Here is a 247,321-nt window from a genome sequence, read left to right as displayed (position 1 = left end):
GCAAGAACAATGTAAGAAGTACACCTATAAGGCCCTCGTTTCACAGCACGATGAGAGTGAATTTAATGCATGTAAAGGTTTAACATGCATGAGCCTGTGTGCCCTGCTAGGGACAATCATTACAGCAGAACTGACATAAAACTCAAGGCTTTGTGGTGGAAACCTGTAGTCTACGAGTGACCTTTTTATATATAAACTAGAGCGAAAATTAACCCTTATTTTCGCTTTCCATTGATCTTTTTTCCCAAATTAATTGATTATACATATGCTGGGAAATGTCCAAAAATAAAATGCCTATCAATATTTCCAAGTGCACAAGATAAAAGTCCTCAAATATCTGCTTTTTTATTAAAAATACACCAAATCTAAAATTCTCACGTTAGGAGCTGGCACATATAAACCAGTGAATATTTAGTATTTGAGCTTGATAAATGCTCAAACTGTCGGCCTTCACCAGGGATCCTCAGAGTTGGTGGATGGGAGCCACAAAAATAATGAATCAAACACATTATATTATTATAATATTATTGTTATTAGCAAGAAAAATGTGTACGACTTCAACATTTTGTCTTTACAGAGGGAGCCTCTCCCATCTCCCCGTTCCAGTTACCTTCATACTGCGGTTACACCGTGAGTACGTCATGGAGCGACCTGCAGATGATGGTGCCGTATGATGCCTGTTACATCACACAGGAGGTACGAGCAGGAGGCCTCACTTTGTTTCCACCAGTAGTTATTTCTGTGTCCTGTGCTCATCAGCCCCTTCTTTATCTCTCTGTCAGAACGGCAGTTATGTGCTGCCCATGTTGTGGTGGGGCAGCCCGCTGAAGCTCGCCTGTCCGGTGCAGATGGCCACTCCTGCCCCCTCATACTCCCCCTCAGTCTTCTGCTCCCCCATGGGCATGGTGGTGCAGATCAGCGGGCAGGAGCAGGATATAGCGATGCTGGGAGTCATAGGTATTTTTCAGTTTTTTCAGATATTGATTTGTTTTTGATTACAACAACTTAAATGGTGGATGTATTTTTGTTTTTTTACTATGTGTCAGTACTATAGGCTCTACTTAATTCTCTATTACTGAAGAATATTTTCATCTAAAATTGACATGAGGTCATGTATTTGGGTTTCAGCAGTCTTGGGAGTTCATTATCTACACCTACTGGGTGTATTTCAATATTATATAAATAAACAAAGGATTCAGTATATCTCCACCAGAATATTGTTCCTGGCAGCATGAGAAGGCTTTGAAATAGAATTTAGGAAATAAAACAGTCACACTTTGATATACTGATCCAACATTTCCTGATAAATGTTTCAGGACATTTCCTGAAAATAAATAAATATGTAAATCGGCTACAATGTGGAGGCAAAACAGGAAAAATCTCTTGGCATAGAGTTTAAAATGTGTTAATTTCCAGAGGAGTTTTAGGATGCTCACAAATGTTAAATTTAACTAAAACCTATTAAATAATATTTAACAATATGCATACAACATTAGTTGTATAATAATTTGTAAGTTTATTTAGACAGAGCAGTGCTTTCAAAGGATTTCCTCCTAAAATTTAAAATAAACTTTTTTTTTTTTTTTACTTTTTACTGAACACTTAACTTTTTCCCTGTATTTAGTACTATTATACAGTTCTTTACAGGATGCTTTAGAGTTACTGTTCTATTTCCCAACAGGAAGGTCTAGATGTCCGCACCTACAGGAATAAAACTCTGGTCTAGATATACAGATATTTTATTTAATTGCACTGAAAGTGGTCAAATTGAGTTGTACTGAGTCTTAAAGATGCTGTAGTCAGACTAGAAATGTGTACGGTTTTAAACTATAGAATGAACACTTCCCCAAGGTTATTAACGTCCCTGAATTGTCATAAAACTAATAGCCTACCTACAAACACATGTACAATGTGCTTTACAGTGGACGGAGGTTGGCGTCCGTTTGTATTTGAAGACTGTGCACACCGTGTCCCCTCTGATCCTGGGGAGCTCACTTTCTTCAGCCCCTCCACTGCTCCTTGTATCACTCATCGAGTAAGTTGATTAACATGAATGGATTATTACAGCGGACTGCCAGCTTCCACCAGCAATATTTTTACGTGGTATTTTCTTGCAGGATGGTCTTCATCTCCAGCTTGTGTTTGACGATCAGGAGTATATCCTCTCCTGTCCAGCCAATCTTCAGTTTCCCTCTTTTCCTGGTGACCACCAGTTTCCCTACATCCCAGATCCTGTTATCCCTACACCCACCTCCCCTCCCCCTCCTCAACCTCCAACCCAGGAGCAGATTGCTCAGCTTCCTGAATACCCCCACTACCCCCAGCTTCCCCAGGTCTACCCTCCTGGCCCACAACCAACCCATCCTCCCAGACCAACTCCTGGCAGTCCTCCTGGATCGCAGCAGCAGCTTCAGCAGCTTCAGCAGCAGCTTCAGGAGCAGCAGCAGCAGGAGCAGCTTCAGCACCAGCAGCACCAGCAGCAGCTTCAGCAGCTTCAGCAGCAGCAGCAGCAGCAGCAGCAGCAGGAGCAGGAGCAGCTTCAGCAGCAGCTTCAGGAGCAGCAGCAGCAGGAGCAACTTCAGCAGCAGCTTCAGCAGCAGCAGGAGCAGCTTCAGCAGCAGCAGCTTCAGGAGCAGCAGCACCAGGAGCAACTTCAGCAGCAGCTTCAGGTGCAGCAGGAGCAGCTTCAGCAGCAGCTTCAGCACCAGCACCAGCAGCAGCTTCAGGAGCAGCAGGAGCAGCTTCAGCACCAGCAGCAGCTTCAGCTTCCTTACTATCCTTCTGTGGTGGCACAAACTCCATCCTTCCCAGATCTTAGCCCAGTGCATGATACTTCTCCCGATCTAGTTTCCAAATTACCTGTTGGACCTTCTCAGTATCAATCTGGTGCCTATTACCCATTCTACTACCCTGCAGTGACTCCAGCTCCAACCCCTGCTGCTCCTCCAACCACACCTCCAGCAACTCCTTATCACCCTCAGTATTATCAGATACCTTACTATCCTGCACCCACAGCAGCACCAGTGACCCAAGCACCTGCTCCCGTCCCTCCCAGCCCACCTTCTCCACCAAAACAACCTGTAGCTCCACAGTACCCAGTCGGTCTATTTTATCCACCTGCTTCTTACTACCCTTACGGACATTTTCCCTTCCCGTCAGCCAAAGAGGAACCTCAAACTATTCCTCAGGAACCACAGAAACCAGCAGCTCCAGAATCCTCCTGCTCTCATCACACTCACACCATTTGTGGCTTCTACCCTTATCCATATTTTCCCTATTACTATGCTCTATACCCGCCACAATACCATCCACCCTACCACCCTGCTGTGCCCCAGTATCCACAGATTTCGCCACCTATGACCAAAAAGCCTCTCCCCACCACCATCCCCACTACTGCGACTCCGACCACCACAGTTCCTAAAGTGTCTACCCCAACTGAGCCCACTAAACAGAACCCCCAACTCCGATGTCTGAACGGGAGGATGGTTGTCTTCCTGCCTTTTGCTCACAGAGACTCCATCCAGGTCAGAGGTCAGTGTTTGTGTCGACATCGTGAGAAGTTTGGTTTCGAGTGTTCGAAGAGTTTTTGCCAAGAATCCATCTTGAACAAAAAGTCTCTTAAAGGCTCAATCTAAATCGGACTAGCAGCATTGCTTTATGGATGGCATTGTTGGTGTGTCAGTCCACCACAGTATCTCAACAGCTACTGGGTGGATTGGTAGGAAATTTGGTACAGACATTCATACATCCCAGGTGATTTATCTTACTAACTTTGGTTGACCCCCTGACTTCTCCTCTAGCATTAACAGCAACAGGACAACATTTCAGTTTGTTCAATACCTTTTGGTTATGATGCAATACTTCCAGATCTCATGAAAATATCAGTATAATCTCATGATCATCCAGGCCGGCAATCTCAGCAATCACTCTATTCACAACGGACCACATATACTGCATTATTATTACATTATTTTTAAGTTCACTGTTCATGCATTACCATACCTTTTTACTTTTAGCTCAAAAAAAGTTAGTCGATTGCACTTCCATAATTAAAGCAATAACTGTATTGTCTTTATATCTCTATGTAATATATTGTTGCTGGTCACAGATGAGCACCTATACTGGGACCACACTTTAGAAGCTTTCTCAGAAACGCATCATTGTCCTTATATCAGCTCTTCTAAAATATAGATTTTGTTATGGATATAAAAGCTCTAACAATCATTGTACCCAACATCAGACCGAGAGAAGACATGGCTGTTCCTCTCCGGTGTGTCTCCACTGTGTGGGTACATGCTACAGAAGGCTGAGGACCCTGGAGTAATCCTTCACTCTCCTCTGCCTGCCTGCCACAGCGAGCCACGGGTGAGTTCCTCCATAATGCCTCGCCACGGCCCTCAGATGTGTCATCTTTTATATAATTGCTTTTACTTTAATCATGTGCCTGTTTTTAAAGACATGGTAAGATTGTGTTTCTTTGATGTTGTTTAGTTATCTGATGGCCGCGTGAACTTGTAAGAAAAGGCTCATTAAAAAAAAAAAAATTAATCTTTAAATTTAAAGCTCCCATGAAATGGCATTTTGAGAGCTTTTTAAATTCAAAGGATATACAGTAACGGAAACGTTCTCATAGTGCACACAGTTTCTTAGACACCATTAAAGGGAAATTCGGGCATTTTTAAATCTGGGCCTTATATTTACATGTTTGGGTGTGTAAATGATTCATACCTGCCAAATGTTTGGAATTGGTGCCGAAGCAAACCTCTTTCAACCGTGCCAGGGCAAAGATAGTGAACTGTGCTTGAGCACGGTACGGAGCGCTCACACTAGTCAAACAAACTGGACTTTGGGGGTCAAACGTGCTTGGGCACGGTACAGATTGAGTACGAGTGCGCCGTAAGTCCTAGTAAGGTGAGCTCCAAAACTCTTGACATGGAAAGAGAGAGAATCCCACACACTGTCCATCACTTGTACTCGCTTTACTGAGTACTGAAACAGTAAAACCAGTAAACCAGTAAAATGAGACAGAGACACTGGTTCGGTCCATTCATACAGACATGAACTTATATTAGTATGCCATGAGATATTTAAATACATGTATAAAGTGCCCACATGCAATGTAATACAGTGACGCCACAAAGTACAAAATGATCTTGGATTGCTGACGCCAGCCATTTCTACCGCTTGGGTTGTCACTCCAGCGATTTATGACATCAGTCCTCCTGTTATATAGAACGCAGACGAGCAGTTTTTCCCAGTCATCAGCTATTTTTTTATGATTGATCCCATATGGACTGTATGCAGCATTTACTCTGCATGCATCTGTAATGGCTGGAGTTTTTTATGTTCTTCAGCTTATGTTCTTATACTCAGTTTTTTGTGTGTGAGAGCTAAGCTAAACTTACAGACTCTATTTTTACATAAAGTAGTTGAAAACCATGCGTAGGGGTTCATACTGACTTTATTGATCTGCCCCCCCCTCCCTCTCTCTCGCTTTAGACTCCCACGACCATTTCTTTACCTCTGAGGTTTTGGGACCTTTCCATAGCGCAGTATAGGACTGTGGATCTGCAGTGCCCATATCAAGCTGCCCCTAAAAAGCTTGCACCAGTTACCCCTACAGTGTCCCCGAGCCCACCTAGAAGCACCAAGGGCAAGTCCAGCCTGCCTGATGTCCCGAAGCCTAAAGTCCTCTGCTCCTCCGATCAGATGACGGTGGAGCTCCCCTCTGGTCCCATCTCTGGAATTGTTCTCAAAGGTGTGTGTGCTTGTGTGTGTCGGTGTATACAGTACGTGCCAGGTGCATATGGTTGCCATCAGCTCTGCATGAGTTGAATTTTAACATGGTTTCTGAGGGGCCGCTATGGTGTGCATTTGAATGGGGGTGGGGAAAAGGAAGACTTTTTTTTTTTTTAAACAAAGGTGGTAAAGACTGAAGGCATAAGCAGCTAACAACAGTTTGTGCACACACTTGTAGAGTGCTAGAAGTATTTCACTGTTTGAAAAATGCCCCCCTCTATTAATCTGTGCAGTAGAAAGTATTTTTGAAATTTGTGCTACACGACGGGAGAAAATGGAGAAAAAAGCCAGTGGTGTTTCCTGTTGCTCAAACGGTAGAAAACCTACAACAACCAAAATGCACTACGCCTCACTGGACCAATTAACACTCCCCCCACTGAGGTGAGGTACTGCGAGTCGGGCAGGGCTCTGAGTTAGTTATGATGGGAAACGGTAAGGCAACCAGCTAGTAACGCACAATATCATGTTACATCTAAACAGTACACTAAAATGTGTTTTTTAGGTCATTTTCTATTCAGAGAGAGGTGATCTCAATCTCAATGCGAAGACATGAAGGATGAAAGAAGGCTTCTCAATGACACTGGTGAACAGATACAAACATATGGGTCAGGTGACATGGAAATGCTTAATTGTTATTAAAAAATATATATATAAAACAGAAGAAGCACTAAAATGTAAAGAGGTGTGTCCTGTTAAGTGTTGTAATAGAAGTCACTTTTCAGTTGGAATTGCTGGGTCACATGACATGGAAGATGATAGAAAACTGCAATGTTTTCTTCAATTCAAGGTACTTTTTAATCAAAGTCAGCATAAAGCTATTGAAAATAACATTAGTTTTGTGTCATTCACTTTTTTATTGATGGCTCCTAAGTGAAACCCCTGTGGTTAAGAGCGAAGGCTCAGCGGCGAGCTTATCATCCTCTTACTGCCACCACTGGGTGAAACTGTGTAAGAAGATATCGCTGGATCTGGAGTGAGTGCCTGTCAGATATCCAACTAAAAACTAACTTCACAGTGGTGATTTTCATTTTTCTGAACTGATCTGTCAAAAAGTAAGCCTCTGGGGTTTGATATCCCACCCATTTACTTCTGTAACTAAAGCCTTATCTTACATAGTTTTCATTACAAACACACATTTGTTTGCTTAATGAACAGGAGCCATCCATTGATCACGCAGAAATTGTGACTGTGTCATTCCCCCAGTGCCTCCACACTCAAATGTTGACATAAAGTATAAGCACATCAAAGCAGTTGATGATAATAGGCAGGTTTTGGCTTTGGGTTACAAAAAAAAGCCTTTGCGGTTTTGTCAGAGTTTTTCACAAAGGCGGCCGGGTTAGTTAGATAGGCAGAGCTAGACTCTGTGCCTTGAGAGCTATAATTGAGCCATTTAAAGTCTTCACAAAAATAACTTATTGTATGTTTCCACATGTACTTTCTCAGACATCAAAGGGAACCAGATGAACCTCCAGGATGCCCCGAAGCACTGTGGGTATTCTGCAAGAAAAGGCAAAGATGGCAAAATCCGTTTGAGTCTCCAGTTACACTCACGCTGCCACATGAGTGTGCAGGCAAGTATTGACTCAGATTTCACACTGAGAACATGACCTTTTATATAATTGACCATTTGCTTTCCCCATTAACTGTCGTATAAACATTTCTCTCTGAAAGGGTAAAATGCACATCATCACTGTCGTCTACATGGCGGTAAATGGGAGACGGGAGGCTCATTTATTCTGTCCACTCCTTGTCCCAGGGTCTGCACAAGGTAGATGGATTTTATGTTTACACCTCTGAAAGGCTATTCAGTTTGCCAAAGGGTGTTTTCTCCAGGCCATTCAGAGTTATTTTAACTGTGCGGCTGACATTTGTCGTGCTGTCCCTCAGAGTGCAACCTTCCCAGCGAACAGCGTCTCCCCTGCGGACCCGGCTCTGTATCCCAGCCACAGTGCCTCTCCATGGGCTGCTGCTTCAGCAAGCAACCTCCTGCCTGCTACTACCCGATGGATGGTGAGCTGCAGTTTGTGCCCCCCGCTGGCATTTTCACGCCACTTAGCTGAGTACAGTTGAGCTGTTTTGGGTAACGGAAATGTAAGCGCTGCAGCTGCTGGATGTGTGAGGAGGCATATTCAGGGCCCGCATGGCATGATTTAAGCTGGCAGTGACACAGAATGTGAAAAGGGTATAAGATACCTTGGGTCTCATTATCAATTGCCTCCTGAGATTTCTGACCTTTTGTTCATCTGACCTTCACATAACTATCACATGTGTATCTTTGTGTGTATGTGTGGTCCTCCAGAGTGCACTCTTGACCGCCACTTTGTCTTCTCCGTGCCCGCCTCCCTCACGGAGCCCCCTCTTTCCCCTTCACTGCTTGTGGCTGCTGGTAACGCCACCTGCAAACCTCAGAGAGTGACGTCTGACTACGCCTTGTTCAAGATCCCGATGGATGGGTGTGGGACACGCAGAATTGTAAGCTTTAATGAATGGAAACATTTCATAAAATATTGAAAATTTGAGTAAGACCCTGATGTAAAAACTTTGTGTTTGGACTGCAAGTTTCTATCCTAACTGCAGCAACCAAAGTTTGTTTTAACATTTAGTATTTACCTGTGTCCATATAGTAGCTGACATGTGATTCTGTGCTGACAGATGGTGGGGAAAGCGGTGATCTACATGGTGGAGGTTATCAACAGGGTTAAGGCACTCAGCCTCAACTATGGCACCATAACAAGGGATTCTCCTGTCAGGTCAGAGCTTGTTGCTTTTTATTATCCAAGTAGAAGTCACAAAGTCAGAAGTCCTCATCAAGGATTAAGGATTTTAGTTCGACTGAGCTTTAAAAAAGGTGATTTGTTTGTTAAGCTCTAAAATTTGTGGCAGCTTGGGAGTAGCTGATATGGTGAATACGTTTGCAAACAGTCAATTATTTACATATTCAGCAGGTATGGATCAATGTTGTTATTCATTTTGAGTCATGTTTTTAGCCACCTGACAAATATAAGTCTAATGTTCTGTTTTTGGTCTGCACCATCTCCTGAGGGAAATATTTGGCTCTTAAGCTGCTAAATGTTCCACTGTTGTTTCCGTCTAGTATTTGGTGCTAAGCAGGTTAGCGTACAGTGGGCTTTTATTTTGAGCTTTTTTACTGACAGCAGCTGCCTGCTGCGGCCGGAAAACGATGGTGTTAGAATGATGAGAGTTAAGAAAAACAGTAAATTTGTGGATGAGGCAGCTAAAAAGCTCTGTAAAGACGAGGGGAGCTGCAGATTCAGGTGATCATTTGATCTTAGATTGTCGCTGTAAGAGACCCCATTGAGATTGTCACATCATATTGTTTTGGCATTTTAAAAACTGTTTTTGATTTATATTTGTAGTTTGACAAAAACGGACATGAATTGACTTTCCGGCTGAAGTTTAAGTAGTATTTGGTTGAAAATAAAACATGCTCAGACCTCCATATCATGTTTCCCAGTCATTCTTTGTTATCCCCAATAGAAAACTCAATCAGTCACACTCATTTTTATTCTTATTACTTTCTAACTAATATAATCTTTGCAAGAAGTATACTTACAGTAGATGAAACACCAAATGGTCTAAGATTTGTCCCATGTGATCGCAATGTTCCCAGTTTGTCTGTCAGATAAAAACAAAAATCCCAAAACATGAATAAAAACAAAAGCATACTGTGTAGATTTCCAACACCGTATTTCCCGTTTAATTTTCAGGTTGTTGGTGGAGTGCAGGTATCTGCCGAGCACTGTTCTGAGTGTGAGCTACATGGTGAAATCTCCCATCCTGGCACCCATTCATATCCAGGGGGTGTTTGGAGTCCAGCTCAGGATTGCCAAAGGTAGATGCTCTTCATTTCAACTGCTTTGCATAATTTAAAAATGATAATTAAGTGCTGCTGTGACTTTAGACTGGCATACTGTATGCAACTTCATGCCAATCAAGATGGATTTAACTGATTATAATCGAATAATAAGTCTAATCATATACAGTATTTCAGCTCCATACGATTGCTTAAAATGCCGGCTGTAGGAGAAGCTTCGAGTGGGTGAAATGTAGTTCAAGAAATAATCTCCTTCCATTCCAACACACCTCCTCTCATCCCAGACTCCCAGTACAGCAGCTACTACCCTCAGTATCACCAGCCCCTGCAGATGCTGCTGGGGAAACCCCTCTACCTGGAAGTGCGGCTGCTCAACACCCCGGATCCCAGTTTGGTGCTGCTGGTGCACTACTGTGTGGCCTACCCTCGCTCCGGAAAAGCTGTGTGGCTGCTGCTTTACAACGGGTACGCTTCGAAACATGTCCCATAAACGAAAAAAAGATTGACTGCAGATAAATAAGAACGTTATTTTCACTGAGGGGAGATAACTGGAAAATGAAGGGAAGTATATTTCTGATACCTATTGTTGTGTTATCTAATTGGTTGAGTAATTTAATGTTACTCCCTAGATGTCCCAACCCGTTTGACCCAGCCCCGCAGCAGGCTGTGCTGTTTGATCCTCAGCCACCGTATCCTCAGGCTCAGACCCGCCGTTTTTCCATCAGCACCTTCCAGTTCCTTCCTGATGGCGAGTTCAAGGACCCGGACGAAGAGGTAAGGATCCGCAGACACCCTTGGGTTCTATAAGTAATAGTGGGGTGCTTTAATGTCGAGAGTTAGAGGAGTAGATTGGTACCACGCTAATAAATCTACCCATGCTGTAGCTTTTAACTGTAGCCATACAGTTAGCGTAGCATAAAGAGTGAAAACAGGGAAACTGCTAGCCTGGCTCAGTCTGAAGGTAACAAACCAGCCTACCAGCACCTCTAGAGCTCACCTATAAACATGGTACATATCATTTGTTTAATACATACAAAACCAAAGCATAAAAATGACAATATTTATCCCTACAGCTAATTTAGTTTAGCATGGAAACTGTGAAGAGGGGAAATGGCTAGACGTGCTACAGCTAAAGGTGAAAAATCTGTCTACCAGTTAACATGCTATACATTATTTGTTTAATTCGTTCAGAATAAAAATGACAAGTTTTGGTTTTACAGGAATTTTGAAGTGCATTTAGGTGAATTCTGTGACCTTTGGTCAGAGCCAGGCTAGTTGTTTTCCCTTGTTTTCAGTCTTTATGCTAAGCTATTTGGCTTCAGGCACTAGCTTCATATTTAGTGATACAAAAATGAGAGTTGTACCAAACTTCTCACTTAACATTTGGCAAGAATGCAAATAAGCATAAAATCCAAAATATTCCACTATTGCTTTAGGCAGGTTTCCCCTACAGCTTTTATGTGTTGTAGCAAGGAAAAGAAAAAGTTAAATGTGCAGCTGTCTGCCTTGAAGCTGGTGAATTTGCCCCTTGGGAATCAATGAAATCTTATCTTGGCGTAGCAGCTGGTGCTGGACCTTTTTTTTTATTTAGACTGTCTTCATTTTTGTAAAAGCACATGTTAATTTGTAAAAGTGTATGGCTGTTTTCTCAGTGCAAATTAGATAGGTCATTTCTTTCTGATTTAGCATAGTGGAGAAACCATTGACAGCTGTATACCTAAATCTCTCAAGTCAGCATTCATTACGAGGACATGTGGAGAGGCCATTTTGTAAACTGCAGATTCTGGCCAAATCTCAATTAGCAGCAGCTGTTTGTCATGGTACACTACACACTCCCGAGACTGGACTCCACATCAAATCCTGCTCCACTTTTGCCTCCCTCTTAGATCTACTTCATGTGTTCAACGGAGATCTGCTCGCCACGTGATGGCCCATGTGTCGAGGGATGCTTCGGCCAGTGACGGTGAGGAAAATGAGCGCTCTGTCCTCGGATCACCCACCCCACCCTTATGAACTCTGGAAGATCACATGAAAACAATGAATGAGCCTCATTACAACACTCCTCGTTGAAAACAGCCTGAGAACGAGCAGTGACTGCGGCTCCATACGACAGCAGGTCAATGATTTAGTAATGAGGAGGGTTTTGAATTATTTATTAAGGCTGATCCATTTCCTGTTTTTCAGTTACGACATGGAAGAAGCTTGAAGTTGGTGGAGATGAGAATGATCTGGTGAGCAGTACTTGCGTGTTTAGCTAACAGAAGTCTATTTTTAGCTGTAAAAATACACCATAGTTTTGTTTCTATACTGACTGTATCTCCTCCTTTTTTAGGCCTCAGACATCACTCATTCAACCACCAATAAAAGCTCTTAAAGGACACAGAGAGTGTGTTTGTGTATGTGTGTGTGTGTTTTTTCTAGGATTTACAACCACTAGGATTTACAGCAGGAAGTGGCACTCCATCAGAAGGTGGGAGGCGGCATTGTTTACATGAACATTTGGCCCTTGTGGACTGAGCAGGATTGAGTCTCAGGCTGGCTTGCTTTGTAGATTTACACCAATAACAGTCTGCATGTCTGAGCAAGACAACTAGATGTTATGTTGTATGACAGAGGGAAATGAGATACACCGCGTCAGTAGGAGGACTGAGCTCGAAGGAACTTCAGAGTATTTCAACCTAATTTGACAGCACAGACGTGGCCAGACTAACTATGCCGATGTGCCCCGAGACAAAAAATGAGTTGCTGTGCAATGTATACAGTATTCCTTTGTTTGAACACAGCCCAAGGGTTACTGTGTGGTAATTTGATTAAACACATTCATTTAGGATTATGTGCTGTGTAAGCACAAAGTCAGATAAAATGACACAGGTAAGAGAATAAGAAATAAGAAACCTTGCCACGCAGTACAATGAACCTGGGGCTTCTGGTGCTCTGGGGTAGCTGTCGACTTGGGTGGAAATTCAGCTGCATGTACAGCAGCGTTTGTTTATAGCGCCCACCACCAAAAGAGTCTGTACATTTCACACAGTTAAAAATGTAACAGACACACGGCTTTGAGAAATTTGCATGAATGCATGAGGGTGTTTTCACAGACTAGCAGTTCTGATGGAGTGTACTGGCCCTGAAAGGCTACAACTAGGAGCCAGTTAGCTTAGCTTAGCATAAAGATTGGAAATGATGAAACGGCTAGCCTGGCTCTGTCTGAAGGTAAAACATCCACCTACTAGCTCCTCTAAAACTCACCAATTCTCATCTATCATGTTTTTATTCATAAACTCCAGAAGGCCAATTGAAAATGCAGCAAGTTGTGTTTTTTATGCACATGATGTGTGGGACTATTTCTTACCAGGGAGCAGTGACTTCCTTAAGTCACAAACCCCAAGTGTTTGTTTTAACACTTATTTTTTGTATGAATTAAACAGGACAAATGTTAATGAGCTTTAGAGATGCTGTTAGGTGGATTATTCAGTCCGTTTCCCCCGGTTTCCAGTATTTATGCTAAGCAAAGCTAACCATCTCCTGGCTGTAGCTTACTTTTGATCAGATGTAAATAAGTCTGGTTTCAATATTCTCAATTATCTTTAGGCAATATATTTATATAATATAGACCTATAAAGCTCATCAGTTAAGTACCTTGTTTGTAAAAGACTTTTTTTTACGTGGATTACATGTGGGACTATTTCTTGGCGGTGAGCAGTGAAGCCTGAAGTCGCAAACCACAACTTGTCATTTTAACTCTTTGATTTTTGTATGCAATAAACAAACAACACAATAATTACTAAGCTTTAGACGTGCTGTTAAGTCGAGTTTGCTATCTTTGGACAAAAGGCTAGCTGTTTTCCCCGTTTCCAGTATTTATGCCAAGCTAAACTATCCATTTCCTGGTTGTAGCTTCATTTTGATCAGATGTAAATGCAAATTATCTTTAAGCAAAATCTTGTATCTTGTTTGTACAAAAGACCATTTTTAGATGGATTACGTGTGGGACTATTTCTTGGCCGGGAGCAGTGACTTCCTGAAGACATACAGCCTGAAACCACAACTTGACGATTTTTACACTTCAGTTTTTGTATGAATTAAGAAAGAAGCATGTTAATTAGTGAACTTTAGAGGTACTGGTAGATGGATATTGCTGTCCTTGGACACAACGAGGCAAGCTGTTTCCCATATTCTGTATTAATGCTAAGCTAACCAAACCATCTCCTTGCTGTAGCTTCATATGAAAGTAAAGATATTTCTCAAAAATATTTAATTATTGCTTTGTGTACACGAACACGGAATTTTACTCTGGATAATTAAACAATGGAAAAATTTAGTCTAATATGAACAAGAGGATTTACGACAGCACTCAGGGGTTACTGCAGTGTTTTTCTGACACTCTGACAAAAAGTGTCTCTTTAACCCTTTTAAAGCCCTGCAAATCAAGAGGGAGAGTGTTACAATCAGCTGTTTGCTTAATAGTACATTTTGCTCTGACAAATTGCCTCTCAAGTCGTTGCCTCTCATGGTAGCCTTTGACCACTGGGTGTCATCCAAGCAATAAAAATGCCGGAGGAACATAAGGTACTCCATGCTGCATGACTCACAGCTGGGCTCGTGTGAAGACCTTGGCCTATGTATTGGTTGTGTAATGAGTTAGGAATGAAATCTTCCAGAGCTGGACTTGGACGATTAATAATAAGCCCACCCTCTGCTTTCCTGTCCACCATTAAACCGCAGAGAAAAATCAAGCTTTTTGTAAAAATATTTTGAAACGTGTATAAAAGCGCTTGATTTAAAAAGGTTTTACTGTAAAAGGACAGCAGTCTCTCAGTGCTGCAAGAGGAGGGGGGCTCCCTCCCTCTCTCTCTCTCTCACACACACACACACACACACACATGCATACATACATACACACACCTCCCCTCGGTGAAATGTATGGAAGAAGCACTGCGGCATACTGCGTGTGTTTGTAGGCTGCATGGCTGCCTGGCTCAGCGTTCAAACGGGGAGCGGAAGATAGGAGGAGGGGAATGACTACACCGAGAGAGTAGGAGGAGGGAGGGAGGGAGGACAATTTCCTTTCTGTAACACACACGCTACAAGATCACACCGGGAAAACGGAGAGAGCAAAGAAAATAATAGGCGAGAGAAAAGAGAGAGAGAGAGAGAGAGAGAGAGAGAGAGAGGGGGAAGGAAACACCGCAGCCCCTCCGTCCGTCCGTCCGTCCGTCCGTTGTGTCTTTTTGCGGGGTGAAATCGTCTTTTCGTTCACGCAGACTTGCGGACTAACATGGGGGGAAGAGAGAGCTCCTGACGAGGATTGACTTTCAGTGAACCTCTTGCTCTTGTGCTGCAAGTCTTGTGGCTAATAGACAAGGAGAGGAGGGGAAAAAAACAGGCGACAGGGAAGACATGTTTGAGGGGTTTTTTTCGTCTTGAGGTTGCGGTAGGATGTTGATGTTGCTGTGCTCCTAAAAAAACAGAGAGAGAGAGAAAAGAAAAACACAGACGGCTCCCAGTTGAAAGAAACAAAAAAAAAGAAAACGAGGGCAAATGGAAATTGGGCGGTAGGTTTATGCTCAGGAGCCATTGTTTTGATCGGTGTTTATTTAATTGGTTTGTTATGATCTGAAATAACGTAGGCCTCTCAGGCAGCCCCGCAGTAAATACATACACGGTCAGCAGACAGGGGGCTACATTAGTTGCAAATTAACCTGACAAAGCCGCTTACGATTTAGGCTTGTATGTTGTTTTTGTGTGTTTTGTCGCGAGGTGTAAGCAGCGTTTAGATTACATTTCTTAACCAAAACATTTCCAGATACATCCACTCTGTCGGGGGGGCGGGGGGGTCATACAAAGGCCCAGTAGAAAGCACATTAAAAGCTAATTGGCCGCATTAAAAGACTTAACGCCGTCCACAGACTGTGGCTGTGAGCACAAAGGTGCACGCGAGTAGATCCTAGTCTATTCCCGACCCAGTTTTAGCTCAAGAAAGGGGACAAAAGAAGATTTTTAAATGTTAATGTCGACCGACGTTGCATCCATCATGCTGCCTGTGTCCCGGGGTCTCATGGACCGGGATAGAGAGCTGGAAACCATGGCCGGGGTGCATCCCAACGCGGGCGGTGCTCCTGCGGTTGTCCGGGGCATGAAGCGCGGAGACCCGGAGCCCGACGGGCAGACAGCGGCGGCTCTGGTGGACTCGGCCGGTGCGGAGTGCAAGCGTCCCCGGATCGACGGCTCAGGAGGCATCGGCGAGGTTGGTCAGGTGAGGAGAGGAGAAAGGGGGCTTTTTCTTTTGTCCTGATACAGTGATGCAGGCACGACCATACCAGCGTGCTGCAACACGGCTGTCTTTGGTGCACATTATTCATCTTTAAAAATATTCCTCTGCTGTGGTTGCATGTTAGATCTGTTTTAGCTGCAGACACAGCACCTCTAGCTGCAGCAGAAGGGCCCCGATGGCCCTCTATAGACTCCCACCAGTCCATTACCAGCACTGCAGGAAACACCAGCACATTTCACAGCTGTAAATGACTCTACATGGTGCTAACTCGGTTGTAAGAGGGCATATGCAGTAGTAAGAGTGTAACCCATGGTGTTGGCTACATAGCTACAGCATAGCATGGCAGCTGCAGGCATTTGCTTAAGGTTTAAGGAGGAATTGCATGAATGCAGTTTGTGTACAGTCAATCCACTGGGTTTGTTGCATTGCTGATCAGACACCCTGATGCTTCAGAGCCCCCCAAAGAGCATATTGTGTTTTATGAAATATCTGTAAAGCCCAGGCAGAGTCCCAGCAGAGAGTGGGGAATGTAAACAAACTTGACCTTTTGTTATGCAAAAAAAACCCAAACCTCTCTGCCATGTGGCATAATGGTGCGGAGAACATTTGGTTCGGAATGGAAATTGAGTGCGTTTGCTCGCGTGATCTTTTGAAGAGGAGGGTGGTGGTATTTGAGGTACAACTAAGACCTCCAGTTTTATTGTGGGGGGCAATCACCCAACGCCTAATTTATCTAAATACCCTGATTCTCAGACGTCTGCATGTATCTGCTGCAGTGTTTGGCCTCTCATTCTGTGCCTGGACTCTCTTGACCTCCTTTCTTTTATTGTCAGTAGAATCAATTTGCTGTTTTTTCCCCCTTAGTGATCCAAAATTGGTCAAATATTTCTTAATAGAGCATCACAGGAGGGCAGGAGGATGCTCTGGACATCATTATGGTGTATTATGTAGGGTGAAGCACTCCATTGGAAGACGGAAAGCTATTTCTCGGCCATTGAAAGCGCCTCTAATGGAGGTGAAGTGGCCTGTTTGCTCCTGTTTGGAAAAACTAAATGGCTGGCCTTACATCGTCATGTTGTCCATGAGTGCTGACAGACAAGCTTAGGAAGGTAATGCACTTAAACAGATGTGAGTGGAAGTGTGTGTGCGTGCGTGTGTGTGTGTGTTTGTGTGTGGGGGAGAGAGGCGCAGATCAATACCTTCAGCCCCTAAAATGTATTGAACGTGAGCTGGCTGGACAGTCCGGAAATGAGAGTGGGAGAGTTGCCCCCTCCCTCTTCCCTGCCTTCCTCTCTCAGTTGGTGCAGGAACAGATTTGCCCTATCACTGGCAGTAAAGAGGCTTTGTTTCCAGCTAATGGGATCACATCTCATACTGGAGGGGGCATTATAACCACACTGATCCTGAGATCCTTATCTAAGGCAGAGGATTTAGACAACACATGCACACAGTACAGCTGCAGCGAATAGTCGATCAAAAGAAAATTAATCATCTATTTTGATAGTCGATCGATCATTTTTAGTAACAAAAAAAATTTGCTTCAGTCAAGCAAAAATATCAAACATCCCTCTGTTTCTTAAATGTGAGGATTTGTTTTTTTGGACTTTGAAGATGCTACTTTGAGCTCTGGGAAATTGTGATGAGCATTTTTCACAATTTTTATTGTTGTTGTTGTTATAGTTATTATTATTTTTATTTTTTACATTTTATTGATTAATTGATCAATTGTGAAAATAATCAGCAGAAAAACTGATAATGAATAGTCGTTAGTTGCAGCCCTAATGCAAATTTGCACAGACTCATACATTGGTATGAGGCTACTGAAGATTATAATGTAGCAAGTTGTGTATCCATTAGTTGAACGACAGATATTTATTTTCGGCAGCTATTTTTAGAATTGACTGTTCAAGAAGCTTTGAAGCAAAATTGCCAGAAAAACGAGCAGTTTCCAGCCTCTCAAATCTCAACATTGCTTTTGTCTGTTCTGTATCATTCTGTGTTGAATATGTTTGGGATTGCGGCTGTTCCTCAGGCAAAATAAGGCATTTGAAGATGCTGACCTGGACTTTAAAGGTCCTTTTTGTCATTTCCAACTTGTCAGATACTGATGCTTTGGGATTGTTGGTTGCCACCCCAAAGCGTCAACTTTTCCTATATATATATATATATATATAAGACCTTAAAGAGACATTTTATATAAGCTGAATGATTAACCGAGAAAAGTGAACAGCCCTAAATTTGTGTTTCACGTTTCCAACCCATATACGGGTAGTTTGAGCCCTTGAGGTTTTTCCAGCCTCAAACATTTTACCATATACTTATATTTTTTTTCCACTGTGGTCTGTGCCTCACACACACAATAACAGTCGCCCTCTGACTCCCACTGTGTGTGCATATTAAACACTGTGACGTATTTTTATTCCCCGAACCCGCTTGCACTTTTCATAATCTAGAAACGCATTGGGGTTGAGTGACATTCAATTTTCCTACTTTTTAAATCGAAGCATTTGGCTTTCAAAGAAATGGCTATAAAATGCACACAAGCACTTCTGTAAAGCTAATCTTCAGAGGAGGGTAAGGGATGGAAAATATTACAGCAAACAGCACCCTGGCTCTCATAAAGCACCCTGACTCCTTTCCTCCATCCAGGATTTTTTTTAAGAAGCCATTTATTGCTGGCATCACGGCAGGAGTTTGAACTCTGACCTGTAACTGAAGCCAACACAATGGGGTGTGGTTGTGGTAAAGAGCAATCCATTTGCACCACTCCAGTCCAATAATGGGATCTTTCCCATTTGGCCATTGACACTGCTGTTTTTCTCATTAGGGTATGATGTCATCACAATGCAGGGGTGGAAATGCGCCGTCAAGTCAGATCTGCAAAGTTTTCACAGAGCAGCAAAGCATGTATAAATCAGTACATGCAGTACATGACTGAATGCTCAGCTAACATGGACGAATGAGGCTCACTGAGTGCATTCAGCAGTGTGAGTTCAAAGGTTTGCTCCTGCTCATGTTAGCTGCTGTCCTCTCGGTGCTTATGCAACAGTATAGATTTTAAATGATTCCTATTAAGTTGCTGAATAGCCTCCAAACTAGCTTCCAATAGAAAAACAAAACATACAGTCTATTTTGCATTCCAGCGCTGTGCCGGGGAAGTCCTGAATCTTTCAGGATGACGGGGGATTCATAACAACACCCAGGGTCTCTAGCCCAGATTTTGGGATATGTCGAGAGGAGGTTGTCTGCTTCGATATCCATCCGGCGTGCTGCTGAGCAGCCCATGTTTTGTTGTCGTTCTGCGCAGGAACCGGGGCTCTCTCTAACCTAATAAGGTCTTGCCCGGGGTGACAGTGCTGAGGACGAATGACTTGACTCGGACGTTAATGTAGGTGGATCACCCCTCTGTACTTTCATCTCAGCCAGGCTCTGAAATAGAATGAAAGCGTCAGCAAGAAAAATGTACTCTTGCTGCAAGTTGAGAATATTTATTTAGTTTTGGGCCCCTGTTTTTCTGTGATGAATTGCCGGCGGAGGTCTGTTGACTGAATTATGTTTGAGAGAGACCAGCAGAGAGAAGCCTGCTGCATGTTTCTGTGCTCTGCTGCAGGGCAGATTTGATGTGGTTAAAGTGAAGTTATCGTCACATATCAAATGCAGTTTTTTGATTTGTCAGTCTAGTCTTCTTTCTTTGGTGGATTTTGATGCTCTATTTACTGTGAGTTGTGAAGAACTCGTCCTCCAGGCTCAGCAAAAAAATGTATTAATTAAGCATAGAATAATATAATTTGGGATGAATATTACTGGCTGGTAAATCAGTATACTGTATGCAGGGTATTATCAGTTAACTGCAACTATGTTCTTAATTGACTGAATAAAGGTCTAGTGTACAGGATTTTAGAGGATTTATTGGCAGAAATATAAAATAATATTCATAATTATGTTGTCATCAGTGTATAATCACCTGAAACTAAGAATCATTGTGTTTTCATTACCTTAAAATGAGCCTTTCATATCTATAGAGGGAGCTTCATCTGCCACAGAGCATGCCATGTTGCAACCCCATGTTTCTACAGTAGCTTTACCAAACGCTGGTTCAAAAAGGGCCTTTTTAAGTTTCTCTTATTTTGAGCCACCAACATAGGTTCTCCAGACCGCTAGATGCCACTAATTTCCACACTGGACCTTTTTTTGATACATTTTTCAAGCGAAAATGCACCGAAAATGAGCTTTCTCCACTGTGAAAAGGTTTTTACATACATGAAAGTCAAGTTATATATATATTTGGGTTTAGGGCTGATGGTACAGTGTCTTGTAATAGGGTGAATGGTGTCTCTGTCAGAGCTATCACTTGGATCTGCACTATGTAACTTCAGTGAGAGGGCAGGATCATTACATACATGTTTACTTCAACATACACGTTTTCAACACATAACATGTTATGATGTAATGATGTGTGTGGTTAGCACCAACATTACGTCTGACTCATTGTTGGTGTTGCACTCTGGTGGGGTCCGGGTGGCGCCAAATTATACAAAATTCCAATTTCTACATAATGTTGCTTTCAAAATGTATTAACTGACAATCAGAGAGGAAACATTACATCAAAAAGTATCCTGTTACAAATTGCTTGCTTATCAAATATATCAAATTAAAATACAGGTATGAGAAAATGTATTTAATTAAAATCAAGTGATAGTGATATTATTACAGTTTAACTATTTAGTAGCTGCATAGTGAAGAATAGTGACATAAGGCAGAAGTCATTATTTTGTTGATCATTCAAATAACTTGGTTTATTCTGATCTTTTCTTTAACTCTTATTTTGCATCGAACACATCATGTCAGTGGTTAAAACGGCTTTCTAATGTAAGAAGTCCAACGCATCTGACATCTTATTCATGTCTAACCGATAATCGATTGTTAAGGCAGCAGTTAGTTAAAGAAATTGCAAGCCAGTACTTTGGGAAAGTTATGTGACATTTCTTTGAGTAAACAAGTTACTAATTAATCAAGAAAATACTCCACAGATTGATATTTGTATCAGCTGTAGACAGTAGTGCCTGAGATCACGTAGAAATATGGTCATCATTAAATAGTTTGACCGCTTGTTTTCAGTGTCTGGGTTCAACTGTCTCTTTTAATAAACAATTCTTCCATAATCAGTTTAAATTGATCCTCGCCAAAATGTCAAAGCTGATCAGCAGCCAGGCATTTCTACCTAAAATGGGCATCAACATCAGCCTCGAATGTCCAGTGTCCCAGGCTCCAGTTTCAGTTGATATAATGATGTCGAGCAATCATGATGGGCAATTATGTTTGTGCCGTAAATAATTACATGCAAATTGTAATCTTCTCCAATCAGATGAGAAATAAATTGGGGAGGATAAAAATTACAGTTTTATCTTGAGATGCAGATCAGTGCAGTGGACATCAGTTTGATTACGTTGCATGTGATTTACGAGCCGACGCAGCTATATTATGATTATTATTATTAAAGCCAAACTCAAGAGGCCGCTTCCAAAATCCACTTTTACCGCAGCTGACAGCCCCCTGAAAATACACGTGTAGGTTTACTGAGGAAAGTCGGAGGGATGTGAAGTATGTCGAGGGGGAAAATAAACTAAAGATCATCTGGCCGCCTGTTTGGAGGCTTAGCACATAAGTGCTCTGTGGATGAAATGGATTCACATCCTCCTGAGTGGATGGAGTGCCCTGCTTTGCAGTTAGGTAGGCTGACTCTCAGAGCAGTGAAATGTAGTTCCTCCTCTACTCCTCCTCAGAAGAGCAGCAGTCCCAAGGCACGATAGGAATAGACACGAGTCTTGTGACCAAATTAGACATTACACACACATTCCCTAAACAATCACACACACACATACACCTACCACCACCTGTAGTTTTTGGAGAAGGGAGTAGCAGGGTTCATGAGTAAGAGGGATTACTGTCGCGTTGTGGAAAGATGGCGTGAAGGAGAAACTTGGGAGGCTTCTCATCCCTCGCTTGTTTTCACATTTTATTATTACAGGGCCCGTCCCCCCTCCAGCTCGTCTCTCCTCCCCCCTCCTCCCCTCCTCGCCATCTGTTGACTTCAAGTCATTTTGTTACTTTCTCCTGATTGCTCACCCGGTCTTCCCCTGCAGTCTCCTGTCTTGTTTTAGCCTCCCCCCGCCCCCTCAAAAACCACCACCATCACCGCCCGTAGACGGTGCGTTAAGCGCACCATCTTTTTGTTTCTCGAGCACTGTGGTGTCGAGAGTGAGACTTCATCTTGAGCAGCCCTCCCTCTCTCATTCCTCCCAGTTCCTTAAGGAAATTAAGCACATGACTCCGCTCATGTATGAGTCATTGTCTTTGCTCCCTCCATCTCTCTCTCTTTTTTTTTTCCTTTTTCATTGCTGTCCATTTCCCGTTGTATTTCCAGCTCTGGTTCCTCCCTCAGCCTCTCGCAAATATGAATTCCAGATGTGTGTGTTTTAACAACACCTCCCCCTTCACTTTGACACAGTGTACCGCCCCATAAATCTTTTTTTGTTTCCCCTTTTTTACTCTTCTACTCCATACCTTCAGTGCGTTGAGTTTAGAGTTTGTCCTCGCTGTAAAATAAGGTTTATACTTTATTCATGTTATTCAAGCCTCTAAGAGGTGATTCATTATTTAGAGCTTCTACCTCCCAAAGCCAGTTCACTAAGTACATTTTTGGCTCTGAGATAGACACACACACAAACTGCAGTTTTCGATCGTGAAGACACTTCCTCTCTCCTCCCCAGCCAAGCCTCTTGCATTTGGAAGCTAGTTTTTAGTGAAATGCCCCCATGAGGTCCAGAGTTAGATGGCTACAGTATTAATCAGCTGAACTCACGCTGTGAAGCGCGCGGAGCAAAGTGTTCCCCTTGGGGACAGAGCAGATGAGGGACATTGGTTCCAGATGAAAGGAAGATCGGCGGGGGAAGGAGAGAAAGAGGAGGGAGGAGCTGAGTTGTTTTCTAATCTAGTGATATGAAGCCAGAGACAGGCAAATGTGTTTTCCCCCTTCAAAGCGAGTTGTAATTGCTGTGAAAATCTCCCCTTTTTAGTGGAATACATTAGCATAAAAGCTGGAACACAGTGTTATGAGTACAAATAAAGTGAGTTACAAACTATTTTAGGGAGTAGGGACGTGATTTCTGTTTTTCATATTTGGCTCTGAACAAAATGAGTTTATTTTTAACGCGTCTTGTTTAACTGTAATTACTCAGCAGATGTTTGATGTATCCGTCCCTGCTTTCCGCTGCCAGAACATGGAAAGGAATGTGTCGGAGATTGCATCAGTGCTCATGATGCCATTTCACACCAATGGGGCTTCATGCTCACTGACACTCCTGACCTATTTATGATTTAAGAGCCGGGGTGACACTCGTTCTTTTCTTGCCCGTCTTTTCATCTCCTGCTCGCATGATCTCACTCGCCCCCGTTATCACATCTTTCATTTTTTTTTTTTTTACAAGCAGACAAAAGATCCACTGGGTGGAAAAAACTCTGTAGGAGATAGCAGGAGTGTGTCACCGGCGGAGTTAATTTGATTTGGAGTCTGTAACAACACGGAGCTGTTAAGTCAAATGTGGAGAGAGAACACAAGAACGAAACAGTGAAAAATGTGTTTATGTCTTGTCTTCTTTGCAAATAACTCACCATGTATCCAAAAATCTCCTCTCCTCTCTTTCAGAACAACGACCCTTTGACCCTTGGTTACCATGGCTACCCATCTCATAGTCAGGTAAGGACGTAATTTAATCTCAAACCTTCAAACAAAAATCCACGTTTTACAGTAATCCACCATCATATCTTCCAATATGTCCATGTCCCATCTGGATACAGTATTCATATAGCATTATTATGGCTCAGTGACGCTCTGTAAACCACAAGGTGGGGGTGTAGATTATAATTTATCAGTCGTGTAGAAGAGGACACGCCTCCATACCCTTCACTCTTCCAGTCATACCCTCCCACTGCTTCTCTTTCTATTCTCAACAATATTATTAATCATCCCTGAGCTTTCAAATCTTGTTTTTTTCTGTTAGATATTCTGGTTTTCCTCAAACAAACACTAATACACACCCATGTAAAAGAACTGTATTGTGAATTGTGTGTGTGGCTGTGTGAGCTACAGTCTGTTTACTGCTGTTTGTATTAGCCTGGTGATTGTGTTATTAGACTTCTCAGTTTACGTGGTTAATCCTTAGATCATCCTCTGTTCATCCACTCATCCTCTCATGCTCTTCCCATAATCCCCTCATCCCTCGCTCTCCGTGATGCCCAACAACCTCTGGCTGCTTATCTGCACTTTTATCTGTCTTAAGCCTTCACTTGTACGCTCTTAATTGCCGCAGTATATGAGTTTTTTTTCCCTGGCTGTCTGTTGCACTGTTTAGCGGATATTGCAGAAGCCAATTAGCCAGTTTTCATGTCAGTGTAAGATGCTTTGAACCGCTTCCTTCTTAATGATAATGTCCGCGGGATGATCATAAAGGCTGCGCCGTTACCTCATGTGAGCGATCTCTTGTTTGTTGGGATGTAAAGAAGTCAGACAGAAAGGACTACTTGGGGGACTTGGAAGTGTGAACTGGCCTCTGACCAGGGAAAAAAAGACAGAGAGGAATAAAACAATGCTGGGCAGTGGAGGCTCCCTCAACACTGAGGTGCTAAACTGTCAACAGCCGTGTGAGAATGATGCGATCAAAGATGTTCCTGAAAGGAAGAGCCTGGAGAGCAGCAGCGGCCTGATGTGTGAAGAGAAAGAGACATGCCCCTTTTTTTAGACGTGGATTATGAGAGTTAGCTGGCTTCATCCATCTGTTAGAGTAGTTTTATTTTGTGCTTATCATTCTCACATAGGTGATCATCCAGTGACGGCTTATTCAAATCTGACAAAACCTAATCTGATTACTTTTGGATTACATCAAAATTAAACCTTGTAAATATTGCACCATATTAAAACGTGGACGCAGCCACAAAAATCGAGCTCCACAAATATTTAATTTTCTCTTGAAACATCTCAAACATTTTCAATGCAAATAAAACCTTTTTATTTATGAACATTTTTCACATTATCCACATTATAGGCAATTAAGTGAGAAGAAACAAAAACAAAAAGTCATTTTTGAAGTCATATGGAGTAAGTCATCTGCTCTAAATTATGTAACTCATTAACATTATTGACAAAGCGAAATAAAACGTATGTTGAATACTCAGCATTTACATACATTACTCTTACAAAAACAGTACTGGCGTACACAACTACAGGGCGTACTGTGTTTTCTACAATTTGTGAGATGCTGTTTCAAAAACTGTCGCCATATTTAAAAGATCCTAATCATAAATGTAATCAAATAATCCTCTACAGTGTAATCCTGATTACATGTAATCTGGTACTACCCAACCCAGTGTATGTAAAGCGTTTGTCTGTGTGTTCATTCTGTAAGCAGTCGACATGATTTAAAGTTAAAAGATTAGAAAGAATGACAACTTATCAGTATTTCATCAAATTTATTTTCATTTTTCTTTGCATAAGGAACGATCAGTTAGTTAAAAAATTCAGAAGGCGTAAAAAAAATGCGTGTTTGCTCTCTCTGCTCATATTTAAACCTTACATCACATCGCTTTTTATAGCCTGTATTTAAGTATTAATATTTAATCATTTATATTCTGTAATTGGAGCTCTAGTAGTTAGAGTAGTTTTCATTGTCAGTGGCGGAGTCCGCCATTCCCATGCAAGATATAAATTGCCCCCCTGCGCAAAGGGTAATCACTGGAAACAATGCGTGCGTCTAATGTATGAGTACAGCACTGCCATGTTGGAAGACGATGTCGATCTTTTTTGTTTTGTTTTTGTTTTCACAAAATGTGACAGGAATGTTTTGATATATTTTGGCTCCGCTTTGAATGTATATACATGTCATTCTTGTGTTGTATTTGCGATACACATAATAATTAATGTGTCTGACCAAAACGTCTCGCTCACTTTGTTTGTCTGTGGTTGAGTGCTGGGCAGGTAGCATAATGTCTGTTTTTGGAGCCTTCTTGATGAAAAAGTCACCGTGTGCTGCTGGAAACGAGGTTGATAAGGGCTCAAAGGAGGAGTGAACCAAAAAGAGAAGTTGCAGGCTGTAAAATCAAAGCAAGGTGCTGAAAGATGCTAAAATGCTCCGTGAAGCTGAGGGGAATTGTGGCGTAGGGCGGTAATTATCCGCGGTCTTGTCAATGTGAGCGATCCTTTTCAGTATTCAGCCTTGAGCTGTGTTGGAGGTGCCGAGTGCAGTCGTGACTTTTACAGAAAAGTGACTCGGGCCTGTATTCAAACATTAGACAAACATAAAAAGAAATTCCAGCACATTTATGTAACAAGGTGCACGTCTGAAAGGGGCTAGAAACAGAGGGAGAGGGAGAGAGAGAGGAAACGTCTTCACTTCCTCTCCCAGTGGTGCCAGCAGCCCCAGTTAACTCACCTACATGGAGAAAGAGAACAGAAGAAGAAAGAGAGAGAGAGGAGGGAGGGACTGCGACATGAGATTGGAAGCAGAGGGGAGGGGAAAGTTTGCAGGTGTGACAGAGGCAGAGAAGTAGGAGGGGGGAGGCGTCAGGCTATCTGGGTGAGAGAGGAGGAGGAGGAGGAGGACTGGAGAAGAGACAGAAGAGATGAGCAGGCAAGGGCACAGCAGCAAAACAGAAGGCTGGGGGTAGAGGGAGACGAAGGAGCGAGTGGGAGAGGGAAAGAAAAGAGTGAGTGGGAGACAGAGACAGAAAGAGAGAGAGAGAGAGAGAGAGAGAGAGGGGGAAAGGAAAGAAAGAAAGCGAGTGAGCAAGCAAGCAAGCGAGGGAGAGTGACAGGGACAGAGGCCAGCAGAGGAGGAGGAGGAGGAGGAGGAGGTGGAAGTGGGGAGGGGGGAGGGCGGGAGGGAAGGGGGGGATTGGCATGGCAGACAGAGCGAGCGGGGGCAGAGAGAGGGAGATTTTGAATCTGTGAGACAGACAAGAGAGACTGAGCTGGTGAGGTGACACAGGCTCGGAGAGAGGGAGAGAAAGCGAGGCAGCGTGAGAGGAGGAAAGGAGAGAGAGAGAGTGAGAGAGAGAGGAGAGGAGAGGAGAGGAGAGAGGAGCGACGACAGTTTGAGTTGTTGCACAGAATACGATGATGGGACTGTACTATCCTTCCGTGTTGTCGGTGAGTGTTTATCTTCATATCTTTTCATATCCTCCTCTGTGTACCGCGTCTGCTGTATCGCTCCTCGCCAAGGCTCGGGCTCGGGCTCCACTGTACACGAAGCGGCGGCGGAGCCCGGGCAGCACTGTCATTGAGCATGAAATGTTAATTAACTACTAACAGATGAGGACTCTACTTGACCCCTTTACTAGAGCGGTCCGGTCAGGGCGTTTCAGACTCTCGTTAGGAGTCATCGGCCAGTCGCTGTGAGGGATACAAACACTGAAACTAGTGTAGTAGGCGTAGATGACAGCGAGATACAGGCTGGAGAGATTGTATCGCTGCAATTATGATTCGCCACGGTGAAACGCACGAGCGGCGATGTATTATTTGCACGCCGTTGTTGTGGCATCTGTTCTCCTGCCCAGAGCTAGAAGTGCACGCAATCTGAACATCAAGAGGCGCTGCTGCCAGAAACTGTGCTCTGCCATGTATTATGTATGCTCAGAAGAATCCATGTGAACATACAGTATGCCGTGTTAGTGTGCGCAGCTGCATGTAGCAGTTAGAGCAGTAAAGTCTTCAGACGTTTCTGAGGCTAAAGAGTGGAAACAGTGGAGGAATAGGGGGAGGAGAGGTAAGTGAAAAAAGTCTTTCTTCTTTATTGCCTCTGCAGCTGTCTCTGTACATCGCTACAGCCTGTGAGTGAAAGGGACAGGTGTCCCCAGAACAGTTGTCTCTGTCCTTTTTCTTTCTTACTCTGTCTTTCTTTCTCTTCTCCTTCTCCCTTCTGCATCTATTCAGCTAACAACACCTCCTCACTGTAATTTCTGTGTCACACATTTCACAAACACACAGAAGCTCAAGCACACAGTGGGCTGCAAAGTTGGTGCATGAAGTGTCACGTTCGTATCATTTCGTTTGGTGTGAGTCAGGCTCTCTCTCTCTCTCTCTCTCTCGCCCCGTGCGTGTGCGTTCCTTCCTGTCTTTTTTTTTTCGCGTGTGTGCTTCTCTTTCAGCTGTACCTTGGATTCCTGCTCTCTTTACTGTTTGACCTCTTTTCTCCCTCCTCTCGCTCTCCCCGGGGCCCTGGCAGCTGTTATCTCAATGTTTTCCTCCAAGAGCCCCTGGAAGAGGGGGATGGGTTGGAAAAGAGAGAGAGAGAGAGGGAGAGAATGGGAGCAGGAGAATAGAAAATTGATTTTTAAGGTGACGGGACACCCTCTGGCAGTTACCAGGGAAGCCCGTGGACGAGGGAGCTGAAATTATGCAGACATGGACAAATGAGAGGAGCTGAAAGAGATGGAGAGCAACTCGGAGATTTGATAATATTGTAGGTCAACTGGAGGGAACTAGTTTGCTCAGTGACGCAATTTCAGACTGTGGAGCTGACTTTGCAGTTACATGTGTGTGAGTCCAGAGTTGCTTTATGACCGCTGCCACTTATTAGCGCGTCTGCAGTGTCACTGTACACTCGTATTTTTTGCCTTTTGCTTTGAGAGAGTTGAGCAGATCAGGTGCAAAAAATATTTTCTAAAGCCCCACCTTAGCTTGCGCCCTGAGGCGAGGGAGAGACGCCTACCTGCTGCAAAACTACACACACACACGCACACACACACACACACTTACACACACTGCCACGCTTGCATAAATTGAAAGCGGGTCGAGAGGTTTCAACTCCTCCACCTCCCACACCCTCCCCAAATCTTGTTATTGATCCTTCGCAGGGTTAACAATGATGGTCGTTAAATGATCCCAATGAGCCGTGTTGCCGTGGCAACTTGCATGAGTCATTCATTTTGTGCAGATTGTTAGATGGTTCGAGGCGCGAGGAAAGAGTCGTCGGGAGAGCCATGTGAGGTAAACACCTTTTGCACTGCGCTTCTAAAGAAGAAAAGAGAGGGAGAGAGGGAGACGGTTATGAAATTGCCCAAACCTGTGACGGTTATGCCTCTTTAGCTGCTATTTGCATCTCTAATGGCTCTAAAAGCACTTGCTGTGAGGCTTTTGTGAAGGAACCCGCCTCTGAAATAGATAGGGGTTGCCCTCGCTGACTCTTCGGATGGTGCGGTTGACAGTGACAACACCATCCTGACGCTGTGTACATTTTAAAAACCACGCTGGACAACCCGATGAGTGTTGTATTATTGACTGAGCTCTAAACAAGACAAACTCGTTTCATGGTCAAAGCTAACGTACTGAAAGAGGCGTTTGCAAGTTAGGTAAACACGCGTCTGTCTGCGGGTTTGTGTGTTCACCTGCCCGGGGTGGCGTGTGTGTTTTCTAATGAGTAGAACACGTGGACAATTAATGTCATTGTCTTTTTTGTTTTGGATTGTTTACCCATAAAATGCTGCAGCGGAGCCGAACGGACTGTTGACACAACTCATGGAGAGATGACAGGGAGAGTCAGTGATGTTGACGGGGAGTCTCCCAGAAATGGCGTGCGAGGAAGGGGAATCATACGTGAGACCCTACAAGGAAGGGGGGGTTGTATTGGGAGGGGATTGTTTGACAAGCAGACATGTTACCCTATAAGGAGATGGAGAAGAGTGTGGGAGGAGGAGCCACGGGCATCGCCGATATCCTGTTGCTATGAAGCAAATGGGCTTGATTGACATGCGTGGGGGCGGGACGTATGCAAGGGTCCCGTCTGGATTTTATGAAGCGTAAAGAAGCAAAGCACACAGCAGAGAGAGTGGGAGGAAAGGGAGAATGGCAGCAAGAGGAGTGGAGAAGAAGAGCAAGAGGGGGAGGAGGAAGAGTGATGGAAGAGGAGGAGGAGGAGGAGGAGGAGGGAGGGGTTGACGTGGGATGGAATAATTTAACAAGAGGGTGTCTCCTGGCTCATCGGTATGCCACACACACACGCGCCGTAAACGTTTCTCCAGCTGTTTGCAGCTTGGGTAACATCAGCACGGAGTCAAGAGCCAAGATCTGAGCGGAGCACAGCTTCCCCAGTTTAATGCCATTATTGAGCCAAAATGTGAGCCGCTGCTAACAGCATGAATCACATTTTCCATCGTCAAGTTTGTTGAATTAGGCTATAGACTAATGGCTGGAGGCCCGAGAAAGTAAGATACTGAAATGTCATTATTCATGTGAAATGACCCAGTGTTGCCCTAGTTAGCTTTTAGCCATCCTCTCCTTTCTCCTCTCCTCTCCTCTCCTCTCCTCTCCTCTCCTCTCCTCTCCTCTCCTCTCCTCCCCTCTCCTCCTCGCCTCCTGTAGTGTAGTGAGACTGCTGCAGACGGGCACATTTTATAACATGCCTCCTCAGACACACTTGCCGCTGCTAACTGACCCGAAAGTAAGCCAGCTACAGCTACCGCTCTGAGTCACTGCCTTTGCCTGGCCAACGCATACACTTACACAACCCCTTAATGCCTCACGCCTTAACGGCAGGGGAGCGGACGCGCCAACACACACACGCTGACAAGCACACGACATGTACACAAACAAAACGTACACAAACCTGAGTGCTGGCACAAATGCGCAGCTTACAGTTTGACTACAGGGCAGCGCTTCTCTTCAAATCGACCAAGAATGGCCTCCCTCCTTTGTCCTTGTGTGCCTCCTCTTATCCTGCTATCTATGTGCATTTAGTCAGGAGGTGCTTTTATCCTGATGCGAGGCACAAAGGCCACTCGCAGTCAGCAAGAGGGCCCATAAGTTGACGGTTTGAGAGGGAGGGGAAAAAGAAATATGCAGGCGCACGCTATTTTTGTAGATACCAGGCTATCAGGTATAGAGAGGGCTGTTGAGAAGCGGCTAAAATGGATCTCCTCTGAAAAGGCCAATCGTCGAACACAAATACAAGGTTGTTTTTGGCTCCTACTCCCGCTTCTATTTTGGTCTGGCAGAAGGAGCAGCAACAGCCGGGGTTGTCCATTCTCCTGCGAGGCTGTAGTCTGTTTCTGTGCATGAGCGACAATAATGAGGAGGATGTTGTGATTGAAAGGGATATAACGTGATCATCAGCGGTATAGACTGTGGGAAATAATTCAAAAGTGTCGCAGCCAAGACATGTACCAAGAGTGCGTTATGAAAATCCGAGGCACTATCATTCTGTTTGAGTTGCATCACAACTTGACAAGTCCAAGACTGACTCATCTGGTCGTTGAGTGAGTTGTGTCATGAGTCATCAATGTTGGGACTCAAATGCGACAACACTGGAGCCGTGTTGAACATTTTAATGTAGAGTAGGAGGGTGGTTTTCCCAACAAATTCGACAAAAGGTAGAGGTTTTTTTTTTTTGCTCTTACTCTGTTATGTAGTCAACAACATTCTCTGTAGCAACGATTACAGCTGGGGATTTGTGTGTTAGGTTTTCCCAGGGTTTCCTCAAATGTTTTCCTTCCTTCATTCTCGCTTATTGATTTGGTTCCAGGCTTATTGTCCCATGGAAGGCAATTAATTTCACAGCTCGCATAATACAAAGGGATAGCTACAAATACTCAACAAGACTAACAGTCTACAGCCATGCGAGTGGTCAGGAAATGCCATTAGAGGTGCTTGCCAGATGGTCACATAGCCCTACCAAAACCTTTCTGAAGTCAGATCAGGGAGACAACCAATGCAATAGCTTTCTGAAACCAACCACCCGACTTTCACACATTACACATGTGAATGACTAAGCAGGGTTTGACCTTCTCATAGGTCAAAACATATTAACGTGTTTTGTTCTGCAAGATAAAATACTTTGCTAAATACCCCATTTGTGAATTATTGAGCATGAACGTGTCTTTAAAAAGACAGTTGCTAACACGTGGTTAAGAGGCTGAAGAAGTTGTCGGGGACATAAAACAACATTACATTAAACAGAGAGACTCATCTATCCACTAGATTTTCTTATTATGTTATCTTTGTGCCTCCCCTTGTACTTAACTGGGTTCTTCATCTGCTTCAGGTGGTGAAATAAGTTTGCTGCATTGCTCCCATTTGTCATAGTGTTCTTGCACTTAAAACATATATTACAATGGTTTGTTGCACATCTCATTTTTTTCCCAACCAAACTACTTCCATATTTCAGAAGTTGCTCCCTTTTTTGGAGCTATCATCTCAAGTCGATAGCAATGCTACTTTCGCCTTCGGCCATGATTTTAACCAAAGTATGAGACAACATCTCACTTAAGATGGAGCAACGTAAGAGTTAAGAATTCACAAAAATTGTTGCGATTCATCCTCTGTGGGAACATGAGTGTGTGTACCAAATTTGATGACAATATATCTAATAGTTGTAAAGATATTTAATCAAAGAGGTGGACAGACTGAGCTGTGCTGCAAGTGTACTGTACAAGCTTTTACTTCCACATTAAGCTGTTTGAGACTACAACTATGTGTGTAAAGAAAGTTTCACCTCATTGCTGCAAAATGTTTGGCAGTCTGTTGTCTCTGTTCTACTTTTACCATTTCACCACTTGACCCAACCTGGGGGATCAACTTTCCCTTTCTTGCAAGACACAGGAGCGGGTCTAGTTTCTCCATTTCTGTTTGTCATCCAGGTTAGCTCTTACCTGGTGACCCAGAATGACGTGCTCCACCTGCTATCATTTTTACCTCGGCAAGTGCAGTTAATGGGCTGATGCAAGACAAAGTCATCCAGGGTATCATTTAGCATATAATGTATCTGTCTCCTGCAGTTAAAAGTCTGATCCGACCTGACTCATTTCCTTGTTTTTGCTCGCCTTTTTCTGTCTCTTTGAATCGAGCAAACATAATGAATTCAGGATGTCTCATCAGAGGATTTCAGCTCATGTTCACATTATTACCATCAGTGATGTAACACTGTGGATCTTTGCTTTTCATAACAAAGCGGACGCTCCTCACATATTAACCATTTTCTGGTTTATTTTAAAGCTTTTGTCCATGAATTAGAGCTGCTTCTATTAACAGAAAACAAATTATAAGGACGGGTTTGGAATCCCCTTCGAAATCTATCCAATACAGTCTATTCTGTACGCTGTCAAATCACACTTCTTTATGCTGAAAACCCAGGAATGACTAAGATTGTGCAGGCCTTTATATTTACCGACATATTGACATTATATAATCCAAACAGTCACAGGGCTCTCATAGTCTGTACAAATAATGAAAACTCACTGGAAACTAAGGTATAAGACCGTCGTGCTGCTGTGTTAAACTGAGGCAGGACAGGAAGGCGAGGATGTGAGGGATGTTATCATTTAGCGAAAATCTTAATTTGGATGCTTGTGGACAAGATTGGAAGAGGTTCATACAGCTGCAGGGTTTCAGAGGAGCGGACACAGCTGCTGTTTGAAAATGTGAATGAAGTTAAACTTGGACACTGTGGTCAGTAATCTGCTGGCTGTCTTGCTCGAGTGCTCGGGCACTGAAGATCGAGAAACGTGGTTTCTGTTCTGGCTGAGGGGGAGTCTCTTCACCTGGCAGGAGAGCAGAAGAGAGGGATTTGGGTATGAAAAGAGGACGTGCGCATTGAAGAGGATGGCGGCATCGTTTCAGATTAATGACAAACATGTATGTGATCAGGGAGAGGAAGGAGTTACATAACAAGATGGCTGGTTGTGGTTTTCCCTGCTGAAATCGGGCAGATCAGTGCTGCGATTATTAAAGGTTGCGTTCAGTGCAATGTCTCTGATAAAAGAGAGAACGCCTCCATGTAAAGTAGTTTCTGATGGCACCACGAATTTTCTTGTAATTGATTATGAAAATGAAGATGGTGATGCTTAAAGAGGTCGGTGATTTACCGCAGGATTTGTATCGCCTGTTTGCAGCGTTGCACCGTGGTTGAGCTGCTGAGATCTGTTCATTTTAAAGGTCCAGTGTGAAGGATTTAGTGGCATCTAGCAGTGTGGTTGCAGATTGCCTCACCCTCGAATATGGTGGCTCCTTTAAACACATAAATTGTGACAGGCCTTCTCTAGAGTCAGTTTAATTTATCCGTTCGAGGCTACTGTGGACACATGGCGATGCAACATGGCAGACTCCCTCTGTGGATATAAAAGGCTTAATCGCAGGTAAAAAATACACAACGAGTTAGTTTCAGGTGATTATACACAAATAAAAACATAATTATGAATATGATATTACATTTCTCTAAATAGATCCCCTTATCTCCCACAAAAGGGACATTTAAAAGCAATAGAGCCGACAGTCGTTGTTATACCGTTTAAAATGAACACACATCAAACTATTTTATTTTTCCTAACAAATGTGTGTCATCAGTAGGGATGGAAAAGATTTAATCATGTATCACAATTAAAAACAAAACATGATAAATTGATCGTGGTGAATTCCCATTATTGGAAAAATTGTACCTTGGGATGATTGTGAATATTCCCACATAAGTGACTTGAAAAGCTGCTTTCCTGATTTTATTTTTAATTGAATGTTCACAAAATAAGAGATGTGTCCTATTTGTGACGCAATTTAAAAAGGCTATTTGTATCTTAACAAAATACAAGGTGAAGTGATTCCAGTCTGTTTGAGTGCCACAAAATTGTTTTAACTGTATTTTGATGATTATCGGGATATTATCGCGAATTACAAATATCTGGCCAACATGAAATGATGCCTTGTAATCGGTTTCATGATGATGTATGTTGATGCCATCAGTCCTGTTGATAATGTAAATTCAGTGAGTCTTCACTGGCACAGGGCCCATGAGGTAGTCAGTGTTTTAAAGAATATAATCCAGACAAGATCAATTAATGGAAACAAAAGTGATTTTATTTATTTATCCCACTTATATTCATCCCAATGACAAGATGCTAAAACATGCTGAAGCTTGTTATAGTAACTAATAATACAGAAATTCCTTAGTATTTACTGTTGACGTTTGTGTTAAGACAAAGTTTCCCTCTCCCTGTCGACTCGCTGCCGGTAGCTGCTCTCATGTCACAATATCGATGTGATCCGTGTCGACCGTGTGCATCCCCCGGTTTGTCACTGAGTGGAGGGGCCCGGCTACCGTGTCACAGGTGTGACGCTGAGAAAGGTCAAAAGCTGGGAGACAGATGGCATGCACAGACACACACACACCCACACACATACACACACACACACACACACACACACACACACACACACACACATACATACACACCCTCCCACACACTTTTAACACTCCCAAAGGGACAGAGATCTATTGTGCAACTCAGATGGGCATCGCTGCAGCCTGTCACTCACACACACACACTTACACACACACTATCTCTCACACACACACACACACAAACACACACACACACACACACACACACACACACACACACACACACACACACAGACACAGTGAAAGTAGCCAAGCAGATGTCTTATATGCATGTGGTGCATCCATTTAGTGTTGAAATCCATTTTGGTGGTGGAAAAAAAGACGGAGTATACTTAAACTAATGAATTATTATTACTGCCTGCTTTTAGTGCTGCTACTATTACTGCTAATAATAACATTACTGATGATAGTGATTAGAAGTAGGAGGTGAACAGGTAGACGAACAAGGAAAATAATAAGAGAGCAATATGTTCTGGTGTCTGTGATCTACCTGCTACAGTAATAAACCTTTATTTGCATCTTGAGTTGTCTGTGAGATGAATTTAGGCTTCTCTGATACTTTTATTTTTACCACGGCTGCTTTCTGACAGTTTTTTATTCAGTTTTCTATTTTTAAATTTTTATTTTCTTACACATCTCAAAGTCGGCCAGTGACTACCTGTGTCCGTCTTGTTGACAGTTATTGGACTGAGCTAACACCAGGGTCAAGGATGGAAATCATTTCATCCCCGACAAAAGTCTTATAGCCGACAGTGTGTTGTATTTTTATTAGCCATGTTAGCAGCACCCCATGAAATCTGGCACAGACGTTCTTGCCCCTCGCGGGTTGAATTGTAATGGCTTTGGCTGTCTCCTCACTCAGTAAAATTTTAATTTGTTTATACTTTGCTTTATGGCCAAATACCTGCAGAACTAATAACATTCCCATCAGCTTCAGCTGCTCTTTTGTTGTGCTAATTAGCTTGTTTTGCTGATTAAATGTGGATACTAACACACTAAACCGATGGTGAACATGGTAAACACTTTATCTGCGAAACAGCAATATGTTAGCATTGTCACTGTAGCATAGATTATTCACTCATCACTCATCATTGTCTCCATTGCCGTCTTAATGTGAACACTTGTGCTGCTTTTTCTGAGATGTCTGTTAAGCAATGTCCGGCTCCAGACTGGACAATTTTAGTTACGCTTAGGCTACGTTTGCTGAAGCCTGACACAGCAAAAAACAGCCAATTCAAATAATAACGTTTGAATTTTCACACAAGTTGATTTTATATTAAAAACAGCACATCTAGCCTACTCACTACGAGGCTTTGGCGTCGCTCAGACAGTTTGAGAAACACTTAATTTAAAACATGATATTTTCCCAAATCTACTCGCGGTTCGTGGACCGCTCTTTGAGAACGGCTGACTTAGACTCTTGTTATAATTATCTAACAATGTTGTCAGTAAACTGAACCAAAATATTTTCTCAGCGTGTTGCAGTCTTGAATTGATTTTAGCATCCTGCGCTATCCAGCTATTAGAGAGATATAAAAAGATCTGAAGACAGTGATGGTCAGTTTATCTGCTGCAGCCGGCCATGCCTCTTCTATCAGTCATCACCTTTTATCGTCCATCCCCCCTTTTCTCTCCCGTCACTGCTGTCTCCTGCCGCCCTCCAACTATTACCATTTAGGGTATCCATGCCCCGCTGCCAACAGCCAAGAATGTGTGTGTGTGTGTGTGTGTGTGTGTGTGTGTGTTATTGCAAGTGTTGTGTTTGCGTTTCACCATGTGTTTGTGGGTGCCTGTATTGTCCTCCTACGCACTCTAATGTCGGTAACGTTTGGTGATTTTCTGGGGCTAATAATGTGCACAGAAAGACTTGGGCAGGCCTCCTTCCTAACAGTTGGTCTTTATGTGAGCGTGTAGGTGTGTGGGTGTTTGCGTGTCAAAGGTGATGTGTGTGCAGAGGCGTTTGTGAGTGTGTGTGCAGGCGTTAGACACTCACCATTGTACAACACTCTGAGCGTGGAGGCATCTGACCCTCAATAATAGATGTGGCTGCAGTGAATATTTAATGAGTTGGGGGTGTAGATGCATGAACACATTTACACACACATACATGTGGAAGTGGAAATGTAATATCCACACCTGTATGACATTCAGACTGAAGCTCATGGGAAAGAGTTCTCTGTGTGTTCGGGTGATGCTCTCAGTAAGAGACACTGTGGAAGTTGGCCAGTCGGCTACTTTAGCTCTCACTCCCCTCCTCACTCCTGTCTCTCTTTCTCTTCCAATAGGGCTCTCAGGATAGTGCTGGCGGTCAGGAGGGACTCGTACCACCACCTTTCTCCGCGTTCCCTCCACCTCCACCGCCGCCCCCCCAAAACGGCCTGGCCCTGGATTACGGGGGCAGCCTGTACGCAGCGGGGGCCGTCCAGGGCCCCGTGGAAGCCGGCGGAGCAGCGAACAGCGCCGCCAACGCTGCCAACAGCCTCAGTGCTCAAGTGAGTGCCAGCCTCTTCCTCTGTGTGCTGCCCACATCAGGTCTTTGCCTTGAGAGGCTGCCGAGAGCGAGAGTGCGGAGGAATATGTGTTATAGATTGAAAAGTAAATATAGTAAGTCACTGGGATGCACCAATCTGACTTTCTTCTCATAATACTGATGCTGCTACCCAGAATCTGCTTACTAACCATCCAAATTACACATCTGATCGTTCTCTTTTCTCCGCTCTGTGCAGAACTTATTAAGATTCCCCCTCAGGTAACATGGAGCTGTAACTACACATCGATTCTTAAGGAGAAACTTGCTTCAACACGCCCCCGTCACAAATTCTAAAAATGCGCTTGAACCCGAGACTATAGCTCAGAGGCGTTTGAACCGGTAGTTTGACATTAGCTTAGACGGGCTTCAGCAGAGTGAAGAGGGACAGAGCAGGGGATGTAAAATGTAAATGCGCCCCAAACATTATAAAACAGATCATCGCTGGAAACTACTATTACTACTACACTACTGCTACTGGCTAGCAAGCTGGTGTACATTATTATTTCTACTTCCTACTTCTCTTAATTGCATCTTTCTGCTCCACACTGCTGATGGTTGATTGCTCTGTTTAGACTTCACACTGAGATAAAGAATTAGCATTATCAAATATATATGATAATATATTACATTATTATATAATTTAAAAAAATAGTATTAGAGAGGTGTAATTTGAAGGCTGTGGTTTGTTATACTCTGAGTACGTACGTGTGCTGGAAATCCTTGAAAGTGCTTACATTTTAGTTTCAAGGGTTGAAAAGTACTTGGATTTTGGATAAAGTGCTTGAAACTGTAAAGGCATTACTTTAAAAAAAAGAAAGCTTTATAATTGCTCGGCTAGATTTTACAACAGTAAGCTTTTTTGTGTTTTCCGTTAATACGACATCCCTCTGTAGAATCATGGAACATATATTTGGTTGTTTACAGCAACATGTGATTTAATGTGTATTTGTGTATTATGTATAAAGGTGTAATGTGCCACAGCTGCAAGGTGCTAGAAAGCTTAACATGTAGCTTGAAAATGCTTGAAAAGTGCTTGAATTTGACTATGGAAAGACTTAAAAACACTGTATACTGCTAGGTGTTTCTATTATTTTCTTCCCCTGTTTAAATCATTGTGAGTAAGGTACATAACAGAGAGACAAAAGTTTGATTTTTTTTTAATCACTTTTCAAGCGGAAATAACAAATATTCTCGGGGTTCAGCTTCTTGATTCAATTTGTTTTCCATTTTGTGCAATTTTCAATCAAATATTTTTGGATTTCAAACTGTTCCTCAGACTGTGGAAAGATCTGTCACTTCCGTTCTGGGGAAATGTGTGGGCATTTTTCACAATTTTCTGCCATTTTCAATATAAAAACATGACTTGATGAATCTAGAAAGTGGTTAGATAAAGAAATAGTCGTTTTAGACCCATAGCTATGGCTACACTGTAAACAATGACGATTATGAAAGATTTCTATCATCACATCTTACATATCTCTTCCTTTCCTCCTTGTTTTCCGTCCCAGCAGACAGATGGGTCCTCCCAGATTGACGGTCAGTCAGGGGTTGGCTCGGGAGGAGGAGGTGGTGGAGGGACGGTTGGGGTCGATACAGACGATAAGGGGACCCCCAAACGTCTCCACGTGTCCAACATCCCCTTCCGCTTCCGAGACCCAGACCTACGGCAGATGTTTGGGGTATGTAGAGCAGATTATTCCCCGTTTCACTTTGGCTTTCGATTGAAACACAACTCAAAGGATCAATCTGGTGATGTCAGCACCGTGACCTCAGATTTCTTTTTACCATTTATTATACATCAACGAGTGGGATTGTAAATGAAAAAACGTTCTGTGGTATCAGTTTCAGATAAGAGGAATCAGTTTGTGTCCTACTTGACAACAAAACATTGGTATTCCATCTTGCAAAAAGGTTATTTAAAGTCAGGTGAAGAAATCTGGCCTTGTGCTCCTCTTTTTTGTAAGAGGAATGTAAAATGTGGTGCAGGGAAAAGAGCAGAGGAAGATCTAGTGGAAGGAAAGACTAGCAGGGTTGGCTCCGTGCCAGCTCATCATGGTTGAACAGTGCTGACACCCCGTGGCAAGATGCAGCACATGACTTACGTGCCTGTTCAGCCTCTTCATGTTCTTCCTCCTCCTTCCTTTTCAGCAATTTGGCAAAATCCTCGACGTCGAGATAATTTTCAACGAGAGGGGATCCAAGGTAGGAAGTTGGAGATTGCATGAAAATTGCTAAAAATGTGTTACCGAATCTGAGCCAAGCAAAAGCTTAACAGCTATTTTCAACCTTCTCTCACTCCCCCCCCCTCCCTTTCTTCTCCCATTCTCCCCTCTCCTCTGCTTGCAGGGTTTCGGTTTTGTAACATTCGAGTCGAGCGCAGACGCAGAGAGGGCCCGAGAGAAGCTTCATGGTACGCTGGTGGAAGGACGTAAAATCGAGGTAACTCACCAACCTCGCCCCTCTCTCCCCCCCTCCCTTCCCTCCTTTTTTTTTTCTTTTTTTTTTTTAGAAACAGTGATCATTTTCTCCTCTGTTTCCCCTCCATGTCCGACTATGAGAATGAGTATGTTCTGGTCGTTTCTGCCCCAGAGGTTTCCGGATGGCTGTATGTGTTCAACTCTAACCCCTCTGGCTTCACTATAGCATGGTGCAGTGGTGCCGCGCACACAGAACGTCTCTTACGATGGCACTTCCTGTCGATGTTTTATGCTGTCGTTGCTGTTCTCTGTCGTTGATGTTGTGGGCTGTCCATTGCACCTTGATCTAAAAAAAAAAGCTGTGTGGTTTGCAAAGCATGCTGGGTGGAGTGGCTACACAACAGGCATGGCTGGAGAGACGTCACTACGACAGGGTTGCTGACGATATCCGCTTCTGTCACAGCATGTAGGATCTTTTCTTCTTTTATAATTTTTGTTTTGTTTTCCTGCACCTTTTCCATCACCAACATCACTTCTTCCATGATCATGATGAGTGGCCATGTTTGGTTTATGGTTGTGTTTATGACTAGAAGGGCAGTTAACAGCCTCTCAGTTATTTTTCCTCTGAAAAAAAAAAGTGCTTGCCGGTGTCTGTAAGAGGCTACTGTATGTTGCATGGATGGATCATGAGGTCAGATATCGTCTCGGAAGTTTTTCCACTCTTTCCGTTTAAAATTACGTGGGTGCCTCTGGGTTTTAGCAGTTTTTCTTTTTTCCGTTTGATGTGTTAAGACATTGATGCATGACGGGGGCATTTTCAGGGGGCAGTGTTTGGGGGAATGAGACTGCCGTGAAAAGTGTGGTGTCATTTCCGATGCTTCCAAAAAAGCTGTTTAATTTCAGACGTGCAAGATGGATGGGGAAAAAAAATGTTTTGTTTACACACACACTTGCATCCACCACTCCTGAAAAGGAAACACCAGATCTCATGGAAGTGCATTTTGTTGTGACATCTTTTTTTTAATTTGATTTTTCAGCATGAGCTCGGATTTCAGTTGCAAATGGCCTTGGGAGATCAAATACACCATGCTTTCACCATTTGCTCTGGCTCTTGATTTTAAAATCACGCTTTTGTATCTTTTTTTTTTCTTTTTTCTTGCTACTAAAGCTCCTGCATGGTTTCGAATGTCCTGCACTCTTCTTCTCTGTCTCTCTGTGTGTGTGTGGGTGTGCAGAATCAGAAATATGGAGGGCGGAGAGAGGATGAACATGTGACGAGAATGCAATAGATAGCTGTCGTTCCCTCTCCTTTCCTTCTTTTTTTATTGGTTCTCCTTCATCTCTCTCCACTCTTTTTCACCAGGCCAGTCTGTCTGTCTTTGTCTCTTTCTCCCAGTTTGTGTGTCCCCATATGCACCTGCATTTCTGCTGTCCGTCCCTTCCCCCATATCTCTGTCCATTTTCCTGTCCTGTGATGTAGTCAGGTAGGATAGATTAAGTTTGATTTTGAGTGATTATTTTGTCAGTTATTTGAACATAATCTGGGCTGTAATTAAAGGGTAGTTCCCCCCAAAAATCTGATGTTAATTTTTGACATTTTCTGTTTCCTTTATTTATGATCTGTGTTCGTAGTGGGTTTTAACCAGTAGAGGCTAGCTTGTTGTCCAATGGCTGATACTTGTAGGTGACACGTGACCTGTGACATCACTTCCTCTCTACCACAGGGTGGGGGTTGCTTCTCATTACCTCGTTTTTTTGTTTATGTTTTTCTTTTGGTTCATCATTTCTTTCTTACATATATTTTCTCTATTTCCCTGATGATTTTTGTATGTTGTTGTTGTTGTCAGTCTCCACGGTAACTGCTCGCGTGTCCTCACGCCGTTTCCCTGGCAACGGTAAGTTGTGTACACATGGCATCATCTTTGAATGACCCCTCCCCCCACCCCATCCGTCAGTAAATTATATATATAAAAAAAAAATGCACCCAACACCCAAATGAAGGACTCCTTTACTGAAGGGAGCTTGATTGATTGATTGATTGACTGATTGACAGAACCCGATTGGCTAATCCTGTGATTGATTGGGGAGGTGGTGAATGAAATGATTACGAGATTAGCCCTTGACCGCATGGCATTATAGAGGCCACTTGTATAACTGAATGTACTGCATCTATCTGCAAGTGCAACAACTATGACTACCACTTCTTATGCATTCATTCCAATCACCTCTCTAACTGCATTCAGCATTTAATTCCAGAGCTGTATCCTGCATGGTTTACTCTCTTTCTCGTCATCTGTATGACGTCATATAGTACTATGTCATCTCTCTGTGTCATGTGTCAGCCAATAGCTGCATTTTTGCACCTTAGTGGGACAGCATGCTGAAGCATGAGTGCTATGTCAGCTTTACTGGAGGAGAGGATAATAGTTGTCTGTTTATCATGGTGTACTGAAGTACTTGATTATCACTTTCTGTACCACTCTGTAGTCTGCAGATAGTTGTAGAGGTATGGCTGCTCAGACTTAACATCCAAATGAAAGATATGTGTATGTGGATGAGTAGTGTGCGCCCCCAAAGAGGATGCAAGCTTATTTTTTACTTAACAGCAAATCTACTCTTCATACGTAATTTTTAGCATTTAAGAAACAAAAAAAGCTGTCATGAAATAATTCAGACACACGAGCAAACTTTAAGTACAAAATCTTGTCACTGATGAAGTAACGGCAGCTTTTCTTTGTTTTGATTTCTGTAACGAGGTGTCCTTGTTTTACTTTTCGATCAGTTTGGTTCTGGATGGTGTGTGTTGGTGGTTGTGTGCTTTCGAGGTCTCTCTGGTGTGCGACACTGATCTGGAATGCCTGGCAGTGTTTCACAACCATGGTTTGATTTAACTTCTTTTTTTTTTCTTCTTTTTTTTTCTTTTTTTGAGGAATGATATTTGCATCCCCCATCCTCCTCTGTCTTTATATCTCGACTTCTCTCTCTGTGTATACTCGTTCTTGCTCCATTCATCATTTCTCCATTGTTGCTCATGTACAGTTAGATCCAATGTAGGCAAATGGTCAGATGTTATGTATGTATGTATGTATGTGTGTGTGTGTGTGTGTGTGTATGGTGTGTGTGTGTGTGTGTATCGCATCTTGTTGTTTCTGTTTGTTCATTAGAGGAATTGCACATTTGGATGGATTGTTCACTCTCTCTGCCTCTCTCCTCTCCACCTCATGTATGTGTTTTTTCTGTGTGTTTTTTCATGTGGACTGGCTCCTCCTCCTCCTCCTGCATCCCTCTATATTTCTGTCTCTTCTCTGTCGTTCTCTCTCCCTCCCTGTCCTCCTTTTTCTGTATGATGTGTATTTGATTGGGAGGGCTGCCAACCTTTTTTGATTGGTCTCTTGCTGCATCTGATGCTTGCTGATTGGCTAGTTTTTGCTCAACTCTGGTGATGTGATGCGCTCTTGATTGGCTGCGTGTAATTTGTGTATGAACTCTTTCGATTGATGTTTTTTGCATTGTGTTCAACTGATGAATCTGCCGCTTAATTCACCTTCTTTTTCCCTCCTTTTTTTCAAAGGTAGCAATATAATGGTCTTGGATTTTCTTTTTGAATGCTTTTGTTCTGAGATATTTCGTTGTTTTCTTTGTTCTGTGTGCCAATGGTTGCATTGTTTGTGTGCAAAACTGCCTGACTACTCACCAGGATCCTTGTTTTTAAATGTCTTTCTCCTTCAAAAGAAGCGCATGCATCAAATACCATCGCTGCTCATCAACAGAATTAACCTCTGTCATAAGTTTAAAAAAAAAAACTGTTTAAAGTGTAATGACACCTCACACTTAAAGCTAAATATGAAACCTCTGACCATGAATCTCTCACAGAATATATTCAGTTTAAAGAAAGCTAAAACACAGACTGTAATGTGATTGATTCTGCATCATATTGATAATTCCTCACTGCTTTATTACATGTTAAACTGGGTTGACTCTGCCCCTGACCACTTTTTTCTGGTGTCCAGGTCAATAATGCCACAGCCAGAGTGATGACCAACAAGAAGATGACCACCCCTTACTCTAACGGAGAGGGTCTCGCAACTCTGCCATACGGTAATAAACTTTTGAACTGAATAAACAGCCCAGGCAGGGTAATGTGGCTTAAATAAATATCACCACATAGATGAAAGTTTTCAGTTCTAGTTTTATATCACCCTTTTTTACATTTTTTAGAGCTTCGTGCTAGATTTGCTACATTCCCTTCATACCTGTTCCACTGAAACGCATCTGACAAAACAAAAGAAAGTTCAAGTTTTTGATTCCTCTTTTCCTGGGATCATTATTGTTGGACTATAGAACTTTGTGAAACAATCACTAGGAATGGACCAATAAAATATTTAATCACGGATCGCAATTAAAAACAATTACAATAAGTTGATTGTGATGAATTTTTTTAATTATTGGAATAATCATGAATTAAGTTAATTGTGAGTATCCTCACATGGATGACTTGCAGAAGCTCTCTAACTCACTGACGAACAGCCCTATATTGGTTTCCTGATTTATTTTAAATTGCCTGAGCCTGTCACCATGGCTGAAGGCATGGCTTGCACATTGTGTAAATACTGTGGCTTCCAGAATAAAGAATGACAGGAAGAAGAGGTTACCACCATTCATTAATCCTTCACTGGTGCAGGAGGACCTTATAATTTATGATCCCAGTATGTTTAATTAAAAAGTGTCATTTTACGATGTTTAAGAATATTTTTTTGACTGTCAGGATCATATTGTGAATTGTAATTATGTCGGACAGGATAATTGTGAAATGTTCATATCGCCCCATGCCTCGCAACAACATTAATGTTTATTTGTAATCATGATGATGTGACTCCACTAAGAGTCTGTGTTATAATAACATTGAATCATCCTGTGCTGGCAGCAGGAGTGGGTGATCTGATGATTTTAATATGTGATCGCCCGTCTGTGTTATGTGAACACAGTGATGTAGCCAATTAGATTGAACCAATTACTTCATCTCGCTATTTCTTGGGTGATGTACTGTAACAAATGCAACTTGGGAAACAGACAGCAACATGGCTGATAAGGAGCCTGCCAAAAAAGCACAATCTTTAATGCCATGATGTGTTTAAATGATGCATGTAGAGAAATTTATAAGCCAGTTACAGTTCTGGCCTCTGTCTATGAGGTATTTCAAAATTAACAAAAAGATAACAGTTTAGATTATTGATCTCTATTTGTCAGATCGTGATGTAATTTTTTGGCGAGACTGCCTCCGCTTACCGAGTAGTGAAAGCTCTCAGATGTAACCTGTGCAGACAGACAGTCAGGAAGCTTTATACATCCTTTCTTTACAACGAACAGCACAGATCACTGTGAACAAATGCTTTTTGAGTTTCCTGTCAAATTCTGCCTCAATGTACTTTTCTTTTTTGTTGACTACAGCTGGATGGAAGTTGAGTCCCATGGTTGGCGCCATGTACAGTCCTGAACTCTACACAGGTATGACAACAAGGATTAACTTCATACCTCGCGAGATGGAGGGAGACAAGACGCATGAATGCTGTTGTAATCCTGGAGGTATTAAAGACGCTGTTCGTTCTTCCCCTTTCTCTCTCTCTCTTTCTCTCTGTCAGTACCGGGGTTCCCGTACCCAGCAGCAGCAGCAGCTGCCTCCACCGCCGCGACCTTTCGAGGTGCTCATCTCCGGGGTCGTGCCCGGCCTGTCTACAGCGCAGTCAGGGCAGCTGTGCCACAACCTGCCATCCCGACTTACCCAGGGTAAACACCCAAACATTAATGAGAACTGATAACTAGTAAACTGCTATTGACAAATAAAACTAGACGTAATGTTGTTAAAAACGCATGTCTTCACTTAGTTAAAAATAGAACCTCATAATTGTGCATGTTGTGTGTTTAATATATTTTCATTGAGACGTTGATAGTTTGCTGAGCTGAAATACCATTTCTTTGTACCTCTAAGTGGTAAAATGATACTGAACTACATTAGGATCGAATAAAGTAGTATTTTCTTTTAACAGTTTGTCTCAGTGGATTTAAGTAACAGTAGTATCACTCTAAAGTCGATGCATTTGTATACAAAGAGGTGGTATTTTGTCTTGCATGTTGCACGGTGTGTAATAATCTCACCCTTCTTTCTCTTCTCTCTTTCACAATCTGTTTGGCACCGTTTTCTCACCTCTCCCTCCCTCAATCGTCACCCTCCTTTGTTGTTCCCGGCAATGCCCACATGGTGGCGCATCACACCATTTTTTTTTGTTTTGTTTCGACTTTTCCACCACCGCTCCCCCTGTCCTCTCTCTTCTTTTCTTTTGCTGTCCCTTCTCGTCTCTCTCTCTCAGTGTGATGGCCTATCAGGATGGCTTTTACGGTGCAGCTGATCTCTATGTAAGTATAACTCTCTCTCCTCTACTGCCTCACTCCTCACCTACGTTTTCCCCCTCTTGCCTGTGGGTTTTCAAGTGTGAAATGGCAAAGACCAAACCCGTAGAGACGTGTACTTTTGGGTGTTTTTTGATTTGCCCCAGACACATTTTAAGTTCTCCTGACTTTAAGCACAAATAAAGCTTTTTCCACACAATGTTCTATCTCATGAAATGTTCCACACACATATAAAAATAGCACTCGGCAGCCCGGCACACACACTTTCATCAAAGTCTTCATTCATTAGTAGACTCCTCTAGGGTTTGTCTCTGTGCATTTGTGAGTTAGTTTGTACCAATGTGATTATGAGTGTGTGTCTGTGTGTGTAATGGTGTGCGTGTGTGTGTGACCAGGTTGACAATAGCTGTTTCTGTTCTCTCTGTAGACTAGTGTTTCAGGACATTAGTGGCAGATTGCCCCAGGTAGGGTTTACACACTCTGTGTGAGAGCCAGTGTGCATCCTCCTCGTCTCCAATGACTGCGTGCTGCTAGACATTATTGACCATCTGAGATTGAAATGCCTTCTCTGTCTTCTTCTACTAACTCACTGGATTCTGACATGGGTGGAGTTGCGGAAGGGGGAAGAAAAGAATTAAGTTGATATTTGAATTTGTAAAGAACATTTTACAGAAAGCTGCAGTAAATAAGATACGGACAGGGAGAGATGGATGTACATTTTAGGATAGATTAGGTCAGTACTTGAACAGTGGACACATTCTTTAACCAAAATTTGCATTTGTGATGCAGTTCTGTGACAAGACAACTTATTATTTTCCTCAGTGGGAAAACAAATGGCCTTTTGTCTTAATTCGGTCAAATGTAAAAGGTCCCATATCATCTTTTTTGATTATAAAGCAGGTCTAGGTGCTATAAACACTGTGAAAGTATCAAAATGTTCAGTCCATGGAGAGATGCACACAGTCAGTATTCAGAAAGTGTGCCTTTAAACGACCCTTTGTAAGGTTGTGATGTCACAACTGTACAGTCCCCCCCCTCAGCCTCACACCCAGTGCAGCCACGGTGGGTGGTGACTGCTGACCAGTAGTCTTAGAGAATCTTAGACAAGAGCCTGGTGCTGCATTCATGTACTGCTCGGATGGTCCCAACTTCAGTGTGTTTATGTGTGTCAGGTCGGAGTGTGAGAGCAACAGGGACAATGTTGTGCATTTTATTGCATTTAAACAGCACATTGACAGCTGTTATGGTATTTGAGTGACAAGGAGGAGCAAAGGATAATGTAAACCTTGAGATACTTTTCACAAACATGCATGTTACCATCAACCTGAATTTTACTTTCTTTGAATATTCCAACAACATATAAATCCACTATTAAAATTGCCAGCAATTACAGGTGCTGCAGCTCTGGGCAGTATGAGAGAAATTTGTTTGTTTTTTAAACATTCAAGCATGTAACTCTCATAGATACCCAAAATAAAGAATATGAACCTGAAATGAGCATAATATGGGACCTTTAACAAAGCAAAACTTATCTTTGAATTCAATATATTTTATTGTATTCTGAAGGCAAAAACAAAACAAACACGAACATGTTTTATACTATTTGACATTTTTATTGCATACTTGCATAAAACTGAGATATTTCAGGTAAAAAAAGGATCAGTTTAAAGCCAGGACACTCATTGTATGAATTTACCCGAAAGCGTTTTTATCATACACAAACATGCACATCAGTAAAAAGTAGTGTGTCAGCAAGCTGCGTTGCCGTGCTTGAAATACAAACAGGACATGAATAACGATACTAGCGAGGGATGTAGGACAGCTTATATCAGCAGATAATTCAGACCCCTTCCAGGAATCTCCCTATCTGTTTCACCTGTGGCATGCTAACTGAATCAATGTCGGCATGCAGACATACTTACAAGGCTGACTCCTCCCCCAGTCCCCACTCCCTCACCTCCTTCTCCCCTCTTTCTTCGCTCTCTATAAACCTCCTTTTTTCACTCCTCCTCACTCTGCTCATCCTTTTCTTCCTCAGTCAACAACTGAAACCTGTCCCCTTCTTCTCTTTCTACTCTTTTCCTTTCTCTCTGACACGTCCTCCTCCTTTCCTATTTTCTACACCCACAGCCTTTCTTTCTTCATCCCTCTGTACATGTCATCTTTCCTCTTCCTCCCTCCTCCTCCCCTCCTCTCCCAGTTCAGCCTTCCTCCCATAGCAGCAACTGTGTGGTCCTGAATGCGGGGACTTGGTCGTGACTGATCCTTTAGGGTAGAATGCAGCGGTGTGTGTTTTGTTTTTTATTTATAGGGATGTTTGGCCTAATACACTGTACGTTCTGAGTTTTGGGAAAGCATGCTGTGTCTGTCAGTGATTGGTCGCTGGCCACGTGAGCGTGGTGTGTGTGTGTGCGCGCCCTTTTTTTAATCCGACTGGCTGACTGTCTTCTTACACCTGTAGTTTTTTTTTTTTTTTTGTCTGTTCATTGCTGTCCATCCAAACATGAATAATGACACAATCATCTTGCCACCCCTTCCCCTTTCTTTAACTGTGTGTTTTTGGTCGGGGGAACCGGGGTGGGGCACAGTTATGGGTATGAACTCTCTCTCCCTCCATGTCCAAGTCACAGTGGGAAAGATAATGCACTTAATTGCTGCATAGGGGAAGGCTACAAACAGTAAAGCACATCATGTACAGCACAAGATGTCTTTTCCACATTAGTCATGGAGGGAGAGACCCACACAGAGCCTGAGCTACATCCTTGTGAATGCTGTACTGCACCAGATTAGCCAGTTTTGCTGACTGTCTGCTTGTTAATCTTTCGCTCTCTTCTCAGCAGTTTTTCTCACAATGTAACCCTTTAGATTCACTACTAGTCTTTTAGTATGTAGAGGAAATACAGCAAACCTTCTAACAAGAATTTACTTGTTTCTGTTTCGTCCCACCTCTCCCTCCATTGTATCTCTCTCCGCTATCACACACCCTCTTCTCTCTTGCTCTCCTCCATCTCTCTCCCCTCCATCGCCTCATCACAGGGAGGCTATGCAGCGTATCGTTACGCCCAGCCGGCTGCGGTAGCGACTCCTGCAGCGGCGGCGGCTGCAGCGGCAGCTTACAGTGACAGGTGAGCGGGCTGTCCGGCACATCTCGGAGCTGACATGTCTTGGGATGATGGCTGTTTGCTTGCAGCACCATCCTCCTGTCACAAAGCAGTCAACTCAAGTCACTTTATTTTAAAAGCACATTTAAGATCAACACAAGTGTACAAGTATCAAGGAAAGGTCAAAAACAAACACACGGATATAGGGCACAGGCTGTGTTTCCACTGCAGGAACTTTCCCCAGGGACTAAGACCCTTTGGAGGAACTCTGACTCTGAATCTGAATTAAGTTCTGGGTACAGAAGAAAGCATTTGACAGATGTACTGTTGTTGTATAGTCAAGCACAAAAAGAGCATGTTAAAACAGCTGTCGCTTTTTTATATGTCAGCAGTTTAATTTGCCAAGGTCCGACCTATTTCACATTTCAGCTGTGTCATATTCTGCGGCCCGACAGGTAAATTACGTCTCCAACCCAACATTAGTGAAAGGCTTATTAATGAGTTATGACGGCATCAAACTTAAATTTTAGAATATTAGATCAATAAAATCAATACACTTTGAAATAGCTAAAAAAAGACAACATTTTATATGTAAGCCAGTGTGTGATGCAGGGGTTTTCTACCCGGAAGTTAATGTAAACAAACATTTTGAGTGGTTGTATACATGGGACATTCAGGGTCAAATGCCACATAACTAAAATGACTAATTACAAAATTTTGGGAATGACATTGGTCCACAAAACAATATGTCACCGTGTGTGGATAGCTTTTTCCGGCTCATGAGACCAGAGGGAAGACTTGAAATATTTAATTATTTCATTTCTACACAAATCAAAGAACAGGAAGGGAATTTTCAACACGGCCTTTCCTTCTGCGCTTACAGTATATGAGTCACATTGTACTCTGAGCCAAATGTCTTTTAATTTTTTCCAGGACACGTGATATCTGATGACTCATGTTTGATTTGTTTATTTTCTGATAGCTACGGACGAGTTTACACAGCAGACCCCTACCATGCTGCGCTTGCCCCGGCTGCCTACGGTGTCGGAGCCATGGTAAGTCCCTAAAGCTCACATATTATTAAGCATTCAAGGGAGAAAAGAAAGTGAAGTACTCTATATTTTCCTATGGAGAGAGCAAAACAATGTGTTAGTTCAATTCTCAATACTTTACAACATCATTAGTTCCTATTGAAGACCTTTAATTTTGAAAAACAGGTCACAAATATATAGTTTGTTTGTTTTTTTTTAAGACAGGCTAGACATCGTAGTTTGGAGCCAACATTACTCAAAGAAAAATAAATAGTATATTTGTTGGACAATGTTCTGATTATTATTTACTATTACTTTTTTTTAGAGAATGTAGTGTTTACACAGCGGGCAACTGTGTATGGGAATTTGTGCATGTAAACACTCTTAAATAAGTTAAGAATAATGTGGTTTTAAAAAAGATTTTATTGACTAAATGTTTGTCTTCTGTTGTTTCGCAGGCCACACTGTACAGGGGAGGCTACAGTAGATTTGCCCCTTACTAAAGACACTACATTTCCCAGGAGCTCCTATCTTCCATTGAATTACTCTGAAAGAGCTCCCTCTGTTGTCGTGGAGGTGGACTGCACCCAGTTTTAAAGTGTGGAGTCGACCACAACAAAGATATTTCAGATCCCACCCCTGAGCAGTCCCACGTTTTCTTATATACGCTACTACAGAAATAGAGGAATGCTGTATTAAAGACTGACGGATGGCCTTTGCATTAAAAAAAAAAGAAGAAAAAAAAAATAAAGACTCAAAATGGCCACCTTCCCTATTGCACGGCTGTATCATAGTCCCCTTCTTCTTATTCCCCCGGCACTCAGCAGCACAAGACTCGGGATGGAGGCCAGATGTTCTTCCAAAGGCTGTGTGTGGATTACTGACATTTAAATAGCTGTCAACCATGTATGAGACAGAGAGGAGTGCTGTGTTGCCGGCACACACTCGACATTTAAGGAAACAGAGAGGGAAACGAGCAATCAAAGTGTCCACAAAGCATCGGAGCAGGAATGTGCATCGAAAGAGCACCTGAAAACATTTTGAACCAGAATGACGAGTCACTAATATGATGTAAAAAAAAAAAAAAAAAAAAAAACACCCACTGATGGATTTTTTGTAATTCCTCCTTAAAGTGGGTGGATAGTAATGAGAGAGGATATCCATTCTTGCCGTGTTCTGGTAGAGGGAGACTGAACATGGCGGCTTGGAGAGACGATGTGACGGTTTATAACGCTACAGAAATCACGTCCGAAAGCTGAAGGAGGGAAGTTTTATTAGAGCTGTTCCTTACCTCAAGTTTTCTTAGTATGTGGAAATGGTGAACCTTTAAACTTAAAATTGTTATGATATGCAAAGAAATTAGTTTAGAGAAAAAAGTTACCAAATTATTATTATTATTATTATTATTATTATTATTGTAATTATTCTCATTCTTATCAAACCATTATTTTCTTTGACTCAGCAGCCACTGCTGTCATAGGACATGTAGATCCAACAGTGAACCTTGGGGTTGAAAATCCAAAAACGAGCATCTGTACTACAAATATTCCACCTTTTGACTACTTGACACAACTACAGTATAGTTTCACATCAGCTTCACTACCACTAAACACTACAAAAAAGTTCAACACTACACTTTTCCTTCTCGAATTGATTTTAGCTTTAGATCCAAACTCAAACATCCACCCACGACCCTGGGGTTCAAGGACTTGTTGATCCTTTAATGTAGAGATTTATTATTTGGATTTTTCCCCTCGAGCTCCATCTTTTATAGAGCAAAGTCCAACATTGAATGAGTCTTCCTGAAACATACTTTAGTTGGTAATTGTGTTCAAGATGCTGCCAGCAGCAATTACTGAGCAAGAGAGAGATTCTGTCTGTGAGTGAATAGAAAATATTTAAATGCAAAACACCTTACTATTGTGCATATTTCTATACCGTTGTATTCTATATTTCCAAAACGTGGCTTTTTTTGGCTTTTGTTTTTGTTCCAAAGATTTGTAGAAAGCACATTTTTCTGCCGTATGTATAAATATATTATCTTTGTTATTGTTATGATCATAATCCTTGATAATCCTATTGCTGTCTTTATTTACTTCTTTTTCATCTTCCATTTGTCTTTTTTATATCCGTAACTGTTGTTCCTTTTTCATGAAGGTGCAAGTTAAATTTCAACTTTATTTCTTTTCTTTTTCTTTTTTTTTCATTTGGAGTAAAGATTTTGAGCTGAGAGCGTACCTGAGTGGTGACACACTAAAGGTATGCATGTAACACTACCGCATTTTTGTCCTCATGGTGAAATATTCAGTCAATTCATGCTACCTTTTATTTTTATTTGTTTGTTTTGTTTTGGGTTGATCATAGGATCTGTCAGCATGATTATATTTCAAATTATACAGGAACGGCTGGATTATTTTTCCCTTTATGTGTCCATATTTTGCAGGTGACTGCAGACATTTTGGATTGAATGAACATAGGTGTGTAGCACTTTTGGTTAAAACCAACTGTGTTCCTTTCTTTTTGAGTTTTCCTTGTATTTTATGAGTTCTTCTTTTTTCCGTAAACAGACTCCTTACATTTCAGTGGTTAAATCTGTCAGCTGGGCCATTGTGGTCGCTCCAGGTTTGTTTGAAGATACCCGGTAAACGTCTGAAAGTGTTAGCCTATCTCTCAAACATAAGCAGGTTAATATTCCAACATGGTGAAAAACAAAATGTCATTGTGGGATATGATCTAAGTTTTGTGTTAAATGGGGCAGTTATGTTTTTGTTTTTTTTCCCGTTAATTTCGACTGTTAACTAATTTCAAAGCTACCATTGTGTTTTTCAATTCTCACACTTGGAAAAACATGCAGGTCAATGTTTCTTTTTCTCTATTAAATGTGCTGCTGTTGGATTTTCTCATGACATTTAACATTTCTTTTTAAATATCTCCAAGTTATTATAGAATGTGCTCTGGACAAAATGCGGGAGGGGGAAAAAAAAAGAAACCTAGCCAAAGATGCTAACAAACAGTCCCCAGCACGTTCTGGTTCCCAACTTGAGAAGTACTACATGAAATACACAAAGATGGACTTAACAAAGCCACTGACGGCATGGACAAACCAGCATGAGCGATACTTGTCAAGTTTAAAAAAAAAAAAAATAGTTTTGCATGAATCTTGTGTCTTTCATATTTGACTCCTAAGCAGCCGAGCCCAGTTGCGTTCTTCTTTACCACTAAACTCTGTAGGATGACAGGCAGCTAGCAGTTCGATGCTAGCTCACACAACAAAGAGCACAGTGCTGTTTGGCAAAAAGGCCTGCTGACAAACGAAATGGCTGCCGCACAACGGAACACGGGGCAGCTTCATTTTCCTGTCATGGTTTTCTTGCCACTGTAATATAGTTAACTATGTGGCCGTTCTTCATAGTTGCTATGGTTTCTCAATGACCAGTCCTCTCCCTCTGTCATGTCTATCCCCCTTGACTGCCATTATGTTTTTTGTTATTGAATGTCCATATAAAATGTTTTATATAAAAATGTTTTGTTGTGATCAAAGCTCTCAAGTTGTTTTCTTTTGGTATCCTATTTATTCAGTAAAGTGGATGAGTGCTATGTTGCAGTTTCTCACATTATTGGACACACAGACAGTGCCAGTAGAGCTGATTTTTTTAAATTTCAGTATTGATTGCCTAGTCAGAAGGCCTAGCTGCTTTAAACCTGCACATATCTTTAGTTGATGAAGGGTAATGGAGTAATGGTGGGTTCAGTTTATGACGGGAATGACGTATCTGTCATTCGCGTCACAAAACGTGTTCTGGTCAGGTTAACCCCTGTTAGCCAATTGTTAGCAATACCAGTTGAGAAGAACGCATGATGCAGTATTGAGCACGTACAAACACTGAAGTATATGTCCACAGGTAGGAGTTGGCAGCCATCTTGGATTTTGAGGTTGAGGTTTAACTTTGACTTTCCAAAACATGGAAATTCTGATGCCTAGTGTCGCTATTGGCCAAGCTGTTTCAAAGGACCAGTGTGTAGGATCTGGTGGCATCTCATGGTGAGGTTACTGCGGCAACCTGAATACCTCACCTTCCCCTATGGCAGGCCTATGCACCAATTAAAAATAGTCATGAATATTATATTCCACTTCTGCCAATAGATCTCCTAAATACCCCTAATCCTATCCACTGGATATTTAATCATGCAGATATTAGATATGTTGGTATTTATTATAGGTGTTCTCTTCCATTATTTGTTCATGGATGAATTATAAGTAACACTGTGCTTAAAGAAGACAACATTTCTTTGGGGAAAATATTTATTGATACTTCTACTCAACTGCTCAACAGTCCCATATCAATTGTGTGCACAATTTTACAATCATATCATAAAAATAAAAATATATTTATGTCTCATCAGCAGCAGTGCATTTACATAGGAAAAGCTCCAAAGAGAGGGTGGTTCATGGTTCGGAAAAGGCAGAGTAGGAGAGAGGATCAGGTCAGTCGTTGTAGAGACGGTGATCACAGGTTTAGTCCAGCCGAGTGCAAAGGATGAGGGAGGTAGCTGGGAGTTTTTGCTTCAAGCAGGGAGACCTCAGTGAAGCAAATGTATATTTAAATAATTACAAAATATAACTTTTTAAATTACATTTGCCAATTTTGAATTAGCTTTGGCGCAATATCTCCCAAAACTCATATGGACACAACAAAAGACATCAGGTCAGATATTGTGAGAGGTGAGGGAGAACGGGGCGAGAGAGGAAGACTGGGCGAAGGAAAATCAGTACAGGGAGGAAACTGTTGTCTAGAAGAGCTGGTGGGGCTTCTAGACAATTCCGTATTTGGCCAGGTCGCTGAGCTCCATGTCACCGAAGGCTTCCCATGGGCAAACCACGGTGATGTCTGTGCCAAGGCCCTCCATGCCGGGGATGTCGTCTCCGAATCTGAAAAAGAAAAGAACAAATTGGTTTAATTTCCTGTGAATGTTTTATTTGATATGTTGCAGACGGAGTACTCTGATCCTTAACTCAAGTAAAATCACCAGTACAACAATGGGAACATTAAAATCCATCTTACCCCTTCTGGCCTGGTTTAGGGGCCTTGCTCTTGAAGGTACGAGCAGTCCTCTGCTTGAACTTGGGAGGTGCCTTCTTGTCAGCGGGAGTTGCGACGTCTGCCATTTCGATTAGTTACTGCAAGAGAAAAAGAGGAAGGGACAAAATATATGAGATCCCTGCAACTGTCTGTGTCGGCCTTTTTTTTTGTCCTGAGAAAACAACAACATCCAATTAGTCTTCATATGTAAGAACCTTCCTCCTCCTCCTTCTCCCCCTCTAAGCCCCATTGCAGATGATATAACACCTGCAGGTGAGTTCAACTTATAGACTAAAGCTACAGCTCTTTAAGACCCAGTTACACAAACAGCTTTGTCTATTTTTACTCTTTGGCTTTAAAGATTAATCTTGGCCAAGTTACAGACTGTACACCTTGAGACCAGAATATCACCTAATGCCAGAGTAAGCCTGAAGTCAACACACTTAGTGTATGTGTGAGATTTTACCCCTGAACAACTAATTTTCAATCTGCCCTAATCCGACTTGTCTCTGACCTTTCTCTGGTCTTATTTTATGGGAAAGCTCAGCAGTGCTTTGGACAGAAATATACTCTGAGATCACTGATGGCCCCTTGGAGCACGCAAGCAAAACATGTGACAAGCTCAGTTAACCAGTTAATATCTAAATTTCAAATCCTGATGGATTTTTTAATATTTTCAAATGTAGTTACTTTATAGTGTGTCCCTGCTTCTGATCAGCCACATATAATCATTGTGTAACTACATCTGTGTGATATTCTGATATTCAGCACAACTAATAGCATTCGTGTTATTTCCAAAACATTGAGTGATAAAAGTCAAGCCAACTTCATTTACGCAGCACTAAATCACAAAAGAAGTTATCTCATGGCAGTTTTCATTTAGAGCAGGTCAGTACTCTTTTAAGTTCTGCTGATGAAAACACTGAAAGACATCCTTTTAAAATTTATTTCTGAACTGAACTAAAATACGCTCAATCTATCTAGACTGTAATCAGTCCCCTTTGAGAAACATGTTTAAGCCCGTAAAGCTGCAGAACTGACACCAGATGTGTTGAAAAGGACAACAATCACAGATCACTCCTCTACCTCAAACTTTCCATTAAAATAGATCACGTTGTGTCCGAATAAATCAGACTTTTCAAGCACTGATATATATGTCTCTGGTCATTTCTTGGTTTTAGTTTAGTAGAGTTCAATAAGAAGATATTCACACATACAAATGCAGGTGCGCTCGAAAGTGTCACTAGAAGATCACGCACACTGCTGTTGCTCAGCATCACAGTTTATTCATCCTACTGATGTTTCTGTCCGTCTGGACCTTCCTCAAGAGTATTTCTTTAAATTTCAAGAGGGACTCTTTTGAGGAAGGTCCAGTCGTTTTAGTTTAAATATGCCTTAAACCTTCAGATTAAAGGGATGTGTTCTGAGGTGTCCACAGCATCCAAAAGGTAAAAAGTAGAATTCATTCAGTAGATCTTGTGTTATAGTACTCGTAACTGTCTTAGAGAAGAAAAGCTTTTGGTCAAAGAGACAGTCAAGATTGTGCACTGTATTAAAATGTGCACACACCACAAATATAAAGTGGAGAACAAGCTACAGAATGAACCTGGCTCTTTAGGTTCTTCTCTTTTTGAACACAAACACTCGTCTAAAAGATAATTTATCTTAAAACATTCAGAGATCAAATACCTGTCATGTGCACCTCACAGTATCATCTATCATCACCTTCCTGCCCTCTCATGAACTACGCTCTGTCCCTCCGTATGGCAGAACTGGAAATTCAACTAAAGCTTGCAGCAGAGTGGAGGTGCGAGGTGGATCTTACCTGTTTTTGCAGTAGCTTCTGCTTCTCTTGAAAGTCTCTGTTGGTCTGGGTCTTTCTGGTCTCCGTCCTGGTCTCCTCTTATATACTTACCCCCACTAATCTCCTGACATGCTCATCCACAATTTTCTGTACTGTTTTTTATTTTAAGCCCCATCCTCTAATTGGCCTCTGTGCTCTATAAGACTAAGTAGAGGGCTCAAAGGAACGACTAATGTGTCGAGCCATGTGACGATGTTTGAGAATTTACATAATGAAGCATGTCAGAGAAAAACTAAATTGCACTCACTGAACAACAGGAATTGTTTTGGGACCTGAATCCGAACCTGTTGTTTCCTGAACGGGTGCATTTTAGAAGAGTTTAACGTTATTGTAGAATATTTAAATGAATTCAGTTCACAGTTGTTTAAATGTTCTTTCTCGATCTTGAAAACAATAGTTTGATCAAAAAAATCTTAACTCAAGGTCCACATACTAGTTTTACCAGAGCTTTCCCAAATCTCACACGTCTTCACAGCTGATAAAAACGTTCTGAAACTGGAAAAAGGTAGAAAGTGGACTTAAAATTAACCTTTCTTTATCAAGTAACACAAATGGTGAAGATTTGGGTGCTGTAACCAAACCAAAAGTGCATCTTTAATATTTCACCACCCTCAGACACATTTCTTCATGTCTCACATTGATGATCTTTCACTTTAGTTGGCTGTTAATAACCCAGTATTGTCCTGCTGTAACCTGGGTCCATGCCATGCGATGAGGGCTTAAGAGCTGAACCGTTAAGTGCTCTTTATTTAGTGATCGATCACCTGTATGGAGCACAGATTGTCGCTGCTCTTACATCACATGCTCCAGATCCTCGTGCAGGCTACTTTAGGACACAGGACTTGTTTACAAATAATCTGAGTGTATAGCTCAATGTTTCATATTCTATGATTACTGCTGGTTTCTTGAAGTTACTGAAAACCTCCATCACGTTTGAACACAAAGTCAAGAGAACAGTGGCCTTCAAAGTAAATTATTGAATTTTGAAATGGCAAAGGCAATAGCAAAACAACTTCACTGCAGTCACATTGTAAATAAATAACGTTATAAAGCCAGAGATCATCAACACATAGAGCACTGATTTTGAAAATGTAGTGCAGGTGAGATGCTGCATAGTAAAAACAAAGACAAAAGGAAGAGAGCTGTTGAAAGCAGAAAAGTAAGATAATGTTTCATCAATTAATTATTCATGAAAGCCTTCAGGGCTACCTTCAAGCCATTGAGTGCTTGTATTTGCTCACATTTAATTTAATAAACTTTAATATTTTCTTCATTTAATGTCTCCTTACCTTTTATCACCTGTTTGGCCGGTTTTGCCACAGTTTATGCAGTAAAAACAAAACACGTTCATTTACTTCATATGAAGTAAAAAATTATTCTCATGACTTCACCAAAATGTAGTTACATGTGATATAAAGACAGTGTTGAATTTAACATGAAGAGTTTTCATGATTCAGAGGGCTGCAGTGTGTGTGGGTAACACACTGCTGCATGTGGTGGGCTGTGACAGATAGACACACAGACAATGAATATCTGTCAGCACATTTTTTGGCTTGGACTCGATCATCATGATAATTACTGTCACTCTCTGCTGCCAATAACTGACACCTCTGTAATTTAGTTGAATTCACAGGTTGACAGACACACATCTAACTCCAAAAGCACCTTGTATTTATATCTGGTTATCCTTTGTCCCGTCTATTAGCGGCTGAGCTGGTACAGAAGTGGACGCAGCAGAGTTGGCACATTAAAGAATGACTTAATGAACATCTAATGGGATTAGCAGCTCTTTAAAAAGGGACAGTTGGACTGAGAGAGGAATACCAGAGAGCGAGAAGCAAGTGAAGCTCATCAGAACAAGAACACTGTGAGACCTCAACAACAAGGTAAGATGAATTGGCATTTTCTCAGCTCTGGTGCTGGAGGCTTTGATAACATGTTACTAGCAGAAAGAAAGACGGACAGAGTGATGGCTTTGTAGTATTTTTCTTAAGTATTGTGGCTGAAATGGAGCTGAAATGAGATATGAGATTCCTGCTGAGAAGACTTCAGACAGTCTTCGTGTTGCTGCTGCTCGAGGCCCTGTCTTTACTTCTCTATCTCTTGATGGATTTGGATGAGGCAAGAGGACTTTGAACACTGCTTCTGCATGTTTTATCAAAGCTTTTTACATTTTATACTTTGGTGATATGTCTGGATATTTATCAGCTCGATGAAGAGCATGAGTGATGCAATTTTAAGAGTAACGTGCTCACATTTTGGTGGGGAATTAAAACTGTTTTAAAAAGTAAATCTAAAATGTATGAATAAATACAAACTGAATACATTAACACAAAACAGTGACAAACAGAAAAGTTTAAAAGAAGTGAGAGTTGCAGGGATCTCATGTATTTTGTCTCTTCCTCTTTTTCTCTTGCAGTAAATAATCGAAATGGCAGACGTCGCAACTCCCGCTGACAAGAAGGCACCTCCCAAGTTCAAGCAGAGGACTGCTCGTACCTTCAAGAGCAAGGCCCCTAAACCAGGCCAGAAGGGGTAAGATGGATTTTAATGTTCCCATTGTTGTACTGGTGATTTTACTTAAGTTAAGGATCAGAGTACTCCGTCTGCAACATATCAAATAAAACATTCACAGGAAATTAATCCAATTTGTTCTTTTCTTTTTCAGATTCGGAGACGACATCCCCGGCATGGAGGGCCTTGGCACAGACATCACCGTGGTTTGCCCATGGGAAGCCTTCGGTGACATGGAGCTCAGCGACCTGGCCAAATACGGAATTGTCTAGAAGCCCCACCAGCTCTTCTCCACCACGGTTTCCTCCCTGGCCTGATTTTCCTTCGCCCAGTCTTCCTCTCTCGCCCTGTTCCACCTCTGGTCTAAACAGCTGAAGATGTTGTATCGGTGTGCTCTAGAAAGGAGGCAGCTTTTGAAGATTTAGAGGTTTGACCTGGAAAAAACAAATCCAGCACTCTCTCTTGTCTCATGAACTTTATTCGCCCATGCCTTCCCACCCATCCTCCACGCTCCTTGTAACGAGGGGCGTGAGCAGCTCTGAGCTCTGAGCCTGAACTTTCCAATGAGAAAAAATATATGTATTGAGATATCTGTTTTTGTGATATCCAGACCTGTCCTCCTCCTCCTCCACCTCTTCTCCTCAAAGCTGCTCATCCGACATGCACAGATGTCTATTTTGTGTATCAGCGAAATTAAAATATATTTTTATGAAAAGTCTATAATTCTCTTCACTCTGCAGTGAAAAAGATCAACTCCGTCTGTTTTGTCAGTAGAGAGAAACCACTCCAGAAACACAATAAAGATTCCTATTTTCCACAGAACTTCTGTTTTTGTGTCCTTCCTATCATCATTAACACATGCTGATGCTGTTGTTTGGCCTCTTGTTGTGCATAATGACTCAGTGAAGCCATGGCTGACACTGTAAATCAGTGCTTTTCAATCTTTTTGTGCCCAAAGCACACCACAGGGTACGACAAAATCTAAAGGCACACCTGAATAAGAGGCTATGTAGCATGTGTTGTCTACTCACTCTCTAAATGTTCATTTTTGATCTTCTAAACAACAATACTACTCATAGAAATAACTGTTAACAAAATGATTCAAGAATTTACTTGAAACTTTGTTAAATAACATAAAAGGAGCAACACTCACATTTAAACAAGACAGGTCACAAAATGTAAAATGAGGGGAACTGCTCCTCCGCACAACAAAGGGATCCATTTTCCTGCTTGTTATCCTCCTTCACACCGGCTGTCAATCAGGGCCTTTCATGTGTCACACTAAAATAATTCCCACCGCTGGACCGTTGCCTAGACTGTGAAATCCTGGGGTTCCCTCGAAGGTTTTTAAAGGATTTTGTAGAAATTACCTCCGTATAAGGAAATAAATGCATAAAAAGTACTGATATCGTAAATTACAGACTCATTCATTACTTGTTGTTACATATTGCAATACTAAAGTGTGGTTGTAACAAAATCCCACGCTACACCTGGACTTAGCTATTGTTGCCACAACTCTATTGGATTTTCTCCAAAAGTAAACAGAAGACAAACAGTTTTAATGTTGAAGCAAATGTTGCAACAAGAGGTTCAATGCCAAAAAACATCAATTTATTACTTATTTTAGATATCTGGTGTTTTAAAGATGTTTTTAAAGAAGAACTTCACAAGAGACTTAACAAGAGAAAGCCAAGTTAGCAATAGATTCATAAAACATTTTGGTTATCTGGTGTTATTTTTAATTTATCCTTCTAGTATATTGTACTGCGGGAGAAGAAGCAGTCATATCCCACACATCTGGAGGCAGTCCACATTTACACAGCAAGTTCAGTTTACTCACCATAAGGATGAGGAGTACTATACTCAGCCTGTAAAAATAGTAAAGATTTATAAAAGTATTCATATATTATTAGGGCCCGAGCAGGGAACCCTGCAAGGACCCTATTGTTTTTGTAGTGAGCATTTTTTGGCCCAAATGATCGCATTTTTCACTGCCTGAACATACCCCAAAACTCACCAAACTTGGAATATCACATCTGTTGTCGTTGTGAATTTCCATCACTAGGTGGTGCTGTAATCAAGGAAAGTGCATTTTGGCTTATAACTCCCACATACTTTGTCGCACATTCAAAAACCTTATATCCACCCCTTCAGTGAATTGTGCTGAATTTCCTGATATAGGCCACGCCCATATCCGCCTCCCGTTTTTTTTCGCTACCTCGCAAAATGTCGCAAACCTACTTTTTCGAACTCCTCCCAGGCAATTTCACCAATTTCCACGAAACTTTGCACACACCATCTGTGGACCCTCCTGACAAAAAGTTATTAAAAGAATTTTGATATTCCAAAGAATACTCAACTTATTAAATAACAACTTCCTGCAGATTTCGCTCAAAACAGGAAGTGTTGCATATCTCCACATTGGTTCGTCCGAATGACATGAAACTCAGGATACTACTTCCTCATGAGCCCCTAAGGCTCTGTGCAAAATCTGTGCGGATGACCACTAGGTTCCGCTCTTTAAATTTAAGTATTTTATATCTCCACATCAATTGCTCAGATTAACACGAAACTTGGTAGAATTATTGTCAATGCACTGCTGAGGATATCTGTTAATGGTTTTACCGATCCGCCACCAGGTGGTGCTCTGGTCTAATTTTATATTTGGCACTGTGCCCACACCATAACACTTATGGATATGAAATTGATAGGGTTGGTATAGACTGGCCCCTGTAACTCACACACCAAATATGACCAGCAGGTGGTGCTATTATCAATACAAAACCATTTTTGCCTAATAACTCCCACATAATATGGTGCACATTGTTAAACCTTATATCTACATGTTCCCTGCATACAGCTGAATTGTCTGATGTAGGCCACGCCCACTTTCGCGCCACAATTACATTCGCAAATTCGCTAAATGTTGCAAACCTCCTTTTTCCAACTCCTCCCAGGCAATTTCTCCCATTTGCACCAAACTTCGCACACAGCATCTGTGGACCCTCCTGACAAAACCTTACTGAAATAATTGTGATTGTCCAAACAACGGCCAAAATATGAAACAACAATTTCCTGCACATTGTGGTCAGACAGACAGTCTTCCATATCTTGATGAAATATAGTCCCATTAACACTAAAGTTTTTTTGATTGTGTTCCATGGCCCGACGACGGTTTGTGAAAAATTTGGTGAAAATCCACCAATAGGGAGCGCTTTTATTGCTAAATGATGAAACAATAGCTTGACTGCCTTGATTTTCGATTCCTCAATGGAAGTTGTTGCATGAACAAGCCCCAAGAGCAGCATACCCTGCGAGGGCCTGTTCATCACTGCTTGCAGTTTTAATTTATTATATAATTGCATTTATTGTAACTGGAGAGGTCATGATAATTTCAGCTAATTTATTTACTGTTGGAGGTTTAACCGGTAACATTTCCACACATTTTGTATCAAGATTTCATTTGCAAGAACAGATAACTTCACTTTTACCTATTTTCCTAGAAATGGCGCTAATCTTGTTTTTGCAAATGCACTTGAGTAACCACAGCTGTTGTATAAATGTATGTAGGTAGAAGTCAGAAAAAGAAAAAATACTCAAGTGCTTTACAGTCGTAGTAAAGTACAACACTTGGGTAAATGTACTGTGAGTGTAGGTGTGCCTTTAGATTTTGTCGTACCCTGTGGTGTGCTTTGGGCACAAAAAGATTGAAAAGCACTGATTTACAGTGTCAGCCATGGCTTCACTGAGTCATTATGCACAACAAGAGGCCAAACAACAGCATCAGCATGTGTTAATGATGATAGGAAGGACACAAAAACAGAAGTTCTGTGGAAAATAGGAATCTTTATTGTGTTTCTGGAGTGGTTTCTCTCCACTGACAAAACAGACAGAGTTGATCTTTTTCACTGCAGAGTGAAGAGAATTATAGACTTTTCATAAAAAATATATTTTAATTTCGCTGATACACAAAAAAGACATCTGTGCATGTCGGATGAGCAGCTTTGAGGAGAAGAGGTGGAGGAGGAGGAGGACAGGTCTGGATATCACAATAACAGATATCAAACCCTCTTTCATCGTATATACTCAATACATATATTTTTTCTCATTGGAAAGTTCGGGCTCCGAGCTCAGAGCTGCTCACGCTCCTCGTTACAAGGAGCGTGGAGGATGGGTGGGAAGGCATGGGCGAATAAAGTTCATGAGACAAGAGAGAGTGCTGGATTTGTTTTTTCCAGGTCAAACCTCTAAATCTTCAAAAGCTGCCTCCTTTCTAGAGCACACCGATACAACATCTTCAGCTGTTTAGACCAGAGGTGGAACAGGGCGAGAGAGGAAGACTGGGCGAAGGAAAATCAGGCCAGGGAGGAAACCGTGGTGGAGAAGAGCTGGTGGGGCTTCTAGACAATTCCGTATTTGGCCAGGTCGCCGAGCTCCATGTCACCGAAGGCTTCCCATGGGCAAACCACGGTGATGTCTGTGCCAAGGCCCTCCATGCCGGGGATGTCGTCTCCGAATCTGAAAAAGAAAAGAACAAATTGGTTTAATTTCCTGTGAATGTTTTATTTGATATGTTGCAGACGGAGTACTCTGATCCTTAACTTAAGTAAAATCACCAGTACAACAATGGGAACATTAAAATCCATCTTACCCCTTCTGGCCTGGTTTAGGGGCCTTGCTCTTGAAGGTACGAGCAGTCCTCTGCTTGAACTTGGGAGGTGCCTTCTTGTCAGCGGGAGTTGCGACGTCTGCCATTTTGATTAGTTACTGCAAGAGAAAAAGAGGAAGAGACAAAATATATGAGATCCCTGCAACTCTCACTTCTTTTAAACTTTCCTGTCTCTGTTTTGTGTTAACATATTCAGTTTGTATTTATTCATACATTTTATCAAGTTTTACTTTTTAAAATCCAATTCACATTCACTTTTTGTCAAATATCTCCCCTTCACAGACGCATCATTCCCCACCAAAATGTGAGCACGTTACTCTTAAAATTGCATCACTCATGCTCTTCATCAAGCTGATAAATATCCAGACATATCACCAAAGTATAAAATGTAAAAAGCTTTGATAAAACATGCAGAAGCAGTGTTCAGAAGTACTCTTGCCTCATCCAAATCAATCAAGAGATAGAGAAGTAAAGACAGGGCCTCGAGCAGCAGCAACACGAAGACTGTCTGAAATCTTCTCAGCAGGAATCTCATATCTCATTTCAGCTTTCAGCCACAATACTTAAGAAAAATACTACAAAGCCATCACTCTGTCCATCTTTCTTTCTGCTAGTAACGTGTTATCAAAGCCTCCAGCACCAGAGCTGAGAAAATGCCAATTCATCTTACCTTGTTGTTGAGGTCTCACAGTGTTCTTGTTCTGATGAGCTTCACTTGCTTCTCGCTCTCTGGTATTCCTCTCTCAGTCCAACTGTCCCTTTTTAAAGAGCTGCTAATCCCATTAGATGTTCATTAAGTCATTCTTTACTGTGCCAACTCTGCTGCGTCCACTTCTGTACCAGCTCAGCCGCTAATAGACGGGACAAAGGATAACCAGATATAAATACAAGGTGCTTTTGGAGTTAGATGTGTGTCTGTCAAGCTGTGAATTCAACTAAATTACAGAGTCATCAGGTATTGGCAGCAGAGAGTGACAGTAATTATCATGATGATCAAGTTGAAGCCAAATGACACAAATGCACATTGATATCTGGAGGACGCACACACACACACACACACACACACACACACACACACACACACACACACACACACACACACACACACGCACGCACACACAGGTACCAACAAACAGAACAAATAACAATGATGCTAAATATGACATTAAGTAGATTTCATATTGTAAATTCCAACAAAAGACAATATCACTGGTGGGAGTACATTTACCCAAGTGCTGTACTTTACTACGACTTTAACGCAGATCAGTATTTTTTTTTTTCTGACTTCTACCTACATACATTTATACAACAGCTGTGGTTACTCAAATGCATTTGCTAAAACAAGATTAGCGCCATTTTGTGAAATGAATAAACATTTTTAATTATAACACAGTTTGATTAATACTCCCTGGAGTTCACAAGAAAACGTTATTGAGGAAAATAAATAAAAGTAGAGTAATCGGTTCTTGCAAATGAAATCTTGATACAAAATGTGTGGCAATGTTACAGATTAAACCTCCAACAGTAAATACAGTAAATGAGATGAAATTATCTTGACCTCTCCATCTACAACTGCAAAATGCTACTTCCTGTACATGGTAATGCATCAGTTGTAATAAATGCAATTATAAAAAAAATAATATATGAATACTTTTATAAATCTTTACTATTTTTACAGGCTGAGTATAGTACTCCTCATCCTTATGATGAGTAAACTGAACTTGCTGTGTAAATGTGGACTGCCTCCAGACGTGTGGGATATGACTGCTTCTTCTCCCGCAGTACAATATACTAGAAGGATAAATTAAAAATAACCCCAGATAACCAAAATGTTTTGTGAATCTATTGCTAACTTGGCTTTCTCTTGTTGAGTCTCTTGTGAAGTTCTTCTTTAAAAACATCTTTAAAACACCAGATATCTAAAATAAATAATAAATTGATGTTTTTTGGCATTGAACCTCTTGTTGCAGCATTTGCTTCGACATTAAAACTGTTCGTCTTCTGTTTACTTTACTACTGTTACTAATTTTTATGCATTTATTTCCTTATATGGAGGTAATTTCTATACCCTTAATATATCCTTTAAAAACCCTCCAGGGAACCCCAGTGTGTGTGTGTGTGTGGCCTCCAGATATCAATGTGCATTTGTGTCATTTGGCTTCAACTTGATCATCATGATAATTACTGTCACTCTCTGCTGCCAATAACTGATGACTCTGTAATTTAGTTGAATTCACAGCTTGACAGACACACATCTAACTCCAAAAGCACCTTGTATTTATATCTGGTTATCCTTTGTCCCGTCTATTAGCGGCTGAGCTGGTACAGAAGTGGACGCAGCAGAGTTGGCACAGTAAAGAATGACTTAATGAACATCTAATGGGATTAGCAGCTCTTTAAAAAGGGACAGTTGGACTGAGAGAGGAATACCAGAGAGCGAGAAGCAAGTGAAGCTCATCAGAACAAGAACACTGTGAGACCTCAACAACAAGGTAAGATGAATTGGCATTTTCTCAGCTCTGGTGCTGGAGGCTTTGATAACATGTTACTAGCAGAAAGAAAGACGGACAGAGTGATGGCTTTGTAGTATTTTTCTGGTGATATGTCTGGATATTTATCAGCTTGATGAAGAGCATGAGTGATGCAATTTTAAGAGTAACGTGCTCACATTTTGGTGGGGAATGATGCGTCTGTGAAGGGGAGATATTTGACAAAAAGGCAAATATGAATTGGATTTTAAAAAGTAAAGCTTAATAAAATGTATCAATAAATACAAACTGAATACGTTAACACAAAACAGTGACAAACAGGAAAGTTTAAAAGAAGTGAGAGTTGCAGGGATCTCATATATTTTGTCTCTTCCTCTTTTTCTCTTGCAGTAACTAATCGAAATGGCAGACGTCGCAACTCCCGCTGACAAGAAGGCACCTCCCAAGTTCAAGCAGAGGACTGCTCGTACCTTCAAGAGCAAGGCCCCTAAACCAGGCCAGAAGGGGTAAGATGGATTTTAATGTTCCCATTGTTGTACTGGTGATTTTACTTAAGTTAAGGATCAGAGTACTCCGTCTGCAACATATCAAATAAAACATTCACAGGAAATTAAACCAATTTGTTCTTTTCTTTTTCAGATTCGGAGACGACATCCCCGGCATGGAGGGCCTTGGCACAGACATCACCGTGGTTTGCCCATGGGAAGCCTTCGGTGACATGGAGCTCGGCGACCTGGCCAAATATGGAATTGTCTAGAAGCCCCACCAGCTCTTCTCCACCACGGTTTCCTCCCTGGCCTGATTTTCCTTCGCCCAGTCTTCCTCTGGTCTAAACAGCTGAAGATGTTGTATCGGTGTGCTCTAGAAAGGAGGCAGCTTTTGAAGATTTAGAGGTTTGACCTGGAAACAACAAATCCAGCACTCTCTCTTGTCTCATGAACTTTATTCGCCCATGCCTTCCCACCCATCCTCCACACTCCTTGTAACGAGGGGCGTGAGCAGCTCTGAGCTCGGAGCCTGAACTTTCCAATGAGAAAAAATATATGTATTGAGTATATACGATGAAAGAGGGTTTGATATCTGTTATTGTGATATCCAGACCTGTCCTCCTCCTCCTCTACCTCTTCTCCTCAAAGCTGCTCATCCAACATGCACAGATGTCTATTTTGTGTATCAGCGAAATTAAAATATATTTTTTATGAAAAGTCTATAATTCTCTTCACTCTGCAGTGAAAAAGATCAACTCTGTCTGTTTTGTCAGTGGAGAGAAACCACTCCAGAAACACAATAAAGATTCCTATTTTCCACAGAACTTCTGTTTTTGTGTCCTTCCTATCATCATGAACACATGCTGATGCTGTTGTTTGGCCTCTTGTTGTGCATAATGACTCAGTGAAGCCATGGCTGACACTGTAAATCAGTGCTTTTCAATCTTTTTGTGCCCAAAGCACACCACAGGGCACCACAAAATCTAAAGGCACACCTACACCCACAGTATATTTACCCAAGTGCTGTACTTTACTACGACTGTAAAGCACTTGAGTATTTTTCTTTTTCTGACTTCTACCTACATACATTTATACAACAGCTGTGGTTACTCAAGTGCATTTGCAAAAACAAGATTAGCGCCATTTCATGAAATGAATAAACATTTTTAATTATAACACAGTTTCATTAATACTCCCTGGAGTTCACAAGAAAATGTTATTGCGGAAAATAAATAAAAGTAGAGTAATCGGTTCTTGCAAATGAAATCTTGATACAAAATGTGTGGCAATGTTACAGATTAAACCTCCAACAGTAAATAAATGAGCTGAAATTATCTTGACCTCTCCATCTACAACTGCAAAATGCTACTTCCTGTACATAAATAATAAATTGATGTTTTTTTGGAATTGAACCTCTTGTTGCAGCATTTGCATCGACATTAAAACTGTTTGTCTTATGTTGACTTTTGGAGAAAATCCAATAGAGTCGTGGCAAAAATAGCTAAGTCCAGGTGTAGCGTGGGATTTTGTTACAACCACACATTAGTATTGCAATATGTAACAACAAGTAATGAATGAGTCTGTAATTTACGATATCAGTACTTTTTATGCATTTATTTCCTTATACAGAGGTAATTTCTATACCCTTAAAAATCCTTTAAAAACCTTCCAAGGGAACCCCAGGATTTCACAGTCTAGGCAACGGTCCAGCGGTGGGAATTATTTTAGTGTGACACATGAAAGGCCCCGATTGACAGCCGGTGTGAAGGAGGATAACAAGCAGGAAAATGGATCCCTTTGTTGTGCGGAGGAGCAGTTCCCCTCATTTTACATTTTGTGACCTGTCTTGTTTAAATGTGAGTGTTGCTCCTTTTATGTTATTTAACAAAGTTTCGGGTAAATTCTTGAATCATTTTGTTAATAGTTATTTCTATGAGTAATATTGTTGTTGAGAAGATCAAAAATAAACATTTAGAGAGTGATTAGACAACACATGCTACATAGCCTCTTATTCAGGTGTGCCTTTAGATTTTGTCGTACCCTGTGGTGTGCTTTGGGCACAAAAAGATTGAAAACCACTGATTTACAGTGTCAGCCATGGCTTCACTGAGTCATTATGCACAACAAGAGGCCAAACAACAGCATCAGCATGTGTTAATGATGATAGGAAGGACACAAAAACAGAAGTTCTGTGGAAAATAGGAATCTTTATTGTGTTTCTGGAGTGGTTTCTCTCCACTGACAAAACAGACAGAGTTGATCTTTTTCACTGCAGAGTGAAGAGAGTTATAGACTTTTCATAAAAAATATATTTTAATTTCGCTAATACACAAAATAGACATCTGTGCATGTTGGATGAGCAGGAGAGGTAGAGGTAGAGGAGGAGGAGGACAGGTCTGGATATCACAATAACAGATATCAAACCCTCTTTCATCGTATATACTCAATACATATATTTTTTCTCATTGGAAAGTTCAGGCTCCGAGCTCAGAGCTGCTCACGCCCCTCGTTACAAGGAGCGTGGAGGATGGGTGGGAAGGCATGGGCGAATAAAGTTCATGAGACAAGAGAGAGTGCTGGATTTGTTGTTTCCAGGTCAAACCTCTAAATCTTCAAAAGCTGCCTCCTTTCTAGAGCACACCGATACAACATCTTCAGCTGTTTAGACCAGAGGTGGAACAGGGCGAGAGAGGAAGACTGGGCGAAGGAAAATCAGGCCAGGGAGGAAACCGTGGTGGAGAAGAGCTCGTCGGGCTTCTAGACAATTCCGTATTTGGCCAGGTCGCCGAGCTCCATGTCACCGAAGGCTTCCCATGGGCAAACCACGGTGATGTCTGTGCCAAGGCCCTCCATGCCGGGGATGTCGTCTCCGAATCTGAAAAAGAAAAGAACAAATTGTTTTAATTTCCTGTGAATGTTTTATTTGATATGTTGCAGACGGAGTACTCTGATCCATAACTTAAGTAAAATCACCAGTACAACAATGGGAACATTAAAATCCATCTTACCCCTTCTGGCCTGGTTTAGGGGCCTTGCTCTTGAAGGTACGAGCAGTCCTCTGCTTGAACTTGGGAGGTGCCTTCTTGTCAGCGGGAGTTGCGACGTCTGCCATTTTGATTAGTTACTGCAAGAGAAAAAGAGGAAGAGACAAAATATATGAGATCCCTGCAACTCTCACTTCTTTTAAACTTTCCTGTCACTGTTTTGTGTTAATGTATTCAGTTTGTATGCATTCATACATTTTATCATGTTTTGCTTTTCACATTTGCCTTTTTGTGCTGTCCTGTAATGCAGTTTATGTCTTATATACAGCACTTTGAATGTCCTGCTTCACAAATATACATCTTAGATTCTTCCACCACCATCAGCCAAATATCTCCCCTTCACAGACGCATCATTCCCCACCAAAATGTGAGCACGTTACTCTTAAAATTGCATCACTCATGCGCTTCATCAAGCTGATAAATATCCAGACATATCACCAAAGTATAAAATGTAAAAAGCTTTAACTGAAATCTTCTCAGCAGGAATCTCATATCTCATTTCAGCTCCATTTCAGCCACAATACTTAAGAAAAATACTACAAAGCCATCACTCTGTCCGTCTTTCTTTCTGCTACTAACGTGTTATCAAAGCCTCCAGCACCAGAGCTGAGAAAATGCCAATTCATCTTACCTTGTTGTTGAGGTCTCACAGTGTTCTTGTTCTGATGAGCTTCACTTGCTTCTCGCTCTCTGGTATTCCTCTCTCAGTCCAACTGTCCCTTTTTAAAGAGCTGCTAATCCCATTAGATGTTCATTAAGTCATTCTTTACTGTGCCAACTCTGCTGCGTCCACTTCTGTACCAGCTCAGCCGCTAATAGACGGGACAAAGGATAACCAGATATAAATACAAGGTGCTTTTGGAGTTAGATGTGTGTCTGTCAAGCTGTGAATTCAACTAAATTACGGAGTCATCAGTTATTGGCAGCAGAGAGTGACAGTAATTATCATGATGATCAAGTTGAAGCCAAATGACACAAATGCACATTGGTATCTGGAGGACGCACACACACACACACACACACACACACACACACACACACACACACACACACACACACACACACACACACACACACACTGGTACCAACAAACAGAACAAATAACAATGATGCTAAATATTACATTAAGTAGATTTCATACTGTAAATTCCAACAGAAGACAATATCACTGGTGGGATACAGTTACAACTGCAAAATGCTTCTTCCTGTACATGGTAATGCATCAGTTATAATAAATGTAATTATATAATAAATAACATATGAATGCTTTTATAAATCTTTGCTATTTTTACAGGCTGAGTATAGTACTCCTCATCCTTATGATGAGTAAACTGAACTTGCTGTGTAAATGTGGACTGCCTCCAGACGTGTGGGATATGACTGCTTCTTCTCCCGCAGTACAATATACTAGAAGGATAAATTAAAAATAACCCCAGATAACCAAAATGTTTTGTGAATCTATTGCTAATTTGGCTTTCTCTTGTTAAGTTATCTTTAAAACACCAGATATCTAAAATAAATAATAAATTGATGTTTTTTGGAATTGAACCTCTTGTTGCAGCATTTGCATCGACATTAAAACTGTTTGTCTTCTGTTTACTTTGGGAGAAAATCCAATAGAGTCGTGGCAACAATAGCTAAGTCCAGGTGTTGCGTGGGATTTTGTTACAACCACACTTTAGTATTGCAATATACAACAACAAGTAATGAATGAGTCTGTAATTTACGATATCAGCACTTTTTATGCATTTATTTCCTTATATGGAGGTAATTTCTATACCCTTAAAAATCCTTTAAAAACCTTCCAGGTAACCCCAGTGTGTGTGTGTGGCCTCCAGATATCAATGTGCATTTGTGTCACAGTTTTTGGCTTGGACTTGATCATCATGATAATTACTGTCACTCTCTGCTGCCAATAAATGATGACTCTGTAATTTAGTTGAATTCACAGGTTGACAGACACACATCTAACTCCAAAAGCACCTTGTATTTATATCTGGTTATCCTTTGTCCCGTCTATTAGCGGCTGAGCTGGTACAGAAGTGGACGCAGCAGAGTTGGCACAGTAAAGAATGACTTAATGAACATCTAATGGGATTAGCAGCTCTTTAAAAAGGGACAGTTGGACTGAGAGAGGAATACCAGAGAGCGAGAAGCAAGTGAAGCTCATCAGAACAAGAACACTGTGAGACCTCAACAACAAGGTAAGATGAATTGGCATTTTCTCAGCTCTGGTGCTGGAGGCTTTGATAACATGTTACTAGCAGAAAGAAAGATGGACAGAGTGATGGCTTTGTAGTATTTTTCTGGTGATATGTCTGGATATTTATCAGCTTGATGAAGAGCATGAGTGATGCAATTTTAAGAGTAACGTGCTCACATTTTGGTGGGGAATGATGCGTCTGTGAAGGGGAGATATTTGACAAAAAGGCAAATATGAATTGGATTTTAAAAAGTAAAGCTTAATAAAATGCATGAATAAATACAAACTGAATACATTAACACAAAACAGTGACAGGAAAGTTTAAAAGAAGTGAGAGTTTCAGGGATCTCATATATTTTGTCTCTTCCTCTTTTTCTCTTGCAGTAACTAATCAAAATGGCAGACGTCGCAACTCCCGCTGACAAGAAGGCACCTCCCAAGTTCAAGCAGAGGACTGCTCGTACCTTCAAGAGCAAGGCCCCTAAACCAGGCCAGAAGGGGTAAGATGGATTTTAATGTTCCCATTGTTGTACTGGTGATTTTACTTAAGTTAAGGATCAGAGTACTCCGTCTGCAACATATCAAATAAAACATTCACAGGAACTTAAAACAATTTGTTCTTTTCTTTTTCAGATTCGGAGACGACATCCCCGGCATGGAGGGCCTTGGCACAGACATCACAGTGGTTTGCCCATGGGAAGCCTTCGGTGACATGGAGCTCGGCGACCTGGCCAAATACGGAATTGTCTAGAAGCCCCACCAGCTCTTCTCCACCACGGTTTCCTCCCTGGCCTGATTTTCCTTCGCCCAGTCTTCCTCTCTCGCCCTGTTCCACCTCTGGTCTAAACAGCTGAAGATGTTGTATCGGTGTGCTCTAGAAAGGAGGCAGCTTTTGAAGATTTAGAGGTTTGACCTGGAAACAACAAATCCAGCACTCTCTCTTGTCTCATGAACTTTATTCGCCCATGCCTTCCCACCCATCCTCCACGCTCCTTGTAACGAGGGGCGTGAGCAGCTCTGAGCTCTGAGCCTGAACTTTCCAATGAGAAAAAATATATGTATTGAGTGTATACGATGAAAGAGGGTTTGATATCTGTTATTGTGATATCCAGACCTGTCCTCCTCCTCCTCCACCTCTTCTCCTCAAAGATGCTCATCCAACATGCACAGATGTCTATTTTGTGTATTAGCGAAATTAAAATATATTTTTTATGAAAAGTCTATAATTCTCTTCACTCTGCAGTGAAAAAGATCAGCTCTGTCTGTTTTGTCAGTGGAGAGAAACCACTCCAGAAACACAATAAAGATTCCTATTTTCCACAGAACTTCTGTTTTTGTGTCCTTCCTATCATCATTAACACATGCTGATGCTGTTGTTTGGCCTCTTGTTGTGCATAATGACTCAGTGAAGCCATGGCTGACACTGTAAATCAGTGCTTTTCAATCTTTTTGTGCCCAAAGCACACCACAGGGCACCACAAAATCTAAAGGCACACCTACACTCACAGTATATTTACCCAAGTGCTGTACTTTACTACGACTGTAAAGCACTTGAGTATTTTTCTTTTTCTGACTTCTACCTACATACATTTATACAACAGCTGTGGTTACTCAAGTGCATTTGCAAAAACAAGATTAGCGCCATTTCATGAAATGAATAAACATTTTTAATTATAACACAGTTTGATTAATACTCCCTGGAGTTAACAAGAAAACGTTTATTGCGGAAAATAAATAAAAGTAGAGTAATCGGTTCTTGCAAATGAAATCTTGATACAAAATGTGTGGCAATGTTACAGATTAAACCTCCAACAGTAAATAAATGAGCTGAAATTATCTTGACCTCTCCATCTACAACTGCAAAATGGTACTTCCTGTACATAAATAATAAATTGATGTTTTTTGGCATTGAACCTCTTGTTGCAGCATTTGCATTGACATTAAAACTGTTTGTCTTATGTTTACTTTTGGAGAAAATCCAATAGAGTCGTGGCAACAATAGCTAAGTCCAGGTGTAGCGTAGGATTTTGTTACAACCACACTTTAGTATTGCAATATGTAACAACAAGTAATGAATGAGTCTGTAATTTACGATATCAGCACTTTTTATGGATTCATTTCCTTATACGGAGGTAATTTCTATACCCTTAAAAATCCTTTAAAAACCTTCCAGGGAACCCCAGGATTTCACAGTCTAGGCAACGTTCCAGAGGTGGGAATTATTTTAGTGTGACACATGAAAGGCCCTGATTGACAGCCGGTGTGAAGGAGGATAACAAGCAGGAAAATGGATCCCTTTGTTGTGCGGAGGAGCAGTTCCCCTCATTTTACATTTTGTGACCTGTCTTGTTTAAATGTGAGTGTTGCTCCTTTTATGTTATTTAACAAAGTTTCAGGTGAATTCTTGAATCATTTGGTTAATAGTTATTTCTATGAGTAATATTATTGTTGATAAGATCAAAAATAAACATTTAGAGAGTGATTAGAAAACACATGCTACATATCCTCTTATTCAGGTGTGCCTTTAGATTTTGTGGTGCCCTGTGGTGTGCTTTGGGCACAAAAAGATTGAAAAGCACTGATTTACAGTGTCAGCCATGGCTTCACTGAGTCATTATGCACATCAAGAGGCCAAACAACAGCATCAGCATGTGTTAATGATGATAGGAAGGACACAAAAACAGAAGTTCTGTGGAAAATAGGAATCTTTATTGTGTTTCTGGAGTGGTTTCTCTCCACTGACAAAACAGACAGAGTTGATCTTTTTCACTGCAGAGTGAAGAGAGTTATAGACTTTTCATAAAAAATATATTTTAATTTCGCTAATGCACAAAATAGACATCTGTGCATGTTGGATGAGCAGCTTTGAGGAGAAGAGGTAGAGGAGGAGGAGGACAGGTCTGGATATCACAATAACAGATATCAAACCCTCTTTCATCGTATACACTCAATACATATATTTTTTCTCATTGGAAAGTTCAGGCTCAGAGCTCAGAGCTGCTCACGCCCCTCGTTACAAGGAGCGTGGAGGATGGGTGGGAAGGCATGGGCGAATAAAGTTCATGAGACAAGAGAGAGTGCTGGATTTGTTTTTTCCAGGTCAAACCTCTAAATCTTCAAAAGCTGCCTCCTTTCTAGAGCACACCGATACAACATCTTCAGCTGTTTAGACGAGAGGTGGAACAGGGCGAGAGAGGAAGACTGGGCGAAGGAAAATCAGGCCAGGGAGGAAACCGTGGTGGAGAAGAGCTGGTGGGGCTTCTAGACAATTCCGTATTTGGCCAGGTCGCCGAGCTCCATGTCACCGAAGGCTTCCCATGGGCAAACCACTGTGATGTCTGTGCCAAGGCCCTCCATGCCGGGGATGTCGTCTCCGAATCTGAAAAAGAAAAGAACAAATTGTTTTAATTTCCTGTGAATGTTTTATTTGATATGTTGCAGACGGAGTACTCTGATCCATAACTTAAGTAAAATCACCAGTACAATAACGGTAACATTAAAATCCATCTTACCCCTTCTGGCCTGGTTTAGGGGCCTTGCTCTTGAAGGTACGAGCAGTCCTCTGCTTGAACTTGGGAGGTGCCTTCTTGTCAGCGGGAGTTGCGACGTCTGCCATTTCGATTATTTACTGCAAGAGAAAAAGAGGAAGAGACAAAATATATGAGATCCCTGCAACTCTCACTTCTTTTAAACTTTCCTGTCACTGTTTTGTGTTAATGTATTCAGTTTGTATGCATTCATACATTTTATCATCTTTTGCTTTTCACATTTGCCTTTTTGTGCTGTCCTGTAATGCAGTTTATGTCTTATATACAGCACTTTGAATGTCCTGCTTCACAAATATACATCTTAGATTCTTCCACCACCATCAGCCAAATATCTCCCCTTCACAGACGCATCATTCCCCACCAAAATGTGAGCACGTTACTCTTAAAATTGCATCACTCATGCGCTTCATCAAGCTGATAAATATCCAGACATATCACCAAAGTATAAAATGTAAAAAGCTTTAACTGAAATCTTCTCAGCAGGAATCTCATATCTCATTTCAGCTCCATTTCAGCCACAATACTTAAGAAAAATACTACAAAGCCATCACTCTGTCCGTCTTTCTTTCTGCTACTAACGTGTTATCAAAGCCTCCAGCACCAGAGCTGAGAAAATGCCAATTCATCTTACCTTGTTGTTGAGGTCTCACAGTGTTCTTGTTCTGATGAGCTTCACTTGCTTCTCGCTCTCTGGTATTCCTCTCTCAGTCCAACTGTCCCTTTTTAAAGAGCTGCTAATCCCATTAGATGTTCATTAAGTCATTCTTTACTGTGCCAACTCTGCTGCGTCCACTTCTGTACCAGCTCAGCCGCTAATAGACGGGACAAAGGATAACCAGATATAAATACAAGGTGCTTTTGGAGTTAGATGTGTGTCTGTCAACCTGTGAATTCAACTAAATTACAGAGTCATCATTTATTGGCAGCAGAGAGTGACAGTAATTATCATGATGATCAAGTTGAAGCCAAATGACACAAATGCACACTGATATCTGGAGGCCGCACTGCTGTCTGACAATGTTGGACGGCAACACTAAATCGGCGGGGTATTCTTTTTTTATTATCAGAGAAATTAAACAAAATGGCAGCTGCTTGTTTACACCAGTTCCTGCAGATATAAGAGTGTATCAAAAGCTACTGTATGCATCAGTTGCATGTGCTTTGTTGCACTTTTAATCCTTCGTATGGATTGCATTAAAGGTGCAATAAGCAATTCTCAAGAAAGTTAGTGGATATTTGAGTCTCATTCACAGGTTGTCAAATACTAACTCTTGGGGTTAACCCAAAATCACTAATCCACTGCATCTGTAAGTGCACATAATTTTAAATATGTCGATAAAAGTGAATTATAATTTATACAAAACTACATGAAGTGATGTTTGATCATTTCCACATGCAGACACCTTGTCACCGTGCACATGAGCGTGCATCTGGGTTGAGGTGCAACGTTTAAAAAATGATTATTAATCTCTGATCTTATGTCAAACAACACCTTCTGCCCTGTTAATCTACGTGAAGAAATAGTCCAGTTGACGTCAAAAACACTCTAAATGTGTCCATGTAAACAGCCGTCATGGCCACTTTCAGCTCAGGGTTAGCAGGATAGTGTATTAAAACTCTCCCACAGCACTCACACACTGTGTCTGTCTGTACTGACCCTGATGGACAAGTCCCAATCCTATTAAAACCTGTAAGCTGTTGGCTCGTCAGACCTCAGAGTGAAGAGTCGCATCTTCGTGTCAGAGCAAAGAACAAAGTGACGAACAAGAAAGCACCGGTCAGAAGCTGACAGGCATCATGAGCTTTTTCCAGCTTCTGAGCACTGAGCTTTCTGCGTACTCTCGGCCTTCACAGATTTATTTTGTTATCTTTCGTGCAGAGCTGCTGCTTTGAGACGAACATTTGTTACGTTAGAACATTAAATATTGATCGGAGAAAATATGAGTTGCAGTCACAAACAAACACCCTTGGTGATCAGCTCTCTTCTTTTAGGCTCTGTATTTTCAACCATATACACATGCTATTGTTTGCGGGGGATTCTTGGATGTATAGGTTGCAATTTGGGGAAAGAGTTCAGTTATCATCAGTAATACAACTTTACATTGCTGTGCAGACACATGCTAAAAGTATTGATTCAAATTTCAGGTTGATGACCGAAGCTTTGTAGACAACAAGCACCAAAGTTAACTACTTTTGAGCCAAGACTGCATCTTTTCTCTTTCAGCTTGTTATTGCTGTATCGCCTCTCAGACACCTTCAGGCTTCCTCTTACTCCGATCTGACAGTGACAAAGAAAAGAAGTGGTGCTGCATTGTCCTGAATGCAGCCTCATTTTTCTGACAGCTTGGGTTTCTGCCTACACCGGTAAAAAGTGAGCTTTTGGGTTCAGTTTTTGGCTACCTGCTGAGAGATGTTCCTGAAAAGGACAGTTAATGACCACCTGTGTGCCTGTTACAAGAATTTAAAGTGTGTCATCTTGAAATTTACAAGAAGAGAAAAAAGTAGGCAGCAGTTTGAGTGGCAGGGTGGTGACTCATATCTGCGTAATTTGAATCATAAATATGTGATTTCGCTAAACCATTACAGCAGAATATTCTCTGCTTGTGCAGCATCCCTCAAAGAAAACAATACAGCAGGTGTATTCAGTCCCATGCTTTTACCTTATGAATTTTAATATACTTGACACTTGGCAAAATTGATAAGACAGCCAGAGATGTCTCTTCACAGAATCAGACTGAGAAACTGAATGTAATGAGTGAAATTAGGACACAAAATGACGTACGCAGTGTGGTTTAGTCAAGATGATTACTGTGCATGTGCTGCTTTGACTTCAGGATTAGACTTTGCAAAGTCACGAGTGTAAAAATAGACACTAGATGATCATTTCACTCCAGCAGGTACCTGTAAACACAGTCCGTTTTAAAATAGATCAACATAATATGTTTCATTAAATCATAACCCAGAGGCTTTCTGTTATTCTGTGACATCCAACAACCTCTACAGGAGATACCTCTGGTTTATATCATAACACAACTAGGGCTGCGACTAATGATTATTTTCATTGTTGATTATTTTCTCTATTAATTGATTAGTTGTTTGTTTGTAGTTTTTTGTTTGTTTGTATTCCCCTTCAACTACTTAGTTCAATTAGTTATTTTATGTTTTAGTAATCTTACTTTTTTCCTCTTTTCTGATTGTGAGGTTTTGTATTTGCCATGTATACTGCTGTTACTCACATGATTGTCCTTATTTTTCTATTGATGTATATTCAACTGTCAATAAATAGACACATTTGATCACATAAAAATAATCATAGAGAGGTAAAGTAAACAGAAAATATTCACATTTAAGAAGCTGGAATCAGAATTGAAGGAGAACATCTCAGTGACCTGACTCCTCTTTCTCTCAGTAACCAGCAGATGCAGCTGTTGCAACCACAGAACAAACTGCAGTTTTAAACGCCGACTGCTCTGGCTGGCAGGCTGATAATCTCATTTTAATGTGACTCGGCAGATATACTGACAGATTGTGACACAGTTACCAGAAGAAAGACTTAATTATCTTAAATGAAAGTCTCTATTAGCTTACAGATTCTTTTATACAAGAAAGTGTGTAATTCTTAACCCATAGGCAGTGGCAAGTGAGTGTTTTTATTTTGCCCATACCTTTTTAAATGTATCATCTAATCTTCAAAATATTCTGCATACCTTTCATATGTGATTATTTTGTCCAAAACTCTAGCTGTGAATCCAAACCTGCAGGATCCTCGTGAGGGGTCACGAAATGGAAAATAGAGATATTTTGCTGCACAAAGTTTTTGTCAGTAATCTAGGCTTTTCCTCTATTTTTGGATCCCTCTGTACATAAATTTCACGGAGGTTAATCCATGGAGATTTCAGACTTCAGTGATGTGAAGCTCAGCAGTCTGTTGAAATACCTCACAATAAACTTTCTGCCTCCGTTTTAAACAAGACACTGCAATCATCATGTTCCCTCACTTCCCCTCCTCTGTGTTCACCCACTGCCTCGCTCCTGTGTCCCCCTCCGGTCCTCACTAACGAAGAGGCCAAAGGTTTTGAACTGATGTTTGTTATATTTATGCCACATTGCACATCCTCTGCTCACTGTTTAGAGGCTTCAACAGCTAATTGGTGCAGTGACACAAATGCACATTGATATCTGGAGGCCACACACACACACACACACACACACACACACACACACACACACACACACACACACACACACACACACACACACTGGTACCAACAAACAGTACAAATGACAATGATGCTAAATATTACATTAAGTAGATTTCATACTGTAAATTCCAACAGAAGACAATATCACTGGTGGGAGTACATTTACCCAAGTGCTGTACTTTACTACGAATTTAAAGCACTTGAGTATTTTTCTTTTTCTGCTACTTCTGACTTCTACCTACATACATTTATACAACAGCTGTGGTTACTCAAGTTCATTTGCAAAAACAAGGTTAGCGCCATTTTGTGAAATGTATAAACATTTTCAATTATAACATCAGTTTGATTAATACTCCCTGGGGTTCACAAGAAAACGTTATTGAGGAATTTTTATAATAATTTCTATACCCTTAAAAATCCTTTAAAAACCTTCCAGGGAACGCCAGGATTTCATAGTCTAGGCAACGGTCCAGCGGTGGGAATTATTTTAGTGTGACACATGAAAGGCCCTGATTGACAGCCGGTGTGAAGGAGGATAACAAGCAGGAAAATGGATCCCTTTGTTGTGCGGAGGAGCAGTTCCCCTCATTTTACATTTTGTGACCTGTCTTGTTTAAATGTGAGTGTTGCTCCTTTTGTGTTATTCAACAAAGTTTCAGGTGAATTCTTGAATCATTTTGTTAATAGTTATTTCTATGAGTAATATTGTTGTTTAGAAGATCAAAGATAAACATTTAGAGAGTGATTAGACAACACATGCTACATAGCCTCTTATTCAGTTGTGCCTTTAGATTTTGTGGTGCCCTGTGGTGTGCTTTGGACACAAAAAGATTGAAAAGCACTGGTTTACAGTGTCAGCCATGGCTTCACTGAGTCATTATGCACAACAAGAGGCCAAACAACAGCATCAGCATGTGTTAATGATGATAGGAAGGACACAAAAACAGAAGTTCTGTGGAAAATAGGAATCTTTATTGTGTTTCTGGAGTGGTTTCTCTCCACTGACAAAACAGACAGAGTTGATCTTTTTCACTGCAGAGTGAAGAGAATTATAGACTTTTCATAAAAAATATATTTTAATTTCGCTAATACACAAAATAGACATCTGTGCATGTCGGATGAGCAGGAGAGGTAGAAGAGGTGGAGGAGGAGGAGGACAGGTCTGGATATCACAATAACAGATATCAAACCCTCTTTCATCGTATATACTCAATACATATATTTTTTCTCATTGGAAAGTTCAGGCTCAGAGCTCAGAGCTGCTCACGCCCCTCGTTACAAGGAGCGTGGAGGATGGGTGGGAAGGCATGGGCGAATAAAGTTCATGAGACAAGAGAGAGTGCTGGATTTGTTTTTTCCAGGTCAAACCTCTAAATCTTCAAAAGCTGCCTCCTTTCTAGAGCACACCGATACAACATCTTCAGCTGTTTAGACCAGAGGTGGAACAGGGCGAGAGAGGAAGACTGGGCGAAGGAAAATCAGGCCAGGGAGGAAACCGTGGTGGAGAAGAGCTGGTGGGGCTTCTAGACAATTCCATATTTGGCCAGGTCGCCGAGCTCCATGTCACCGAAGGCTTCCCATGGGCAAACCACGGTGATGTCTGTGCCAAGGCCCTCCATGCCGGGGATGTCGTCTCCGAATCTGAAAAAGAAAAGAACAAATTGGTTTAATTTCCTGTGAATGTTTTATTTGATATGTTGCAGACGGAGTACTCTGATCCTTAACTTAAGTAAAATCACCAGTACAACAATGGGAACATTAAAATCCATCTTACCCCTTCTGGCCTGGTTTAGGGGCCTTGCTCTTGAAGGTACGAGCAGTCCTCTGCTTGAACTTGGGAGGTGCCTTCTTGTCAGCGGGAGTTGCGACGTCTGCCATTTCGATTAGTTACTGCAAGAGAAAAAGAGGAAGAGACAAAATACATGAGATCCCTGCAACTCTCACTTCTTTTAAACTTTTCTGTTTGTCACTGTTTTGTGTTAACGTATTCAGTTTGTACTGATTCATACATTTTACCAAGTTTTACTTTTTAAAATCTAATTCATATTTGCCTTTTTGTCAAATATCTCCCCTTCACAGACGCATCATTCCCCACCAAAATGTGAGCACATTACTCTTAAAATTGCATCACTCATGCTCTTCATCAAGCTGATAAATATCCAGACATATCACCAAAGTATAAAATGTAAAAAGCTTTAACTGAAGTCTTCTCAGCAGGAATCTCATATCTCATTTCAGCTCCATTTCAGCCACAATGCTTAAGAAAAATACTACAAAGCCATCACTCTGTCCTTTCTTTCTGCTAGTAACGTGTTATCAAAGCCTCCAGCACCAGAGCTGAGAAAATGCCAATTCATCTTACCTTGTTGTTGAGGTCTCACAGTGTTCTTGTTCTGATGAGCTTCACTTGCTTCTCGCTCTCTGGTATTCCTCTCTCAGTCCAACTGTCCCTTTTTAAAGAGCTGCTAATCCCATTAGATGTTCCTTAAGTCATTCTTTACTGTGCCAACTCTGCTGCGTCCACTTCTGTACCAGCTCAGCTGCTAATAGATGGGACAAAGGATAACCAGATATAAATACAAGGTGCTTTTGGAGTTAGATGTGTGTCTGTCAAGCTGTGAATTCAACTAAATTACAGAGTCATCATTTATTGGCAGCAGAGGGTGACAGTAATTATCATGATGATCAAGTTGAAGCCAAATGACACAAATGCACATTGGTATCTGGAGGCCACACGCACACACACACACATACACACACACACACACACACACACACACACACACACACACACACACACACACACACACACACACACACACACTGGTACCAACAACCACAACAAACAATGATGCTAAATATTATATTAAGTACTAAATATTAATTACTTTTGGAGAAAATCAACAATAGTCAAAACAACAAAAAGTCCAGGTGTTGCGTGGGATTTTGTTACAATCACACATTAGTATTGCAATATACAACAACAAGTAATGAATGAGTCTGTAATTTACTATATCAGTACTTTTTATGCATTAATTATACGGAGTAAAATATCACCAGATGCTTTTGTAGTCTGTGTATTACTCACACACCCCTGACTTAAATCCTGGAGAGATGACAGATTATAAAGTCATATGGGTAGTTAAATTGTCAGAGGGCTTCCCCGTCCTCTGTTGAACCCTGATATAACCATCATTTATTGTTTCCAAACCACCCATGAAATCCACACTGCAAACGTTTCCACACAGCTGACGCTGTCACAATCATCTTATTAATCCTCCAGTTTGAAACTCCAGACCAAATATCCCGCTCAATAAGATCAGAGACATTTGGGATTTACATTTTAGATTATACAAATATTTTTTGTTAATCAAATATAAATATATTTTTAGTTTTTCCTAAAAGTGGTTTGCTGATATGTTTTTTCTTCAGTCCTTTGTTGTTGTTACAGTATGTTTGTTTGAAATCTCAAACTCTTCACAAGGCATCTAAATTGATTAAATCAATAATCTTCTTCTTTAACGGTTTGGCAACGTGTTTCTTGTTTCTGAATCTCCTCGACGAATGCTCACGTTTGCATGTACACATGGCATAAGTAAAACGTTGGCAGGTTGAGGAGAAGCTCAGCAGCAGCAGCAGCAGCAGCAGCAGCAGCAGCAGCAGGGTTTTAGGATTAATACCACATGATGTGACACACGGAGGTTGTGGCAAAGCCTAAAGGTTGTGTAACTCATGTCAGAAAAATAGTGACAGCTTTAACCTGGCCGCGATCTAAATACCAGTAATCCATCAGCTTCAGGTTTACCTGCATTACATCACTGATCTCACCACTAAACTCAGCTCTCTGTGTGCATGTGAACTAAGAAGAAACGTTAAGTCTCACTGGTCTTTTAGGGGCACCTATTTTACAGTGGAGACCCAGACTCTGTGTGTTTTTCAGATGATGATTTTTTTAATTCAATAATAACAACTGGACACTTCTAGGTTCATAACAGTCCATCGGTCACTGATGAGACCGGCAGCTTAAATCATTTTTTGGGTGATTTTATTTATTTGTTTATTTTCTCTAATGTGTGTTTTTTGTGTTTAGGTCCTTTTGCTTTCAGCTTGTTTATAAGGTAAAGCCTTCTTACTGTGTTTTGACAGGTGCTGTGTAATTAAGTTTATTATTATTATTGTTGATTTGTTTTATTTATTTGACTTCCCATTTCAAGACAAAAACAAGGAAATTTCTGTTTTTGTTTGCCTCACTCAGATTGAGGGGTCTTAGCACAGAAAGTGTTGTTACTGTACGGACTGTAAAGCCCTCTGAAGCAGTGTGATCTGTAATCATCCCGATAGATTAACAGGTAAACTTGAAATCAGTATTTACATTTATTTTAATTAATCTAATCTAATATCGCGTGTGAAACTGTTTGGATAAAAAAACATTTCTGTGCAGCATTTCATGTCTGCTCAGCATCAAATGAAACAGAACTCATTTTGATTACCTGCTTCATGAACCGTTTATGCATGTAATAATTTGATGAAAACATGAGATAACTGAGCTGCATTAATTTTCCCATCATCAACTTAAACTCTTTCATTAGTCCTGGATTATTAAACTCTCCTGTATTGCTTCGCATCAGATTTTACAGGAACCTTTTATTGACAAACGTAAGATATGTTTGTTTCACACTTGGTTTAATGCAGCCTGTCTTCCTTCTTTGTTTCCACCATCATACCACATCTTTCTTCATTCATTCAGCAGTAAAGCTCCATGATCATCATCATTACATGCATCACGATAACACAGGCTGCAGCTGCTGTGATGTACACCACACCTGCGTCTGTCATCAGGTGATCATGTGACCTCATTAGCTGTTTTTCATTAGTGCTCTACAAAGGAGTGATGACAGATAGAGGACACCTGGCTCAGTGAAGGCCGAAGGTTTATCTTTAGTTATCGTCCATAAAACATTATCTTCTCGATGAACGTGTAAGTCTGTCAGGTTGTTTCATTTGTATTCATTGTTTGACACAAGTAATTTTTTTCTGACTTTCCACCACAAAAGAAGGGAAGAAGAGAACAAAGTAAAATAAAACCTCCAGCAAACAACCTGTCACATGTTACAATGTTCCAGACAGTGTATTTGCAAACTTCAGACTTTATAAAAGATCAAGTGTCACCACAATCCATTCAGCGAAAACACATCACTGAGCCCGCGTAAAAAATCTGATGTTTTAATTTCTTCCACTGTGTGTGTTGTAATGATCACTTGTGCTTTGTTTATTTGTAGCACCGACTATATGAGCAAGTGAGCCTGTAATTTTAACCTAAACTGCATCTTCTCGGAGCCCGCTCATCACTAAACACTCGTCCACAAGAAGTCGAACATTTTTTTTAGATTTATTTCTTTCCTTCCTACTTTTATTCTCTCTTTACTTTTTCTTTTTGTATCATTCTCTAGGATGTTTTTCTGACGAGGATGCTATAAACACTTTACTGCAAAACATACACTATGTGTTATAACCTGAGGACAGTAAAATGGTGTTTGTTGCCTTTGACAATAAAGCTAGAGAAATGAGTCTTAGAGCAGAAGATGAAATATTAAAAGAGTCATTTTTGCTGAGAATAAACTGAATATCGACTACAAAACAGACACAGACAAAAATGAACTTGATCTTCAGCTCTGTACAACATTTAAGTCATCAAAAATTATAGGAAAGGTTTTTTTGTTGTTGTTTTTTTCAGCCTGGGTGAATTAAATGTAAGCATTGTACATGTTATAAACCACGAATACATCGTATCATATTTTATGTATCTGGACAGCTTCCAGCCATGTTTGTGATGCAGATGAAAGGTTTAGATATTAATTAAAATTGTACTCAATTATGATTTTAAAAGACATAAGTAGATAACATGGTGTAATGCATACATACAAAATTACAGACTTGAAGAAAATACCCCCCAAAAAGTACAGTTCAGTGCAACTTGTAAAAATGCCATAGTACAGTAAAAAGATGTTCCTGGCCACGTCTTTTACCTTCAAAAGATACAAAATACTTCCACTGTCATTTAGTCCTTCTTAAAAACAAAGTTTTTATCCCCTTATCCCCGACCCTTTGTCTTTTCTCCTGTATTTAATTCTAATATGTACTTTAAGAATACCTTGGAATAATAATAATAAACTTTATTCATATAGCACCTTTTAAAACAGAGTTTACAAAGTGCTTTGACAAAAAAAGCAAAAGCAGGAAAATCAGAAAGACAATATTACAGAATAAACACTCAACAGTCAAGTCCAGTCTAAGGGAAAGTTAAAACAAGAACAGAAAATGTTAAAACACAAAGAGACAATATGAGTCATTAAAAGTAAAAGGGAAAAAGAGAGAGGAGAAGTAATGCAAAAATAAAGATAAATAAAAGAATAAAATCAATAAAGGACCATGAGAGGACGACATCGCATAAGAGGAATTAAGAAAAGAGGTAAAGAGCAGTTAAAAGAATAAAAGACAATAAATAGATTAAAAATAACAAACAAAAGCAGTAAAGGACGGTAAGAAAAAGACATCACATGATGAAATAGACTGAGAGCAGTCAAATTAATAAAAAGATAGAATATGAAAATCAGTTTAAAAGGGCGACTTCACATGAAAGCAAGTCTATAAAAGTGGGTTTAAGGAAGTGATTTAAAAGAAGTTACTGATTCTGCGAGACTTATCTCCTCAGGTAGGCCGCTCCAAAGTCGAGGGGCCCTGACGTCAAAAGCGTGGTCGCCTCTCGACTTTGGAACGACCGGAAGGACCCCGCCCGAGGATCTCAGGCTGATTGTGCACACTAAATCATTACACAGTAGTTTATGAGCTGTAATCTGAGAGACAGAGTTGTTTCTAAGGAGCTTTGTTTTCTCGGGTCTTCAACCTGAGAAGAGATGCATGCTCATGCTACGTCTGTGCTGACGTCTGCGTTTCACAGAAGTCATAAGTCTGTGACTTGCTCTAATTTGTGGTATTAGTGTTGCCCGGTTGCTCCTAAGCCCCATGAGAACATACGTACATCACACAGACCGGCCTTGTAAACAAGGTGAGAGTCTTCACAGCTTGGAAACACACACTGTTTAATCTCTGGAGAACTTTGTTGGTGCTGTGATGATCTATGAGTCTATAATAATTATTCCTCTAAATGTATTTCAGTATATATAAACTACCACAGTTGTGACTTAAAGGGCTTTTTTCCAGGACCTTTAACTTTAAGAAACAGCTTGAGGAGGCTGTTTTTATAATCTAAGTAACGTACACAAGTGTTTTGGTTTCGCAATCAGAGTAACCTTTTTAAAACTTTTAATATTTTTAGAATTGTATGAAAGTATTTCCCTTTTTTATTGACATATAAGACAAAGTTTACAGGGTTCAGACCAAAACTGTCGCAACCATCTTGTCCTTAAAGGTTCATTGTATTTTTGTGCTCTGTGGTCGACCAAACTGTAACTCGCCTGCATTTCCTGTTTTTTCAGCAGATCCCTACTCAGTGGGAAAAATGTTCAGAATCACTTAAAGCGTCAAGTTTCGTAGAAATCATCCTTTTTGAGTTTAATGTAATATTTGCCATGGTGCTGTTATAAATAAAATGAGCATTTCTGAGGATTTGAGTTTTTTGTTTTAACATCGGCACAAAAGAAAACATTTCTGTGGTGGATGCGGGAGCTGCTGTAATTTTGTGGACTTTCTCTGTGTCTCTAGCAAGACAATGTTTTATGTATTTGTTTTTGGCTCGCAGTTTTAGACTTCTTAGTAGTTTAGATGGTCTTTCATAGGCTTCTAGAGAATAATTTGGAGTCAAAGTATTCAGTGGCAGAGGAACAAACTGTCTTTTGGCTGTAATAACCAGTCATGACTGAGTTCAAAGCGGCATGACAACATTTTATATGTTTTCGCAGCATTTCGACAATCTGTTAATGTGATGACACATCACAAGCTTTCATTTTATGGACTGCCAGTCCTTGAAATGATTTTTTTTTATAAATTGCGACATCATGAATCAATTTAAGTTATTCAGTTTATCTGATCAAATCTTGTTCACATTACATAGTTTGCTTTTTGGGATGTTTACCGAGAATTCGTCAGATATCTTGATTTATATTCACCGACACCTAACATCTTCTATGTGACCTTGTTTCTTGTAATGACACCCATGCATAAAAACACTGTATTTTTCCTGCCGTGAGACTAAATTTACTTCACAAAGTTACTTGTCTGCATGATGATGAGTGAACTGGATGGAGGTTGTGTCCCTCCTGTGGTGAACGAACAAAAACGCAGCCCTGTTAATCCTTCACTGGTCACACAGGCCTCCTGGGCTTAAAGCATGATCACTAACCAGGCTGATATATCAGCAGAGACACTGCAGCACAGGACATCTTCAGAGCAAAACTGTTGAGATGATGCTGCTATGGAGACACTCTAAGACACAAGAAAAGCTCATACTTCATACTTCATCAATGCTCATGACGTTTAATTGTCATAATGTGTCCCTCTAGACTTCAGGTTGCCACCGCACCATAGTGCAGACACACACTGACACCTCTCTCCTGTTGCACAGTGACACGTACTCCAACGTCCCAGCACCCCCACTTATCAGCAACACCTGGCTGGTTCCCAAGAAGCCTCCAATCAAATCCCAGCGAAGTCGCAGCAGCCACAGCCAGCTGCCATGTGGCGACCGTCAGATACGCCGCAGAGGTGACACGACTCACCCACACTACCTACAGCTATAAAGTTTTCTGGGCATTGCTTGGTGGGTCTTCTTGTCTCCCTGTCAGAGAATCATTTGAAACATGCTGGTTACTCTGCTCGTCTCCCTCCTGGTGTCTTCTGTGTTTGCCACAGAGAAAGGTAAATGGCTTTAATGTGTCTTTCTGGTTTTACTCTGGAATTCTTCTCTCGGCTTTCATCGATTTGTAAAATAATTAGTGTCGCCACACTAAATGTCGGTCTTTCATCCCTGTCGCTCGCCATGAAATCTTTTCACATTTGGACCATAATAGTCCCCAGAGGATGAATCCTAATGATTTTGGTGATCTCTTGCCTTTACCTCAAGTGCCACCACAAAGTTGACATTTTTGGATTTTAGTAAAATTTTGTTGACAATTGTTCTTTGTGCAGACATTCATGGTGCCCAGAGGATACATCCTAACAACTCTGGTGATTTCCTGACTTTCCCTTTAGCTCCACCAGCAATTAAAATTTCTCACTTATCTATAGAATTATCCAACACTAGGGTTCAAGATGATGAACCCTAGTGTGCTAATCCCCTCAGTTTTCCTTTAATGCCAGCACAAGGTTCACATGTGTGGTTTTGGGTCAAAAATCTTCAATTATTGGACAGATTGCTTGGTTCAGACATTCCTCCCCCTCAAGATGAATTGTCGTACTTTGGTCATCACATAGCTTTTCCTCCAGACCAGAGCTATCATCGTGTCAGTATTTTAAGTTGTTCAGTACTTTCATTTATGATCCAACCTTGCTGAAACCAAGCATGCTTACATCACAAACTAAGACGGCGAACATGGCGGACAATACACCTCCTAAACTTCAGCATGTTAGCGTTTTCAGTGTGAGGATGTTAGCGCACTGACGTTAGCGTTTAGCCCGCAGTCGTTTTTAAGAACACACTACGGCTAGCATTGTTGAGACTGAAGGACTGTAGCACACAAACTACGCTGATTTTTGTGTCTTGTTTATCTTGCTCACTCCTGTTTCAGACAGCGCCCTTCCCAGGCTGACCGACACCAAAGCCGTTGAGGCCTTCATCGACTCTGCTGATGTTGTGGTCATCGGATTCCTGGAGGTCAGTAAAAGAAATCGCATGCGGTGAAAAAAAGCAGTCTCGACCATGGGCACAAATAAGCTCTCAGACATCTTATAAACAAGCCCACAGGGGCTGTTTTATGGCTTAGTTTATTATGCTAACATGCAGCGGGAAACCAGACATGATCGGACTAATTAGCTGAGTGAGTGAGACTGCCCCAAAAATACAACATTTGTTTGCACCCTGGTCTTGGTGATGCTGCTGTCACGAATAGATTTTGAAGAAGAATGCATTTCCTGTGGCCACACCTTTGGCAGCGCTGGTGCTGTGAGGACGGAGGGGTGGCTGGCTGTCCCACAGAGGCGAACCCTTTGGCCAGACTCTCGTGTGCGGGGGAAGATGGCGGGCCACTTGACAGGAAACACATACGTATCTGAAGACTTGTGGGATTGGCTCCATTGACCTGCTTGTAAACAAGTGCACAGGGAGAAGGTTCATGAGAGGAGAGTGGAAGAGAGCGGCAGAGAGCACATGAGGATAACGCATTGCTGGACCGTGATGCTGAGGGCTAAAAGAGACCAAAATATTGGTGCTGTGACTCACTGGGAATGAACACATATTACAGACTGCAAAATGATAAAATGGATTGCCAGAGCTCATGCAATACGGTCTCAGAAATAGACATGATTCACCTTCCTCTGAGCCAGCTTCAGCTCTCTCTTCCTGCTACATGTCTTTGTTTCTCTGACTCTCTCTCTCTCTCTCTCTCTCTCTCTCTCTCCTTGCCCTCTTCACTTTTTTAAACTTTCTTTGAAAAAAAAAAGATGGCAACACACAAGTGGTGGACTTCGAGGAGTGAAAAAGTCATTTTAAAGTGAAAAACATACGTCCTAACTCAGAAATATGTCCTTTAATGTCTATCTCTGCATCCATGGGTAAGATAAAATAAGATCAGATAAAATAGAAACGTATTTATCCCGAGGGAAGCAGCGAGGAAGAGTGCGAAAATAAAATATAAATAAAGTCAAAGTATACACAATGCCAAAAATATAAACAGCTGAACGTTAAGGTGCAAAATGTGGATCGTTAAGAGTCAAAACATAAGTAGAGGCCTAACTGTTTGTGAGTATAGATGTTGATGATAATATCTCAGGGTAATAATAAATGTCCTGTATTTTTAAGGTAACACTGTAGTCATAACGTTCATGTGAAATTGGAAAAACATATTTAGTCTACAAGTATGAAATGAAGTATGATCCAAGACATTTTGAAACTTTTAAAGTCCGTCCATCTAAAACAGAACAGTAAGCTTCACCTTGTATTGATTTATTTATTTTATCAATACTATCTGACACTACTTACCTTTTTAAAAGATTGTATTGACATTGCTTTTACTAGTATGAACCAGTTTTCCTCTAGTTGACTCGACATCACCGTTTATTTACAATCAAGAATTAAAATGATATTTATTAATTAATTAAAAGGACTAAAGCATTATTGAATTCACCAATGGGCAAGACTATGATTAAAATGTTTTACTCAAAGTAAAGGTGGCCCTTTTTTAAACACCGACTAGTACATTTGTTGGATTCAAAATTATACTTAAGTAAAAGTTTTTAAAAAAGCATTATCAGCAAAAAGGACTTCTCCTGTCATTAGTATGTATATATATTATGTAATAAGATTATTATTACTGATACTTTAACATGAAAGTAGCAGATAAATGTTACACCTGGCTGTAGTTTTTATATACTGCTGGGAACTTTTGATAAAAAGCAAACATCATATTTATAAGGTCAACTTATAGTTTGAGTATAAAACCTTAATTTTTTAAAAGTAATAGTTTTCTGGAGTTGTCAGGTGAATGTAGTGGAGTAACAAGTGAATTTCCCTCTTGGATTTAGGACCTGAACATAAAGCATTATGTAATTAACATCTGTAACTCTGTTTCCCTTCTGCGTCTCAGGGAGAGGAGAGTAAAGGCTACCAGGAGCTCGTCGCAGCTGCAAAGCGAGTTGACTCGGTCCCTGTAGCCATTTGCACTGAGAAAGAGGTGTGGGCTGAGCACAGCGTCTCCTCAGACACCATCACCCTGTTCAGAAAGGTATCCTACACCATCATGATTTTGTGTACATGAGTTATTCTTCAATAATAAACATGATGGGTGCTGTCAGTTTTATGATGATGATGATGTCATGCTGTGTGTTATGTGATCCAGGCTGATAACCACCAGGAGAACCTCGTTCTTTCCGATGCCAAGAAGATAGAAGCTGACGGTCTTGTGAACTTCATCACCATCAACGAGATCCGATACGTCACAGAATACAGCCAAGTGGTAGGTCCGACTTGTGTCCTCGTCACCGTCACGTAAATCTTTTCTGCATCTGTCTGTCAAACAGCCATTTGTTTCTGGTCAATAATTTCTTAAAGCTTCACTTCTTTCATTTAAAGAATATATTTTATTGAAGACAAATGAAAAATAGAAAATGAGCAAAAAGCAAATACAAAAATACACTATTTACACTTTAATATTCCTCACTCACCCAACAACAACTCTAGTGCACATACTTATATCTACATATAGGGACCATTTAGACATGGGCAATTCAAAAAGCTTTACAGAGACATAGAAATGCATTAAAATAAGACATTTAGAAAATGTTAAAATTGCATTTAAAATACAATAAAAAAACAAGAAGCAAAAAATAAATAATATTTTTAAGTATATAACACTTCTCAACCTTTTAGGATTTGCACCTTGTTGATATTTTTTTTTTTCCCCATCACTAGTTTTTAGCAATGCACATTACTCAAAGTATTCAATTAACTTAACAAACATAAATGTCAAAGAATAAAAAACACCATGACTGCATAGATTGAAAACAACCTGCTTTATCCTGTCAGGTGAATGGCCTCTGAAAAAGGAGATAATTGGCGACCAGTGAGAATATAACTTCTCCCATCTTCATCCTCATTCTTTATATTTTTCTTTTCTTTTGGTCTGTTTCTCCTCAGAATGCAGTGGGCCTGTTCGGCTCTGAGGTGAAGACACACCTCCTGCTCTTTGCCAACAAAGGAAAGAAAAACTTTGCAGAGCTCATGGAGCGATTGGGAGCTCTGGCCCCCGAGTTCACAGGGAAGGTGAGAATGTATATCTCAAACTAAAGTGAATACAGGGTCATGATGTGCTTTGTTCATATCAGCCACAAATAAATCAGATACAACAGAGTGATTTTACATTTCTGTGGTGACTTGAGCTAAGTTAAGTCATAAAAACTGTGTTACAGTTCTTGTTTGTGCTGATTAATGGAGCAGCGAAGTCCAACGACAAGGCAGTGGGCTACTTCGGCCTGAAGTCCAAGGACCTCCCACGGGTCGGTATCTATGATGCTCAGTCTGACATGAAGTGGCTCCTACCTGAGGGAGAGATTTCGACTGAACGAGTACGAGAGTTCTGCCAGTCCTTCCTGAAAGGGGAGCTGAAGGTGAGGAACCATAAAGCTGACCTGAAATAGTCGATGATGACTACGACGAAGGTTGTTATAGTTAATTAACTAACCTAAAAACTAAAACTAAGTGTGAAAAACATTTTAGTTTACTGAAATTAAAATAAAAACTGGACTAAAGAAAATAAAATGAAAACTAAATAAAAATATAAAGGAAATGACTTTAGTTGTACATTAGTCTTTGTTTATTTGATTTAATTTGTCAACACAGCAAGCATGAGGAGGTATGATTCATACGTTTATTGAGGCTGGGAGGTCTACATGACTGTGAGATGACTGCTTTAACAAAGTGTTGTTTTTGTATTGTGATAACAAAAACAATTCTGAACTTGCTGCTGAAAAATACCCCTCATAGTACAACAAAAATAAATACATAATAATAAGAAGAAGAAAAACTGCACTGAAATGAACAAACTCTAAACTAAATTCAAATGAAAATAAATAAATAAATAAAAACCAATGAAAAATACAAAACTATGATAACGCTGGATGTATTCAACCTGGTAACAGCTTGTTAAGATTTAGACGTTGCTCATTATAATCAGAGGATTTCTTGTAACATGGACATTTGAACAATTTGAAGCAAAAAATCATTTTAGTGATTAAGAATAAACTGCAAAATTAAGAAATTGAAAAACAAAACTGTGAACATAAAAACAAGAAAGGAACACTTTTTCACTTGTCGTGCTGGAAAAAGTGGTAATTTGCAGCACAGCAGCAACGTACAACGAGAGTAAAAGCACCTCTTGCCGTGTCGTAAAGCACATGTGCCACACAGCAGACAGGAAACCTCACTTTGTGCACTAATTTGCTCTTTTACACGACACGGAGCTGCAGCTGGGTGTGACGCAGAGTCTGAAGCCTCACAACAAGACAGAGGGACCAGAGTTGTGCCAGGACATCAGCAAAGGGCGGCACTATCAACACTGAAGAATAAATGGCGTGTGAAAATTAAACTGAAACAAACATTACAGCAATATGTGATGTATAATGCAGCACCAGGCACACTGGAGTTCCTCCATGTGTCATATACAAGAAAAGAATGAACTGATAATGATTTTATAGTTAAAAGACAGACAATTAGCGCTTTAAAACAGTGGTTCTCAAAGTGTGCTTCAGGCACCCTCAGATGTCTGTGGGGGGGTTTCTGAAGGTCCTCAATGCAAATGAATATAATTTATTGTCACATTGTAACACAATGACAGAATGTCATCATTGGTTTCATGAATGTTCTTAAAATACGTAAAATTCTCTCAATACGATGCCACGTAACATAACCAGGTAACATCAAAACCAACCTCTACAGACACAGAAGGATTCGATATGACCAACCGAAGCAGGGCACAGTAATCTGCAGAACGATGTACTATATTAGTCATCAGGCACAACTAAGTCGTGGATAGATCAAATGGAAAAACATCCTTAAAAATGTACAAATGTATGAGTGTACCAGGCAGCCTACAAGGGATCAAGTCCTCACAAACAAGGTTCAAGTTACCCATCACATACAGATAAGCACAATCATTTCTTGGTCGTCATCATCATCATCATAAACCAATCATACATCAATAAAAGCCTAACTTCACATGTGAAAAATAGAAATGCATGGCAAGAATAATGTGATTATGTTATTATTATTATTAAAAGTGTTGCCCCGGAACAAAGTCTTAGAGAATTAATGCATGTAACTTTCTTTTTTCTATATAATCCGTGGACCTTTACCATCATGTAAACCTGGCATATTCAAGTCTTCACAAGACTTCAAGGTGCCTTTTCAAGGCTTTCAAATCTGTACATCATGCGACACCAACTGTTCTTAGACCCTCATGTTTTTCCTTGTCTGTCATATTGCTTATGTACTTCTGAAACTGAATAATTAAAACAAATTGTGACAGAGAAAACCTAGAAGTGCAGCAGAGCGAAAATAGATTAAAGAACACCCCATAATGCACCAGACAGTGTTGTTGGCGTAGACAAAGTTAATTCCTAAATGAAGGCATATCTTTGAGCTTTGAGCCAACAGCAGGCTTTTAATGTCTGTGTCTGTGAAATGCTACATAAATAAACCTGATTTAACTTTGATACAAGTGTCATATATTCCCTCTGTGCTGTATTTCACTTATCACACCCTTATGTCTTCTTCAGGAGGTGAAGCAGGCGGGAGCAGAAGCCAAAACAGAGCTGTAGGACTCACAGAAGGAATGTAAATGAACTCATATTAAAAAAGATGGAAAAAGACTGTCTGAGGTGAATTCTTTCTTCCCTCCAACACAAAGGAAACTATGCAAAGTGAACATTTGCATGTGTGCGTGTGCACATCATCTGTCCTCACTTATTTACCCATGTGTTATGTTTTGTCTGTTTACGCGAGTGTGAGCCCGTCTGCGGTCCGGTCAGCGGACCACAGGTCACTGGCCGCAAGTCGCAGGGATTTGGCGGAGTTTGTCAGTCTGTCCACTAAGGTTATTGTCATGACCACAACACACCGACCTCAGAGAGAGTGACAGAGAGCAAGACCAGGAAGATACGGCAGTTGAGACGCAGTCATTTTCTCATATGATTCAACCCGGAGAGAAAAGTGCTGTAAATAAAGTGAAAAACATCATGTGCTCTGGATAAACTAACAAGAAAACCCCTAAACGAAGAATGTCAGAGGCAGAGAAGGGCATCAAATCAAAACGAGGTTCAAGGGATTAAACTCAAAGACATATCAGCTTCTAAATATGGATAAAAGAGAGATTTTTTTGCAGAAAAAGGGGCTATAAAAGCTCCATAAAAGAACAACAGATGGGCTGCAGACATCAAGAGTGAAAAAGTTTGGGCCTGTCCCAAAAATATTCTCTCAAGCTAGAAGGGAATTTCAAGGGCCAGACTGGGATCAGTATAATTAGTGGTGCAGCGTTGCCAAGCGGATGCATCCGGCGGAATTGGGATAGCCTGGCAGGTGGACGTTTCTCAGAGACCAGATGGAAATATACAGTGTGTGTTGCCTGCCATCTGAGTTTGTTTACGGCTGCAGTCGAGAGAGACAGTGTTACATAAAGCACCGAGGGGGGTCTGTGGGCTGTGGGGAGACGACCAAATCAAAAGGTAAAGTGTGAGATAACAACAAGAGTTTGAATCATTTTCTGAGTGTCAGTATCTATTGTGAATATAGACACTGATGACTGATAGTTAAAAGAAATCAGATTTATTGTTCATTTGTGTTGTTAATTAGTATATTGTTTTTGTAATTTTAACAAATAAATCAAATCATATTTAATAACAGCTTTTAAGTCATATCTGCAGCCTCAATCTCTATTCAATGCTATTTCCAGCAAACTAAACATTAAGGTTTATGATCAAAAACAAGAAATGTATGATCATTTTCGTGTTCATGCTGCTCTGTGATTATATCAATAATAGGGGCAGGGGTGAAAAAATAAAAAAGGGCACCAGCTGTCCAGGTGTAGAAAGGGCACTGGAAGGGCACCCAGAGGGCACTTTATCACGTTTTATCTACCAAAGGAGCATCCAAGAGGGCACTTTCACAGTGTTTTTTCAAACATGGGGGCACCAACCTTCCCTTCAACACCCACTTGTCCACCAGTGCACCACAGCCCTCTCGTTTGGATTGCGGGTGCAAGAAAATATAAGGTATCAATCTGTGTTAATATAATATGATATGACATGAAGTTTTTATTTTCTCTCTGACCCTCAGATTTTGTTTCTCACCTTTTTCCAGGTGAAACATTCAGTTTTTCTGACCTTGGGAAGTTATGTGGTTCTCACAGGGCAGAGATGCTTCAGACATCTGATGATTTTATAGAATATGATGCCTATCTGTAGGTAAACTACCCAACAGTATATAAAGTAGTTAAATGAACTCTACAACAGTAAAATGTAACATCCACTCAGATATCAGTATCAGTATAGTGACACTGACAGGAGCCATCTTACTCTGGAATGAGTATTTACTTTTGAATAAAGGACTTCTACCCCCACTGGTGAGAAAACAAGCCTTGGTGCTTTCTCATGTCACATGTGATGTAACACTCCTCCTTCACCGCTCAAATTAAACACAATCCTCTCTGTTCTCCAAAACACCAGTAAACTCTGGAGATCTCACGGTGCCGTTGGTCTAAACTGAGCAGTAACTTGGCTCTTTCAGACGCGAGGAAATCTCATAAATCTCCATCCAAGACTGGTTTCTGAACAAGACGAGTCTCTAATAAGTGAGCGACAAGCATACTGAAGGCCTTGTCTCTAGTCAAGTCTAACCAGCTATTCAAAACACATCAACTTTTTTAAATGTCACATGACACTGTCTGTTAATCCTCCCATGAGTTCATCCTGATGCATTTGACTCAAAATCTAAATACATTATATAGTTCATTAGGTAGTAATACACAGTTGCTCTGTATTATCACTGTTATAAATGAGTTATGACTAAAGGAAAAAGTTTCTGGTGGTGCAGGAGCACATTTTCAGAGAACTAACAACACATGGCTCACATGGTGAAGTTTTTGCTCTGCCTCCTATAAGTCACTGAACACAGTAGCACACAGTAGATCTCTCCTCCAGGGTTTTACAGTATTTGTACAGCAGATCATTACTTTAGAAAATTATTCAATTTAAAGCCCAATGTCCCTCAACATGTCTTTCCAGTTATATGTACAAGAATCATTCATTCGTATCTCCTACTTGATATTAGATATACTTTTATTTACTTACCTTAAAAAAATAGCTCACATTTTAAATCAACCACTCGTTGTATTGCAGCATGTTTCCCATAAGTCCCTGACACCTTGCTGAGGTTACACATGTGCTCACCTACAATGTTCTCTCTAAGTCACGAGCATCCACACCCACGCTGAGGTAATGGTTTAAATAGAAAAGTCTAAGTGCACGCCTGTAACTGGTCATTTAAAGGTTGTTTGTTACAATGATGTGCTGCATGAGTATCATGCAACTGGAACAAAGCTGGCAGAGACAAAAGAAGGTCATTTACAATTTAGATCCTTTGACGTTGCATATTGCATTTAAAACAACCCAGCTATACAGAGACCACAAAAATAAATCAATACTATAAATACTGTAGCAATTCATGTTTCATTTTTTATTTTTTGCGATGTAAAATGTTCTTTAATTATGTAGGATCCCCATTCAAAATTATCTTTTAATTTGAGCTCAGCAGGTAGAGTGATACTTTGCACAGGAAGGCGGTCCATGAAGGGAACTTGGGGTCCTGAATTAAATACAGTACAATACAATACACTTGGCCTTTTGGACATCATTAAGTTTCGGGTTGGCTGTCAAGAGGAAAAGTTTGGGCACCCCTGATTTAGACTGTGCAGTGTAGGGCACAGAGCTGATGACCGCTGCTGTCAACACTTATTTATCAGTTAGATATCTTAGTGGTGTGTGAATGTTGAGTTAGAGTTATTGGTAAAGGGATTTGTTTATTTAAAAGCCTTAATACAGACTTGTTGTTGGAGCCCTGATCAATTAGGTCTGAGGTCCAGGGTCATCTCAAAGTCATTTCCTAAAAATTGTTTAAACTAATATGTTGTATTTCCCTGTGCAGATTCCTTTAAATGTACTTAAAGGATGGGAAATTGTGAACAATTGTGAAAGCAATTAAATTATTCTGTTGAGTCTTACATATAACCATTCATCCTATTGTAAATATATACATTTGTGATATGTGGTATTATCCAGCTATCCATCCACACATTTATGAAAATCTGTGGAAAGAGTTGAAACCTGACATGATAAGTTTCCAGAGTCAGTATGTGGAACGTTTGTGCCCCTAATGTACATGAAAAACAGAAATGACAAAGAAGTAAATAGAAAACCTGTCGAATAGATAAAACATGTCATCAAATTAGATAGAAAAGAGGCCATAAAACATTTAAAAAACTTTTCTTTTTTTTTTTTAAATCAACTAAAATGTAAACAAGGACCATACAAGAACCTAAAGTAACCTAAGCAGGTTTAAAGTTTGAAAACATTAACCTAAAAGCTGCCTCTGCACCAATGTTTCTGTCCTGCACTTTGGAACAACTAAAGGGAATCGTGCCAGAGGACAAGCCTCAGGGAAAGTGCTTTTAAAACATATAAAGAAATTCGAAAATCAATAAGAAAACTGGCACGAAACAGTTGATATCAATTCAGGACCTCGTCTTTAAGCACAGTATCATATTTGACCTGTGAGGAGAACTGATCACCTAATGTAGAAGAAGACTGACTGCTGAGATCATACTCAGGATAGTCTCCATCACACGGTGTGTGCACACCTGTGCATGTAAGTTTACCAGTCTCACGGACAAGAAATGTCTAAAGCCAAAACAACAGTAAAAAACAGTGATTTGAGAGTGAAGACCCAACAACAAAAAAAAGAAACCGATCCAAATTCTTTCTAGACGTTATACTTTCTGCCCATTTAGGGATGTTGTGGCAATTGTTTTCTCCGACTGTGTCCCCCACGCACTGAAATGCATCCACAAAAATGGACGCTGAGACCAGACATTGAAATTACATGGCACGCGTTCCAAGACAAATCCCTAACACCAGGAATAACGCTCGGCTCTGAAACACGAAGGACACCAAGGTCACCCTGCAGCAGCACTCAGCTCTCTAGTACATGACAGATGAAGCTGTTTGGAGGCCCTCTGAGATATATATACATGAAGTGATACGTGTGCATAAACGTTTGGTTATCTAAACCACTGGACTAACTAGATGTCTAGAAGTTGCAATATGTTGTCAAGTCTCCAAATACCCTTTTTTATCATAAACCACAGCTGAAGCCACACTTCATCTGTATCGCACAAACAGAGAGCTGCATCCAAACCCGCATGCATAACGCTGTGCATCAACCACATGGGGGCTGCCTATATTTAGTTGTATATATGTTGAGATAGAAAAAGCGAAGCCGTGCATCGGGCCGCTGGTTGGCGTTGGTAAGCCGTGGCCGTGCCTGGATCGGGCCAGGAGCTGGACCGAGCTGGATCTGTAAATAGTGACTGACTGCGGTTCTGGCGGGACTCTGCAACACTCTAATTAAGCTCTGTCGCATAATGAGGCTCACTGCTGTTCCGTGTCACCCGATTAGTAGCCTGTGGTCGGCTCAGGCTATGGTTTGAGGTTTGTGGGGGTGGGAGATCACATCTGGGGCAAAGAGTATAGCAACATAACAGCGATGGCAGAACTGGCAACCCTGATGTTATAGAGGCAACCCTGCTGTGGGTCTCCCTGATTAAAATCCAATCACATTTTAAGGGTATTTTATAGGGATCAGCAACACCACTTGTTTGGATTTTGAGGCGTTTTGTTGTATTATTTATACTCCAGTGATGAGGGGTGAGGATTGAGAGGAACCTGAAGAGGATGGGGTATAAAAGTGATGCGGTTTGACCTCAGAAAATGACTGACAGGGAAATGGTGGCATTTTTTTGAGAGATAAAATGAAAAAAATACTGTTCAGCTTGCTCAGAAGCCAGAGAGAAAGAGAGGCTCTTCTAAAATGTCAGTTCAGTTATTCAATTTTACATTTTTCCGTGCTTTGAAATTAAATGTATATTATCTGAGTGTGTATGTTTGTGTATGCATGTGATTCACAGAGAAGGGGAATCCCCTGAAGTGTACAATTACACCTTCCTTATGTAACTCTGTTTGTTTTGGACTGGCTTTAAACTTATGGCTTACATACGTATAGGTTTACATACAGCGCATGCACTGCACTGTAAGTACAGTTGAACGCCAGGAATGTTGGTTTTTTGCGCGGGTGAATGAGTTTTTGGACTCGGTGCCAGGGCTGCGTGGGTGTTTATGGGAGTTTTCATGACAAGTGGAAGCGGAAATGTTGACATTTGATTCCCCAGCCAATCAGAGGGTTATCTCATGGTGTGGGTCTGGTCTGACAGAGGAGCTGGACTACAGTATAAATTGACCTCGAGTCAGGGCAAAGAATCAGAACAAGCCTTCGAAGCAAAGCTAAGAGGAGCAACAAAGCAAGAAAGTGTACAGCGAGACACCAACAACAAGCCATCATGAAGACTCTGGCGCTCCTCTCCATCTGTGCTCTACTCTCAGTATGCTGGTCCATGGGAGGTAAGGACAAACTCAACTCAGTATTGCTGTGATCCCCAGTATTTCCCTCCATGCTGCAGGATGTTGATGAAAGTGTTATGTTCTGTGATCCTCAGCTGTTGAACCAGAGGTTGTCGTGGACAGTGCTGCCGACACTGCTGCCGACGCTGCTGCCGACACAACTGCTGATGCTGCTCCCGCTGACCCAGCCGCTGCCGATTCATCCTCCTCATCCTCATCCTCATCCTCCTCATCCGAGTCCTCCGAGTCCTCCGAGTCCAATTCGTCCTCTGCATCTGACTCCAACTCTTCCTCGGACTCCTCAGCATCTGATTCCAACTCCAGCTCAGATTCATCCTCCTCCTCTTCCTCATCCTCTTCCTCATCCTCCTCCTCCTCTTCTGAATCTTCTGAATCCTCTGAATCTTCCTCATCCTCTGAATCCACTGAATCCTCATCCTCATCTTCCTCATCCTCCTCTTCTTCATCCTCCTCTTCTGAGTCCTCCTCCTCTGAGTCCAACTCTGCCGACTCTTCTGCCTCTGATTCTCCCTCTTCTTCTTCTTCTTCTTCCTCTTCATCCTCCTCGTCTTCATCAGAGTCAGCCGAAGCTGATGGTATGCAACATTTTTGTTTTGGAAAAGAATGTCTGCATGGTTTTAGAATTGTTTAAAAGTTTTTGTTTGACTGTAAAGCAAGAAAGTCTGAGTTTGTGATGTCTGTCCCTGCAGCGGCTAAGGTGGTTGTGAAGAGAGACCTGGCTTCTGTCATCCTGAGGAGAAGAAGAGCTGCTCCAGGAGGAGACCTCACCCCTCTGCAGCTGGAAAGGTACAGTTATTTACTCGAATTGGATAAAGCTGACTCATTGGGTGCACTTTATTAGCTATTGAAATGTCAAGTTTCTACAAAAGGTCATTTTAAGTGAAATCTAAGGTGACCCCTTCTAACTCCTTTTCTCTCCTCTACCATCCAGCCTGAGAGAGGTGTGTGAGCTGAACGTCGCCTGTGACGAGTTTGCCGAAACTGCAGGAATCGTCGCCGCATACGTCGCCTACTACGGACCCGTCCCCTTCTAAGTTAAAGGCTCTGCTGTCATCCACTTGGGGACTGTTTTCTGTTTCTTCTGTTGGTCATTTTGTAATAGAACGGCACAATAACTCCCCTGAATCGATCTGAAGGAGCAAACCATCTAAAAAATAATTGGCCCATGTTATGATGCTCGATGGAGATTTTTTTTCTTTTTTCATTTTTAGGCACAAATCCTTGCACAAGTGACCAGCTTTAGTGGTCCTGTATGAAAAGGCCTCCTCCAGGCTTTCAGAGAGAGGCACATGGAAACGCAAGCCTGTGAAGTACGTAGTAGCCAACACAAGATTAAATTATTCTTGATGTCTATAGTGTCGTGCGATGAATGGTGCTACTAGTGCAGATGTATTGTATGTTAATGTATTGATGTTTGTATATCATGCTTTAGTCTTACTTTAACTGGAAGTAGTACAAATAATAAGTAGTGGATGGAGTAGACTTCTTAGAGGTACTGTAGTTGTAGAAGTAGTGTATTGTTACTGGTAGTGTACAGTGTGTGTTAAATGCACATCAGTTATCTGTAATGACTGTAACCACACATTGCCTCTGGGTTTGAAAATAATAAATTATTTTGTTCTGTCGAACTGTTGTTTTGTCCTCAATTATTAATTATGCTTTGATGGTGTCATTTGTTTTTTGGCCACTCTGGGGCAGTGGAAACAAGCTGCAAACATCAATGACATGCTGTTATCTTACAACACTAGGCTGCAACAGATGTGGCGAACAGGACACCATTATCTGTATCTGTTCAACCAACTATATTATCTGTATCAGTAGCCATACGTGGAAAGGGCGAGGCTTTAACCAGAAGTGGGTCATCCTAACTGGAAGTTGTTAAAGGGTAATTCCACCAATTTTGTGTGTTTACAGGTCTTGGGGAATACTACTGCATATGTTAAAAAAAAAAGTAGTTGTGAATTGTGTGGCTCCAGAAGAAGCTGCATGTAATCTGATAAACTGCCTCCAGTGAAATGCAGTCCACTGGTGGAGCATTGTATTCCTGTAACACTGCTGGACTCATGGACAGTTTAAAAACATATGAAAAACATCGTTTCAGTAGAACCAGAGATATCAACTTTTTCATTCCATGCATTCTTCTTCCTGCTGCCTATATTACCCACAATGCAGTAGTACTCCCCAAGACCTGTAAACATACCTTTATGTGTAGAATTGGTGGAGTTACCCTCTATTAGAAAGGTATGTATAGAACAGCTTCATTATTGAGCTTCAGATCAATGTTTTTGATCACAGAGTGAGGGAACTATTTACAGAACAAGTTTTTTTATGTGAACTTGAATGAATAAACTACTTAACTAAAGGATTTTCCTTCACCGTGAGTACGAATATTGACACATTATACTCGGATGGTTTTTTGTACTTGTAAAAAGTGGATATCAAGAAACTATGCAGATTTAACATTCAATCCAATATTCACTCTCCTTTTTCTCTGTTTATCTCCTCACTAATTACCAAGCTGAATATCTTGTCATGTTTCTGTTTGTGATTCTTTAATTTCCTGTTTTACTTCTGTGTCGTGTGTTGCATTTTATTTCCTCCCTTTGTGGGAATTTCCCGCCAACTTTTCTGTGTCCACCTGTGTCTTGTTAGTAAATCACCCCTTGTGTATTTAGTCTGTGTGATCCCTGTTGTCTTTGTTAGTTCGTCCTCTGTTTTTCACCTGTGTTATCCACCTGAGCCGGTTCTTGAGTCTTCCAGTGTCTCCCTGAGGAAAGTTTGGTCATGTTTTTACTGGTTTGAACTTTGCTTTTGGTCTTTGTTTTGTTGGTATTTACACTTCTTGGTTTCATTGGATTTTACTTTTTGGATTTTCGCCTTTTCATTAACAGCTTGTTTTTGTTCCCAATCCTGCTTTCCTACTTGGTGTTTTTACATTTGGGTCCTCACCAATTTTAGCCAAATGTAACATAACTATCTTTCTTTTTAGAGGTCTTCTAAACACATGGAAGAAAAATATTCTATCTGTTGTACAATGTTTCCAAAGTCTTGACTCTGTTTCCAATCCAGGTAGCCAACAGACAGCCATCTTTTTTTTTTGATTCGACAAGAGAGGCAAATATTTTTCATCATTTAACAGACAGAATATCTTTTTCATCCAGATGGTTTAGAAAAGTCTTTGGGGATTCTGGGAATACCTGCAGGACAGCAGTGTCTTTTAAACAACTCTGGGTTTTTAGATCATCACTGGTTAATAATTCTTTGGAGAAACCGATGGCTACCAGAATATATGGGGCCAAATAGATGAGAGGCCAAACTGGGGCTAGCTCTTTAGCTGCAAAATGCTCCACTATGTTTATAAGTTGGTCGCTTTATCTGCCAGGGAAGGTAGAATACAGCCACCTTCTGCAGTTCAAAGCCACAGAATGAGAGCGGCGAGAGTAAACGTCACACATTAACATAAACAATACAAACAGCATCAGCACCAGCAGGCTCTAGCTCTCCTTTCAGCTTTTAGTGTTCCTCACATGGCTTTGACTCCCTGGTGCCATGGCTTGTCTCATTTTTGCCACTAGATGACAGTGTTTGTCAGTCAGGCAGATTTGAGCAGATGTTCTAATTTCAACAAGTCAGGACATAACTTTGTATTTAATAGAAATACATGAAAACTTCAGCACTCTGAACCAGGGAGACTATTTGAGCAAATGTTCTTGGTATTCGGTAAAAGCTTGTTTGAGACTCTGAGAAGACCACGACCTGGGATTCCCTGCCAGTAGTTGAGATTGGAAAAAATACACAACCGTATTCTTTGATGGGCTGATATCATTGTCATATGGATGTATAAAATGGCTGTAGGTCAGTTTGAACTCATGACAACAGCACACTGCGGGGAAAGTTGTGCAGTGCAGCCACACACATAGAGCTCATTTGATTTCCAAAGACACCAAATATGTTAAGCTGAATTCTGGAGATACAGTTTATGTTTAAAATGATGCAGAAGTAATCTATAGAATCGTCACTGGTTGCAAACGTGTTGCCATAATAAACATTTGATAATTCACTCATGTAATCACCATAAAGAATATTTCTACAACATAAAAGCTACTCGAGATTGCAAACAAAAGGGGAGATACGTTGGACGTGAGCATATATGACTTTTTTTCTAAAATGCCACAATTTCTCATTCTTTATATAGGTGGATGTCCGATGAAGCAAAGCTGCAGTAGTTTAGTTTTCAAAAGCTGCAAACAATTCTTCATCCATGCACACATGAGTCAGAAAGAAAAAATAATTAAATGGCAAAAGAAAGCCAGTGTAAAAATGGTATATTTGGTCAAACGTTTACTGATTTCCCATTTGAAAGTTTAAACCAAAGTTTAAACCATGGAGCAAATTACTTTTGGTTAAGAGGGAAGATACAATTACATGGAATAAGACCAAGGAAAGGGTTTCAACATGAGAAATATGAAAACCGTCTACATTATGAGCTCAGATAAGACTAACAGTGATCAACAAGTATGTTGTTTGCTTAATCACTGAGTGGTAATATTATATGATGTTGCAGCTGCGATATGCCCTGCCACGTGCTGAGATGGCATGTATACCGTGGATGGGTGCACTGCATCAATGTTTCATTATTAGCTGAAAGAGCAGAAAAGATCAGCCTCTACGCGATAGGAGAGGCTGATCTTAGTAGCTAGTAACTGCCAGGTGTAACTGGTGCATAGCAAACTGAACCAACTGACAAACTAACATTAGCTCGATATTATATGACACAGTCAGGGGGAAGAGTAAAACAGGTAAGTAATGCTAATGTGTAATTATGCGTTTAATAATTATGAAAACTGGGAAGATTTTTTCAGTGATTAAATATTAACTTCTGCCATAGGTTAAAATAACATCAGCTCGGCTAGCATAACCAGATACTTCGCACACATGTGAAACTACTGTCTCTGGCTACGTACATACTGCATTTCTTATATATTTAAAATAAAGTGACATTTACAAGGACTGTAATTAAGAGAAGTGGAAAATAAGAAATGTGGCAAACAAACATTTACTGAAACACCAACCATGGTTCGGGCCTCCTCTGAAGAGATATGATGAATGGGAGCAGGAAGAGGAAAAAAGTTCTGCAACACATGAGTTTTTTCATTTTTGGCCATTTATGAATATTTGCTTTTTGTGAATTATTGTATACTTTTTACCTCTTTGGGCCTTGAACAGTTATTTAATGAAACCATGTGAGAAGTTGAGAGGGGGAACTGATAACAATTCAAAAACATCTGGAACAAGGGCCCCACCAAGTAAAGTAACTGTAGCTGTTAAAAAATGTAATGGAGTACAAATTACAGTATTTCCTTATGAAATGTAGTGGAGTAGAAGTACACAATTTTAGAAGTACCTGAGAAATGTACTCGAGTACAGTACTTGAGTAAAAGTTATTTTGAGTGAGCATCCGCTGACCATGTGGAAAGTGTCTCGTGGTTGCTGGTGAGCTTTGGCACAGCTGTTCCCCTCGATATTGACATATTGATAATCCATCTCCTGTACTTTGCACATGGTTTACTGACATGTGACAGTATAACAATCGTCACGACAGTGTCCTGGACACTGACTGTGTTGCCCTAGACACTGAAAAATAAAAATAAAAAATCTATCTGATTAACAGAATCATTAACAGGAGTCAGTGAACAACCTCAGTGACATCAATTAGAAAAGATTAATAAAAATGCCATTAATACGTATGTTGATAATGTTTATGGTACTTTGAGATACAGAACATGTTTGTCACTCTGAACTCTACACTGTTTTTTATCTTGTGTCATGACCTCCTTTACTCAGAATAATCTGTAGATAACACTGATAGGGGTTCAATAAATACTCTGCTATCATAATACAGGGTCAGTAAAACAATTTGCTAATGTGGGAACATTCAAATTGATGACTCTGGTGGTTTCTCCCAGGTGAGTGGAAAAAAGTGAAGCAAATGTTTCATAAAGTTATAATTTTTAATCTTTTCTTCTTAAATATTCGAATAGGTATTATTGAGACAAAGTATACAACTCAACATTGAGAATTAAAAGTTTAAAAATATTAAGTCAGATGTACATTCATCTAATTTCCATCTACATATTCCTTGAATACAATTACCCTCTGAATTACAAAATAATTTTTACACCTTAAAACGATGTGTTGAGGATTTCATTGTGTCTTTTATACACAGTTTTTTTTTAACCAAAAAAAAAAGAAAAGAAAAAAAATAGATGAATTTGATTGAAAAACATGATGACCATCTTTTTTGTCCAGGAGGTTTTGTGCGGATCTTATCTTGAGTGACACTTATAGTGCACAGAAGCCTGCTATATTCAGAAGTCTTCACAGTTTAATACCTTTATAACCTGTTGGTTACAGATGTCTAATTTGTTCAGGTAATCTCATCATAAAATGACATCCAATAACAACATTTTGGACCATTGTGATTCATCCCTTTGTGCCATCTTAGTGGCAGTTTTCAACCTATCAGATCTAAAGTCAAACATAAATCTGGTGATATTCTGTATTTTTCTCATTATCCACAAATCCCATTAAAAGACCAAACCTAACAATTAATTGAGCCAACCAACAAGCGTGTAACCAAAGATTTTTCCTCTGTGAAACAGACAAAATGGCTTTTCACACCACACTTAGCCCAGGGTTAAAGCATTCTTATACCGGATCTACACAGGTTTTTTAAATGTGGGTCAACCAGCTAAAAATCGCCTATTGACTCCGCTCCCAAATTCCTTCCTTATTTACACGACACCACTGGATGTTGATAACTCCTCATCACTTCGCCAATGAAATTTAGTGTGTTCACCCGGGTCTTATGTTTAGATCAAATCTGAGCTGAGCTGAGGTGAAAAAAATCGGGGTCTACTGCAGAGTCAATTGACCCGGGTGTAAATGCCGAGTTTACACATTCCCATTGCACACAAAAGCCGGTTCTTAGTGGGTTTAAGTGGGATTTTTGACCAGTGGAAAAGGGGTAATAGATCCCTCTTAGCCCCAGACTGAAAGCGCTTTTAGTGTGGCATAATCCTGCCACAGCCAAAGGGACCGACCCCCAACTTTAGCTTGGAGCTTGCTGGACCCGCTCAGTGCTTTTCATACTACATATTCTTATCGCAGGGATTAAAGCTAAAGGTTGAGCCTTGAGTAACTAGCCCTGGGCTAGGCTAAATATCTGCTGGTACACATGACTGATGTCTACAGTCTAGCATGTCATACAACTACTATGTTTTCTTTTACACTGGCACATTTTAGCTCTGTGTTTAGTTTTTTTAAGTGATACACCTGCAAACTAACCTGCTATCTTGGTTTGTGATGATGGCATACTAACATTTGCTACTAAGTGGTTCTGGGCAATGTCACCAAAAATCTATATCACAATTCATTAACATATTGGTTGTGCTTAACAAAATATATCTTGTGCAAGGATTACCTATTGTCACAGTAGAGCTATTTAGCCAATATATATCATATATTATCAACTCTTTGTAATGAACAATAAATAGAAACTCATGGAATAAGTAGTCCTGAAAGCCACAGGCAGAGTATGAAAAGTCAAAACTTGTCGAGAGATCCACTGACGGTTTGTTGATTTTGTTTTTTCCACAGGATACATCGACAATCACAAAACAAAGACCACTGCCAGTATTATCCTTTAAAGGCAACTTGTTAGCACCATACAGCTGAAAGACCAACACTTTACTGTAGGTGTCATTATGTTAATGATACGCTGAGAGTTGGAATTTTTTAAATAACCATTTCTTACACTAAATCTACTAAATATAAACAAAAATATTATGGAAATTCCCCAAATGCATTTGGTCCTTGTGCCATGACCAATACACTTCTTTCTATCACACACGTGGTCACACATTTATATATAACATCTCAGAGCCGAGTCAATTTCAGAATCTCTAGCTCTATCTTTATCTCATTCTCCACTTCCTTGTCTGCACTCATTGCAGGGTTATCGTACACCTCTACATGTGGTTTCTTGTTATTTTCCACAGATTCTCTCTCTGTGTGTTCTTGGTCGTCAACAGCAATCTGGCAGCATTTACAGCAGCAGCAACATTTGGCCGTACACGCACCAACCACTTTGTCCCAGGGAGCCAGGGAGTGGGCCCAGAGAGGCAGGAAGTCCCAGGATCGCAGCGCTGCAGGCAGACACCCAGGTTTCCGTTTCTGCAGTACGTTGATCACGATGATGATAATCAGCATGAGGATCAGAGGTGCACCCACGCCTACCAGGACCTGCCAGCCAGCCAGAGACAGGCTGAAGATGAAGAGTGGTAGGACGAAGAAGCAGGCGATGATGTAGACAGCAGCAAACCAGCGGTAGGATGCGGTGATGTTGCCCAGGCCTTTAGCCAGCCGGATAGGGATGCGCATGAAGGGGATAGGATACCACAGAAGGATTCCAGTGATGTTGAACAGGAAGTGCACGAGGGCAATCTGGAGCAATCATCAACAAACAACAAACTTTACTGATATGCTTCAGTTATTATTTTTCTCCTCGTAAAATAAAACATTTGAGCCCGATTACATACCATTACATGCTGAAATATTCATACTAAAAATAATTTTGTTAATGTTATGCTGTACAGGTCTATAACTTCCTAACAGTTCCCCCATATAACTACTTACTTTGCAATATTGGTGAAAATGTTTACATGCTTTAATGTTCAAAAAACTTTTTTCTCATACTGTCCATTGCTGCAGCACCTCTATTCACCCTCTGTCTGAAGACTCTGTATTAGTACCTGTCTCTTTAAGGACCCTCTCCTGAAAAGCCCAGTCTTTTCTGATTGGACATCATTCACAGGCCTGAGCAGGCACCAACCATTGTTTCTGACCCAGCACTGTTGTTTTTTTTACAACCTTGGCCTTGCTGGAGGTGTGGCTGAGGACAGTGACTGCACATCTAAACCTTATGGAAGTCCTGATGGCTCATCTAAAGGCATAATTTCTGAATGTGTGATATATGCATTTCTCTGTGGATTAAGCAATTTAATACTTTCACAGTATTTATACAGCAACTAGACCTGCTTTCTCACTTTTTACAATATCAGATGTTTAATTCTCAGTGAAAATCAGGCCAGCTTAACATGTATTCAAATGTAAATATTGTCCAAGAGTCCAAACATTTCAAATAAAACATCATATTTACTTTCTAATTTCTATTTTCCCTATACTGCATCCCAAAATAGCTGGCTGTTTTCAGGAAACCGCTGGAAAATATGAAGAAAATTTGAAGCACTCAATTATCCTGTCAAGCTGAGAATTTAAAGTTGCAATAGATACCTTCTGGGTTTCACAGTTTTTATGAAATAATCTTAAAATTGTCAACTGAAATTCTCCTAAAGACAAATATATTATTAGAATGATATTTACACAAATATAAAATAGGACATAAACTGGCTTCTCCTACTTCCCTCTACCCAATTCACCAAAAAATGATATAAAACCTAATAAAAGGTCAATCTGTTTATTCTATACGTGTGTTTTTGTGTGTGAAAACTGACCTGTAGAGCATTACCCAGGGTGTCTCCTGGACTAGCCATAGCTGCCAGGATGGCTGTGGTGGTTGTGCCAATATTTGAACCCAGAGACAATGGGTAGGCTCTCTCTATGCTGATGACGCCGATACCTATTTAAAGAAATGCAACACTGCTTAAAAAAAACAGTAAATCACTCTCCACAGCATTCAATCTAAGGAAATAAAAACAGAACCAGAGTGTCTATTTATGGGAATTTCAAGTGCAAAAGGGAAAAAGAGGAAATGGATGGATGGATGTTCTCACCAACAAGTGGAGTAATGGCAGAAGTGAAAACTGAGCTGCTCTGCACAATGAAGGTCATTCCAGCTCCGACTAAAATGGCAATGTAACCTGTGACCCAACCAAACGGAAATGGGAAATCTGCAAACACAAACAAACACACAATATCCACGTTTTACTAACAATGTAATCACATTTACATTTATTGCGCCTGATATATATACAGTGTCGAGTGCTGTTCACCAGTGTTGAGGATCTTCTTGATGACACCAGCCACCTGTCCCTTCAGCATGGAGTTGAGCAGCTTGACGATGAGGATGAGGCAGGAGCAGAGCACCAGCAGAGAAAGAGCCAGCAGGATCAGACCCACTGCCAGGTCAGGCAGGTTCACATTCACAAAGAGATGCTTACCTGAGGACACATGGAAACATGTACATGGTTTTCCTAGAGAGGACACACTATGGATCAAGCAGATGATTACTTTTATCCTTGTTTTATAGCTACAATAAAAAAAAAAGTTCTGATCACTCAGGAGAGAAGAACACCACAAGAAACCTGAAAAACACTTATTTAGAGTATTACTGAATAAAGTTATGGTTGGTGTTCGAAATCATCCATGTTTTTGCTGGAAACTGCTGTCGATAATGGGGTCAACACTTTCTCTACCTATGAAACCCAAACGTTGAACTAAAAAAGACTAAATGGCTCAATCAAGGCAAGGATGATGTTACCGTGACTGCATATTGAAGCTGATAAGTTAATAACTACTACTAATACTACTACTACACTAAACAAAGCCACACATATCGTGATGTGATTATTGGACATTGACTTAACGTACAGATGACATTTTTTTTGCAATTCATGTTGGAAAAAATAATATCAATTCTGTGAATGCTGGTCTTACATTTCTTGACATTGAACGTTTCAGAAATGTTCTTCATTGTGTTGGTGATGTTGCCATTGACCCAGCAGAGAGACGCAGATGTGCAGTTCTCTGGACCAGGAACTGTGACATTCTTTAGGGTCTGAAACAAAATGGCAGTTTGATAATCAAGATTTTAACATTGGATGTTTATGAGTATTTGATAGGTAGCTGAACTGCTTTGGCCTTACTATGTTGGTGAAAGTTTGACACCATCTCCTGACGAGACTCTTATTCCTGGCCCCTGGATCTCCGGTGGCAATCCCACTAATGACAGACTGATCCAACTAAGTCGGAGGGGAAAGAGAGACAACATGTAGAAATCCACGACCTTGATGAAAAATATGTCCAATACTGCTTCATGGATTCATGTGTCACATTTCTACCAATTTATATTTATTTTTTAAAAAAAGAGACGAAGCTCCTGTGGAAATTCAGCATTGAGTCATATAGATAACATTAACAAGTGGCCAACCCCACTACTGTTAAAGTATGATCGCTATCTGTCTCAGCTCAAGGACATAACAGTTATACAATCAGTTAACTTTCGACATTATGTGGTTACCTATTGTCTTTACAGATGATATGCAATAAACACAGTGTTGCATGAAGCAGATCTTCTACATTATGTTAATTTTGTAGTTTATTCAGATCTTTTGCAAAAGCTCACAAATAATATAATTTGTTGTGAAAGATTGACCTGAGGCCACTTATTGTAATTCACCCTGGATACTAAACATCAAAACTAGAATGGCACTCAGTAAAGTGCATACCTGCGCCAAGGCACAACAGTCCACTTTTATTCACTTAAGGCTAATCTAAACTAAAAAAAATAATGAGGTCTACTCTGAGCATAAACACATCCTCCATCCAATTTTCATGGAAATCCATTCAGTAGTTTTTGTGTAATCCTGCAAACAAACCACCAGACAGACACGGGCGAAAACATAACCTCCTTGGTGGAGGTCATTATAATGCTGTTAAGAAAAAGTCTGGTATTTGCAACAATCACATCTAACGATGTTAAAGGTGCACTGTGGAGTTTTACATTCTGTGTGTTACCAAAACACATTGTGTTAATCGTTCAGGTCTAAGAAACATGTTGAGCTCCTTTCCGTCCTTCAAAAAACATTTCCAAAGCTGATTTCTAAATATCTTAAATCTGTTTAAATTCTAGCAGTGTGTTCTTCCTTCCTGCCGTTGTTGGCACAACAACAGGATGTTGGTATATTTTTAAAATAAAAATAAAAATGTGTGGCTTTGGCTCTGATGCAGCATGTAATCTTCAAAGTAATTAAATGTATCACATTAATGTTGTGGAGTGGAAATATAAAGCAGAAGAAAAGGGAGATACTTAAGTAAAGTATAAATACCTCAAAATCATACTTAAGTACAGTTGGTCTTCCTGTGTGTGTACAAAATACAGTCAAAATAGTACATTGCTCCATAGCAGTACTAGTGGTCAGAAACTCCACATGGTTTTTCTTCAGATCTCAACAATAACACAACAACATCACCAGAAATGTAGTATTACCTGTACAATTGAATCAGTGAGGGGATCAGTGATCACATTTAACAGGTCTGGGGCCTCTCCACTCTCAATATTGAAGGAGTCGATGATGAGCTTGGTGACTATGTACAAATAGCCAGTGGCGACCTCCAGAGGCAGCAGCACCAGAACAGAGAGCCAGTTGAAGAAGTCGTGCACTGTAGCTCCTGCAAAAGCCCTGCAGATGTTGTGAAAGGAGGAAACGTATTAATGTTGTCCAGGGAAAAGTCATCTAGTAATTTAGAAGGTAAGTCAAATTATTAACTTGTACAGTATCAAACTACTTTCAGATGAACCTGATGATCATAAATTATATATTAATGATGGAATTGTTGTGGATTTTACATAAAGGAGAAAATTTAGCTATGTAAATTAAAGCAGCCACAAGGCACTTTCTTTTTGTGTTGATTCTGGCGGCCCCTGTGGACAAAAGTAGTATGACCACCACCTCCTTGTGTCCAAGAAAAAAACCCCACTTTGTTAGCTTTCCAAACTACAGAGAAGTGGATTTAATTGAGGTTATCCATTAAATACAAAAAATGATTACCTGCGAAAGGTGCTGCGTTGACCAACCTGCGTCATGGCTACAAGTGTGTTGGTGACGGAGGTGCCGATGTTGGTGCCCATGATGATGGGAACAGCCAGCTGCACCGATAGCACTGCCAAAGCACATAAGTCTCCTTCATCATCAGTCCTCCTTCTCCTCAAGATATCCAACATCATCATCAGTCATGCAAACAAAATGTTTCCATGGATTTGTGTGTGTGTGTGTGTAGTGTGGAAGCTCATACTCACGTCCAGAGGAGACCATGCTGACAACAATGGAGGAGGAGGTGGACGAGCTCTGGACCAGCAGGGTGACCAGAACACCGATGACCAGACCAGCCAGTGGGTTGGACAAAACTGAGTTGTCCTGGAAGATGTCACCTGCAGCTTTACCTGGACGAGAGGAACGCAGGAAGATGTATATTTTAAAAATAAAGCTTTTCACCCCTTCAAAACAGTATTTTGGATAGTTTGATGGAGTGTAAATCACTTTGGATCACTGTGCTATTGTATGTTTAGGAGACAAATCAGCTGCATATTAGCACCATGTTATTGGCCCTTTTCACTGAAGACTTGTCACAGTATAAAAAGCACAGGTGTAAATCATAAAAGGAATGATGGCTGAATTCCATTTAGCTGCTTCAGTTTCATGATCCTGATGCTGTTCATTCTGCCTCACTGTCAAACTGTCATTACGTATTGGGACACTTTTCACCGGCTGTAATATTACATTCAGTGGCTTTATTTCGTAGGTACAAATTTGTACTGTGTTGGCTTGAGGGTCTTCTCTCCTGACTGGCTTCAGACAAATGTCAGTGAATTTACCTCCAACGAGCTGGAAAGCTGAACTGAGGATGTCGAGAGAGCAGATGAACATGTAGAGGAAACCCAGCAGCAGGACCAGCTTCCCCACCGCCACCGCCACTCTCAACACCTTCCCTTTGGTGTCCAGAGCTGAGACAGAGACAACAAACCAATGGGATTAAACACAGAGGAGGAAAAAGACAAACAATTATTTTATTAATATTTTTCAAGATTTATCCAACTTTCTTTTCACAGAAGACATTTTCACTTGTCCCAGCAGGAAAAGCTCAGGTGTAATTAGTCCCGTAAACGACGGCTCTGTTCCATTTAAGCATATCAGTAGGTGATGTCAGAGAACCCCACCCTGGATCTGGTAAAGGTTATGGAGTACAGCCCTTATTAAGATTATTAATTAATAACACCTGTGGCTTCTGCTATGTCAGGTCAAACTATGTGCCGTGATAAAGGTTTATGATACAGTCCACAGAGCTGAAAATCATAGGCAACATGAGAACAAAACTGTTTCTACTGTAGGATCCAAAACTTGAGTTGAGTGTAAACTGTAAGTAAACACACAGCTTACATCAAATCCTCTTGTAGATGATAGCGAATATACAAATATAAACTAGATTATTCCAATAGAAAATGCCGGTATACGTATATACATTAGAAAATCACAAATAAATTACTCAGGCTCGCAGTGAGATGCAGTGACAAGTAAAACAGTGAATGAAGTCACTCTTTAACGTTGATGTCCCGTCCACAGTGGGTGTTGGCACTGACTCAGCTGACTGTCTGGCTACTGTCTGGATCATGTCCATTAGTTTTTATGACCTCTATACTTTCTAAATAAAAAGATCATTAACGTTGATTTGATTTACTGTCAGTTCAATGAGGCAATGATGTCTTGGGAGTTCAGCCAACTGTGGTCATAATGTATAGTATCAACTGCCTTTGGAAACAAAGACAGTGGACTTGACAGCTCATGTGTGGTTATGTAACAATGTAATGTGGGACACTATCATATCTACAGTAGGCTATGTGTAATCCATCAGAAGGCATGTACATGTATCAAACGCTGACCATGTTTATCTAATCAGGTTGCATGTTCCTTTAAAAATACAAGGATGAGACAATACTGTACTTGTTACAGTACATGGGGACATTAGTACTCCTCACCTGACCATGGGACCCCTGTGTCCTTCAGCTCGGGCAGGTCCCATGGGTCTGCGTCCTCCGGCTCCTCGTCAATCAAAGCCACAGTGGAGTGTGCCGGGCTGGCTATGACCTCTAAGACAGACAAAAAGAATGAATACATTCACTGTGTTTTAAAAAACTCTACAGCTAAATACTTTACATGTGACTGATATCTAAATTCTTCAAACAATATAAAAAATACCTTTGCTTTTATCTCCATGTCTGTCTTTGGAGTCTTCCTTGCTTTTGTTTTGATCAGCCATTGGCTGAAAAGAATGAGAAAGCATAATATTATAAAGGATTTAAATCCAAAATGCTGTATGTTGATTATGAAAAATATGAAATGATACGAATATGAAAAATATGAAGGGCACAGAGGATTCTTTCCAGGAACTGTATATGAGTAACGGTCTGAGGATGAGGTGTTTATAAAGGGATCGCAGTGAATTAAAAAACCTGAGAGGTTTTCGATATGCATGATGTAAACGTAAATGAGGTTTGTGTAAATCAGGCAATGTCATGGTGGTTGGCATCAAATCATGTCATTAATTTTAAAGGGAGTCATCAGTTGGCTATCAGGGCATTAGGTTCAGAAAAATCACACATACAGACACGCACAGAAACAGACACAAACACACAGACACACATGCACACACACACACACACACACACACACACACACACACACACACACACACACACACACACTGCCCCTCACATGCCATGGTATTGATCTTATCGTCACATGGTCTCGCTGCAGTAAAATTCCACACAACAGTATGACACAGAGAGGAAGTTACCAGCTAAATCAATAATTAAAAAGTGTTACACTTCACAGTTTGCTATTTTAATGTATTCATTAACTACTAATAACATTCTCTTACATAAAAATGTACTAATATTATTTCACATTATTCTCTTTTATTCAGAATTGACCAAAACCCCGTTTTCTATACTTACTTATGTGTACTACATTAATTCTATGTTTTATTTCAGTGGTTGCTTCCGAGCTAAATTTCAATCTGTTCTGTCATCATACAATTAAACAATTCTATATCAATATTAATGATCTCTACCAGTCTTCATTGGCCTGCATCCATTTTGTCACGAGTCTAGAGTCCAGGCAGACACACGCTTTGTGGACCATGGGGTCCGCTTGCCAGCTCATGTATTTCATCGAATATACTATAAAAATATGACTTTGTACATCAAGAACTATACTGTAACGTGACATTGACTCCTCATTGTTTTTAATGTGATGTTTAATGAAATAGTTTCAATCATATCCTGGTGTGTGCTGGAATATTGATTTCTTTTGGTCCACTGTGCTCTGTACCGGCTGCACCCAGGAGTGAAGCACTGCTGTGCACGGGGTAGCTTCTGTTTTTTGTTTAACCATCAGACACCTTTTCTGTTATCATACTAGTACTGAAATATAACAGAAATACTGACAATCATGTAATAAATCTTACAATAACGTTGGAACAGTGGAGTAAAAACTAAAAAATGTGTATAATTGTAAGTCTTTTATTCAGGTATTAACAATAACCCTATCAATAATAGATAATAATAACATAATTAACATAATAATTATATTTCAAAATGTATATCCCAAAGCTTTCAGGTGACAGCAGTAGTAAAGCATGCAGATCAATAGAAGCCATGCTTGTTCTCACCTGTGGCAGGCGCAGTGAGTCCATGCTCCTTGTGTGCTGAGCTCACCTGGGCTGCAGCTTTAAAATACTGCCTCCAGGTAGGCAGGTAAGAGTAGAAGGTTGGAGGAGGTGGGGGTGGACGGGTGGGTGGGAGTAATCTGTGGAGGGCAGAGGAAAGTTTGATGTGCAGCGCTCACATCACCAGGAACACTACCAAGTCATAGATAAGGCGAACACACCTTTCAAACCTTGATTCATCTCACCTGTTGTAATCTCTCTGCAGGTTGTGTCGCAATCCAACTCACATGGTACCTGATAAGTCTTACGTTGGTGGTCTCTACCTTTACCTGAACCTACACCTGCTGTTACACCTTACTAGTTGTATGCCTCAGATTCATAAGAAGTTTCTTTTGTTTGTTCCAGTAGCAAATGTGTCCATCCATTTAAAATCAAAGCTCCCGCAGAGAAAGAGCTGCCTGTAACTCTTAGAAAACCCTCTATTTACTCCGTTACATCTGCATTGCGCAGCCCTGAGAGTGATGATACCTCCAGCTGGTGGACCTTAACCATGGGAGAGGAGTGGCAGAGAGAATGGCTCCCCTGGCAAAGGTTTATCCCACAACAACAGATAGACCACATGGGGGTGGGGGGTTGCAGGATGTGCACTGTGTCATACAGTGTATGTGGGTGTGTTCTATTTTGGGCACACAATGAGATTTTTCTGCAGCAATCTATTGATTCTCCTAATAAAGCTCCCCATTGTTCAATACTTCAAAATATCAATGACCTAAGTTTAGGCCTGTGAATCAGTTGATGCTGCCTGAGAGGATGTAGAGGAGAGAGAGTCAGCCCAGGCCACGCTGATGCATTGACTTTCCATGGAAGTTGTGACCTGATAATATTAGGTGAGGACAGGAAGGGGGGTTCACCATCCTCTTTGGCTCACACACACACATGCAGTCCCTACCACTGCACTTTTACATCTGAATGCATAGGAGCCCCTTGTAATACTTTATTTCACAGGTCGAGCACCATGTTTGTCTTTTAAATTAGCCCTAAATTACCACAATAATTACCTCAAAATGTATTGAAACATTTTGTTAATAATAATATTCTGCTATTTTCCAACAAGCAGTGGATAAATATCTGCTGATTTCTTCAATATATTTCCGTGGAACTTCCAACTACTTTCTGCATAACTTCTGCTGAACATGTCATTTTAATTTCCGACTACTTTCTCTCTAACTTCCCCAAGTCAGTTGTTGCAGGTTATAATTTCCATGTAGTTTCTGTCTAACTTCTGTAGGTCAGTAAATTGAAGTAAATGTTTTAACCATTTACACTCTCACCAATTCAACAATCAGAATCTCTCTCTCTCTTATTCTGTCACACGCACACACACACACACACACACACACACACACTGAGATCACAAATTATTTTAAATATTAACTTTTTTACTGTTAAAGTTCCTGTATAACTCTAAAATATTGTTTAAAATTGTACCTAAATTTACTGACTTACAGAAAGATGGCATGATGAGCAGAAGTTAAGCAGAAACCAGTTGTTCCCAGGAAATGTTTTAAAGAAATGATCAGCTATTTATTTACTGCTTACTGGAAAAGAGCAGAATTGTATTATTAAATTAGAATTTCAAATACTTTGCTTGGTAATTACCACCAACCTACCATGATATTTGCAGATATATACATATTTGCTGTAAAATATCATGTCATGTCATTTTACTACAGGAATAAAAACATGTTTCCCTCTGTGTGATGCTTATTCAGGGAACGTTCCTATAGTGTTGCTTTATGGTGACATTCTACACATGCATGATTCAGCAGTGACTCTAAAGTCCTTGTTTACCATTTATCATTCTGTACTAAGATTTATTACTGTTGATTATAATACTCGTCATTGCGAGCTGTATGTTAAGGTTGGGTGGCACTCTCTCTCGTTTGACGTGGGCGCTTATCGAACACTCTCAAATTACCAAATAATATTGCAGGTGCCAGCTGCTTTTACTGAACTTTGAAATCAAGTTTCCTGTTTGTCCCTCTACCTCAATGACTTTCCCAGTTGATATATGAATGAATGTCCTAATCAAACACCTCCATGCTCCATACCATGATTTATACCCTAATATGCAATTTATTCTTCTACACCTAAAAAGAATACAGTCTAATTAAATAGCCCTCTATAAATATTACATTCATGAGAGGTGATTCTGTTGTACAGCCAACCCTCATTGATATAAATGGGCAAAATAACAGAAAAACTGCAATATATTTCAACAGAACCACAAACTGCAGCCTCCACAATGACTGTCTAACACAGCATTTGTTTTAGCTAGGTGTACCTAATGAACTGGCAACTGAGGGAATTTTTTTTTGTTTATTAATTGGGGCTAAAGCACATTAATAGACATTATGACATTTTGAAACATCAGTGTAAATGTCTCAGGGTTATGTCAGCAGGTGAATTGTAGCCATGATCCAACATGTCACACCAGAGGCACCCACAGAGTGGCCTAAGCGCCCATCTGCTGAGATCGAGTGACCCCACACTGACCCAACTGTCACCCAAGGTCCCATAATGATTGTCCACAGGTGCCCCTCTGCATCCCAATGCAGCCAAGTAACCATGTGATCGGCCAAATGGACCAAACTGCTCCCTGAGAGCTCTGACGCTCTGGTGTGACCTGAGGACAAAATTGAACCACCTGTCAGGCGCAGATCTGGCACAAATTAAATTCAGTCTTGTACCTCCTGTCATGTGATGTCCCCAGTAAAATTTAATGGATGATAAACCAGGGCAACAAAGGAAAAAAATACACATATATTTTTAGTTTTATCAATGCATTTTAGCCTGTTGATAGTGATCTAGTCTCTTTGTCTCTCGAGCTGCGTCTCTCGAGCTGCTCTGCATAAACAGATGCACTGTCTCTTTAGTCCTCCGTGTTACCAAGTTTGGAGTAAAGCATTAAAGATGTTTTATCTACTTCATGAGACCACATGTTAGAGGCAAAGTCTTCTTAACCTTGTGCAAGTGCAACAGCATCACCTAGGCATCATTAAGTGCTATTACAACATTGTACTGTTTTGTTCTTTTTGGTATCTTCTTGACATTATTCAGACACAAAGAACCTAATTTACTGTATTTGTTTTACTTTTTGAACACTGATATATTGTAGTCAATACTATATGGACAAAACCAGTGCTTTTATTTCTGACCATCACCTGGCTGGAGCAATTCTTTAACATAGTCCTTTCATTTATACCACATCTTCCTGTATGTTAGAATAATAAAGTAAACCCCACATGTCACAGCAGCACAGCAGCAGACAATGAGATATTTCATTAAACTATTCACTTCTTTATTTAATTAGAGAAAATGAGCGATGAATATAAAAAGCTATATAAAGTACAATATATGCATTACAATTTCATAGACTACATATAAGTCCAGCTTTGCAACTCTGGCAGCCATGTTGTGTGGACTACATATAGGCCTAAATAAGGTACAGTATGTGGGTATAAGTCTGAATAAATACATCAGTAAAAATAAGAATATATTAAAGCATACAGTGTTATATAGTATATGTGAAGTTTATGTAATACGCACACACTATACAGTAACTACACATTACTATGATATATATCTAATAAAACAGGGAAAGAATACATATACAACAGTAATATAGTAATATTAAATAGTGTTATAAATAATATAAGGCAATGTAATATAATGTGAGATACGTTACTTCTACTCTGTATTACCATCTGACGTAGTATAAAGCTGTTTCCATTATTATGCTTGGATTATGTGGCACACCCACTAGAGGGCGTAGTTCGACTCCTTAAAACCTTGAGTCTTGAACTTTCAAAATAAAAGCTCAAGTTTAAAGCTCTGATCTAACTAATGTAATATTTCAGGATTTGTACATCACTAAAACAGAAATGTATGACTGAAAATGTCTTGGCCCTGTTACTGTGTCTGGTTGTTCACTGGAGCAGTAAGAAGAACATTTTTCTAACGTACAAATGACTTTTTTTGTATTATTTCCGGGTCACGTCAGTGTTACTGGAGCAATGACATTGTACCAAACAGAGACGAAGTCGGACCGCCGAGTGGCTTCAAGTCTGTTATTTCACATGCTTTGAAAGCTTTAATTAGCAGCGACATTGCCGTCAACATGTCATCCGCCACCACAGATTTAACGGAGGGTCGACAGCAAACGGGAGGACAGGTAAACACACCGATACACGCGCCTTATCAAACAAGATGCTAACGTGTTAGCTGGCTAGCGTTAACTTTGGATGAACTGTAGGTAGTAACCGCCTCCTTGAGGTGATGTCTGCTGATTAAATCTCATTCGTTTGTCTGTAAGGCTTGCCAACAAGTCTTGAATCAAGTGAAGGATGTTAAAGTTAATGCTGGTGCTATTTGTGTTGAACTGCAGGCTGGATTAGACTACATCCCCACAGATGAAGAGAGGAAAGCGTTCCAGGAGTGCAACCATGAGAGCTTTTGGTACAGGTGTAAGTTCATGTCTGTCGTATTCAGGTCAAATTAATGATGTCATGTTAAAATCAAATCAAAAAGGCGTAAAGATGTCTGACATCAACATGCTCTCTTCCACAGCGGTGCCCTTATCTGCGATCAGCATCGTTGTCACTCAAGCCCTTGTTTCCAAAGGTAACACTACGAATAATAGTAGACAACACATCTGTAAAAAGATCAAATTAACACACCTTGAGTTTAAAATTGATCTTGTGCTGTTTACATTTGCAGGGGTTCTGTCTGCGTCTCCGAGGTTTGGATCTATACCCAAATTGGCCTGTAAGTTCATGAATGTAAAGCTGAGAGATAACACACTCCGCCGCCTCACAACAATTGAATAGAGTTAATATATGTTGTATATGTTATCATTAGTGTGCAAGAGACAATACTGTACGAAATGATGCAAATGTCTGTACTTTTGCCAGTCCAAAATGATGTCACATAATTGTTACTGGGGTATTAAAGGGACAGTTTAGCAACTCACGCCAAAACAATATGGCTAAATACCTACAGGTAAGGAGTGTTTTTGATTTTGGATGAACTGTCCCTTGCAATGTGTCACATGTATGGGTAATTATTTATTAGAGTATGGTTGTCCCTCCAGTTGCTGGCTTCTTTGGCTACCTGTTTGGGAAAATGACGTACATGAAGGAGTGCCAGGAGAAGTTCAAGAGGTTGTCGAACTCCCCTCTGGGAGAGTCCCTCAGACAGAGGCAAGGGCTGCCTCCACAAAAGTGAGCACCACACACACAATTAATTGTGATACTCTATGTTTTTATCGACCAACCACCCCTTGACCATTTTTCTTCTCTACTCCGCAGTTTCAAAGGTGCTCAGTCAGAGATGAGTGACCCAGACACCTTGTCATTTGACCCCATGTTCCAACCTGCAGGAACCCCCGGCCAGAGAGGCTACAATTCAGAGCCAGTCATGCAAATGGGCAGATCAGATGACTACAGTGCACCAGGTAAGTTGTAGAAAAAGTCAAAAGTGGCATTATGCTTACTAGGGGTGCCAGAAATAACTCTTTCTGGTGATATTATGTCCTATTATGATATGTGCTTCTCATCACTGCTAAGTTGTTTTAACTTCCCTGTACAGCACCTTGAATATACCCCTGTATGAAACATGCTTTAAAAATAAAACTGCCTTCCCTTGCTACCCTATGTCATCAAGTAACTTTTCTGTCAGTGTTCCTAGATAACCCTCTTTGTCCCTTTCCTTGTGCCTATCAGCAGTCGAGTCACATGTGGACGACGATGAGCCCCGGAGGAAGGCCATCCTCTATGAAGACTTGCGGTCGAAGAACAGAGAGAACTACGAGGTCACGCTAACACATAAGTCTGAGACGCTGCTCAAACCATCACCTGAGAAGGAGCCGACAAGACCCAAGAAAGAGAGTGAGCTGCTACTGCGAGGATGTGTTAAATACTTGCGGGGTTGGGAACAGTTGATGGGGTTAATCTTCAGGTACATCTGTTGTCTTTATTTGAATATGTAAAAGACTGACTAACTCTTTCTCTCTTTATGTTGCAGTGAAGAACGCTTATGGAGACACCTGGGAGGAATGAGTCCCTATTTGAAATCAAGATGTAAGGCATCAATGACACTGTGGAACAGTGGGCAGCTCAGTGACCATAGTGCTCCAGTGTGACTGAGCTGTAAGAGTTTGATCGATAAATGTCTTTGTTGTGAGTCAGTTAAACCAAACTACATGATGATTAAATCCGTCTCTTTGCTTTCTCTGACACTGATTTCAATGTACTTTTTTTTCAACTTTTCACTGACACAAAATTCAATTTACAAAGGAAGAATAATATTGAAGCAACATTTGACCGCTATTACAGCAAAACTTGAATGCACACGAGATAGTCCATTCACTCTGGTTTCAACACATGGGTGTTCACTAATAACACCATAATGTAAGTATAACTAAGTATCAACGGTGTCAAAAAGAATGGAAAAGAAAAATCAATGGACATTTCAGTACTTTACACTTTACAGACTTCAGTCTTTAAATATATTTAAGTACTTCTGTAAGAATATTTTTTGTGATCCTGATTGCACTTTTTTTTTTTATTTCTTTGATCACTTAACTATGACATAAGCTCATCAATCAAGTTTCAGGAGCTTTAATGCATCATTGCATTTATTCAATTTCTTGCTATGAAAAGTACAGTTTTAATATAGTACAGGATGTGCACACAGCCCTTCATGTGTAAATGAGTTTTTAGTCTGAAGACTTTGTAAACATTTATATAAAAAGGGAGGGGAAATGGTACAAAAAGTTTATGTACAAAAGTCACCCAGCATTAACATTAAAAAAAAAAAAATCATGTCCTTATACAGGCTGGAAACCACGCCACAAATACTTCTGAAGCCTACTGTAAAATCATTTTAACAATGTGTCCAAGCTCTTCACATTGTAGATGACACAATCCATTCTCAAGAGATGTTGCAGGTGCCCACAGGTGTTTAACTACAAAAAGTAGTACGGCTGATAGAAGAAGCCTTTTATGGAATGTTGTAAAGCGATCAAATTAATAACCACAACTATTGTTGACCATGACTATGGTTGTGGTTGCAGCTGTGTCCAGAACTCTGCTCTGAACTGTGTCCATGACTTAGTCCAAAGCTATGTGCTGGGCCATGTCCATGAGCAATGAGAGGTGGTGTTGAAGTGGACAGAGGAGCGCTGGGCAAATTCTGCCAGCCTTCATAAAACTTGGCTGTGGGATCAGCAGCGTTAATGCTGGACAGTGGAGCGTAAGCCTGGACTGGGTAGGACCCTGGTGTTGGATTGATTTGTGGAAGGAGGGTCTTCCTCCGCTCTTCTGTGGAAGCAGGTACAAACATACCACCGCTGATGCTCCTCAACAACCTGAAAGGCATCATCTTCTCAAGAACACCAGCCCTGGCCTCAGTCAGGTCCACAAGAGAGAGCCTTCCTTTCCCATACATCCACCCAACCAGGATGCCAATGATGTTGCAGGGCAGCACGCTGTGAGGGATGAGGGCGGTGGTGATGAGGAGTAACACCCAGGGGAGAGCCATGGTGGGGAAACTGACTCCACACAGGAATCCTCTAGTCATTTTTGTGTGCATGGTAGTCACAGCCACACATGCCAGGGCCACAGGAAGCAGCCCCTCGGCGTGACTGTGGTCGCTGTCACTCTGCATGAGATCCACGAAGCTGTAAAACAAGCCTGTGGTGGTCGACAGCAGCAGGAACAGGAATAGGAAACGGACAGTGCCGAAACCTTTCTCCAGGCTGCCACCGAGAAACAGCAGGGTCGTAATGCTCAGGAGAAGCTGAGCAGGGTCTTTGTTGTACAAAGGGTACGTCAAAAGTCTGTGGAGGTCTCCATTTTGAAAAACAGAGGCGCCAACGCTGAAGACACCCGGGATGAAGTTGAAATATGTTTGGATGCCAAACAAAACACACGATAAAAGTGTCACGGTTACAATACCGCTTGTGGGGGCAGGAGCCACTTCTTTAAACACCTGAAAGATTATTTTAAAGTGCTCACTTAGTGTCATCTTGCCAAGTAACGTCCTCCACAGATAAACGAAAGTAAACAGTTTACCACATTGTGTGAAAATCGACTGTGGTTTATTGTCTTCACACTTCCTGAACAGGAAGTAAGATACTGTCATGTACAGACAAAGTATCCGTTGTCGACTGTAAACCTCTCGGGTTGATACAGAACTTAACTTGGATAAATAAAAGGTTTTAAGTCATTGAGAAAATACTGACCAGAGTACTTACACGACTACTATTTAATTGCAACTCCCAGAAGTGTTTACATGTAAAACCGGGCTAGCTTGAGCGCTAAACGAGAACTTCTGGTCAACCCTTTCAAAATAAGACATGTATTAACGCCCAGTGGTATATTCTTTGCTGAAATTATCTTTAACAGCGTAGCAAATTGAAGTTTGTAAGCTATATGCGACTGAGGACATTGAGACTCAGGTATCCTCTGCTTGTAGGATTTAAAGGAAGGCTAAATGTAACTTCTTGCCAACGTCCATGTCGTAATGTGAAGAAAAAAAACTCAACTTCCGGTTTAACGAGCTTCTTCTTCTTCTTCAATCAAAACTAGTGCAGGGCTTCATGCATGTAGGAAGTAACTTACATTTACTCAAGTACTGTACTGAAGTAAAATTTGAGGTTTCTTTATTTTGATGATTCCATTTAGAAAAGCAATAAAAGGGGGTGGGTGAATACTTTTATCATGTATACAGTGACTATAAAATAATAAACAAGCGTACATGTAACATATACATACATACATTGACATTAGTGTACTTGACGTAAGAGAAACAAACTACACAATTTCCAAGTTAAGTGTAAATAACTTGACAAATTGTGGATGTTACATAAACACTCCTCTGTAAAATGTAAATTGTCTTTTTGGAAAAAGAAAAAAAGTCAGACGTAAGCACGTCTGTCCCCCTTCCGGTGTCGTATGGTTACTGCGGCGGATGTTGATGTTTTGTTTCGGAGCTTGCTGAACGATGTGAACTGGATCGTCTCCGGGACGGGCTGATATTTCCGTGACTGTCTTCACGGTTCTCACTGTACGCTTTTCTCGGTGAGGTTTCGCTGTTAGTCGGCATCGTGTCTCTCCCGGTGTCTCTCCCGGGAAGCGCGAGGCCGAGTCGTGCGATGATGGAGGACTTTGATGAGATCTACGAAGAGGAGGAGGAGGAAGAGGAGGACGAGGACAGGGCCGCGGAGGAGCAGCTCCTCAAGTACGCTCCGGACCCGGTGGTGGTGCGAGGGTCCGGCCACGTCACTGTGTAAGCAACTAGCGACAGTTACGGGCACCGAGAGAGGAGGTTACCGTCCCCGTGAAACGATTAGCAGCTGCGGTCTTCGTGGATAACTGGCTGCTAGTTAAGCTAGCCTCCGCTGGTGACCTAGCGTAGCCAGCTAGCTACTAAGTTAGCAACGGGCTAACTATGAACAGGCGAGGAGTGGCTGATTAGACTTAACTTTCGTTTTAGCTAAAGGTTATATGACCTAATAAATATGTACTTTCTCTGCATTTACTGCATTACGTGACACGCCACTCTGTCAACTACTTACAAGACAGTCTGTTCCCTAATTTGTCTCCAGTGTGTCGGGATTTTATCACGATTTTATCAGACTACTCTGATTAGATCAGATTTGGCTGACTTGATAACCCTTGCGTGTGAATGAATTGTAACCTCAGCAATGCCACTGTCAGGCAAACAAAAAGCTGCAGGACAGCAGCAGCATTTTATTGTAGCTTCGTCTTCAAGTTGCACTGCAAGTTGCACACATTTGGCTCTGCAATCCAGGATAAACACTGACACTGGGATGCTTCTGTATAGTACACTATTAGTTTGATTTTTTTTTTTACAAAAGTACATGGACATACTTTAGGTTTTGGGTGTCAAACACAATTATGTATCATCTTTGACATCGCTTAAATATATTATATAACATACCAGATTGCCTCCAATCTGTTATTATAATATTAATAATGTGTCTGAGCGCTCCCTCAGTAACAACATGGTACATCTCAGGAGGTTTATCTTCAACTCCTGATACCTGCTGGGTTCATCAGTTTTACCTTTGACTAAGTGTAGTAAAGTGTTGCCACACAGGGGGGCTGAAATGTAAAGTTGATAATTAATAATTTTTAATGGAGTGCATGTCTGCTTATGTATAACAGTCTACTTTTTTCCATCACCCCCGCAGGTTTGGGCTAAGTAACAAATTCGAATCAGAATTTCCATCAGCACTTACGGGAAAGGTGAGTGTTTTGATGTTTTACATTTATACATATTGACTATGACAAAACGACATCTCATAGTTGTGTCACCACAAGATTTACATTATATTCTAGCCACCAGCCAGCATACTTGATTTTATCTTAGTAATGTTGAAATATTTTGTGGTGCAGTATGTTGTCTTGATGCTATCATTCAAGTAATCACCAATACAATCACAGATTACTAGGGGTGACTCACTTTCAATTTGAAATCATAAAAAATTGTTGGCATTGTATTTAAAGGCAGTATCAGTGATTCCGCTCCACCAGCCACCCCATGCACCAACTTGCACACGTGTCAAAAAAATAAAAAAAACTTCAAAGGCAGCAAAGATAGCTTACTGGTAGTTCGAAGGTATCTCCTTAAGGGTCGGATGTTCCAAAGACCCTTTATCGATTTCTTTGAGATGAGGGTTTGACCCTGGGGGATGAACTGAACTGAACATAACTGATAACAGTGCCAAAGATCCTTAATTGATTTACTTGAGAAGATGGTTTACTCTGGGACCTTAAAATTGAAAGTCAAATCTAATCGCAGATTTGTAGAATTGTGACAGCCCTACAGATAACATTCCTGTGGCACAGATATTGTTGGTGTGAACACTATCAAAGCATTGTAACCTGCCATCTAAGAACATTAGACATTACTGCATTACATGAACCTCGTATGTGCACTTCCCTCAGGTGGCACCAGAGGAATTCAAAGCCAGTATCAACCGAGTAAACAGCTGCCTGAGAAAGACGCTGCCAGTGAATGTGCGGTGGCTCCTGTGTGGCTGCCTCTGCTGCTGCTGCACACTGGGCTTCAGTTTGTGGCCTGTCATCTGCCTCAGCAAGAGGGTGAGATACTCATCCATGTTGCATTTGCAACCTTAGTAAATCCAAATCAACTAAGGATTTGTGCTGATTTTTATGGGAGTCGGGGAAAGAACTTAATCTAATGTCAATGTTGCGTTCCAGACAAGAAGATCTATAGAGAAACTCCTGGAGTGGGAAAACAGCAGACTTTACCACAAGGTAAGCAGTGATATGTGTGTATTAATAGTGAATCTAGGACATGCTATAAAAATGTCTGATCTCTATTGCGTTCTGTTTGCAGTTGTGTTTGCATTGGAGACTAAGCAAAAGGAAGTGTGAAACCAACAACATGATGGAATATGTAAGTATCTTCTGTTGAGAGATGATAAAACACAGGAAGTCTGGTTTGAGTAGTTGATCAGCAACTTTAAAGGCTTATCAGAGATCAAAACCCTATACGGTATGTCATAATACTGTGAAGAACGATTTAACAACTGGAAATTCATCATGGCTGCAATCATGTAATCCTCCATTGCAACATTTGAAAGGTTAACAGTAGAATAACCCACATAACATCTATGATTAAACTTGTGCTTGAATGTAGTCGACTGCCATGGCCCTCTGCATCAGGACCCCTGCAGAGTCAATGTAGTAGTCTCATTAAGAATGAATGAGGAAGTGTTAGTGTTTGTTTGAAGATGGCCTTATAAGTTAACTCTCTTTTCTACTACTCTTCTTTTCTTATATTCACAACTTCTATTGAGGGTTTTTTCCAATAAAGCTTTGAATGTCTATCATCATATTTTATGATGTCATCACCCTAAAATAAATCAAAAATCCTTGAACAAAATCCTCAATTTGAATATAGTGATCGGTCAGATTACATGGCGAGCACCAGTGAATGAATATAATATGTGACATTTCTGAATCAAAACGTCTAGAAACGACTGGCCCTTTCTTGTATATTTTTTAAGGTGTGTACTTGCATTACCCCAAATGTTTCCAGCAATGTTCAAACCCAGAGAAATGCGTACGGTTCTTCAAGGTGACGGTGCGATTCATTTGGTCGCCTGTTCTAACTTTCAGGAGAGATTCAGAAAATGAGGAAGAAAACTTGAGTCTTATCTTACATTGCGCTAGAGCACACGATGTAAAGATTAATTTATGAAACTGTACGTCAAACATCTGTGAGTGATACCTGACACATCAATGTTTTGTCTGTTGATGACTGTTAAACTGTTAATGTTTAATGCATAATCAATAGCAGGCACAACATTGCAGATGAAATGTTTGGACATTAATTAAAATTGTACTCTTCACTCAATCAGTGCAAGTACCCAAAAAAATGACTTAATTACAGTAATTTGAGTAGATGTAATGAGTCACTTTCACCCCTGGGCCCAATGTGACATGAGATTATAAAGTAATTGCTACTTTGGCAGAAGCACTGCAGCAAAATCTCTGCCACTCGAAAAGTCTCTATTGTCTGTCAGTAACAGTCTTTTCTCTTACACCCTGCAGGTAATCCTAATAGAGTTCTTACCTAAGATCCCCATCTTCAGACCGGACTAGCCCGACTGCGGCTGATCTTAAACCTTCACTGCTGCACCACAATGGCTGTCAAGCTCCTGAATAAACTACCCTTCCCCAAATACTCCCAATATTTTTGTTTACAGGGTAGCATTGATCCTCCCACGTTCTCCAACACATACTTTCTCTACACCCTTGTTTACAAATCCAGCATCTAGACACTCACATGATTTTGGAGTGAATTCACCATTGAACCATGACCTTCCGGGCGAGTTGGCACACTGTAAAGCCACGCTAACCGGCAGCACCAGCCTGTGGGATGTCAGGGGAGAACCAGCCATGTGCAGCATTATGGATTTTGGACCTAGAGCTGGAGACTGGACTCTCAAATTGAATTCTGTGAGCTACAACTGGAATATTGTCACTTGTATGTTCCCTAACCGAAGCACATGGCACAGTCAGACCATGATAAAACAAACACGTTCACACGTTACCTACCGTCACCCCGCCAACTTCACCTGCAACGAAAAAAAAAAATACACCCCAGTGCTTTTGTAACAGTTGGTTTGGTGCTCTAGGTCGTTACCGGAGGCTGAGGAGGCACCATAACATGGAACTCCAAAGGAACCTACATCCAAATCAAGTCCGCAGCGGGCCGACAAGTCTTACAGGAACATGTTGTGGCCAGTAGCCAGAACAACGGAACTCAATAATGTCACTCGTCTTTTCAACTACAAGGCATCCTTAACCCCTCGCCTCCTTTCATATCTCTGCACACTTTACTGTGCATCACCCTAACCCAATGACAATCACACACTCTGACTGTAATCTCCATAGTATGAATGGGTCTTAACGCTACAGTTTACCTGGAACAATTTGTTTTCATCGTTATGTGTCCAGGGTGTGGGCTTCTTGCCGAGCAACTGCATCTGATTTGCAGTGGAACAAGTAACCTGGCCACTAGTAATGAAGAGGAAAAAAAACCCTTCTCTCTCTCTTTTTAAAAAAAAATATCACACGTTCACTGTTTTGGTGAGAGAGAGAGAGGCAGTCAATGCTGGCAAAGCTGTTCACTGTTTTGTGTGCGAGTGTGTCAGAGAGAGAGAGAAAACCAAGCAAAAAAGAGACAAATCAGACATGAAGAGATACTCTTTACTCTGTAAAGCAGGGTTCTTTTGTTTGACGCTTTTTCTTTTTGCCATTACCAATCTTCGTTACTTTTGCTGTAGTTATTTATAAAAGCAAGAGTGCACATGTAATATGTGCATTCGTGAAATAGGCCTCAGTTGTTGTTTTTTTTGCAAAGGTATGCCATGGTAATTTCATTTTTTTGTCTTTGTGGTCATGTGTCAACACTAAAGCACACAATGGCTGTGTCCTTAACACCATCACATGGCCCCTCTTCCTTATCTGCTGACATTGGCTGTTCAAGTTAAGGATGTGGCTCTTATGAGAGGGTTCCTCTGTTTTTCACTATAGTCTGACTCATTGCATTCATAGCTCTGGGGTGACCGAGAGTGTTAAGTCTTCTTTATTAGGTAACTGTTAGCTAATACTGGGGTTCTGTATCATGAAGCGGGATTACTGGAGTTAGCTTGATAACTGTGCTGAGTAAAAATATGCTGGCATGTGGGCTTAAAGGTGCAATATGTAAGAATTGGCTACATGTCAAAAAAAGGTCACTCCAAACAGCATATCAGTAGAGTGACTGGTAACTAGTTACCTCAGTTAGCGGTCCAGACGGTGAGGTTGCGGTGGTATTACGAGACAGGACAGGTTTGAGCTAGTTGGTTAGCATGCTAACTTCAGTAGATATCTCTGTCTTTGACATAATGTCAGAACTGTTATTTCTTTACATTCTGTTGATAATTTTAGTGCATTTTTAAAAATGTTTAAAACCAAAATTCTTACATAATGCATTGTAGTGTCTTTCAGCACATTGTTTTGGTTGTGTGGCCTGCAGCTTTACCTTTTAGGTTTAGTTGGAGCTAAAAGGAAGTAAATTCTGGACTTGCATTATTCGGTTGGCCAAAAATGAACAAAAGGGTTGCCCTGTGTCTACTGTGTGTGTGTGTGTGTAAATGGGCAACTGTTTGCTAGCAAGTTTGCCATTATCAACTTCAAGCTACAGTAAGGGTCGTCGCCATTTTAGCTAACTTCCTGTCCATTTTGCAGTTAGCTATCCCCTTCCTCTGCTCTACGTCCCCACATGAAGGCACAACGACATAGCAGCAAACAGGAGGATCCTGCTCTCTGTGTTTTCACGAGCAGACAGGACTGCCTCTTTATGGAGTTCTCTGTCCTGATTGGATAAAGTGAGACGCGAGACGGAAAAAATCTTTTCTCTTTCACTGCTTGAGTGGGGGGAGGGGAGACATGGGTTACTGACCAAACACGCTATAACAGTGATTAGTGTCAGAATATAGAGCTATTTTACACTTGTTTTAATGGGAAAATATCACTTACTGCAGCTTTAAGGTGATAATGTGTCAATTAATGCAGGTTTAGGTGAAAGACCTGTTCCAAGGCTCAGTTTATATCAGTTATCAAGCCAACTAACAATCCTGCTTCTTGATAAAGGCCCAAGACTATTTTTTTTTTTTTAACTGTCTGCATGTTATAAATCACATCACAAAGCACATCTCAGTTTAATTAAACTTACGGCCATTTGCTAGCAAGTAGAAGAACAGGCAGAACAGAAAAAGAAGGCCCTTTTTGAATATGGTATAGATTTAGTTTTTCCCTCTCAGCACACATCTTGATTTATAAAAACATCCAGATACTGAGACTGAGAGAGAACAAATCCTCTTGGTTTTAGGTCACTCAGCTCTTGGTGATTGTATGGGTCACACTCAGGGGATTATACTAGATAAACAACTAAATGTAGCATCAACAAATTCACCGTCAGGTATGTTCCAAAGTTACACCAGGGGGTCAAGCATACCATACAGTTGACATTACTTGAATAACTGTAAAATGATGCATTTGGAGTTTGTTTTGAAATTGACAAATGTCCCTAAAAAATTCAACTGATCTTTCTGTGGTCTTCCTACTTGGATAGTAAAGGACGCACATATTCCACAGACCCACGAAGCTCAGATGTTGTGTTGGTTTATACGTTAAAAGACCCAAATCCACTTGATTACCACTGGGTTGCCTATCGGATCATCAGTCATTTTTCTATATATTTTGATTGTGGTCTGTTCTGTGTTAATCAAGGCATAAGGCCATATGCAGATATTTGTGGTGTGTGTGTGAGTATGTGCACGGTGATGCAGATGCAAATGTTCTTCGTAGATCTCAGACTGTGATTGGACCCTGCACAGAAAATGAGTCCTTTTTATATAATCTGGAGTGTTTTGTGTGTGTGTGTGTGTGTATGTGTGTTTGTGTGTATGAGGGAGAGAAAGATATATGTACATATGACTCATGAGCAGGTGTATGTACAGTAATAAACTACCAATAAACAAGGCTATGGGCATCCTCCTCTGTAAGTCACTGTCGTTTTTATTTCTGCTTGTTGACGTAAAGTCTCAATGAAGATTGTCAGTCATTCGAGGTCACGGGATATCTAAGTGGAGTAAAACTGGATTTGCTGTTTTAAACCTGAAATTATTCACGTTAGGTGCTTCATCAACTCCACTGAAGTTACTGCCAAGATGGCGTCAGTCGTTACCACCCACTTTGAGTTTCATTCTGGCTCTTCAGAAACCTGTGGGTGGTGCGTTATAATGGAACCCATCTACATTCTCTCAAAGACACGCCTCTCCAAAGCATTCAAGCTCCAGGATTGGTCAGGCGTCATGGGATTACAAGAAGACAAAGTTTTAGATTAGTACTTTAGCAATTATGCTACCCAGTTTATAATTAGTGGTGGATGAAGTACTCAGCTCTTGTAGAAATACTGTGTTACAAGTTATTATGAGCATCAAAATATACTTCAGGTACCAAATGTTGATTGTACTTATGCAGAATGGCACATTTCAGGAAAATGCGTATTATTATTACAATTATTATTATTATTATTATTATTGTTATTATTATAAACTTTGTTCAATCTGCGCTGAGTTTGAAAGAGAGTCTGAAGTAAAATATATTCAAAAAGTAACTGTAATGTCATTGGTACTGCTCATGCGCAACTCTCAACAGAGTTGAGCAAAGAAGTGAGATGTCTCACTCGTTACCAACTTCAGCTATCAGCTTTATGGTTATTACCATTGTTAATCATAATTGTCTACTAAATACTCCTGAATGCTCCTTTGAACCTGTGTTCAACCATAGAATTACAGTTGCTTTTGATGCACTTGATTCTACTTTTACCTGCCTAGAGCTGAGTCCAGGGCGTCTGAGAGGACATAAAGGAACCTGCGAAACCACTCCACTGTTTTTGCAGATGTAGTTTAGCCCAGATGTTCCCAGATGGTGTGCGATGGGACTTTGTTCAAACCATGTATTGTTATTACAATATACATTTATGCATATATTTTCAGATGTGTTCAGTAATGTTGCTAGGTATCCGTCCTGTGTCTCTGCATTAAAAGCATTAAAATCCACTGGTCCTCACTTTGCACCATCTGGTGACTGTGTACATAGTCTTAATAATCATGACGTGCCACTTTCTGCTTCAACAAGTCCAATGCTTCACAAATACATTTCATTTTAACAAGAAGAGCTACAAACTTGGTACTGGTAAATAAACTAACTAGACCACTGGCAAGAATGATTGATTCTGTATTTACTCATGTTGACGATGAAGCATTATGCTTTACCGTCCAGAAGACGCTCGTGTTAAAGCCAGATAACCACTTTTTTGTTTATTTGAATACTGTGGAGGGAGGATGTTTCTATCACCTGAAACCAAAGTTACACATCAGAATCATTTAGTATCTGTTTTATTGACAGAAATCTCTCAGACACAGACTGTGTACAGTTAGTTCAGTCTTGTTTGTAGGTCAGGGACCATTTTGAGGAATTTTTTTACTCCTTCGTTCCTGGTCATAATATCATTTACACTTGTGAAGTTTGCAAAATCCAAATACTCTCCATCGATGTACACACGTGGCATATCTAAATTCTCTATGTCTTCAGAGGGAGGCTCTGTGCAGAGATCTGTAAAACGAAAACGTGAATTAATTTAATTAATTTTAGAGACGAGGTAACAAAATGCAAAATAGCTGCAACGACTGCATTGTTTACAGTAGAAAACAATGCAGTTATGTAATGTATCCATACCTGCTTCTGGGTTATAGCTAAAAGGCTGTAGTAGGTTAAGACATTCTGCCTGCTTCTTGAAGTCCCCCATCTCATCATCAGTCACAGTCCTTCTCTTACCTGAGGGACAAGAAAAAGAGAAGGATCTGAAGAATGATTTGCACGTGTATAAACAGTTAATAACGAATGGGATAGGATTAGGATAAGTGATATAAAGCAGCATCTACGCTGTAACTAAATTGCTCTCTCCCTTAGATCTAAGTCAAGATTTAATGTCCTTCTTTATTCCTGTATCTTTGATGTTATTATTATTAGTAGTAGTAGTTTCTTACTCAGCAACTGAAGACCGCTGAGTTTACGTCCGAATGCGTAGTGTTGTGCTTGAAACAGCAGACAGTCCGAACAGTCAGTTTTCAGGAAGTTCATTTCAGGTACAGACCCTGGAGAGCAAACACACGCACATGCACACACAGACACACACAGACAGACACACACACACACACACACACATTTCAAATGTCTTTGTGCTGGTATGTTGCCAAATATTTGCGCAGCATCTTTCATTAATATTTTAACCCACTCACCTGATTGGAGAGTGTGCCTCAGTGTCACATTGGGCAGTACTGTAACAAAGAAGTCAGAACTGACATTAGATTTGTAGACGTCAAAAAAATTCAACCTCCTCGCTTCAAACCTACAATATACTGATATTATCAGGTTCATCACTTTGTCTGTTAATCATTTTCAAAGGGGAATCTCCTACCCCTGCCAGCATGACAAAAGAAAAAAATTAAGATTGAAAAATTGGCATGTTTTGCCCCTTTAGGTGATAGCATAAAGAGGCCTAAATGGTTTGAATAAAAATGGTTTTGAAAAAGTTGAATACGAACTGCAAAAGAGATAAAGTGTTGTTGCTGGACACAAAGTTCATATTTGTGCGAGTAAAAAATGTTTGCACAGCACAATTTCTTAATACTGATAAGATATCTCTCACCTAATTGGAAAGTACCATTTTCCAAAGTCATCTTAAGGGCAGCCGTGAAACAAATGCCAAACCTGTGAACCAAAACCCAGAATATTCAGCCAAGGAACAAGAGATCATATCTGAATCATGGTGGTCTTGATTATTGGACTTGACTCAAAAAAATTTAAACAATTCTGAAATTTGAATTTACGTTTTTGCTGAGCTGATGACAACGACAGCATCACTATTGTCAATAGCAGTGACTTTCATCCAGTAGCTTTCAAGAAAATCCTTTTTCAAATCTTCAACTTTTTGGTTGCTTGAGCTTTCGGCCACTACCGTCCACTTGCCCAGCATCTGAAACATGAGATGTCTCTGTGAGCGGCATACAATGACAATTGGACACATTGGATTACGTTTTGTTTTTATGAAGATGAAGGAAACTATAGTTTGAAGCTCATTGACAGAAGAAAGAGAGATTGTGAGAGACAGGCGGCAAGTAAGATGAGGGCGTCTTACCTGCTCTCTTGTGATTTCAAGAGTTTGGATCAGACTGTCACAGCTGGCCACAGGAGCTGACTGTCCCACGGACAGGAGGCTGAGCACGGCCACAGCAACGTGAATAAACCTCATCGTGGCTCGCCTGATGATTGTGTTTGCTTCAAGCTTAATACTGGTGCATATAAGTTCAGAGGCTCATCCCACATGAAATGACAGAGTCCAGAGTTGTTTACACATGTGTTGTAATCTGGTCTAAAGGTTGATAAAGAGTAAAGTTTATTGGCTTTTATTCGGAAATTGCATTGCCATCAGACATGTATGGTCACTAAATCAGTATGTTTGTGTTAGTGTAGAGAGTGTAAAGATCAATAACTTGACCATATTCTACTAACAATAGCTAGTTGGCACATTTTAAGCTATTAAAAATGTGCCAAATTGTATCAATCAGTTCCTAAAGTGGACGAACCAGGGGTTGGATGTACAAATGATGTGTACATGCACAAACCAGGCGCTTCAGTGCGCACACATTTTTCTGGAGACAGTTGCAGGTGAAATGATGAGGTGAGCAGTCGGTTCAGGTTATTCATCAGTTTCACTGATTGACAGTCTACACAGCTTTCAGTAAACTTGGTTTTTAATTTTTTATGAGTGCTGAAATTGGTTCTTTTCATTTGATCTTGAATTGTGAACTGTTTCAATATGAGCTCTCGGCGGCCACACAGTGCTCAACACTGCAGCAGGAAAACAAGGGGGAGAGCAAAGGGCAATACCAAGCTCCTGACCTGATATTTTGATTTAATCAATATCTGTTGGCAGGACAGGATGTGTTCAAACAAGAATTTATTTATTTAAAAGAAAAAACACCTTAGAAAAAGGACACTTTCCCTGTAAGAGGAGAAACATGGCAGTTGTGTTGATATGGTCTGCTAAGGGGGCAAAAATAAGAAAAAAAAGAAAGGTAAGAACATACAGAAAGGGAAATCTAGTTGCTGTTGACGTTTTTGTTGTTGTTAATTTGCCATGTCTCATGTATTTAATTAACAACATGACAGTGTAAGTATTACATTCTGCATTGGTATTTTAAAAAAAAAATTGACAGTCATTAAGCAGACACTTTTGTCCAAAGGTGCATGTAGAAAATAAATAGTCTTACCAATCACAACAAAACAGGCAAATATAACCCCCCATACTTTATTCTCTGTGTCCTAAAAAACAAATTGTACCTCGAAATCAAACAAAAAGAAGATAATACAAATTTAAAATACTCGTCAAACTGAGGTCCCGCCTCTCACTTGGGTAGATAGCCAATCATACTTGATGGACACATCAAATGGACACATCATAATGTTGATAGTTTGAAGCTCACTGACAAAAGAAAGTGAGATTGTCAGAGTTAGATGAGGGTGTCTTATGTGCTCTCTTCCTGTGATTTCAAGAGTTTGGATCAGACTGTCACAGCTGGTCACCGGAGCTGACTGTCCCACTGACAGGAGGCTGAGCACGGCCACAGCAACGTGAATAAACCTCATCATGGCTCGCCTGATGATTGTGTTTGCTTCAAGCTTAAAACTGTTCAGAAGCTCATCCCACATATAATGAGTCCAGAGTTGTTTGCACACGTGTTTTAGTCTGGTTTAAAGGTTGATAAAATTAAAAGTTTATTGACTTTTATCCAGAGTTGGCCTTCATCATCTGAACAGCAACTTATGTGGTAACTAAATCAGTGTGATGGTGTCAGTGTATATCAGGGAGGTGCAGAGAATGTCAGAGTGACAGGGCTGAAATTCATTAAAGGGTTTTTTTGTAAATATTTAGATAAATCAATGCCTTGAATGACTACTTTTTGGGATGTTAAAATGTATCTACGTATTTACAACAAACCCATGATGGATGTTGGTTGAACCTGGCTGCTTAATAATAAAAGAACATTTACACTGTTGCAGTGCTTTACAGATTCCCTGATTATGCAAAAGGTATTACGCTAACAATTATTAGCTGGCACAAAAAAAGAAACAAACTAACAACAAACTGGCATGTACAATGTTTTACCAACTCACCCGTTACATAGCCTACCTGGGTGTTTCAGTAGTGCATCAGACTGGACTGAAATGTCCAGTAAATCCATTTCAGTAACATATTTAGTCCAAAATACGTCATTCCATGATTAAATGGCGAGAAACTGAGATCTTGGATGCTTTTCTCATGCTTTTATCTGCCAAAAAACTCACACCAGGCATCATTATATCTCTACACAGGAGATCCTGAGATGGCAGCCGTTTAATATACAGCTCATTTGAGCAGATATGAGCTTCTAAGCACGTCCTACAACAACCAATGAGTGAGTGACCCACTCTTTCTTTTTCCTCTCTCCTGAGCCACCTACATGCCAGCCTCTGGGTGATTGATGCATCATCTAGCCAATGATATAGAAATATATAGTTTAATAAGTTTTTAAAGCTATAAACATGGAATTTATGCGAATGAATGTAGTTTTATGCATTTTGCTCTTTCAAGTGGCTTTTTTCCCCACTTAAGCACTTGTTTTTGACTATACAAGGAAATAAGAACTATGATGAGTTTTGTATTGTATATACACATTGTATGTGTGTGTTGTATTTAGTATAATTTAGTAATAATTTCCAGGAATAAGAAAAGGTTAACTAGTTATCGTTTCCTTCTTATTGTATTAGTTTCACTTCAATTACTGGGCGGTTTACTGGCTGTTGCTGTCGACTTTGGCAACTTTATTTAGTTTTTTTGTCTAACGTGTAACAGTACAGAATATCAATATACAGTATCTTATTCAGGGCTGTTTTTGAAATTGAGAAAAAGAATAAGGTGTAGGCTACATAAAGCGAGATATCAAAATGCAAAAAATAATGGTGACCCTAATTACAATATAAAGAAAACTAGTCAGTTCCTCCATCTGGACTTTTGTTTTGTTTTGTTTTTAATTTCTAATGTATATCAGGAGGATATATATTCTCATACAAAACTACTAATGGCAAGGATGAAAATCTAATCATAAATCAGTTCACAAACATATCAAAAAGACTGTCCAGGATTCTTGCTACTCGATGTCCCATCTTGGCCTCCAATAAGGAGTTGAGAGCACTGAGCCCCTCAGAGGGTGAGATGTTGTCCGGGCAGATTTCTGTGCACATACACATTAAGAATAAGTCACAATACAGACAGCTCTGTACGACAGTATGGAGGCACAGTATGTGGAGATTAAATATAATTTCATAAAAATTCTCACCAGAGTTTGTGTCTATCATTATGGCCGACGGCATCTGAAGACATTCTCCTTGTGTCTTGAACGTCTCCAGAACAGCGGGTGAGACACTGTTTGTTTTACCTGGGAATGAAGATGTCACAGTTGAGAACAGCTGAAGGAGTTGCATGCTGGTAAGATGTTTAAACCATAAAGACTATGAAAGACAGGACACCTAACAAACAAAGATACTTGTTAGGCAGAGTCACTGGAGACAGCCTATTGAGTACAAACGTGTACTCCATCTATCAGGCTCATCTTTTGCTGGTAAGTGAGTATTTCTTACTAAAAAGCATCAGACTGGTGAAAGTGTCTTTGCCAGAGGTAACTTCTTCATAGACGACCAGACAGTCGGAGCAGTCAGTTGGCAGGTAGACTTCCTTGAGGTAGAAAGGTTGTTCTGTAAAAGTACAAAACCCAGGAAATGCTAGAAAAGGAGTGTTTGAATGCAAATGTCCTCTCTGAAGAATCTCTCAGCATTGTGGCTCTTCTGAACTCACCAATTAACATCGTGCTGTTTTCAAAGGTCACATTATATAATAAGCTGGAACACTTGCCATATCTGTGAGGGGAAAAGCAAAGGCTGCATCAGAAAATAATATCATAATGGATTCTTTGGCATTTCAATGACTCCAAGTGGATGAAAGGTGTTTATTGTCTTGATGAACGCACAGAGAATTATTTACTTCGTAATACTTTTTAGTTTCTCTGAGATTGTTTTGGTTTTAAGACCTGCAACTTTACTGTTTCCCTTCACTCTGTCCTCTGTCTCATCTGCGTTGATTCTGGACACATTTACCAGGTGGCCTGAGACATTACTCTCGCTTCTGCAGGTAATGTGATGAATATCACAGGAGCATTCTACTCCTCAGTTTAATATCTGTGTGTTTGCTTATATGCCCTCAAATGTTAATGGCACAGAGGATTGGGAGACCACATATCTGTCTCTCAGCGAAGATGGGTGCTGCTGTTTAAATAGCAATGCACCTGCTGCAGGCGCACCTGACTTTTAAAGGGAATGTGAGATGACACTCTGGTTTAGTTCATGTTACGCCCAAAGTGCACCCATTATTAATTAAAGGACTGCCTACAATCCCTTGTGCCGTGCTCCTTACTTTGCGCCCAGATTATGCACCTTTTAACTAGCAAAGGGGAGTTGGACACGCCCTAAATGCACTGGAGCCGTGGACTTTAGACCATGTACCATAGATTGTTTAGGCTCCACAGACTTGTTAAAGGAAATTATACAAATCATTTGTATTGTTTAGAAATCAAGGCCTAATTCTGGTGAAATGATACAGAGTATATACGGACGCAAACATATTCACAATTCACTTACACCTTCACTGTCTCCACACATCATCAACAGCGTGGGATGGTAATGTTTTCAGTTCGTGAGTCTGTGTGTGTGTTTGTGTGTGTATCATCATGGCAAAATCACGGTTGTCCTGGAGACACTTTTTGTAGTGCTAACTAACATAAAACTTAAGTTTTCGTCTGTCTGTAGACATTTTTTTGTCAGTGCGATAGTGTCACAAACATGCAAGATAGTCACAAAACTTCACAGGTGTGTGGTTGAGATCAAAATGGAGGCCGAGTTCAGAGATGTACGTGGTCCGAGCAAGTGTAGTCATGGGTCGTAACAGGAACATGTTTATGGCGTTGTGGCGGGTATTATCCCATCGTAAAATAATCTCTACTGGTTATATATCTCGTTATAACAAAGAGAGTTTCTTAGTTTATTACAGTATCAACTCTACATTGCTATGTGGTCCAAACTGAACATTTTGAAATAATTGAAACCATCAGGATTCATCATAGAAATTCCTCTGGGTTACTTATTGGTTGGAGATGACTTATTTCCCTCTAACAGCTGAAACATGTTGCCTACAGTGTTGTGGTGTAATAGTGTCGGTGGGGATTTACATTCTCTGAGTCTGGATGAGATTGAGGATGTTGCTCTTGGTGGTCGCAGTGATGTCCAGCCAGACACTGGTCATCAGATGGCCCAGAGAGCGGCTTCCTGGGAGGTCAGAGCTCCCCCCGATGTACAGCCATTTACCCAACATCTGGAGCACAGACAGAGAGAGCGCGAGAGAGAGAGAGAGAGAGAGAGAGAGAGAGAGAGAGAGAGAGAGAGAGAGAGAGCACAGAATAAGTGTCAGTTTTTCTCAACCTCTGGGCCAGGACTTCTTGTGGGCTTATGGGAGTTTTGTTTGATATACTAGATTAAATATGTATATGTTAAATTTGGGAAATGATAGAAAAAACATCTCATGGAAAATGTTCTCCATGAAAAAGATCCCAAATTATACTATAATAAAGATATTGATTTATTTGGTAGCTCATTCAAACAATGTTTTCCACTCAAAAAGACAAGAAGAAAGTTGGTTTGAATCCAACTCACCTTAAAAGAATATAAAACGTAAAACATTAATTGTATGCATATTTTAAATTCATCCAGAAATGTTGTTTACTGTTTATTGTGCGTGCTTCTTATTGTCATTTAGATTTGTTTAATCTCTTATTGTTTTCTTTTCTATAAGGGAGGGGAGGTCCGTTGTATAAGCCTGGTGGCTTCTTGACCTCTCCTTACAAAGACATTGAGCTCGCCACACCTCTTATCGATTCATCATCTGGATTTTATGCAATATTATTTGTGTACAAATAAAACTACATAAAAATACAGTTGGCTTTCCATGCTGTCAAAACTTAATCACTGAATGATGCCATATTGATCTGTTTTCAGAGGTCTGTAATTTGAGGTCTGGACTGAAAATGTTCCTAAATATCTTAGAAAATTCAGATGCAAAGTAAATCAGGTGCACACTTACCTCGTCTTTGCTGATTGTTATTGGTTTTATCAGACTGTCACAGCTGCTCAGAGGAGCAGAGTGTCCCAGTGAGAAAAGACTCAGCAACACAACAACAGCAGCACACTTCATCCTCTAGATGGCTCTGATCTTGTTCTTATCAAGCTTTCCTTCTCTTTCTCTGAACCGCCCAGTTTGTCTTCCACACTCAGCTTTTATTTTGTCTTCAGGTGTCTCTCTTCAGGCTGCCACAGACTTTTTATCAACAGTCTCCCTCACCAGCATTTATGCACTTTTCTGTGAGCTGATGTAAGCAAAGTAAACAGACAGGGGAGACTTTGACCTGTGTGAGGGATTGATGGAATCTTGATCCGATCACATGTAACAGTACAGGCTGGTATTGATGCTAATGTATTTCGTTAATCTCTGTTAATCCTCTCTGATGTGTCACGGAAACTCATGAACACAGGGAGTCAGTCCAAATAAGGTTAATACTTTTTTTGCACATTTATTTTAACATATTTTAACGTTCTTCTGTTTTGAATAGAAAAACACAGTTTTCCTATTAATTAAAGCCAATTAATGCAACATTACAGGCATTGTTTATTTTATTCTTTAAGCCAGAGGCAGAGATGGTTGACGTATTCAGATCATACATTTTTTTATTTACATTTAGCAAAAATACTCCATTAGAAGTCCTCCAGTCAAATAATTCCTCATTATTTTAACTAATGTGCTCTAATGTGTATTTATCTCGCCTTGAGATCATAAGGTTTAGTTTTAGGTTTCAGCTTCCTAACTCTTTGTTTCATTTAAATGTACGTATATTTAGGCCTAGGTGTACTTGTATATGAGTGTTTGTGCACATATCTTTTGTAGGAGTTGCATTTTTTATTGTGCAAAAAAAATGAATGAGTAAATAAGTATTAAAAGTATTTAAGTAGGATATCATTATGCAACTTGAGTGTTACATTTCTAAATTGTGTAAAAAGTAAAACTTCAAAATTATAGTTTTTCGAATGGTGCTGGCACTTAGAAGGTAAATACTAAGAACAGTAAAATGGTAATAAAACTACGCTAGTTTTGAAGGTAAAGAATTAACTTCCATGCTTATGATGTGGAGTGAAATCACAAGAGCTACTGAGTAATTGTTTTATTGTTACTTATTGTGACGTATTAACATAAAAGAGGATGTAAATGACCTTTAATATGAGTGTAGTATTTCTATGTGTTTTTATGTTTTCTTATTAACATTCTTTAAAGCCAGGCTTTTATTTTTTATATATTAAGCAGACGTTACATTCAGTGCTTTTATTTTGAAAGCGTCTCGCCTAGAACTCGTACACATCCGGTGCTTCGGACTTTAACGGCAATAGGAAAAGTGTCTTCAATGCTAAAGTGTGCCTAACTTACATGAAACGCCCTAGCACCTGGCTAATAAGGGGCACAAGGTTTGTTTTGTTACCTTTTCATGCCATATTTATGTCCGGCTTGAGTTTGGTTGCCGTAGATATTTTTTATGTATAGAACGTGTTGTGGTTAACGGTAACTACTATTAGCAACGGCCAAGCTGCCGGTCTGTATTGGAAATGAGATGAAGCTATAAGCTAACTCGTAGGTTGTTTTATTAATGCAACAAGATGTATTTTGTCTGTTTTATGTGAGGTCTGCTAAGGTTAAAAACTGTTTGAGTTAAAAACGAACGGTTAAAAAATGCTAATTTCATGTTAAATATTGTTTTATATTGCACTCTATGGGAGGTTGTCCTTCAGTTAAAATGTGAATTTTCCTTCATGATTGTAACATCAATCGTAGCAGTTAAAATATATATTTAAATTCATGGAGTAAAACCTGTGAGTCTACAATGAGTTTATTAAAATAGATAAAAGGAGAGTCAACTTACATGATTGTTTATGGGATAAAAGAAGTTAAAAGTAATTTCAATTAAAGGTAACTGTATTTTATTTTCTTCTTTCATAGCTCTTACGGTGTGTTTATATTGACTACGGTCCAAGGAATAAATGAGTGTAAACCATCAGTTTGAGAGTTCGACCATCATTTAGCCGGGGATGCTACAGAGGAATTTTAATGTTTCAGCTGATTTATGTGCTCTTCACCTGTACAGTTATACACTGTTGGGTCTTCTATAGTAATACGTGTTTTATAAGATGATCATTTGACCAAAAGAACATAAAAAATGAGAAACACTATTGCTACTATGGACTATATCCAGAATTTTAGAAATTCTGAGGTAACAAGTCAAAAAACACCTGTTTCCACATCAACTATTAATTTGAAGTTCACTTGCACTTTGCCCTTCCCTACTGATAACCTTAGCTGTGATCCCCAGAGAGAGCTGTGGCCTACAAATCAACAGCTTCTGTAGTGTGCACACCTACAGGAAATACTGCAAGAAAATAAACCTTTTCTTGCATTAAACATCTCTCTTTTAGAGGAGCACGGTTCCTTTTTAAAGCCAAACTTGAACAAAAATGAGTTTAATGCATTTTTATGGTGCACTGCAAAATGACAGGGAGCAGCATAACTGCTTACTGCTGCTCTGTATACCCTTTGTTTTAGCTATTGTTCAGTGGTGGAAAAAAAGGGCTCCAGCTGTAAGTCGTAATACATTCAATGTGGACTGTAAGTGGACTGCCTCTCATTCAGAAAGTTCTCTAAATGTGTTATTACAGCACAGCTCAGGGAAAGAAGCCTGAGAATCCTGACCTTCAAAGACGACTGGCTAGTTCAGGATGTAAAAGAAGACACAGTGCTGGTCATCCAGCATATCATGAAGCTGGCCTTCACCATCAACCGCAGCAAGAGTGCCCTACAACTGAGCCAGGAGATGTTAATGTCTATAAACAGCTATAACTCCTTCTGTACAGCATTATAACAGCTCATTAAAACTTATACAGTCAGCCAATATGTCTTTATCTTTATCTTCACTGTGTATCTTTGTTCTATATTTTTTTGTGTGTAAAGAAAGATGTCAAATGGGTTTTGAAAAGTGTAATACAGAAAAACGTGATCATTATTACTATATCATTATCTTACTCATAGAGACAGACAGTCAGAACAGCCAGTTTTCAGTAGGTTCATCGCAGGTAAACTGAGGACACATGCTGGGGAACACACAAACATAAAGATACAAAGTGCTGTTGCAGTTCGAGACACAAAGCTGAAATGTGTTTGTGTTTCTGTCAGACAAATTATTTTCACAGCATGTTTCATTGATATCCTGCTCACATGACTGGAGGATGTGTTTCATGGTCACATTGGGTAGGGCTTTGACAAAGAAGTAGAAACTGACATTAGATTTGTAAACATCAATGATTAGTCATAAAATCTCTACCTCCTGTGTTCTAACCTACAATAATCTGATATTATCAGGTTCATCACTTTGCTCAACCCCATAATTCAGATGAATCCAATGTGCCGCCAAGATCTGGGAATCTTTTCTAGATGCCTCCTTTCCTACTGCAGCATATTGCTGCCACCATGAAGAAACAAGATATTTGAGATTGAAACATGGGCATTTTGCATCATCAGCAATTTATTTTTGTCTATTTAATACGAGGGCAGGCTGATACTGGTGATTTTATTCATAATGTAGGCAAATAGTTGGCAATGACGATGGTACTTTTTGTTGCATTAATATGTTTTTGAAGTCAGTTTTTATACCTTGAGGAAATAGAAAAAAATAAAAGGATAAAGAGGCCTATTAGTTGACAGTTTATATAAAACAGAGTGACTTTTAAATTACTTGAATAAGAAAGGTGCTGTTGCTGGATACGAGGTTCAGATTTATCTGTGCAGGTCTACTCACCTGGTTGGAGAGTGCTGTTTTCCAAGGTCATCTTAATCGTGGTTGTGAGACAAAGGCCAAATCTTTCACGGGTTTCAAGTTACTGGGAAAAAAAACTGGCAAACGTAACATATATTCATAACTGAATCAGTGTGGCCTGAATTACTGGACTCAAAAAAAATTAAATATAATTTCTAATGTCTTTTTTCTCCTTCACATTTAATGAAGTAGTCATTAGCAACAGTGATTTCTGACCAGAAGCTGTCCTAGAGATTCCTTGTTTCTTTCTATCATCCACAAACAAAAAAATTGTCCCTTGCATAAGAAGACAAATGGACACATTATACTTTTATTTGTTTGTCGTAAAGATGAAGAAAATGATGAAATGGAAAGTGTGAGTTTGAGAGTGAGAAGAGGGAGTTTACCTGCTCTCTTCCTGTGATTTCAAGAGGTTGGATCAGACTCTCAGCTGGTCACAGGAGCTGACTGTCCCACAGACAGGAGGCTGTGCACGGCCACAGCAACGTGAATAAAGCTCATCATTGCTTGCCTGATGATCGTGTTTGCTTCAAGCTTAATACTGGTGCATTAAAGTTCAGAGGCTCATCCCACATGACTTGACAGAGTCCAGAGTTGTTTACACATGTGTTGTTATCTGGTCTCAAGGTTGAAGAGGTGAGGAGTTTATTTGCTTTTATTCAGGAATTTCACTTAGGCCTCCAAAGAGACATTCATGCTCACTGACTCAGTGTTTATTCAGAGCACAGGACTTTAACTGCTCTTTGTATAAGAGTTCTGTTAAAAAGTCCTGCCTCGGCAAATGTTCTGAAGATTTTAAATGTCAATCACAAACAGAAAAATGAAAAAAATCTGATTTTCAAAAACAAATATTGAGACATTATTACTTTTATTGTCAGAACTTGCGGCCTCATACAGTATGCCGGCACATCATGACATTGTTGACCATGTTAGTTTTCTTTCAATGCAGCCACGCCGCTGGAGATAATGTTGATAAGCTCATTCATTCCACCTTCGGTGTTGACTAGTCTTTGAAGCTGGTCGAACACTTCGGGGATGTCGGTCATTACATCAGTTAGATCAGTGGCCTCTGTTTCTTGGGAGGTGGAGTCATCTGGGCAGACACCTGTGAGGCAGAAATTAGCAGTGTTGTAAAAAGTGCTCAAAAGTCAGACGAGTAAAAGTACAGATTTTGTGTTCATACATTACTTTGGTAAAAGTGAAAGTCACCCATATGAATAGTACTTGAAAAGTAAAAGTAAATTATACACATATTTGGCTTTGATGCAGTGTGTAATCTGCAAAGTAACTAGTAACTAAAGTAATCTTATAAATGTGGTTTATTAGTAGAAAGTACAATATTTGCCTCCAAAATGTAGTGGAGTGGAAGTATCAGGCAGCAGGAGATGTACTGAAGGACAGTACTTGAGTTAATGTACTCAGTTACATTTGATCAGCAGAAGACAGGCTCTTTTTGTTACTGAGATGATTACAAAAAAACACTCCCTCCTTTATTTGTATTTAAGTATCTGATGTTAAATGTACTACAAGAAAAAGTAAATGATACATATATGTGCATGTATTTACAGTATATACTGTATACTATTAGTCTACTGATTATCAGAATTAATGTTTTTTTATATGATTGTTGATTAAATAAATGTATTTAAAAATGTTCTACTTCGGCAGCAGCCAGAGTACATGTGTTTAAGGTGCAATGTAAGAATTCGCAGCCTGCCGAATTCATAGGGGGCAGCATATCTTCAGAGTAACCGATGACTGCTGTTAACTGTAGCTGCCATTACCTAGTTAGTCAAGCTAGCCATGAGCTAGCGCTTCTGTAACCATGTCATGGGAGCTTGGGGCACCGGAGGAGTGTGGGTGTCGTTTACTATTGGACTATCACCTCATGAGGTTAAACGTGGCTAGGGGCCATCTAGTTAGCATGCTAACAGCAACATCAGAACTGTTATTAAAATTATTTTGATTTTTTTTAGTGGTTTAAACTAATATTCTTATGCACTGCACTTTTAAACATCATACCTTTTTCTGGGTCCAGGATGGCAGGTGGTGGGAGGCCGGTACACTCCACCTGCTTGGTGAACTCTTCCAGCTCAGCAGCAGTCACCTTCGCTCTCTTGCCTGACAGGCAGAACAAGTAAGCAAAGGAGCTATGAAGTAGCCTATAAAGAGCGTATGCAAGGTCACAGTGTAGACAAGACTAGTCAGGCAAGTAACTTCAGAGACTTAAACACAAGAAGATGGACTTTTATATCTAGAAGTGCAAGCTAGGTGTTGTGAGATTTTTAATTGAGTGGGTAAAAAAGTTCTGCTACACAATTTTATGATTTGTTTAATATTGGACCAGTTCCTGTCTCAGTTATATAAATGAAACCATATAAGAAGTTCAGAGGGGAAATGTCATTTTGTTTAAAGTGTCAACAACTCAAAGACATCTGAAGAAAGAACACAAGGCCCAAACTAGACTGTCGTTTGCAGTGGTTCTAGCTTGCATGACGCCCTGGGCGAACCTCACCTACAGTAACCCAACACTGGTCATTTGTAAGTACCCTGATGCACCCGATGGTTTACTAACAAAACCATCTGCTCGATCTCATCTCGGGTCATCATCACCAGAATGCTATTTACAGGGACTGCATCTCTCCAGGAGAGCAGCTGATCTCAACTTAATCTGGTCGTATGAAGGCAATATGAATGATTTTACCGCTGATACATGGCATTCGGAGCTACGTTTCTTTGGGTAATATTTGACCAGACCTCATCAAGGATGGACAAACAGATGGATCACGTCAACTCTGCAGAAACAAACAATTGCAAACAAGGGCAGACGGACTTGGCACGCCAAACAAACAACTGTTTGTTGGAAAATGTTTGATTAGTGTGCCACGGGCTTAAAGTTCAGCGTGAAAAGTCCTCGAATACTGTAAATATAAAGTAGCGTGAAAGAGAAGTACTCTAGTCAAGAACCTCAAAAGCCATACTGAAGAACAGTATTTGAGTAAATGTACTTAATTACTCAATATGTTGTATTAGGTCAAGATTGCAGACGGACATTATTGTATTTCCCTAAGCACATCTTATGTATTATTTTGAATGTTAAAGCAAGTACTTTTATTCTACATTCACTTTATCTGTCTGTAAGTCTTAAGTCTTACTCAGGAGCTGGAGAGCACCAAACGTGTTTTGTCCCATGGTGTAGTTAGCGGAGATAACCAGGCAGTCGGGGCAGCCAGTTTTCAGTAAGACCTCAGAGGCCTTGGCAGGTTTCTCTGTGGACACATGCATACACAAACACACATCAACACAAACACAAAGTGCTAGTGCAATGCCGGACACAAAGTCCAAATCTGTTTGTGCAGCATGTTTCATCGATACCACTCACCCATATAGAGAGTGCTGTTTTCCAATTTCATAGTAGCCGAGATTGTGAAGCAGGTGTCAAACCTTTCATCAGGAGAAATCCCACATTAAACATGAAAATGTTTCAAGCTTGGAAAAAAATATCACTGAACACTCTGAGCAAGACTTTTGCTTGGAATCAAGAAATGCAATCTGAGAATCTCAACACAATCATTGAATTCAGACTTGAAATTACATTTTCTGAGACTGGAAAACATCCATAACACCGCTCTCGTTAGATGCAGTGATTTTCACCCAGGAGCTCTCCACGAACATCTTCGTCAGCTTTTTGGATCCCGGGATGTTTGTGCTTTCTGCCAAAACCATCCACTTGCCCAGCAGCTGAAACAGACGGTATCTCCCTCAGTTGCATAATATCTTTGAACAAAAGATCCCAGACGGTGTGTTGTTCTTTGAAAAGTGACATGAAAGTGTCTTACCTGATCTCTTTGGATTTCAATTACTTTAGTTAGACTCTCACAGTTGTTTACAGGAGCTGACTGTCCGACGGACAGAAGACTGAGCACGGCCACTGCGACATGGACAAACCCCATCATGGCTCGCTTCTTACACAAAGAACCTAAATCTCTGTGTCTTTTTTAGCTTGAAGCTGATTGTGTCTTGTTCAACTTACGACTGGTGCACTGAAGTTCAGAGGCATCAGCCTACAAAGAGCCCCGTGTTGTTTACACATGTGTTGCAATCAAGTGGAGAGCTGGATAAAGTAAAAGATTTATTGGGTTTTATTGAACTTAAAGGAACAGATGAAAAAATGAAAATTCACTCATTATCTACTCAGCCCCATGTTGGTGGAAAGTTGGGTTAAGTTTGCAAAACAGTCCTCAAAACATTTCCGGGGCTTCAAAGCAAACAGCATTGCAGCCTTCTCCTAAACAACTGAAGTAGATGGGGACTGATTAGTAAAAGATGTTATTTACAACCCTGATGTTCAGTAGAGCTTGTGAGGCCAAACTCAAACAAGGTACATGCTAACATTTTTAGCTTAGCAAGAAAGATTTTGAGTGAAGTGAAGATTTTGGCTAAATATTTAGAAAACATGCAAATCATCTGATACTGTGCCCCTTGAAGTAGTCTCAAAGGGCGCACAGCACATACTGTGTATATTCAAACATGATTTGTATATTTTCGTAATATTTAACTTCACATTTCGCAACCCATTTAGATATAAATGGGTATAATTCTACAGGCTTAGCTACAAAGCTGCTCAATCACTAATCAATATTTATGTCAACAATGGACAATCAGACACGCATCATGATGCCAGAAGACTGTTGTGGAATCACATATTTCATTCATACAAAATGACTATTTATTTATATAGATAAAACTAATTATAAATCATCATGTGTCCGTCATGGGGCGAGGTGTGGTCTGGACAGATTTCTGTACACACACATTAAGAATAAGTCACTACTCAAAAAGCACTGTATGACATTATGGACATACAGTTGAGGAGCTTTGTATAAATGTGTTAATCGTCTCGTCGTCTTTTGTGTTAGTCTATATCGGCACATCTCCAGAACAGCAGGTGAGACAATGTTTCTCCTGCCTGGAAATAAAGATGTCAGAGTTCTGAACATTCTCAGGAGCTGCATGCCAAAATATGACTTCTGAACTAAAAAAAGGCTGCAGCCTACTGAGTACAAGCAGTGTGTACTTCATCTATCAGGCTCATCTTGTGCCGATAAGTATTTCTTACTAAAAAGCATCAGACTGGTGGCAAAGTGTCTTTGCCAGCAATAATTTTGTCAAAGACAAACAGACAGTCGAAGCAGTCAGTTGGCAGGTAGACTTGCTTGAGGTTGAAAAGGTTGCTCTGTGAAAAGGTACATTTAAAAAATAAAAAAAAAAAAGGTCGTTTGTCATTACACAACACAGGGTGGTGTGACCAGACATTAGCGGGGAGCAGCCTTAAAGGGGCACTGTGTAATTTGGAGAGGAAATTCAATCTCAGAATTGTATTATTTACAATATTAATGAGGTAATAATACAAAATCAGAAATATTTGTATTTGTATCTGTAACTTGAAAGAATATTGTAATGTTCTGATTATAGGAAAAGACAGTGTTAAGTTAATACACGACCAATTTCATAATTCTAATCAATTTCTACAGCATGAAGTAGCTTGAATCAGTGTAACTGGGTCAGCTGAACATGTAAAAATTTGACTTTGGTGTAGAGACAAGCATAGAATAGTTCCCAATAAAAATTAAATTAACTATAAAGGAATAATAACCTGCATTTTACCTGTTTGATTTATAATTTATACCACACTGTATTTATTTCTTTTCAGGAATCCTAACTGGAAAGTATTAGGAAATTAAGAAGCTGTAACACAAACTATCACATGAAGGTGTACAGCATCTAATGTATATGTACAATGTATTTGTATGTAATTGCTTTTAACAGCTGTAAGCATTTATCTGTGCAGTAGTGTCTACATATGTTTCAGTGTTGCAGGATTAACGTGTTCAACTTTTTTTCATCACTGTTTTCCCTGATAGGACTTGATCTGCAGTGATTTCAAACTGAAAAACATGTTTTGAGGTCGCAACTTCAGTTCAGTCGCCCAGTTTCGATGCAGACATGCTGGTGATCATGATGAAAGTGATCATGGCTTCGCTTCTGCTCACTTACTATACTTACAAATCTCAGCAGGACAGCTGGCAGACTTCATTAATAGAGGAAAACATCAATCAAATATAATCATTAAGATGCAAAATAAATCAGGTGCACACTTGGCTCTTCTTTACTGATAGTGATTGGTTTTATCAGACTGTCACAGCTGCTCAGAGGAGCAGTGTCCCAGCGAGAGAAGTATCATTAACACAACAGCAGCACACTTCATCCTCTAGATGGCTCTAAACAGTCTCCCTCACCAGCATATATTCACTTTTCAATGAGCTCATGAAACCAAAGCAAACAGACCAGAGGGAATGTGTGGAATAATAGAGTTATATTGGCCTCTGGACCTCTCCTGACACGTTTTATCTTTGAAGTATAAGATTGTATGTAATCTTATGTGCATGCAAATAACATAAAATACCATAAACACGTTAAAATACTGTATACTCGGGCCATTCAATCTATAACTAACTTATGGTAATACTTCCAAATTTCTCCAGCAAAACCTTTTTAAAAAAATCAAGTTCACAATCCAAAATTATTCAGACTACATTTATTTTTACCAATTACAAAAAATGGCCATCTAGTTTAAGTTGAAAAACCCTGGGAATATATGTAAAGAATTATTGGACTATTTATTCCAAGAAAGAAAATCACAAAAACTCATCTTATCAAAAGTGTTTTTTAATTGAACTTAACAAACTGAGAGCTCTCTATAGATGTCTTCATACAGAACAAGAACAAAAGGACAACAAAAAAAACAAGTGACAGAAAAAGAGCAAAATCTGCTGATCATCATGATCACACAACAAAATCTCTGAGCATTACCTAATCGTTACAGCGGTGCTCAGAGAGGAGGGTCGGGGGAGCCGAGGAGAGAGGGAGGAGGAGGCCAAAGACAGATTGACGTCCTGTCTGCTGTCAGCTAGTGATGGAAAGACAGATGAAGTAAAAAGGACTGCCATCCCTCCTTCACCACCTCCTCTGCTCCAACCTTTCTCCATCTGAAGTGATGGTGAGGATGAACGACAGCAGGATGAAGGAGAATTGAGATTGATGGAGAGGGAAGTGACAGGACGCAATCGATCACTGTGACTTCCTGGTTTTCTTGGTCTCATCTTCTCCCTTTTGCTTCATTTCTTATCTTGGTGGTTGGAGACGGACAGAGAAAGAGGACAAGCAGGAGGCAGTGGTCACTACTCCATGCCCTCCTGGTTCTCTTGGTCTGCTCCGATTTCCTCACTGGCCTCTTTGCCTTCCTTGCTCCTCTTGCTCTTCTTGTGTTTGTGCCTCCGGTGGCTGTCGCCCTCCTCGCTGTCATGCCTCCTCCTGCTACTGCTGCTAATCGAAGGAGAAGGACAGAAGTGTGGAAAGGGCAGGGGAGAGTGTGAGGTACAGGCGAGAGATCAGAGGGGGAGGTAAAGGGCATGGAGGGTAGGCAGTAAGGTGAGGAGGTAGGAGAGGGGCAAAGAGAGACAAGACAATCAGTGAGTGAAGGAAATAAAATGGGAAGTTAAATGGAGCCAAAAGGATGGTGCAGCATGGAGCCGTAATACACACAGCTTACAATACTGACATTTTTTGTTATTTTTTAAACAATGGGCCCTAAATTTCAGAGGTAGACATAAGCAACTTCTCATTTCACCGACAAGAAATGAGAAGCTGGCTTTTGCACCTGTCACCTGTCAGATTTTATATGAACTGTAGCTAGCGAGCTTGTTAAGACAACATTGGCTCCTATCTCCAGCCGACTTTTTAAATGTCTCCAGCTAATCTGCTTTAAGATTAAAGAAAGTTTTTAAATGTGAAATTTATGGCTACATACATGATGTCATGTATTTGCATGATGTAAATGACTGAGGCTACAGCTCACATGTCTGCATCTTCACCAGTATGACAAGAAAAGTTAAGATCAGTCTCGAACTTATTTTTGTTCAGCTGCTTCGATCACATACTTGTTCATATGTTATATATTCAGGGGATGTTTTAATGAACAATCAATTGGTCTCAGAGAAAAATAAATGTATGTTCTTATATTTACCTGCGAGAGGACTTGTGGCGTCCCTCCTCTTTCTCTCGATGCCGCCTCTCTCTGTGTCTTTCCTCCTTCTCTCGGCTTGCCCGCTCCCGATGTCTCTCTCCATAAGCCCGCTCCTGGTACTCACGGTAACGATATCGCTCCTCGTCACTATGAAAGTTGAAGGAACAAGAAGTTGTACTTAATGTGATGTTTGCATGCACACCAAATAATGCACAATCTCTGGTTGGAAAATGCAGCTTTTACATGTTGAAGTAAATTAACAAATATTTTTATCAGTCTGATTCTGACTGAGTGCATCACAAATGTGTGTGTGTTTGTCCCTCTCACCTGGTGTAGCTCATAGCTGAAGGGCTGTGCTCCCTCTCTCTCTCCCGCTCATGTGTCCTCTCTCGGGGCCGTTCCCTCTCCTTGTCTCTCTTGTCGTCTCGGCGGGGATAGTAGTCCCAGGATTTGGAGTTGTCTATCATGGTGGGCCAAGGAGGAGGCACGCCTCCAGCCATGGGTGGGGGGTAGGCGCCTGGAAAATGTGAAGAAGAGCCGAGTCAAATTAGACAATACTAACACCAGCCATGTGAATAACTAGGAATTCTCATTAGCTTTCATCTGTAAGAATATCCTTGTTTGCCTTCTTTTACATACTTTTCCAGTCATTTTCACATATACATCACAACAGATCTCTTATCAATGGACAGGAAACAAGTCAAGACATTTGTTGTGTTGCTGAGGTTTTAAAATCTGATTACATTGTACAGCTTCCTACCTTGAGGGAACGGGTAAGGGGGGAGAGAGCGTCCATCATAACCTCCAGGGTGGCCACTGTGAAAACAAAAGAAAGGCAACATGTTACAGTGCATGCATGCATGTGTGAAGAAATTTAACTGGCTGTTAGTTCTCCATATATATTTAGACAGGAATCTAACAAGTGTTCAGATGAATTAATGAAAAACTAGGGGGCGACAACGTGAAACATACAGTAAATAGAATATAATGTCCCCCTTTTTTTTCCTCAAAGAGGAAAACAGGACAAGTGATTTTTAGAGCAATAGATATTCTGTGGCAGATATAAAATGCACTTTGACTTCAGCTGGACTCTGGGTCATTTATTTAACTACATTTTTCTCCTCAGACAGAAATGACAGTATGGTAGTATCATTCTGTGTGTTCTTGTTGTATTTATGGGTTGTCAAGTTCAAAATGCAACTTTGTAATAAAAGGAAAATATTAACTTTAAACTCAGAGAGTCAAATTCATATGATTTTTCATAAAAGACACTTTCTACAATTCTGTAGAAATGAAGAAAAACCTCTGAGATACATGCAGCCTGGGAATCACTTGGCTAGTAATCTTTCGGATGGGTGACAGACCTTTTTATTTGTAAAAAGAGAATAATGGGTGAAATGTAGTTCAGCTATTTCAATTAAACACTCTGTAACCAGTAGAAATGTTTAAACTGGAATCATAAAAATAAAATTTAATGACTTTCAAGCAGGAACACCAGTAAAACACTCAGTCTGCCATTATCCATAAATTCACAGGAGTTATTATAACAGTAACTGCTGCTTTTCACTGCACTAAGATTTTCTTCTTCTGTGCATTAAATCTCAATCTCGCCATCTGAAGACAACAGGACAGATGTATGTTGATAATCTGCAGACTCAGAGTCGAGATGTGCCACTGTCCACTGTTTATCTTCATTAAATCACATGCAAGTGACGGCAGGATGCTAGAAAGCAACTCCTCACACATCCCTCAGACTGGTCGGCTATAACTCACATTTTTTATTTATTTATTTATTTTTAAATCAGCTGCTCATGTGTCATTGTGTCACATTTAAAGATATGATGTAACCATTTGCAACGTGAAATATAGCAGAATTATTACTGAAAGAGCGTCAGAATGATGGGATTGTAAAAACGGCTTCATTAAACTATTATTTGTGATTTGCTTCTATCATCATTGTACTGAATAACTGTTTATAAAAAGCACACCATCTGCCTCTGGCTTCAGATTTGTGGTGCCTCTCTGAACCTCCCAGACAACAACATGATTTCCTGAGGAAGCCAGTTCTGTCATGCTTCACTGTGATTGGCTCAGAGATCAGTGATGTGCTGGCTGAGCCCCTCAAACCGCCCTTTTGCACCTTGCACCAACATGACCCAGGATAGCAGGTGTGTGTGGAGTCGCCCACACAGTCTGTGCACCCACGAGTCACTGCTTTGCACTTATTGCTTAGCTAGTGAGATTAAAATAAGTCCCTTAGTGTGTGTGCAAGTGTGTTTAAATGTGTGTTACCTGTCCATAGTGGGGATGATAGCAGGAGGGGGCCCACTAGGTGGAGGAGGAAAACCAGGAGGAGGGACAGTAATGGGCAACCCTATAATGGAGGCAAAAAGTGGAGAGAGGATGTTCAAACAGAGCTAATAAAAAATCCAGCTGACAAAAAGAAGAAAAAAAAGGTGATTATGATGAACTTACTGGGCGGGGGAATGAGTGGGGGTGCAGCGCTGACATTGGGTGGCGGAGGGAGGAAAGGAGGCGGCGGTATGTTTGGAGGAATTGGTCCAGGGGGGAAGAAGGTGGGGATCTTAGCTGGAGTCGGCTCTGCATCTGACTGTTCAGCAATCACCTGCACAACAAAAGATAGGAGAGGTTGTGATGACAACACACACTCAGAGCAGTTTCTTCTAAATCAGTCTGTAAGATCATTTGTTTGATTCAGAGCGACAGTCTTGCTTCTGCGTACCTGGATATTGTTGCCCTCCAGGTTGTGTCTGCGTCGCCCTTCAACCCTGCTGATGGTGGCCGTGCCCCCACCGATCACATCTATAGTACCGCTCGTCTTCCTGGAAACAGAATACAAAAAATAAAAAAACAGGGCACTGAGCAGTATTCAACACAAATGACACAATCACATACACACTGTCTACTTCTATTCTATAACAGCTATTGTACTTAAACTAATTCACATGAAAGTCTCTAACAATGCGGTCCTCATTCATTTCACACCCTTCTATGCATAACATCAAATCAAACCACATCTTGCCTTCTCACAAATTTTACCCAAGCATTGTTTTCTGCACTGTGTTATTTAAAACCAAAAAGTTTTCATATTGGCTGATATCAACAACACATACACTAATACTGGCATATCTGTGATAGGCCAATAACAGCCAGCCTGGCTCTAGTCCTAACTTCCTGCACAAACGAAAAATACAACTCATTAAGGAGGCATTATAAAGGGCCTCTCAACAGTTTTATGAGGACGGTCCTGTTACTGTTGTAACTTAAAGAGAGAAAAATTGAGATGAATATTTAAGGATCTGTAAAATCTCTAAAAAAATATATTTATCAACAGGCTGCCAAAACAATGAGCAGTGGATTCAGCTAACGTGATGATTTTCTCATGTCTCTTTCTAAAGCTCAAACTTGTGTTAACCTTCTACTTTATGACACATGCACATCAACCACCCCATCAGACAGAAACATCGGCAAAAAGAAACAATCTTTGGAGCCTTGGAAGTAGTGCCGGGAGTTTTTCTGTGGTCACGTTTCATGGTCAAGAAAAACGCCAGGCCCCTCAATTTAACACATTTCCCCATCAGGCCCATTTTACTAAGCAAGGACAAGGCCATGACCACTTACGTATAATAGGACATGTCCTGAACAGGCGGGCCAGGCCACTGAGGGGGAGAGATCCTACCATTTTGAAACAAAGGACAGGGGTAAAGGAGATGAGAGTAACAACGGCTCTAACACACACAAACACTCACATACAGCCCGTGGGACGGCGAACTATTTTAACCACAGACCTCCGGATGTGACCAGGTGTGTTTTGTCAGTGTGAGTCTAGATGTTGTCTAAGCATTACACAAAAAAAGTGTTTTCACTGTGCAGTTTCCTTCAACACAAACTGTTGCTACCACACAGACCAGCCTCATTAAGATGGCCAGTTAACTGTATGATGTGTGATCACTATCCTTAATCTTTTATGTGTCTTTTTCTAGCCCTCCCTCTCCTAGAAACATAAGTAAAGTTTCTTTCCAAATGTAGTACAAATCTGAAATGAATTTCCAGAAAATCTGCAAAAGAAAATGAGAATTAATGCATGTTACACCATACAAGACTAAATATGTGAATAAACCATTGCAGAAGAAGAAGAGGACCCAGCAAGACGACATATTTAAAATAAATGCCAATCAAACCTTTCAAACAACAGAAAACCATGCAGAAAAGAGGATATGTGTAAATACAGCATTTGCTTTATGTTTGTTTACAGTCTCCTCATTACTTAACAGATGTTTTTCAACTGGGAAGAGGGCGGAGCAGAGGCCTCAGTGGACATTAAAATGACATGCTTCTTGTACATCATGATTTATGTTTATGTTAAGTGCATAAAAACAGATGGATGGAAACATATCTGTGGTTTGCATATCAACTTTTCTGTATATGAACTTTGTAAGGGGTACAGCAGGACAATGTTTCATTGCGGGACCAACTTGAACTAATCACCTGCACTCTCCACTCCTGTCTCTCTGGTCTGTCACAGGAAGCATATGCCACAGCTTTGGACAGAAGGGATCATTAGAGGACCAGTTGGCGTTATCTGCTAAAAGAGAGCTGGTGTTTGCAGCCAGAAGCACAAGAGCGAGTGAGACGGAGGCTATGTTACATTCTCAAAGTGGTAGCCGATTGTGGGACGCTATTGTGTTTGTAATTCTGTGATTTAGGGATATTAAGTAGCAGAGAGAATCCTCCTGGGTTGCAGCACATCTACTGAGTAGAGTCTCCTCAGCCTAGCTGCTCTGGGACACAATTTTGCATATTGCCTCGTTTAAATTTGCCTGGTTCTCGTTTTTAACTGGCCAAGTTTGATTTGGTGTTGCAACCAAAGCAGCTACAATGGTTAACATCCAAAAGAAAAAAAGGGTAAGGGTTAACATGACAGGTAACATCACATACAGTTGTGGTTGTTGCTTACCATCCCCTGCAGTTGGCTTTTTATTATTGCGGTTATTGTGACAATCTTTTTTCTGTACACATCACTTCTAGGGGAAACTGCTTGTGCATAATATTATCAGATATCTTATTGAGTGGAGATTAAAGCAGAAGTGTTACCTGGTGACCTGAGTGACAGCAGACTTGTACATGTTGACAGGAGATGTGAAGTCTGGCTTAGAGGTGTGAACGGGCAAACTGGATATGTCCTTCTCATTACCTGTCCTGCCCTGCTGGACCTAAGAAAGAACCAAAATATGTTTATTAATATAGTTCAATGTGTTAGTCACTGTAGAGATGGTCTCTTTACAACAATGTAGAAATAAAGTGGAAACTGCTGGCAGTGGTCACAGTTACAATGATCAACCGCTTATGTGGATCAAAAAGCTTGGGTCAGAGTTGTTCCTGTAAAATTGCCGTTAAAATAATTTGCTTATGGTAATCAAGCAGTCCGCTTACAGGTGGGTCTTTTCATTCATGACAACATTTGAAGCTGTCCGTTTCATTACTTCATATTCATGATATAAATATACAAATGTGAGATTGCTGGTAAACTGCATGAGAAATAAAGACAAAGAAAATGTGTTCTGTTAAAAGATCCTCTGCATCGATTTGACCCGTACAGACGGGATCAGCATCACAGGTTTCCACTATGTAAGTGAAAAACGTGTATGACATGAAAACTTGTGTTAATATTCCTCTTACTTAAAAAAAGGAGTTAAGCGTTTCTTATATGTGAAGTTTCCAGTCAAACAAGGCAACAGAGAGATCTAAAAATATATTCAGGAAGTTGGCAAACTGCCTGATTCCTACTATCTGATGAGAGACTGAGGAAGAAAACAGACAGGGGGTGAAAGGTAGAGAAAAACAAACGTGGACAGAGTAAACACTCGTCTCTCACAGTGATCTTGCTCGTCACCGAGCCGACAGTGGACACCTCCAGGCCCATACGCAGCCTCTTCTGTTTTTCACAGTAAGCCTTCCACGTGTCTTCATTGAAGCCGTAGTTAAAGTAGTCTGACAGATCCGCTCCTACACACACACACAAAAAAAGTTGCGAAATACTATACATGCCTAAAGGAGCAGTTACATATTTTGACAGAGTATTAGCCACACAAACACAAACCTGGCTTCCTCCAGGGCTTCTCTTCAAAGGACTCCATTTCCGCCTCCAGCACTGGAACCCCATTAATGTTCCCAGGAGCATCCAGATCCACTCCCTTCAGCTTTGCTGTTAATGAAAAAAGCAGTACAGATTAGTATGGAAAATAAAAAGCTGCTTTTCAGGTCAAAACTGAGGAAAAACTTAAGAAAACAAAGGGACCAATACCTTGTCCATATGGTCTTGAGCCTGCTGTCTTTATATTGAGATTGACAGGTGGAGCTCCATAAGTTCTGGGAGGGAAAAAAATAATTAAAATCCTCTGAGTGATACAGTATATCTCGAGATCTACTGTCAGATTCACCAGATATAATACCGTGTGCAAGCGATGAGCAAGAACAGTTAATTCTATGGTGATTGTTCCTCTTGGTCTGCCAACTGAATAGTCAACAGATCAATGTCAGTTTCAGTTACTTTTATATGTTGCACTCCATAACTAGACAATAAATAGACAAGCTATTTACTTCACGCCAAAGCACCAACAAGCTCATTATGAAATCAAAACTCTTATTTGAATTTGAGAGACAAAGAGCTTTCAGCATTAAAAACAAAAAAAGCATCGGTTAGGAACAACCAATTTCTCTCTGTTTACAACTAACATTAAAGACATTAAGTTAGTTTATATCTAAAGTTGCCATTGACCATTTTGACTTAAACCTACGTGTATTGTGGTGCTCCAGTTTTAATGTCTCCAATGGTGACGCGGACGTCATCGTCGTCGTCATCACTGTCGCTGTCACTGTCAACATCCTCACCTGCAGCTTCACCTGTGGCCTGACAGACCAAGGGGGGAAAGGATGAGACAAGCATTTCTCAGAGGGACAGAAAAAACTAAAAGAGGAATAATGTCCGAGTACATAAACAAAAACAAAACAGACAAAAAGCACAGCACATGTTGCAACACAAACTGTGACTGTGTGCATGAAAGCGGCCTACCTCAGAGGCCACCCCATTCCCTGTTGCGTGTGCACCGGCATCCTCTGTCGAAGCGTCAACAGGTGCACTGTTGACAAGACGAAGCATTAATATACAGATAGCACATAACAACCAAATACTCATTCACATTGAGATTATAGATGCTCAGACAAAAATGCACGTTTGTTCTTAGCTGTTATGTTTGTCCCCAGCCCTGTGTGAAGTTAAGTAATGCTCCATAAGAGCATTGGTTTTAAGTCTTTGAAGCCAACTTTACAATAACGATGCAGATGTAAGGATTAAAGGGTCAACTTTGATAGGAGACAACTTGATCCAATTATTTTTGTACAGTGATTTTTTCCCGGTGGTTCTGGTTGCTTACATCTGTGTGATCGTTTGGGAAATACTAAGACAGTTTTTAGTGCATCGATAGTAAACTTATTTACTTTTAAGTATACAACTGTAAAGTGTATATTTTTTTTAAAAAGGCAGAACTGGTCAACCGCCTATTTATCTCATTATTATATATTATTTTCTTATAAAACATCTGCATTCATTCCTGTGGATGTGGACACTGACAGGAGACTTTGACGCTTCTTTATACTGTATGTTTTCTCTTCGAGCTGCTTTGAACAGCACCACCTCCTCCGGATGTAAACAGGTGTCCTCTGAGTATTTAAGTCACTTACACAAATCCAAGGTGTTTATAAGGGTGAACACAGATGTCAAATACCTGACTGCAGCATTCAGTTTGGCCTCTTCGTCCTCATCTTTGCTCTCAGACTCATCTGAAAAATGAAAAACAGTTATTTTAACAACTAGCCAAAGAGGCTTTTCATTAGTTGCCCATGTTTTATGCACAAAATCTACCAGAGAGCGACAGAAGGAGTATTTACTACATTTTAAGGTTACATACTAAGTTTATATGTGACAGAGGAATCTTTTGCCATGTTTTTTTTCAAATCATACGGCTGCAAAAGGCCGACAAAAGCAAATCAAACAGGCGCTGCTAGCTTAGCCTCCAGGCTAGCTCTCAAGCTAGCTTCATCTTGTCATTAGAGCACACAGCTAGCAGTTAGCAGCTCATGAACATAACAGAGCAGCACACACACACTGATTCACGTGTCTGACGGCCATGCGGAGTTGTGTTTGCAGACATTGGATGTTATTTTTTGTTTGTACCTCCATACAGCCATTCCTCCTCCTCATCTCCAGCGCTAGCATCAGTGGTGGTTGTTTTGTCCGCTTCCTCCGCAGACATGTTCAGCTAAACACGGAGCGATAAACCAGCAGCAAACAACGTTCAACAAACGCTCCTGAATGTAGTTATAGCTACTATTGCCCCCTTCAGCGGGGAAACGCGGTTATGTAAAAATAAATTATGCCTTCATAGATTCATCTCGAACCTCTGCGAGTGTGTGCGAACCCGGAAGATGTTGTTGGTGTCCCGCTAAGGTCGAAGTGGTTTTGCGGGAGACACAGCGCCCCCTGGAGGACAGGAAGACACACCACGCTTCAGTCACATGGTGCTGGTCGGGTCATGTAGGTGCTGTCAGTCACTATAACTGTGGTCAAAAACAGTCATGCGTTCAAAATCAAACTTATGTGAATAAAGCACATATAGTTTCATCATAAGTACTTAGGTACAGAATTATGGAGAATGACCTATTTCAGAATAATGCATCACCTTATTATAAACAGTGATGCGTTAATGTGCTGTGTGTACTTTAATGTTCAGCAGTTGATAAAAGTGGAGTTAATTTTTACTTCTTTATATGTTGCTGCGTAGCTCAATATATTACAGTTAATAATAATCTATCAGTTGAATGGATTCATTTAATTACCTGAAACTGCAAAATAGGTCCAACTAATGAGGTCAAGTACAACATTGTTTTCCAGATGGTAGTCGAGTAGAAGAGAGAGAGAGAGAGAGAGAGAGAGAGAGAGAGAGAGACGTTAAGTACAAGTACCTCAAAACTGTACTTAAGTACAGTGCTTGAGTAAATATACAAACAATACACACATAATATAAGAAAAGCTCTGCTAAGTGAAGATGATTTACAGAAGGTGGTTTGACTGAATGCTCTGACTCTACTTCACAAATGATAATAGTCATATGACACAGAGGCTGAGGAGACTTCTGACCCTCTTGGGACCTTGAGGCAAATAATAACTGGACCAACAGAACACAATAGTATGTGTTCATTTGTGTCCACATACTTTTGGCCAGAAATTGTGGAAATATGCAATAATGGGGAATTGTTAAATATAACACAGCTAGTCAGAGAAGTTTCAGGTTTTAATCACTGGATTGCAAAGGAAATGCATTAAGACTGTACAATGGATTTACTGAGCAGCTACAGGGTGTAATGATCGATAGCCTCTATAACTAAAACTGTTCAGATGTAAAGCAGGAGACAAATATATAGCTTTTAATTACTGTATTTGTATACCACTTCTCTGACTGCAGAAGCAGAGGACACTCATACTATTATACAATGAAAAATAAGAAGATTAAATGAGACTAAATAATATATGAAAATGTATCATGATCCAGAAGATATAAAGTAACGCAGGGCAACTAAAAGCTAGTTTAAAACACATTTTGAGCTCAGGCTGCATGGCAGTAAATCACAGTCACCTTCGGTCATAAATCCAGATTGAGAAGCTGTGAGAAGAACTAATTCTACTGACCCAGGTGTGCACTGCTGCATGTATCGGCTTAGTAGGTCTTGGATCTTGGATTTAATCAATGTAATGCCCTCTGAGTAATTCTGAATTTAAATTCTCTAAAAAAACTGTACTGACATCCTTCCCATCCTGCATGATTATCTTGGTAGTTCCAATATAAAAATCACATCGTTCCCAGCATTATCAACCATATCTATCATCAGTTTCCCATTCATGTACTTACACATGAACTCTGACAGTGTTTCAATTCACAAATATCGGCTTAAATGAACAACACTTTTACTAGCCGTATTCCTCCTTTCATAAGTTTGTGAACTCCAGCAGCAGCTGCAGTTTCCTCATCAGCGAAACGTCTCTCATGATTGATGTTGTGGTTCTGTTTGCACAAGAAGTTAATGCATAAAGGATTGTTAATGCATTTATGGCCCTTGACCAGTTAAGTGGAGGCTTCGTCCACTTAAGCTTTGTCAGTAAATGAAGAGGAAATCAGTGGATTCTCTCACTCTCTCTTCTCACCACCACTTTGGCTATTATCACTTCTGTACAGTGGTGATTATACAGAGGTGTGGACAACATTAATTCACACATACTTGGATGCATCTGATGCTGGAATTAGGTTAATAAGTGAACATGTTAATGCACGTACATGTGGACATAGACACACACACACACACACACACACACACACACACACAATGGTAATTTTATATTTGAGTACATTGATTTGCTTCCCACTATTTGAGAACCACACAGGGGTTCATATCACAAGTACATCTAATGTATCACATCACATGTGTGAGCTTTCTGTGTGGATCTCTGTGTGTTCAGAGTATACTCACACACACACACACTTAAACACACACACACACACACACACACATACACACACACACACACACACACACACACACACACACACACACACACACACACACACACACACACACACACACACACACACACAGGGAGGCAGTAGAGAGAGAGGGATGCCAATGGTTTCTCCGTTAAACTGATCATGGAAATTGCATTCATTCTGTCTCCCCCAGTCTCATCTCTTCTCCGATCTCTGCTACTCGTCTCTGAATCTGCCTCTGTGATCACAGTGTCTTCTGCTCTACTCTTCTACTCTTTTCCCCCATTTGATATTTTTTCTTCCGTCTCTCTGTTTAATACTCCCACCGTTTCTCTTCCCCTCTGAGTACTCACATTTCAATTCAAATTTGCTTGATTTACATCACCATATTTAGATACTATTGCAGAAGTATCTTGTTCAAGATTTACATTGCAAGTATAATAATTCACACAACTCGCCATACAAGACTATTATTGGAGTCCAGTGAAAATCATGTTGCCCCCAATTTTGGAGATTGACCGATTTCTTTAAAAAATGAAGGATTTCTTTAATGCATTCCTAAAACATTCATACATATCAAACAAAACAAACTAAAAGAAAAGTTCACATTTTGGAGATAAGTACGTGTTTTCTTACAGGACAGCAACACCACACGTTGCAACACTCTACAAACTATTCAGTCTAATATGACAGCCCTGCCATAAATCCTCCATTAATGAACGTTATCATATTAAGTTTCAGTTGAAATTGTTTTACAGAGGTGTTTCTATTATTTAGTCCATCCCATTTGCATCAGAGGATGGACTAATTAACTGTAGTGTAATGCAATACATCCTTGATGCAATTGAATCAACACTTCTCTCAAACAAATTCAATACTAACTGCACATTATAACCTTCAGGCGACATTTTATTGCAGGACTGCTGACTTGAGGTAGTTTTAGCGAGGTGTGCCTAATAAACTGGCAACTGAGTGTACGATAGGACAGAGCAGAGCAGGAGTGCAGTTCAGTTTCATGTGTTGTTCATCTGTTTTTCCCTCATGCTGTGAACTGCTCTGGCGTTACTTCCTGCTTCTCTTCACTCATCTTTCCATGAGCCGTTCCTCCTCTTCCTTCCTCCTCTTCCTGTCTGTCCCTCTGCTTTCTATCCTGTCTTTCCCGTTTCTCATTCCTTTCCACTTCATCCTCTGTGTCATCTTGTCTCTCTCTGTCTCTTGTTTGCTCCCTCCCTCCCTGCCTCCATCCCTCTCTCCTTACAGTGGATTAAGGCGGTTTATAGCCTCGTCGATGCTAATCAGGTTTATCCAGACAGAGGGCGATCATTGGGCTATCAGTAATTACGCACGCTGATATTAGCTTACTCAGATATGTGCCCCGGGCACATTTTCAATCCACATCATCTCTTTGGATCAAACATATGGTTGTCTGAACAGTGTGATGCCGTGTGCGACAGCTTAACGCGGCAGTTTCTACTCCTTTGTTGTGCAACACAAAGATCCATCTGCTGTGAAAATAAATGCATGTTTGTTTCAAGCTAAAGCCTATGAGATAATTTGTTTCAAATGTAATTAGAGTGGCTGTCATTTTTTATACTAATGTGCAATTAAGATTTGAGATTAATAATTTATTTTGCTCTGATGTTTTGCTCCAGAAGTTCAGTGCAAAACAACAGTGTGCAGCTACAGCATGAGTCATGACAGAGAATTTCCCTCCGCGTTAATGTTTCAAGCAACAGCAACCCAATAATGGGCCCCTCCGCAAATCTGCTACACTCATATCAACAAATGCTCTCCCCCCCTCTCCAACATGAACACATGTAGATAATCTTTGCCATTATCAACATCATCCACTTTCCAACAGGTGGTGGAGGCTCCTTCACTGATGCCAGCTACCTCTTGGCTAGTAATGTGGCTATTGTGCAACTTTTCAGCCTCGCTGGGAGCAGCTTTCCATGAGGAAACTTGATCATGACATTTATATTTGGGTCTAAACCCTTAACCAAGTCCCTTGTTTTCTTCTCCTTTCTCTTCTTTTAACATAGGAAGGAAAGTCACTCCACATTGGCAAGTTGTTTGTTAAGATCAGTAATTATCTCGGGTCATGTAGCCTGCCGCCCGCAGTGCAGTTAGCAGTTAACGTTTCAGCAAACCACAGAGATTTCCAAAAGGGGACATTTGTACCAAACGTGGCATATCAAGGTCACATTATATTAGCTTACTTATTAGTTAACTGTCACATCAGCATCACGAGGTAGCGTGGACAGAGGTGGCATTATTACAACCAACAAGGCTGGCAAACAGCCAACCTCAGTTCAAGTCACACCCGTGGATATTTGTAAGGACACCTGGGGATATTTCTAGCTGTTTTTATGGCAACCAAAAGCAGGTCATTTTTTCATGTCGGACCAGGTATCTTATGTCAAACCATGATGTTTTCCTAACCCTGACCAAGTGTTTATTGTGCCTAAACCCGCGCAGAGCACAAGCACCTCCATGCCCCCCTATTTTTGAAGTTGCATTTTTTTTCCAGCGTAGAAATGACAGTGGTATCAATCTTCAACTCCCAGAATGCAGATAAACACGTCACAAAATGTCAACCTCTGCAACATACAGTGCATCACAGGATTCAATCAAAGTGGATCTAAGGCCATACCTTGTTTCTCTGAGGATATGTTCTTTATCTTTTTATTTTTTTTGACCCACCTCTTTGTTCGATCTGTTCGATGGGTCATAATTGATATGTGCAGCACCACAATTGAACCATGGATGGACACTTAGCAACCACATGGAGTGGGTTTAAAAAAAAACCCTCCACTGCGCTGACTGTATTAACGCAGAGGAAAGACAAATGGACACAGATATCAGGTTTATAATGTCCAGTCAGCAGACAGAGCACAGTGTTGGGTTGCATCAGAAAAAAAGAGGTAACGCCGAGCTTTCAGCCGATCATTGAGAGAGGAAACGATGAGGTATTCTCCGAGTTGAGATGTATGCGTGTCCAATTGTGTGTGTGTGTGTGTGTGTGTGTGTGTGTGTGTGTGTGTGTGTGTGTGTGTGTGTGTGTTCTCCTGTCAGTCTCGTGGGGTTTGTGCAAACAGGCAACAAAAAAAAAAGGTGTGCGTATGTGCCCACCGTAGGGTGTGAAGATTGCTCCATTTGTAGGTGATTGAGTTAAGATGTGTGTGCGTGTTTTTGTGTGTGTGTGTGTGTGTGTGTGTGTGTGTGTGTGTGTGTGTGTGTGTGTGTGTGCGTCACTAAAATAGAGAGGAGGAAGAGAGAGAGGAGAGAGGAGGGAGGAGGGAGGAGGGAGAAAGGGTAAGGTGAAAGAGAAACGAAAGCTAGAGAGAGGTACTGAGGAGAGAGAGAACGTTATTCATTACGTAATCCAATCGAAGTGGCTATTTTTCTTGTATAAAACCTCTGCTGCCCTCTGCGAGACCGCTGTCCTCATCTGTCTAAAAGCACTGAGTGAGTCATGCTGTGGATCCACACACACACACACGCACACGCACACACACACACACACACACACACACACACCAAGTCATAGTGAGTCAGCCTCGATCTGCTATAGACGCTCACCTCAATAATGAATAATGTAATAGGGAGAGGCATATAAACTGCTCAAATGACATGTGAACTCATTGGACAGGTGGACATATGGATGATCCTGATGGACGCACACTCACACACACAGTGACATCTTCGTAGAGCAAACAGGCAGCTGGGCTACGACCTGGTGAACAGGCGGATTGTACTTTGACACCTTGAGGTGCAGGTTTCCATTGTCTCTGTTGTTCCCTAAGTCTGTGTTAGTTTGCGTGTTTTGTTCCCACATCGGTCCTGTTCTCTGTGTCTGTCTTGTTCCTGGTGTCCCTCAAGGAACTTGGGCTAGACTGCGGTGCCGGTTGTATTGAAGTCAATGGGAGACCACACTTCAGAGAGCAGGTTAAAGACAGATGCTTGACAGGGCTGATGATACTGTGATCAAGCGGGACATGTCCGACTGATTTCTGCTGATGAGACTGCAATTACACTGTGAACAAGAGCCTTTCCTAATGTGTGGAACAGGCAACATGTCGATAAAGAAAACAGTCATTAACCTACTTTCTGAAGTGTGTTCTTTCATTTTCTGGAGGCATTTTGTCATCAGAAGTCATACGACATAGATATGTTAGGTTTTAGTGTGTTTTTCCATGCATCTCCCATCTCCCCAGGCAAGATTCAGTGACCTGACGACCCTTCCTCCTCCTTAGGTTCCTCGGTGTCCCTGAGTTTGCTCCTCGTGTTTTCTGCAACCCTGCCTGCCTTTTTGTCACCTGCTTTTGTGGACCGACTAACAAAATCTGCCCGATAACACCTCTAAAGCTCACTAATTAACTCGAATCTCATTTGTTTAATTTGTACACAAACAAAGGGATAATTTCCCATTTCACAGTGGGGGTTATTATTTCCCGGCTTTGAACAGTTGCCAGGCAATCAGTGGAGACTCCAGGAGGTTATTGGTCCCAATCAAGAAATAGTTAGACATAAAATCCCACATTAAACAGCAAATTGTGCTCTTCTACACTTTGTTTTTTGTGTGGTTTGAACCCTCAGGCAAAGCTTGGCTTACTTGCTGAATTTTTGCTCCATTCCTGGATGCCTGTGGGATCGTGATGATGTTGTTTGAGCCTCACTCAACATTTGAACCAAGATAGTAAAATCTCCCATTCTGTTAAACCAATCACACATATTTAGGCTTTTCTGAGCCCATTTTTCAAAATGTTGAACTATTCCTGCGGTGTTAATTTTACTGAGACCACGACTTTGTCAGCTGTGTGAACAGATTGTGGTGTCAACCCTGTTTTGGTTGAGAAACAACAAAACTTTTTGTGCTGCAAATATGAAATACCCCTTTAAGGCATCACTGTCTCCAAAAACATCTCTCTCAAGCACATGGTTGGGCTGCTACTGCCCTCTCTTACCCCAGGCTCCTGAGTCAAAAGCCTCCTCCCCTCCCTCTCCCATCGTCACTGTCTCACATTATTGGATCAATATTCCTGTGTCAGACGGTCCCCACAAACAGTCTATTTTGCATGATATCCTGCTATGTCACAATGACTGAGCTGTCCCAAGGACAAGAAATATTTAACTGGACTGTGGCAGAGATCAGGCAGTTGGTCCTCTTTGCATAGACATCAGGAAGAAAAACTGTCCAAACTGAGCCCCAGTCTGAATTTATGTGTGTGTGCAAAAGTTTCCCCACAGTTATTTTTCTGCTGATATTAATCTGATAAAAGAAACGATTACACGTCACAGTTTGATCCAGAAAATTAGCCTGGAAAAATAAACAAGTGATGAATTAAAAAATCAATAAAGATGTCCGGCTCACTTGCTCTAGTTTATTTAGCTCCGTCCTGACATCATGTGCCGAGAATGGCAGTGAGGTTAAAAATGAATCATGTGTCCAAAAAAAAAGAGATAATGATCCCAGTGTCGTCTCATGCAAACACACGCACACACTCTGTAACACCCAGAACGAGCCAGAGGCATTAAATGGCTTCTCATGGCCTCTTAGTGGCCAAAGGTCCTGAAAATGAATTTGAAACGCCTCTCTGAAAAGTGGTTTTTGTTTTCATTTGTTTTGTCACTGTCCAGATCTCCTTACCAGCGCTGGAGTACCAAACCAAAGCCTGTGACCCCTCTGATTCCTCAGCTTGTTTTTGACAATTTCCTTAATTAATTACAAATTTGACTGGTTACGTGCACCAGTTCTGCACAAATAATTAATGAAATGGTCAAGGCTTTCTTGCCCAAGGGCCCTGTTACAGGTTATTCCAGCTTCGCTCTTTAGCTGATGAAAGTCTACTAAACAAACATGGTGGTGAGTTCAACTGACCAAATAAAACGAATTCAAATGAGTGACAGTGTGCGGTCTTTGTTTCCTTTCCAGTTCACACATCCTTTAGTCCCACCAACCAGACTTAAAGGTGTGGAAGAGAAAAAACAAATTTGAGTGGCACGATTGCAATTTTTATAACACAACAAATTCGAGTTCCTTCATTCGAAGGTTTATGACAAATACATTTGTGAAGAGCTATAATAAAATGGGGACATTGGGGGCTCCATCCATCCATCCATTCACAACCTGTAACCGCTTATCCTTTGCAGGGTCGCAGAGGTGCTGGGGCCGATCCCAGCAGACACTGGGGGCTACGAAGACAAAAACATTTGGAGAATAAAGAATGGTATATTGAAGAAGACGTCTGACTTAACGGACAGGTTTCAGTCATTACTTGCCCCCATTTTCATAGAAAGTCTGGGGAAATTTCATAGCCCGCAAAACATTTCTGGAGCTTCACGGCAAAACGGTGTTGCAGCATTCTCCTAAACAACTGAAGTGGACTTGTTTTAAAATGTTTTTTAAAAACCCGCCATCAACATAAAATGGCTTCAGATCATTCGGCATAATCCATCGATCCATTGTTTTGAAAAGACGTTATTTACACCCTTTTTAAGCCGAAATCTTCCCTGTAGCTGCTAAGCTAAAGGCGTTTCAAGACTCAAGGGTGTCTATAACTTCTTATCAAATCAATTTGGCATCTCTGGACTTCCAGCAACTTAGTTTACACCAGACGAGCTGTATGGAGCCATTTTATGTTTTTTTTTCTTGTTTTTTGTTTTTGTTTTTAAGAAGTCCCCATCTACTTCAGTTGTTTAGGAGAATGCTGCAACGCTGTTTTGCTGGGAAGCTCCAGAAATGTTTAGTGGACTACAAATTTCCACCTGACTTTCCATCAGCATGGGGCTGAGTAGATGATGACTGAATTTTTCATTTTTGGGTGAACCTTTTTTTGGGTTTTCATCTACTTTTTAAAACATGTTTCAATAAGAATTAAATGATCCAAATCACGTTTTTAACAGGATAAAATCTTGATAATAACTGATGTTTCATGTATGTATTATTTGGGTGTAGTAGGTGTGGAGGCTTGGCTGTGGGAGATAAAGTTGATTACATCTGGACAGAGTGCTGATTAGAGCTGGGAAACATGAGAGGTGCATCACAAACTGTTAAGTGTTTCTGCAGGGAAACTCCTGCTCATCTACACTTCCTTCTTCCTTTCTGTTTGTAAATCACTCACCTCTTCCATTATTGGGGAATTTCTTTACGTTGTTTCCCTCGCAGTGACTGTGTAAAAAAGAAACGGTGAGGACGACTCCGGTAATAACCGACTCATCACCTTGGCCAGCCTCCAGCCAATGCGGGACAGAAAGGAGTGGCAGGGATCCAGAGCGCAGGGAGGAGGAGAGGCGCTGCTGCACTGTGTCTTTAAGCTCCAGTCCGCTCCATCAGAGGCAGTCTCAGCCTCAGATCATTGTGTTTGTGCGGAGGGACCTGGTCAGTGTTGCTGCGCCGCATGTGGATCTCAAACGATGGTTGTTATTGCTGCGCTTGAGACGCACGGAGCAGTGTGAACCGCCTCATCATGAGATACCACTGGGTTATTGTCGCATCCTGTTTTAATGTGCTGCCACTCACAGGTAAGAAAACAACTCCAAGCTTACAGGAATGGTTGAATTAATGCTTAGATAGTGATGGTGTTTTCAACGGTGACCTGTTTCTATATCTTTACCTCATTAACAGTGTCGTAAATTATTATATCTATTACCCCGCACAGGGACATGAGAGCAGTGATGAGTTTAAAATCTACATTTCTACATTTTCCTGGCATTTGTTTGACAGTCTGTGTGTGTTCAGATGACTAAAGTGTGGCTCTGTTTACTCTTTTTTGTCCTTTATTAGTCTTATACAGGTGTGACCCGCGTGCGATTGCGCATACATGTTTCCGTTACTGAAAAGCGTACACACGTTGTTCCTGATCTCGTGGTTTACATTTAAATAAAGTGGAGTTTAATGGTGCACAGAGACAAACCTATTAACTCAAGTCCACAGATCATATCTGGGCTCATTTGCGTAACCACTGCGCGTCGAGGTGAATGAGATGCCTTCAGGTTGGCTTTTCAGGCCAGGCAACAGGTGTGTGCGTGCGTGTGTGCGTCTGTGCGCGTGTGTGTGTTTCGACAACTGTTTGGCGATGAATTATTCATCCCACCGAAATAAAAGGGATTAGGTTGTGCGCCCTTGCGCTGGCAGCAGAAGGAACAAAGCAGACACACATCTTCTCATACAAACACACCCAGCAGCACCTTGACATCTCCTCGGCTCTCACTGCTGCCATGAAGTGCTCTGTGTTTACTCACAGCACAGCCTCAGGTTCTGTGTGAAACCTCTCGCTTTGCTCAGACAGCACAGGAGCGACTGCAGAAGCGCAGATCCTCGCAGATAGCAGCTGCAAAGCGTGAACTCTCGGGCAGCCTGAGGAAAACACAGATATTGACATTTCAAGAAGTGGAGGCCTATTTGCATCCACATGCTTCATCCTTTCCTGGTCTTTCTAAGTCTGGCCTGGAGGCACAACAGTCACATGAAAATCTTGTTCTTGAAATGGCGCCTATCATGTGGAAATCTGCACCAAAAAAGAAAGAAAGTAATGTGAGAAAACTGAGAAGCAGGCCTAGTTTACTCATCTTAAGGGTATGGATTTAGGGGCCTTAATGCATGATTACTCAGCGGGTAGACTGCTCATAATTATTGATTGATCAATTGAGCCGTGGTGGTTTGATAGCACTCTGTCTTCAGGGGCTCTGTGCCAATCATAACATCCTATTTAACCATCACATTCCCTGCAGAGCCGAAGCGATCAGTCTATTAATCGATTAGTCGACCGAAAGAAAAATAATCAGCGACTGTTTTGATAGTCGAGTTTATTGCTTTTAAAGGAGCTCTGTGGAACTTCTGTGTTGTGTTTGAGGCCGGTTGTTAGTTTATGTTAGCGCACTCGATTTGTAAACGAAGACGAGGCGCTCGAGAACGTGTATAAAGTCACATCCTTTGGACTGTCAGAGAAAATCCGACCTGAGTCCTCCACAAAGAAATCCACAGTCAGCAGCTTTAAACAGCTATAACAAATCGTCCACAGGCTTGTAAAGGGGACAGAGAGAGACAGGGAAGGTCTTATTTTTGACATTCACAGTCACATATGGCTGATAAAATGGGATTTATACATTCAATTCCTATACAAATTGTCACATAGAACCACGTTGAGCAAATATTTTGTCACAGTTTTTCACTTGGGAGGATTTTCTTCGTCTTATTTGCTAATACTTTTGGGTTTTGGAGAGTTGTCCACCACAGAAAAGCTGTTTTATTCCCAGAAAATCAGGCATTTTCACTATTTCCTGGCCTTTTATGAGCTGAACAATTAATAGATTATCAACAAAATAATCTGCATACTAACCAGTCATGAACATAATCTTAAATTTCAGCCCTACTGCTCTGCTTTCTGCTCTTTTTATTGATTTCCATCTCTTTCTTGCTGTTCGTCCTAGAGCTACCAATTCATCTACATTAGCCGTACTCAAAGCAGCAGGGTTTTTTTTTTTTCCATCTGTGCTGGATCTTTACCCAAACTGAACCCGCCTTTAAAAATAGCATCCAGGTCCACAGCATACGTCAACCATACTGTACGTGCTCTGTTCCAGTGTGGTGCGAGCCAGTCATCTCCCCCGGCGGGCCTCACGTAGTCGTTCCCAAGAGGGGGAAGCTGGAGCTGCATTGCCATGACAATGCTACGACGTCTGGTGCCCCGTCCAAGCTGAGGTGGCAGAGGGAGAGGGCTCGCAGGCCGGAGGGAGAGGTGGAGGAGGGCGGAGTGGCTTATGTCAGGGTGCCAGCAGTGCAGGTCTACCACATGGGTCGTTACGTGTGTGTCAACAACAGCACGCTGGAACACAGCTCTATCTACGTATATGTGAAAGGTGGGTGTTTTCATTGAGTTCAGGAGGAGAGGCACGTGTGTCTGTCTAATAACATCAACCAATCCAAATCCCCCTCTCTCTTTCATCTCCTCAGACCCCCAGAATGCCTTCCAGCGCACCATGGTGAACGTCATCCTGGTGCGTGCAGGTGAGAACTGCACCATCCCCTGTCTTGTGACCGACCCAGAGGTCACGCGCCTCGCTTTAGAGACCTGCGACGGACGACCTTTGCCCTCTGGCATGAGTTTCAGGAGCAACCTCCAGCGAGGCGTCGTCATCGGCAATGTGAGGAAGGAATACGAGGGCTGCTACGTATGTGTGGGACAGCTCGGTGGAGTCAAAGTGACATCGAGCCAATACACTGTGGATGTACGACTTGGTAAGTGAGTGACGTGATGGACAGGAGTGATTTGTTGCTTCTTGTTTCTGAAAATGGCAAAAGGGTTTCACACCAGGGTTTAATGGCTCTGCATGTGTCATAGCTTTACGAGACGTGTCATCTTGGTGCTAATTAGGCAAAGAAGGTAAGAAGAGGGATAGAGTGAATGATTTATGTGCAGCTGTTAACAGGAAGGCGGTGAAGGAGAGGCACCTGTCAGCTTCACAGAAAGCATTTGAAGGCCAGATCCATCCCGACGTGCCAGATGGGTTGTTACACCGAACCATCTGGAAAGTCGTCCCTGGAAACTGTTTGAAAAAGGGCAGGCACTCTCAAAAAAAAAAAATGCTTGGCAAGTGACTGGAGGAACCATCTGTCATTCATATGGGCTAACTTCGATCAATCAGATCAACAGTACCAGTAGTGCTACCAGCAGAGCCTGTTGTTAAAGCAAACTTCCTGCTGAGGTCAGTTGAGAGAAGAGCGCAAACATCTTTCCATCTCAAAAAGCCTTCAGTGCTGTTCTTTGCTCTACTTCCAGTGACGAAATACTCCTGAGTTTGATGTAACTGATGCTACAACAGCTAATCTAACCTCTTGAGGTGCTGCCACTGTTGTTTTCAAACCGACAGTCGCTTCTCCCGCTGGTCGTCACACCGACAGAATGGCATTAGTGGTTCCTCATAGGTTGCTGCTGCGTTAGACAACCACGAACCACAGCGGCCGAAACAATCATTAGCAAATATAATCATAATCATAAATGACAGTTAACATTTTTTACAGTTTTATTGCACTTCTGCATGTGGTTTGTGTAAGTGGTGTTGCCATACCTAGCTGTCCAAGATGTCGTCACACCTAAACCACACAATAGCTGCGAGTAGTTCCTCAGAGGACACTGACTGGTCCAACCAACAACACTGTGGTCCAACTACAAGAACATAGCTTGAAGCCTGGCGTGATTGATTCTCTACAAAGTAGATAGTACACTAGCTAGTAAAATAGCTTGACTGTACCTCTTGTAGCATACTTTTTCATCTTAAAAGTGGCTATCTGCTGCCAGTAATTAGTCAGTGGATAGGGAAAACCTTAAGGAACCATATTGTAAATGTCCCATTACTTGTCAAAGTGATTCACTTGTGATTGATAGTCTTGTTTACGTATGTATACTAGCTGTGCTGCGAGGCTGCACGTTGGTGCTCTGAGCTCAGCGCTAATGTGGCCATGCTAACATGCTCACAGTGACAATACTAACTTGCTGTTGCACCTAAACAAGTACAATGTTTACCATGTTCACCATCTTAGTCTAGTGTGTTAGCATGCTAACGTTTGCTAATTAGACATAAACTAGAGCTGAGGTTGTTGGAAGTGTTGTTGCTCTTTGGTAATAAACCCAAGCGTTGGACATAACTCTGTGGCAATCCATTGAGTAATTGTTTAGATACTTCAGTCAAAGTGGTGGACACACCAACATTTCCATTTCTAGAGCGTCTAGCTACAAATCTACATAAAACATAATGCCATAATAATGCACCATAATGCGTCCTGGCAGAGATCACTGCTAATCGCAGCAATGAAAGAAGCCTCCTCTACTATCCACTATGTAGATGTGTTTTGGCAGGAAAGGTTTAGCACATAGTTTTTCCTGTAAGTTAAATTAATAGAAAATGTGCCGTGAAAGCATTTTGCGCGTGCGTCATTGGAAACTGATCATATTTGTACTTGTGCCTGCCTTGCATCAGCATTTTGTCTGGTCTGCAGTGGAGAGAAGTCTAAACAGAGACAAGCTGCTGGGAGGAGCCGGGACGTAGTGTCCTTTTGACTGATGGAGAGAGGGAGTGAGAAAAGAGACGTGAGGGAGGGAGGAGCAGAGGGATTAGAGTCCCATACTGAACAAAGCTTTGTAACGGTGCATGAAGGCCGTGTTTGGGGTAAATAGAATTACCGCAGGCTGTCGAACACAGCCGCTGAAGTGACGTCAGCAGGCATTTGATGCCGGGAATTAATAATCTGATTTATGAGTGTACAAATGTCTTCCAATGCAAATACTGTACTTGTGTGCATTGGCACTGGTATGTGTTTGTCCTCTAAAGAATTCCCAGTCACACGTCCTCAAGTATACTTTGTGATAGGACACGGATAATATGTCGTGTCTTCTTTTTAGGCACAAACTAAAATTCAGAGTGATTAACAACAGTGTATATCATGTGATAGAATAATTTAAGCAGCCAAAAGGTCATGACCTAAGTGACCAAAGGGTCCTTGTGACTCTTATAGCCATGGGCATGGATATAGAAAAACAACAACATGTAGTCATCAGTCATGATAATGTTGTCTCTTGATCCAGTACCAGAGGTGCCTCCGATGGTCACGCTGTCCCAGAGAGACCCTGTTATCCTGAGAAAAGGAGAGCAGTTTGAGATTACCTGCAGCTCCACCAACGTCAACCCGGACATCAGTCTTAAGTGGGATTTCCCTTCGACAGCGGTGAGATTGATGTAGGGAGTCACCTGCCGGACGGGCTGCCTCCCCTCTGGCTCTTTGTGAGGGTGATAGACTGTCAGGGTGTGAAACTGTTTGTGTTTCTAACTGGCTTTTCTTTTCAAAGGAAACTACCCATAGCAATGCAAGAAACAGCCAAATATAGATTTATTTTAGGGCTTGAGCTACTGAAGTCATATTTCTGGGAATGTAATGGTTTTAATGCCATGGAGAGTCATTCAGGGAATGTTTTGTCACAACATTTGAGGAGATACAATTTACAGAAAATGTAACCGATGAGTTAAATGGATAAATAATATGAGAAATATTATAATGTCTTTGAATACTGATTGGTTGAACCAGTATTTTTAAAATCCTGCCTACAGCCCTTGATTTTTTTTAATGTTAAGGCAGCTGTTTAAGATTTTAACACTACTCTGAGGAAAGATTATTTGTCTGAGGTCACCTTTGCTCGATGTCCTGCAGCATCCTGATGAGTCCCACACCTCGCACATCCTGCCCGGCTCCCGTGGTTACCAACGTGCCACCTCCCTCTTGATCGCAGCCGTCAACCAATCAGACTCAGGCTCTTACCGCTGCTTCGCCCTCAACGAGAGGGGCACCAGTGCCACGGCGCTGCAACTGGATGTCCGCGGTGAGTAAGAACAAGATATTGGTTTTTGTGCATGCGTGTGTGCAATGTAGGCAGTCAGCACACGTGGGACCCAGTCATTGTTTTGTGAGGCATACCTAAGTCTCAAGTTTTTGCACCCAAGTCCCAAGTCAAGTCCTATTGTGATGCCATTTTAACAGCAGAGCCAGGACTTACAGTTCTTTGTGCAGCTTCAAATGTCAAACAAAGTTGAAAGTTGTTGCATATTTTTTTGTCACAAATGAAATTATCTTTGGTCTTATTTTTTCCAACTGGAGCTCGTTAATGTAACATCAGTTCTTCATGGTTCTCTCCTGCAGTTTGATTGGATACTGTTGGAGTGGTTCAAGCTGGGTTTGGGGAATTAGGCATCGTCTTGCTGGGAACAAACAGTGTTAATGTTAGTTGAGTCAGAAATGAAGGGAAATACATGGGTTCGTGGCACACTTATAAATAACCTACCTAATAGTTGGGCTTTGGGGAGGATATCAAGTATTTTCAAGTCAAAAGGCACAAGTTCAGTGAAGTCAGGAGTAATTTTTCGAATAGAAGTTGAGTCTGAAGTCCACCCATCCTCCTCCTTTACATTATTCACAGGAATGTTCACAGTTGACAGGAATGTAACATTCTCTAGGATTTATAATCTCTTATTTGCATACTATGCAAATTGGAACGTAGCCGCCTCAGGGAAACAGCTACCATCAGTCAAAGTGTGTTTTTAATGTATATCCCAGTTAGAATATCTAAAACCAAGGACAGTCTTGACTGTCTTGAGTTATGGCACCAAAAGTTGCAGCAACATAGAAGAATATTACAAAAGTCATATAGATTTGTCATATTTGCCCTGTCCTGCCTGTTTTTAAAATGTATGTCTTCTTTCCAGGAATGTTACACAATGTTCAATAACTATTTTGTTGCACTTACCTGCGTAAATACCCACAGATGGGTGGAAAGATACAGATACAGATAATGTGTACTCACTAATCTCTGATTAATTCATATATGTTTGTTTTAATGCAGACTTTGAATATTAGATGGACTATAGTGTAAAGTAAACAAGTGGACTTTTCCTTTAACTCTGTGTATTTCTGTTGTCCTCCAGAGCAGGGGTTCATTACCATGTTAGGAAACCCCAGTCCAGTCCAGGCTGATGTTAAAGAGGGGGAGAGCCTGAGCCTCAGAGCTGAATTTGATGCCTATCCTAAACCCGGCTCCCTGTCCTGGTCTTACAACGGCAAACAGCTCCTGAACACCACCGAGCACTTTATCACCATTCACCGCCGCAAGTACAGGTACAGTGAGTTCACAGCATATCAACTGCAAGTAGACATGCATGTAAACACACGCACAGAATTTAAAATGTACATTTGTTTGATCAGATATGTCAGCGAGCTCAGACTAGTGAGAGTCCTCGGCTCTGAGGGAGGGATATACAAGTTCTCAGCCAGTCATGAGGATGCTTCTGTGGATCATTCGTTCCACGTGTACGTCAACAGTAAGTAGCTCTCACAGCCGTTATGCTGATTTATACAATTGGACACAATACTCTTAAATTCTCCAGGTTGTAATAAACACTTACACTAAACATTAAACACAATCTTTTTTCTATCAATCTGCCCACCATTTCCTCTACAAGGTAAGCCAGTCATCATTGCCCAGGAGGGGCCTGTTGACGGACAGGTGCGCTGCATCGCTGCAGGTTACCCGGTCCCTAAAATCAGCTGGTACTTCTGCAAGCTGCCCCACACAAGGTACGTCTAAAATATATTGCACTACTTTCATCAAGAGTGTGTTCATGTTACTGTATTTGCTTTATTATGTTACTTACGTCGGAACAGTGCTGGATAGATAATGATAAACAGCTACTGAATTATCACGAGCTGGATGTGAACTTTTGTCTCATTGTTCCACCAGCAGCTCTGCTTCCTTATTTTATTTATTCATGGAGAAGTCTATCTGGTGAAAGTAGAAAGAGGAGAGCTCAGAGGATTATCATATCAGGAATTATCACATTAATGACATAACCAATGTCAAAATACCAGTCTTGCAACATGAAAAATAAGATATAGCAATATAAATGATTTTTTATGCATTTAAATTTACCTTTCAACACACAATGAAAAAGTTTAGACTTTAGTTTTCTGCTGCTCTTATCACAAACTGTAACTGAACAGCAGTGTGTGACTTCAGATCATTTTACTCGCGAAACATGACTCATCTCTTCTGTTGTTTAGTCTGGCAGTTCCTCTGAGAGCAGGAGATGCTCGTGGGAGCTGAAAAAGTTGGTTAACAGGTTTATGTCTCATCTCATAGTCTCATTAGCATTCAGACAAATAAGCCATCTGGATCCTGACTGCTGGTCAGCACAGCACGAGTGTTTTAAGGCATTTTGAGCCCTGGTGAAACAGGCTTTTGATAGGTTCTTTTTAAATCTTATAGACTGAACAATTCATTGATTTATTGGTCAAATACATTGTTCGGTACAGAATGAGAGAATGGTTGAAGTTAATTATTGCATGATAAATATCTCATTAAGATATTTTTTTTCCAAGAAAAGCAACTTTGTTATGTTGAGACATTAATTTACAAATGAGATAACGGATAAAATAAGATTAGTGTGACCACAGCAATTCTTGGCTTTCATCTTTCATAATGTATTTTGATTTCAATCATCTATGACACCCAATTTGAAAAGGAGAGCTCAAGTGGAGACTGAGACTGAACAATAGGATTGCAAAGACAGTTTTTCTTTTTCTTTTTACTTGATTATTTTTATTTTATTTTCATTAACAGAACAATATATACACTTTTTCAACTGTATATAACATTTGATCACATTATAATCAAGTGTTAAGCAAATAAAACAGAAAACACAACATAAATATCTTCATATCTATATATGAAGATGTAAATAAATGCATGAAAAATAATAATTGTAAGAGAATATGAAAGTAAGTACGAAGCAGGAGGGTCGAACACCTGGCCATCCTGTGCAATGGTAGTTTAAGAACTGCATCTGAGGACTCAAGAAATCATCAAAATGGTGATGGCAGAATTAGCGAGACAACAGATGTGACAGAAAAAAGGGAATAAAATGGCAGAACTTTACCAGTAGATGGGTGAAGGCAAAATGTGAGAGAAAACACTGATGCAGCATTCAAAGTAACTTGTAACTAAAGTGATCAAATAATTTTGCAGAGTTAAAGTTAAAATAATAAAGTAGTGGAGTGGAAGTATAAAGCAGCAGTAAACAGAAATACTGAAGTAAAGTCAAGTACCTCCAACTGTACTTGAGCACAGTACTTGAGTAAATGTACTTAGTTACACTTTGTCACCGATTATCAGTGTTATATGAACATATTGTACTGGAGTCCATCTACTGCTGTAATCTCTGGACTGAAGTATAATTGCTAAAACATGATTTGATGTTTAACTGAGAAAGACCCTAAGCAAATGTATAACCCCTCAACAGGTGCTCACACCTGCCCAATGCCACCCAATGGGAGACCCCGGAGGTCTCCATGGTGACAGAGTCTGCCTTCGGCAGGAGCGAGGTGGAGAGCCGGCTGAACGTGAGCAACAAGGAGCACGCTCACTACCACACCCTGGAGTGCGTGGCGAGCACAGAGGGGGAAGAGGCCTACACGCTGTTCTCCATCAGCGGTACTACCACAGAGATGCTGTATTAGTACACGCACATAGTGACCTGAGATACACAAACACACAAACCCCTTGACCCCTGTGTCTGCCGAGGCCAGGTGTGTGGTTACTGGGTGCAGATTGAATAAGATTAGTGAATGCTGACTATGCAGGCTGGGATTATATGGTATAGACTCGCTAATCCTTCACACAAACAAACACCACTGCTGCAGCTGTCCGTCTTACCGCCAGAGGAAGACTGTGTGTGTGTGTGTGTGTGTGTGTGTGTGTGTGTGTGTGTGCCTCACTGCAATCCATGTAATATCTGATTACTCTGGTGTGTGTGTGTGTGTCTTCTCAGAACGTGTCGTCCCCCATAAACTCTTCACTCCTCTTCTAACGGGCATGGTGGCCACAGGCATCTTCCTCAGCCTCGTTCTAGTGGTGCTGCTCTATAAATACATGCAGGTAAGATAAGATGTAAATCATGCATTGCAGTGCCATTAGTGCAATGAAGAAATATTTAATCTGAGTGAGAGTATGGTCATAAATCTCATAAATCCATGGCCATCAATCGCCTGAATTAGATTCAGAATGTGTTTAAATATTCGTCGACATCAATGTTAAATCGAGTGCATCGGCCGCCATTGATATGCAGTTTGCATCACAGAAAAATAAATGGATTAAATAGCTTCTGGAAAAAGGCCCACTCTCATTTACTAATGACTCATGCCCCCATCATGATTGTGGTTAAAGATAGAAGCATCTTTTTTTTTTTTTGCTGTATTTGGTAACGATATTCAGCGGATAAGAGTGGAAGTATTCCCTTTTAATCAATATGAATGTCTCCTAATGAAACTGAAATGAATCAATCAGCCATTCAGAGCAGAGACCTGCTGTAGTTAAAGGCTTTTTTGACACCCAGATCATGCCTCGGGGCCATTAATGTGCCCCCACTGGGTGCTGCTCTCATTGCACTCGGATGAGTCAGACTCCTTGAGAACTAGTTTATGAATTCGCAGTGGGATCGTCACGGGATCGTCTAGACACGAGCTGACAACTAAAGTGCACCGAGTAATATAAGAATTGAATGGAAGAGTGATGAGAAAACATGTGAGCTGTACAATCATGTAGTCGCACATAAACAACATCAGGAAGCATCACTTTCTCTCCCTTCTCTCTCCAAACTGCCACAGAAACCAAAGTTCCAAATCCAGTGGAAGGTGATTGAGAGTATCCATGGCAACAACTACATTTATATTGACCCCACCCAGCTGCCGTATGACTCAAAATGGGAGTTTCCTCGACAGAAACTACGCTTCGGTATGTGCTATGTGTTATATATGTTTGAGCTTCACCGTGCAGAGTGATGTATGAACAGAATTTGACACTAGAAGGATGTTTTAACATTCATCTGTTGGAGGAGGAAAAGTTCTGATATCTGTGCTCACCTTATGATAAATCTGTGACGTCACATCTAGTTTTGAAGTGAAAAGTAGGAGAAACTTCTGGAACGAAACTTTGTGTAAAAGTATATGACATAGATATTCAAATGACATGTCTGGTAGGTATTTTAAATTCATTGCGAAGTGCTAACGGTGTGTGTTTGTGTGTTGTGTGTTTCCACAGGTAAAACTCTGGGCTCTGGGGCGTTTGGAAAGGTAGTGAGGGCCACAGCATATGGACTCTGCTCTGCAGATACTGTCACAACCGTCGCTGTTAAGATGCTCAAACGTAAGTGTGTGTGTTTTGATCTGTGTTTCTCTGTAGCCGTGTCCGAAAACCAATCCTCGATCTCTCATTCCATATTCCCTCTATCATTACATAACTTTGTTTTTACATTTAAGGTTTACACATTTTTGGGGCACCCATTAGCTAAGTTGGTAGAGCAGGCGTCCCATGTGCAGAGGCTCTGTCCTCGCTGATTCTCCTAAAGAGACTCGAGAAAAGACTTTATGTTTATTGTTGACATTGGAAATAGTTATTTCAATTTTTACTATTCATAATAACAATATTTATCAAAACATATCAGGCCTGTATCAGGTAACCAAAGGTGACTGCAGCAATTTATGTGGTACGCTGACTTTATAATGGAAGCTTGAGACCAGTTTAATAATAATTTATTATATGCTGAATGATTTACATTTAAATAGATGAAGAAAATAACATCTCTATTTAAAACATGCTTCTTTTGGTTGAAGAACCTCTGATTTCATTGTGCCATGTCATAATTATATCAGATATGATCCATTGCAGTTTTTGCGATTGTTAGCAGGGACTAGCGTGCTGCCATGCACGCCGCTTTTTTCCTTCCATTGCAGGAAATATATATTGCATAAATGTCACACTCAATTTGGACCCTAATAAAATGGCTGACAGCAAACATAGGGCTCTATGCAGCAAACAGGGAGTGATTTCGCACACAAATGGCTGCTGCGTGTTGTAGCAACACATGAGGCACTGTAAGAGTTTATATTTATTGATTTATTGATTGATTGATTTAAGGATTATCAGACACAAAGACGCATCCAAAGGATAAAAAAAGCGATGAAAGTGAAAACGCTTGTTCTGTCATGGTTCCAAAATCTTAGACGACAGAGAAAAGACAAAGCAGCACAAGACATTCAACATAAAAACTAAACAACACAATCCTGAAATACATAAAAACACATCACCACAGTTTCAATTTCAAATCAAATAATGAGGACAACTAAAGAAACAATGTCATTGTTATCCTATTGTTCCATAAAATGTCCAACATGTAGTGGAAGGCTGTGTCACAACATGGCACCAGTCTTCGTTATTCACTTAAGGCACTTTAGACACTGCACACTGGCCCTGGAATTATTGTTAGTAGTGAGTGTGGACCATTGTTATCTGAGAACAAAGGTACTGAGGAGCATACTGTACCTATTGACAGTATTACAAATATAATGCAGCTTCTGTTCTTCTCTGAGCTGTACTCGCAGCTGTCCTGTCACTCTGAATTCATCTCTGCCAAAATGTGTTCGAGGAAATGCATTTAATAAATGCAGGATAATATTATTTTGCATCACAGGTAGATTTTTCTGAGTTTTTGTCTATGCTGTCAAGCCACTGTACCAAGCAGTGCATGGTCAAAATGACATTGTCATATATAAATGTCCTGATCATGTCATTGCAGCCAATGCTCATTCGACGGAGAAGGAGGCGCTGATGTCAGAGCTGAAGGTTCTCACTTACCTCGGAAACCACGTGAACATTGTTAACCTCCTGGGGGCCTGCACTGTCGGAGGTGAGAGGCCTTTCCATGCTCAACAGACTTAGCTCATCCTTAAGGACTTTGTCATTGCAGCTAACTGTGGTCTGGACACTTAAACCTTGTTGCATTTGCACATGTTTATTATATATTTATTGACTGATTTTGTTTTATGGTAATAGGTATTGTTTGGAGAGGTTGTGCTGACTTGCTGCTGCGCCCAGCGAATATTGGCCTCTTATTAAAAATCAGATATTGGGCAGTCAGTACCGACCAGCTTCGACATGAAAGCGTGATGCAGTTTGGCTGGTCACAAATTTGCTGTGCAGTTGATCAATAATGTGTACCTGTCTGACCCTCAGCATTGATTATGAGACAGCGTTTAGATTAGATTCCACACAAGTATGCATGAGTGAGTTATTAGGAAATAAAACACAGATTTTCATCTTGGGGTTGGGCATGAGAAATACTGAGTTTATATATTGACACCAATTTGGTCGATGTGTTTCACCGCAAACATATGGATATCAGCTTTAAACACACATATCGTTCAAACCTGTCTGGAGGCACTTCACATGTCCCGTCTTGTTTCAGTCAAATGAAGCAAATTCCTCTCGACCCGACCGATGCAGCATCTCCTTCTGGTTCATTGTTACAGCTTTGGCTCTCTGCTTCTGTTTCATTGTTATTTGCTGTCATATGCTTAAAGAACCAGTGAGCGAGGTTTCTTTTATCTCTGCATATCGCCAGGCCCAATTCTGGTGATCACAGAGTACTGTTGCTATGGCGACCTCCTCAACTTCCTGCGCCGAAAAAGAGAGTCTTTCCTAAATTCCCAAGTTGGCGACGGTTACTATCGCAACGTCTCGAACCGAACGGAGTCTACAAGGTGTGTACGCGTTGTGTATTTATATTCTGCAAAATGGTTGTCAACATTTGATGCTTACATGTGTGAGTTTGTGTGTGTGTGTGACTGTGCAGCAGAGACGAGGCTGGTACAGGATACATGCCCATGCGTCCCTCTGAGAAAGAGAGGTCCTCCCAGTCAGGTAGGAAGTCCCTCACTCTTCTTATCAGATGTTTCACAACACACTGAGTGCCTTACTTTCTGTAGTACAGTCTGTGTTAATCCACTAAAGCAATGTAATCAATATGTAGAAGACATAGATGAGATGTCCCTGGATGCCGAAGATCTCCTCAGCTTTTCCTACCAGGTGGCCAAAGGAATGGAGTACATAACTTCCAAGAACGTAAGTCTTTTACAGACCGTGGGCCTTATTTATAGAGCCGTTACAGAAGAGATGTAAAACTGCTGCAGCTGGTTTATAAATCACATCATGGCTCAGAGCCAACATGCTTTGCATTGCTGTCAGCCAATAGTGCCCATACAGTCAGAAGTCAACGTGGTGAAGCTGCATTTACATTAGATCCTAAACTGCACACAGTTTACTGATAATCTTAAATAAGCTCCAACTTTGGTTTCTCTCTTGATGCAGTTTTTTTTTCTTGCTGCACTTTTGTTGCTTTTATTAAATTAGGCAGTATTTGTCCATATAAGTCTAGACTTTAACACGTTATTACATTGCATATTTTTAGTTGAATAGATTTAATTGTATTTTCTTTGCCAAATGTATCCTTTTAGTGCATTTAGGTCTCATGTAAAGTGCTGTCAATTTGCTTTTTGCGTCTGCCAGGTTTGCAGTTTAGCCTCGCCTCGCCTCATTTGTATGTGTGTGCCCAGTGTTAGTCATTCACAGCAGAAACCGGTTACAATGTCAGTACTCACTTCCGTGTTTGTGTTTGCTGCGTGTGTGTGTGTGTATGTGTGTAGTGCATCCACAGAGATCTTGCAGCCAGAAACATTCTGCTGACTCACGGCAGGGTGGCAAAGATCTGTGACTTCGGGTTGGCACGAGACATTACAACTGATGCCAGCTATGTGCTCCGAGGCAATGTGAGTCTCTCTGAGCCTTCCTTCCTTCCTTCCTTCCTTCCTTCCTTCCTTCCTTCTTAGTAGGTCTGAATTCTCTCAAATAATTAACTCTTGTATTTGTTTATTTTAATCTTTTTGCTTATACCTCTTTGTTTTTATGAAAATATTTTTACTAAATGAATCTCTAGCACATGTATCTTATATTTTAACTTTTAGCTATGATACATTGGGGTATTTTTTGTTTGTTTTTTGCACACTGTTTTGTTTTACATCTTTGACACCCTTGTAAATGAGGATACGTCCTCGATGATTTTTCAACCTATAATACAAGTTAAAGTGACTATGAGGAACTTTTAAGTGTTTATGAAACAGTCTCGTGATTCCTCTGATGATTATAAATGACCTGTACCAGCAAACGAGACCATCAGCGAAAAGACTGCTTTTTATTATAGTTATTATTAATGCCTGTGCTCAGGTCCGATCACATATATCACATATAAAATCACATATTAATACATTACCTCATCGCAATCCATCCTGTCAATTGTCTCCAAAACAAATACCACAAGAAATGTACCTGCTCACTGTCTCACCTGTAGGAACCCTACACTTCAACACTCTATTTTGAAAGATTAAGATTTTCTAAAGAGGAGCTATTGTACGTTTTTAAAAATAAAAATGAGTGAACATGGTCCAAACTGCTCTTGTAACCGGGGCTCTCCCTCCTGCAGGCTCGTCTGCCGGTCAAGTGGATGTCTCCAGAGAGTATCTTCGACTGTGTCTACACCTTCGAGAGTGACGTGTGGTCATACGGCATCCTGCTCTGGGAAATCTTCTCTCTGGGTAACATTTCCAGTTAGAGCTGTGCTGTTGCTTCTGTGTCATAACGTCTGAGTTGTTATTATCCTCCATTTGAGCTGACTGGGGCCTTATTAGAGGCTCTGATGATGCTCCCGAGCAGCAACATCACTTAGTTGGGTGAATCATACAGAAACATATTGATTGTGATGCATAATGTAGCTACAGAAGCCAGCATTATGATGTAGCTCTGTGATTTGTGACACAAATTACATTAAATTATTGAAAGCGTGTGCATACTGTACGTGTGTGTTGCAGGTAACAGCCCATACCCGGGGATGCAGGTGGGCTCAGCGTTTTATAGGATGATTCAGGAGGGCCATAGGATGAGCAGGCCTGAGTTTGCTCCCATTGAAATGTAAGTTTATATCTGTGTGAGTGAGTAATATTATAACAAGTGCTGCAACTATTGATTATTTTTTATTGTTGATTCATCTGCTGATTATTTTTTTGCTGTTTTTGACCAAATTTTAATTGGTTTACCTTTTTACCCACTTTACATTAATTATGGAAGAGACATAACATATGGAAATCAATTGAACTGAAATATTATGCTGACATTGCAACACATTCACCAAGGTAATCACATATGTAAAAATAAATGAATTTAATACATAAAAAGAATGTCTATCCAGGAGATTTCAAGATGAGCACATTGTGCATTCAGCATTACAAAAGAGACTGTGTTACAATATGTTTAACAACATTATGAGTGTGATTTGGTATAGCTGTTTTTTACCCACTTCTCTGTTTAATTTAACACTGGCTGTATCAGCGGCTGCATTAATCTGTACTCAGTAGATGCCCTCATGTTGAAACTAATCCCAGTCTCACCTCTGTAGGTACGACATGATGTTGTCCTGTTGGAGCCATGATCCCTTAAAAAGGCCTTCCTTCAGGAAGTTGGTGGAGAGGACGGAGCTGCTGCTGTCAGAAAATACCAAGAATGTAGGTCGATGGAACCGTGACATGACAAACATGTTATTTCTTATTTTATTTTCATTTAAGTGTAGGTAGGGAACAAAGGGAACTAGAAATAAGTAATATGTGCAATAAACATCCTTTTACATGGAGGTTATATGGTACACTTTTTAGGCCTCTATGACGCCCTCTACTGATTTTACTCATCAAGTTCAGTTTACTTGTCACTCATACACACCTCTCTGTGGCTCTGGAGGAGCTTTTGTCTCATTTCAGAAAATATAACCCCTTATAATGTCATTGGGGTTATCTTAGTTTGAGTTTAGGGGATTACAAATGTACCAAACAAAGCCTGTATTACAAACCAGGAGCGTTAAGTTTGAGAGGCATTTATCAGTTTCAAGCAAAAGTCGCTGTCAGGTTAAATTATGGAAAATGTTGGATGCAGTGTTCTTTGAGCTTGATCCAAAATATAAACTAAAGTGGTTCTGAACCACTGCCACTGACTAAAAGCCAAGATAATGCCTCTCCTCTATTGATTTTGACCAAATCTTTTTCAAATTACAAGTCTACTCAAACAGATATCGTACTCACAACTACATAACAGCCTAACAAAACTAAACTAAACTAAACTAGAGACATTTGGTACATTTATTTGTTAACGGAACGAGGATTGTGATTTGGCTTACATATGTCAGTACGCTATCATACTTTGTATTTTTTTTGTGAAAAACATTGTTATCAAACTTAATAACCCACAGATGTGTGTCGTTCCTCAGGTGTACCTGAGACTCAGCAACAATCCAGGTCATCCAGAGCAGCAGAGGGCGCCATCGCGGAGACTGAGTTCAGTCTGCAGCACAACAGCCCCCACCCAGCCTCTGCTGCAAAGCACAGCTGATGTCTTCCTGGACTATGTCTGACGCATACACACATACACACACACACTCACACATATGCACATACACACTGCTGTAAAACAAACATCCCCCCTACCTCCCTGATCATTCTCTCCATGGAACGCACAAAGTACAGGAGTCAAACTCGCTCTGTAAACTACTAACAAAAGATTCACTCAAACTAACTCAAACTCTGGCCTTCCTGCATTACACGCATATACACACTCTCACACTCTCACACACACACACACACATATAGATACTGTATATATACGACCCTGCACTGGGCTTTCAGTATTGGCCTCTATCTACCCTCCCCATTGGTGTATTGATCTCTGTGGTAGGTATGTCAGGTGCACGTCTATATAAAGCAGACTGCGGCACTAACCGCCCATCAGACACAACATCACCCATCAGCAGCTGGAGGAGTTTTGGCTCGGGCTTGATTACGTCACGTTGATTACGTTACATTAAGGGAAAACGCAGACTGCAAGTACGAGTAAACACCTTGGACTGAAGAATAGATGAGCAGAGTTTTTCCTGTGATGACTGAATCGCAAGATCATATTTTTGGCAGATTTGTCTCCCGTTTAATGGAAATATCAAGACATTTTGGGAAACATACTTGGAAAATATACGCTGTTTTGCCGAAAGTTAGATGGGAAGATTGATACCACTTAAACATCTACGTGTTAAGTATGGAGGTAAAGCTAACAGCTGTTTAGCTTAGCTTAGCATAAAGGCAGGAAACAGGGCTCTGTCTAACAGTGACAACCTTTACCTGCCAGCTCTCGGGGGGCTGGTAGTCAGATTTTGTTGACAGATCTAACTAAGCTAACTGAGTGCTGGCTGTATCTTAATAGTACTGTACAGATATGACAGTGGTATCACTCGTCTCATCGTAATCCCATGAAGCGTACTTCCCAAAATGTTAAACTGCAGCTTTAAAAATCTTGATTTACTGCAAGAGTCACTTGTTTAACAGATACTGTCAGGTTGTCATCAAGCCTACCTTAAAACTGGGTTTAACTGGCCTTGAGAAAAAATAACCTTACAGTACCTTCTTTTATGAAATGAGCCAAGCGAGGTGGCATGCAAGTGATAATCTCAAATAAAAAATAAAGCCATGTGTTACAGAAACACTGACTCCCACCTGTGCGTTAAAGCTTTGAATACTGTGACTTGACTGACTGGTGTATTGCTGTATGTATTTTAGGGTTAGCTTTAGTTTAGTCTCATTAGCAAGGCCACTGTGGCCAGGTGTTTAGGACTGATTGTGTGCTCTTTTTACATGATTTCCTGTATGTCCAACATGTATGCAATGTAAATACAATAGAGATGTGCCTTTAGAATTTTTTTTTTTTTTTTAAATACTGAATGCATTTGGTTGTGATACAGTTATTGTGCAGAGGGACGACAAAAGAGAGCTTCTGTATTCTGGTTTTGAGGATCATGTGGTTTTGATACAGTGGGTTGACTTGTAATAATAAAGAAAGTACCTGTGATGGTAGAACCGACTGGAAAGTGTCCATTCCCATTGTCGTTTTCCCATTTCTGTGACACATGAGGGAGAGTTCACATGCCAGCAGTTCTGTGAAACTGTAAGACTGCTAAAATGCTGACTGTGACAATGCTAAGATGCTGATGTTTAGCAGTAGTAATGTCTTCCATGTTCATCATCTTAGTAGGACCATAAATATCTCTGCAAATCTATATGACAATCCATCTAGAAGATGCTGAGAAATGTAATTGGGTAAGTGTAAACTTTGACCTGCTGGTGGTGCTGGATGTAAGTCAGTGGATCACCAAAATCATTGCGATTCATCTTTTCGGGACCACAAATAACTTTCACCAAGAAACAAAAATGTCATTGTCATGGTGGCACTAGAGGAAGATCAGTGGATCTCTAAAATCAGTGTGATTCATCATCTGGGGACCACGAAAGTCAGGAGAAAATTGTGTCCCAATCCACCAAGTAGATGCTGAGATATGTCACTGGGTAACTGAAAACTTTAACCTGCTGTTGGTGTAACATGAAAGTCAGCGGATCAACAAAGTCGTAGTGATCCATCTCGGGACCATGAATACCTGTTCAAAATGCAATGACAAGTTCATCCAAGAGCTGTGGGGGCATTATACTAATAAAAGAATATGTCGTCTCCATGGTAGCTCGAGAGGAAAAGTCAAAGGGATCACCTAAGTCAGTGGGAGTCGTCCTTTAGGGATCCATCCAAACCATCCAACAATTGTTTATTTCAGTCTGGAACAAAGTGGTTCGACTGACATCCTCCTCCACACACCACCAGTGCAGTTAATAACAGACCAAACACAACAAAAAAAATTGCAGCAGACATGTCACGTAGAATATTTGAAACTGTTTTATTTTCAAATTGACCAAGAGGGGAGAGGGGGGTTATGATAATAGCAAACATTTTGCTTCAAAATATTGATTATTATTACATTTGACTTTGGGGTAGATAAAGGAGCACAGTTCAAGAGCAGAAGAGGGGATATACATACTGTACATACAGTACAGGTAAGCATAGCACTGTTTTACACTGAATACTGGTGTTCTTAGCTTTGTGTATGTGTACAGTATTATACTAGAACTAGGACTCAGTAGAACCAAATTGTGTGGTAGAAAGGTGATCTGTGTATCTCTGTGGGGGGGTGGGGGGGTCCTCGCTGTCTTGTCTACGGTGTCCCATTTCAAATATCCTACACCTAACCTTTCAACAGCTTTAAACTCTTCCAACCGCAAATTATTGTTGCAAAAAACAGAAACAGAAATGGTGAAACATTCAGAGGTTCTTGTACAATGCGAAGCCTGTAAATTAAGATTGTATTTCAGATTCTATATGTGGATCTGAGCAGTGGCAAACATGATTTCCATTCACACCCCTTGTTTTCCTTCATTACCAAGCCTGTCAAAAGGTTCTCCAGAATCAACAGTTACAACATCCATTTGTCTCTTTATAACACCTTTACATTCTTTGGGCTGGGTATCAGTGACACAAACTATAAACATTTCAACATTACCCTTTACAGTGATGCCTTAAACACAAACTAGTGTATAGAGGATCTATTTTTTTTCTATGTGATGGGTGGAAGACCTTGTTCAAACAGTAAGACCCTCCTGTAAATCCTCTACTATTCTTTATTTGTGGATAAAGTCAAGAAGAGGATTTGTCACCGTATAGTCACACGCACTGCCAACCTAAATCAAAAACATATCTCAGAGGGTTACCATTTAGGACTGGTCTGATGTAGAGTTGTTGTGATAAGTGTTTGATGAGCAATCGGTCCACACCGCCCGTAATCTTTATAGACGGACAGTTGACCTATGCTCTGCATTGCCTAACACATCCATTCTTTTTCAGTCACACATCTGTTTCCATATGAAAATATAATGGGTTACAGTGACGGTTAACATGCATACAAACTCGCTCTCTCTTTAACACACAACATGTATTCAAGTTGAGCTGTCCCACACACGGGCTTTGCAGAATACTGAGCCCAACCGGAGAGGAAGTTTCTTGAATATTACAATTATTTTTTTATACTGCAACGCAAGAACTGATTGGCTATCGCCAGGGGAAACCAATACTGACCCCCGAGAGATACAAGAAGTAGGATCAAGAAGAGGAGACGCTATATTCACATATTCACACACACATGCACTCACACACACGTGCACACACACACACGTACACACACACACACACACACACACACACACACACACACACACACACACACACACACACACACACACACACACAGGCTTTACTACACTCGGAGACAAAACAACACATTCTAAAAGCTCCTTTGCCAACCATCACACTTCCCCCAATCCAAGGCTTTTCTGTTTGATATGGCTTATAACTGTAGTAGAGGGGGCTGAGCACATTTCCATCTGTATCTTAAATGGCCTTGAGCACAGCCCTGGTTTTAACTGCTGTTTGAGAACTGAGAGAGATTAACTAAACTGCATGAGGGTTTCTGAGGCCTAGGTAGAGAAAGAAGGACGAAACACTGAGGATACAGAAGACCATGGTTTGCTGGTACAATGAGGTCAATCTATTCCAATCTGAATAACTAAAAATTCATTTTCTATATTTGTATTCATCCCATTTAAACAACCCCTCCCCCTTTATGGGAAAAAATGCATATTCTTATTCTCTTTGGAGACCGAACCCTCCCTCCGTACTATTTTGATAAAGAAACAACAGTGACGTCTCTAAGAAATCTGGGTCAAATTTGATTCAATCACCACACCCTGTATGACACTCTGGTCTCTGCATCATCACTGTCTAATCCTTCCTGGTCTGATTCCAGACTGAGGCAGAAGCAAAAAACTTTCCACATTCCTGAGAATACAAGTACCGTCCAGCAACTCCAAACCCTTACTAAGTCGATTATTGTAAGACACAAGGGGCGACAAACACACACACACACACACACCCACAACAGACACTCTCATGCACACAAAAGATTGTATTCCCAAAAACACACACTAGCTCACAGAATCACACCACGGATTACAAACAACTAGGTCTTGACAGTGATTTACTGTACACAACCACATCAAGTGCTAAAGTTTCATTGGGATTGAGGATATACTGTTTGTTACGTATAGGGCTCTCTGACTGTTAAAAAATAATCCCTACTATATACACACGCATTAACTTTATTATTAGGGGTAATATCTTGTTGGAAAATATATATACGCCTTTGAATAGTCTGCTGGAAATAAAAACATAATTGACTATGTTATTGGCACTTGGAATCACTAAACCCGTTAAACGTACAGTGATCATCCTGCGAAGAATTCAGTTAAACTGCAATCTAGTTTTTTGCCAAACATAATGTGTACTTACAAAGTTAAAAAGAGCCATTTTCCTCTCAGAGACAGTGTTTAAAAACACAACTTCCACGAAAAAAAAACCAACCCCAAGCCCAACCATTTTTTTTAAACAAACTGAGAGAACTTTAAAGCCTTACTCTGGACTTTTTTTTTTTTTAGAGAGAGAGAAACGGGAGAGAGAGGGGGTATTGAGAGAGCACGTCACTGCTCTGTCTTTGACCAGAAAACACTTGAACAAAGTAAAAATTCATTTTTCAAAAGCGACTAATAAAAGCTTACACAGTTATTCTTTCCATGCAATCATATAAAATACTACATTTCTGTTTCCTGTTAGGCTATATTGGATATTTACAAGTTTTTCTTTATCATACAGTAAATCTGTACAAGGTCAGTCCTCTTTGACACGCCTTAAAAAAAAAAAAAAAGTCTGTTGTTACCGTGTTCTGTGGATTATTGTCTTGTTTCTAAGCAGACTACAGCACCCTCACACCTCCTCCTCTGCTGAGGGAAAGGGGGATTTTAATCCATCCTGTTGCCATGCTGACAATCCTTGATGAGTTCCTTGGGGACTCACAGGCTTTCCTCTTTCCTATGATTCATTTCTTTCAGATGGAGGAAGGGAGGGCAACGATTTTTGGGGAAAATTAAGTTTGTCGACAGCCACACAACCAAAACAAATGTATGCAGCGATCCTTTAAGAGTTTCACACGTTTTCCTCCAGACTTTACTGGGGTTGGCTGCTGACACTGTCAGTCCTGTGTGATGTGGCTTTCTGCTGTTTCTGGGGCTGCGGTTTCAGCTGCTGCTGGTGCCTCTGATGATGAGATTGTTGCTGCTGCTGTTGTTGCCGTTGCTGCTGCTGCTGTTGTTGCTGCTGCTGCTGTTGTTGCTGCTGTTGTTGTTGCGGTTGCTGTTGGTGCGTTGCCTGGGTGAAGGTGCCCTGTTGTTGGAGAGGGAAAGCAGCCTGCAGAATCAGCTGGGTAGACTGGTTACTGTGGAGAAGACGAGTGCCCTGAAAGGAAAACAGTGCAGGAATATTATTACCACATAAATAAAACATATGAATAACTAGATATTTTGTCAGGACGTCTACTTGAATAAATGATGTTTGCTGCCCTCTACTGATACCTGTAGGAATTGCTGTTGTTGCTGCTGCCCCTGCTGGCCGCTCTGAGCCACTACAGCTGTCTGGTTTTGGCCATCGGGCTGACCTTGGGATGGTTGGGCTGCTTGCAGTGTAAGGGTCTGGGTTTGCCCTCCCTGCTGAATTGAAACAGGAGTTAACAGAGAGCAACACAGAGATGTAGAATAAGAGATGGATAAAAAAATTAAGTTTTGTTTGGAATATTGTAGTACATGTACTGCTCACAGAGAGAGCTTCTTGTGATCTCTGTAAATGAATTCTCGAATTAAAAGAGAGTCTACTGTATACGCTAATGTTACAACACTGCAGTTGTTTTTGTGACAAAAATATCTTCATTTGAGTCAACTTCAGGCTTCATGGACTTTTTTGAAAATTTTTAGTCAAATTTGGGTTTCATTTTAATCTCTCTGTGAGCTGCTTTCAGACCTTGACTTTAAAAATGTATTGCTGTTTTCTTTAAGCAGACTAAACCTCCTTTGTCTTATTTTCATAGCTAAATATCAGCTTAAAGACTTAAAAGGGAGGATTTGCTGAGCATAAAAGCCAATTTTCCCCAACAATGCCATGCTTATTATTCCATTTTATTTAACACTTTCACACTATAAGCACACTCTGTCAGCAGTGAGCAGCTGGCTGGTTATGTGGCTCACACATCGTTGCTTGGATGGACTCAAGTGTGTTGTTTATTTTTTTATTTTTCTTTCTTAGGTACAGTTTCATTAGTTGCTATATGACTCATACGGCTTTGTATTTACCTGCTGACCACCGAAGGGGTTGTATGCAGTGACCACCTGTCCCATGAACATGGAGGTGGGCACCATGACTGCTCCGCATGCCATTGGAGCCGTCACAAGCTTGGTTACCAGCTGCTGCCCTGCTGGGAACCTGGAGAGAGTGAAAAGGAGAAAGGGGAAAAGAAAACGGAAGAAATAAATACTACGTCATATTAGATATCCACTATTCAGATGTTCCTAAACAGCTTGGTTTCATTCAGAAATTCTGTTCACTAAGGAGCAGTACTTCTCCATGTATCAGTTTAGGTCGTCTGCCTACCGGATCTGTCGGTCCTGTGTGAAGGTGGCCACGGCGGTGCCTTGCTGTGTGTTGTTCTGCGGCAGGGTGGTGCTGATCTGCAGCACATTAGGCTGCCCTGGCTGGGAAATCATCATGGTGTTGTATAGTGGAGCGGATACAGAGCCCTGGTTCTGGGGCTGAGCCTGTGGCTGAGGTTGCTGGGGTTGACGTTGGGGCTGGAGAGTGGCAAGGAGGGAGAGACATGACATCATTTTTTTTAAACAGAGTCAGCTGACAGAGACTTTTGTGTGGATTTTGCTGAACAGATGAATATAAGCCCAAACAAAAAATTACCATACTTTGTCTTCAACATTAAAACTTTATAAACACCTGGATGCCAATATACTTAAAGGATAACTACCGTTTTTTACAACCTGGACCTTATTTCTAGCAAAATATATGATCATTTACTCACCCAAAAAACGGTAGTTATCCTTTAATGAACAATATTTTCACAATTATCAAAAACTATTTCAAATATACACAAGTGCACTTTCGTCCTTTTGGCCCAAAATAGTTCAGAATGTTAAGTGTTGGGTATTTTGGTTTGTGAATAGTAGCAGTAGGAACAGCTCATCAAGAGCTTTAATAAGTCGTTTTTGCCCAATATTTACGCCGATATAGTTCCAACCCCGATATATCTCCAATTTGAACAGAGCCCAACTATCATTTAACAGATCTCAAACCCTCAAATGTCCAGAAAAATCTAAAATAAATTCAAGTTGAAGCTCCAGCACATAAGGTAGGTGGGGCTAGCAGATTGTATTGAAGGGCTTGAAGTCTTGCTAAAGGTTATAGTATGTGTGCTTTTGATTCATGAAAATACAAACATGAAGTGATCTGTGTTGCCTCTGTTGCCCTGGCTGTTTTGTCTGGACTATTGATCTATCTAAAGATTGTCATGTAATAACAGAGTATGGAAGATGTCTTTAACCATTTAACCTGAATACAGTACTCAATACTCCACTGTTCCTGATACTATTATGTGTAATCTCTCACATGTTTGAACACAAACAACATGCCCTGTCGCTCTTCCTGCCGACTCAATGAGATATAAGCATTACAACTTCAAAGAACAATACTGTGTTTGTGAAATCTTTCACATATGTGTGACCACATGTGACCGATAATGTCAAAAGTTCACACAAGATTACATGATCACAAGATCCCACCTGTGGGAGCTGCACATTCGTCGCTCCACCCTGCTGCTGCAGCAACATCTGTCGGTGTTAAAACAGTGAATGTCAGGCCTCAGTTGTTCACACAGCATGCAGTTATTTTTGTATATTTCTTCACTCAGTTTAAATGTGTAATTAAATTAATAATAGAAAATAATAATTTACTGAGGGTTACTTCTCTTGTCACGGTACATATTCAGGTAGTTAAATTACTGTTTCCTCTGGATAGTATAAAAATAATACATAATGCATGATTCTAGTCCTGATCTAGGTCAGGCATAGCCAGGTAGAACGCAGCAAGCAAAGACAAGCAAAGCACACCTACTGAGCTTTTCAAAAAAGAGGAGAGGTTGCGTGCTAGTTTGTTCAAATGAGCGTATTCCGAATTTGGAAAACATCAGGGGAGAAACCTGAATGCTACTGCGAAGCTCTTCATTGTTTTCATATGAAAGGGACTTTTTTCTTTTTCTTTTTTTTTTTTAAAAGGTAAGTGTGCAGTTATTCCTAGTGAGTGAAAAGAAACCTTTTCAGTGAACAGAGGTAGCTCTCTGGTTTAATGTTTGAATGATATCGTTTTCTTTTGCTGCAAAAGGTCAGGTGCAGTAAATTATATGTATCATATTCTTTTATTCATTTTTATCAATCAGCTCTTGAGGAAGTCAGAGACAAAGAGAAATAAAATGAAGGAAAAGATTTCAGGTGGTGAGGAGTTGGTGCACTGCATTATAAATATCACATTTGAGACAATATACTATAGACTGAATCTAATAAATACATAATGAGCAAACGCCCTACACGCAACATTTTACACATTAAAATCCTTGGTCTTACCTGTATGCCCTGTCCCTGGACTCTCTGCAGCTGCTCTTGGATGTGTCTTAGCTCATCCTGCTGCCGCTGGATGTTGGCCTGGATCATTCTGGTCCTCTGTTCCAGCTGGTCCTTTAGATGCTGCATGGCATTCACCTGCGCTGAGAACTCCATCACCGGCTGTGGGTGGAGACAGAAACAGAATGGGTCACCTACTTCAGCAGTACTGACTAATGTTCATTACGCAAACAATGGCAAAATAACAGACATCTCCACAGTAAGGCTGCGGCTAATGATTATCTTTATTTTTGTTCAGTCTGACTATCATTTTCTGAATGTATTTATATGAAGTACTACGAAAACAAGCAGTCTTAAGCTTTTGAACCACCATTCTCACCTGCACGTTTGTCTGTAGCTGCTGTGGTTGTTGTTGCTGTGGTTGTGGTTGTGGTTGTGGTTGTTGCTGTTGTTGTTGTTGTTGTTGTTGCTGCTGTTGCTGCTGTTGTTGTTGTTGTTGCTGTTGTTGCTGTTGTTGTTGTTGTTGTTGTTGTTGTTGCTGCTGCTGCTGCTGTTGCTGCTGTTGTTGTTGCTGTTGTTGTTGTTGTTGCTGAGTGATCATACTGGGAGTCACACTCTGGCTTGTGGTCTGAGAGCTCATAGACTGTAAACATACACATAATCAAGATAATCATGACAACTGGAGTGTACATATTTGTTGTATTACATTTCCTTAACCACAATGTGTTATGAACCAGCATTAAGTGAATAAATTGCAATCTCTATTTGTGTTACTCGTGGTAAAAAAACCAAAAAACAAATGTCAAAACATAAAGTTAATTAAGTCTCACCTGGCTGCTGATGGATGAGCGACGCTGTGATGTCATCTCCATGGTGGAGGCCAATGACTGTCGAGGAGGTGTGGCCGTGTCCATGTGCATCTTGGAGGCTGTTGCTGCAGATACAGAATAATTGATGAGCAGGAGTGACGATACTGGATCATCTTACCACAGAGCTTTGTGAACCAGTGGGTCACCAACTCTTCTTTAAAGTTTTATGTCAGGGTATGACTGATTAACATTATGAATGTGACTCTGTGTGTGTATGTGTCCTTACAAGTGCAAGTGTTGTCAGAGACATGCGATGAGGACTTGCGGGAACTCCGTGAGGAGGTTGAGGGTGTTCTGCTGCGGTCAAATCGCTCCAGGGCCTCCTTGAGGCTGGACGTGTTCAGCTGTGACTCGGAGCCAGAGTCCTGACTCTGAAAACAAGTAAGCAGAAGAAAAATACACTTCACAGGTGATCCTTTAAAAAAGGTTAAAGGCAGGTGAAAGTGACATTACTACATTACTACAGTACATTACTTGTGCTTTATCTACAATCTAAACGATAGATACTAATTCTAAGCTACAAGATGGATAACCCACAAGAGACATTTTTTTTTACAAATACAACTCAATTAATGTGAGAACATAAACCAAACTCGTAGCGTTTTATGTGTTTGTGAATTCCATCCAAGGTTTGATTTATGGTACATTTGTTGTTCTCATCTTGATGTAATCACTGACTAAAGGGATTTAGATAAGATCAGAGAACAACGGTCACATTATCAGAGATTTGTAGTGTGAGAAATGTTAGTAGACAGTAGCAACTCATTGACTGCAACTCAATCTTGGGTCAATGATGACTAGGAGAAAAGTATGAAGCTAAGTTGAATGAATACCATTCATGTGGGAAAAACAAAACAAACAAGATTTTGCTGATGCCATCGTGCTGACCTTAATATAAATATATTCAACTTGGATCTGTTTTTTTAATAAGCTGCTTCCCCTATCATTGTTAATAATTAATAAAAATTGTGGGATGTGGGCCATTAATCATTTTCTGCTTCTGATGAACCATGGCACTACTGATAGTTTAGTCTGTGTGTTAGTCGAGCTTCAACAACAATCTATAGATTCACCCACGATGTGTTTTTACATTTTCTTCTCCATACTTGGCATATAGTGATTCCTGTCATCATGGGGATTGTGCATTTATGAAAACAGAAGAGTATTTTTACAAGTAATGACTTACCTTATCTGCAGTAACTTCTGGATTAGACTCTTCAATGCCAAGCTCTCTGCGCTGCTCTGCCCTCACCTCTGCATAGCTGCATTTTAGACAAAACAAGGGACACTTTAGGAACAACCAGTGAAAAAGCAAGAAGATGGTGGCTGTGGGGACAATTTATAAATGCTGTACCATCAGTAAATATATCATGGGTATACAAGAAGACTTTTTTAATAATAGTCTTGAAATGTCTAATGATCAAGATACAGATAAAAAGCGAAGATGAGTGAGCGATCAGCCTCAGTACCTGACTACTGTGTGTGTGCAGACAATAAATTCAGGCCGAGAGTTCCACTGGTGATAGGTGATGTAGTAGTGCGTCTGAAGCCAGATCCACTGTTGACCTTTAGTCAGGAAACGGTAGTAACAAGACTTCCCTTTACCGTACTGCATCACTAAACAGGAGAGAGACAGACACAGAGAAGAGATGTTAGAAATGAGTAAAAAAAAATGCTTTTACAAAAATATCTTAACTTTAAGTGTATAAATCTGAGCCCTCACAGTGTTCGTGACACTTTGCCAGTGTCTCCAGGTCGTCCACATGGTAATAGTCGTACCCTGATGTTCCCAGCACCTCGAAAGGCAGGTAACCTATGATTGGTGGAGCTCTGGAAACGAGAAATGGCAACATTATAAATCACACTGACACACACAAAAAGAAGGTAGGTCCTGGTGCTCCAACGTTGAAGTGACAACAAAAAAAATTGGTGTTTAAAAAAAAAAGTGTAACCAAAGAGGACAAACTTGATGCAGCTTCTTATATCTCAAAGAAATTAGTAATATATGAATGTAATAAATTGGAAAGTATTTATAGCTGCTCTGAACGGCCAACAAGGATGCAAACACATACTGTATAAATATGTGAAGAACAGCCCTGATTTTCAGACAGTCTCTCCTGACAGTCACTAAGCACTTGTTTACATGAAAAGTGTTTGAATAATGTGCATGAATGGTGAAAAACAGAGCTTCAGAAGGGCAACTCCTGCTCCTTTCGCACCGCCACACAGCTAGCAAATCTCGGCAAGAAGTGGGTGTGAAAAGCAGACTGTTGTTTTTTTGTTTGTTTTTTTAGAAAGTTGGAATGGTGGGGAAAAAACAATCTGATTCTTGGATGCATTGTGAATTTATTATTTTTTAAGATTAAGTCTTGATGCAGAAAAGTCAACAATCGATGATTTGAAACCCAATCTTCCAGATCATGATCGCCTGTAAGGCTATAATTGTGGATTATTACAATTACAATATATTTTAAAAGCAGCAAGTACTCACACAGTTAAAAAAAAATTGTGTAAAGAAATCAAAAAATGCTATTGGGGGGGGATGGGATTTCTGACAGATTACACTGGCAGCAAAAGGAGCAATGGCCTAATGATGTGTGTTTACCTATGGTCTAAAAAGAGGAACTTCCATTCAAGACTGTGCCTAGAGGTGAATTCTTCATTGGGCTCCTCCACTGTACACATCTCCTATGAATATAAAAGAAAAACAATGTATATTAGATCAAATGTTTGATTTATGACTGAGTGCTATTTTACTTTCACATTTAAGTGTGAGTGTGTGTCTGTGCAGAACAATACCTTAATAAACTGAGGTTTGGCCAGCCGAACGGTGGCTACAAAGCACACTTGGTCATCAAACGCAGGTTGTAGGGACCGCTGTAACACCCCTGCTAGACCATTCCTCGTCGTGTTGGGAACTACACAACACAGAGCAGAGTTTGTCATTGAAAAGGTTGTTTACTCTGTGAGTCAAGGAGTCTATATTGTGGCTCTGTAGGCAGGGCGTGTCATCACTACTTTCAAGGAGTGTTTGTTTGACTGATGACACAAAAAGCATGTACCAGTTCATACTGGTTGCACTTTCCCGTGAATATGTAAGCTAGTTGTGTGAAATAGCAAAGAAATTAAAATGTTAACGTTCAAGTGATTGATGCCTCTCTTTATCCCTATTTAGCTCTAAATTCTCACAGGCACTATTGTTTAAATAACTAAAATAAATAAACATTGCATTCAGTGACATACCATTGTTGAGGGACTTGAAGTTGCCTATGAATTTAACATATTCGTAGACAGGGGGTTCTTTGGGGTCAATGGCCCCTCGCAGCATATGGCAGCAAAACTCCAGGTGGTTCTTAGCTGGAGACCAAAGAAATAGAAGGGAAAAACAAGTTAGGTCAAAAGTCAAAGTCAAGTCAACATGGGTCATGTTTCATGGAGGTGGAAGGAAGTCAAGACAAAACAGTGATAATGATGCCAACAACATGCAAAAAGTAAGCCAGTCTTTTCAGACTTTTTGTCTGAAGCAATGCATTACGCTGCACTAAGAATTTGTATTCATCTAAAAAGTCTAAAAACATAAAAAGCTGATCATCAGGACTTAAACTAAACAAAACAAAATTAGCCACAGAGCTATGAAACCTTTACACTATCTATTTATTTTCATTTAAATTCTTCAGAGGTAAATTCAATATGTTTTATTACACTAAATCAGATAAACGTGTTTATAATTCCTAATAGAAACAAAATAAGTAATTTTCTTTGTATATTAAGGCTCCAACACACATTTATATAAATACAAAAATCAGATAACAGCTGAAGGTACAGAAGGAAATGTTAAACTGAATGATATTCCCGTTTAACCACAAGCACACAATATGATATTGGTGTAGTATGACTCTTGTGTTACTGACTCTTCAGGAAATCTGTGCTAAGGCTCTCTGGGTCAGTTGGGTGTGTGGACAGAGCCTTGTACACCTCGGAGTGTTCCCCAATTGGCAGGAAGTTCAACAGATTCTGGTCCACCAAGTCCGTCTGTGGAAACAAACACACACACACAAATCAGAAGAAAGGCCAAACCCTTTTTTCTGTACACAAAGGTCATCACAACATGTTTGATCTGAACCACAGACACACTAAAAAAACCCTGCTAAAACTTGTTCTACAATACAGTAGATGACTAACACATACCAGGGGAAAGACAGAACCAATGTTACTCACCGGTAAGTGTTCTAGCAGAGAGGTGACACTCTCAGAGACGTAGAGAATGTTCCCATCAGTCATTATTGCTATAAAGAACCCATCCAGAGCCTGAAAAGCAGGACAAAATCAGGTCAAAATCTGTTACAATTATACAGTTTTAACTTTTAGAAATAAAATGTCTAATCCAATTAGATTTGTTGAGGTGACTTTTGAATTAATCCTGACCCTCGTCATGAAAAATCTAACACAAGGGTAAAAAGACACACCTGAGTTGTCACCTTACAGAAAGGATTACAGTGTAAAATGTGACATGTCTGACCTCCAGCATGAGCTGGGTGAACTCCTCATTGCTAAGAAATGGAGGCTTCCAGTCTTGTCTGATCTCACTTGACTCCGACTGGGCTGCAATCTCTGACGGTGGAAAGAAGAAAGCAAACGGAATTTTTAAAGAAGAACATCAAGTCTTTCAGGAAAAAGTCAAGTGAGAGAAACCTAGTGAGGCGATAAGACATGAAAGATTCAACATGGAGACAAGGTAGGCAATAACACAGGACAACATGGTGCAAAAACAAATTGACAGCACAAGGCTCAGAATAAAAACAAGGTAGTTAAACAGAATACGAGATAACACAGTGCACCATGGAAGTGGCAGCTGACAGTTAATTATGTCGCACAGCACTGATAAGAGCTGGGATTAAAATGCATAGTAACCCACGCACAGTAATTAAATATTTAAGCATAGGAGAATCCCATGATCAATTAAGATTATGAGGGGGAAGACAGTAGAGGATGTAGGTGTAAAGTAGCTCAATCACAGAAGTAGTAATCATCATAAATTAAGTCAACATTTCAGTCAAAATGCTGAAATTAATTATAGTGTAACAGTCTCCATGTCTCATTAAAAGTGTTATAAAAACAGAGTACCTGTTCCTTTTAGCAAACTTAAATAATGAGTGTAAACAAACACTGACAACAGTGCAAACAAGGGTGAATGATAAAACTAAATATAGATGTGTGTCCACCATGTGAGGAGGTCAAAACAGGAAGTCAGGTGAGGATTGTAGAGAGCCCTGACCTTTGTGTTTACACAGGAAGTCGATGCTTTTCTGCAGGATGGTGGACTTGTCCATCTTCCTGGTGTTGCCCGGCAACATCGTGCCGAGCTCCTTGATGAGGACATTGAACTGGTCTCTCCGTTTCTTCTCAGACTTGTTACGGGACACACTACAATCAAAACCACAGTTTGAAATTAGATTCTAGATGTTATAACAAATGCAACATTCACTAAAGTCAGTTATGACACAGTACGTTCTCTCTAGGAGCTAAAAAAGGAAGGCAAATCGATCTTTAAACGTATTTTTAATGTTTGTTAATTCAACAAGCTCGGGCCTAATCAAGATACGATCCTCTAAATACCATGTAATGCTTTATGAAAAGTGAATGAATACAAATTGTATATATATATATATATATATATATATAATACAAGTGGTATCACTGTAGCATGTTCATCTATATATCCAGCTTACCGTTTTGCTTTGTCCTTTTCATCTTCTTCCATCAACCCATCGAAGATGCTACAATCATCCCTAAGGAGGAGAGAAAAACATTCACTTTTGTGTTTTCCTGTGTGTGCACGTTTGTTGACAGCTTGAAAGCAGATATGTATTGTTTATGTCTATGATGGATGTTGGCTAATTGGAGGATTCCTACATGCCAGGAGCAGGTTTATTTTTGGGTCACACAAAAAGAGAGACAGAAGGAATGTGTCGCGCTTGCCAAGAAGGTTACGAGTGCATTTGTGTAACAGGGCTTGATCTTGCATACGTTTCAGTTAAAAGGCCTACTTTCATTTGTGTTATTATGGAAGGGCCATTTGATGATGATGAAAATTTTTAATAATAATAATAGTAGTAGTAGTAAGAGGAAGCAGAAATGACAATACACACAACTATGGACACAATGTTTTTGCAAACCTATATCTCTGAACATGTGTTGTACCTGTGTCAAAGCATGTACAGTTTTTGTGTGTGTGTGAGTGTGTGTGTGTATTGTGGCATACCCTATGCTTGATGTCATGATGGCTGCTGATCAGGGCTGTGGTTGCAGTGATTTGCTCTTTAGGCGTGAGGTAGGCATTTGGAAGACCACCTGGAGAGACAGAAAAAGAAAGGCTGTATTGGCTTATCATTATTAAGAATAGTTTTGTGCATTTCAGCACCAAAGACTGAAATCAAAATAAAGATTTCCATCCCCAATTAGTTGCTTTCATTTTAACACAATTGTAACTGCATGCATGTGCACGTACCAAAACATCTTGACAAACAGGTTAACTGGTCAGGTTTCAAATGAAAACCAGCCAAGCTTTATCTAATTATGTGAACTTGACAGTTCTTGTTGATACATGCAATAAAAAGTATGTATGTACTTGTAAATAGCCAGGCATGTGTAACGTTTTGAATATGTTTTTTCACCCACTGTGTCATTCTCCAACATTAATCAAAATTATCAGCATTCCCACTGGGTTTAATTGGCTTGTTATGGTGGCTCCTTCAATACACAACTGGTGTCAACTTGACTGAATGTGAGCTATAGAACATAGGTCTGAAAGAGACCATATTTGTGGTCAGTAGAACATCACAACATGTTTCAACACATACTAGAGGACATACATATGTCTAAATAGAGTGTTATTAGATTGACTCAATTAGAAAGAACAATCTGCAGGGCCAAACTTAAAGTAAGCTAAATTAAGTGCAGCACAACATAGCTCTGCGTATGCGTGTGTGGTCGTTCTCACCCCAATGCAGCTTATGCACGCGGTCAATTAACGTCTTTTCTCAGGGGTCATAGAAGGGATTTGGGGTCAAAGATGACTCTATAGTCAAAACTGACGTTGAGGTCATTGGGGTCACGAGGGGGCACCAGACCACGGGAAAGACATGGTGTTCAACCAATCCTAAGGGAGAAATCAGAGCAGAAAACTTGGGTCACATTGGGTCATCAAGACAATCTGGGGGCAGCTTTTAGCAATTTGCCATTTTTACAGTCATGGAGAGTCTTTTCATGAGCTACCAAGTCCAATTAGACAACAAAAACATCTCGATTGTAACCTCAATTACTGCAAGAAAAACTCAAACTTTAATTTTCTTCGTATTTTCTGAGAAATCTCTCAACCTACCAATTTTTACTGCTATTACACGTATACCATCAGATACTGTGTGTTAAAAATCACTCACTTACATACACAATCAAGTTTAAATATTCATATGAGATGCAGCGTAGCAGGTCACGTTTACTGATTCATCAACCAATAAAAATCGTACTTTTTTTTTTTTTACCAATTTCAGTGTTTCAGTTAGCATATATTAAATTAGACAGTACTGCGAAAATATGTATAGTTGCATTCAATTTTACAAGTATGTTCATTGCAAGCAACTTATTAATAAATTAGATTATGAATTAATACAGTTGAAAGGTCCTGGAAACCAAGGTATCCCAACACAAAGTCTTTACAGTCAAAATAAAATACATCAGTACAGCAAGGACAACCTGGACTAAATCAATTATTATGCATACATTATCAGTGCTACGGAAACTCTTTTGGAGCACAGTGACCCAGTTATGGAAAAAGTGGTGATTAAGTATTTTTTAAACTTACTTTCTGGAATGTGTCTTTGCAGGCAAAACGAGCTGTTTCAGAGCCGAGCCTTCCAGGCACTGAGAAATGTGCACGTGTAAGCCACACCTCACCTGCAACACAAATAACCCACACTCATTTACAAATGCACCATGGGGCCTGTTTGCACTATTTAGCATGCATGCAAATTGTAGAGATCCAATAGGAATCTAATATGTTGGTTGCTGCAAGTTAAAAACAGGAAATTAGGGCCGTGTTTAATAATAGTTTGGTCAATAAATACTTAAATAAATCTTCTTGTTTTGCCCAATCCACAATCCAAAACCTATGGATATTAAATACTACTGTCAGATTAGGCATGTATCTGGATTATACTCCTCAACAATTAATGTGGCATTTAGTTTTTCAATTAAACAATCGATTATTTGTTTTAAATGCCAAGAATTAAATGTCAGAAAATAGTGGAAAATGGCTGTCACAATTTCCTGAAGCTCAAGATGATGTTCGAATAGGGTCTGGTAGTCCAAAGCCCAAAAGATATTCAGTTTATAATTACATAAATTAATCAAAATATAATCAAAATCACACAGTGGCTAATTGCAATATCCAAAATTACAAGAAGCTGCATTTGCTTGATAAAGGTATCAGCATTGACAAAACAGCATTATAATGAAGTTCTATAGAGACAGCTTACAAATCTTGTTATCCAGATGTAAGAAAATTATTTTTTTGGCCCTAGTATGCAGCCCTTATTTTTTCATCATCTATTAATCAACCAATTACTTTCTGAATCAAGCATTTGGGCAATAAAATCGTCTGAAAATAGACAATGTTCATCACATTTTCCCATCGCCTAAGATGACGTCTTCAAAATGCTAAATATTTATTTCATTACTCTCACATGAGATTTAAAAAAAAAAAACAGCAAATCCCCACAAATGACGAGCTCAATCTAGGTAATTTTCCACTGATTTATCTGTTGATTATTTTCTTGATCAATCGATTAGTTGCTCAAACCGATTATCAAAACAGCTGGCGATGAATTTCATAGATGACAACTAATCCATTAATTACGGCAGCCCTAGAGGGAAGGCATTTGTCTTTAAAATGTGTTGATTAATCTGGTAACAATCTTTGCGATGTCTAACGATAATTACGAACTATGAATTCAACCAACGCCAATCACACAATATACCACACAGTATCCCTAAAAACACAATCTAATATGACAGTAAACAGGAAGGTCAGTGGGTACAGGAAAACCTCTGGATAACATCATCACCAAGCTAGGACATGACATTTAGGCATTTTGTTAAACCACCTCCAGGACCCCATAGTGATCCTGGGTCTATACTTGGGGAAGCACTGGCCTGATCTACAGTCTTGTATTCCTGATGGCTAGTAAGTGAAGCCTCGTTACAGAGCTTCTTCAATGGGCGATTCTGCTCACTGTAACTACACCATTGCTAATGAATCAACACCGATATGAGCAATATTGGGCCAGCGGAGACCAAATAATACATTCGACCTAAATAGTCATTAGCTATCAGATAGGCTCAGTAACATTTTAATATACCTTTTAGTGCCACAGGTGTTCGTTATACAACCGTAGAACAGCAACCCATATAGCTAGCTAGCAGGCTAACTAAGCTTGCTACCGAAAACTGGCCGTTTAACCCAGATTTAATGCCGTTACTGTCCTCGTTTCCTCCCGCTACACTCGCCAACACCGAATGACACACTTATGGCAGGTAGAGCATTTCACGTTTGTGAACTAAACAAGAGGAATATCAGCCTCTATCACGGCAAGCTGGCGACGAGCCTCAAGCTGTCACGCAACAACTGACATTGAAGACAAAATAATCCCTAAAATGTTACCGTTGGTGCTCAAACACCGCGAGAAAACTGAGCCTTAATATCCGCGCGGGGCTCGATCCTGGCGAAATCCCACAGAAACACAAATGTCGGTCGCGGAGAAATGTCTTAAAACCAGCGATGGTGGAAACATTTTCGCGGCAGATGTATGTACACACACATACACACACACCGAGAGAGAGAGAGAGAGTCCCCGGGGCGCACACATACAACCACACTGACAGGGATACGCGCACACGCTCGCCCACTCGTACACATAGACACAGGCTGCTCTGAATGTGGGTCACTGGGCCTTGCTCTCCCTCAAGCGTGCGGAAACAGTCCCGAAGCCTCCTCTGCAGTCCGACCGCTTCCGCACGCTAAAAAAAACAAAAACACCGCTTAACGACCGAAAGGGCCGTGCTATTTCACTACCCGCGACCACTACGGCTTTGGATATGCGTTAAAAAATCCTTACCTTTGCGAATAATCGACAGTAGCCCCCGTGTTTTGCGTACTTGAACGTTGCATCGAGGTGGTGGGGGCCAGGAGGGCTGGGGAGAAAAACAGGAGGCCTACTTCATATTACGACGTACAGTCATGCGCAATGGAGACAGTGGGGCGCACTATTTTGCAAGTACAGTAGCAGCAAAAAAACGGAGGGGATCGCTGAGTGATCTTCAGAGGGGAGATGACTCCGCGGGTTTTTTGTGGCTTTTCCAGACGGACCAGTCCTCTGACTGTCGATGTCACCTAGTGTTTGATACGATCGAGAGTAAAATGACAAGGTAGCACAGCTGCGTCCTGACTTGCAAAATAATGGATACTATACCGGATATCCATTTATATCGTATTTTTATTAAAGTCTTGGCTTAATGCTTTGGGTTAAAATCCTAAAAAGGCAAACTATCTTAATGTTGTCAGCATTATATTCATATGCATTGTTAACATCAACAAATTGTTGTCAGGAAAACACAGTTTAGGTTGCGGTGAATGGACTGTGAATGTGACATTGGATGGCCGCCAGGACGTTGCAGAGCAGGGTAGGGATGGCCCTGCCTGATGGTAGGGGGTTTCCCCTTTTATCGACATCCAATCAGAAGCTCTACAGACCGTGACGTTGTACCTATACAATGTCGAGGTTCCCCTAAACTCACAATATGGTGAATTTTTACACTATAAACATTTTGTTTATGAGGCATGATGTGGGATTAAATGTTTGCTCCAAACGACCATGTGATTTTTTGTTGACATACTTTTATTAGAGTGATATAAAATGCAACAGCAACAGTCTAAATATTCATTTTCAATCTCGGTCATTTTCACTGATTTATCTGTTGATTATTTTCTTGATCAATCAATTAGTCTTAACTAGTTGCTCAAACCGATTATCAAAACAGCTGGTGATGAATTTAATAGATGACAATTAATCCATGAATCAGGGCAGCCCTAGAGCGAAGGCATTTTTCTTTAAAATGTGTTGATTAATCTGGTAACTTCTGGATAACATTATCACCAGGCTAGGATATCTTATCCTACTAACTTAAGTGGAGAACATGGTTATATTTAGGCATTTTGTTAAACCATCTTCAGGAGTGTGATCCTGGGTCTATACTTTGGGAAGCACATGTCTGATCTACAGTCTTGTATTCCTGATGGCTAGTAAGTGAAGCAACTTACTCAGTAACATTTTAATATAAAATCCTCCTGACATATAAATCATATACTATTATATACTTACTGTGTTATTCCGTCAAACAAAGTTTACGACCCTGTTCAAAGTAAATACAACATTCATAAGCAAGTTAACTTTAGAGGAAATGTACAGGCTGCAGTAATATTCACTGACACCGCATTGTTCATTGTCTGCGTGGACGAGAGAGCTTTATGTTATCAGGAATGCATAAATCATATTTATATTTGAGGAGAAAATAAACAAGCTACTGTCTAAGTGTTGCAGAGTTAAAGTTCCCCAGTTGGAACTACAATACTGTTAATAATATCAAAGCCAACAATGCAACCTCCATTTACAAGCACTTATACAATTGTTAAAATCATTCAAGATTAAAAATTTGCTGATCGTAGATAACTACTGATGTGTTGTGCCTTCTTAAATCCATAAAAATACACAACAATAGTCAAGTCAAAAGTCAAAGTTTTATTATAGTCCAATATCACAAAGCATGCCTCAAAGGGATTTACATATAATAAAAGCAGCAAATAGGAAATATCAAGAAAAAGTATGAGAAAGCATTAATAACTGAATATTTGAATACGTATAATAAAATGTAAAGCATAAGCTATAGCTGTGCCATCTTATATTAGTGCAGCACTTAAGATAGTCTGGGGGAATTATCTAACAAAGAAAGAAAGTATTGGCTTGAATGATATGCAAAAAAAGAAAATATGAGTCCATTTTTGCATTTTATTTTCACTGAAACAAACCTTAGAAAGGATGATGATGTGATTTTTGCTGGGGTCAAGCATGTTCCCCAAAACATCTGGAGATTATGATAAAAAAAAAATGAAGCTCCTGTGATTTGGATGTTGCATTTGGCCATAATGCAATTTTGATAATATTTTGATTGATTGTTCAGTTCTACAACATTGTATTATTTTGTCCAGCAAAACGCATATGTAAGTCATAGATAATATATAATAAATGATATTAATATAAGAAGAGTGAAATATTTTGTTCTGCATGTTTCATAACCCTTTCAAGACAAGGCTTAATGATTCTGGTATTTTGAAACATGATATTAGTGCATATTTCTCATAAGCCTTGTTTCCTGTGTGAAATCAAATCAACTAATTTTGTGTCATGTCTTACAAAAATGGCTGCTGGAATTTAACCATGACTCATTGCAAAACTACATGCAATAGTCTTACACAGATGGGGTACAGGTCTATTCCCCATGATAAACTGTTGACTGCATGAAACATGACTGTCTTCACCTCCATTCTCTATCGTCATAGCCGGTCCAAAGCTAAGGGATGAGAATCAAACAAATTGCATGATAAGATACCACCAAAAATACATTTCTAGCAATACAAACACACTAACAATGGCATCGCAATACAAGCAAGCAGTGCTGTGTTATGTGATCCATGTATTAAAAACACAGCTTTTCAAATCCAAAGTAGCTGTGAACAAAAGGCTAAATTACCAGAAAGCACAAACAGTTCAAGAGTTAAAATGTGAGTGATTAAACAATGCAAACTTGAATTATTTTCTCACATAAAACTGAAAATACTATAATTTCACCAAAAAACCCTGCAAGTTATCAAATGCAGAATATAGAAGTTTAATGAAAACAGCCTTCCTGTTTTAACACTTGTTATTCCAGCCTTGGGCTTTTGCATTAAAAGGCATTTTTTTTTAATGAGCTCCATTCTAGTTGGCTTAATACACAGCAGTAGTAACCTAATTAATTCTTGTTTGGACTCACTATACCTCTGCACCGTCTCAGAATTTCTCTCTGCCTCTGATTTCTTCCTTCAGCCTCCTTCCTCTCTGTGAACTCCACATGCCCCCCGCGTTTTTCCTCCATTTCTCCATCATCGTTTTCAGGTCTCTCCCGCTTTGTTCGGATTAACCATTATCTGCTTCTAAAGGATTCTCCCCCCTTTTCCTATCCATTATTTTCTACCCCTTCTAATCTTTCCTCCGCTCAGCAGTCCTTCCTGCATAATCTGCGTTACTCATTCCTTAATTCATCTCCACACACTGGTCCTTTTTCACTTGCACCTTCTCTGCACATCTTCTGTTGGTTGTTCCTGCCTTTTGCTTTTCTTCTTCCTTTGCTTCCTCTGCTTTTTCCCATTGTTGATCCTTTATGTCTTCCCTCCTCTCCTGTTTGTGTCATGTTTTAATACTTCTTAATAGACATCTCTTCTCACGTCTTCATATTTTTCTCCCAGAACTTCATCAGTCCTTCCAGTATTATATAGATATTCTCCTCATCCTTGCTGCCAGGTGGCTTGACTTTATTCCTGAACTCTCCACACCTCCTCTTAATCCTTTTTAATCATGCATCCCTCTCTTTCTAAACTCCTCCCATCTTGTCTTATAACAGTATTATAGTAGCTATATGTGTATATCCTATTGGTTTTCAGAGCTGCTCTCCTGCATGTTTCCACAGACTGCAAAGTCAAAAAAACTACTCTAATGTGCCAATGTTGGGTTTCCTCTACTTAATGTACAAAGAAGATTACTTTCAACGCACATGACTGACAATTCTGGGGTTAAAGTTTATGATAAGTAAGTACAACCAAGCCTCATATGTTATTCATGAGAGTCAACACTTGTATATTTCCTTCCCTCTCTACTTCCTGCCCACTCGCTCATCTTTCCATCTCAGATGCAAAGAGCCTTTCAAGTGAACAACACCCACAAAAACCAACAACAACAACATCATCAACAACAACAACAACTATAAAGCACTTAGCTGTGGAACAAATGTGACAAATCCAATGGAGCCACACTCTTTCCTGCCAACAAATCAGATCAGAGCAGCGCTCTGGTTCATTCTGGGCAGCTTTGCTTACAGAAAAGTCCTCCCACACTTCTGACCTGCCTCAAAGATATAATATAATGTTCTTTATGCTTATAGGTACATATATATAGCAAATGGTGTTGTGGAGTCACGATCGCTAAAGAAGTGAAGCATCCATTTACGTGCTTGTAAAATCCCTCCATTTAAGTGCTTCACCCCGCTCATACCTGTTCTCTGGGATTGAATTATTACAGGGTAATGGAAACCTTGCAGAGTGCTGTGGGACATCCTTTTCCCTCACAACAACCGTTTAATCACAGTGAAACATCAAGGCACTGTGCCACATTATATATCAACATCTATATGTGAGTGAGTGGAAACATAAAGACCATGGAAAAAAAAAAAAAGACAGTCAATGTGAGGGAACATATGACCATATACAGGACAACTGTATGTGTATATGCTCTGAGTCAGGTACACTCCACTGAAGTTAATAGAAATTAAAGAGTGAAATCTATATTTGCAGGAAACATGGGCATCATAATGGATCTTAATTGAAGCAATAAAAGGGTAAAATGATGAAGACATTGGCCTTTAATTGCTCCCTTTCAACTCAATCCCTCCTGAGCAAATTGGTATGACGGCAGTGCTTTAATGAAAGATAAACAGTGATCATCAAACATTACTGCTGCAGAGGGGAGTGCATGTTAGTGTGTGGTACCGTAAGGGCTCATTTCACGACAACCACATATTTTATGCGGTCTGACCAGAGGAAACATCAGCACGTCCCTCCCCACCTCTGCCAGGTCTCAGTATCGTCCAGTGTCAGATCCCAATTATTTTTTTTCTCACCTCTTTCTCTCCTGGTCCAGGGATGTCGTCTCTTCTGAGGGAGGAGATGCAGAGAGTTTTGTTCCGACCTGGAAAACAGAGACTGGTGGAGTTCATCGAGATCGAAGAGCCGACGCATGGAAGACATTTTCTCTGCGCCTCAGGTAAACAGCTGTTTTGTTGATTTGTTTTGTTGCAGTTATTTCATAACATTTTTGTACATTTGATCAAATTTAAGCAGTCTTTAGGGGTTCACATCTATTTTGTATGTTTATTTCAATGATTGTTACATTTATAAGCTTTATAAAGGATTTTTTATTTATTTTGGTTGTATAGAATCTGAATATGCCCCTGTACTGCTTGAAATGAGTCAATTTTTACTGCAGATGAGATGCCTGCTGCTGCAGTGGACCTTACTCGGGGGGGAAAAAAACACTTTTGTTACTTCCCTTTTTCTGCAGTTGCGAAAAACAATGTGGTGCAGTTGAGTATTGTGCGATGTCAGATATCTCAGACAACCTTAAAGTCTGGATCCAAGAAGTCTCACACTAAACGCTCAAGCATACAGGACTGCTACAGGATGGCGGAGGTCTGGTCCCTGCAGGACCTGACTCTTATTGACGGACGGGACCCTGATGTGGTAATTAAGCAAATCTTGTTGCAATTTCCACTGCTTATTATTGCATAATTTCCAAGTGTTTTCTATACATAGAAAACATGAACAATGGATAATCGGTAAATAGCATAAGATATTCAAATATGATCCTTTCTAATGACTAAAATGGGCTCTTTGTCACACTTATACGGTGTATAATTCTGAAAGCCTTGATACAATGTAATTTATCTGAAAGTATAATTTCACATTGTAAATTCTGTATTTATTTTTCATACGTTACTCTTATGTTGTTTTGTGTGGACCTGAAAAAGGAATATCAACTGTCTTTCATCCAGTACCAATATAAAACCAAATAAATAAAATGTCAAAAGAGAGAAAAATAGAGTTACAACTAAGCCTATACCTACAGTACAGTGCCTGTTTGTTGTGTACAACCACCTCAATTTCCTATTTTAATAATGTGAAAATGAATGAAAAAAGAATCATACATTTAGGAGGGTCCATAAAGCTTTATCGGAAGCTTTCAACCAAAATTCATCTCTCTAACAATATAGTTCTCTCAGTTGCGGATCAATCATTGAGATGCAAGCCATTCTTAAAAGTTGTAGCAGATATTTTGTGTGCTGGAGAAATTAATTCATGTTTTTATCAACAGTATTATTCCATTTTTATGCTTTCATCTCCCGTAAACCCTTTTGCTTTCATACATCTTGATCTCTCTGATGGCTTCCTGTCAGATTTAGAATTAATTCTAATAATTGCTTGGACATTGTGTTAAATAGGATTTCTCAAAAAAAGGTTACACAAAAGATATTTTTTATAAGTAATGCTATCTCTGTTTCCTCTGGCTCCAGGATGACCCCTGTTTCCTGCTGCACTTTGACAAGGTGCGTACAGTGAAGGCCGTCAGCTGCTCAGCCAAATACGCCTTTGTGCGTGCCCTGGTTGCTCTCAGCGATCAGCACTGTCAGAGGTCACTGAACCTGCAGAACTTTGACTGGGCCTATATCAAGCCCACCGCTTTCTACTCTAACAGAGGAGACTGTGTAGTTCTGTCACAGATATGCTTCTATGCACTCAATTTAGTGTGTCTGTCCATGTGTCCCGTGCCTTTGGATGCATAATGAAATGACACAACGATTGTGTGTACGGGTGTTTGTGTGTGTCAATTTAGGTGTGTGTATTTATAAAACTGTGTTGAGTCAGAGATGCGGAAGTGAATGTAAGCTTGTGGCTTCCTTTACACTAATAAGGCTTTGATGAGTCACACAGCATAAAAATGTCTTTTGCATTAATACTCCGCCGAATGTATCTCTGTGGAAAATGCAAGCTTCAAGCAGCTTGGAATTTGTGAACTTTACTTACATATTCTGTATGTATATATATCCACTATTGTTGAAATGTGAATTTCAAACGGAGAACAAATAAAACAACTACACATTTCTTGCCTTTCTCTGCCTTTAGTCTTCTTAAAAGTAGAATTATCATGTGGTGTTAATTGAGTCATTAACTTTGTACCATAATGTAGATTATTGTTTATTACTGTTGTCCTCTCGGCTTATCAGTGGTAGCATGAGCCTTCAGTCTGGACCCCAACTGTACTACAGAGCAGGAGAGACTCAGGATTCACATAATACAAATATATTTTATAGTATTATATAGTGTATATTTTATGGGCTGAGTTGAACTCAATATATTAAAGGAGCACTGTGCAGTTTTAGGGAAGACATTTTTATTAGAAGAAGATTTAGTTTGTTTAGATTTATGCCTAAACAAACTAAATAAACAAACTCTCATCATTTTTGTGACAGAATAAACTGAATAAACAAACTGACCTTAAAGGACAACACAATTTTTATACTGTTTACTTTGTTTATATGTGGCGGACCCTGCCACCTTTCTAGCTTCAAACAGTGTTCTGGGGACCTTATTTTCCTCTTATAACAGCTTGTTTATTAAGTTATGGAAAAAAATAAACATCTGAGTTTGTAGTATTACCTCAGTAACACTGGAAATATTAAAATTCTGAGTTTGAATTTCGTCTCCAAAACTACATAGTGCCCCTTCAGTGATCTTTAGGCAACGAGATATATATTTATTTCTTTGTTGATAAAGTTTGAAAAATTAAGACTAAAAAAAACCATACGACTAAAAATATAGCTAAAGGTTATTTTTGTATCTGGTCAATGTTAAAGGAGCACAGGGAGCATTAGAAACTGAATTAATATTAATGCTAGGAGTATGTTGATCTTAATGATGAGTACGATTTCATATTAAGTTATTAATTATTCAACATGATAGAATCAACACCACTAAAAATAAGACGATAAGTAGGATACGGTACATGCTACTGACATTAGGACAGTTGCATTAGCGAGCTGTAAATCTTACCCATCGCTGATGACAGTTTTTCTGTATCTTTCCTAAATCTGCCCACAGTTGACATGTTTTCTTCTACTTGTGATTCAGTTTTCTTCCTGCAGGTGGCGCCAAAATATTGGAACAGGCAAGTCAGGGTCCTTTAGTAGCCTTTAAATGTGCCTGACTCAAATACATAAACATAAATCTAAACGTTTCTCAAACGATGTTCTTTGCATTTATGCTTGATATTTCAAATCACTCATATTTGTTTATTCACAGATATACTATATACTATACTAATATCTGTGCACCTATCGTGTTAAGATATTTTAAATTACTTCGTACTGTCCCCGGCACGGAGCGGACAGCTAAGCGGCTCCACACCTGCCGCCAAAATTCAAGTTAGAAGAGAGGAGAGCGAGTTTTCCAGTTTTCCGTTGTAAACACTGGGCTCCAGCGCTCCGCTTTTCAGTCGCCGATTTCGTACTCAAACACCAGAAATCTTGCCTCCGGAGTCTGCGGAGAGAGGACAGCCCAAAGATGTACATCAAGTCGATTATTGTTGAAGGATTCAAATCCTACGCACAGAGGACGGAAATCAACGGCTTCGACCCGCTGTTCAACGCCATCACAGGACTGAACGGCAGCGGCAAGTCCAATATTTTGGACTCGATATGTTTCCTTTTGGGCATTTCCAACCTCAGCCATGTAAGTCTTTTAATCGCTATTAAGTCATTAAGCTGTAAAATGAAAGTTACCCAGTTGTTGGCCTGAAATTAAAGTGTTTGTAAAGTTTAGAGTAGTATTTTTTTTTTTATCGTTAACCTAGCTAACAAAACAACTTTAGCTAGGAGCATCTTAACGCTTTATTAGCTACCTGACTGATTCTCAACAAAACTAAGTTGTATGTCTTCATTTCGTTTTCACTTGAAAGGTGCGAGCCTCCAACCTCCAGGATTTGGTTTACAAAAATGGACAGGGTGGTATCACCAAAGCCACGGTGTCTATTACCTTTGACAACTCCAACAAAAGCCAGAGTCCTCTTGGTTTTGAAACCCATGATGAGATCACAGTCACCAGACAGGTTTGGCAGAGAAGTCACTAGGCACTATAATTGTTTGCTGTATGAGGTTATTTGTGCAATGCTAATACTAAAACTGTTATTACTGTTTTTCTGTAAGGTGGTAATTGGTGGCAGGAACAAGTACCTCATCAATGGAGTCAATGCCAACAACACCAGGGTGCAGGACTTGTTCTGCTCTGTTGGCCTCAACGTCAACAACCCACATTTTCTCATCATGCAGGTCAGCCTTGTGTCTGCAGCATTGTGTATGGTTGTGATTTTATCCCTACAGTATTTTGAATCATGTGATGTTTCTAATATTTTAGGGGAGGATCACCAAAGTTCTCAACATGAAGCCACCAGAGGTAAAAACATACACACGCTGTCCTACATCTCACCGTTGGTTCTTTTTCATACAAAATTTTCCAGCCTTTTTTAGGTCTCTCAGTGACCACCTCTTTTCCTTTCCAGATCCTTGCCATGATTGAGGAGGCAGCAGGAACCAGGATGTATGAATGTAAAAAGATCAGCGCTCAGAAGACCATTGAGAAGAAGGAGGCCAAGCTGAAGGAGATTCAGACAGTATGTTAGACATCCTAACTCATTTTTGACTAATATATGTATATGTTTATTCTGCAGTGGGGAGATGTCATAAATACCATCGCAGTTAATGTTGAAATATTTAACTGTTTCTCTTTGTTATCTCTTTCAGATTTTGGATGAGGAAATTACTCCCACCATGCAAAAGCTGCAAGAGGTGGGGTCACTGCGAAATCAAAACTCACAAATGTCCTGCTTTGACTTATGATGGCAAGAATGATCCAGCTTCCTTTTTTATACATCATTTCTTCAATCATCGCCTGCCTTTCTTTGCAGGAACGATCATCATACTTGGAGTACCAAAAGCTGATGCGAGAGATCCAGCACTTATCACGGCTGTACGTGGCCTGGCTGTTTGTTTGCGCAGAGGAAACCAAGGTGAAGTCGGCAGAGAATCTGAAGGTTATGCAGGATAACATCACCAAGATGCAAGCCAGCATGGCTGAGAATGAGAGCAAAGTTCAGGAGCTCTCAGCCCAGATTCAAGAGCTGCAGAGGAAAAAAGACCAGGTACGCTGAAAGACGGAGGAGAGATAAGATTCTGGTGCTTTTTAAACTGTATTGGAGACCCTTTTTTCTCAGATTGTGTGTGCTCTTATGTAATGGTTTGCATTCTGATTTACTAATCTTTTAATGCTTTTAAAAATATTCTCTGGAAACACAATTTGCTGCTATTCATGAATGAATTGGATGATATATTGGTAATTTTGTTTTCCCTTGTCAATCGAAATTCAATGTGTTTTTATCAAACTAAAAAACAAAAAATAGGAATTTTGAGTCATATTGTGTTGTCCTTCACATTTATCTGTTTATTTGTAGGAGGTGAACGGAGTGTTAAAATCCCTGGAGGAAACTCTCGCTGATGTGCAACGCGTGGACGCCAAAGCTCAGAGTGCGCTAGACCTGAAAAAACAGAATCTGAAGGATGAAACCAAGAAAAGGAAGGAGCTTGTCAAGAGTATGGAGGAGGTCAGGACAATACATTTTACTAACATGCGCGTATATAAATTGTAATCGTGTCAAAGCAGAAACATAGATTTGTTTTTTTTCCCATTCCTTAGGACAAGAAAATGCTTGTGGTGAAAGAAAAGGAGGTTTCTAAGTTGACTGAGCAGCTTCAGGCTGTTCAGGAGGAAGGACAGAAGGACAGCGTAGCCCTCGAGGCAGCCGAGCAGCATTTTAAGGCTGTGTCAGCAGGCCTTTCTACCAATGAGGATGGAGAGGAGGCCACACTGGCTGGACAGATGATGACCTGCAAGAATGACATTAGCAAGGCAGATACTGAGGCCAAGCAGGTGAGGAAATGACATGAACATATCTGCTGGTGATGCATTTCAGGTTGACCATTTATATTCAGTAGTAAGTCCAGTCCAGATATTTATGCTCAGTAGCATCAATATACCTTGTATGCCTGTTCCATGTTGAGAAAATACTCTGCTTCTGTCTTGACAGTATCAAAGATTGTTCATCTATCTTGTCTGTCCTCTTGTCCGTCCAGGCCCAGATGACCCTGAAGCATGCCCAGGCTGAGCTCAAGACGAAACAGGCTGAGGTGAAAAAGATGGACAGTGGCTATAAAAAGGACCAGGACACCATGCAGGCTGTCAAAGGCGCTAAAGAGAAACTTGAGGCTGAGCTGGCTAAACTTAACTATGAAGGTACGGATGCAGCTAGGCTCTTGTACTCATAGAGAAAGCCATTCCTTATGTCATATATATTTTGTAATTATGTGGTAATGGGTTCTGCGTGTGTCTGTCTGTCTGCAGATGGGAAAGAGGAGAGTCTGCTGGACAGAAGAAGGCAGCTGTCCAGAGAAGTCGCTAAGCTTAAAGAGAACTATGAGCGTCTCGTGTCTCGCTTCCCTAACTTGCGCTTCGACTACAAGTAAGGATTTGTCAAATTAACTTGTGCATCTCTTTTAACGGTACTAAATGTTTTTTAAAACAAATATTTTCCCCCATGTTTAAAAACAATTTTTCCACATGACCAATATCCCTGTACACAGGAATGTAAAAAACTATTCCTAACCTCAAACAAGCGTGTTTGACCAGTAGGTCCTATCCCATCATGTTTCCTTAGGCCTTGAGAAGAGTTTCAGCAACATTTTGTGTTTTCTGCCGCCTTTACAGGGACCCAGAGAGAGGATGGGACCGTAGCCAAGTGAAAGGGCTGCTAGCTAACCTCATCACAGTCCGAGATGTCTCCTACGCAACAGGACTGGAGGTTGTTGCAGGAGGACGTCTCTATAACATTGTAGTTGACACAGAGGTAGGTGTGCTAGTGGGCACTGTCCATGTTATCTTAGTGCAAATCATGTTAAGGTGTTTAATGTTCTTCTTTTATTAGCAGCCCAGTGGGACAGTGTTACTTGAGTAGATGGTGTGATTCTTGTCTCTGAACAGGTAACTGGTAAAAAACTGTTGGAGAAGGGAGAGCTGCAGCGGAGGTACACTATCATTCCCCTGAACAAAATCTCTGCCAAGACACTCAATGACAGAGTGGTCAGCGCTGCCAAGAGCCTGGTAAGAGATCTCAATACTAGCCCAGTTTGGAAAATTAAATTCTTGTTTTGTCTGATTTGAAACACAAGGCGCTCTCTTTGACTGTCCATCTCTTGCTCACTCTGTTCGTTCTTCCTCTTCTGTCAGGTTGGAGAGGACAACGTCCACACAGCTCTGTCCCTGGTAGGCTATGAATCTGACCTGCGTAAGGCCATGGAGTACGTCTTTGGCTCCACACTGGTGTGTGATACCCTGGATAACGCCAAAAAAGTGGCTTTTGATAAGCAGGTGATGACTAAGACCGTCACTCTTGGAGGGGACATCTTCGACCCACAGGGAACTCTAAGTGGAGGTAAGAGCATCTACAAGATTGTGTTTATTATCTATCAGTTTTTACTTGCATGACTAAATTGATCATTCTCACACACAAGCATTTAAAAACAGCGATGGACTTTATTTATTCCTGCTTCTTCTCTTTCAGGTGCTCGCTCTCAGTCAGCATCAGTTCTGACCAGCCTGCAGGAGGTGAAGGACATTCGAGACAACTTGAATGAAAAGGAGGTCCAGCTGCAGGATACTGAACGACAACTGGCCGGCCTTAAAGGAACCGCAGAGAAGTATGCAGACAAACACACAAAAAATACCTACAGATAAATTGCCCAGGCTGAATTTATCAGCTGATGATATATATATAGATAGACTGTATTTATATATATATATATATATAATCTCCCACCTACATTTTCTTATTTTCAAACATTTTCTCCCTCAGGTACCGTCAGCTGAAGCAACAGTATGAGCTAAAGGTAGAGGAGGAACAGATTCTGCAGGCCAAGCTGCAGCAGAGCTCCTTCCACCAGCAGCAAGAGGAGCTGGAGAGGCTGCGCAAGGCCATTGGTCAGAACACAATTTAGAATAACCAAATTGAACAGATAGAAAATTGCAGTGAAAACAACACATTGATCTTGCCTTAATCATTTGCTAACTTTGCTGTGTGTGTGTTTGCTCAACCAGAGGAGAGCGAGGAGACCTTGCGTGTCACCAAGGATGTGCAGAAACGGGCCGAGGACAAGTACAAAGTGCTGGAGAACAAGATGAAGAACGCTGAAGCAGAGAGGGAGAAGGAGCTGAAAGCTGCTCAGCAGAAACTCAATGCAGCCAAGACCAAAGCTGATGCCTTCAATAAGAAGCTGAAGCAGAAGCAGCAGGTACACCAACAGAGACATTTATATAACATTTGGTCGTTTTGTCTCAACAGTAAGCCGTTATCTGTTGATGCTTCTGTTGAATTGATCAAATGCATTTTCCTCTCGTTTTCTGCATGTGTGCATAGGAGTCTGACGCTGTGGCCCTGGAGCTGGAGGAGCTTCGGAGGGAGCAGACCGGTTATGAGCAGCAGATTCAGGCTGTAGATGAAGCCATGACGGCCATCCAGGAGCAGATAGACAACATGTCTTGCACTGTGTCACAGAACAAGGTATGTTTTGTTGTTGCTGTTAAAGTTTGTGTTTCTGGTTTCTATTTAAGTCCATTTTTATGGTCAGTCACAATTAACTGTCCAGTGAATAACACATTTGTCACAGCTCAAAACAAGCCATCTTGTACTATTCTCATCTGTTTTTACTCTTTCACAACTCATTCTCCGCCTTTCTTTGAAGGAGGCCGTGCGTAAAGCTCAGGAGGAGCTTGCCAAACAGAAAGAAGTGATCATGACTCAGGACAAAGAACTCAAGGTGGATACAATTTTGCCTTTCAATACTTTGTTTTTTGACCTCTATTTGAGAGTATTAACTTCTGGACTAGCACTGACTAATTTTACAGCCTCAAACTATTTGTATTTTTACAATTTTTATGCATTTGAATGTTCCAGGGGAAAAGCACAGAGGCCAATAAAATACGGGAGCAGAACAACGAGGTCCAGCTGAAGATCAAGGAACTGGAGCACAACATTAGTAAGCACCGCAAGGACAGCCAGGAAGCTGCTGATAAGGTACACGCACACACACACACTTGTGCATCAGCCAGTTCTGTACTACAATAATATATTTCTATTACCTCTGAAAGTTGCATCTTATATAGTATGAGTAGTATCGTCTAAACAGCCATCCACCTGTCTCCTCCTTGTCATACTGTCTTCCCCCAGGTGTCTCGGATGCTGGAGGAACACGACTGGATCCACTCTGAGCGTCAGTTCTTCGGCCAGCCCAACACTTCTTACGACTTTAAGACAAACAACCCCCGTGAGGCTGGTCAGCGGCTGAAGAAGCTGGAGGAGACCACCACCAAGCTGGAGAGGAACGTCAACAAGAGGGCCATGAACATGCTGAACGAGGCAGAGGAGAGGGTGAGGACAGAGACAGAGAGGGTCTGGGAGAGTGTTTGATTACTGTGTCTACATCCATCTCACACAATTGTCTTCTGTCCTGCAGTACAATGACCTGATGAAGAAGAAGAGGATCGTGGAGAACGACAAAGCAAAAATCTTGCAGACCATTGAGGAGCTGGACCAGAAGAAGAATGAGGCTCTCAACCTGGCGTGGCAGAAGGTCCGTACTCTTTCAGCATTTTTTTTTTTTAGGCCAAAATTTTCATTTGTCTCTTTCATTTAACAGTGGGCAACATAATTATGTATACTGACACTCAGTTGCCAGTTTATTAGGTACAATAAAAGTGTGACCTGTGTTTCTATTATTTTGTCCACCCCATTTATATCAACGAGGCTAGACTAACCAGTCAAATGTTTCCCTTGATGCTTTCCTATACATTCGCATTAAAAATGAAAGTCTGCGGCTGCATCAAAGTAACACATTTTAATTTGTTTCTACTGTCAGTTGGACAACAAGGATGAATCAAACATAAAACACTGATTCAGATTATCAGAAAAATGAGTATAGATCTCATAATTATCAATATGTCGCTACTTTAAATCAGTTTAATCTTATGTTCTCACTGCTAAAAGAACTGGATTTTGTCTTCATTGCAGTGTCTGTAGTTTTAACTTTGACTGAAGCTGTATTTCATTCTTCTACAGGTAAACAAGGACTTTGGCTCCATTTTCTCCACTCTGCTGCCAGGGGCCACTGCTAAGCTGGCTCCTCCCCAGGGCTGTGGCGTCTTGGAGGGCCTCGAGTTCAAAGTGGCCTTGGGCAACACCTGGAAGGAGAACCTCAGTGAGCTGAGTGGTGGGCAGAGGTCAGGAAAAACACCTATGTATATATACATCGAGTGTCAGCCGTGTAGTTTATTTCGTGTTTATTGAGTTCCCTCTTTCTGTCTGTGTTTTCAGATCACTGGTGGCCTTGTCTCTCATTCTGGCCATGCTGCTGTTCAAACCTGCTCCCATCTACATCTTAGACGAGGTGGACGCCGCCCTTGATCTGTCGCACACACAGAACATTGGACAGATGCTGCGCACACATTTTAGACACTCCCAGGTATGTTGAAACACACATGCACGTTCCTGTACCCTTTCAAAACCTTAGATTGTCACACAGAAGACCCACATATAAACGTTCGCTACATCCCCTGTTATCAGAGACAAACATGTACTCAATTACCTTCTTTAAATACTCTCTCTGCAGTTTGTGGTGGTGTCCCTGAAGGACGGCATGTTCACCAACGCCAACGTTCTGTTCAAGACAAAGTTTGTTGACGGCATGTCCACAGTTTCGCGGACCGCGCTCAGCCAGAGTGACACCAACATTCCCCAGAAAGGCCAAGACAAGGCTCGTCAGAAAGACAAGAGGAGCAAACTGCCCATCAGCTAATCATTACACTGAAATAACTGATTCTATTATGCTCTGGTATCGCTTCTGTAAAGACTATATCATTTAACATAACAAAATGTGGTGTCTGTTAAAAACTTGTGGCAATCAGTTGTGTATACTCAAGTTCTGTTCATGTGACTGTTTTTATTCTCAATGTGGCACCAAGCTGTTTATGTTGAACTTGTCTTGCGTGGCATGTATCCTCTCTTTGTTCAACTGTGAAGCTTCTTCACATCTTTGTGTATTTTAAACCTTTTGTAACTGTACATTTTCCCCTCAATTATTCTGTCTCTTTTCTGGTCTGTGTTCATGCTCTTCTTCTACACATGATCAGTTTTATTCTCAGCTAACGTGTCCATATATTTTAGTAAATAAAGCAGGTCAAATATTAACATTTGATTCTTGGTTTGCTTTTTGTTTCCCATTCCTAATGTATTGAAGCTGCTTCTGAACCCGTAATCATTCAGATTGGTGCCCCCTAGTGGTAGGACCAAGGACAGTGAAATCTGGAGTATCTTGACAGATTTTGGTAGCTGATGTTTTAAAAAAAAAAAACTGCATTCATTAGTTGCAGGATTTATTTTCTACCTCAAATTTACAAGATTATTGCATGTACTACACTATAATGATGGACCACAATGCTTGAAAATAAGCGATCAAATACCTGTTATTTTTCTTTTCCCCCTCTGGAATTACATTTAAATCCCCCTTGAAACTAATAACTTGTAATGGATCATCTGTTTTAATTCATGTAACAAGTATCAGTAATCTCAGCTCAGTTTTTGCAATAATTAAGCCATTTTATTGGCTGTTAAATGAGTGTGGATGCAAATATACAAGATTAATTTTACTGCAGCTCAGTTGTATGCATTGAAAAGGATAGAGTGAGAGGTAACCAAGTCTCTGGAAGTCCTGAGATACCAAACTGATTTGAAAAGTCATTATTTACATCCTCAATGTGTGTTTGAGCTTGTGCACCCACTTCAAACAGTGTGTACCAAAGCTTTTAGTTTAGCAGCTATAGTGAAGTAATACAAATATATTATTGTATTACAGAACTGACTGATGCGCGTGTGTGTACCTTATCAGCAGCTTCCTGGCTGTACTTGCGGTGCTTACTAATGTTGTGCTCCAGTTCCTTGTTTACAGGATGTAAATATTGGACGAGCTGTATGGAGCCATATTTAATTCCCCCCCCCCCCCCGTTTGGTTTTTACATTTTTAAACACCTACCTACTTCAGTTTAAGAGAATGCTACAAAAATGTTCTGCTTTCACCCAACTTCAACTAACTTGTCGCTTTGATTTAAATCTGTAAATGTATAACTATCACTCTGTATTAAGACAAAAGAAAGTCACTTATCCAAATTGTCAAGTTTTATTTCATCAGGGACAAATTCAAACAACAAGAGTATCACTTTGACACTTGAACAGCAGGGTTTGTTTTTTAATTTATTCTCAAGACGTCACAAAGTTGGCTGCCGTCTTGCTCATTCACCTTGCAAACAGGAGAAAACACCATTTACAGGACACACATGGATATTATCTCCAATTCCTCAGTCGATCACCACAGATCAGCAGCAGTGGTAAAACTGAGGCTGTGTCCACACCTCTGAAAAGTGCAACTCTGCTAAGGTGTACAACCTGCTGCTGTTCGGATATTTAATAAGTAGGCAAACCCACAACAGTAGTAAAAGTCCCCATTTTGGGGCTATAGGTATACAGCGTCCACAAACCCAACACATTGGTTTATATAGTATTTATTATCATTATCTTACTGTCCATTTAAATGAACCAAATAAAACACATTACAATAATAGCCTTGCCCTTCACCACTTGCCACCGTGAGTTCAGACTCAGCAAGTTGTGTTATTGTAGTCTCTTCAAGCTTCAGAGTCGAGCTTTGTCAGCCATACATGAATGTGAATCAGTCTGTCAGCAAGAGTGGGACAGTCTTCTGCACAAAGCCAGCTTTAACAGCTCACACGTAATATGGATTAGTAATGCAGTTATTTGAGAGATTTGTGATTATGTCAAGGAGAAGATAAAGAGGTCTAACAGAGGAGTGTGTGATGTTTTACTGATGAACAAGTAATAAGACGTTGCTCTATTTTGTGACTGCGTGTGTCTGGCTGGCTGGGGGAGCAGTGTGCGTGTATGTGTGAGCTCAGGGCTGGCTCTGGATGTGTCTGCGCAGCTCCTGGGCCTTATCCCTCAAGTCTGGTCTGCTGTCGGACTGCAGCGTTGACAGGGAGCGCTGCAGCTGTTCCCGGCTCTTCACCGACACACAGTCCCACTGTTCACTCTCTGTTAACATCACACAGGCAAAACAGTATTTCATCAGTGACACCTTAATCAATAATCTAATCAATGTCTGTACCACATTTCATGGCAATCTGGCATCCTGAATAGTTGTTCAGATATTTTACTTAAAATCACAAATGTGAAAATGATGGTGGCACTAGAGTAAAAGCCAAGGGGAACACCTTACGATCAATTGTCTGAGAACCATGAAAGTCAGTACAAAATTTCAGTCCTATTGAAATTAGCTCCTGACAGAGGGTGTGTTATCATATACAGTCATGGAAAAAATTATTAGACCACCCTTTTTTTCTTCAATTTCTTGTTCATTTTAATGCCTGGTACCACTAAAGGTACATTTGTTTGGACAAATATAATGATAACAACAAAAATAGCTCATAAGAGTTTAATTGAAGAGCTGATATCTAGCCATTTTCCATGGTTTTCTTGATAATAACCACAATCACTTAAGTTCTTACATCAATAGCTATGGCACTGTACTGCCAAAAACAGTGCTTTTAGGCATTCCATGTTTTCTTTTCTGTCTCTTTTAGTCACATGATACACACAGGAGTTAGTACTTGATTGCATAACCATTGTTTTTGATGACTGCAGCCATGCGTCTTGGCATGCTCTCCACCAGCTTCTGACATTGTTCCGCTGTCACAGCAGCCCATTCCTGTTGCACAAATTCAAACAAATTTGCTTTGTTTTTGGGCTTGTGGTTCTCCATTTTGAGTTTGATGATTTTCCACAGGTTTTCCATTGGATTTAGATCTGGTGATTGAGCAGGCCAAGGCATGGTTCGAATGTTCTGGTTCTCCATCCAGGCTTTAACTGACCTTGCCGTGTGGCAAGGGGCATTGTCTTGTTGGAAAATCCAGTCATTCGAGGCAGGAAAGAGTTTTCCAGCTGATGGAAGAAGACTGTTTTCAAGAGTAGCCCTGTACATGACCTGGTTCATTCGCCCTTCACACAATTGCATTTGCCCTGTTCCACCCATACTGAAACAACCCCAGATCATTACTGATCCACCCCCATGTTTTACTGTAGGGGCAAGACAGTCTGGTTTGTAGGCTTCTCCAGGCCTCCTCCTAACCAGTAAGTTGGCTGGAGTGGGCATCAACTCAAAATTGGATTCATCACTGAAGAGAACCTTAGCCCATTCATTGACAGTCCAATCCTTGTGATCCCTAGCAAAGAGTAACCGGGTCTTCCGCTGCCTTTCGTTGATGAAGGGCTTCTTCTGTGCCCTGTGTGACTTCAGATCAGCTTCAAGAAGTCGGTTTCGAACTGTCCTTGCCGAACAAGTCACATTTCTCGACAGTGCCCACTCATTTTTAAGGTCCCTGGAGGTCTGACGACGATTCCTGACACAGGAACGGATGAGTGCACGGTCATCTCGTGGGGTAGAAAGACGTTTCCTGCCTCGACCAGCTAGCAATTTGGTAGTACCATGTTTGGCTTGTTTTTTCTTGGTGTAATGAACGGCTGTCTTGGAGATCTTCAGTTTTTTGGCTACCTGTCTCTCACTCATACCACTTTCCAGCAGTGCCAAGATGGCTCCCTTTGTGGCTTCACATAATTCTTTTGTTTTAGGCATTATGTGAGAGCTGACAACTTCTGAGTTGTGCTACGGCTTGAATGTAAGCAGGAAACCACTCCAGGCCTTTGCATGTGCAGTGCTGCTTATGACATGAAATGGCCTCTTATATACCCTGGGAATACAATTCAGCTTAAGCATGTCAAATAGGACAAAGTATTATGTAATCAGCTGCATTTTTTGTCGTGTTCATTGTATTCTTCAGGTAATATACCTTTAGTGGTACCAGGAATTAAAATGAAAAAGAAATTGAAGAAAACAAGGGTGGTCTAATAATTTTTTCCATGACTGTAACTGCCTCTTATTGTTTGAATATATTGCACATCCAATGACCATAAGCGAAAACCCCCTCTTGTAGAAAAACACGGCTCTGCTCACATTCAAACTGAACTCTGAAGAATACACTTTAAGCTTTTATTCTTAGTAGAAATAAATACTCACCTCCAGTTCTCTTTACGATCAGATCCACAACTGACAAGGCCTCTGTCCTCACAGAGGAGTAACTTTTGTTTTCTGGAATGGAAAAAACACAAATACGGTGAGAAAATGCTGCAGGCATATTAGACTATAACTGAGGGAGACGGGTGAGGTTCTTACCTAAAGGGTAAGTGAGAGCAGCACAGGTGTCTGTGAGGATCTGCGACAATGCATTGACGTCTTCGTTGCCTTTATCTAGCAGCAATAACCTGTGGAGAGAAACAGTGTGTTTAAACAATAATTTCAAAACACAAAGTACAAGAAAAAGTTGGTAAAGCTCTTGCTTGTCTGTTCCTTACCCCTGGAAGTATGCCTTCATGGACTGTAGAACACCAAGCTGGACTTTCCAGGTGCTCAGCTTGAGCTTCTCACACATCATACTGCACACCTCCATCTGGAAACGAGCTACACACACACACACAGTGTTCAGAACATTCCTTGGCAGAGGCCACATCTCAGCTTCCCAGCAGCCCACCCACCTGTTGTTTTAAAGGTGGTGGAGTGAGTGTGACAAATGCTGCCATGGTATTCGAGCGATATGATGCAGCTTATAATTTTGTTCACATGACATTTGGCAAACTTTGAATGGCTCACTTGTTGAATATAATCAATATAATCTCAGTCATGTTCAGTGAACAACAGACAAAAAGAAAATAGAGAAAGCATCTTTTTTTGTATCATGGGGGAATGTAATATGTCATAATCATAGCACCAGTGCTTCCATGTCTGTGTGGGAAAAATTACATGTATACCATGTTATACCATCTCTACTGGGGGCAGGCAGAAATAATAGTTTGAATATGATTTTGCACGTTACTGCCGTACATGAGGACCATCACAAACTGGGGCCAAGGCTCAAAGGAGCAACTGTGGTCTGCAACATGAGCAGCAACTGGCAGAGGGAGTCAAAATGTGTACCACTGTGTTCATCTTCAAAAAAGAATATTAAAAAAAATCTTGCTGCATTATATTGTTGTGGCGTTACTCAGTGTCCAGGATTTTGAAAAAAGTGTGGATTAGTGTGTATTAGTTTCCCTGAACCAGTGAACTTCTATCTAATCAGTGGTCCAGTTGTGTCTGTTCTAAAGATAAACTCACCTTGAGTCTGTGAGTTTCTTGGCCAAGCCTTTCCAAGAGTCTCAAAAGCACAGAGAAGAGCTTCTGTCTGCAGCTCTTTCTCCTTCACATCTCTGTCATCATCATCATCGTCCAGTGACCTCGGTGATGTACCACCGCTCTCTGGGCAGCTCTGTTGGGAATCAGAAAGATAGACTGAGCCAAGTTGTAATGCAGTTAGATCTTCAAATATGGCATTACCGTCACAAACAAGCTATGAAACGAGTAGATGTGATTGAACCTTCTTGATCAGAGGGAAAAGGATCTCTGCCAAGACGCTGAAACGGTCTTCCTGGCTGCTATGAAGCACGTCTCCAGCACAGCGCAAAGCAGCCATTTTGTACACCAGACTCTCCTTACGACATTCCTTTAACACGAGCTCCAGCACCTCAGAGATGGTGGGCTGGCCTGCACAAGGCTTCTGAAGCTCCACGCTAAATTCCAGAGGAAGAATGGAAAACAATAAATATCCTCAGTTATCCTTCAAATAAATGGCATTTATGAGAAGAGAAGTTCTGCGAGGAGCCTCACCTGCATTTGGAGACCACTGATCCAATGGCTTTCAACAGCTCCTCCTGAAATAAAAAAAAAAGATATCAAACAAAAAAAAGACAAATAATACATTTTCATTTCATCATTTTTTTATTTTTTTTTTAACTGTTGTTGTTTAATCATTACCTTGCCAGCCCATGTGCGTCCAGATAATCCCTGCATTAGAGCCGTTAACACCATGCCAAGGTGTGGTGCTACCAATGAGCCTGTCTGTTCCTTGGCAACGGTTGCCATGGCAGCAGCACCCTGAGCCTTCATCTTCCAGGACTGGGACTGCAGCGCGGTCTGCGTGAGAGCGATCAGCTCCGTCATGTAGAGTCTGATACCTCCAAAGCTTCCTAGAGTCAAAGACAAGTGTGAAGAGTAAAAGGTTACGTTATCACAGTGACAAAATAGCTACAGATGTTATGATTGGTGTTGAATCAGCTGGTGCTCTTCTGTTTGAGTGTTTCTCACCTGGAACGTTCTCCTGCCAGACCTCACCCCACAGTGTGGCGTCATGGCTCTCCCCTTTCTCCTCGTCAGGGCCTGGAGCCTGATGCATTCCCAGGAATGCCAGCGGCAGAGCCACCCCGGCATGGCCCTTCAGCACATCGGGACTGTAGTGGCTGATGGCGTGCACGGTCAATGCGCATGAGGACTTGTACACTGGCTCTGGGAGTAAGACAGTTTGTTACCGTTTGGTTTAATGTACATAAAAAAAATCATTATATTTTGAGGAAAATGGTGAATTCCTTACCTTCTTTCTCCAAGTACCAGTTGTTGAGCTTCAGTAGGAGTTTCTCTACACTGCTGTCCTTTGCTGTCTGATGGAAAAACAAGTGACAACCCATGCTTAGTCACTGAGAGCAACCTATGGTGTGATTAATGTAATAAGACTGCTTAACAGATGTGTTGCTTACCCTGACTAGATGTCCCAAAGCAAAGGCAAATTGTTTCTGTACTACGGTGCTTCTGTCATGGATACCACTCAGCAGGGCACTCATCAGTTTACCTGAAGACACCAAAATATCTTTATATTAGTTCACTTGCTTTAAACAGTAAACATATTACAGAAATAGTTAAGCATATCTATAACTTACCTGAGTATGGAGTGAGATCCTGCGGGCACTGCACTGTGAGTGAAACAATGACACTAGCACAGCCTCCCTAAAGCCGAGAAAAGAGATTAATATAAATACACTAACACGATATCTTTAAGTACGTTACAAACAAGTGTATTTGAAAGACAAAATCCACCATTTACACACAATCTAAGAATTACATAAGTATTTGTCTACCTTGGTGCCCAAGCCTACTCCACTCTTGAGCAGCTCACAGAGCCTTGGAACCAGTTCTCCCAGTACAGAAACATCCAGGTGCTGCAGACACTGAACACAGGGAAAACACAAGACAGATCTTACCGCCGTTCGTTATGTTTTATAAAGTAGGAACCTTAAATTTTTTCCTGTGACACCTAGAAACAGGGTCTAACACCCTCAAGAGACTCAGCAGTTACTAAGCAGTCTTTTTCTCACCATGTTGACGGTCTCCATCATGGGAGAGGACTTGGCAGCACTCAGCCTGGCAGCATCCATGGCACTCTATAGAAACAGAATGAACCGAACACTCATATAGGGTCTAACCTGTGAGAAAACTTAAGGCTTTGGTTACCAGACAATGTAGAGGATGCAGCAGACAGCTGAGGTTACCTTCTCTTGCTCTGTGGCTCTGAGACTGAGGTAGTTGAGGACCTGAGGCTCCAGGGTGCTGAGGGCCTCCAGCAGGGCAGGGATCAACCGGGAAGCATGGGGCTTTAGTCTGGCACCGGCTGTCTTACTGATCTTCACCAGAGTTTGGATACTGGACGGAAAAAATAAAATAGATTGGTGGAGAGAAAATAAGGCAGACGTTGATGCGACACGAAATTACAACCTGGTAATGTGGTGACTGGAAGACGAACAAAAGAGCCATGACATATTAGAAAACTGCATCTGTAAATTTTTCCTTGCCTTGGTGGTTTTAATGAACCATAATTCAAAGCATAAAAAAATGGCAAATCACTGCCAACACAAGACATTGCCTGTTCACAACTTGATCTTTCCAGGATCATATGTAGGTAAACCGCATGTTGAGAAGAATCTGGTTTGCTTTTGCAGTTGTTTAACAAAAACAGTGGAAAACATTCAACATCTTTCAACATGGGCTGAGTTTTAAACTGTCATGCTCCAAAAAACATCCACATCCTGTTTGCCATCTACTCCCACAACCTAAATGCTAGTTTTGTAACTAACAGACACACAGCAAGTGACCTCAATATGAGCTGTTACCTTAGTGAGCGGACCTCTGATACATTGCTAACGATGCCTTTCTCCAGAAGGGTCGGTAACATCACTGCCACAGTTCTCTGGGCTGCAGAGCCTGTAGACTCACACATACGAGTACACACCTGGACAGAGAGAAGGAGATATTACTGACACTTGGACATGCTCGTTTACAGAAAAGATTTACAAACAGGCCAATTCTGTGACAACCAACTTTACCTTACTGAGTGTCTTCAGTGTTAGGTCTGCAGCTTTCCTCACAGATTCCTGAAATGCAAAATGTCAATGTCAGAATCACATTATAAAATCATGAAAGAAATCAAAACCGGATCTCTACCTGTAATGTGTCTATAGTAATGTGTGTAATGTGTGTAATGTGTGTAAGTCATGTCTCCTGTCCATAGCCCTTTTCACACAGAGACTCTGCATTATCTCTGCAGTGGAGGTTCGCCAATTCTCCGCCTTTGTTTGTTCACACATAACCAAGCAGCTCTGGCATAAAGCCGCACCAGTGTGTCAATTCAATTTACAGCACTCCGGCGCTGGGGATCCGAAAGAGGTGTGACGGTACACGTCATGATGTTGACACCTATGTGTTTTTTTCAAAATGTTTCGCCCGGTGTCCACCTGTAAATCTAAACATGTACCTGCTGACTGTTTACAATCATATGGATGCAGTTAAAATGTGTTGTGACTGAGATCCAGACCCACCATGCATCCTAGAAAGTGTCAAAGTTACATTTTTCTCTCTAAATTACATAATTACAGAACTATTTACAAATACCATCTGTTGCTCTTGTGATCATTTCTGGCTAACCTTGATGTCATCAAGGACTCTGAACAGTGTCTCCCATATTTCCGCTAGGTGATCGATGAGGTCATCAGCTTGGCGGCCGCGAATCAGGTCATTCAGGGCCAGGCAGCTGGAAGGAAAATCCATTAATCAAAAACACATTTGTTTCTGACATTTACATTACAGTGTAGGCTTCCAGCTGACATTCTTTTACTGAACAGGTTGCAATTACTGTAAGAGAAGAAACTACTTTTGATAGATAATGATAATTACAATGATCATATTGTTTAGTACGATTACAAAAGTTACAATGATTACAATGTGCAAAAATCCCAAATAAACTCATGGCATAAGAGGAATATCTCTTGTCATGACACTAAATTGTTGCTGGTAAAACCAGTTTAGTGTGTATTGTTATTGTACCTGGACTCGCGCACTCTCCAGGTGTTACTGGTCAAGTTGGAAATGACATCCTGCAGAATCTCCTTCAAATACTTATCCACCTGAAACACATCAGAACAAACAAGCATGCTCCCATTACCTCTAATGACAGTAGATTACTACATCTTGTGTATTTTTGTGAGTTCACCAGGCTCAGCTCTTACCAGGGTTTTATCAGTGACCAGGGCATCCCAGATGCTGGTCATGGCCTGGCGAATGCTCAGGTTAGGGTCAAACTGGTAGCGGTACAGACGGGGTATGAGCTGGGGCAGGAATGGAGCCAGCTGCTCTCCGGCCTTAGCTGCGATCATGTGGAAACCAAAAGCTGCTCCCTGAAAGGAGGAGAGGTCAGGTGGAAGGAAAAGTGAAACAGATGGAAGGAAAATTGGGACGTGTGTTAGCTGACAAAGAGGTTTGAGAGTATGATGCATAAGCAGGATACCTTGCGGGAGGTCCACATGGCATGATGATTGGCCAGGTTCATGAACTTGTAGACGAGATCTGGTTGGTTCAGGTCACTTGCCAATGAGCAGAGCTCCTTGTATGTGGTCAGGCCGTGACTGCCAGGAGCCATCGATGCAAGAAGTAGAACAAGGTCAATTTGTGCACACAGAACCCACAGAAATAGACATTTTTAGCTTTTTCATTACATTTGGACACACAAAAGAGCAAAAAAATGTCTTAAAGCAGTGACATATGACTTACCCATCAGGTGTTTTCCCCAAACCTTCTCCTTGGAACACCTCTGTGTCGTCTGAAACAGCATGTTTCACTCTGTTTGCAAAGATGAAGAAGAATATAACAATATCTTTACACACTTAAAATACACACTTATTTATTCCTCCTCTAGAGAGAGCATGTTTCAACCTTCTGTGACCCTCTCTCATTTCATTCCTTTCTCCTTTACTCAACCATCCACTCACCTTTTGCCAGTCATGAGTGTTTCCACCAGGGTTGACACCAGTTTCTGCTGGTCACCCTCTCCTCCCATCTCATAGACGAGGCCCAGGCCTTTAGATGCCACATCCTGACTCAACTCTAGGTGAAAGAAGAAAAAGAGTGATGGATGAGGACTTGGGAAAGACAGAGAGCAAGCAGTGATGGCTGTTTGCTCTGTAATGTCGAACAGATAAATTTGAAAAGCACTGGCTGGTGTCAGTAATGAGAACTCGCTTCTTACCATCAGGGTCTGAGAGAACAGAGATGAATGCCACTTGGATCTCCTTCAAATGGGACTGTAGGCGCAAAGGGAGAAGAGAATTATTCACATTACAAACAAAAGTGACTCAACATATGTAGATGAAAAGAGTAAATTCTGCCTTTAAGCAGTCACGATTATCTTTGACATTAAATGACATTAATAAATACAATATATTATACTATTATACTGCAATAAAACTGTGATACCAATTTGTCTTTAGATTCAGACCCATATTGTTGCACAATAGACCCACCGTGATTTCCTTGTGTTGGCTGAGTTTCTTGACCAGGGAGAGCAGCCATATGCAGGATGCCTGACGGACGTGGGGGTTCTGGCTGGGTATATACTTGGCCAGGATGGAGTTGAGGACCCAAGGAACCACATCATTGTTTTTCATATCTAGCAAGGAAAGGAAGAGAACAATTTACATGTCTAGTTTTGTTGAGGGATCATCTGATGTTTAGATAAAAATTAACTATTAACTACTAACTATAAGTCTGATTACTAGTAATGCAGAGCTACAAGACAGAAACTGTGTTTTTCATCAGCAAACATTTTAATGTGACAATCACTGTCATCATGCGAGAAATAGCCTGACGAATCTGACCACTTGAATAACTGCAATGTGGACAGTCAGCCTCAAAACATACTTGACAACAAAATCAGATATGCATGATCATTTGAGTAATTAATTTTTGTACATGAACAAACATGTACATCAACTGTTTAAAGTGCATTTCGACTACCACAGGACAGCTGAGAGGTACGTACTTTGTGGTGGGCTGTACTGGTCCTCAGTGCAGGTCCATGGGTCTCTGGCAGCTCCTGAGCTGGTGCCCACTGCAGCACTGGTTATAGCCTCTCCAACTGTGAACTGCAGCTCCACCTGCTTGGCCTAAAGAGAGAAAATGTGAGATTTTTTCCATAGAAAACTTCACAGAGAGACCAGACCAAAAATCTGAAGAAATCTGTTAAACAGGTAGACTTCTTGCCTAACAATAGATTTTTAAAAGACTATTTGTTTTTCTCAATCAGGGAACATACACACATCCCAGACAAATTACATTTTACAGCTATTACTTTCAATCAAGTAGCTTGTGCCTACTAACTCTAACTCTAATATTTGTTAGTTCTGCTTTTGCTGTCTTTTTGAAGCCCTGCATTGCTCTACCTCTACAGAATCCATCAGACCCTGCAGCAGCTTCTTCTGATGGGGGAAGTCTCCATCTCCCACAGGTAGGTAACCCAACGTTTGGATTGATCGCTCCTTCATCTGGAAGAGGCGGAAACAAACCGCATGATATAAGTTGCAAATATTTTAGTTGAAGATCTGAGTTGTCATTAATATATAGAGCAGGAATGGAGTATAGTAACATGTCATCACAAAGGAAATATCACAGCAAGCGCTTCCTTTTGTTGAGTCCCAGGTTACCTTTGTGCTCTCCTTGCCAGAGGGGATGCGAGCCAGCAGGTTTTCTACAGCTGACAGTTTGGTGAAGCCGTCCCCCTCTGCAGGTATCAGCAGGGGGCCGTTCCGCCCAATTTCTCCTAGAGCTGTGCACGCTGCTACCGCCAGCAGTGCACTACTGCTGTCTAGGAAGGAACCTGGATGGAAACACATACAGGTTGATAAACCCATAATGAGCGGATTGAATCATTTGTGTTGACATAAAAAATGTAATGGCAAAAAAAAAAAAAGGAAAAATATTTAGTAATAGAAAGAAGATTAACAATTCCCTTTATGTCTCCTTCTCAGAATCCAGGCAAATCAATTGAAACTTAACATCAATTTATTGCACTCTAAACCTACTAGAGTCAATAAATGGAGCCAATAATGAAACCAAAATAATAACATACCAATTGTCTTGGTGGCCATGGCAACAAGTTCATCATCTTCTTGGGAGGTGATGCTCATTGGCTGCTCCATGTTGTGTGTAGAGTCACTCGAGGTGAGAGCTTTCTTCCTGCTCATGTATCTTCCCACCATGTAGCCGAGAGCCAAAATGGCGCCATGCTGAGTCTCAGGACTCTGTGGTTCAACAAAACCAATAAACAGTTACTGAAGGGAAAAAAGCACACTTTGAAAGTACAAAAAACTAAATAGAGACAAAGCGGCTTACATGGTTGTCTTTGGTGATTTTGACCAGGTTGTGAACAGCCATCTGCAGCTCGTTGCCAGTCATGGTGGAAATCACCAAAGCGTACAGCTGGGCTGCAAGCTCCCTCATGTCCTCCTTATTTGTGTTCATCAGACTCTGGAGAAGAGAGAAACAGCTGTGAAATGTGAATTAGGCTCCAATATCATAGGATGCTAAATGATGGGCTAATTGTTTAGTGGTGCTGATATTCATCTCACTAATTGGAGCACAATAAAAGTCAATGGAGAGTTGCCTCCAACCAACATCTAATTAAACACACAAATAGATAAAATACTCACTTTAATCCAGTCAATTTTATCAACATATCTGGGGGCCAGTTTCTCTGGGCAGACAGACACCACCTCTAGTAGACAGTACATAACTGGGATTCCTGTTGAGAGCAAACACATTTCCACAATTAAGATCACAATAAACCCCACAACACTTTGCATATGTTACTCATTATGGGTTCAATAAACAATGACACCCTCGCTTTTTCTGTTCCACTTTATTGAACTTAACTGAAGACAATTCTGAGTCAGAGTGATAAATATAAGCTATATTTAATTATCGCTAAGAAGCCCATACTAACAGAGGAGACCTGACTTAATTATGTAGTATAATAGAACGGCCCTAAGGATAGAGCAAGTTTAACTTCTCTCACCCCCGACAGCAGACAGCAGCTGCTGCAGTAGATCCATGTACACATGAACAGGGTTAGCCTCAGAACCCTTTGACACTGAAGGCTGATGCTCAGAGGTCAGCAATGTGTGGACGTAGCGACCGATGGCTGGTGCATCATCCTGCATGTCTGTCAGACGTGCGGACATAGGCGTGGCCCCAGCGCTGTAGGCCAAACACATCCTCAGGTAGAGCACAATCTGGAGACAATGGAACAGAAAAATTAGGTGTCTGCAGGGGAAAAAAAGTGAAATTCATCCATGTCTCAGATTAATATTTACCTCCCCAAATGCAGATGGGTTGAAAGGAATAGTGGAGGTTCCAACAATGTACTTTGCTGGAGTCTTGATCCTCTGAGCTGCCTGATAACAACATTACAAATAAGCAATAAGATTCATTATTTCTTTCACCAAAAAAATGGCTGCCTTGTAATCTGGATGCATCACCTCCAAGATGATGACAAATACGGACAGAGCCTCACCTTCTCTTGGACATAGGCCACCATGTCAGGAAATGATGGCATTGGCTTTGGTCCCTCCTTCTCCGAGCTTTTGGTTGGAAAAGCTCTCAGAGCCCTCTGGGCCTCCCCAGCGACTTCCTCCCTCCTAAAACATAAATGATCGCATTTTAGCTTCTGCATCACTCAGGAACATAAACAATTAACACCCATTGAACACTCATTTCAGTTTCTTAGTTATGAAATAATAAGTCCTTCAAGATTCACAAAATGCTGATGGTATATTCATGCTGCAATCTATTAACCATTATGTTCAACTTTTTTGTGTTTTGGGACTTACGGATCACCAGCTGCCAGGAGCAGCAGGTATCTTGATGGCACATGATCAGGAGCAAACACTGTGCTGGCAAACTTCATGGCCACCTGACGAACTTGCACCTCCGGCTGCACAAAAAAAAAAAAAGGTTGTTTAATTTGCCTCATGCCTAGTTATCAATTTAGTCAACATTAATGATTTTTCAATTCGTAATCCAACATCTATTTTGCCTGTGTACACTCACCTTTCCAATGTATGCAGCCACCAGGGCCTCCATCAGGTTCAGCAGTGCCCCCTGTAGGTTGGCATAAGCTCCAACCATCATAGACAAAGCTTCTTGGATGGCAAGACGGACATCAGCCTCCTCCTGAAGAAGATGCAGAATTATGGAAATGTCAATATCAGATGCACCACTGTGGTCTCTTCAGAATATAGGCCTAGAAAAAGATTATACAATAAACTAGTACTGTTGTTTTTATTTTATTTATTGTTGTGTGCTGCTGAGTTTTATGTGAATTTAATGTCCTTTTTGCGAGAGCTCTTTTACCTACCTTGCACATGGACTCAAAAAACTGCTGTACAAGTGCAATATCCTTTGTGAAGAGCTGCGGCATGCGGCTGGAGGGGACATAAAAGTAGAATATTATTTATTTCTAAAATTCCACACCAAGCTGGCAGTGTTTTCAGGGAAATGAGAGGCATTTTATTTTACCTGGACAGCTTTCCAACAGCAGAGTAGGCAACACATAGCAACTTAGGATCCTGCAAGGACAAATGTTGTTGATAAGGTATTAGTCAAATTAATGACTGAGTTGCAGTTTAAATGTGTGTTGCCATTAGTAGTTTTACCTCCTTGTATTCATTGATGAGCTTGGTAAGACCATTAAGCAGCATCAGTCCCAACGGTTTATTAGTGTCGGGACATCTGGAAAACAAAAAGCCCAAATATATATATTTTTAAAAAAAATTAAAATAACAACAACACAGAAATTAAAAATGGCTAAATATACAAAAGGAAAAAGTGCACTCTTACACCATGCAGATGTGATGGACAAACTGCAAGGTGAGAGACAGCAGTTTGTTGTTGGTGTTGGCTCCAAACAGACCGTCATAGACAACCTGTGGAGGAAAGAAATGATTGTACCATACACTGCCTAATGACACACTATAACATGTGTTTTCAAAATTTAAGCCATGAAAATTGAGAATACACAAAAACTACAAACATTGGGCAAAGAGCTTACCTGGATATTAGCTGGAAAGCACTCTGCAGCCAGTCGTGACCGCAGAAGATGTGGCAAGATCTTCAGTTTGACTCTTGTGCTCACTGGCTCGTGTTTCAGCTCTTGCTTCATATTGCCACCCTGGTGCGCATGCAAAAACAGTGTTATATATTTAATATGTATACATATAAAAACTCTTAGATTAAGTGTGAAAGTCAAATGGCGAGTTTACAAACCTTTGTTTTAAGAGGAACATCCCCCAGATACACCTTGTACATCTTGTTGATAATTAGAGGATTGTTCCAATCGATGATGCTGGAGGGTGATAAAACAAGTGAATTAACAATTACGTTAATTGAGGTTTATACTCTAAACATTTCTTTCTGATTGATATAGAGACCAGCCATAGCCTGAAGTAAATGTTGGCAACAAATGGCAAAGAATCAATCAGAGATTAATGATTTTAACAGGTCTAAAAAGGTGCATGTAGTGATTTAGTAATTCCTTGTGTGATTTACTCAGTTTGAGGAAGATTACGGAGTAGATGACTTGATAATTCGTAAGAACATAAGAACCAGAGATGATTTAAGCTCCTTCACTTACCTCTGTTTGCTCCTCAACTCCAGATCAGCTGCAGTGGCCACACTGTGTCGGGTGTCGCTTGATGCCACTACCAGATGCACCACTGTCTCCACCTCTGGGACTTGCTTTGCCTCAATGAACTTCACTATGCCCAGTTTACACTGTTGATACCGAATACACAAAATGGAAGCTGATCAGTGATAATCAAACACAATAAAATGTGTACAACACTTACATATACACAAAAAAACAGTATACAGCCCTTAAAATACAGGGGCTTACATATAAACTTGCTTTGTTTAAAAACTGTGTTAAATTTTTGATATATCTTGAATTTAAGGAAATTAGCTTTTGGGATAGACTCAAGCTTTACCCAGTGAATATACATAAACCTATAAACTGCCTAAACTGACAAAACATGACCACTACTGATCCTCCAGCTTCAGTTGTCGTACCTGCTCTAGCTGCTCAGCGCTCCACTGAGCCTCTCCAATCACCCTCTTGGCAGCGTAGACACTCATCCCTGGGGGAGGCTGGGGGAGACCCTGGCCACCCGCAGCCACTGTCCCCTCTGCAGAACCTCCCTGGGAGGAGGAGGGAGCAGGACGAGTCGGGGATTCATTTAGCACAAACCTAGGGACGCCGAAGAAAAAAAAATGTAGTTTAAAAGCTAAAATGCTTTTTAGGTGAACAACTAATCAACTCATTTCACTGGAGCAAGGCCACACAATATACTAAGCAGATAGCAGGACCTCACCCATAAGGCATCAGTAGAACATCTAACATGAACTCCTGCAGCAGCTGCACTGTCTTCGGCCTCTCAGTTAGGTTAAAATGAGAAGCATTCTTGGAGGTGTCCGCAGGATACTTCATGTGGTAAAGAGTCGGAATCAGCAGATGCATCAGGCTGAGAGAAGATAGAGAGAGCGAAGTGAGTCCAACAATGAATGGAAAGGGTCAACCTCATATAAAAAGGACTGAGGCAATATCTGTGCTCAACTTTCAATTGTGTCTGAAAAACATACTGTTAATTGAGTATTGTGATAATAGTAAACGTCATTAAGCATCAGAAGGTGTGTGGGTGTATGTGTCCGCTCACCTGTCCTGCTGTGGTTGTGGCTTGCCTTCCATGGCAGTGAGAAGGGTGGGGGCCAGCTCACACTGCTTCCCCACCTCCAGACGTGGGTAGCCCATTTTGATGTAGATGATTGTGAAATTCTACAAAATACACAAATTAGACAATTACCACACCTGTCTCAAACAATGGACAAACACCTAGATGAAGACAACTAAATAAGTTATAAGTTAGTACAACTTATTATTTGTAAACTCACATAATTACTTTTGCACTATACTCTCAATAAATAATCTCTCCACAAATAGAAAGGTAAATGGCCTGTTTATAAATAGCACTTTTCTGATCTTAGCTTTACAAAACAAGTCAGAATTCACCCATTCACACACACACATCCATGCACTGGTGCCAGAGGCTACCATGCAAGGCACCACCTGCGATAACCATTGATACACACTCACACACTGACGCAAGACATGGACATAGCAGGGGCCAGGATTCGAACCACCGACCCTCCGACTGGTGGACAATTACCTCCTGAGCCACACCCAACCATTAGGGCTTGAATGAACCTCAACCATTTTGAAATTGCTCCACACCTTTACCAGTCATGCATTATAAGACCAATCCTGTCAAATGTATTCTTACCGTCACAAAGGAGGCGGCTGCAGGGTCCTGGTACTGTACCAGCAAAGTTTCTACTGGTAACTGAATCTTGGGTCGGCTTTTTATCCTCTTGTTCAGGTGGACCAACAGCTCCATGACCTAGCAGAGGAGGCACAGAAAGGTGATGGTGGTTTGATTAGAGAAAAACTAATACATAACCAACAAATCTATCACTGAGACTCACTGGCTCCTTAAGAGCATATTTGCATTAGCAGGAGGTGACTCTGTATATATACATTTGAAGTTATATGGGTTTATGTTAGGATTTGGTTAAAAAGAAGCAAATATTTGAGGGGAAGGTTCTGCTGTCGGCATTAGGCTGTAACTTATACACATTTTTCTGAGGTGTAGCTATGGAGCACAGACTCAAGTGTCATAGTAATCTCTTCAGGCGCAGAGATAGGCAACACCCCTCTTACTTTCTTCCGCACACCCTCCTGAACGCTGGAGAGCTTGAGGAGCACAGGGGGTAGGAACTTGGAGATAATGTCCTGTAGCTGCTCATCTGTTTCTGCATGGCCCAGGCGGAGGAACACTCGCTCCAGTTGATCTGTCAAAAAAAGACACATTGAACACCTTGATTAACCTCTTATATCTCATGTTGTAGGTGGTATATGTCATACTCAAAGAAAAAAAAAACGCTTAACATGAGATCTACTGAAGGCAATACATCTGTTATAATTAATCTAGCAATGGCTTTTCATTCAGATATAAAAGTACACCCATTTCCAATTGGGTGTGTGCATCCAGACGGGGAAGGCAGTCTGTGCGACCTTCAAAACAAACAATGTGAACTATAAACAGACAGTCCCTCATGCATGTTGCTCAGGTTTGGCTATTAACTCGCCCTGCCAGCTGCTGTGTTGGTGCAACCATCACCCAGCCCTGCCTTCTTTCTCTCGGCATGGCTCACCAACCAGCTAGCTACCACAACTGACAGACTATCAACGTATTTCTACACCACGCCACCGGCTTCTCACAACCAGTGACACCATGCGCAATTAATCACGGGTGCCCTAAATATTGAAGTTTTAAATCCACACCTTAAATGCGTGATTGATGAAGATATATTAACAGCCTACGTGATAGTTTCATTTTGACCATGACTGGGCAAACGGCCTCCTCCTGACGTTAGCATTCTAGCTAGCAGTGTAGCTGAGCAGCTAGCTACCGTTCGTCTCCAGTTTTTTTTACAAGAAGCGAGCTTTATGGAGACTTTAAAAACATCCCAGTCGTTACAATTACGCAGGTCTGTTGTTCTGTAGGTGTTTGGCGGCCACTGACGCGACATTTTAAGAGATATTAAACACAGATAACGCAGAGAGAAACTTACTGAGTTCATCCTGGGCAGCCATGTTTGCAGAAAGTCATTAGCGACCCTCCCAGTTTGCAGAGTGTCACTGCACTCAGCAGAGCCACTCCTCAGCAGCTGCCTCATCACACACACACACACACACACACACACACACACACACACACACACACACACACACACACACTGGCACCAACATAACTCATCATTTTATATTGCACAAGTAAATATAACCGAGGTTTATGAGCATGACACAATGATAGTAATAACTCTTGCTTAAATACAATACATGCTCCACTACAATAATACACCATGATGTCATTTAGATGCTCTATGCTGCTGTTTTCTTCTGATATGTCACACCTGCATATACATATAAAGTTCACTTAAATTGTTTTTATTATTTTGATAACACATTGATTACCGGCTTTATTTACATTTAGTCAGTGATTCATTGGATCATTATTGTGCCGCATCACTGTATTGTTCAAACTGCACAATAGATTTTCAGCCTCCTGTCCACTTAAATCTTCAGTTGTCCTTTTTCTTATTTATTTATCAGATTATTTGAAAGAGGCATTACATCTAACTATAATGTAACCCATGCGATCTTTATTCAGACTTCTAGCCATGGCTAATTTGCAGCTCTCGTCCCTAGTTAGGCTTTTGGGGGAATAAAACGCAAAATACAACTCTCCAAAAATAG

General features: G+C 40.7%; 17 protein-coding genes and 1 long non-coding RNA gene across 29 annotated transcripts in view; 10 read left to right on the top strand and 8 right to left on the bottom strand.

Moving 5' to 3' along the window:
- Positions 1–12,020, top strand: part of LOC311273939 (uncharacterized protein) — a gene marked incomplete at its 5' end in the record, with an annotated part of 16,290 nt that extends 4,270 nt beyond the window's left edge. Inside the window, 17 exons of the mRNA XM_084381255.1 lie at positions 578–696; positions 783–957; positions 1,923–2,035; positions 2,118–3,531; positions 4,241–4,365; positions 5,500–5,758; positions 7,243–7,370; positions 7,471–7,567; positions 7,687–7,809; positions 8,099–8,271; positions 8,452–8,549; positions 9,528–9,652; positions 9,919–10,099; positions 10,264–10,408; positions 11,521–11,597; positions 11,819–11,865; positions 11,967–12,020. Coding sequence (XP_084237381.1) covers positions 578–696; positions 783–957; positions 1,923–2,035; positions 2,118–3,531; positions 4,241–4,365; positions 5,500–5,758; positions 7,243–7,370; positions 7,471–7,567; positions 7,687–7,809; positions 8,099–8,271; positions 8,452–8,549; positions 9,528–9,652; positions 9,919–10,099; positions 10,264–10,408; positions 11,521–11,595 — 3,350 coding nt within the window. The 3' untranslated portion in view covers positions 11,596–11,597; positions 11,819–11,865; positions 11,967–12,020. The remainder of the gene's footprint in view (positions 1–577; positions 697–782; positions 958–1,922; positions 2,036–2,117; positions 3,532–4,240; positions 4,366–5,499; positions 5,759–7,242; positions 7,371–7,470; positions 7,568–7,686; positions 7,810–8,098; positions 8,272–8,451; positions 8,550–9,527; positions 9,653–9,918; positions 10,100–10,263; positions 10,409–11,520; positions 11,598–11,818; positions 11,866–11,966) is intronic.
- Positions 12,021–15,466: 3,446 nt separating this feature from the next.
- On the top strand, positions 15,467–54,138 carry rbfox2 (RNA binding fox-1 homolog 2). 4 transcript variants are annotated; one of them, XM_084374208.1, is made up of 13 exons: positions 15,467–15,887; positions 23,611–23,661; positions 37,405–37,611; positions 39,161–39,328; positions 39,798–39,851; positions 39,996–40,088; positions 44,077–44,164; positions 45,515–45,571; positions 45,706–45,850; positions 46,432–46,477; positions 49,508–49,596; positions 50,555–50,627; positions 51,062–54,138. In XM_084374208.1, exons 1-13 carry the CDS (start codon positions 15,636–15,638, stop codon positions 51,104–51,106), a joined length of 1,368 nt encoding a protein of 455 aa, XP_084230334.1. In that variant the 5' UTR covers positions 15,467–15,635; the 3' UTR covers positions 51,107–54,138. The 4 variants fall into 4 exon arrangements, with proteins under 4 accessions (XP_084230334.1, XP_084230333.1, XP_084230335.1 ...); XM_084374207.1 differs by having other exon boundaries at positions 39,158–39,328; XM_084374209.1 differs by lacking the exons at positions 50,555–50,627; positions 51,062–54,138 and adding an exon at positions 46,899–46,935 and having other exon boundaries at positions 39,158–39,328.
- Positions 54,139–89,457: 35,319 nt separating this feature from the next.
- On the top strand, positions 89,458–96,225 carry erp27 (endoplasmic reticulum protein 27). The gene is made up of 7 exons (XM_084369993.1): positions 89,458–89,579; positions 90,449–90,534; positions 92,462–92,599; positions 92,714–92,830; positions 93,511–93,636; positions 93,783–93,980; positions 96,147–96,225. The coding sequence occupies exons 1-7, from the start codon at positions 89,522–89,524 to the stop codon at positions 96,186–96,188; spliced, it is 765 nt and encodes a 254-aa protein (XP_084226119.1). The 5' UTR covers positions 89,458–89,521; the 3' UTR covers positions 96,189–96,225.
- A 5,742-nt stretch (positions 96,226–101,967) lies between these two features.
- On the top strand, positions 101,968–103,639 carry bglapl (bone gamma-carboxyglutamate (gla) protein, like). Its single transcript, XM_084370710.1, has 4 exons — positions 101,968–102,095; positions 102,191–102,691; positions 102,806–102,902; positions 103,048–103,639. The coding sequence occupies exons 1-4, from the start codon at positions 102,035–102,037 to the stop codon at positions 103,148–103,150; spliced, it is 762 nt and encodes a 253-aa protein (XP_084226836.1). The 5' UTR covers positions 101,968–102,034; the 3' UTR covers positions 103,151–103,639.
- Positions 103,640–110,054: 6,415 nt separating this feature from the next.
- slc34a2a (solute carrier family 34 member 2a) lies at positions 110,055–117,088 on the bottom strand (the record flags this gene model as incomplete). Its single annotated transcript, XM_084381225.1, has 11 exons — positions 110,055–110,621; positions 111,692–111,816; positions 111,971–112,087; positions 112,190–112,357; positions 112,854–112,974; positions 113,063–113,158; positions 114,406–114,598; positions 114,968–115,079; positions 115,216–115,359; positions 115,792–115,920; positions 116,950–117,088. The coding sequence occupies 11 exons, from the start codon at positions 117,086–117,088 to the stop codon at positions 110,055–110,057; spliced, it is 1,911 nt and encodes a 636-aa protein (XP_084237351.1).
- Positions 117,089–122,695: 5,607 nt separating this feature from the next.
- LOC311270647 (OCIA domain-containing protein 1) lies at positions 122,696–124,936 on the top strand. Its single transcript, XM_084375684.1, has 8 exons — positions 122,696–122,874; positions 123,088–123,166; positions 123,270–123,323; positions 123,420–123,467; positions 123,793–123,922; positions 124,010–124,155; positions 124,424–124,588; positions 124,725–124,936. Exons 1-8 carry the CDS (start codon positions 122,821–122,823, stop codon positions 124,757–124,759), a joined length of 711 nt encoding a protein of 236 aa, XP_084231810.1. The 5' UTR covers positions 122,696–122,820; the 3' UTR covers positions 124,760–124,936.
- A 368-nt stretch (positions 124,937–125,304) lies between these two features.
- On the bottom strand, positions 125,305–127,116 carry rhbdd2 (rhomboid domain containing 2). Its single transcript, XM_084365221.1, has one exon. It carries the CDS (start codon positions 126,843–126,845, stop codon positions 125,742–125,744), a length of 1,104 nt encoding a protein of 367 aa, XP_084221347.1. The 5' UTR covers positions 126,846–127,116; the 3' UTR covers positions 125,305–125,741.
- A 551-nt stretch (positions 127,117–127,667) lies between these two features.
- On the top strand, positions 127,668–134,806 carry chic2 (cysteine-rich hydrophobic domain 2). Its single transcript, XM_084375540.1, has 6 exons — positions 127,668–127,991; positions 128,920–128,974; positions 129,677–129,832; positions 129,953–130,009; positions 130,092–130,151; positions 131,312–134,806. The coding sequence occupies exons 1-6, from the start codon at positions 127,858–127,860 to the stop codon at positions 131,360–131,362; spliced, it is 513 nt and encodes a 170-aa protein (XP_084231666.1). The 5' UTR covers positions 127,668–127,857; the 3' UTR covers positions 131,363–134,806.
- Positions 134,807–136,196: 1,390 nt separating this feature from the next.
- On the bottom strand, positions 136,197–138,148 carry LOC311269347 (uncharacterized protein). Its single transcript, XM_084373438.1, has 7 exons — positions 138,015–138,148; positions 137,707–137,852; positions 137,526–137,587; positions 137,116–137,154; positions 136,864–136,971; positions 136,553–136,651; positions 136,197–136,429 (listed from the first exon to the last, which is right to left on the bottom strand). Exons 1-7 carry the CDS (start codon positions 138,126–138,128, stop codon positions 136,251–136,253), a joined length of 747 nt encoding a protein of 248 aa, XP_084229564.1. The 5' UTR covers positions 138,129–138,148; the 3' UTR covers positions 136,197–136,250.
- A 2,708-nt stretch (positions 138,149–140,856) lies between these two features.
- Positions 140,857–144,319, bottom strand: LOC311266600 (uncharacterized protein). Its single transcript, XM_084369025.1, has 6 exons — positions 144,105–144,319; positions 143,197–143,339; positions 141,771–141,832; positions 141,557–141,670; positions 141,256–141,354; positions 140,857–141,150 (listed from the first exon to the last, which is right to left on the bottom strand). Exons 1-6 carry the CDS (start codon positions 144,213–144,215, stop codon positions 141,026–141,028), a joined length of 654 nt encoding a protein of 217 aa, XP_084225151.1. The 5' UTR covers positions 144,216–144,319; the 3' UTR covers positions 140,857–141,025.
- A 972-nt stretch (positions 144,320–145,291) lies between these two features.
- LOC311269562 lies at positions 145,292–146,121 on the top strand. The gene is made up of 2 exons (XR_014624107.1): positions 145,292–145,534; positions 146,064–146,121. It is a non-coding gene; the product is annotated as an uncharacterized lncRNA (long non-coding RNA).
- Positions 146,122–148,859: 2,738 nt separating this feature from the next.
- Positions 148,860–151,883, bottom strand: LOC311273920 (uncharacterized protein; the record flags this gene model as incomplete). Its single annotated transcript, XM_084381213.1, has 6 exons — positions 148,860–149,035; positions 149,953–150,051; positions 151,086–151,199; positions 151,313–151,374; positions 151,526–151,671; positions 151,770–151,883. The coding sequence occupies 6 exons, from the start codon at positions 151,881–151,883 to the stop codon at positions 148,860–148,862; spliced, it is 711 nt and encodes a 236-aa protein (XP_084237339.1).
- A 2,755-nt stretch (positions 151,884–154,638) lies between these two features.
- On the bottom strand, positions 154,639–164,543 carry fip1l1b (FIP1 like 1b). 4 transcript variants are annotated; one of them, XM_084364993.1, is made up of 17 exons: positions 164,271–164,543; positions 163,822–163,876; positions 163,110–163,176; positions 162,835–162,947; positions 162,342–162,406; positions 162,138–162,242; positions 161,913–162,043; positions 161,132–161,250; positions 160,526–160,633; positions 159,659–159,712; positions 158,760–158,859; positions 158,492–158,642; positions 158,309–158,390; positions 156,777–156,832; positions 156,344–156,533; positions 156,017–156,163; positions 154,639–155,316 (listed from the first exon to the last, which is right to left on the bottom strand). In XM_084364993.1, the coding sequence occupies exons 1-17, from the start codon at positions 164,347–164,349 to the stop codon at positions 155,172–155,174; spliced, it is 1,767 nt and encodes a 588-aa protein (XP_084221119.1). In that variant the 5' UTR covers positions 164,350–164,543; the 3' UTR covers positions 154,639–155,171. The 4 variants fall into 4 exon arrangements, with proteins under 4 accessions (XP_084221119.1, XP_084221120.1, XP_084221121.1 ...); XM_084364994.1 differs by having other exon boundaries at positions 154,639–155,313; positions 164,271–164,542; XM_084364995.1 differs by lacking the exon at positions 160,526–160,633.
- Positions 164,544–173,941: 9,398 nt separating this feature from the next.
- kitb (KIT proto-oncogene, receptor tyrosine kinase b) lies at positions 173,942–193,008 on the top strand. Its single transcript, XM_084364981.1, has 21 exons — positions 173,942–174,156; positions 176,218–176,493; positions 176,588–176,872; positions 179,217–179,356; positions 179,837–180,005; positions 181,105–181,294; positions 181,382–181,497; positions 181,639–181,753; positions 183,475–183,665; positions 184,003–184,109; positions 184,838–184,964; positions 185,271–185,375; positions 186,805–186,915; positions 187,630–187,768; positions 187,861–187,928; positions 188,038–188,129; positions 188,711–188,833; positions 189,544–189,655; positions 189,929–190,028; positions 190,513–190,618; positions 191,371–193,008. The coding sequence occupies exons 1-21, from the start codon at positions 174,102–174,104 to the stop codon at positions 191,512–191,514; spliced, it is 2,871 nt and encodes a 956-aa protein (XP_084221107.1). The 5' UTR covers positions 173,942–174,101; the 3' UTR covers positions 191,515–193,008.
- An 842-nt stretch (positions 193,009–193,850) lies between these two features.
- On the bottom strand, positions 193,851–211,736 carry clockb (clock circadian regulator b). 5 transcript variants are annotated; one of them, XM_084369369.1, is made up of 24 exons: positions 211,623–211,736; positions 209,312–209,403; positions 208,451–208,609; positions 207,713–207,801; positions 207,180–207,239; positions 206,726–206,874; positions 205,970–206,061; positions 205,669–205,758; positions 205,362–205,482; positions 204,694–204,807; positions 204,250–204,368; positions 204,056–204,138; positions 203,174–203,280; positions 202,920–203,067; positions 202,637–202,712; positions 201,677–201,821; positions 201,412–201,515; positions 200,961–201,224; positions 200,585–200,743; positions 199,748–199,795; positions 198,555–198,751; positions 198,257–198,386; positions 197,486–197,620; positions 193,851–197,369 (listed from the first exon to the last, which is right to left on the bottom strand). In XM_084369369.1, exons 4-24 carry the CDS (start codon positions 207,727–207,729, stop codon positions 197,082–197,084), a joined length of 2,646 nt encoding a protein of 881 aa, XP_084225495.1. In that variant the 5' UTR covers positions 207,730–207,801; positions 208,451–208,609; positions 209,312–209,403; positions 211,623–211,736; the 3' UTR covers positions 193,851–197,081. The 5 variants fall into 5 exon arrangements, with proteins under 5 accessions (XP_084225495.1, XP_084225498.1, XP_084225496.1 ...); XM_084369372.1 differs by having other exon boundaries at positions 197,486–197,617; XM_084369370.1 differs by lacking the exon at positions 211,623–211,736 and adding an exon at positions 211,169–211,346.
- Positions 211,737–216,513: 4,777 nt separating this feature from the next.
- Positions 216,514–218,488, top strand: exoc1l (exocyst complex component 1 like). The gene is made up of 3 exons (XM_084366180.1): positions 216,514–216,635; positions 216,933–217,111; positions 217,942–218,488. The coding sequence occupies exons 1-3, from the start codon at positions 216,515–216,517 to the stop codon at positions 218,209–218,211; spliced, it is 570 nt and encodes a 189-aa protein (XP_084222306.1). The 5' UTR covers position 216,514; the 3' UTR covers positions 218,212–218,488.
- A 1,338-nt stretch (positions 218,489–219,826) lies between these two features.
- smc2 (structural maintenance of chromosomes 2) lies at positions 219,827–227,771 on the top strand. The gene is made up of 25 exons (XM_084345733.1): positions 219,827–220,156; positions 220,383–220,532; positions 220,630–220,752; positions 220,838–220,876; positions 220,983–221,093; positions 221,224–221,268; positions 221,388–221,621; positions 221,931–222,080; positions 222,173–222,406; positions 222,610–222,769; positions 222,878–222,995; positions 223,241–223,379; positions 223,514–223,633; positions 223,760–223,964; positions 224,094–224,229; positions 224,385–224,509; positions 224,627–224,820; positions 224,946–225,089; positions 225,271–225,345; positions 225,483–225,602; positions 225,756–225,956; positions 226,042–226,158; positions 226,644–226,804; positions 226,899–227,046; positions 227,194–227,771. The coding sequence occupies exons 1-25, from the start codon at positions 219,989–219,991 to the stop codon at positions 227,377–227,379; spliced, it is 3,603 nt and encodes a 1,200-aa protein (XP_084201859.1). The 5' UTR covers positions 219,827–219,988; the 3' UTR covers positions 227,380–227,771.
- A 964-nt stretch (positions 227,772–228,735) lies between these two features.
- On the bottom strand, positions 228,736–246,704 carry ecpas (Ecm29 proteasome adaptor and scaffold). Of its 2 annotated transcripts, none has more exons than XM_084341022.1 (49): positions 246,637–246,704; positions 245,723–245,853; positions 245,286–245,402; positions 244,662–244,780; positions 244,320–244,469; positions 244,018–244,195; positions 243,584–243,723; positions 243,217–243,295; positions 243,002–243,121; positions 242,791–242,876; positions 242,607–242,682; positions 242,470–242,519; positions 242,309–242,375; positions 242,002–242,124; positions 241,782–241,885; positions 241,466–241,589; positions 241,266–241,346; positions 240,968–241,184; positions 240,603–240,694; positions 240,286–240,420; positions 240,023–240,194; positions 239,598–239,770; positions 239,337–239,438; positions 238,937–239,060; positions 238,419–238,564; positions 238,145–238,199; positions 237,888–238,002; positions 237,670–237,738; positions 237,407–237,524; positions 237,129–237,296; positions 236,947–237,026; positions 236,548–236,653; positions 235,950–235,997; positions 235,737–235,855; positions 235,119–235,269; positions 234,945–235,010; positions 234,708–234,797; positions 234,510–234,576; positions 234,330–234,421; positions 234,167–234,233; positions 233,884–234,081; positions 233,554–233,765; positions 233,407–233,450; positions 233,117–233,309; positions 232,858–233,008; positions 232,059–232,164; positions 231,880–231,968; positions 231,724–231,795; positions 228,736–229,685 (listed from the first exon to the last, which is right to left on the bottom strand). In XM_084341022.1, the coding sequence occupies exons 1-49, from the start codon at positions 246,656–246,658 to the stop codon at positions 229,546–229,548; spliced, it is 5,544 nt and encodes a 1,847-aa protein (XP_084197148.1). In that variant the 5' UTR covers positions 246,659–246,704; the 3' UTR covers positions 228,736–229,545. The 2 variants fall into 2 exon arrangements, with proteins under 2 accessions (XP_084197148.1, XP_084197149.1); XM_084341023.1 differs by lacking the exon at positions 246,637–246,704 and adding an exon at positions 246,347–246,365.
- Positions 246,705–247,321: the final 617 nt, after the last annotated feature.

The sequence above is a fragment of the Pagrus pagrus genome, assembly GCF_965226575.1.
Source record: "Pagrus pagrus genome assembly, chromosome: 2".
In the NCBI taxonomy this organism is placed as follows: domain Eukaryota; kingdom Metazoa; phylum Chordata; class Actinopteri; order Spariformes; family Sparidae; genus Pagrus; species Pagrus pagrus.
This window is presented reverse-complemented; position numbering and strand designations above follow the sequence as displayed.

Bases quoted from the DNA above. Each gene is read 5' to 3' on its own strand.
- exoc1l (XM_084366180.1), top strand. From the start codon at position 216,515: ATGTCGTCTCTTCTGAGGGAGGAGATGCAGAGAGTTTTGTTCCGACCT. The intron at 216,636-216,932 runs GTAAACAGCTGT...CTTTTTCTGCAG, and splicing joins ACATTTTCTCTGCGCCTCAG to TTGCGAAAAACAATGTGGTG. The intron at 217,112-217,941 runs GTAATTAAGCAA...CTCTGGCTCCAG, and splicing joins ACGGACGGGACCCTGATGTG to GATGACCCCTGTTTCCTGCT.
- clockb (XM_084369369.1), bottom strand. The intron at 206,062-206,725 runs GTCAGGGCTCTC...TTCCACCGTCAG, and splicing joins CTTCCTGTGTAAACACAAAG to AGATTGCAGCCCAGTCGGAG. The intron at 199,796-200,584 runs GTAAGACCAAGG...TAACACCGACAG, and splicing joins TCCAGGGACAGGGCATACAG to ATGTTGCTGCAGCAGCAGGG.
- chic2 (XM_084375540.1), top strand. From the start codon at position 127,858: ATGATGGAGGACTTTGATGAGATCTACGAAGAGGAGGAGGAGGAAGAG. The intron at 128,975-129,676 runs GTGAGTGTTTTG...CACTTCCCTCAG, and splicing joins CATCAGCACTTACGGGAAAG to GTGGCACCAGAGGAATTCAA. The intron at 130,010-130,091 runs GTAAGCAGTGAT...TTCTGTTTGCAG, and splicing joins ACAGCAGACTTTACCACAAG to TTGTGTTTGCATTGGAGACT.
- rhbdd2 (XM_084365221.1), bottom strand. From the start codon at position 126,845: ATGACAGTATCTTACTTCCTGTTCAGGAAGTGTGAAGACAATAAACCA.
- fip1l1b (XM_084364993.1), bottom strand. From the start codon at position 164,349: ATGTCTGCGGAGGAAGCGGACAAAACAACCACCACTGATGCTAGCGCT. The intron at 163,877-164,270 runs GTACAAACAAAA...TTCATTTTTCAG, and splicing joins GGAGGAATGGCTGTATGGAG to ATGAGTCTGAGAGCAAAGAT. The intron at 156,534-156,776 runs GTAGGAAGCTGT...CACATTTTCCAG, and splicing joins CCCTTACCCGTTCCCTCAAG to GCGCCTACCCCCCACCCATG.
- bglapl (XM_084370710.1), top strand. From the start codon at position 102,035: ATGAAGACTCTGGCGCTCCTCTCCATCTGTGCTCTACTCTCAGTATGC. The intron at 102,692-102,805 runs GTATGCAACATT...CTGTCCCTGCAG, and splicing joins AGAGTCAGCCGAAGCTGATG to CGGCTAAGGTGGTTGTGAAG. The intron at 102,903-103,047 runs GTACAGTTATTT...TCTACCATCCAG, and splicing joins ACCCCTCTGCAGCTGGAAAG to CCTGAGAGAGGTGTGTGAGC.
- kitb (XM_084364981.1), top strand. From the start codon at position 174,102: ATGAGATACCACTGGGTTATTGTCGCATCCTGTTTTAATGTGCTGCCA. The intron at 183,666-184,002 runs GTACTACCACAG...GTGTCTTCTCAG, and splicing joins CACGCTGTTCTCCATCAGCG to AACGTGTCGTCCCCCATAAA. The intron at 187,929-188,037 runs GTAGGAAGTCCC...ATCAATATGTAG, and splicing joins AGAGAGGTCCTCCCAGTCAG to AAGACATAGATGAGATGTCC.
- rbfox2 (XM_084374207.1), top strand. From the start codon at position 15,636: ATGTTAATGTCGACCGACGTTGCATCCATCATGCTGCCTGTGTCCCGG. The intron at 15,888-23,610 runs GTGAGGAGAGGA...CCTCTCTTTCAG, and splicing joins GCATCGGCGAGGTTGGTCAG to AACAACGACCCTTTGACCCT. The intron at 40,089-44,076 runs GTAACTCACCAA...TCTGGTGTCCAG, and splicing joins TGGAAGGACGTAAAATCGAG to GTCAATAATGCCACAGCCAG.
- smc2 (XM_084345733.1), top strand. From the start codon at position 219,989: ATGTACATCAAGTCGATTATTGTTGAAGGATTCAAATCCTACGCACAG. The intron at 221,269-221,387 runs GTGGGGTCACTG...CTTTCTTTGCAG, and splicing joins CCATGCAAAAGCTGCAAGAG to GAACGATCATCATACTTGGA. The intron at 224,510-224,626 runs GTCAGAACACAA...TTGCTCAACCAG, and splicing joins GAGGCTGCGCAAGGCCATTG to AGGAGAGCGAGGAGACCTTG.
- LOC311269347 (XM_084373438.1), bottom strand. From the start codon at position 138,128: ATGAGGTTTATTCACGTTGCTGTGGCCGTGCTCAGCCTCCTGTCCGTG. The intron at 137,588-137,706 runs GTAAATTCAAAT...TTTGGTTCACAG, and splicing joins GTCATCAGCTCAGCAAAAAC to GTTTGGCATTTGTTTCACGG. The intron at 136,652-136,863 runs GTAAGAAACTAC...CTTGTCCCTCAG, and splicing joins CAGCGGTCTTCAGTTGCTGA to GTAAGAGAAGGACTGTGACT.
- LOC311270647 (XM_084375684.1), top strand. From the start codon at position 122,821: ATGTCATCCGCCACCACAGATTTAACGGAGGGTCGACAGCAAACGGGA. The intron at 122,875-123,087 runs GTAAACACACCG...GTTGAACTGCAG, and splicing joins GACAGCAAACGGGAGGACAG to GCTGGATTAGACTACATCCC. The intron at 124,156-124,423 runs GTAAGTTGTAGA...TGTGCCTATCAG, and splicing joins AGATGACTACAGTGCACCAG to CAGTCGAGTCACATGTGGAC.
- ecpas (XM_084341022.1), bottom strand. From the start codon at position 246,658: ATGGCTGCCCAGGATGAACTCA. The intron at 238,565-238,936 runs GTACGTACCTCT...TTTCCTTGCTAG, and splicing joins CCAGTACAGCCCACCACAAA to ATATGAAAAACAATGATGTG. The intron at 234,577-234,707 runs GTAGACAAATAC...TCTCGGCTTTAG, and splicing joins GAGTAGGCTTGGGCACCAAG to GGAGGCTGTGCTAGTGTCAT.
- erp27 (XM_084369993.1), top strand. From the start codon at position 89,522: ATGCTGGTTACTCTGCTCGTCTCCCTCCTGGTGTCTTCTGTGTTTGCC. The intron at 89,580-90,448 runs GTAAATGGCTTT...CTCCTGTTTCAG, and splicing joins TGTGTTTGCCACAGAGAAAG to ACAGCGCCCTTCCCAGGCTG. The intron at 90,535-92,461 runs GTCAGTAAAAGA...TCTGCGTCTCAG, and splicing joins TGGTCATCGGATTCCTGGAG to GGAGAGGAGAGTAAAGGCTA.
- LOC311266600 (XM_084369025.1), bottom strand. From the start codon at position 144,215: ATGAAGTGTGCTGCTGTTGTTGTGTTGCTGAGTCTTTTCTCACTGGGA. The intron at 141,833-143,196 runs GTAAATCCCCAC...TTCCCCTCACAG, and splicing joins CTCATCCAGACTCAGAGAAT to ATATGGCAAGTGTTCCAGCT. The intron at 141,671-141,770 runs GTGAGTTCAGAA...GTACTTTTACAG, and splicing joins AAACAGCACGATGTTAATTG to AACAACCTTTCTACCTCAAG.